Source organism: Camellia sinensis, chromosome 6 (genome assembly GCF_055761805.1).
Source record: "Camellia sinensis isolate YWXY chromosome 6, ASM5576180v1, whole genome shotgun sequence".
In the NCBI taxonomy this organism is placed as follows: Eukaryota; Viridiplantae; Streptophyta; class Magnoliopsida; order Ericales; family Theaceae; genus Camellia; species Camellia sinensis.
In genome coordinates this window covers 89115678-89404035 of record NC_138966.1, presented here as the reverse complement: position 1 = coordinate 89404035, position 288358 = coordinate 89115678, and the positions used below count along the sequence as shown (strand labels likewise).

Genomic DNA, 288358 nt, shown 5'->3' with positions numbered 1-288358 from the left:
CATGCTAAGTGTCCTTGATGCATGTGCTTAATTACCCCTTGTATGCCCTTCCAAAGAAGCCCCTCATTTTTGCACATGTTGGCTGCATTTCAGTGATTATTTGGACATATTTTAGCATATTTTATTCACTGATTTTTTTTGGTTTGGTGAGATTTCATATGCTTCATATGCATGCCATGTAAACCATGTTTGCTAGTCAAAGTTGCATGCTATTTTAGTCCATCATGCTAGCATCTTTTGGTCATGCTTTGAACTAGAAATGTTCATGTTTTGGGACTGCCTTGGCTCTGTCGTTGTGCTTCATGGTAAAATAATGCATGCTTTGTATAGCTATAAGTCAATACATATGCCTAGTTTTGAGTTTCGGGGCTTACTCCATGCATCGGGTGCCGTATTTCCATGTTTCGGGACCATTTAGCATCATGTTTCAGTGCTGAAATTTATATGTTTGAATACCATGCTTCATCCTTGCCATGCTTTGGTAGAGTGGCATTTGATGCCTTAGGTTCGGTCCTCGGTATGCGTGCATGTGTGCATGCGTTTCGGTTGTTTCATTTTCATCCAATGGCCACTGATGTGAGTGTGGCTGAGGTCCACTCATGTTGGTATAAGTCCATCATGCATTGTGTATGCCATTTCGTTTCATAGCATTGCGTATGCTAGGTTGCATGGTAGAGCATTGTGCATGCCATGTTACATTGAGCATTGTGTATGCCATTTCATAGCATTGCGTATGCTAGGTTGTTTGTTAGTCGCATTGTGTATGCCATCTCATTTGCATTGTGTTTGGGATAAGAGTTAGCCCGAGCACGGGAAACGAGGTACGTTTCGTACTCCAAGGGACGAAACGTGTCTCAATTCCCTGTCACCGACACTCCAGATTACCCATGATGGAGTTTAGGTCTTGTTGTGTTTTCATGTGTATTCATTTCATATTGAGTCGTGCAATTCGACTCCTCGGCCATCATGCATCGATATGCGTAATTGGTGGCACGAGGAACGAGGACTACACTCCCTGAAGAGTAGTCATGCATACATGTGTGAAATACTTTGCCATGCCCCTTTGTTGCTCTCTGTTGCAGTAAATCAGAAATCAGCAGCCTTCTGGAGCGTTGCACAATATTCCGAAAATAGTTACAAACAGAGGCGAATCGGGGCATCGCAATCGATTTTCGCGCCAGGCAACTTAGGCATGCATCTCCCATCATTCGGAACAGAGCTGAGGTAGCCCATAGGCTTGCATGTTGGTTTATTGCTTTCCTAGTTAATTTGTTAATTAATTAGGATTTTGTAATAATTAATTATTCATTTCGGACTGTATTATTTATTCGGACTGTATTATTCTTTTGGACCCTCCGAGCGAGGGCAATGTTGTAATAAGTGTGCGTGAGTGTGATGTATGTCTTCCAACCCCACGTCTTTCTCCCTTTTATTTACCAGCTTATGATGGTTAGATTAAGGCATGTTTCAATTAGCATACAATATGATAGCATGTTTGCATTCATTCATCTGTCTTGCATGCACCGGGCTCGCGCATCATACTAACTACATTTGTATTTCAATTCCAAATTGAATACGTGTTAGCTGTAGCATCATCACATGCCATCTTTAGAATAGCCGAGCCTATCTTAGTTGCATTTTTGCATGTGTTGCATTAGGCATTTCTGTATAGTTAGGATCATGCATGGATTTCTAACATAGTTTCTGTTTTGGCTTGGAGTACTCGGTAAGTACTTATGCTTTAGCATCCTTGCATGTGTGTGAGTGACTGCCATGATAGCATGCTTACCATGAGACTATTTGCTTATATGATATACCTGCCTGAATGCCTGTGGGTGAAGGTTGGGTTATTTGGATTGGAACAATTCATCAATTGTAAGTTTTAAGCCCACTAGATAGTGGCAAATCCACATTTTAGCCTACTTGCGAGTAGCAAACCTTTTTTTAAAAACAAACATGAGATGTTTCGTTCCAATTCAGGCGACCCAGTCTATACTTGTATGTTGTGCGCATCACATAGTAAATCTAGGCTAATAACCGGAATAAGAACGCATAATGTTTTCAAAACCCGATATCATGGTTAGTAGAGGCCGATCTTTGATCGGGCGAGCGGGGGTGCTCACGAAGTGACCTTCCCCAATCGTACCCAAGTTCCTGAGCTGAGGCAACTTTGGTGATGACGGACACGTGGCCTTAGGCAACGAGTCAGGGTTTCCTAAATTTTTCAAAATAAAATATTTAGGTGGCGACTCTGTATCTGGCAAAGCAGTCCATGATTTGGCACTTCTTTCCAAAAAATCTGTTTTCAAAAACGATTTGTCAGATTTTGGACTCTTTGATGATTTCATCGGTCTTGCATTGCACTCTGCGAGATTAGATACTGGACCGTGACATTGAGTCCTGAACTGTAGTGAGCCCAATGAACAAAACAGGATTCATCCTCCCGGGACGTTCGGGGACGTCTACAGTTTCTGGCGACTATGCTGGGGAGTTAGAGAACTTGACTTGAACTCATGATATCTGGTTTTGACTACACTTATGTGTTTCTTTGCATTGCATTTGCATTGGTGCGCCTAGGACACTGTGTTTGCCATCCGCTATTCCTGAACGGTTTGCCGGAGGCTTGCTTTGTCAAAGCATGCCATAAGTAGGGGTGTGGATAATACCGCCAAAACCGCCAAAACCACCGAAACTGCCAAAACCGCACCGCCAAGGCAAATTCGTTATTATTTTCCAATCAAACCGCCGATTTTTGATAAGAAAAATGGCAAATTCTAGTGACATTTTTATCAATCCGCCGGTTTCTATTTTTCTTCCAAACCGCACCGACCCGCACCGCTATTAAATCATGTTTTATAAGATTCTAAAAATTCTTTTTTACTTAAGTTTGCTTGTTGTTCTATACCTGAGAATATAGTATTACATTACTACTCGAGGGGAATTCAAGATGTCAATAATCCAAAATAAAGTTGGATTCCAATTCACTTTTCAATCTTTTTTTTTCTGGCCATGTTGCAAACTTGCATCAACTCACTTTTTAACAGTAAACATTTTCAATATATTGTAAACCCTGAATGATATTAATTTTATGTATTGTATTTGATCATTGTAGCTTCCACAGATGCTTGTAATGAACTGATGGCATAGTCGTTAATATTATCATGTTGTTGCTACACTTGCTGCATCAGAAGAAAGCTTCGCAAGCTGCTTAACATCATGGTATCTCTCATCTTTTTTTTACTCTTTGATTTAAGTTTTGTAATTTGAATTATATTTTTTATAAACCGCCAATCCGTCCGAACCGCCAAGGCAAATCCGCCATTGTTTGCCAACCGAACCGCCGATTTTTGATAAGAAAAATGGCAAATTCTAGTGACACTTTTATCAATCCGTCACCCGCCATACAGTTTCTATTTTTCTCTCAAACCGCACTGACCCGCACCGCACACACCCCTAGCCATAAGGCTGACCGGTTGCGGGCTCTGCCAGTATGGGAACACAAATCCCGATTTTTACCGGGGCACCCTTTTTGACCATTCGACCAGTGCATATTCGGAATCCATAGTGACCATTCCAAACTAGGACAGGTTGCTTACCCGATGATAGGTTGTTTGAAACCGCTGCGTACGTAGTGAAACCCTAGCTCCTGACTGTAAGAACCCTCACCACTGCTTACCGAATGAACACTGATTACCATTGAACTGAACTGATTGTGACTGATAATTGAACTGGTTAAAGTACTGAACTGACTGATTAAAAAACTGGAACTGAATTGACTAAGTAGGTATGTTAATTTGTATTCTATCTGTTTGATTGATTATTTGATCTGTTCGTATTTTAGTGTTTAAACTGCTAATTGAAGGCCTTATCGACGGCCGAATCCGGAATTGATTGATGTTCCACGACCCTCAAAATTAATGTGATTTTATGGTGTATTCATCTGAAAACTGAGTAGGTATGATTAAACTAGATTAAATTGAGCGAAATTGAAGGAATTTGACTTATTTACAACCTTGCCCTTGAGTGGGCCACTACCTATACACCTTTGAGTTCATTTCAATTGAAACAAACATTTCATCAGTCCATATCTCTTGTTCTTGCCGACCTTGAGGGAGAGAGGGAGAATAGAGTTGTCATTGAGGGATTGGCTTAGTCAACTTGAAGAATTGCTTGGTGATTGAAGTATAGATTGCATATTTGAGCTCCTCAAACCTTGAATACAAGACTTAGGTAAGGATTTCATCTTCTCATTCTTGTGTTTGAGCTAATTCATGCATGGTCCATGTTAAATTGTAGAGCTAAGTCATGTTTTAGTTCATACATGTTGATATAGAGCATAATTCATGCATGCATGTTCGAATTATTGAGTTGTGAGTTGATTTCATGATAAAATGGTACATGCATGTCCATAATTTTGTAATGGTCCATGTTTTCATCTTGTTTTTGGATCAATTGGCTCCTTAGAGCATCAAATTGAAGCTTCAAAATGATTTCAATTCATGCATGTTTGCATGTTCATCTTGTTCTTGAAAAATGGTTTGGAATTGAGTTTGAATTAAACACCCTTGGGCTTTGATTTCTCAAATTGAGCTTTGAACCATGTTATTCCATGTGTATACAAATGTTTTCCAGAAAATGGGCCCAAGAGGATTGGTTTTGATGCATTTGAAAGTGAGTTGAGCTTGTTGGTGCAATCTGGGTTTTTCCAGATTTTGCACTCCCGCTCGAGCGTGGAAAGTGGCGCTCGAGCGTGGAATCTAAGCATCCAGTATTTTCTCTGCACTGTTTTACAGTCCGCTCGAGCGGAGGATTGGGCGCTCGAGCGGAGGCGTGTGTCTCACGATCGAGCGGGCGTCGAGCGTTCGTCGAGCGGAGATTTCACCCATCCAGTACTTTTACAGTACGCTCGAGCGGGAAAGTTGACGCTCGAGCGTGTACCTTATTGCATGTCCGCTCGAGCGGGACTCTATTTTTCTGAAACTTCTGAAACTGCTTTTTGAGTACATCTTTGCATCCTCATCCCATTCTAGGCATTCTTAGGCTTAGTTTTAGGCGTCTTGTTGAGGATATAGATGTAGAACACACCGAGGCATTTAGGGATTAAGTTACTATCTTTCCCAGCTGTGTAGCTTAGTGTGTTCACTCTGTTAACTGTATAGGGTTGGCGACTGGGGAGGCACGCTCTAGCATACTGTAGCCCAAACTCTGTGAGTAACGATTGTGTAAAGATATGTTCACAAATGATTATCTTCTGAACAACTGAACTGTACTGTTTTCTGAACTGATTTATTGTTAACTGAATGAATGTATGTCCTATATTCTGAACTGTATTGTGGCATCCTTAGCACCTACTGTTTACTGTTACTGTGACAGAATTCTCTGTCGGTTCCCTTGTTGGAACCACCACTGTTTACTGACTGATGGCCATCACTACTGTTCGGTCTTTTAAGACCTACTGTTTACTGTACTGATATGCTAATGGATGTACCACATGTGACTGTACTGACTGAATGATTGAAATACTGTTTAAATGAACTGTTTTCATATTGTAAGGACATTCATTCTTAACCCCTTTACACTTTATGTTATTCACTGGGCTTTAGCTCACTGCTCATATATATATGTAGGTGTTCAGGCACCAAACCGCGGCTAGGAGCGTCAGGGTTACTCCAGTTTTGTCAAGCCAGCCTATGTGCCTCACTGCGAGGTTCCGAGCCTATCATGTTAAGGCTTAGGGGTGTTTTACAATTCCCCTTTCTGTACTGTCTTACTGTTTTGTATAGACCGAATGCTTACTGTACCGTGATGTGAAGGGTTGAGTCCCTAGTCTGAATGATTGTGCATTTTGTGCATACTGTTCTGTACTGATTATGTATATATGTATGAAAGTCTTTTTGCATACAGACTGTCACAGCTCATTGGACATTGTTTATTTACTGTTTTGGCTTCCGCCAGGCCCTGTACTCTGTTTTACTGTTCTACTGTTCTGCAGGCCTTCGGTAATCTCGGATTACTGGCCGGTTACGGTGCTAAACCCATAGGGCCGGGTTTAGGTCGTGACACTGACAAAATAGGACAAGGAAGCCCTACCCCAACATAGGGGTGTTTTGACTCTCACTTGCTTGCTATGTGCTTTAAGGGTGTGTCCCTACAGGAATGCACGTAACAGTTTGTAAGTCTGGGTATCAGGCCTGCGGGCATCAGCATCTGGGAACCGGTTTTACTTGAGGGTATCAGTTTACAAGCAGACTTTTGGGCAGAATTCAATAGAGAGCACAGTTATTCGGCTGCTCATATCTATTTTGGTGAAATCAGGCTGAGATGCTGCATGTTTTCTCTTTTGCTAGGTAGTCTTGGAACCATAGCTTCAGAAGGCTCCGATATCCCCCAAGGTTCATCGGACTTGTGCTGATAGACTTTGTCAGGTCAGAGATTCAGTTCAAGGGCAAATCAGTGTTCTTCTGCCAGAGGTAGGGTAAAAGGGCCAGTCAAGCACAGATCACCAGTTCAGCAGTTACCAGATCAGTGGCCCTTATCCACCCCACCAGTGAATAGTCAGACTGAGGCCTCAGTTTTTATCAGTTTTTAGTCACCTCACCAGTCAGTCAGCCGGAACAGCAGAACATGGCAGGGATGGAGGAAATGATGCGTCAACTCCAAGAAAGTATGAAACTCATACAGCAAGACGCTGCCCGCCAGACGGAATTTGCGAAACAGCAGGCTGCAATCATGGCTCAATAGACAGAGTTAATTACCCAGCTACAGTAACAAACCAGAGCATCTGCTTCGCACCAAGCCCCTCTCCCATCAGGAGTTCCAACACCCGAGGAGACACCAAATGGCCAGGGAGATACGGACATTCCGACAGGACTGGCTCCGCCCCCAATCCTACCCCAATTACCCAAAACACCCACCAACCTGCCGGATTATCCCTTTGAGTCCGAGGTAGACCCCACAGCATTAAAGGTGAGCAAGCATGAAAAACTGTTCAAGAAATCTCAGGGCGTCAAGTCCATCCCAGACATTGAGGATGGATATACCGATGCGGTCGTGACGCTACCAGACCGCTTTAAAATGCCACATATCGACCGCTTTGACGGATCTGGGGATCCCCTGGTGCATCTCCGGTTGTTCTCAGATATACTACGGCCGATGGGCCTCACTAGACCGCAGAAGCTTTCACTGTTCGGCCGGACCCTGTCAGGTGTGGCCGCTATCTGGTATGCAAAATTAGAAGACGATGTCAAACGAAACTGGGATGAGATGGCCGAGGCCTTCGTTGCGCAATACTCCTATAACACGCAAATCGAGGTAACAACCCGTGATCTTGAGACAACAAGGCAAGAGCCTAAGGAGAGTTTTTCTGATTTCGTAGCCCGCTGGAGGGCCAAGGCCTCAATGATGACCCTTAGGCCCACTAACAAAGATCAAATTCGGATGATTGTGCGCAATCTCCAGCCCAAGCTTATATAGAAAATGATCGTTCTCCCATTCCCCACCTTTTCAGACTTACATGAGATGGGAGTACAAATCGAGGACGCTATGAAGCAGGGCCTTCTTGACCAGGAGAAAGAGCAGCCCAGGAGGGCATTTTCCCGCAGTTCAAATGCGACCACCAGTGGTGATGCAGCTGCAAGATCTTCTGACGTGGGCATGGTTACCACCTCCGCATCAAAAACAGCTACCCGATTCACCGGTGCGTCCGGAAGTAGCTCACAAGAAACCAAATATCCACCTCGAGTCAAGAGGGTTTTTACCCCACTTCATATGCCTTTGTCAAAGGCTCTGGAGGTCTTACTCCGGAAAGGACATTTGAAACCGTTGGAACAACGGCCCCTATCCGATCCTATCCCTGCAAAGCATGACCAGACTAAATACTGTGCCTACCATCAACAAACCGGTCATGACACCGACAGTTGCTTTCATCTGCGCCATGATGTACAAGATCTGTTTGACAACGGGGTCATTGCCGCACCAGGTCCTGCAAAGTCTATCGGCACTTGATCAGTGAACTTGTGGGGGATAATGTGATTATGTGATCGGGGGATGAACCAGCTGCGGGTGGTGCTCTATTTACTCTAGATGTGGCGTGTGGCACGCACTGTTTTGAGCATTTGTGAATGCTAGTTTTTGTATTTTCTGACTTGGGTATTGGGTCAGTTTTGTTGTTTTGTATATAGTCAGTCTTTTTGTACTGTGTCAGTTGGGTCTGTCTTGTTGTATCGAGTCAGTCCTGTTTTGTTAGAGTCGGGTGATCCCGGGGGCGTTACCTCGGATATCACTATTTTGTTTTGTGTTTGTCTTTTCGCTTCCTTTTGAGTCTGTTTCTGCCGGGGAGCCAGTAACACCAAAAGATTTGAATGAAACAGCAGTGGTTTTTCATGCTTTTATGCTTACTTTTGCCTTGTGCCGGCTATGCCAAAAATTTGAATGAAACGACAGTACTTTTTGCCTGCTCTTCTGTGCCTTGAAATCATTGTATTGACCTAAGCTTTTCAAAACTTTTTCTAACACTGCGGTGAAAACAAAGGGGAAGGAATTCCTCAGGTTTTGCAAAAATTTGATCAATTGAGAGAAAGAGAGGCATGCTAAGCCCTTAACGAATGAGATCATGCTTGTTAATGTAAGTACTGAGAAGGATCCTGGCTTGATCCAGATTGGTTCTACATTGTCTTCAGCGTGAGCGACTAGTCGCTTTCTTAAAAGATTTCAAAAAATGTTTTGCGCGGTCCTGCGAAGACCTATGTGGAATCGCTCTTGAGATTGTGCAGCTTAGGATCGCTCTCAGCCTCGAGACTCGACCCCTCTTAATTTCAAAACCTTGAACTTGGATTCTGAATGCTCCAAGGCCAATCATGATGTGAGGCCTGTGTGGCCAGATTTGAAGCAGCCCGCGAACTAAGGGCAAGAAAAGTCAGATTAAGAAACTTGTGAAGCTAGATCAGGAGCACCACTCGAACTAGGGGCAGAATTTCAAATGTGCTCGAAGAGTCAAAGATGAAGATCAGCGAGAATGCCAAATCCCAAAAGGGAGAAAAGAAAAAAAAGTATTGGTGAAAGACAACCGAGTTCCTATCCACAACACTAGGGGCAAATTCACCCCCCAGATGGACGTCTACATCATCAGCGAGCAGCGGCCAGTCTCCTAGATACGGATGGCTTCAAAACCCTAAAACCATTTAGCATGGACTTGTTGCACTTTTACCCTTTGAGAGGCTCGCTGGTCCGAAAACCCGGAAGGGCGACCCAGGCAAAAGTTAGAGCAAGAGAAAAATACAAAAAAAAAAAAATGTAAAAGAAAAGAGAAGAGAAAAGATGAAAAGATTTGAAAAAGAAAAGGAAGAAAAAAGATGAAAAAGAAAAAAAAAAGAAAAAAAAAAGAAATGAAAAGAAGAAAAACATAGCTCGCAAGGTGGAAAATCCGGGAAGGGCGGCCTTGGCAAAAATTAGAGCGCAAAAGGAGAGGTTAATACACGAGTGTACCTTACCCTGAACTACGTAAGGCTTGATTCCCATCTTTGGGATACGTAGGCAACTTCATTCTGAAGTCCAGCCGCAAAACACTTCAAATTCGACTATGTCCATGTGATGGTTCTGATCATCTTCTGTATCCGAGAGTTCGGTTGTGATCGTCACTCTAAGGACTGACTACAATGCACTGCGGTGCCATTTAGACAAGAGGCAACTTTCCATTGCCATACAGTGTGCCGCGGTGCTATTCAAACAAGGGGCAACTTTCCGTTGCCATGCAGTGTCCTTCAAGCAAGGGGCAATTTTCCTTCGGATCTGAGGCTGTACATCTCGAGGGTAAGTTCCGTGCTCGTTGAGCAGTGGCCGTTTACAAAAACAATTTTTGAGAATTTTTACTGAGGTTGACTATTTTTCTCGAAAAGTATTCCATTTTCCAAAAATGGACCGTTTCTTGGACCCAAAAAGGAAAATTTTCAGTGCTCATAACCTAACTTGTATGATTTTAAATCAAAAAAATCGAACAAGCATGTTAATCTAACTCTCATGTTGGTCAAAATTGTTTTAACAGAAAACCAAAACAAAAAAAATTGGTCAAAATGATGAACTAGGGACATAGTTGAGTCAGGCTTCCTGTCTTTTCCCCGTCGTTAATGCATTTTCCAGAAAAGGCACCATACTTGCCGTAAAGGGCACCCTGTTCGCTAAGAAGGGCACAGTGGAAGCTAACAGAAAAGGGCTGAAAGCTCTCATATCCTCCAAGCAGCGAGGTATCAAGCCAAGTGCGAAGCACGAACTGGAATGGAGCAAGGTATTCCACTCCCTCATCCGGACAAATCTGATCACGTCCAAACTGCCCAGCGGAGCATCGTCAACCGATGTCAATTGCAGATCTGTTGCGCGTCTGGTCGCATTGTAACCCCTCTGTGGGAGAAACTCACTGTTGTGAACAAGAAAGAGAATCTAGCAGAATGTTAGGGGCAAGAGCCCGCAACTTCTTGTTTATCCATCAACCACCCAGGGGAGGGATAAAAAAATGAGAGATTGAATAATAGAGATATGTGCGCTGAGAGAAAAAGTGAGGAAAAGGGCTTTTTCAGACAAAAAAAAGGAGAGCCCAAGGGCCGAGTGATGTGAGAATCACAAATGAGAAAGGGTGGGAAACAATACCTAGAGACACAGGCTCCCTGTGCATGTCTGAGTGTCGTGTCTTTTTGTTTTGTCTCGATTCTTATCTTGAGTCGTTTTTGAGTGTCTGTGTTTGTGTTTAGGTTGTTTTGCCTTTGTTTTCCTTTGTTGAGTCATGGTGCGCTATGTTCAGTCGTAGGCTCAATACCCGGTCGAGAACTCATTTATCAATTTCAAAATGATTTGTTTTGTGCTCAGAGTGTTGTGCCATTCTCTCCATTTGTGCAAAACAGAATTTGTTCTTTCATAAAACCGCAGGGTTCAACCTAGGTCATGTTAGAACAGTAAAGCCAGGACCTATTTGAAGCTATATGGGTTCCAGACTACAACGCAAGAAAAAAAGGGAAAAATGTCGGGTATCTAAGTTTGTTTCAATTTCAGTAAGTTCTGAGATTGCATTCCGTGTGTACCTTTTCAAGTCTTGCCAATGCTCCGAAGTACGAGTGTGCCTTTACCTCAAGCTCAAGATCAAGTCTGCTTCAATCTAGAATGGCAATCAAAAGTGCTCTCCCTAAGTACCATTTCCTACTAGAGGCATCGTGGCCATGTTTGCAATGAGTTCCTAGGAGACCAACTGCGACAGTGGAAACTAGAGTTCAAATGGCTGTTGCCTAGAATGCAAAGGTTCGGGATTTCCAAGACCAAAGTCCGGTTTAAATACCCAGAGGCGTGTCCTCGGCTTGAAATCTGTATGGAAGCCCCATAGGTTGAGATAGCGTGTATGCACCTCAATTCTGGATACCGAACCAACCTAGTCTGTCACCCCGTTGGAGAATAGGGAAAGTTATGAATATGATCAGGAAGAAAGGCGGCATCCAAAGTGTTCTACGTGAAGAACCCTTGTCAGTATTTCAGAGCCTTTGTACTGTAAGTTGAAGGTAAGTGTTCGAAGAGCACGATGGGAGATCTCCGTCAGAGTAGAGCAGTTCATCACCACTCACCCCATGAGGTGCTTTCTAAAGCGCCGCTATGCTTGTTTATTGCGTTCCTTAAACATCATGCATTGTATTGCATTGTACCTATCAAGTTTCTTTCTCATTCATGTATGATATTGTATGTACGGTTCATTCAAAGAAGTTCCGTTTAAGATCATTCATTTAGTGTATCAATCACACTTCACTCATTTTGTGTATCAATCACACTTCACTTCATTCAGTTAGTGTATCAATCACACTCTCTTCACTTAGTGTATCAATCACACTTCTTTCATTTTATGTATCTATCACATACATTCTCGTTTTGTGTATCAATCACACTTCACTTCATTCACTTAGTGTATCAATCACACTGCATTCACTTTTGTGTATCTATCACACACATTCTCATTTTGTGTATTTACCATGCACATATTCACTTTAGTGTATCTATCACATACATTCTCGTTTTGTGTATCAATCACACTTCACTTCGTTCACTAAGTGCATCTATCACACTTCGTGTTCACATTTAGTATATCAATCATACTCTGTTCACTAAGTGCATCTATCACACTTTGTGTTCACATTTAGTGTATCAATCATACTTTGTTCACATAGTGCATCTATCACACTTTGTGTTCATTTTCAGTATATCAATAATACTCTGTTCACTAAGTGCATCTATCACACTTCGTGTTCACATTTAGTGTATCAATCATACTCTGTTCACTAAGTGCATCTATCACACTTCGTGTTCACATTCAGTATATCAATCATACTCTGTTCACTAAGTGCATCTATCACACTTCGTGTTCACATTTAGTATATCAATCATACTCTGTTCACTTGGTGCATCTATCACACTTCGTGTTCACATTTAGTATATCAATCATACTCTGTTCACTTGGTGCATCTATCACACTTCGTGTTCACATTTAGTATATCAATCATACTCTGTTCAAATAGTGCATCTATCACACTTTGTGTTCATTTTCAGTATATCTATCATACTCTGTTCACTTAGTGCATTTATCACACTTCGTGTTCACCTTTTGTGCATCCATCATACTCTGTTCATTTGGTGCATCTATCACACTTCGTGTTCACATTTAGTATATCCATCATACTCTATTCGCTTAGTGCATCTATCACACTTCGTATTCACGTTTAGTATATCAATCATACTCTGTTCACTAAGTGCATCTATCACACTTTGTGTTCACCATTAGTGTATCTATCACACTTGTTCACTCAGCGCATCTATCACACTTTGTGTTCACCTTCAGTATATCTATCATACTTGTTCACTCAGTGCATCTATCACACTTTGTGTATCTGTCACATGTTCACTTCGTGTATCCATTACACATTCACTTTGTGTATCTATCACACGTTTACCTCGTGTATCCATCATACACGTTCGCTTTGTGTATCCATCACACGCACGCTCTGTGTATCCATCACATGCTCACTTTAGTGTATCTATCATTACACTCGCTTTGTATGTCTATCGCACATGTTTACTCACTCTGTGTATCTATCACACCTCGTCCACTTTTGTGTATCTATCGCACATGCTCGCTAAGATTGCATAATCTTCTTATATCCTTTCTGCATGTAATGTAGTTTGCTTTGTATTCTTGCTTAAAACTGTTGCATTTATTGCGTATATTTGCTTCATTACAACTTGCTGCTTTGCATGATCATGAGTTATAGCCGGCTTTGTGCACATCATTTTGCATATTGCCCCTGCCTGCGGGCATGCCTGCGGGCACATCTTTGTTATCTTGTATGTTTGTCTAAGTCTTTGGCCTCGTCAAAAATGGGTCGTCTCTGGGCTTTGACATTCACTCCCGTCACGTATGACTTCCGAGTTCTGTCAAGAGGGACAACTGTAGACACCCCATTTTTGACCGACCTTAAGACTTAGACGTCACCAGTTGAGTGCTTGGTGATGTTGCATGTTGTGCTCGTTCTGAAGTTGCGGAGTCTCGGCTGCAAGCCTTGCCTCCGGACTTCGGGGCTCTTTTTGTGTCTTCCCCCGGTTTGCGAACCAGGTCCTGTTTTCTTTGTTTTCTCTTCTCGAAGGGAGGGAGAGGTCTCGTAGATCATCTATCAGTGGCCGTAGGCTACGTTTCGCGGTCGTAGGCCATTTTTCCCGTTTGGAGGCCAGTTTCCGGTTTTCGGAGCCGTTGGCCGTGTGCCTCGGTTCGGGTCCGCTTAACTATCTCCGTTTACTCCGGTTTTTGGCACACATCTTATTTCCTCCCTTTAGAGGAATATTGGGGCCCGGGAGACCACCTTCGTGGTCATACGCCACTTCCGGTGCCTAACAGCCTGTTTTCGGGGCCCCGAATCGCGCATTTTAGCCCCCGAGCCTTCGTTTTGCATCCGTTTTGGTCCATTTTTGGTGGAGACCCTATTTTCACTGTTAGGGAGGTGGTAGGATGGTGGCCGGCCACCTATTCCCCTGAAAAACTAGTTTTCTCATTTTCTCTCTCCAAAAGCCGATTTTTCTGACAGAAAACTGGTTTTTCCCACTTTTGAGCCACATTTTCTGGCTTTTCATACCACCATTGTGATCTACTCATCTGGGAGGCCACCAATATGGGTAGGCCGACCAGTAGTTCACCTTGACCCTCTTGAACCTTGTTTAAAAGCTAGCTTTTCTCTCTCCTAGGTCACTTTTTCTGATTTTTCTCCACAGGGCTGTGTTCTACTCATCTGGGAGGCCACTTTTCTGGGTAGGCCGACCAGCAATTGTTCTTGAACCTTTTGACCCCTGGTTGGCCGACCAGGGGGAGTGGCAGGCCGGCCAATTGAACTGGCCAGCCTGCTTATTGCCTTTCCTCTCTTTGAGTGTAATCCAGCTGTGCCAACTAGGGACCATTTGGTGCATCCTCCATACACGTGTATGGAGGATCTTTGAAGCTTCCAAGAGAAGCTTTGGCCTCTCTTCTCTATAAGAGAGGCCCTCCTCTTTGTATCAAGGGGTGAGACATTTTTTGACCAAGGCTTATACACCTCTCCCTCCATTGCTACCATTTCAAGCTCCAAAGCCCTAACTTCCTTGGTTCATTTACACTACAACCCATAGCACCACACCACCATCATCCATTCCAGCCCCTTGGAAGTCATTTGCAAAGGTTGAAAGCTCATTTCCTTGGACCAAAGGCTGCTAGAAAGTTAGGCTACAAGGGTAAGCTCCTATTCTCCCCTTTTTTGCACTATTTTGTTCTATATCTTAGCCCCTTTTTCTTACATTTTTGGGCTTCGGCCTGAACTAAAAAAAGTCTTATTTTGAGCTCATATTCATGTTTCATTAATGACTTTTCTCTGTTTGATGTCTTCTACTCCCCCTTTGTGCTTTATCCCTCTTTTGGGGCTTATTTTGCATGAGATATTAGCCCTATTTTTGAGCATTTCTGGGCTTTGAGCCAAACTATGAAGTACCTTATTTTGAGCCTCTCTTCAACTTTGTTGAAGGGATCTTTACTGTTTGAGGCCATCTACTGCCCCTTTCCCTTTATCTCTCTTCTAGGGCTATTTTTGCATCATATTTTAGCCTTATTTGTGAGCATATTCGAGATTATCCATAAACTGTAAAGTATCTTGTTTTGAGCCCCTCTTCAACTTTTTTGAAGTGCCCTTTTCTGTTTGAGGCCTTTTGCTGCCCTGTTTGTTCAATCTCTCTTTTAGGGCTGTTTTTGCATGATACATTAGCCTTATTTGTGAGCCATTTTAGACTTCGGCCTGAACTAAAAAAAATCTTGTTTTGATATCATCTTTATGTTTGATTAAGTTCTATTCTCTGTTTGGGGTCATCTTCCCCTATGCATGATTCATTCCTTCATGATTAAGGCTATGCATTAGAGCACTTGCATTGGCCATGGTTTGGCCTCTTAGCCACTAAAATCCAATGGATTTTCAGTGGCTTTGATGCATTTTTGAGGGCCAAAATTAGAGGGGGGTGACCCCCTCTCTCCTTGTTTTGTTTGGGGATCTTTTGGGCCTTCCAAAGGGACCCTATTTTGCATGCATCGAAGTCACTTTCCAGGCCTCATTCTGAGGGTTTTGAGGTCTACCTTAGCTCTTTTCGAGGCCCGTTTCGCCATATTTTAGGTCTATGTTGCATGTGTAGACCAATCCCATTCAAGGCCCTTCAAAGGGGCCTTTCTTTGCATGTTTCCTAGACCAATTTTAGGGTTAATTTGGTGAGTTTTAGGGCTTTCATATTTTATTTCCAAAGTTGGTTGTGCCATGCTAAGTGTCCTTGATGCATGTGCTTAATTACCCCTTGTATGCCCTTCCAAAGAAGCCCCTCATTTTTGCACATATTGGCTGCATTTCAGTGATTATTTGGACATATTTTGGCATGTTTTATTTACTGATTTTTGCTAGTTTGGTGAGATTTCATATGCTTCATATGCATGCCATGTAAACCATGTTTGCTAGTCAAAGTTGCATGCTATTTTAGTCCATCATGCTAGCATCTTTTGGTCATGCTTTGAACTTGAAATGATCATGTTTTGGGACTACCTTGGCTCTGTCTTTGTGCTTCATGGTCAAATAATGCATGCTTTGTATAGCTATAAGTCAATACATGTGCCTAGTTTTGAGTTTCGGGGCTTACTCCATGCATCAGGTGCCGTATTTCCATGTTTCGGGACCATTTAGCATCATGTTTCAATGCTGAAATTTACATGTTTGAATGCCATGCTTCATCCTTGCCATGCTTTGGTAGAGTGGCATTTGATGCCTTAGGTTCGGTCCTCGGTATGCGTGCATGTGTGCACGCGTTTCGGTTGTTTCATTTTCATCCAATGGCCACTGATGTGAGTGTGGCTGAGGTCCACTCATGTTGGTATAAGTCCATCATGCATTGTGTATGCCGTTTCGTTTCATAGCATTGCGTATGCTAGGTTGCATGTTAAGCATTGTGTATGCCATGTTACATTGAGCATTGTGTATGCCATTTCATAGCATTGCGTATGCTAGGTTGTATGTTAGTCGCATTGTGTATGCCATCTCATTTGCATTGTGTTTGGGATAAAAGTTAGCCCGAGCACGGGAAACGAGGTACGTTTCGTACTCCGAGGGATAGAACGTGTCTCAATTCCCTGTCACCGACACTCCGGATTACCCATGATGGAGTTTAGGTCTTGTTGTGTTTTCATGTGCATTCATTTCATATTGAGTCGTGCAATTCAACTCCTTAGCCATCATGCATCGATATGCGTGATTGGTGGCACGAGGATCGAGGACTACACTCCTTGAAGAGTAGTCATGCATATATGTGTGAAATACTTTGCCATGCCCCTTTGTTGCTCTCTGTTGCAGTAAATCAGAAATCAGCGGCCTTCCGAAGCGTTGCACAATATTCCGAAAATAATTGCAAATAGAGGCGAATCGGGGCATCGCAATCGATTTTCGCGCTAGGCAACTCAGACATGCATCTCCCATCATTCAGAACAGAGCTGAGGCAGCCTATAGGTTTGTATGCTGGTTTATCGCTTTCCTAGTTAATTTGTTAATTAATTAGGGTTTTGTAATATTTAATTATTCATTTCGGACTGTATTATTTATTCGGACTGTATTATTCTTTTGGACCCTCCGAGCGAGGGCAATGTTGTAATAAGTGTGCGTGAATGTGATGTATGTCTTCTAACCCCACGTCTTTCTCCCTTTTATTTACCAGCTTATGATGGTTAGATTAGGGCATGTTTCAATTAGCATACAGTATGATAGCATGTTTGCATTCATTCATCTGTCTTGCATGTACCGGGCTCGGCGCATCATACTAACTACATTTGTATTTCAATTCCAAATTGAATACGTGTTAGCTGTAGCATCATCACATGCCATCTTTAGAATAGCCGAGCCTATCTTAGTTGCATTTTTGCATGTGTTGCATTAGGCATTTCTGTATAATTAGGATCATGCATGGATTTCTAACATAGTTTCTGTTTTGGCTTGGAGTACTCGGTAAGTACTTATGCTTTAGCATCCTTGCATGTGTGTGAGTGACTGCCATGATAGCATGCTTACCATGAGGCTATTTGCTTATATGATATACCTGCCTGAATGCCTGTGGGTGAAGGTTGGGTTATTTGGATTGGAACAATTCATCAATTGTAAGTTTTAAGCCCACTAGATAGTGGCAAATCCACATTTTAGCCTACTTACGAGTAGCAAACCTTTTTTTAAAAACAAACATGAGATGTTTCGTTCCAATTCAGGCGACCCAGTCTATACTTGTATGTTGTGCGCATCACATAGTAAATCTAGGCTAATAACTGGAATAAGAACGCATAATGTTTTCAAAACCCGATATCATGGTTAGTAGAGGCCGATCTTTGATCGGGCGAGCGGGGGTGCTCACGAAGTGACCTTCCCCAATCGTACCCAAGTTCCCGAGCCGAGGCAACTTTGGTGATGACGAACACGTGGCCTTAAGCAACGAGTCAGGGTTTCCTAAATTTCCCAAAATAAAATATTTAGGTGGCGACTCTGTATCTGGCAAAGCAGTCCATGATTTGGCATTTCTTTTCAAAAAATCTGTTTTCAAAAACGATTTGCCGGATTTTGAACTCTTTGATGATTTCATCGGTCTTGCGTTGCACTCTGCGAGATTAGATACAGGACCATGACATTGAGTCCTGAACTATAGTGAGCCCAATGAACAAAACAGGATTCATCCTCCCGGGACGTTCGGGGACGTCTACACCCACTAACCCAACAAAAACAGCCAAGATCAGTAGCCAATTATCCTTCCAAGCCAAGGCCGATCTTACAACCCTTCTAACCGAGTACAATGATGTGTTTGCCTGGACCCATTCCGACATGCCAAGTATTGACCCCTCCTTCATCACTCATCGTCTCAGCATCAAGCCCCATTTCCGCCCATTCCGCCAGAAGCAACGCATCTTTCACCCGGAACGCAACGCTCTTATAGCTTCTGAGGTAGATAAGCTACTGGAGGCACAGTTTGTCAAGAATGTGGACTACCCCAGATGGTTGTCAAACGTGGTCTTGGTCCGTAAAAACAACGGTAAATGATGACTCTGTGTTGACTACTCCGACCTCAATCGAGCTTGCCCCAAAGACAGTTATCCCCTTCCTCGCATAGATCTGCTTGTCGACGCCACGGCCGGACATCAAATGCTTAATTTCATGGACGCCTTCTCTAGCTACAATCAAATTCAGATGCACCCGTCTGACCAGGAACATACCTCCTTCATCACTGACCGGGAAACCTGCCACTATCGTGTCATGCCATTTGGGTTGAAAAATGCTGGAGTAACTTACCAACAGTTAGTCAATACTGTTTTTCATCACCAGATAGGTCGGAACATGGAAGTGTACGTCGATGACATGCTTGTCAAGAGCAAACTCTTTTCCAATCATCTGGCAGACTTGCGGAAGACCTTCGACACCCTGCATAAGTATCAAATGAAGCTGAATCCGGAGAAATGGGCCTTCGGCGTCGGATCTGAGAAATTCTTGGGTTTCATGATCAGTCAACGGGGTATCAAGGTCAACCCCGAAAAGATCAAGGCCCTGATAGAAATGCATTCACCCAAAACGGTTAAACAGGTTCAAAGGCTTATTGGCAGAGTCGCCGCTTTCAATCGTTTTATCTCTCGCGCAATAGACAAGTGCCTCACCTTTTTTAAAGTCCTTCGGTAGGCTTTTGACTGGACGACCGAATCCAAAGAGGCCTTTCAACAATTGAAGCAGTGCATGGCCAACCCCTCCTGCTCTCTCAGGCGCTCACGGGTGAGCCCCTTTTTCTCTACTTAGCCGTATCGACCACCGCAGTCAGTGTGACCCTCATCAGGGAGGACGGCTCAGTCCATCATCTGGTCTATTACATTAGCCGGGCTCTCAGGGGAGCAAAACAGAACTACCCATTGCTAGAAAAAATGGCCTTGGCCTTGGTCATATCCTCAAGACGACTCCGACCTTACTTCCAAGCTCACTCCATAGTGGTCCTCACTGACCAACCTTTGAAGAAGATAATGCAACAACCAGAGTTGTCCGGCAGACTTATGCAATGGTCTGTCAAGCTCAGCCAATTTGAAATCTCCTACCGACCTCGAACAGCGATCAAAGAACAGGCAGTCGCCGATTTTATCTTGGAATTCACCAATCCCACTCCAACCACGACCCCTTTGCCCAGGAATTCAACACTGAGGTAGAAGATCCCCAATCTTGGACCCACAATGTCGATGGGTCATCCCGCAAAGAAGGCAGTGGGTCTGGTCTCATTCTCACTGCCCCCGAGGGTGGTTATTTCAAGTGTGCTCTTCGTTTCTTGTTCGACGCAAGTAATAATGAGGCCGAATATGAAGCCTTGATAGCAGGTCTTCGCCTAGCCCGCGACATTGCTGTAAGCCACATCATGGTGTTCAGTGATTCTCAACTGATCGTCGGACAAATTACGGGGGAATTCGACACAAAGGAAGACACAATGCGAGCTTAAAGGGATATCGCACTCCCCCTTGTTCGCCTTTTCAACACTTTCCATATCAAACACATCCCTCGGTCAGAAAACTCCAAGGCAGATGAAATGGCTCAATTAGCTTCGGTCAAGCAGTCAGACCTCAGCCATGGCGTCCGCCTTGAATACCTGGACCACCTGGCCATTTCACCAAACCAGCAGGAGGTCCACTTCCTCCAAAATGAACCTATCCTATGGGCGACAGACATCCTTCTATTTTTGACAAGTAGGGAGTTACCAGACGACAAACAGCAGGCCGCCAAAGTCAGGGCGCGGTCATCCAATTACATCCTCATCAGTGGCCTCCTGTACAAACGTGGATTTTCATGACCATACCTCTGATGTCTCAATCCTGCTCAAGCGACCTATGTGATGAGAGAAGTCCACGAGGGTGTATGTGGTAATCATTCGAGTGCCAGGCCACTAGCCCATAAAATACTTCGCATCGGTTACTTCTGGCCTACTCTCGACTAGGATGCCACTAAATTCGTCCTCAAATGTGATAAATGTCAGTGCTTTGCCAACATCCCCCATGCTCCTCCTACATAACTGATCACACTTTCTAGTCCCTACCCATTCACCAAATGGGGGATCGACCTAGTTGGCCCGTTGCCCACCTGTAGGGGCCAAACCAAATTTGCCATTGATTACTTCACTAAGTGGGTAGAGGCGAAACCCCTCACTACAATCACCGAACGGAACACAACTAGATTCATCTGGCAGTCAATCGTATGCTGATTTGGAATCCCTCAAGCCATCGTCTCAAACAACGGCAAGCAATTCGACAATGCCAAGTTCAAGAAATTATGTACAGAGCTTCACATTCAGCCATGTTTCTCTTTCCCAGGTCATCCCCAAGCCAATGGGCAAGTTGAGGTTACCAACCGTTCTTGTTTGAAGATCATCAAAACTAAGTTGGAAGTCGCTAAGGGACTCTGGGCTGAAGAGTTACCAAACATACTCTGGGCTTACCGCACTACCGCTCGAACCCCCACTGGGGAGACCCCCTTTCGCTTAACATACAGCATTGAAGCGGTCATCCCAGTGGAAATAGGCCTGCTAACCTTGAGGGTTTTACACCCGGATCCAAAACTAACCGATGAATTGCAACGGGCTGACGTAGACCTAATCGAAGAGCTCTGAGAGACCACTGCTGTCAGACGGGCCTCATATCAACAGAAAATGAGAACACACTACAACCGCAGAGTCCGACCGAAGAAGTTCGCAGTAGGGGACCTAGTTTTGCGCGAAGCGACTCTTGCCACCAAAAATCCTGCTGAGGGCAAGCTGGCAGCCAAGTAGGAAGGACCTTATGTTGTTAAGGCCAGACCTCGCCCGAGCACTTACCGACTCCAGGATATGGAAGGCCGCGACCTCCCCCACTCGTGGAACGCCGAGTATTTGAAGCATTATTTCCAGTAAAGTGTCATGTCCTATTTTTGTGTTAATCAATTGTTATATGTTCTTTTTGACAATTTACACACTTGATTGTTTCTGTCCTTTCTGTACATGGTGTAAATTGACAATCAATTGGCTACGCGTTAAATGACAATGATTTTACATCTCCATTATCTGCGTTGTGTTTCAATAACGACTTGTTAGACTGAGTTAATTAAGCCTCAACCAGACTGAGTTAATTGAGCCTCAGCCAGACTAAGCACGAAGGGCTCTGCCACACTGAGTACGAAGGGCTCTGCCACACTGAGTTAATTAAGCCTCAGCCAGACTGAGCACGGAGAGCTCAGCCAGTTCGAGTTATTCGAGTTAATTACGCCTCAGCCAGACTGAGCATGAAGAGCTCGGCCAAACTGAGTCAATTAAAGCTTCAACATGATAGAGCCTTCCCAGTCTTAGTCAGAACTCGAATGAAGAATTCGGTCGGTCTATTTTCGTAATTTCGTAATTCAATGTTACAACGTGGTTGCCATACTTAAGTTAAAATCCAGGTCCATATTACAACATTTTTTCCAGGTCCATTTTTAACGTTTTTGCGCATGCCCATTTTTTCCATTTTTAACGTTTTTAACGTTTTTGCGTATGTCCATTCTTCGAAATTCACAACTCAAAAGACACAAGGACAACAATGATACAAAGGAAAGCTCGTTATTTTATTTACAAACTAACGGTTGCATACAACTTGCTGCGGAAATTACACATTAAAAAAAAAAAAAAAAAACCCAACACAAAACAAAACAAAACAACCACAGTAACATTTTTACATTTAGCTGCACAGCTCACTCCTCGTCGCTGGAGGCAAGATCCTCCTTGTCGATGCCTTCGTCCAGGGGGGTCTGGGCAACGTCGTCCTCGCCTAACTTCACCAAGTTGAAATCGACATTTGGGAACAGCTCCTACGCCTTATGCTTGAAGGTCATCCAGCTGCTGTCCCAGAACTCACTTATTTCATGCTTGTAGAAGTCAGACCGCTGGAAGCTCTGGATAACTTCCTCTTCGCTTCTACCTCTAGTGGCCGCCCCCGACGACCCAGCCCCCCTATCCACCTCCTTTGCCAAGCTGCTGGCGACAGCAGCATCTATGGCTATCTGGAAATCGGCGGACCCCTTGAATTGCTCTACTGCCGCCATACACAGGTTGGGGTACGCCACCTTCTCAGACGCTAGCTTCGCCCTCTCCTCTTCCAGGGCCTTCTCCAACGCCGCAATCTGACCTTCGGTCTCTTCCTTGTCCTTAACCAGATCTTCGTTGCTGGCCATGGCCTCCTCCCACCTTTCGTTGGCAGTGGTGCAGGCTCTCTGGGTTTCCTCTAGTTTCCTCTTCTTGCCCGCTAACTCATACTCTAGCGATATCGCCTTGCGGCGCTCCGCTTCCAGCTCTGACTTGGTTGCGATGAGCTCGGCACTAGCTCGGTCCGCTGTGAAGCTTTGCACCAACGCCAACACCTCCACGCTCTTCGCCCCCTGCGCATACTTCAACCCCTTGGCACATGCACTCCGAGCGGCCTTCTTCCACCCCGCTGCTTCTACCCTTAGATTCTAGAGCTGCGATTTTGCCTCTTCCAGCTAGACCCTCAATGGCTCTACCTCCATCTTCGAGCCCGTTGCTTTGTTTATCAAGGCAGTCGCCAAGGTCGGAGCTTTTATTTGGGCTGAGCAAAACCCCCTAAGGAGGTCAGCCTCTATCAACCTCGCCATTGACCGAACGGCCGCATCCTCCACCACTCCAACCAGGCAGTCGACTGCGTCCCTGGCTTCTTTCCCTTTTGCCGAGCGACCAGCTAGCGAACGCGCGTGGTACAACACGGTCGCCAATGCGGCATCCGTCTTTAGTTTGCTGATCCCAGTCTTCCCTTCACTGGGACTAAGGGTTATCTCTGGGATGGCTACCCCCGTCACTGCCATCTGGACACTTGGGCCTAAGTGTTTGCTCGGTACTTCGGCACTTGGACCCTTGTCCTCCTTCTGCACTTGGCCGGTTTCTCCTTCTGCAGCTGTCTCCACCCTTCTCTCCTCCATCTTCTCCACCATAGGGGCAGCTTCCCTCCCAACCTTTATCTTTTTCAAGGCAGGGGGGTCTTTCCCTCCCTTTACGCCCCCATTTTCTTCCTTAATTTCTTTAAAACCGCCTCCACCTCCTGCTTACCCCTCTCTTTCAACGGGTCTGCTGGGGGCAGTAGTGGGGCAAAGGCAGTTAAGTCTTTGTCACCCAGCGGTTTGGGACGCAGTCGGACCTGCTCCCTCATCATAGCTTAGGGGCAGGCCTCAATTGTGCCTCCTTATATTTATCTGCTTTGGCGAATAATCTCCTCTCCTCCTCTTCCTCTGCCTTTCGCCGCACCTCCAATTCTTCTCTTGCCGGATCCTCCTCCGACAGCTACGGTCCCAAGTTCAGGGCACACAAGGTTGAAGGAAGAACCAGCTCATCCCATCTCACCTCCTTCTCCTCCTTTCACTCCCTCACAACCGCGATCATCGTCGTAGGACGAGCCGGCACCACTTGACTAGTTCCCCTCCCCTCCCTTCGCTCCAACCGATACTGTTCTACCAACTCCACAGCGTCGTCATCACCTAACGACTCAAGCTTTGCAGCTGGCACCTCCTCTTGGGCCATCTCTTCAACGTGTATGTGTATTGCTTCGGACGCGGGCACAAGGAAGTTCGCAAAGTGATGCAGAGGTGTGTCGCACGGGACAAATGAGTTCACTTCAGAGATGTTTTGGTTTTTTGCGATCAAGTAGGTAAAACGAATAACCCCAAATGCCCACGGCTTGCCTATGTTCCAAGGGTCAAGATTCACTTTCGCCAGTTTGAAAATATTTTGAAAAACTCCCGCCCTTGCCTTTTCACTGCCCTATATTACCCTGTCCCTTCACTTCTTACCAACGCGTCACCTCCCTCATTTAACGATTACGCCACGTGTATGCCCACGATCCAAAACTCCCTTCCCGTTCCCTGTCCATTCCACTTCACATCACCACGTGCCGCGCCGTTCCTCGAGCCTCGCGCACCGCCACTTTCCCTTCTCACTTGGTCACCCTTCACAGTCGGCCCCTCTACCCGGTCACCCTTCGTGGTTGGCCCTTCTCGCAGTCGGTCTCCCTTCGCGATCGGTCCACTTGGTCACCTTCGCGGTCGGCCCCCCTCTTGGTCGGCCTTCCCACTCGGCCACCCCTAGCGATCAGCTTTCCCACTCGATCGCCCCTCGCAGTTGGCACATCTCTCAGTCGGTCCTTTCTCCATCGACCTCTCCCCTCCTGCCGTTTTCCTTATTCCCTTCGTTGGACTGAAGCTGCACTTGGGAATGGGGGACTACTAACGTAGGTGGGCCCTATAGGAGCTGTTGGCCCACTATTTATGGCCCAATCCATGATTCAAATACTAAAGCCTAACATTCTTAAAGCTCAACATTCTTGGAGTCCAACGTTACATCAAGCACCAATGACATCTAAACACTTGGCAAGTGAATAACCAGCCACATCAGCAGACAAAGATCCTACAGAGTTATTGCACCACACATCAGCCATTAATGAGTTTCCCTGCAGCATTTATTACGATAACCCTTCGCGTCGGAACAGATCAGCCTCATCACGAACAAGGTAAGCTAGAACATAGACTTTCGGCCAACGTGACAGCTCGGAGTGGATAAGGAAATGATGAACAAAGGATATAGGCAGGCTTTTGAGACAAGAAAAAGGTTAAGTTCTCTATCACCATTCTATCTCTACTATCCATCACTCTCACTTCTCTAACTTGTTCGTCGGAGGGTTCGCTGGGGGACTCCCCGTTCTCCGTTGAACTCTTGTGCAGTGGACACGACAATCGGACAACGGTTTGTGAAGCATGGAGCAACCCGACCCGTTCCCTCTAGAGCTCACAGTATCATCAATTTTGTTTTTACATAATTTTATATTGATCTTATTTGATAAATCTTAGGGAATAGATTTCAAATATATAAATTTTATAAAAAAATAAATGTTTGTAATGAAAGTATAACATTTCAAACCTAAAAATAAAAATAAGCAAAACAAAACGAGTAACAGGGGCAATTAGAAAAGATTGGCTTTTTAGTGTTTTTTTAAAACTTTTTTGACTTTTTTTTTTATTTTATATTACCTCTATATTTTTTTTATAAAAAAAGGTCAAAAAAAATCAAAAAATTAAAAAAAATTACATTTTACCATGTTACCAAAACGCCACATACTAGGATAAAAAAAATACTATTAGAAATTTGACCAAACACTAATATGGGTGTGGAGTCTATACCAATGCAGCAATACAATGGACTTAGACTTAATTATTCAAAAATTGTTCAAAATTATTATCTTGCAATTTAGATTTATTCTATGTATGAATCTTATATTACACAAATTTAATCTCCACCACACAATTCTTTACTCGGAAAAATCTGAGACTTTAGTCTGGATCCTAGACTTTTTCATACCAATGTGAGTCCATCATTTATATGAGTATTTAATAAAAATATTGATAAAATAGTTGAGGTATGTACACTTTTAAAACAAACGCAACATCAACATATGTTAAGGGAAAATGTTTGAAATCCCTAAAAATGTTTTACAATTTAACTCACAATTATCTGATTTGATAAATGTTAATTTTTAATTAATTATATATTCAATAATTTGGGACCCATTATCTTTAGGGCCTAGCTATTGGACTGGACCGTACTGTTGGGCTCGTGGAGGCCCACCACGGGTCCCATTTTGAAAATCTAAACCATTAAATGTGTAGAACTCGTTGAGTACTATATGCCTGTGAAAAATCACGTTGATCGGATATCAATAGCTATGTGATCAAAACAGTTTTTTATCAACCGTTAATTTATTCACCGTCCATTTTTTTTTATACAAAACTGATTTGATTACATAACTATCGAATCTGATCAACGTGATTTTTTACAGACATATAGTACTCGATGATTTCTACATATTGAACGCTTCAGATTTTCAAAACGAGACCCGTAATGAACCCCCACAAATCTAATAACACGATCCAGTCCGTTATCGGACTGGACAAAGCCAGACCCTATCTTTAACACATTATTATAGATATATTTATGAACCTAGAATGCGAATCTATAACATTAGCGTATGTTGAGAGTGGTTCACATCACGTCATTGCTGACATTTTCTATTTGACGCAAAATAACTTTACAAATTACAAGCAAAAAATTGGTAAACAAATTAAAACTTGTTTGAATGGGATTTTTAAAGTGTTTGGTGTAAATTATTTTAAATTAAAAGTTAATAATTAAAAAGTAAAAATTAAAAGTATTTTTAAATTTTTTAGCTTATTTAAATTATTTTTACCTTATAAATTATAAGTGAAAGTTGCATCAAATAGTCTATCACAAACTCTCATATTAAAATAAATTACAAGTGGCTTCCGTAATCCCCATCAAATACTCCCAAAAATTTTATCATGGGACTTAGACCATGTTTGGGAATAGTTTTTTTTTTTTGAGGGGGGCTAAAATAACTAATAAAAAATTTTAAAAAAAATTAGGAAAAATTACAAAAAAAAAAAAAAAAAAACACCATAGACTTTGACAATTATAACAAATTAAATCTTGAGTTTTTAATTTTGTCAAATTAAACCATAAACTTTTAATTTGTTTTCAATCTGGCCTCGTTTGACAAGTGACTTTTTTAGCTAAAAAGTCAAAAAGTTACTAAGAGCATCTCCAACCCTGAACTTCTTTTTTCATCAAATCTGATGAAAAAAATGATGCTTTCCTCAATTTGATACCACTGGCTCCAACGCTTCACTTTTTATCAAATCTGCTCCGGGGACAACCGGTTGGTCGACTGGTAAGAGGAATTTTATTTTTTTTTTTGAACTGTTTGAACCAATTTTTTTGAACTGTTTGAACCGTTTAGTGGTCGACCGGTTGTCGACCGGTAAAGCATATATATATATATTTTTTTTACTTGTTTGAACCTTTTTTTTGGAACCATTTGGTGGTCGACCGGTTGGTCTCCCCAACGGTCATGCACAGTATTTTGGTGAAATGCGGAGTCTATCCTCATTTTGGTGAAACGTTTGGTGAAATCTCGATTTGATATCAATTTGGTGAAACCGTTGAGGCATGAAAAAGTACTTTTTTTAACAAATTTTAAATTTGATGCCAGGTTTGGTTCAGGGTTGGAGATGGTCTAAAAAATCAAAAGCCTCAACCCATACCAAAAAGTCAAAGATTCCATTTTCTTTTTACTTTTTGCACATCTTTTCGTAAAAAACCAAAAAGTCATCCCAAACATACTAGTTTTTTTTACACCACATTTTAATCAAAAAGTCAAAAAATTACAAAAAAAACATGTTCCCAAACGAGGCCGCATTTGTCTATTTTCATTAAGTAAATTGATGAAAAAAAATATCATTTTAGTTATTGAACACAATAAAAAAATGATATTTTAAAAATTTTATATAAGCTCCATTAGTAACGATTTTTTGCTTTCCAAATATGGCATCAGTCCTTTTGTTCTCTCCTTCGTTTTTTGCCCCAACTCTTGCAAAATCATACCTGGGTTGAGTTTAATAATTAAAATATTATTTTTTTGTCGGTTCGACCTAATAAAAATATGTAAATAGTTTAAATTGAAAATAAATAAATAAATTAAAGTTTAAATTGATAAAATTAAAGGCTCAAACCCTAAGAGTTTTTTTGCAATTTTTTCAAAAATTTAAAATAATTAATAAGATAAAATATCATATCTTACATGTCAATCAATTATTTTTTCTCTCACAACCATTTAATCAACTAAAAAAAAAAACTAAAAATCATCCCAAACACAATTTTTCCCACATCTCATACCTGTTTGGGAAGTTAGTTATTTTAGTTGATTTTTATGACTATTTTAGCCTAACTAAAAAAGTTCTACTTAGAAAATAGTTTTTTTTTTTTTAGTTGATTTTATTGTTATAAGAGAAAAAGTGAAATGATTATAGTTTGAATGTGATATTTTATTTTATTCCTTATTTTAGTTTATTTTGTATTTATTGACTATTTTAACGTCCAACCCTCTTCTCAAACAAGGCTAAAATAGTCACACACACAAAAAATATATATATAATAATAATAATTAAAAAGCCCACTAAAATGAACAAATTTCCCAAACGTAGCCTTAAACTAGCACAAGTTTTTACAATGAGATTTCCTGATTACTGATTTTGAAATTATAAATATTTTTGTATATTGTATTTATTAAAGATAATTTTTATGACTGTCATTAATAAAATCTTGGGACAATTGCAAAATAAATTCGACGGTTTGAGCATTATTTTTATTTTGTTAGTTTAAATCTTAATCTTTTCATTTGTTTTCAATCTAAACTACTTTCCTATTTCTGTTAAGGTAAAGTATCCTTTTTCATCAATTTTATTTGACGAAAATTAGATAAATGGTTTAGATTGAAAACAAGTTAAAAGTTTAGGGTTTAAATTGATAAAATTAAAAATTTATTTTTGCTAGAAGGGTCAGTACACCTCGGGAGACAAACGCTCCGTTTGTTTGCGCAAAAAAAAATATTTTCTAATGAAAAATATTTTCTTCAAAAAACGTTTTCTAGAAAATATTTTTCAGAGAAAATCTTTTTCTGTGTTTGGCGGTGGTGGTAGCGGCACGAAGTTAGAGGTGGTAGCATGGTGGTAAGGCGACGATGGCGATAATGGCGATGATAATAGTAGCGGTGATAGTGGTGGAGTGGTGGAGGTGAGAGTAGTGGTAGTGTTGTCGTGACATTAATAAAATTTTAGTTCAAAAAATATTTTTCACTTTTTGAAAGTAGAAAATATTTTCTATCCAAATAGGTTCGTTTTCCATTTATTATGAAAAATGTTTTTCGTTGACTTTTGTTTTTCATTTTACCAAAACCTAAAAATACGAAAAATATTTTCGCCCAAACAAACGGAGTGTAAATTAAAATTAGATTTAAAGGGTAAGAATCAAATTGTTAAAATTAAAACAAAACCAAATGAAATTCAAGTCAAATTACAAAAGATTCAAATACACATAATATTTTTCAATTTTCTTAAAACACATGTTAACGAGACTCATAGACACACTTGTTAGTGTTTTGGAATAAAATTGCATTTCTTTCCAATCCAAATGACTAAACATTTTAGTTTCTTAAAATAATCAAAATAAAATATTAGTGAAATATTGAGACTTTCATGAAATAATGAAAATGTATCTAAACTCTATGAAGCAAAAATAATGAGTTTTTTCGACACTTATCAAGAATATTTGATAATACTTATTTTATTTGCTTCTTTTTGTCGAAAGAAAATTATAAGAATAAATAAAAATATTAAATTTATTATTGAATCTCATAAATTAAATAAGAGAAAAAAATTAAAGATAAGATCAAATAATTATGATTAAATCACTTTTTTTAATCCCTACTATCTTTATAATTTAAATTTTATTTTAATGTTTATTTTTTACATTTACAAACATTTTTTCCAACTAATTTAAACTATTTGTTCATGAGTTTTTACTATTCATAGATATCAACAAGTTTAATTATTTAATTATTTCAATTATGTTAACATTTATATAATGGTTACTTTTTTTATTTTTTATTTTATCTCATTAACTGAAACATTTTAGAAATGTTTTAAAATTATTTTTGTTTCCAAAATAATCTAAATAATATTTAAGATTGCAAACGAATCAAGTCGAGTCAAGTTTTGCAGAGTTCAAGCTCCGCTCATTTGTTTATAGAGCTTGAAAAACCAACTTGAACTTGCCTCGAAACTCAATAATAAATTACATTTAGTTATTATTTAAATAGAAAATTGTGGGGACATATTTTTTGAGTACCAACACGTAGCAAGGTGACACCGATGTGTCAGCCGAGGTGCCACGTGCCCTGGTAGTTAAGCCGAGGTAATCTCGGAGAAGCCGAGGTCATCTCCGAAGATATCGGAATCCGAAGATAAGGGACAAGAGTCCTGAAGCAAAAATGGGACTTAATTAAGATAAGGATAAAACTCTTAGGGAGTTTATCTCTATCTCCTAAAGAGTCCAGAGTAAGCACTAAGATTGGGGTTCATAGAAATCATACTTCCAGTCGGATTTGGATTGAGTATATTATAAAAGAGAGGCACCCCCGTGGGTCTAAGGTATGCAATTCATACTTTGAGTATTCAGTTTAGTACTTGATTATCCTTGAGAAACATACTGACTTGATCGTCGGAGTGCCCCCGGGTGGAAGAACCACCGCCGGAGCTTTTTCTTTCTGTCACAGGTTACTAAAGCCATCTATTCTGCCGGTGCTTTGCTGCTGATCACTAAACGGGCAGTGTGGTCAGATTTTTACCCACACAATTTGGCGCCGTCTGTGGGAACGAAGGAAGAATAGATGGCCAGTAACGGACAGCAGGGAAATATTGGGGATGATACTCCTTCTGAGAGCAGCAGACCAATTAACCTCGACGCTAAAGGAGACAATCACAATACAGAAGCCCGTGACCAGGGTCACAGGGAGAACGACGACATCCAGGAAGGCGACACAGCAAAAAAAGCAAACCAAGGAAAATACTACAATGAAGACAACCTCCAGGTATGGAGGGACAGGTGCCTACGCAGAGACGAGGAAGTAAAAGAATTAGCAAACAAGTTGGCGGACCTCCAGTCAGTCGTCAACTTCATGATGCAGAATAATGTTATGCAACCACCATACCCGCTGCAAGATACGCCGATACCAGCAACCAACACCCAGAAGGGTGGAAGAAAAACAATCCCCGAGGTCCCTCAACATACCAGGAGCGGAAGGCATTCTCACCGGTCTTCCAGGGAAGTCGGACGAGAAAGGCCGAGGCAAGAAGAGTCCCGAAGCACGCAACACATGAAGAATCCAGACCCCAAAGAACATCGACACGTTCAGGGGCAAGTACTCCACTTTGACACAACCCATGAAGAAAGACCCAAACGGACCCACCTCGAGGCCGAAAGCAGTATACCAAAAAGACTAAAATCTAAAGACAGCCGAGCTCCAGGGAGGAGCAAAGAAGACTTAAGGGACTACCTCAAGAGGAGGCAGCAGAACGCAGAAGCCGAGGTAAACTCTCCAGTAAAACCGAAGACAGCCTTCTCGGTGGAACTGGACAAATTCGAATCGCCCAAGAGGTTCAGTATGCCGAGGTTTCAAATCTATGATGGTAAGTCAGATCCAAACTTTCATGTTGGGCTATACCTAAATTCAATGGCACTATATAGCAGGAACGAACCGTTGCTCTGCAAGGTATTCCCCTCATCCTTTGGGGAAATTGCATCTGATTGGTTCCATAAGTTACCGAAAGGAAACATAAAGACATGGGAAGGCTTGGCCGAGATGTTTGTGGCCAGGTTCATGACCAACAAGCTGCAACCCCTGAGGGTTGATGCTTTGATGGCTCTAAGAATCACCAAGGAAGAAGGCCTTAGGGCCTATGCAAAGAGGTATTACGAGGTGTTCAACCGAATACCTGAATGCAACCAAGAAGTAGCAGTCGTGTCTTTCAAGAACGGCCTGAAAGATGACTGCCCACTACGGAAGTCTCTGGCAAAAACATTGCCAAAAAGCATGGAAGAACTCATGGCAAGAATTGAGAAATACGCCAGGGCCGAGGAAGATACATCGGGAAACAAAGAGGTAAAACAAGAAAAGGGAAACGGCTCGCCGAAGCGAGGCCGCGTCAACAATGGGCCGACCAAACAGGAAATAGAATTGAGAAATAAACAGGCGGTAACAACGGTATTTCGGATCCCAATCCATAAAATCTTGGATCGGATTCGAAATCAACCTTACTTCAGGGCTCCGGCAAGAGCACCGGGGGAATTCATGGGAAGGAACGTTGGTAGACGATGTGCCTACCACAATGAAGAAGGGCACCCAACTCAAGGTTGCAGCGCCTTAAAGGCACACTTGGAGGACCTAGTCAGACAAGGCCTTCTGAGGGACTTGGTCGATGAGGCCAGAACAAGGGAAGAGCAGGCAAGGTTGCCTCAGGCACCAGCAGCACCCCCTCCCCCAGCACAGCTACCACAAGCAGGAGAACCAAGGGTGGTTAATGTGATCCACTCAAGGGTCAACGAAAACGAAGTCAGAGAAGAAACCCAGAGGGTAAGACATTTACAGCATATCTACCAAGTAGGGGAAAAGAGACATCGGCCAGATGAATGCCAAGGGCCAATGATAGCCTTTACTGAAGCCGACCTAGAACTGGTCCAACATCCGCATAATGATGCCTTGATAGTATCCCTCCAGGTTGGGGAGTGCCAGGTAAAACGCATCCTAATAGACCAAGGCAGCTCCTGTGACATCATGTACATCAGATGTTACAAAGAGCTAGGCCTTCACCCTGATGACCTAGAACAATCCAGCGGCCCGATGGTCGGCTTTAATGGAACGCCGACATGGCCTCTGGGTGCAACAAGTTTAGAAGTACAAGCCGGCACTAAGAAGATCAGGACAGAATTCCTGGTAATTGACACACCCTCACCCTACAACATCATCTTGGGAAGGCCGTGGTTACATGCAATGGGGGCAGTTCCCTCGACGTTGCATCAACTACTCCGATTCCCAACAGAGAATGGGATTGAAGAAGTCAGAGGGGATCAACTACAAGCCAAAAATTGCTCCATGGCAGCAATAAAGTCCACCTATAGTATACAGGAGCCAAAGAAAGCAGAAGTTGAAGATGGAGACATGGAAGTCCTGGAAGACGTCGGGAAAGAACCGACCGAAAAAAGCGAAGAAGCACTAAAGAAAATCCTCGTCCAGGAGGGCGACGAAGAACGATTCTTTCTTCTCGGCTCTGGCTTAGCTAAAGAAGAAGAAAAGGAACTGGAAGATTTTTTAAGGGCAAACATAGAGGCATTCGCCTGGACACCCTATGAAATGCCTGGCATTGACCCCGAGGTCACTTGCCACAGTCTGAATGTCGACAGATCGGCAAAACCAGTGATTCAACGAGCCAGAAGGCCGACGTTATTACACGTCGAAGCAGTGGAGGAAGAGGTAGACAGACTCCTTGAAGCCAGGGCAATCCGAGAAGTTCAGTACCCAACGTGGCTGTCCAACACAGTAGTAGTAAAAAAGAAAAATGGCAAGTGGAGGGTTTGTGTAGATTTTACCAGCCTCAACAAAGCTTGCCCCAAGGATAGCTTCCCTCTGCCCAAAATCGACCAACTGGTAGACGCCACTTCGGGACACGAAAGGATGAGTTTTTTAGACGCATACAGAGGGTACCACCAGATTGCTATGTACCCCCCAGATGAGGAGAAGACCGCGTTCATCACGCCGAAAGGCCTGTACTGTTACAAGGTAATGCCTTTTGGGCTGAAAAACGCAGGAGCAACCTATCAGAGGTTAGTAACAAAAATGTTTAAACATCTGATTGGCAAAACAGTAGAAGTTTACATCGATGACATGGTCGTAAAGACCAAGGAATCAAAAGGTCATCTTGCCGACCTAAAAGAGGTCTTTGACATACTCAAAAGATATCGGCTCCGACTCAACGCCGCAAAGTGTGCCTTCGGAGTTGGGTCAGGTAAATTTCTAGGCTATCTGGTAACGAGAAAGGGCATTGAGGCCAGCCCAGACCAAATCAAGGCCATCCTGGAATTACAGAGTCCAACATCGGCAAAGCAAGTCCAAATGCTCACTGGAAGGGCCGCAGCCCTAAACCGATTCATCAGCAGAAGCTCAGACAAGTGCAGACCCTTCTTTAACCTGGTGAAAAAAGCCACAGACTTCCTATGGACAGAAGAATGTGAAGCTGCCTTAGCCGACCTAAAAAAGTACCTGACCACAACCCCGGTCCTTTCTAACCTAGTCCCAGGGGAGGAATTATTTTTGTACTTAACAGTCTCTGAACACGCAGTCAGTGCAGTGCTAGTCCGAGAGGAAAAAGGGGAGCAAAAGGCTGTCTATTATGTAAGTAAGACTTTGGCAAATGCAGAAACAAGATACCTACCACTGGAAAAATTAATGCTAGCCCTGGTAATGGCTTCAAAGAAATTAAGCCATTACTTTCAGGCACACAAGATTGTGGTTCTAACAGAGCACCCACTGAAGTCCTTATTGCATCAAGGAGACTTAACAGGAAGGATAGCAAGATGGGCAGTGACACTGGGCCAGTTTGACCTGGAATTTAGACCGAGAACAGCAATAAAGGGCCAAGTTTTGGCCGACTTCGTCGCAGAACTCACACCTGAAGCCATCACACCTCGGGCTCCGTCGAGCCAAGATGAGCACCACCCCAACAAGCAAAAAGAATCTCAGTCAAAGACAAAAAAACAAGAGGAAGAAAAACTCAGACCGTGCAGCATCTACATTGGCGATTCATTCAGACTATTCGTCGATGGAAGTTCAAACCGCCAGGGGGCAGGAGCAGGAGTACTGCTGATATCTCCAGATGGGGAAATATTAGAACAGTCCATCCGTTTGGGGTTCAAAGCCTCCAATAATGAAGCAGAATATGAAGCATTAATTGCAGGCCTAAAGCTAGCAGCAGCAGCAGAGGCAGACGAGGTAATTGTTTTTTGTGATTCACAATTGATTGTTAACCAGTCAACAGGAGAATTTGCAGCCCGAGACGAAAGAATGTCGGCATATGCAAAGGAAGTCATCCGACTGGCAACCCTATTCCAGAACTGCAGATTACTCCAAGTTAGCCGAGATGACAACACCCACGCCGACGCGTTAGCCAACCTGGCCAGCTCAATTCAAACTGGAAAAACAAGGACAATTATGATCGACTACATGTCGGCCCCGAGTATAGACAAACAGAACACCGAACAAGAAACAATGTGCGTGGGCCTTGGACCAAGCTGGATGGATACAGTCATTGCATTCCTAAAAGAGGGGAAGCTGCCAGAAGACCATAAAGAAGCACATAAAATTAGGCTGAAATCGGCCAGATTCAGTCTCTCAGCGGAAGGCCATCTCTACAGGAGGTCCTTCACTGGACCACTTTTAAGGTGCGTACACCCTTTGCAGGTTGAGGATTTTCTTTATGAGATTCATGAAGGAGTCTGTGGAAGCCATGCTGGGGGCAGATCGTTAGCCCATAGGGCCATTACCCAAGGGTATTGGTGGCCCTACATGCAAAAGGACGCCGAAGCATATGTAAAGAAGTGTGAGCAATGTCAAAGGTTTGCACCTTTGATACATCAGCCAGCTGCCGACCTAAACCCAGTATCCAGCCCTTGGCCGTTTGCCCAATGGGGCATGGATCTGGTTGGACAACTTCCCCAAGCAACTGGGCAAAGAAAGTATTTACTGGTAGCAACAGACTACTTCACAAAATGGATAGAGGCAGAACCTCTTGCCAAAATCCGAGATGTGGATGTCAAGAATTTTATTTGGAGAAACATAATTACCAGATTTGGGATTCCAAGAGCAATAGTTGCCGACAACGGAACACAGTTCGACAGCAAACTTATCAAAAACTTTTGTGCAAAATTCAAGATCAAGAACTATTTCTCAACTCCAAGTTTTCCTCAAAGCAATGGGCAAGCAGAGGCGTCCAACAAAGTAATCCTGGATGGAATAAAGAAGAGGCTCCAGGCAGCAAAAGGGAAGTGGGTAGACGAACTGCCCAACGTACTTTGGGCATATCGGACTACGCCGAGAAGATCAACAGGAGAATCCCCCTTTGCCATGGCCTATGGCACAGAAGCAGTCATCCCATTGGAGATCGGCATCCCAGGGATCAGAACCCAGGGAGTAGAGAATGGCACCAATGACATACTCTTAGCCCGAGACCTGGATTTACTGGAAGAACGAAGAGAGAAGGCTGCAATTCAGCTTGCAGTATACCAGCAACAACTTGCCAGAGCTTACAACAAGAGAGTCAATCCAAGAGATTTTCAAGTTGGCGACCTAGTCCTAAGAAAAGTCGTCGGGAACAAGAAGGATCCCAAGGAGGGCAAGCTTGGCCCAAACTGGGAAGGACCCTACAGAATTACTTCAGTATTAGGCAATGGAGCATATCGGCTTGAGGACAATGAGGGCAAAGCATTGCCCAGACCTTGGAATACTTGTAATTTGAAATTCTTCTATCATTAGATAAACATCATTGTTTGGCCGATATCATCAATAAAGTCTTTTCAGAATTCTTTCAACATATATGATTGATAAAGTTATGCATGGATGCTTATTGAAGACATATCAAACTCCGGCAAAGCTAAGCCGATATTATTCCTTATCTTCACTTGTTGAAATTTGTAGCAATTTACAAGTTGAAGTTAAGCCGATGTGATTCCTTATCTTCACTTGTTGAAATTTGTAGCAATTTACAAGTTGAAGTTAAGCCGATGTTATTCCTTAATTCACTTGTTGAAATTTGTAGCAATTTACAAGTTGGAATTAAGCTGATTCCTTATCTTCACTTGTTGAAATTTGTAGCAATTTACAAGTTGAAGTTAAGCCGATGTTATTCCTTAATTCACTTGTTGAAATTTGTAGCAATTTACAAGTTGGAATTAAGCTGATTCCTTATCTTCACTTGTTGAAATTTGTAGCAATTTACAAGTTGAAGTTAAGCCGATGTTATTCCTTAATTCACTTGTTAAAATTTGTAGCAATTTACAAGTTGGAATTAAGCTGATTCCTTATCTTCACTTGTTGAAATTTGTAGCAATTTACAAGTTGAAGTTAAGCCGATATTATTCTTTAATTCACTTGTTGAAATTTGTAGCAATTTACAAGTAGGAATTAAGCTAATTCCTTATCTCCACTTGTTGAAATTTGTAGCAATTTACAAGTCGAAGATAGGCCGATGTTAAGCCCCCATAGCAATATGTGGGTTGTTTGAACCCCAACGAAGATGCTTAACACTTGTTAAAATTTGTAGCAATTTACAAGCTTATGTTAAGCCGACATATGATCACCCGCCAAGGTGTACAGCAAGTTACAGGTTAAAATAAGGCTAAGTATATTGTTCATTACTTGTTGAAATTTGTGACAATTTACAAGTAGATTACCATTTAGTACTTATTAAGAATTAAGAAGGAACTTGCGAAGTTTGCAGGCCATAATATATGTTCTATACTTGTTGAAATTTATGAAAAGTTTGCAGGTTAGTATCTTGTCGAAGTAAAAGTTTTATGGTTGTACCCGAGGTATAAAACCCCGAGAAGATTGCGCAGAGGAAACAACATGAAGAAGCATGCAAGAAATTTTCTAAGTACAAGACTATGCAAAAGCAGTCAACAGAATATCACATCCAGAGGAAGAACTGTTGCAATTACACATTGAAGAAACCATGTCGGCCAAAAGAAAGAATTTTTACATTACCCAGAAAGTAAGAAAGTACAAAGCGCAAAAAACAGTAGAAAGAAGGAAAAAAGTACAAAAGACAAATTTTCAAGATTCTTCAGTGTTGGCCACTACAGAGACTGGGACCTCGGACGACTCCGGAGGTACCTCGTCGGCTACCTTTTCCGCCTGTATCTCGGCGTCAATTTCCGCAATTGTATTCTCCACACTTCTTTCTGCCAATAGAAGATCAGACGATAGCTGCCCAGCGGCAATTTCCTGGATTACCCCCTCAACCTCATCACCCTCCTCATCCAAGGTTAAATCCATAACTTGCCCAGCAGGAGGAGGGGACCTGACCTCGGCACCATTCTTGGGTTTTCTCACTAAGGCTTCCTCATCATTTTTTTCTTCGTCCTCACCCTCAGCCTCTACCTAGGTCTCTAATTCGTCTTCAGTCTGACTTGGAGGAGGAAACGGTAAAGGAATAGCGTCAGCCTGGCGCAATGGCGAGTCAGCAGGAAGATCAAGCTTCTTTACCAAGGACATCCAACCAAGGGAAAATCCCCTGTTGCATGCCTGCCTGACTTGAAGCTTGTAGTCTTCTGCGACGTCGGCCATGCCTTGAGCATAGGCCTTTTCATCGGCCTCTTTGACTTCGGCCTCCTTGGTGGCCAGAGCTTGTTGAAGTTCTTTTTGCGCTTGAACCTTCTGAGCCTCGGCCTCCCTTTTCTCGGCTTCAGCTACTTTTTTAACGGCTTCAGCAGCTTCGGCCTTTTCCAGAGCTAAAGTTTGGACTTTCGTTGCAGCCTCAGCCTGGTCCTCCAGTTTTTTCATTTGTGCACAAATAAATTTTCTGCCATGCACCACATTTGAGGATCATAACCCACAAAGGCACATACATACAATAATGGCCTCGACATTAACTGAATAATGAAGCAGCAAATTCTAGAAAAGACGAAGCAAAACTTGAATCAGAAAAATGAAATGAAAAAAATAAAGGAAAAAAATTCAAAAAAAAAGAAAGATATTGCACCTCTTGTTTCCATCGCTTTAATAAACCAGCAAACTGCACGAGAAAAAAACCACACATTAATGAGAACTAGATTATTCAGTCAGCACGTGAAGCCAATATGTTTAAAAAATGATATGTTTTTATTTTTTATTCAAATTTCTGAGATATATATATATATATATATCTAGAATAAAATTGTTCAGAAAAAAAAAATAAAAATATTAGCATGTCGTTTATGCTTCATGCTCAAGAAATTTAAGAAGTAAAACATTTTAAATTGTCCTTTATATTTCCGATTCAGATCCTCTCGACTTGCACAATTTATTTTCTGCTTTTTTTTTTTTTTTCCCCACAATCGTTATTATCTTTCTATTTATCAGAAAATTATTAGATAGTTATTTGGAACAGAGGATTTTTGGCCATCTGAGAGCATCAAGGGAAAGGGACAGGGGAGAGACAGGTGGGTGAGTCAGTCCAGCATCCACTCAAACCCATTTTGTGGTGGGTCCAAGGCCGAAGTTATGCTATGTGGAAAGGGTGCCTGCCTTTACCTCTCCGCCATTTCCTCAAGCGCCATCTTCTCTTAAACGACAAAACCCAGCCCCCTCGTTCGTCTTGTTCTTCAGCTATCTTTTGGGTATCAAATTTTGAAACCTATTCAGTATATTATTCGTTGTATTTAGTTTTAGTTTTCTAAAAGTTGAATTTTTTTATTTTTCATATTTTTTGTTTTTGGTAAATCTTTTTAAGATTGTAGGTAATTTTTTTTTTTTTACTTTTTTAGATAGATGTATACATTTAAATAATAAAATATTTGTGAAAAAATATTTTAAAAAAAAGTAATAAATATGCAAAAATACGAACAATGTTCTGAATTTTCGTATTTTTTTAAAAATATTTTTGGTAATAAGTAAATTTTTTAAAGATTTTTTCACAAATATTATACTTTTTAAATATATTTATGTTAGATGTATCTAAAAATTAAAAAAAAATTACTTAAACTATTAAAAAAATTCATTAAAAATAAAAAAATACCAAAAATAAAAAAGTACAATTTCCTCATAACTAAAACTAAAAACAAAACCGGCAGATTTCTTTTCTCCAATGGAACCCACACAACACTCCTTGTCTCTACCTACTCAGACCCCAATTAAACTAACATATTTATCTTTGATTGAGATATACAAAAATACACAGCAAAACCCATAAGAGAGATTTATCTCTTCCTTTTTTTGTCAATCAACAATGGCATTAATGGATGCAATCATGGATCTTCAAACACTATCTATCGGAACCGCCATTGCCATGGGTGGTCCCGCGGTTGCTCTTGGTGGCCTTTTACTGTGGTTGATCAAAGGCTATGTTTATGACCAAAAGAGGAGAGCTTCAAATCTCCCACCGTTACCTGGTACTGCTCCCTCCCCTTTCTCTTCTCTTTTTTTTATTGGCTTAAATTTATTTTACCCTTTCGTGGTCGGGTAAGCTATTCTCCATACCTTAATCTCTTCATAATTTTCTTTATCCTTCTTATAGGCACCAATTCCGATCAGTACCCATAATTCAAATCGTGTAAATTTTATAATAAAGGTCATTCATACAAAAAACGAGTTTCATTGAAAAATTTAAAACTAAAAAAAAATAAAATAAAATCTCATTGTTTGATAAAATGAAAAAGAAATGTGATTGTAAACTTAAACCCTTCATTTTATAAAATAAAATATTTTTCGTTCCTGTGCTTATAATTTTTCAATGAAATTCATTTTTTGTATGGATATCTTTTATTGCGAAATTTATAAAATAGACGGTTCAAATCATCAGTGTGAATCCGAATTGGGCCTAAAAGAGGGGCATGGAGAGATATGGAGAGATGAAGGTATAGAGCAGAGTCAGGGCCGGTCTTGAGATTTCCGAGGCCCAAGGCAAAATCTTAAATTGGGGCCCTTTATGTATAATAAAATTATTTATTCAAAATTTCACCTTGAAGGTGTATAAAGTAAATTTAAAATTAATTTAATACGAGTCATACCTAGAATGAATGAGATACATAAATATATTTTTTGAGTCAATTTTTAAGAGTATATAGTATTAATACATACATAATTATAAATAAAAAAAAAATTGTAGAAAAATGGTAATTAAGTACTCGTAGTTTTTTTTACTAATACCGCACCTTTTTATCAAATGTTTATTAAATCAATGGAGAACTATTTTTTTTTTTTTTTATCAAATTTGTATTTAATGAAAATTAAAAAAGATAAAGCATTGGCGACATTTTTTTCATCAAATTTGATGAAAACGAAAATTTGCAATCAGGGTTTTTAAAATGATTTTGAAATTTTTTTGATGAAAGGGTTGGATTAATTTATATCAAATCAAGTTTTTTATTCAAATTTGGAATCAAATTAGATTAAAAAAAATGTAATGAAGGGTTGAAGATGCTTCAAGGATCTTTAATTTGGATTGTGAAGTAAAATTAATTAATTTGAAAATTTATTTTTAAACCTACTATAATATTATAAGAGCTAAAACTATTTGGGGTCCTTAAAATTTGACAAAATTTGGGGCCAAGGTGACAGCCTTGCTCGCCTTGGGCTAGGGCCGGCCCTGAGCGGAGTCTATCCTTTTGTGATTGTGCCTCGAAACACTTTACCTCTCTCATAGTTCAAACATAATCACGAAGTCATCATATGATTTAGAACAAAAGTGTTACCGTTGATTTTTCACATTTAAACAAACAGAATGTGTATTACATACACTATTTTTTTAAGTGAGTTTGATTTTTGAAAAATTAAAGTGAAATTAATACAACAAAAAAACAATTTTAACATCATTTTTTCCAAACCTAAAATTAGATTAACATATTAATTAAAATATTATTAAGAATTGGACTAAAATATAATTAAACATTGATTTAAAATATAATTAAATAAAAATATAAAATAAATAATAATTAAGAATTGAACTAAACTATAATTAAACTAAAATTAAATTAACATGTTAAGAATTGTAATAAATAATTAAGAATTTAGGATTAATTGTGATCTAAAATATTACATTAAAATTAGATTAAAAAGGTAGTAATTATAATAAATAGGACTAATTGTGACATAAAATACAATTAAATTAAAATTAAAATTAAATTTTAAGAATTATAATAAATAATTAAGAATTTATAATTAATTGTGATTTACTTAAATTAATGTTAGATATTATAAATTATGCGTATTAGAGACGAGAAAGAAAGAAAATAACAAAAAATAGTGTTTAAGGATATTATAGTCATTTTATATCTATAAGTAACAGTGTTAAAAGTTACATTTTAGTACAAAATCATATAAAGACTTTCTGATTATGTTTGAAAGATAAGGGGTAAAGTGTTCTGGTCTCCAACCACAAGAGGATTAAATAAATTTAATCCATTTTTATTTTATTTTTATTTTTTTCTGCAAAATTTAGAAATAAGTCGTTGATTAATTTGATTTGAGTATGTACGGATGCATGCAGAGGTACCGGGGCTGCCAGTGATTGGGAATCTGCTGCAACTGAAGGAGAAGAAACCCCACAAGACTTTCACCAGATGGGCCAAGACTTATGGTCCAGTCTATTCTATCAGAACTGGTTCCAACACTATCGTTGTCCTCAATAACACCGACGCTGCCAAGGAGGTAAACAACAACCCCCCCCTACTTCCGTTCTCTCTTTTCTCTCAGTTCCAGAAATGCCAAAGGCAGTTTGATCTTGTGATTTACAATGCTACAATTACACTCATTTACATACCCAAACACATTTAGAAAGCCAAAATGTTGTCACCATGGACACCTTACATATTTGGGGTGTTGGCTGTGAGCAAGGCACAATGATCTGCTGTGAGCAAGAGTGGGGTTCATTTGGGGTTTGTTAAGATGATTTGAGCAAGGATGGGTTCCATTTGAGTTTGTGGAGATGATTCGAATGGTTTGTCTTGTATAACCTGTTAAATTGATTGTTTACATAATAAATAAATTAATTAATTAATCATACTTAAACATTCATATGATCAGATTATTTTTGTTTTGAAAAGAAACTAGATGACAAATGTGACTTTAAAAATGAATCTTCTACTTAATGTGTGATCAATTTAATTTTTTAAATCAATGATTACTTGACGAACTTTATAAATAAATGATTTAGATCATTTCGACGGCCTTAAAATAACCCCCACCCTTGGTCAGAACAAGGCCTGTTGTGACTATGTCACATTAGACGTCAGTCATCCATGTTTAATTGTGGTTCAAATACTAAGACTACCTGAAAACCTGCCATATATGGCTTATGTTAGAGGAATTTGTTATTGTTCATAAAAAGATGTTTTAATCATACAAATATTTCCGACTACCTAAAAATTGTATACTTTATAATTGAAGTGATGGGTATTTTCTATCTTATTAAAGACCATCTCCAAGAGGAGGTAGCAATTTAGCTAACGAAAAAATGATTGATCCATCGAATTTAGACTCGTCTGAATTGTCCAAATTACGTAAGCTGGAAGACCGGCTAGACGACCGCCTGGATGACCGGCGTCACCCTCTACTACAACAAAAATCACTTTTAACGGCACTAAATGCATGCCATGGATATGTTTTTACGACGCGCAATGTAAAGCCCTATTATGATGTTCGCTTCAATGACATTCCATTGTATGCTATTAAAAATCTTTTAACAACGATTTTTTTGCATGTCGTAGAATATGTATATTTTTTTTAAAAAAAAAGTCACCAGTGGTCGACCGGATGGCCGAAACATGCCCAATAATATGAGTACAATACAAAGGAAACTGATGCATTTAAGAAAATACCAAGTGGCCAAACAAAATAACTGGTTCTAAACAGAACACTATCTATTTACTTGTGAAGCATACAAAGTAAAATAACAAAGAGCAAACCAGTGCTTTTATACAATATGTTCACCTTCTTACCCAAAAATTTCAAATAATTCAATGACCTCAAGTTGTTCTCAGTTCCCTTGCTACTTGCTTTAAGTACTACAGTAATAAAAACACAAGTTCACAATTTTTTGATATATTATGTTGTCACAAATTTCTCAAGTCATTCCAAAACTTGATTTTATGTGCAGAGTAGTGATAATAGATCATACAAATGCTTCAATGCACCAAATTCATTTCACATACTGTACGGGGAAGAAATAATTCTTCTCGTATAATCCTGTTGACTAAGTCCACACTCCTCTGTACGACGTCGCTTTGTCACCTGAAAACACAAACGTGAGCTAGCCGGCGGGTGTGTGCCGGAAACCTCTCCGATGCCTAAGTCAGAAAACTTGACAAATAGACAAAGCTCAATGTATTCAGGAAGCAAAATTGTATGTTGTGTTATGTTACCTCCCCCAAGGTGATGCTTGTGAGCTTTTATAGGTTTCGAGTGGCCCAATCCTAGTAGGACTTTTACTCCTCCATGTAGAGTCCTCCTAGGATTCATGCTCCTATAGGATAATGCTTATCCTTTTACACCCCCCCACTGCTTAAACCAAGTGGGATGGTTTTCACCATGGCCGAACTACCATTTTTGACCGAAGTAAAACTGGCTATGCTGAGCCACAGAGTAGGCCGAACTATCCTTAGTTCGGTTCTCCCTTTACTCCTCCTTATCTCGGTTCTCTCTTGTTCAACCCATGGTATGTTCGGACCGAACCAACGATTCGCGACCGGTATAATTCCAAGACCGGTATAACTCTAAGACAGGTATAACTCCAAAACCGGTCTAACTTTCAAGTTGCTTCCTGACCGAAGTAGCTTTACAATTCCTGAGCCGAGGTAACTTCATCTCTTCTGGCCGGAGTAACCTTATCTCTCTCGGGCCGGAGTAACTTTTCGGCCCTTTTTACCCAGTCCTTACTTTGGGCCATAAAGTCTATCTCATAGCTCGGCCCAATTTTTACCAAAAATTACTCTCTCAATTGCCCCTTAATTCCATCTGCACAGCATGATTGGGATTACCTAGTGACTAGCCGAGCTAACGTTCTTAAGCCTTTCCAGCCGAACTAAAAAATCGTTTAGCCTCTCCAGCCGAGCTTATTTTACTTCGGCTTTACACGTTCGGTCAAAAACGTCTCTTCAATCAGTGACTGTAACGCTTCACTTTCCAACGCCACGTGGCAGGCTCTGATAGCCTGTGAGCTGCTGTCACGCCGCCCTCGTACCACGAAATTTTTGAACAGTCCCGCCCCTTTTTGCCGCTTTTTCTCTCTCCTTTTTCACAAAACCACCCTTTCATTTTTGAATCATTTACTCTACTCCTTACTTCTTCTCCCCCTTGTTCCTGAGCCCTGAGTTTGAGGTTGCTGTGTCCGTGCCCTCCATTACTGCTATTGCCTCCATCTTCTAGCTTCTTCCTTTTTACTCTGGTAAGCAAGTCTAACCTTCTTGCTTTGTTTGTTTTCATATTTTGCTTTTCATGTTTTTGCGAAACATGTTAGTCTATTTTCTGCTTTGCTTTTGTACTTTCATGAAAAGAACTTTAACAGTAGAACGCATGTGTGTGGATTATTTTGTAGAAAACTAGTCTTAGATCCAAAATCATGTAGCAACCGAATTAGGATACTGTTTGTCCTATATAGGTCGATTACTTTAGATTATAACCGAAATAGAACTTGTAGAAATAACAGCAGTTTCAGTAGGTTATCAACTCTTGAGTCACTCTAGCCGAGATAAGTCCACCGAACGATTTTGAACTCCTTAGTTTTAGGAACCTCGGTTTCCCACCGAGCTAAGCCTTTGGGGCTAAGCCAACTTTCCTAGTTTCTAAACCAAACTCAGAAAAGCTGCCCCTAGAGGCTCAACCGAAGTAATAAAAATCATTGTACAACCGTTTTAGGCCTTTGGGGCTAAACCAACTTTCTTAGTTTTTTAGACCGAACTCAGAAAGCCGCCCTTAGACGATGAACCGGTCTAAAAATTGATTCCAAAGCCAATACGCCGAGATACTTGCCAAGGTCTGGCTAATAAAAACCCTGCTCAAACCGAGCTACCAATCATTTTTGCTGAACCGAGATAGAACCTTTCCATAAAACCGAAGTAGGGCTTTTATTACCTTGCTTTTAATTTGTAGCACGGTCTTATGATCTGTGCTTAACCCCATTGTTTTCTACTTTGCAGATTTAGGTTGTCCAGACACTCCTTTGTGCGCTCGACCGAGCTACCGAGCACCATTTTTGCACCGATATAACTTATTTGTAAATTATACCACAAATGGGAAAGTATAGGCACCTAGTAAATACTCCGGGCGGCCTAGCTGAATTTAGGAAAGACTACCAAATACCTGATGATGTCCATCTGATCTTGGCCGAAAAAGACGTTATTCCCTGGGATAAAGAAGGCTTCGTCCCCTTCACCCTTTTGTCCATTATTGAAACCGGACTGCGATTTCCAGTCCAACCTTTAATCTGTGAATTTCTTAGGCAAACTACATTATGCCCTACCCAACTGTCCACCAATTCATACCGAATAATTATGGGAATAGCCGAAATGAACTGTCAGGCCAAACTAAACCTTGGGCTGGCCGAAATCTTCCATCAATATTCTATTGGCTCAAAAGATGATGGGTGGGTTTATTACCTTAGGATACGCCGCCGCCGAGAGAAGATAATTAAATATACACCGGACAAAGACTTAAACGACGACGATTTTTTCTGGGTCTCTGGGAATTTTGAGGATTTTGAAGCCTAGATTCCAGGCCGACCTATAAATTGGAAAAAAGGAGAGCCTGGTAATTTAACTTCGGTCTTCTTTCTTGCACTTTTTTATTTCGGTTTGTTAGTCTATCAACCGAACTAACAGTTCTTCCTTCGCAGATTCTGCCCACCTTCATTCCTTATACAGCTATCCAAACCTTGCAACTTTGCGAGCCGCACTACGATATCTTGAACATAATTGGGCCAAGTTGCTGAAATTCGAGCCGACCTACCGATACAGTGGTCGCCGGAAAGCCAGAGTAACCGACTTTCTACTAGAGGAGGGCCCAGAACCGGACCCATCCTTACCTCAAATCAGATTAATTCCACTTACTGCTGAAGAGGAAATGGCAAAAAGGAACAGAGTCAGAGCGCTGTTAACCGAGACAACCAGGCCCGAAGCAACGCCACCCAGTCAACCGCAGCCTGCTGTTGTAGCCCTCCCTTCTCAACAGCCGTCCTCTTCCCGCTGAACCAAACGCGCTCGGACTGCGGAAACCGAACAAATTTTGGTTGATGAAGAACCTGCTCTTCCGCCGAGCTTGCCACCGAGCCCCCAACCGGAGCCTTCTGACCGAAATACTAGTAGCTGGGCCCCAAAGCTTACTTTCAACGACCGAGACATCCAAGATTCAGACTCGGTCGTTGCCGAGAAAGACCACCAGTTGGCCTTCAATCTGGCCAAGAGTGTGTGTCTCCCCAAAGACATGGAGCACCACCAAAAACAACTGAATACCGAACTGAAGGCCATCCGGTCTTCGACCAAATCCATGATTCTGGTAAGTAACTTCGGTCGTCTTCTCTGTCTACTTTCTTTTTCTTTTTTTTTTTATCTTTACTTCGGCTAAGGGGAAATCTTTGCTTTGTCAGGCCATTCAGAAAAACCAAATCACTCATAGGAAGGTGCTGGAGCTTAGGAAAATAACAAGGCAAGCCGCGGCAGAGGCCGAAGCAAAAACGACCGAGCTAGAGGAGGCCAGAAAGCAAATGGCCGAGCTACGAGGGGAGGTCGGCAGACTGACCGGACTGGTTAGTTCGGCCGAAGCCGAAAAGCAAAAGACTGCCATTGCTCTGAAGAACAAGTACCTGCGCGAGCTGGTAAAACTTGAAAAGAAGAAAGACGCCGAAATATCCCAGGCGAAGGAGAGCGCAAAAGAGGCCGAGAAGAAAGGTTTCAAGAAGGGAGAGGATGTATACGTCAAGCAATGTGAGGCTGCCAAGGAGCTGTTCTTTAAGTGCGGCTGGAGGGGAGCCGTTGAGAAGCTCGGTCATGATCCACAGACCGAGGTTTTCAACCCTCCAGCCTACCGAACTCCCTCCTGGAATATGCAAATGCCATGCAACAGGAGTTTCTTGAAGGCTCAGATTCTGATGAAGACTCTGCCTCTGAGGATACTCCGGTTGTCAACGTGGATCAGGCAGTTCGGCCGGAGCCCATAGTGGAAGATCTAACTGTTGAACAACCAAGTGAAACTGTGGTTCCGACCGAGACCACTCTTGCGATTGAAAACGAGCTTCCGCCTGAAACCGGTCTTCATGTTGATGCTGATGCTGCCTTTGATACCGAAATTGAAGATCTTTTCTCTTAACTTTGTACTTTTGTCTTTGTAACCGGGCTATGCCCCTCTGTAATTACTTTTCAATTAATGAAAATTTTGTTTGGACTCTTATTCCGGTTTTGATTTGTATACTTGCACTTGTAATGTCTTCTATTATTCTGACTACCATTCCGGTTTTAAATGGTTAAACTAACTATGCTTACCAGCCAACCACTCCTTAGCCGACATAATTACTTCGGCTGAGGAGTACTCAGAGTTGGTTTAATCCAGCCAACCACTCTTCAGCCATGCCCATACTTCGGCTGAAGAGTACAAAGAGTTGGCTTAATCCGGCCAACCATTCTTCAGCCATACCCATACTTCGGCTGAAGAGTACAAAGAGTTGGCTTAATCCGGCCAACCATTCTTCAGCCATACCCATACTTCGGCTGAAGAGTATAAAGAGTTGGTTTAATCCAGCCAACCACTCTTCAGCCATACCCATACTTCGGCTGAAGAGTACAAAAAGTTGGTTTATTCCAACCAACCACTCTTCAGCCATACCTATACTTCGGCTGAAGAGTACAAAGAGTTGGTTTATTCCAGCCAACCACTCTTCAGCCATACCCATACTTCGGCTGAAGACTACTAATGGTTGGTTTATTCCAGCCAACCTCTAAGTTAGTTTTTTCCAGCTAACTTAGAACATTGTTTGGTTATTCCGACCAAACATCCTGTAGCCTGGATCCTTATCCTGGGCTTAGGAAGGGTGTTGGTTTATTCCAGCCAACCGCTAAGTTAGTTTTTTCCAGCTAACTTAGAACATTGTTTGGTTATTCCGACCAAACGTCCTGCAGCCTTGACCCTTATCCTGGGCTTATGAAGGGTGTTGGTTTATTCCAGCCAACCTCTAAGTTAGTTTTTTCCAGCTAACTTAGAACAAAAGGTTTGCAATATTCCTATCTTTACTAAAACTAACTTTTATAAAGAACAACTCATGCTGAAAACGAATTGGTTGTCTTATTGAGAAAAAAGAAGAAATTACATGGTTGAAAGAAAAAAAAGCTAAAAATAAAACAACTTGAGATTGGCCGTGTTCCATGGCCTAGGGATTGCTTTGCCGTCCTTGTCTTCTAGGTGGTATACCCCTTTGCCTGCTAACCCAACCACTTTGTAGGGACCTTCCCAGTTTGGCCCTAACTTGCCATCTCCTGGTACCAAGGTGTTTCCCATTACTTTGCGCAGTACCCAATCGTCGATCTTGAATTGCCTTGGATGTACCTTTTTGTTGTATTTTCTAATTAACTCTCGTTGGTATGAAGCGATGTGAACCAGTGTTTTTTCTCTTCTTTCTTCTGCAAGGTCGAGTTCCAATGTTATGGCTTCTCCATTTAAGTCTGGATCAAAATTTTCGCTTCTAATTGTGGGGAGGCCAACTTCTAGTGGGATTACTGCTTCCATTCCGTAGGCTAAGGAGAATGGTGTTTCTCTTGTTGATCGTCGAGGTGTGGTGCGGTAAGCCCATAAAACATGAGGAAGTTCGTCCGCCCATTTGCCTTTTGCTTTTTCTAACCTTTTCTTCAGTCCATCCAAGACAACTTATTTGATGCTTCTGCTTGGCCATTTGCTTGGGGATATGCCGGTGTAGAATTGTAGAACTCTATCTTGTATTCTTCACAAAAGCTTCTAAAGATTCTACCGTCGAACTGAGTGCCATTGTCTGAGATTAAGGCTTTTGGTATGCCAAACCGAGGGATGATATTCTGCCAAACGAACTTCTTGACATCTTTTTCTTTGATTGATGCCAAGGCTTCTGCTTCTACCCATTTTGTGAAGTAGTCTGTTACTGCGAGAAAGAACTTTCTGTTGCCGGGTGCTGTTGGAAGTGGGCCTACTATGTCCAAGCCCCATATTGCGAAAGGCCATGGGCTAGTTAATGGTAGGAGTTCTCTTGCTGGTTGATGTATTTGGTGTGCGAATTTTTGGCATTTCTCACACTTCTTCACATATTTCTCCGAGTTTTCCTGCATGTATGGCCACCAGTATCATTGTGAAATGGCCCTGTAAGCTAGCGATCTTCCTCCTTGATGGCTTCCGCACACTCCTTCGTGTATTTCGAACAAGAATGCTTCCACTTTGCTGGGATGAACACACTTTAGGTAAGGTCCTGAGAATAACTTCTTGTATAATGCTAAGGATGGGGAGAGCCAAAATCGCTGTGACTTCGCTCTTATTCTGTTGGCTTCTTTTTTCTCTGCTGGTAGGATGCCGTCTTTCAAGAACAGGATGATGGGATCCATCCAAGAGGGGCCTAGTTCTGTGCAACATACCTCTCCTGCTTCGGGGTCTTCTATGCTTGGTCTAGGTAGGTAGTCGATCAGTAGTGGATGGGGTATGGAGGTATCTGCCATGGAGGCGAGGCCTGCTAGTTCGTCAGCTCTGCTGTTTTCCTCTCTGCCGATTTGTTCTATCCTTACTACTTCAAATTTTTTGATCTCTGTTCTGACCAACTCTTGGTATTTGGCCATCCTATCATCCTTTGCTTCATAGTCGCCAGAAATTTGGTTTACTACCAGCTGTGAGTCGCTGTAGACCATTACCTCGGTGGCCTGCATGTAGTATGCTGATTTGAGTCCTGCGAGAAGCGCTTCATACTCCGCTTCATTGTTTAAGGACCATGCCGGTTGGATGCTCCATCCACAAAGAGCTTCCACTTCTCACCAACGAACAACTTCCAGCATGTGGAGGGGTCAGATGATGTCGTGGGGGTCAAGAATGGTGTTTTTTTCAAGGTCCATGCTTGTTGTCTCCCCCTTGTCATCTGATTGTACCAAGTCCTTTTTTGCCGGAGAGCTTTGGTTCGGTGTAGCTTCTGCCTTGCTATCTTTAGTCTGGTCTGCCTTGGGGTCTGACTGAATACCTTCTACTAGGGGTTGCGCTATTCCGGCATCAACTTCCGTCCCTAGTTCGGTTGTGTCAGTTAGGTTGACTGGGCAGATATGATGACTTCCAGGGTAAACTCTGCGACGAAGTCTGCCAAAGATTGGGCTTTTATTGCGGTCCTAGGTTGGAACTTGATGTCGAATTGTCCCAACTCTACTGCCCACTTCAAAATTCGTCCCGAAAAGTTTGCCCTTTCAAACAAAGCTTTTAGTGGGAAAGTTGTGAGGACGACTATGGTGTGGGCGTGAAAGTAGTGTGCCAATTTCCTGGAGGCCATCATCAAGGCTAATGCCAGTTTTTCCAGTGGCAAATACCTTGTTTCGGCTCCCAGCAATATCTTGCTGACATAATAGATGGGTAAGTGTTGAATTCCTTCTGCACGAACCAACACTGCGCTAACTGCGTGCTGAGAGACTGCTAGGTATAAGAAGAGTTCTTCACCAAGTACTGGAGTAACAAGTAGTGGTGGGGAAAACATATACTCCTTCAAGCTTTCCAGAGCTTGGTCGCATTCTTCGTCCTACTCAAATTTGGCCTTTAAGGCATGGAAAAATGGTCGTAGTCTATCTGACAACCTGCTTATGAACCGGTTGAGTGCAGCCGCCATGCCGGTGAGATGCTGCACTTCTTTTACTGAGTTTGGTCTCTCCAAATCCTGGATTGCCTTGATTTGGGAGGGGTCTGCCTCTATACCTCGGTTGGTCACGAGGAAGCCCAGGAATTTGCCAGATCCTACTCCGAATGCACACTTGGACGCATTGAGGCGCAGCTTGTGCTTCTTCAGGATCTCAAACATCTCGCCTAGGTCTTTCAGATGGTCATTCTCATCCTTGCTTTTGACCACCATGTCGTCGATGTAAGCCTCCATTATTTTGCCCAACAATGGTTCAAACATCTTACTGACCATCCGTTGGAATGTTGCCCCTGCGTTCTTCAGGCCGAAGGGCATGACCTTGTAACAGTATAGTCCTCTTGGAGTCGTAAAAGATGTGACCTCCTGGTCTGATTCATGCATGGCGATTTGGTGATAGCCTCTGTATGCATCCAGAAAGCTAAGTCGGTTGTGCCCCGCCGTTAGGTCCACCAGTTGATCTATCCGAGGTAGGGGAAAGCTGTCTTTTGGGCACGCCTTGTTGACGGTTTTGTAGTCGACGCACACGTGCCACTTGCCATTCTTTTTTGGCACTACGACTGTGTTGGAGATCCATCTTGGGTAGTGCACCTCTCTAATTGCTCCTGCTTCTAGCAGGTTACCTACTTCTTCTGCCACTATTTCGGCATGGTGGAGTACCAATCTACGAGTGCGTTGAATGACCGGTCTGGCGGATGGGTGGACATTGAGTTGGTGACTGATGAAGTTTGGATCAATGCCTGGTATGTCGTAGGGCGTCAAGGCAAACACTTCGATGTTAGAGGTCAAGAATTCCAAGACCTCTAATCTCTCAGTGCTGGTCAACGACGAGCCAAGCAAGAAGAACTTATCCGGGTTCTTCTCATCTATTTTTACCTCCACCAAGTCCTCTACCGCTTTTTGATCAGCTTCTTTGCCGACGTCCGCGAATAGTTTATTTCTTTCGGGTTCCTCCACCGAATGAACGTATCCTTTGGCAGCGCGGCTGCCATTTACCATGGCGAAACACTGTTTTGACATGATCTGATCTCCATATACTTCAATTATACCGGTGTCGTTGGGGAACCGCATTACCTGATGGTAGGATGACGCCACCGAACGCATGGCGTGCAGCCATGTTCTGCCCAAGATGATGTTGTAAGTGGAGGGGACCTTCAATACCCAGAACTCCACTTGTTTTGTTACGCTTCCTGCTCTGACTGGAAGAATTATTTTGCTGACGGGCCACTCTGGTATGGAGTTGAATCCAATTAGGGGAGATACTGCAGGCGCCAAGTCTTTGTCTTGTAGTTTTAGTTGTTTAAATGTGTCGTAGTACATGATTTCACATGAACTATCCTGGTCAATCAGAATCCGCTTGACGTCAAAATCCTTGACTCGGAGAGTGACGACTAGGGCATCATTGTGAGGACAGTATATTCGATCCAAGTCTTTATCCGAAAAAGACATAACATTTGTTGCCTCTGTCTTCCCCTTCTTGATGGCAGGTTGGGCACTTGACACCTCTCTAAAGTGCTCAGCCTTCTTGATTGATCCCCTGAGCTCGCATATACGCTCAGGCTCAAAGACTCCATGTATTACATTGATAATGCCTTGAGGTGGGGCGTCGATTGGCATTCCGTTGGGGTTATTGTGATCTTGGGGGGCTGGTTGCGTCTCTCCTTCAATGTATTTGTCAAAGTGGCCTGCTGCCACCAACTCTTCCAAATGTTGTCTCAATGGTGTGCAATTCTCCGTGCGGTGTCCCTTTTCTTTGTGGAAGGTGCATCGCGATCTTTCGTCATAGTCCTTCTGGGTTTCTCCTAGCTTGGCTGGCCACTTGACGAAAGGCTCATCTCTTATTTCGCTAAGAATCCGATATATCGTTTTCTTGAATACCGTGGTTATGGCAGTACGGATTCTCAACCATCTTTTATCCGGGTCTTCTCCGTTATTTCGTCTGCCACGTCCGTTTTTGCTCTGACGGTCTACTGTATTGACCTTCGCTGAGGTCTTCTTTTCTGGTGCTGCGGTCGCACTAGATTTTGCTTTGGCTCGTGCGCCATCCTCTTCTACCCTGATGTGTTGATGCACTCTTTCCATCAGGGCTTCCATAGTGAGGGGTGGCGTCATGGTGATCGAGTCCCTCAGTCTGTTCCCAACTGGAAGGCCTCTTATATATTGTGCAATGGCGAGATTGGTGGGGCAGTCCCCAATCTGATTGAATGTTTCCCAGTAGTGACTGTTGTAGGATCTTAGGGTCTCTTTATCGCCCATGTCGATAGAGAGTAGCTGGTCGATCTCCATCGGAGTTTTAGTATTTGTCCGAAACCTTGTCACGAAGGCTTCTGCCAATTGTGCCCAAGAGGCTATGCTGCCTTCTGGGAGTTTCTCGAACCAAGTCAAGCCTAGGTCGCCAAGGCTTGATGGGAAGAGTATGCACATTAAGGCCTCGTTTCGCCTGTAAACGGCCATGACCTGGCGAAAGTGGCTCAAGTGTGAGTATGGGTCCGTCTTCCCTTCATATGTAGTAAATTTCGGCTGAAGGAAGCCTGATGGTAGGGGCGCGTTCTCGATTGCTGGAACAAACGGCGAAGTCTGTAGTCTTGCTAATGCTTTGTCCGTTGGTTCGTAGGTAGGGCGCGGTATTGGCATTCCAACCTCGACGCTTCCATGCGTCCGAGGAGCCAACCGCTGTAAGGCAGAAATTCTGTGCGGATCCCGCGCCCTGGCATCCTCCTTGCATCGTGCTTTCTCTTCGAGCACGGTTCGTAAGTCGGATGATCTGGGTAATTCTGTCTGTCTGGATCTAGTTCGGTGAGAATGTGAGGGCCAATATATGCTTCCTTCAGTGTATGATCTTTCAGACTTCGTCCTCTCAGACCTGGAGCGATGAGTTCTGGAAGACCATGATTGAGTATTGCCAGTCCTGAGGCTTCTACTCTCTTCTTGTGAGGGTGTAGTATTCCTACTACGACTTTCTGAGTGGCGAGGGGGCGTCTTGTTTTTGCGCCCCTCTCCTGTCGCCACTTCTTTTTTCTTCATCTGGCGTTTTAAGGCCTCCATGTCCGCCGCCATCTTTCTTATCAATTCATCTTGCTCTTTCACGCGGTCTTCCAGAGCTTGAGGGTCAATCCTCCTCCTTTGCCTGTCAAGGCTTTGTGAACGAGAGCGATGGGGGCTGTTATTTCGCCTTCCCCTAGTATCCCTTCTAGAGTTATGTCGTTGGGGCTCCAAGTCCGCCATGGGAGGGACAGAAGGTAATCCTTCATGCCTTGCGCCCTCATCTGGAGTTAGTCCGTCGACGGCGAACTGTGGCAATTCTTTAATGTGCGCCATTGTCTTTTGAAGAGGAGGAGCTTAGTCAAGAGGTTTCGTTCTGTCTGTTTTTCCCACAGACGGCGCCAATTGTACGGGGAAGAAATAATTCTGTCACACCCCAAACCCGCCCCTAGAAGTTTGGGCATGACCACTTCAGAAACGGACACTTAACCTGTTATATATAACATATGGGGCCTGAACGGAAGCATTAAATATCAAAATTTGACAATAGAAACAAACTCCATTGAGCTACTACTATCATGCCAGGATCACAAACTTTAAACAGACAAATAAAATCTAAAACATACACCTGAATATCGGATATATACGCACATATATACAAGCCCAGCTCTATAATTGGGCATACATCAAAAACATTTCGGAAGAAAGTATCATACACATTTCAACCTTAGGCCAATAAGTAAAGCGTAGCGCCAAAAGTTTGTCAAGACTTCACAAAAATATGAGTGGCTTCATCTAGAGTCTGGGCACTCAAAAGTTGACAAAATGAATGAGCATCATGGCTCAGGATTAACCACTTGGTTGTTTACCTACAGAAACAGACATAACATAAAGTGAGGCAAACTTAGTGGGTAATAGTACTTAAATGCTCGATTTTCACATAACATCTAGCAACGCATACTTAAATACAAAGATCACGCAGTTAATCTGTTCCTGTTTTCATTTCAAAATGGCCTTAGGCCCAATCGTGAGACATAGTGGCTTAAAACCCTTGAACACATTAATATTAAACTTTTAAACATGATGGCATATAGCCCTTGAACATATGGCATGGAGCCCTTAAACATGGTGGCATATAGCCCTTGTACATATGGCATGAAGCCCTTGTCAGAATGGCATAAAGCCCTTGAATATATAGATATATGAACTCAAGAGGTGTCTCACACGGATTCTAGAGGTGACTCACATTGTAGCACTTAGTTCCGTGTAGCACTTTGTTTCATATTAGAATGGCATAAGCCCTTATCAGATTGGCATTACAGCCCTTATCAGAATGTCATTAAGCCCTTAAAACATATTGGCATTAAAGCCCTTGAAACATATATATATCTATATGAACCTAAGAGGTGTCTCACACGGATTCTAGAGGTGACTCACATCGTAGTAATTAGTTCCGTATAGCACTTTGTTTCATTTTATAACAACTTATACAGATGGCCATGAGCCTCATAACTTTCACAGAATGGCTTTTAGCCTCATAATTTTCACATATGTATGGACTCAAGAGGTGTCTCACATGGACTCTAGCGGTGGCTCACAATGTAGCACTTAGTTCCAAGTAGCACTTTGTTCCATACCAATAATTAGCAGGTCTTACAGACCAAACCACAGATAAATGTCATACTATAAACGGAAATAAATTCATACATATGCATTATGCTTGAATCATTAACAGAAATCAGAATTCATACTTACTTATACTTAGCCTTTTAATAGCGCTGGCAAATCAATAAAAAGCATCCTTGTTAGTTCCATAAAGAAATTCCTCAACATTGTGAACTTATAGTACACTTGAACTTGTACATATGTAAGCATGTAACGTAGCTTGTAACATACTTAAGCTTGTATCGTACTTAAACTTGTAACATACTTAAGCTTGTAACGCATTTAAACTTGTAACATACTTGAATTTATAACATACATGGACTTATAACATACTTGGACTTGTAACATATATGAACTTATAACATACTTAAACTTAAAAACTTGTAACACATTTAAACTTGTATATACTTGTACTTGTAACCCTACTTAAACTTGTACATATTTGAACTTGTCACATATATAAACTTGTAACATTCTTGAGTTTGTAACATTCTTGACTTATAGCATACGTAAACTTATAACAGACTTAAACTTAGAACATACGTAAACTTGTAACTTAATTATTTGAACCACGGTATTATTACCCCTGGGTAAGGGCCTTGTGCTAAAGATGATGTGAATACTTCTACATATATGAATAATCATTCATTAAGTTAATAGAAAACAGAGCATTTCTTGTTATATCATATCATTATCATGCGCTTAACAAAATAGAATAATTCATATTCTTATATGGGTTGCATACTGATGGTAAACCTTTACATTCATATCATAGATTCTAAACGATCTTGGGTCCCTTCGTAACATAATCTTAGATTCACACAAATATCATTATTCAAGGATGAACATAGGTTCCACTTATTCTTTAAGAAATAACATAGCATGCTGATAAATAACAAGTGGCTAATATTCGTCATTAACAGAACATAAGGATTCCAAAATCATACCAACGTACGCGAAGCTTTCAGCGTTCATATAAGTTCACATTGCTTTCCAATTGTCATAAATGTTCGTATAACACTTACAAGGAACAGAGCATTAGCGACAATAATTGTCAACAGTAGATAAAATGTACATTTTTGTATTACTACTCACAGTGATCAGCTCCCGGTAGTAATAGGACGATGTCCTCGTCTCGACCTACAAGTACAGCGCACAACACATAATATGAGATTATACTCGATCATTTACTTATTCTCTTTGATCATTCAATCAATTAGCCATGGTGGTACCAAGCTCATTATTCCTTAATAAGTTATACTCCATGTCACAGAAACAGGAGAAATCAATGGAAAATGGTTTAGGTGAAGAAATGGTATAAAATTAGTTGACAAAAAGTGAATAGTCGTCACTAATTTGGGCATAACTATTTTTGTATTTAGAATTTGGGAGTGAGACCACTTCCATTGGAAACTAGACTTCCGGGGCTTGATTTTAGGCTCAAGAATCACTCAAAACGGAGTCCTGAGGCAAAAGATATGCTTATTCAAAGATGGCTGGACAAAGCTGTCTCCCGCACGTGCGGGAAACAGGGCTGCACGTGCGGCTCTGGGCAGTGTGCAGTCCGAAAATGGCTCTTTTTGCTCCAACACTTGGTTTTTCCATTTTTAAGCTTGGTTCTTAACATAAATCACTCAAAAACATGTAGAATTGCCCTATAACATGATAAACTAACATCAACCAAGTGTAATTTCATTTCAAACAATTCAATCTTTGTCTCAAAGTTCAAGAGTAATGCTTAATCTTTCATGATCTTCAAGGTTCTTAAAAACACAACCCACAACCCACAATTTCACACGATTCTTGCATAATCTAAAGTTTATTTCATGATATCCATGAGCTTGAGCTCCACTCATAAACAAAATTAAAGAACTCAATTTCTAATTCCTCAAATTAGCTCAAGTAAATACATAAATAAACCTTAACCCCAAATGGGTTTAAATCTTCCAAGATCTCTATGATTTTACCAAATTGATACTTTAAACACAAGATTTCAAGATAGATTTTTATACCAAACTCAATCTTTGTCTATCTCTTAGCTCTCTTCAATTCCTCCAAGTCCCATGGGTGATCTTCTTTCTTTTCCTTCAATTCTCTTCCATCATCTTCAAGGCCTCCATGGATGTTGGGAAAATTGACACTCTTCCCTCTCTCCCTTTCACGGTTTCCTCTCTCTCTCTTTAGATATTTTGTTTTTTGACTCCAAAAGTATGAGTTCACCACTTATATAACTCATACACACCTATATATTTAATTATACAAGCTTTATCACAAATAAGGAGGGCCAAACACGCCCTTACGAATCGCGAAAAATTAAATTTCAATTAAACTTTCCAGATGACTCTAAAAATTATGATGATCATAAATATGTCCCCTATTCTGGTTTCTGAAGCCTCTAAGGCCTTTAATTTGCAGTGCCAAGTTAACCACCCAAACGCACATTAACAAATCAGACAAATTAGATTTCCAATTAAGTTTCCCAAATAGTTCTAAAAATTTTCATTAACACATCCAAGTCCTCAATTGTGATTTCTGAACCCGTAAAGGTCGGTAATTTCAATTTTACAGTCGTGGCTCAACAAATAATTCCTCAATTTGAACACATATCAATAAATCAAAATGCATTAACCCATAAGGCCGTAAAGGTAATCTCTAATACGGATTTTGGGGTTGTTACAAATTCTTCTCGTATAATCCTGTTGACTAAGTCCACGCTCCTCCGTACGACGTCACTTTGTCACCTGAAAACACAAACGTGAGCTAGCCGACGGGTGTGTGCCGGAAACCTCTCCGATGCCTAAGTCAGAAAACTTGACAAATAGACAAAGCTCAATGTATTCAGGAAGCAAAATTGTATGTTGTGTTATGTTACCTCCCCCAAGGTGATGCTTGTGAGCTTTTATAGGTTTCGAGTGGCCCAATCCTAGTAGGACTTTTACTCCTCCATGTAGAGTCCTCCTAGGATTCATGCTCCTATAGGATAATGCTTATCCTTTTACACCCCCCACTGCTTAAACCAAGTGGGATGGTTTTCACCATGGCCGAACTACCATTTTTGACCGAAGTAAAACTGGCTATGCTGAGCCACAGAGTAGGCCGAACTATCCTTAGTTTGGTTCTCCCTTTACTCCTCCTTACCTCGGTTCTCTCTTGTTCAACCCATGGTATGTTCGGACCGAACCAACGATTCGCGACCGGTATAATTCCAAGACCGGTATAACTCTAAGACCGGTATAACTCCAAGATCGGTCTAACTTTCAAGTTGCTTCCTGACCGAAGTAGCTTTACAATTCCTGAGCCGAGGTAACTTCATCTCTTCTGGCCGGAGTAACCTTATCTCTCTCGGGCCGGAGTAACTTTTCGGCCCTTTTTACCCAGTCCTTACTTTGAGCCATAAAGTCTATCTCATAGCTCGGCCCAATTTTTACCAAAAATTAGCCTCTCACATACCATATTTGCAATTTCAACATACATCATACAAATGCTTCAATGCACCAAATTCATTTTACATACCTTATTTGCAATTTCAACCTACAAATATTCATCACTGAATAGTGTAATATGTATTCTGTAAGAGCAATCAACTTTACAATATAAGGAACAATAAAAAAATGTCATATAACAGAGCACATATTTATCATGGAAGCACATATGGTAACGAACACTAGAAAAATTATTACCATGTAAACTGAATCACAAATATATCCAGGTCACCTCCAACAATAGAAAACCAACCGATACAAAAGTGTATCCAAATGAAAGAGATGAACTTTGGTAATGAATATGAAAAGTTAGTTTGAGATGGAAAAATAATTTATAGCATAATTTAAAGCAATGATATTTCCACTCCCCTTTAAACTTTTCACACTCCATTTTTTGTCTTTTAGCCTCTCACAAGTGGAGTGTGAATATCTTGGTTTTCCTAAATTAGTAAATTTATATTCTATATATAAAAAAAAAAAACTACACTCAAGAGACACATAACAAAAAATTCTAATAACAAACTACTCTCAAGGGAAAAAAGAACCCGAATTATAATTTTAAAAATTATTTTTAGAATTATATATAATTTTGATGGTATTTAAAGTTTGATTTATTTCGAGAATTATACTTGTAAAGCGAATCCAAATACAAGATTAAAAAAAACAAAAAAGACAAAAACTTAGCTATAACTCAAAGAAGCATCACCTTCTTCCCATAGAACTTAGCTATTACAAAGGAAATAGGGGAACTTACTGATAAGTCCCATGTACTAAGTTCAAAACCCAGCTAATCCCAAAACAAAATACTTGCACCAATTAGTCCAATACATTTTTAATTGTTACCAAAAAATCCTTTTTTTTTTTTTTTAATTTACAGACACTGTTCACATCTTACTACTGTCGGACTTCCGTCAAACGGTCGCCGGAGACTCGTCGGAATGTTCAACATCGCCGGAGACTCGTCGGAATGTTTAAAACATGTTATGAAACTATAAAATTTTACAGTTCTAAAAAATGTTATAAAACTGCAAAATTTTACAGTTTTAAACCATGATTCATTCCAGCACAAAAAAAAAATTTTGAAACTGCAAAATTTTACAGTTTTCACCGCCTGTAACTAAAACTCGAAAATTACTTGTTCAGAATTCGAAAATTTTCTCATTACAAATCTGTGTGATATCTGTACAAATCTGAGTCATTACAGATCTGTTTCAATGATATTATAGATCTATTTCATCATCAACAACAACAACCATAGATCAACAACTATCTCAAAAAAAATCTGTAAATAGAGAGAGAAAGAGAGAGAAATTGACAAAGATATATACACAAATCTGTTCAATTTAAGCACAGATCTGAGGATGAGCGTCTTCTTGTTCTTGTTCTTCATCGTCTTCTTGTTCTTGTTCTTCATCGCCTTCTTGTTTGACTTTAGGACTGAGATTAGGGTTAGAGGAGGAGGCGTAAAGAGGGAAGCAAAAAGCAGAGAGAGAGAGGGGAAAGGACTTTTGGGTGTACTAAAAAAGTTATGGGATTAAATGGTGTCCACATGTTCCACATGGGACCTATGGGTAATTTTCCCTAACAAATTCAAAAACTAAGGCTAAGTTTGACATATTATAAAAAAGTTAAAAAGTCAAAAAATTATTTAAAAAGTTAATACTATTCACCAAAAGTTAACAATTACGGCGGCACAAATCCCAATTCTAATTTTTCCCTACAAATCAATTTTTACAATTTTTTATTACACATTTTTCCATAAAAAGTCAAAAAATTAACCCAAACATCCATATTTTCTTCCTCAATTTTTTAGTCTTAAAAGACAAAAAGTGCACTTATTTAGGACACCTCAAACAACCCATAACTCTTAAAATACTGTACATATCTCCAATTAATCATATAAAAAAAAAAAAAACCCAATAATAATATACATAAAAAAAATACAAAAAGCAATCGGCTTTATGAAGCATTAGTCTATATGTATTTATATGAAGGGAAATCGATACCATCGATAGATAAATATGAAGAAACCCCTCACCTATTTTCAAAACGACATCTTTTGGATGATCTTAACTCACAAAATCGAACTAGATTGTTCCTAAATCGAATTAAAAGTAAAAAATTGAAAACAAAATTGCGCAATAAAAACCTAAATCGAAACCAAAATTAGTCTAAAAGCGTTGATATAGAGAGAGAAAGAATGAGGAGAGAGAGAGAGAGAGAGAGAGAGAGAGAGGAAGGGTTGATATAGAGAAAGTAGTGCCTTCTTCACTTGGTGTATATCTGCTTTGCTCCTCCCTTCGACTCTTTCTTTCTCTCTCTCAAAGATTCAAAAATTAATGCTCAACTGAAATAGTTGAAAACAAAAGTCATAGTGAATGTAACTAAATTGATAAAACATAGCCAAATTAAAGTAATTCAAACCAACAATAAAGTTTTCAACCATGAACAGACAAAGAAATTTATGAACAAACCAACATAGAAAAAAAAAATTAAAAAAAAAATCAAGAATCGATTACCTGGAAGAGAACTTTGGGGTGCAAAACAGAAATAGGGGGGGGGGGGGTTTGAGAGCAGAGGAAGGAGAAGAGTTTATAGAAGATGATTTAACCCCTTTGTTTTGGGAGATAGAATGGAGGAGATTGATAGTGAGGAATTGTTAAATTATTTTCATATAAAATAATAAAATAAATAAAAAAATATAAAAAATTAAACATTATATTTTAAAAAAAATTCTCAATATATAAAAAATAAAAAAATTTCTAATCCCCTCACTATTTTTCTAATACCATCTCTACCTCCTCCTTACCAATCCCCCTTTCAAGGGGACTACTAATACCAAGGGACTAATAGTCCCCTCTCCATCTCTCAAAACAAACACATTCATTAGTAATACCAAAGGATTAGTAATCCCAATTCCCTCCCTATAACCCCAAACAAACGGGGCCTAAGCTTCTTGGTGCCTTTTGATTAAAAGCCGAAGAGGAGAAATAGATGAAACCTCTCTCTTCCTTTTGCTTAGAAGCCAAAGAGTTAGAGCTAAATGGTAAAGTGCATATTAATATATCAGCAATGTTAGGTATTATGAAAAATAATCATGAAAGTTTTGTGATCCTTGTATTATATTTAGAATAAAGCACCACATACTAATCAAGATAATTCAAAGATCATAAATCTTTCATGATCATTTTCATAAATTTTTTTCATGATTCCTAACTTTTCTCTTAAGGCCGTGGCTTCTGTCCAGTCCGAGATCGGACTAGACCGTGCTGTTGGGCCCATGGAGGCCCACCACGGGCCCCGTTTTGATAATCTGAACCGTTCAATGTGTAGAACTCGTCGAGTACTATATGCCTGTAAAAAATCACGTAGATCGGATATCGATAGCTATGTGAACAAAACAGTTTTTTTATCAACCGTTAATTTTTTCACCGTCTATTTTTTTATACAAAACTGATTTGATCACATAGTTATCGATATTCAATCAATGTGATTTTTTACAGGCATGTAGTACTCGACGAGTTCTACACATTAAACGGTTCAGATTTTCAAAACGGGACCCGTGGTGAGCCCCCACAGGCCCAACAGCACGGTCCCGTCCAATCCCGGACTGGACAAGCTGGACCCTTCTGTTAATATATTTGTTTTCTTTTTTAAATATTTTTTTTAGTGTTTGGTGCCAGAGTGAATTTTGTTTTCGTGCCTATTGTTTTTTTGGTTATACCTTTCACAGTGACAATTGCATGCCATGTAAAGTGAAATGTGTTCAACAGATAGCATCCGTGTTTCGTGTATATTTAATTAATAGCATGTCATACGTATGTTGTCATGTCACGAACCCACTCTTAGAGGTTTGGATCATAACTGATTAGTAATCATGAGATTACCTACGGTTTCAGGCAGAAATCAAATCATATTTAATTATATGGGGCGAGAAATAGAAGCTGAATAATAAAATTTTGTCCAATAAGATGAGTATATATGGCATAAACAGGAACATCTTATATGCTAATAACTCATAGTCATACAACACACCTTGTTTGAACATTCATTTCAGACTCGAGGCACAAAGACTTAAACACAAAAGTATAATTCATGATCTTACAAAACTTAAACTTCTTATAAACAAAAGATGGTCAAGTATGACCAATAAAAACAAAACAAAAGACAAAAGCCTCGTGCGTAGGCATCGTTAGCTGACTCCACAAAAACTTGGTAATCCTTTCACAGGCACACTAAGGCTGGACATCTCGCAGCTCACCTATATACATAAATATAATGGAGTGAGCGATAGCCCAGTGAATAACATCCAAGTAAAGAAATTATATGAATGAGTTCTAATATTAAACAAAATCATTCTCATAAAAGTTTCGTATCATAACAGAACGATTTCGGGTCCAATATATTACAGAACGATTTCGGGTCCAATATATTACAGAACGACCTCGGGTCCAATATATAACAGAATGACCTCGGGTCTAATATATGACAAAATGACCTTGGGTCCAACATATAATAGAACGATCTCGGGTCCAACAAATGGCAGAACGACCTTGGGTCCAATAATTTACAGCTGCATAATGATTATTTGGTCTACTCATAGCAGATAATCAAACTTATCAAATATTCAAAACGACCTTGGATCCATCTTGTCAAATATATGGAATGACCTTGGATCCATTTCAAATATACAGAATGACCTTAGGTCCATCATATACGTTTATAATTCATCAAACACATTTGTAGATATCATGTTGATCAGATAGATAGAAACTCATACTTACAAAATCATAGTTTCGGAAAAACTTACCACATTAGGACATTCATAAAATAGAGTAAATGAGAAAATATATTTACTAAGATATTACTCACTATGATTCTATTGCTGACACATCCTTGCGGATGGTACTACACAATCATAAACATAAACACATTGAATTACTTTGCTTAACCGAATTGTTCTTTAACTTATTCAACTCTTTTAAGTCTTATTCTAACTCATTAATTCATTTGGGATGCACAATATATGCCTAAGAATACAAAAAAGGGAATGCGAATGCCAAAATGGGTAGAACATGACTTTCAAAATATACTGAAATAGGATAGTTCGCTCGAGCGCAACATTGGTCGCTTGAGTAGACCACTAGGTCTGCAAAAGTGCTGGATGGTCCAAATATAGGCTCGATGTTTGCTCGAGCCAAAGTGTAAAATAAAAGGCGGTTGCTCGAGCCAACTTCAATTGTCTACAAAAATACTGGATGCATGAAATGTGCACTCGAGCGATAGATTGTTCGCTCGAGTGGTGGGGTAGAATTTTGGAATTTCTAGAACATAGTAGAACTTCAAAGCTCATAGTTTAAAATCATGAACTTGTATGGCTTGTACACAACTTCTCAAACACTTAAAACTCTTCCATAAACATCGATACAAGACTAATTCTCAAATCTCAGGGTCAAACTTCATGAATTCAAACTCAAATGATCATGCATGTAACATTTAACTTCAAATTCTTTTCCAAAGCTTACAAAAACATGGAGATTAGCTTCAAAACAACTTAATTCTTGAATGCATGCATGATATGATCCTCAATCCTAACATGGATAACAAAACCTTGTTCAAAAGGATGAAACTCAACAAAACTATGAATGCATGTATGAATTAGCTTCAAATTCATCATCCTTAACTCATTTATGGTATTTGATCATATGAGCTCTTGAATGCACATATTTGTTAACTTAGATTCATAAATTAAGGTTCAAATACATACCTAAGGTCTTCAATAACACTTATTCTAGTAAAATTTGAGTTGTCTTCCTCAATTCTTCAAGCCTCTAGACAAAACTCCAAGTTCTCTTGCTTCCCTTTCTCTGACTTGCTCTTACTCTCTTCTAGAATGTAAATTTCAGAATTTTGAGCTCAAGAATGCTTAAGTCTCTAACTTAACACACACACACACACACACACACACACACACACACATATATATTTATAAGTTGATTAGCTTTAGATACTAATTATGGCTTAAGCTCACTAAGTATACTTAAGTTAATTAATCAAAACTTAATTTTTCTGAATTGAATCAAATTTTAATCAAACTCCTCATTAGGCTCCAAAAATTTTGCCGATCACAATGAACTAATCAATTTTGATTCCTGTCGCCATTAAGGCTTTCGATTTTAGATTGTCACAAAAATCATAACAGATATTCTTACGATCAATAGATGTGAAGTCGAAAACTACATTAATCACATAATCAACATTTAAATTCACACCTAGCACACAAGCACATGCGTAATTAAAGAATTAAAAGCATAATATGTGACGGGGTTGTCACACATGTCATAGAAAGTTTCATTATTTACGGAAAACATTAGAAGCTGTTAAAAATTCATCATTATTAGCACTAGCAGTGTAGGCGATTGACATGCCGTTGTGAGGATATTATTTACGACATGCGAAAAAAAAAAAAAAACAAAACAAAACAAAAGGTGTGAAAGTGAAAATTTACGACTTGCATTTATTGTATGTTGTTGATGTGATGCCATAAAAATTCAATTTTGTTGTAGTGTTTGTCAACCGCGGTTGTCACCATTGTCAACTGACATGTCAACGGGCATCTGCCCAAATGATAGCCACGTCCTAGATGTCTAGTGTGTCAATCGGTGTAGACAAATTCGGGCAAACCCAAATTCAGTAGATGTAACATTATTGTTAGCTAATGTGTTATTTATCAGAGTTGGTACTTTTGACATTTGACACTCGAAGTAGAGAATTTCTTTATGTTTTTATTATTATTATTGTTTGGTTTTTCATTGCTAAATTCAAATATTAGAATAAATGAGTAAGCTATCTATCATTGTTTTTCCCTCCAAAGAAAATGACATGTTAATGAAGGAAATCCCTGATGTAAAATATAAATAAATAAATAAAAAATCCAAAGTATGACATGAATATCCGATTACTGAAAAAATAAAGCCGTTTGGTTGTCTTGTGGATTCGCCAATATCATTATTTAATCAAAGGAATTTATCTGCTATGCCAGATTCAACATGACAACTGTGCCAGTGTTTTGAAGTGGAAAGAAAATTTGATTTGATGTTTGTTGTGTACGTTAGAGTGAGATTTTGCTCACAAGGACCAACAATTTACTTCACGATGTCCATTGCTGTCTCCTTTAGAGATGGCTTAAGTACAAATCTTGACTTCATCCAACAATTATGACTCGAAATCTCTCATTTTTGACTATTTGAGCATTCTTGTTCCATGGAACGAATGGGAGCTTTTGGGTTATATTGTCTTTTACAAATCAAGAATGAAATTTCAAAATATTTTGACTAGAATAGGCAGTGCTTAATTACTGTAAGGCAATGTAATGTGGTTGCACATTGATGTGCTAAGAGAGCCCTTTCTCGCTGAGTCTAGTAGTTGGAGTTCTTATTTTTCCCTATGAGGAGATAAATCTCTCTTTTATATAGGCCAGCTAACCTTTTATTTTTAATTAAGCCATTTTCCAGTTGACAATTTTTTTTTTATAAACTCTGTGATCCTTTTGATCTTGTGTTACAACATGACAAGCTTTTCTTGAGAAAACCATTCCACAGTCCAAATAAATGATTGTTAATTAATTAATTAATTTTTAATTTTTTTTTTTTTTTTTTTTCAAAACGACATAAATTTTGCAGCAAAAGGCCACTTGACTATACTGCATGGAAGGAGAAAGGCACATAGTAAATAGTTGATTTTGACATATCATAACAATCTTATGTTTGCTAGTTAAAGACAAGTTGTCCATGATGCCACTGAAGACATGCTTAATGCATCATATTTTATCCATCTTACACTTCGACCTATAGACTCGCAGTTAATAATTCTTAAACTGAAGTATTTATGCTACATAAAGCAACCTAATGATATTCATATGAATCATACAACACCTGGTATTGTGTGCTTGTCATACTACCCTTGAACGAAACTTAAACTAGCACTTCAAAACGCCAGTTTGGTAGAAAATTGAGGCTTTTTTTGTTATTATTTTTTTATCTTATAATGGATTCTTAATTTTCATTATAATAGTTGGTTGTAGAATACAATACTATGTTGCAACTTACAGTCTTCTTGGGTTGTTTTAGGCCATGGTAACCAGATTCTCATCCATCTCAACGAGAAAGCTATCAAACGCACTAAAGATTCTCACTTCTGATAAATGCATGGTTGCAACGAGTGATTACGATGATTTCCATAAAACAGTAAAGCGACATATACTCACAAATGTTTTGGGACCAACTGCACTGGTTCGTGCCACATAGTTCTCCTCAAATACTGCTTTTGTTTTGCATATTTTGTATTTGTACATTTTACAAATATATGATCTCAATATACAGAAGCGACACCGAGGCCACAGGGACACCTTGATAGATAATATTTCAAAACAATTCCATGCTCATGTGAAAGACTATCCTCTTCGAGCTGTATCCTTCAGGGAAATCTTTGAATCTGAACTTTTTGGATTAGCAATGAAAGAAGTGAGTTTTTTTTTTCATTAATACTCATCTTTTCAAAATCCTGCACTGGAAAAGTGAGAGGTAAAACTAAGAATAATCAGAGAAATGTAATGGGATTTGCAGGCTCTGGGGACTGATGTGGAATCTATTTATGTGGATGAGCTTGGAACCACTTTATCAAGAGAAGAGATGTTCAGGGTTTTGGTGAAGGACCCAATGGCTGGTGCAATCGATGTAGATTGGAGAGACTTCTTCCCATACTTAAAATGGATTCCAAACAAAAGTTTTGAAATGAAAATCCAGAAAATGTATTTCCGTAGGGAAGCCTTGATGAAGGCCCTGATCAGGAAGCATAGTAAACGAGTTGCTTCTAGCGAGGTAACCATTGCTTTGCCCTTAACTAAACATTCTTTTTGAACTTTTTTAAGTGGTGTCATGGCCTAATAGTTACATAACTTGGGCGGGATTTTAAATCAGGAAGTGAATTCTTATCTCAACTACTTGTTAGCTGAAGCGAAAACACTGTCGGAGAAACAAGTGGCTATGTTGCTCTGGGAGGTGATTATTGAAACATCGGACACTACTTTGGTCACAACGGAATGGGCCATGTATGAACTTGGAAAGAATCCAAACCTGCAGGTTGTTTCAATCTCTAATCTATTATGTATCACTCTGTTTAGAGTACGCAAGTGCCTTTTTTTCTAACTGATTTTTTCATGTAACACTGCTCGACTCTGACTGAATCGGACAGGATCGTCTCTATCAAGAAATTCAAAGTGTTTGTGGCTCTGAGAAGATTACAGAGGAAAAGTTGTGTCAGCATCCATACTTGTATGCTGTGTTCCATGAAACATTGAGAAAGCACAGTCCTGTTCCATTAGTTCCTATGCGATATGTCCATGAAGATACACAACTAGGAGGATACTATGTTCCTTCCAATAGTGAGGTTAATTATTCTTCACTTCTCATCTTGCTATTTTTATTGTTATTGCCAGCCATTTTAATCCTGAACTATTCTGTGTATGTAGATTGCTATCAACATTTATGGGTGTAACATGGACGAGAAACAATGGGAGAATCCTGAAGATTTTAACCCTGACAGATTTTTTGACAAGAAATCTGATGTCATGGATTTGCACAAGACAATGGCCTTTGGAGGCGGAAAGAGGGTGTGTGCAGGTTCTCCTCAAGCAATGCTAATTGCGTGCACTGCAATTGGTAGATTTATACAGGAGTTTGAGTGGAGACTCAAAGATGGGGAGGAAGAAAATGTTGGTACTCTAGGGCTCACCACTCAGAAACTTCATCCATTGCAAGCAATTATAAAGTCGAGAAATTGATGATTATGTAAGCATGCCTTATTTTATCTACTGTATGCATGTGGTGTGGTGCTTTAAGTCTACTAAATAATTGTTTTTATTTATAGTATGAATTTTCCCAGTCATTTTGACATGGCTCCAGTGTAATGCAAATAATGCTATGTTATGCAATAAGTTCGAGTATTTTACCTAGTGTTTTTATTAATAAAGTGTAAATTTGTTTGCACACATGCGAACAATACAACCACCTCATTGGTTCATTTTGTACTTTTTGTGACTTCAACCAATGAGATGACATGTATTCTTGACTTTGTGTAAATGAGTTATGCTCAAGGTTGCAAGTTATTCTTGTCTAATGCATAATAAAATTTACAGAAAAATAATTGAGTTCAATAATTTATCACAATTTAAAAGACGAGATTTTCTTTTTTCCAAATATATGATCACGGTTAACAAAAACAAAAGAAAATAGTATCTATCACGGTTTTTCACAAAAACTAAGATATTTTATATAGGGTAAATTACAAACACATCCTCTGAGATTTACTTAAATTACAAATTGCCCCTTAGGGTTCTAGAAATTACATTATGCCCCTTAAGGTTTCTAATTTTATAACAAATAAGTCATTTTATTAATAAATCATCAAATTAATTAGTGGTATTTAATTATGTTAAAATTTTATTTCAATTAATAATTCAGATAACTTTATTATTGTATATGTGAACAGTTAGAAATTCCACTTTTTCAATTAATTTTGTTAAATAAAAAATTTTGACAGGGAGGTATTTGTAATTTTCCAAACCATAAGAGACAATTTGTATTTTAAGTAAACTTCAGGAGTATATTTATAATTTATCCTTTTATATATTAACCATCACGGTTACAACTAGACATAAGATTGAATCTTTGTAAACAATCACAGTTTTCGGTTAAAAACTAAAATCTTTACTACAATATTAATTACTTTTTTGACTTTCAATCTTAGTTTTTTAATTTTACTATCACGGTTAAAATACGTGATGAAAAGGTTAGAAAAACCATCACGCCTTTATACATCATGCTTTTTGTATTGAAAAATACAGAGATTGAAAACTTAAGATCACAGTTGAAAACTGTGATCTTTTAAGTATTACTGTAGTAGTGGGTAGAAACATTTCCAATTGCACATTGATGAAATTCGAAAGGAAAGTGTAGGTGGTGAGTTTACCAAATTTTATAGTGACTTGGATAGAAATTTTCTTGATGGTATTCGGTTTTTACTTTCCATTCATACCATATATTTAGAGGGCAGTGGCATTGGTCCAGTCTAGGATCGTACTGGACCGTGCTGTTAGGTCCGTAAGGGTCTACCACGGGTCCCGTTTTGATAATCCGAACCGTTCAATGTGTAGAACTCGTCAAGTACTATATGCCTGTAAAAAATCACGTTGATCGGATATCGAGCTATGTGAACAAAACAGTTTTTTATCAACCGTTAATTGTTTCACCGTCTATTTTTTTTATACAAAACTGATTTGATCACATAGCTATTGATATCCGATCACCGTGATTTTTGATAGGCATGTAGTACTCGACGAATTCTATATATTGCACGGTTCGGATTATCAAAACGGACCAAAAAAATAGACCTCATAGACTGAACTAGACGAGTCCAATTTTGATCTCAACCTGAGACAAGCTGGACCCTATTTAGAGACCTTACTATTCAAACATATATTTGCTTGGTTTGTTGATTTTTCCCATGTTCTAGTTTAGGGGAATAATTTGACTAACGTGACTGAACATATAAAAGTAAAATCTTCTTTTGAGTTAGAAGTTTTGATATTTTTAGTTTCTTCTTCTCTTTTTTTTTTTTTTGTTGCTAAGAGCATTAGTATCAGCATCGGTAAAATCGATTCTTATCTAAACTAGCGATATAAACTTAAAAAACGACGTTCATCAGTCTTGCTTGCAACGCGTCAAAACTTGTGATTGCTACAGCATCTCGCTACAACAAGCGATGCACTATTTATCGCTACTTGTGTGTTATTGGATGTCCATCTGGAAGTCCGGTCGGACGTCCGGCCGGTCAACCGGTCAAGGGCAAATTTTTTTATTTTTTATTTTTTACATTTCCTCCAGTTTTATTTTTACAAAGGAACATAAGAATTGTTTGGTTGACAGCTCATCAATTTAATTGAAAAAAAAAAGAATAACAAATATTTTAATAAGATTGAGTTAGAATATAGAGTTTGATGTAGTGGGGTGACTAGTTAAAATAGAAAAATGGCTTTTTAAGTTATAATTTGACTAAAAATTTGAAAACACTGATGTGAATGCTCTAACTCATTTCAGGCATAGCAAATATAGACATGGTTCATCATTTGAGGCAATCTCCTATTGTTTTGATTTTATTTTTGACAATGCACCGTTTAAGTTGGGTGAGGAAACACATTTTGAGAATAATTTATATGTTTGCTTCCTTCAATGTATTATTATTATTATTATTTTGTAATTAAAAAAATAAAAATATAAAAAATAGTGCTCATGGTAATCCTTTATTCTATGAATTGAGTGATTGAGCTTAATTGTGGTATTTTATTACGTTAACTTGAGAATTGTGTTGAAGCTAGACATGCTAGCTACTTTGTTGAAGTATCTCATATGTTCATATTTGTAAATCATTGAACTACACTTTAACCATATGAATATGATTCTTAGTTGATAAGTGGATACGACTTGATGATCTTGAAGAATGATAGTAGAGACTTTTAATTATTTTAGTTTTGTGCCAATCATTTATTGGAGGGTTATCATTCATTTACTAATAATTTTTCTTTTGGAAGCACATTAATTTGTTGTTTTGTCTCATTATTTCTTCTTTTTTTGTTGAATGCTAAAAATAAATCAATTTGACATCACACTTATATTCGTTTGAGATCATGAAAGTTGAAGGATCATACAAATTCTTGGGAGATCTTTATTTTTAGGGAATCTTTATTTTCTTTCTTTCTTTCTTTAATTATTTCTTCATTTGCCGTTCCAAATCAATTTGAGCAAAATAGATTGTCGGATAGATTCAAAATGCCTCATGTGGACTGATTTGATGGGACGGGAGATTCAATTTTTTACAACCGACTTTACTCGGACATTTTAAAGCCTATGGGACTAACCCGAGCCCAAAAGCTTTCATTGTTTGGAAGAATTGTGTTGGGAGTTGCTACTACTTGGTACACCAAGTTAGAAGATATAGTGTGATGCCCCAAATTCTATACTAAGTTGAAATTTAGAAAACGTCGCTAATGAGTTCTTTGGTCAATAACCAAGTAAGATCCCATGAAAGATCGGGAGAGTCAAAATAGTCTCCCTTCTAAGTCTAAACTCCTTAAATAGGAAAACTACATTTTTAACAAATCTTAATAAGGTATTAACACAAGAACAACATAAGTTGATGAGAAAATAAAGAATAGGTTTGCATAAGATAATATATATAACCAAAAGTAATAATTAAAAAGTTTAGTTTTAGTTACAAAATAACAGGCTTCATCAATATTACAACTCAAAATATGATTACAAAATAGACTCGAACAAAAATAAGTCCTAATTTCTCCTAAGGAAGCCATACGTCTTCGACAGTCTTCGCGGCACCGTTGTCTGGATAAAATTTTTCTGCATTTGAAATGAAATGCCATGAGCTTAGAATATCCAGTAATCTCACACACACCCCGTCCATTTTTCCTAATCCAACACACATTCACAATTAAAATAATAATGAAGCATGATATCCAAATCAATAGATAAAGGGTTTACAATGTTAGGTATTAGTAAACTAGAAATCTCCGAAAGAGATTTCATCCTCCCAACTACAAGAATTGGACTCTGATTATTCAAGGCTCCCTCTTTTGTTGCTTTGCAGACCTTATCTCGGATGCCTACAACGGTTATTTACTACGTAGCGCCAACCAAGGACCTAAAAAAGATGGTAAAACATTGGTCAACAATACAAACCTCCCCAACCTGATAACATCAAATATCAATAACCACCTAGGGTCCACATATAACTGATCCATTCAAGGGCTCCAAAACAACCGCTTGTGCAAGACTTAATCCTCAAATAGGGAATGCATCCCACCAACAAATCTTGAAGTTAGCATGTCATTATCTCATAAAAATTACTTTGTCGATCAAAATCCCGACACCACCCTTATTAAGTTTCCCATTGAGTTAGGTGTGTTATGTTAAGGTTATAAAAATTTATTGAAATAACAATCACTACACAAGCATAAGCATTTCAAGACTAAGTTTAAGGAAATACAACCACAAACATACATAGATGATGTACTAAATGTTCATTAATTAATAAGAGGCACATTCAATCAAATACAAGCACAAAACTATTAAATGTAACAAATTTTCAGATTGGGACCACTTTGAAAACAACTATCAAAGAGGTACTTTCAATGGTCCTGAAGACTTGGCCTTGTAAGAGTTTGTAGAGAATTTTATTTATTTTCAAAATCAATTTCCAGAACTGAGATAGCCTTTCTAGATCTTTAGTTAGTAATAAAATACTCCAGACCTGTGCAGATTCGTCGATAGTTACGAAAATAGTTTTTTCTCTCAAACCACTCATTCATTTCAATTTTATTTGAAAGTTAACATTGTAAAGAAGATTTTGATTCAAAAATGTGCTCAACGAATTTTTCTACATTTTTCTGGAATTTTTGAAAATCAGCTGAAAATACCGATTGTTTTATGCTCAAAACTTGAAATAAAAAAAGTTATAGAAAAATAGGTAACCATGGGTAATTATACAATTCTCATATGATAAAAATATGCTAAATGGTGTATTAAAATCTCAGATTTTTAGTTTGAAGGTGTGCCTTTAAAAATGACGCATCAAATAAATTAGAATTTGTGAGTTTACTTTAACAAAGAATGAACACAAGCAAGGACGTCAACAACACTCAATCACTCTTATTTAAACACATGAACCCTATATGTAAACAAATGAAAATTATATTCTCAGCACATATATTTATGTATTTAGAAGAGAAAAGAAAGAATAGAGTATTGTGTGGCTTACTTTCTTGGTAAGAGATGCTAAGGTTGGACAGAGTTTCCTCAGTTTTTTCTCCATTCTTTCTTCCAAGCGCACACCTTGCTCTCCTTCCCACTCTCTCAGCCATGTGTGTGTGTATGTGTGTCTGTATGTGTGCGTGTGTGTGTGTTTGAGTGTGCAAAATATGCTAGGGGGTGGTTCTATTTAGAGAAAAAAAAAATGGTGAAAAGTCTAAAGTGTCCTTGGTTGGAATGAAATGGAATAGTTTTGGAGTTAGTTGAAAAGAAATGGAATGAAGGTTGATTAAAATGTTTAAGTAGGGTTTAAAACATGATTTAGTTATGGTTAGTTTGAATGAAACTAGATTGACATGTGGTACAAGACATGCCTCCAAAATTTAGGGATTTTGACTAACTTTTTCCATACTTTCATGAATTGTGTTACTAAAGGTACACTACAAGAGTTCTCTTGGCCATGTGCTTGGTATTTTTGGTTCGGGGCGGGGGCAGCTGCCGGGGGGGAGGGGGGTTGGGGAAGGGGTTCACTTTTTTTTTTTTTTGGGGTACAAATACATATTAAATTATTGTAGATATTTGTGGAAAAACATTATTACATTGAGGTGTACTTATATATATATATATATACATAAAGTAGTGAAATTGAGGCTAAAGTGTAATAGTAATAAAGTGTGAGGGCATGGAGTAAATTTAAAAATTAAAATACCTATTTCAAATATAGAATTAATTAAAATAGTGATAGGAAAGATAATTCGGATTGTGCTACTTTGCTTTAGAATTAAAAGTGAATAATCGAGCAAAAATGACGATAACTGGGAATTAAGGTTTTTAAGCGATTAATCTATAATTAGAGGACCTAAAAATTAATATAGGAGTTATAAACGTGATTTCTAAGTTATCAGGAGTGATTAGAGTTAACCAAATTCGCTTGCAATGGGTTTTAGTTCTAGGGTTAAATTTGTGAGAAAATGAAATTTCAGGGGTTTTATTGAAATAATCAGTAATATTAGGATTGGGTCTCTACAACCTATCCCCCTTAAACAAATTTCGTCCTCAAAATTCCAATTACACAATGGGTTCAAAAAGTTGCGGATCTCAAATCCTCTTCGGCTGCTTCCAATCTAGCACAGCCTCCACTTTGGATGGATCTACTGCTATTCTATCTATTGACACCACATGGCCTAAGAATTTCATTTCCTTCATCCGAAATTCAAACTTACTTGCCTTGGCTTACAATCGATTGTCCTTACGGACTTGGAAGACAATCCTTAGGTGTATGCTCCTCTTTCGACCTCAAGTATACCAGAATATCGTCGATGAACACTACTATGAACTGATCTAGATATGACGTAAAAATCTTGTTCATCAAGCTCATGACTACAGATGGTGCGTTGGTAAACTGAAAGGCATCACCACAAACTCGTAGTGGCCATACCTAGTATGAAGCACGGTCTTTGGTATATGCTCATCCTTGACTTGTAGATGGTGATAGTTGGACCTAAGGTCAATGTTAGAGTAATATCTTGAACCTCTAAGTTGGTCAAAAAGATCGTTGATCCGTGGAAGCGGATAGCAATTCTTGATTGTGACTCGATTGAGTTGGCGATAATTGATACACAGTCTCAATGTTCCTCCTTTCTTCTTGGTAAAGAGAACAAGGGCTCCCCAAGACGAAGTACTTCATCTGATGTATCCTTTCTCAAGTAATTCGTGCAACAGTGCTTTCAATTCCCGAAGCCCAGCAGGTGCCATACGATATGGGGCCATTGATATTGGAGTGATTCTAGCTTGCAACTTAATGTTAAAGTCTCTGTGTCGGGTTAGTGGTAGTCCTAGTAATTCCTTGGGAAAAATGTTTGCGTACTCGCAGACTTCTCGCGGGAGTTCTAATTCGGCCCAATCTTCTTTATTTAAAATCAAACTTGTTATTCATCCCCAAGTTGATCATGCCATTGTGTCCTGAGATTCATTAAGGTTAGGGAATCTTGTCTATCCCGTTTAAACAAGAAAATCGTTCTATCAAATTGTAAGCCATCTCCTCATTGTGATAGTCATCAATCACAGCTTTGTGTACAAACAATCAATCTATGTCCAACATGATGTCGGAATCGGACATTTTCATGCCTTGGGGTCAAGAATCAAATGCACAAACAATTCCTAAGGGTTCGCATACCAATTCTAATGATTCAACACAGACTGCAGTTATGAAGGAATGCAATTAAGAAAACGTGTACCCAAGAGTTTTAAAACTAGATTAATAGAAAGAAATACGAAATTGAGATGAAAGAATAAGAAATGGCTATAGCAATAATTTCAATTAACATAAGAATCAATGGAATTTGGATGAATGATATAATGAAATGGATGACATTACGATTTCAAAATTTAATGTGGTCAAGTTTATAGAGGTTGTGACTAAAATAGATATCTAACCTGAAATTGTGTTAGCCATACGCGTTTCAAATTGAATATCTAAGATTCGTTACTAAGTAAAGAAAATTTAATTGTTTACAAGAGTCCTTGTACTAGATAGAATAATCAAGGCTTAAAGGTTGTAAATTTAACAAATGGTAGAATTGAAAAATATAAATTAAGACCAAATGGTAATGACTTAATCTTGATATGAACGACATCAAGCAAATGTTATAGATATGAGATTCATAGATATGCTATAGATGAGGATATGACGATAAACATAAGATTCATAGAAATAAAATTACTCCTATTTCTATATTGTATCTAATGCACAACACGAGGTCCCATTCAGAGTTCAAACTACTTCCCTTAGCAGGTGATCATCAAATCGTTTAGAGTAGAAATACGTGGCACGGCAATTATAAATCTAAAACATGTTTTCATGAGTATCTCTTGTTGTGTTCAAAATTTGAAGAAATGTCCTGAGGTTGGTCAAGAAGGTTTCAATTTTTTGATATATTTTAATTTATAGAATAGATAGTGTTATCATAATATAACATAGTCGGGGCAAGGTAGTTTCTAATCGCAAGTCGAAATGCTTGGGTAAGGGTTGAACCTGGGTTCTAATACGAAGTTGTGACATTCCAAATTCTATACAAAGAGTTGAAATTTAATAACCAAGTAAGATTGCAAGAAAGATCGAAGGAGACAAAATAGTCTCCCTTCTAAGTCCAATCTCCTTAGATAGGAAAGCTACATTTTTTACAGATCTTAACATGTTATTAACACAAGAACAACATAAGTTGACGGGAAAATAAAGAATAGGTTTTGTGATAGCCAAGCATGCATAACACATTCATGCATCCATTTATGCTAGGAAACTCTTGTATTACATGTGCATAGTGCATATGATATGTGTAGACACCCTATTTTTTACCGTCCTCAAGACTTGGACGTCATCGTTTGAACACTCGATGATTATCCATGTTTGTGTTCGTCCTGAGTTCTCGGAAGTCTCGGCCACGCGCCTTGCCTCAAGACCTCTCGACTTGCCTATTTTGTGTTTGGTTTTGCACCAAACACTTGTGTTTTTGCTTCTGAGGGTAGGAAATAGCTTGTTAGTCATCCCTACACCTCACCGGCCATGGCTTGAGGCCATCGGCCCTGTTTTGTTGCTACCGGCCATTGGTTATGGCCAGTCGGCACTCTTTATGGTCGGCCGACCATTGTTTTGGTCAATTTGTCATTTTTGGCTGGCCGACCACTGTTCATCTGCTTTTGGCAGATATTTTATGCCAGCTGTGATAGCTGGCATCCACAATTAACCCCCTCCATACACGTGTGTGGAGGGATTTCCCTCTTGCTTAGCTTGTTTTGTAAGCTTTGCAAGATTGGAATTCCTATAAAGGGAGGGCTTCTCCTCCCTCCTCGAGGGTTCCAGGAAGTTCCAGAGGTCTGGTTTTAGGGTTAGGAGTCTTGTATCAGGACCACCTTGTATTGGTTTTCCCACCACTGAAATCCAGAAATCCAATCCAGATGGATTTCAGTGGTGGGGAAGATGTTTTGAGGTCCTAAGAAGGAGAGGGTCATCCCCTCTCCTTGTTGCCTTCAATATTTGTCATTTTTGCCTCATGTGTGAGCATCTTGTTTAAGTTCATGATGGCCATGTCTTAGCTGGTATTTGTGGTTGTTTTGCCATGTTATATCTCTGTTTCAAGTTGGTTTAGACACATCATGCATGCTTTGCATACTTGCCTTGTAATGCCATGAAATTGCCTTAACATGCTTTATGCTTTGAGCCTTGTTTTTAGCATGATTTTGGCTTAGCTTTGTGAAGCTTTTATGCATGTTTTAGTGTGCTTGAGGTTTGACTTTGGTTATTTGGGTCGTCCATGACTTGCTTTGTATAGCTACAATGCAATCTCCCTTATAGACCTTGAGTGTTGGCCTCTCTAGCATGCTCTCCTTGTATCATTTCAGTGGTTTGGCACCACTTATCATGTCATTTTAGTCCATATGGTATGCTTGTATGCTTGCATTTGATACTCCTTTGATGCCTTAAAAGGTTGATGTCTTATGCTCCATGTTTAGACCATTATGTATGCTTCCATGTGTAGGCCATTTAGATGCCATCTAAGTGTGTTTTAGGCCTTGCCTCGACCTACATTGGGACTTTTTTGAGTCCCCTCGACCCGTTGGGACTCGCCTTGCATAGCCATGGTTTGATCCCTTAGGTTAGCCTTAGGCCTTGGGCTTGGTTGCATGCTATGCTTGCCTTGTTTAATTGGTTTGGCACCTTTTCTAACATGATTTCAGAGCTTGCTATGCTTGCCATATGTCCATGTTCATCCCTTTTAAGCGTGCTTAAAAGTTGTCTCTTTATGCTTAAGTGTTGGACCATGTGTGCATGCATGTTTGTACGTGACTTTGTCCCTTGTCTCTTAGCATCTTGGCCACTGATTTGGGCCTATTTTAGAGCTGCCCAAATTGGTTTAAGACCATCCTTCGCATGTTGTCGCATGCTCGCCTTGAGTGTTGTTACGTACTTGGCCTATCGTATGTTGTTGCATGCTTGAATCGCATTGCATTTGGCATGCATTTTCTTTGCTAAAGTTGCTTTGCATGTTCCCATGCTAAGTCCCATTCACATGTTGTTGCATGTTGGTTATTAGCATTATTGTTACATGTCTCACACGCTTGTTTGCTTAGGTTGTGTGCCTAGTACACATTGTTTGTTTGCATGCTCATATTGCATACTTAGCTCGCATGCTTAGGTTGCATTTTGCATGCATGCCTTGCCTCTTCAATCACCATGATAGAGGTTGGGTCCCTTGTTTGTTTGGTGTGCATTTCATTTGACATTGAAATGGCACACTTGGCCTCTTTGGCCATCACGCATTGAAATGCGCGACTGGTGGCCCGAGGGTCGAGGGCCACACTCACTTGAGTTCATAACATGATGGAGAGGTTGGTTGTGCAAACATTTGCTTTAAAATGCATTGCCATGCCTAGCTTGCCCTCTGCTGCTGTCAAAACAGGATTCTGCAGGAAGATATGGTCGACCGAACATATTGAGTGCCGGCCGACTAAATATATTTGGCCAAGAGCCATACCAATGGTCGATGACCAGTTTTCCCTGGCCGGTGGTGTTTCCTCTTGGTCGGTGACCTTCCACGATGATCAGGAAGTGATTCTGGAGCATCATTGGGACTTGCACAATTTTCAGAGGAGCAGAGCAGGGTAAACAGAGGCAGCTTATGCATGGTGGTGGATTTCTGAGCAAAGCTGAGCACGCATGCATTAGACCCTCTTCCCGAGGCTATTTTACCGCTTTATTAGCTTAGTTAATTTGCTTAACTAGTTAAGTGGTCTGTAACTATTTAATTAGCTTGTTAGTTAGTTAAATTTGTATTATTCTTTTGGTCCGTCCGAGAGAGGGCAAATTGTGTGATAAGCGCGCGTGTGTGTGATGCATGTCTTCCAACCCCCACTTCTTTCTCCCTTTTACTTACCTGCTTTGATGGCTAGTATTAGGGCATATTTTAATTAGCATCCTTATGCTATGCATGTATGCATTCATTCATCAGTATTGCATGCACTGGGCTCGGCACATCATACTAACTGCATAGTATTTCAAATCTAACTTGAATACATGTTATCTGTTGCATTTCACATGCCATCCATAGATTAGCCGCCATAGATTAGCCGAGCCTATTCTAGCTGCATTTTGCCTGCGATGCATTAGCCATCTTAACATGGACTTGGATCATACATTTGATTACTAACATGTTCCTTGATTTGGCTTGGAGTACTAGGTGAGTGTTTATACTTTAGCATCTCGTATGGGTGTGAATGTTAACATGAAAGCATGCTTGCCATGAGGCTAACCGCTTAGTTGATTTACTGCCTGAATGCCTGTGGGTGAAGGTTGGATTGTTTGAATTGGAATAATTCATTGAAATCCGTATTTTAGCCTACTTGTGAGTAGCAAACCTCAAATCATTTCCAAACAATGGATATGCGATGATTTGTTCCAAATTAGGCAATCTAGTCTATACGTTTGTGTTGTGCACGTCACATAGTAATTCTAGGCTAATAACCGGAATAAGAACACATAATGTTTTCAAAACTTGATATCATGGTTAGTAAAGGCCGATCTTTGATCGGGTGAGCGGGGGTGCTTATAGCTGACCTTCTCCAATTGTACCCAAGTTCTCGAGCCGAGGCAACTTTGGTGATGACGGATACGTGGCCTTAGGCAAACGAGTCAGGGTTTCCTAAATTCCCCCATAAAAAATATTTAGGTGGCGACTCTGTATCTGGCAAAGCAGTCCATGTTTGGCACTTCTTTCTAAAAATCAGTTTTCCAAAACGATTTGCTGGATTTGGACTCTTTGATGATTCATCGGTCTTGCATTGCACTCTGCAAGATTAGATACAGGTCCGTGACATTGTGTCCTGAACTGTAGTAAGCCGAAATGAACAGAACGGGGCTTCTCTCCCGGGACGTTCGGGCGCGTCTACAGTTTCTGGCGACTCTGCTGGGGATTTAGAGAACTTGACTCGAACTCATGATATCTTGTTTTGACTACACTTACGTTTTTCTTTGCATTGCATGTGCATTGGTGCGCCTAAGTCACAGTGTTTGCCATCTGCTATTCTTGAATGGTTTGTCGGAGGCTCGCTTCGAGAAGCGTACAATAAGGATGACTGGTTACGGGCTCTGCCACGATAGGAACACAAACCCCGGTTGTCATTGGGCACCCTTTTGACCATTCGACCTAGTGCATGTTCGGAATCCATAGTGACCATTCCAAGCTAGGACAGGTTGCTACCCGATTATAGGTTGTTTAAATCCGTTGCGTACGTAGTGAAACCCTAGCTCCTGACAAAATAGGACAGGGAAACCCTACCCCAATATAGGGGTGTTTTGGCTCCCTTTACTTGCTATGTGCTTTTAGAGTGTATCTCTATAGGGAATGCGCATATCAGTTTGTAAATCTGAGTACCAGGCCTGTGGGCACCAGTATCGGTATTCTGAGAATTAGTTATATTCGCGGGTATCAGATTCAGTTTTGGGGCAGTGATTTTGGGGAACAGTGATCAGTAGTAAAGTACAGTTATTCAGCTATGCTTGTGTCTGTTTTGATTAGGGCTGAAATGCTGCGTGTTTTCTCTTTCAGTTCAGAGATTTAGTACAGAATAGCCAGTGTTCTCCCTTGCTGAGGCAAGACAGATATCTGATCCGTCAATCAACCGGTTGCGTCAGTCACCGTTCAAGTTCAGTGGACTTATGATGACACAAAATTCAGAGGAGATGTGGTTATGGAAGCCGCGTTGGACCGAGGAACCATCTTGCGGGATGAGACCAATGTCGAAGTACCATATCCGCCTAGGTCACCTGCCACGCGCCCGATCTGGGAACCCCAGTTGTTTCAAGCTCGTGAGCCCACAACATTTAAGTTGATGGGAATGATTGGCGACCTTCAAAGGTCTGTAGCTAATCTCGCTTATGAAATGTCAGCTTCGCCACCAACCACATCGTATGCTGGGAATTTTGTACTGCAGTAGCCCCCGCTACTGGGGCGAATTGTGATCGAGCTCAGCCAACCTGAGGTTGTTTCAAGCTATAGCAATGACGTGTCAACAACAACCGGGTTTCGCTCTGATATAGCAACCCAAACCCTAGATCAAGCTGAGGCTAGAGGCAAGAATAAGATGAAGGTAGACGCTGATCCCATTGAATAGCTACTGTGGGCAGTCGAGGCTTTGAAAGCCGGGGGGTTCAATAAATAGTAAGTATTCGCAGTTATGACTAAGACTGTGGATGACGCTTTCCCCACTCTAACCGAGGACAGTTCAAGCTAGGCAAAAAATCGGGATAGACCCCGTCATGCCAGAATAGTTCCCTCGAATCGCAGCCCTGCACCGGGAAAAGATTAGAAAGCCAAGGCAGCACTTGTCGATCCTTTTTCGAGTACATCCAGCAAAGGGCCACAGACTTCGAAGTACCTGCCCCGAGGGCGCAGAGTCTTTCACGTTCTCTACATGCCTTTGTCTAAGGCACTTCAAATCCTGGTAGAAAAGGGTCATCTCAAACATCTTGAGCCTCGGCCTCTCTCCAGCCATCTTCCAGCGGGCCATGATGCTACTCAATACTGCGCGTATCATCAGCAGACCGGTCAAAGCACCGACAACTGTTTTCGTCTTCGCTACGAAGTGCAAGATTTGATTGACAACGAAGTCATCCTCCTGCCAAGCTCGGCAAAGTCTGTCATCGCCGGGTTGTTGGATTTCGAGGATAGCGCAAGTATGTGATCAGGAGTTGGACCACCTGTGGACGGCACTCAGTTTGCTTCAGATGCGGCATATGGCACGCACTATTTTGAGCATTTGTGAATGCTGGTTTTTGTAATTTCTGGCTTGGGTGTTGAGTCAGTTCTTTGGTTTTGCTTTGAGTCTGTCTCATTGTCTTGAGTCAGTATTTTTTTGCTTAAGGGTCTGTCTTGTTGTATCGAGTCAGTCCCATTGTATAGAATGTCAGGTGATTCCGGGGTTGTTGCCTCGAACACCGTTTTTTTTTGTAATTATCCTTTTTGCTTTCTTTTGAGTCTGTCTCTGCTGTGAAGCCAGTTGCAACCAAGAAATTTGAATGAAACAGCTGTGGCTGTCATGTTTTTTGTACTTATTGCTACTTCAAGCCTGTTGTGCTAGCAAGTTTAGATTGAAACATCAGTACATCTCACCTGCTCTTCTGCACCTTGAAGTCATTGTAATGACCTAAGTTTTTCAAAACTTTTTTTAACACTATGGTGAAAACGAAGAGGAAGAAATTCCTTGGGTTTTGCAAAAATTTGATCGTTTGAGAGAAAGAAAGGCATGCTAAGCCCTTAATGAACGAAATCATGCTTGTTAGTGTGAGTATTGAGAAGGACCCTGGCTTGATCCAGATTGGCTCCACACTGTCTTCAGCGCGAGCGATTAGCCGCTTTCTTAAAAAATTTCAAAAAATGTTTTGCACAGTCCTGTGAAGACCTGTGGGGAATCACTCTTGAGATTGTGCAGCTTAGGATCGCTCTCAGCCTCGAGACTCGACCCCCCCTTTACTTTCAAACCTTGAACGTGCATTCAGAATGTTCAACGGCCAACCGCAATGTAAGGCCTGTATGGCCAGATCAGAAGCACCCCTGGAACTAGGGGCAAAAGATGTCAGAGAATGCACTCGAAGAGTCCACAACAAAGATTGGCAAGAATATCAAATCCCAGAAGGGAGGAAAGAAGGAAGCATTGCTAAAGAACAACCGAGTTCCTATCCACAACATTTGGATGGACTTCTACAGCATCAGTGAACAACAGTCATTCTCCTAGATTCAGATGGCTTCGAAATCCATAAACCATTTGGCATGGACAAAGCTACACTTTTACCCTTGAGAGGCTCGTTGGGCCGAAAACCCGTAAAGGAGACCCAGGCAAAAGTTAGAGCAAGAAAAAGAAGAAAAAGAACAAAAACAAAAAGAGGAAAAGAAAAAAAAAGAATACAAAAAACGAAAGAAAGAAAAATGCAAAAAAAAGAAAATAAAAAGAATTGAAAAGAAAAGAAAAACAAAGCTCGCAAGGTTGAAAACCCGGAAGGGCGGCCTTGGCAAAAGTTAGAGCGTAGAAGGTGAGGGTGAATACACGAGTGAACCTATACCGGAACTACGTAAGGCTTGATTCCCATGTTTGGGATACGTAGGCAACTTCATCCTAAAGTCCACCCACCAACACTTTCAAAGTGACTTTGTCCATATATTGGTTTTGATCATCTTCGTTTTCTCTTTATCCGAGAGTTCGGTTGCGATCATCACTAACGAGGACTGTTTACAGTATGCTACGGCGTTATCAGGACAAGGGGCAACTTTCCGTTGCCATGAGTCGCCATTCAAACAAGGGGCAACTTTCTGTTCCCATGTAGCTCTCTTTAGGCAAGGGGCAATTTTCCTTCAGATCCGAGGTTGTGCTTCTCGAGAGTAAGTTTCATGCTCGTTGAGCACTAGTTGTTTGCCAAAATGGTTTTTGAGAATTTTTACTGAGGTTGACTGATTTTCTTAAAAATTATCCCATTTTTTCAAAACTGGACCATTTCTTGGAGCCAAAAAGGAAAATTTTTAGTGCTCATAGCCTGACTTGCATGATTTTCAAATCAAAAATCGAACAAGTATGTTAATCTAACTCTCATTTTGGTCAAAATTGTTTTAGTAGAAAACCAAAACAAAAAATGGTCAAAATAATGAACTAAGGGGCACAGTTGAGTCAGGCTTCCTGTCTTTCCCCCATCGCCAGCATACTTGCTAGAAAGGGCACAACTGGAGCTGTCTATAAAGGGTTGAAAGCTCTCTCACCCTCCGAGCAACGAGGTATCAAGCCAAGTGCGAAGCACGAGTCAGAATGGATCAAGATACTCCACTCCCTCATCCGGAGCATCGACTAGACGTCGCCGGAAGAAGTAGCTACGAGCTAACATTGTTAGGCATGAACCCACAACCTCTTGTTTATCCATCAACTACCCAGGGGAGGGATAAAAAAATGAGAGATTGAAGAACAGAGAGATGTGCATTGAGAGAAAAAGTGAGAAAAGGGCTTTTTCAGAAAAATAGAGCCTGAGGGCCGAGTGATGTGAGAATCACAAATAAGAAAGGGTGGGAAACAATATCCGGAGAAACTGGCTCCTCATGAACTGAGAGGTCTCTTGTCTTTGTAACACGTCTGTGTGTCGTGTCTTTTGTTTTGTTTACCTCAACTCTTGTTTTGAGTCTGCTCCGAGCATGTCTCGATGTGTTTAGGTTGTGTACCTTTTGTTGAGTCGTAGGGGCGCTGTGTTCAGTCGTAGGCTCAATACCCGGTCGACAACTCATTTCTCAATTTCAAAAAATCATTTGTGCTCAGAGTGTTATACCATTCTCCACATTAGTGCAAAGCAAGATTGGTTCTTTCAATAGCCGCAGGGTTCAACCCAGGCCATGTCGGAACAGTAGAACCAGGACCTATCCGAGACTATGTGGGTTTCGGACCGTGAAGCAAAAGAAAAGAGGGAAATTGTGGAGCATCCGTGTTTGTTCCAACTTTTACGTGCCCCATTTTTGCATCCCGCCTTTTCAAGATTGAATTGTTTGTTCAGAACGAGTTGTGTGTTCAGAATAAGCAGTGCGTTGTATAGGCTGTGTGCTGAGTAAATTGAATGTTGTGTTATGGGCTGTGGGTTCAGAATGAGCAATGTTCAGAATGGGCTGTGTATTCAGACTCAGCAGTGTCCTGCTTGAGCCGTATGACCAAAATGAATAGAGTACTGTGATGCGAGCGGTGTGTTCAAAACGAACACTCTATATGTTGAACATATTTAGAAATTGTGATTAGTTCCATTTCCAGTGCCTTCTGGTGTTGATTTTGCAAAGTCACACCTGTATTACTTTAATTTGCTTATCGAGTTGTTGCTCATTTGCTTACTGAGTTGTTATTCAATTTTGCTTATCGAGTTGTCGCTCATTTGCTTATCAAGTTGTTACTCATTTTGCTTATCGAGTTGTCGCTCATTTGCTTATCAAGTTGTTACTCATTTGCTTATCGAGTTGTTGCTCACTTGATTACCAAGTGTGGGGAATAGGTTTGGAAATACTCTTCGGATCCTAGGAGACGCTAGTGATCCTCAGCTCGTCACCTGAAAAGATACAAGCACTCCAGTCGGGGATGTCAGAATTAGCACTCCGACGGACAAGTTAGTTCAGACGCTCAGGATAGCCTATTTACCAGTTTTGTGAAGTGATTCTTACATACCTTTCTATAACCGTTGCTCCTGTATTTATACTTGTTCTTCTTGATCCTCGGGGCCAGGGCCTACTTTTTAATCATTGTCCTTTCCTTTATTCGGCCCTAAGTACTTATACTTTATTCGGCACATATATTCTATTCGGCTCCCCGCTTTCGTAGGATATAGCCGATTAATATCAGTCTTTCAAAGATACCATATGATCTTTCCATTATTCGGCCCCCACAATTGCCCCTCGAACTTCCCATTGATGGAAGTTAATCGGCGTGTTCGGTCTTGAATTAGAAAGGTTAAAATAGGTCAAGCGGCTTTGCGTACCCCAATATAGATGTCAGGATGCGCATACCTTTTCGTTCATCATTACGCTTTCCCGCCTCAACCTTTCGTCTCGCATTTATTGTGATTTGAAATTTCAGTCCTTTCGAATGCACAGTTCGTCGAGTATTCGAGACTCTTGGACAGCCAGCAGATATCCCTTCTCTGACTCGCATTCTCTACAACTCTTCTCCGTCTACCCTCGTCTCCCTTGTTCCTCGTAAGTCTTCTTCTCTTTTCTTTGCAATCTTACTTTTTGTTTATCGCTTTCATTTTGGTGAACCCTTTATTCCCCGTGAAAATGGCCGAACACTTGAAAGACCTCCTTTCTGAAGGTCGTGTCTCTGGATTCCGGCGACACTTTTCCATCCCCGACGATGTTCATCTATCTCTAGTGACGGACAACAGTCTGGATATAGAGAGAGAGGATCAAAATTCAATCGTCTTTTCTCTCCTATCCATTGCAGAGGGTGGGGTCCACTTTTCCCTACATCCGTTCCTTAGGGCCGTCCTCCGCTATTGGGGTCTGATTCCTTCTCAGCCCAATGTGAATTTTTTTCGGATCGTAATGGGGATCGTAGAGTTGAACCAGTGCCTCAGGATCGATCTTGGGGTTCCGGCCATTCGACACTGCTATGCTTTAGCCAAATCCTCCGGTTGGCTTGGGCGGTACTTTCTTAGGGCCAAGGATACTGACCATCATTTGGTAACCATGCTCGCCAGTTATGGCAAGCGTGTGGATGACGTAATGGCCAATATCCGAGGGAACTGGAAATTTGGCGAAGGCGAGGATCGCCTAGACTCTATTCCCAGACGGAGGGGTGAACCAGGTTGCCGTGTGCCTCCTTGTGTTTTACTGAACTTTTCTTTTACTCGGCTTTCCCCCTGTGTCTAACCCCTTGCCTTTGCAGGCAGTAATTTGAAGAAGATTCTGGTTTCTGCCGACGATGCGGTCCTTTCGCAGGTTGCGACTGCACTTGGATACTTCAGCCGTCAGAACTTACAGAAGCAAGGGAGAGCGGCCCACATACTTCTTCGATACGAGCCTACTTACACTACTTTTTCAGCCGCTAACAATATTCCAATTCCATCTGGCGATCGACAGCTTGCGGCTCTTGTTTTTCCTAGCTTCAAGAGTCTCAGACAAGTTGGTCTCAAGGCCTCTAACTCGGGGCAAGACGTCGAGCCGGTGGTAGAGGTAGTCGCCGAACCAGACAGAGAGTTCGCTGAGGAGGTTGAAGAGGTTGACGAGGCCCTAAACTCGGCGTTTGAGGCAGCCAGACGTAGTCAGCTTACCTCACCATCCACTTCGGGTCGGGTCGGGTTATCTTTTGGAGATATTTTTGGAGGTTTGCGAGATTTACCCGGCGATTTTTTTGAAGGTATGGCTGGGGAAAGCCTCACGCAAATGGCTCGAAAGAAAAATGCCGAGCGTATGGCCGCCCAGAAAAAGGCCGAGGCCGCCCGTTCTGGACCTGCCTTGGTTGAGTCTTCCGAACCCGTTATTGAAGAGCCGGCTAAGATTGTTGAGGCCGAAAAGGCGAAAGAGGTCGAACAACCGGTCATTGATGAACGGTTGATTCCGGAAGAGCGGGGCAAGAAGCGTAGCGCCGAGGGAGAGGCCGATTCAGAAGATAGTCTTGCCGACAAAAGGCCTCGCTTAAAAGAATCGGACGTAGTTGTTCCTTTTATTGTTCAACCAAAGATTAGAGACACGCCGATTCCTTTTGATGCATCCATCATTACCGACCCGGCGGTAGCCTTGAGCCTGGCAGCGTCAGTCTCCCTACCAGCTGATAAGGCGTCCTTTCATGCCGTGCCGGATTTGGTGGCCATAGCTCTATCTGCGCAGTCGGCCCTTTTGGTAGGTGAACTTTGACTTGTTTTGATTTTGGTTGCCTATGGCATCTAACGATCGCAACTCGTTTTGCAGACGGTCGGCAGGATCGCTGACTTGGGCCACCGCCTACACGATGCCCTTGAGGGGATTGGCCGTTTGCAGTCGGAAGTGGTCGATCAAAAGAGCAGGGCCGAGTTTGAGATGATGGGGGCCGCTATGGAGGCTGCCCGAACCGAAGTCGAAGCAGAAAGGGCTCGGGCTGCTGATCAGCACCGTTCTGAAGCCGAAGATAGGGCGAACGTGAGCGAAGAATCGCTTAGGCTAGCCGAGGAGGCACTTAGCAGGATGGAGATTGAGTTAGAAGAGTTGAAGGCGGCCAAGGAAAAGGCAGAATCTCAGGCTTTTGCCGCATTCGAAGAAGGAAAAGGCGTCGCCTTCAAAGAATACGTAGACGAAGTCCCCAGGTTTGAGAATCGGGGGTTCAAACACGGGTGGCTCAAGGCCCTTGGTGCCGCTGGGGTTACATTGGCCTTGCCAATTCCTTATGAGCAGGTGGACGTTGAGCCACTTGAGTCTGACCCCGAGGATTGATCTGGGAGTTAGTCGCATTTTATGAAATACTTTCCCTTTTAATGTATGTTTTTGTTTTTAGGACTTTTGTTGGTTTCGAGTAGTTTTCATGTATAAATTGGCCATTGTTTGCGCTCAGTTTATTAATGAAAATTATCTTCTTGTGTCACTACTAATGCGCAGTTTGTGATGTTATGTTGGTGTAGAATGTTTGCCTTTCACTACTTTAGTTAGAATGACTACTCTGTTGACCTTTCTATGATTGAATATAATGATTAATCTACCCTTGCCCTAGGCAGTGCATGATCATTCGTGCGCCTGAGGAGGCAAACTTAGTTTTGTTGTCGATGCATGGGCCGGCTAGGGCACTTAAGCCGAATGTATTGATAAATCTATCACGCCCATTCTGAAGTCGAATGTATTGCCATAGGCGGCGCACGACCATTCTGAAGTCGATTCATGAGCCGGCTGGGGCACACAAGCCGAATAGATTGATTAATCTATTGCCATAGGCGGCGCACGACCATTCTGAAGTCGATTCGTGAGCCGACTGGGGCACCTAAGCTGAATGGATTCATTAATCTATCCCGCCCTTGCCCTAGGCGGGCATGATCATTCTGAAATCGATTCGTGAGCCGGCTGGGGCACATAAGCCGAATAGATTGATTAATCTATCACGCCCTTGCCCCAGGCGGTGCATGATCATTCTGAAATCGATTCGTGAGCCGACTGGGGCACCTAAGTTGAATGGATTCATTAATCTATCCCGCCCTTGCCCCAGGCGGACATGATCATTCTGAAATCGATTCGTGAGCCGACTGGGGCACCTAAGCCGAATGGATTCATTAATCTATCCCGCCCTTGCCCCAGGCGGGCATGATCATTCTGAAGTCGATTCGTGAGCCGGCTGGGGCACCTAAGCCGAATCGATTGATTAATCTATCCCACTCTTGCCCCAGGCGGGGCATGATCATTCTAAAGTCGATTCGTGAGCCGATTGGGGCACCTAAGCCGAATGGATTCATTAATCTATCCCGCCCTTGCCATAGGCGGGGCATGATCATTCTGAAGTCGATTCGTGAGCCGACTAAGGCACCTAAGCTGAATGGATTCATTAATCTATCCCGCCCTTGCCCCAGGCGGGCATGATCATTCTGAAATCGATTCGCGAGCCGACTGGGGCACATAAGCCGAATAGATTGATTAATCTATCACGCCCTTGCCCCAAGCGGGCATGATCATTCTGAAATCGATTCATGAGCCGATTGGGGCACCTAAGCCGAATGGATTCATTAATCTATCCCGCCGTTGCCCCAGGCGGGCATGATCATTTTGAAATCGATTCGTGAGCCGGCTGGGGCACATAAGCCGGATAGATTGATTAATCTATCACGCCCTTGCCCCAGGCGGTGCATGATCATTCTGAAGTCGATTCGTGAGCCGACTGGGGCACCTAAGCCGAATGGATTCATTAATCTGTCCCGCCCTTGCCCCAGGCAGGCATGATCATTCTAAAATCGATTCGTGAGCTGATTGGGGCACCTAAGGCGAATGGATTCATTAATCTATCACGCCCTTGCCCCTGGCGGGCATGATCATTCTGAAGTCGATTCGTGAGCCGGCTGGGGCACCTAAGTCGAATCGATTGATTAATTTATCCGGCCCTTGCCCCAGGAGGGGCATGATCATTCTGAAGTCGATTCATGAGCCGACTGGGGCACCTAAGCCGAATGGATTCATTAATCTATCCCGCCCTTACCACAGGCGGGGCTTGATCATTCTGAAGTCGATTCGTGAGCCGATTGGGGCACCTAAGCCGAATGGATTCATTAATCTATCCCGCCCTTGCCACAGGTGGGCATGATCATTTTGAAGTCGATTCGTGAGCCGACTGGGGCACCTAAGCCGAATGGATTCATTAATCTATCTCGCTTAAAAAAATAAAAATAAAAAATAAAAAGCTAGAAGGACTTATTGGGTTAAAACTTTTTTAAAAAAAAAAAGGATCAAGTTACAAAATAAGATTTGCTAGCAAATGTCCCTAATTTTAATACAATTTTTTTGCATATCCCAAGAGAAATATTAGAGATTGACACTACAATGATGTGATAAAAAGGTTAAATCTTATATAATTAAATGTGTAATAAAATAAAAAAAATCGCACTACACGGCCATAATTATTTCTCAAAAATTTGCACACAATATCAATGAATGGTTAAGATTCATCATAAATTCCATACTATACAAGATAAATTTGAACCACAGGACTTCAATCTAAATAGAATTTTGAGATCATTTATTTAGATTTATAGTTTTCCTCAATCAAAAGTTAACACATATATCACATTATTATTAATTAAATTGTGGAAACATTTTTGGAGGAATCCAATATTTTCCTATCTGATAATGCAATAACTTCAATAGAAGATTGGTTGGACTAATCCACACTTCCAACGGGTCTGCTGGCCTTGGCGTCCTCGAAGCGTGCCTACAAAAAGGTCCAAAGGGGGAGATAGACCCCCGACAGACACTCCAACGATCAAGTTAGGTCAGGATAGATTGATTTTAGAGAGAGAGAAAAGCAAGGAGGTGAAGACTTAACCTCTAACATATCTCGAAAGCTTCCTTATATCCTTTGCTCATCATTTCTTTGTCTATTCTAAGCTGTCTTGTTGGCCAAAAGTCTATGGCCCAGTTAACATCGTTCATGGTGATTTTACATACTTCGGTGTGAGGGGTCTTGCTGCATTTAATGTTACAGTGGCCTCATTAAATGGCTGATGTATGGGTGCAATAACTTTGCAGGATTTTTGTCTACCTCACGTGGCTGATTCCCTACCTAACAAGTGTTTGGATGCTATTGGTCTTGAGCCAGCATCGGCTTCTCAAAGTTATTGGGCTTTAACACCTGGGCTGTGAGCTGGGCCTTGAGCCATGGACTAGGCCCCCTTGGATGCCCATCAGTATCAGTAGTCCCCCATTCCCAAGTGCAGCTTTAGACCAATGAAGGAAATAAGAAAGAAGAGAGGAGTCTTCCAAGACATCGAAGAAAGGACCAAAGGGGAAAGAATGAAGGGATGATGGGTGACTGGGAGCGGTCATGGTTGGTGGTCGATCGAGGATGTGACCGACTGTCGAGGAGGGAGCCTGACTAGTGTGGTGGTCGATCGACCTATGTGGTGGCCAACCATGGAGGAAGGCAGCTGATCGACGTACGAGCCGATTGCTAGAGGGATCGATTGTTGAAAGAGGTAACCAACCTACATAGTGGTTGACCGACGTAATGGTCGACCTTAGAAGGGATTGACCGTTGAGGGAGGGGATCGACCCACATAGTGACCGACCGACGTAGTGATCGACCTCGAAAGGAACTGACCTATGTGGATCGTTGAGGGAGGTGACCGACCTACGTAGTGACCAACCGATGTGATGATCGACCGTTGAAGGAGTGACCGACTGACGCGGTGATCGACCTCGGAAGGAATCGACCGGTGAGGGAGGTGACCGACCTACGTGGTTACCAACCGACGTGGTGATCAACCTCAGAAGAGATCGACCGTTGAGAGAGGTGACCAACCTATGTCGTTACCAAACGATGTGGTGGTTGACCTTAGAAGAGATCAACCATTGAGGGAGGCATTTATGCTGCACGGGGCTCGAGGGACATGAAATCACGTGATGATGTGAAGTGGAATGGATAGCGGATCAAGGCTATACACGTGGGGCAATCTGGGCCACTAGAAGGGGATGTGAAACGGTAGTAAGAAGTAAAATGGTTGGGTAGAGGGTGACGTAGGAAAGACGGGGATTTTAATTTGGTGGAATTTTTTAAACTGACGAATTTTAACCACGATCCTTGGAACACAGGCAAACCTTGGGCATTCGGATTAGTGCGATTTACTTACCTTATTGCGAAAAATCAATGTATTCTAGACTTTAGCTCTTTCACCTTGATGGATTCTCCCATTTTCACATCGTAAACTTCCTCGCCCCCGCAACCGAATTAATATACAGAAATGCGAAGGAGATGGCACAAGATAAAGTGCCAGCCATGACATCGGATGCATTAGGAGAGGATGACGGAGAGGCATTGGTAGAACAATATAGAGTGGAGAGGCTTGCGAAAAGGGGCGATAAGCGGCCCCTGCCGGCGACAATGATCTTAACAGCCCAACCAATTAGCCAAGTGACGCCTTATCACTGGCATACCAAGGTGGACAAATGTACGCTAACAGTAGAGGATCTGGAGGAGTTGCGTAGTAGATACCAGATTCCGGCGAAGGAGACAACGTCGGATGCACGGCCGATGGAGTTCTTATTGTACGAAGAAACGTTACGGGGGGTTTGAGGCTACGCCTCCCCCAGCTAGTAGTCGATGTCTTGAATCGTTTGGAGGCGGCCCCAGGACAACTAATGCCGAACGTATAGAAAATCCTCTTTGCCTGCACGATCGTATGGCCACGGGCGACCGGAGGAGAGACGATGACGATGGATGAATTTTTTTCATACTACAAGGCTTCATGGCAATAAGAGACATGGGTGACCTTGTAAGTAGTAGCTGGGAGGGGATTGGTGGTGGGACTACCCTCGTCGGTGAAAGCAATACGTTCTAAGGCAGTGTTGCTGGAGTTTAAATTGGCGAGTGAGCAGAAGAGGACTGATGAAGCCCAGCAAGCCTGCGCCACTGCCAATAAGAGGTTGGACGAGGTCGTTGTGAACAATGAAGAGCTGTGTAATCTGGCCTTGAAGGATAAGGAGGAAGCAGATACGTGAGTGGCTGATTTAGAGAAGGCGCTGGTTGTGGCACAAAGGGCTTTAGAGGAGGAGAGGGAGAAGTCGGTAGGGCTGGCCAGGACTTTACAAGTAGAAAGGGCGGCCTACCCAGATATGTATGTCGCAGCTGTGGAGTAGTACAAACAGACCCTAGAGTTCCAAATAGCCATAGATGTTGCGGTTGCCACGAGTCTAGCTAGGGGGGAAAGGTGAAGTTGAGCCTTCTAATGTGGCGGTGACGGAGTTGATAGAAGGGTAGACCAAGGGGGAGATAATACAAAACTTTCAACAATCTGACTTCTATAAGCACGAGCTGAGCATGTACTGAGACAGTAGTTGGATGAGCTTTAAGTACAGAGCATAAGAGCTCTTCCCAAACATTGACTTTAACCTCGTGAAGCCAGGAGAGGGGGATATTTCCTAGACCCCATTGGATGAGGGTGTGGAGGAGGAAGACTTAGTGTCCAACGACAAAAATGGAGGGGGAGCAGACTGAGGACTTGGCCTGATTTGGCTGTTGTTTTGTTTTGTTGTTTGTTTGTTTGCCTTTTTTTTTTTAAGGTTGCTTAAAAGGTTTAAGTTGTGTTTAATAAAAAGTTTTACAGTATTAATGAAATGATAAAAGCTGGTCTTTTAATTTTGGTGAAGTGTTAATGAATTGTCCCTGTGTGTGTTTTGCCTTCAAATTTGCCAGTCAAGAATTCGCTTGATTTTGAGTTGAATGTCTCACATGCAAATATTGTATTTTATGTTTTATTGTTAAGTGAGGACATGCAGATTTGGTCGTGAGCTGTGTTTATTGAGATACTTAAATGGAGTGGTAGACTTAATCGAATTGAAGCTTGCTTGTCTTAGTTTGTCTAAGGATTATTTGACTCAGTCTAGCTGAGGCTTGGAGGGCTCAGTCTGGCTGAGGCTTTGCTTGACTCAACCTGGCTGAGTTCTTCAGGCTTAGTCTGACTGAGGCTGGGAGGGCTCAGCCTAGCTGAGACTTTGCTTGACTCATCCTGACTGAGTTCTTTAGACTCAGTTTGGTTCAGGCTTGGAGGGCTTAGTTTGGCTGAGGTTTTGCTTGACTTAGCCTGGCTGAGTTCTTCAGGCTCAGTCTGGTTGAGGTGTCATGCCACTAATTTACAGCATACATAAATAGAGGGAGGGGAATGCGTTCGTCATTGATTTGCAGTGGCGCCACTATCGACGTATACATTGTATTGGAATAGCAAAAATGAACAAGTGGACCGAGCAGTAAAATAAACAAAACAACAGGAAAGGACTCCGTCTTATTAGAAATACTGCGTCAAGTGTTCAGCGTTCCATGGGTGAAAGAGATCTCTGTCGTTCATATCTTGTAGACGATAGGTGCCTGGGCGTGGCCTGGATTTGATAATGTAGGGTTCATCCCACTTAACGGCTAGCTTTCCCTCGGTTGGGTTTTTAGTAGCAAGAGTGGCTTCTCGCAGGACTAAGTCTTCCACTGCGAATTCTCTAGGCCGGACCTTCGCTGCTACAGTTCGGACTCGCGATTTTTGTTGTCGCGGTTCTTAATCTGAACCAAAGAGTCCAAATCTGGCAAATCGTTTTGAGAAACAGATTTTTGAAAAAGTAGTGCCAAACATGGACTGCTTTGCCAGATACAGAGTCGCCACCTAAATATTTTTAAAATGGGGAAATTTAGGAAACCCTGACTCGGTGCCGAAGGCCACATGTCCGTCATCACCGGAGTTGTCTCGGCTCGGGAGCTTGGGTACGATCGGGGAAGGTCAGCTATGAGCACCCCCTTTCGCCTGGTCCGAAGACCGGCCTCTACTAACCATGATATCCGATTTTGAAAACGTTATGTGTTCTTATTCCAATTATTAGCCTAGAATTACTATGTTATGCGCGCAGCAAACAAGTATAGACTAGATTGCCTAATTTGGAAAGAAACATTGCATATCCGTTCGTTTTGAAAATGCTTTAAAATTTGCTACTCGCAAGTAGGCTAAAACACGGATTTTAATGAGTTTTTTCCAACTCAAACAATCCAACCTTCACCCACAGGCATTCAAACAGTTTAACACATAAACATTTAGCCGCATGGCAAGCATACTGTCATGTTAACATTCACACACATGCGAGATGCTAAAGCATAAATACTTACATCGTACTCCGTGCCAAAACGGTAAACTAGTTAGCAAACATGCGTGTCCTAGTTCATGTTAAATTGCCTAATGCAACACATACAGGATGCAATTAGATAGGCTCGGTTAACCTAAGCATGGCATATGAAATGCGATCAACTATCACATATTCAATTTTTGAATTGAAGTACAAATGCAGTTAGCGTGATGTACCGAGCCTAATACATGCAGTACAAATGCGTGGATGCACACATGCATAGCATAAGGTATGCTAAATTAAACGTGCCCTAATCTACCATCATAAGCAGGTAAATAAAAGGGAAGAAAGAAGTGGGGATTGGAAGACATACACACCACCCACGCACACTTATTACAGATTTGCCCTCACTCGGAGGGACCAAATAAATATTACAAATTAATTAACTACACAAGCTAATTAATAATTACAAATTAATTAATTTAATTAACAAATTAAATTAAGCTAAGAAAACAGATAAACCGCCTCGGGAAACGCGCCGCCATGCATAGGCTGCCTCTGTTTTCCTTCCTTCACTCCTCTGGAGGCTGTCAAAACCTCAGGACTGCATCCCTGGACACTGGGGAGTGTCACCGGCTGAGTGGAATTACCACCGGCAGTGGTGTGTGGCCATCGGCACAAAATGAAGCTGTCGGCAGAGGAATTGTTGCCGGTCGGCACCTTACACTGCCGGTCGGTAGAGTGTTCCTGCAGAATCTGCAAATGACAGCAACAGAGGGCAAGGCAAAGCATGGCAGCACAATTCAAGGCATATATGCACCAACCATGTCCCTTATCATGATAATGACTCAAAGGGGCATGTGCCTCGATTCTCGGACCACCAATCACGCATTTCCATGCATGATGGCCCAAAGAACCAAGTATGCAACTTTGATTTCAAATGCAATGCAAACCAATCAAACCAAACAAGGCCCAATTCCTATCATCAAGTCAAGGAACAAGGCATGCATGCAAGATGCAATGCAACCTAAGCATGCAAGCTAAGGATGCAACATGGCATGGCAACTAACTTATGCAAGCATACAAGCAAACATAGGGGCATGTAAATGGATGCAAAGATGGACTTATGCATGAATTAGGCGGCTCTAAATAGGCCTAAAACAGTAGCCAAAATGCTACAATATGAGGGACCAAATACATGCACACATGCACCTAATTGAAGGCCAACACTTAAGCACAAATTGAACAACCCTCGAACACATTTGAAAGGGGGAACATGGACTAATTAGCATGCAACATGAGCTCTAAAAATGCATGTTAGGATGGTGCCAAACCAAGCAACAAAATCAAGCCAAACATGCAACAAATAGTCCAAGTGTTCAACGCAAACCAATGGGGCATTGAACTACACTTAGTAAGACCAAACATGGCATGGACTAAATGACTAAAAACAGAATTTTAGCACATAACATAAGGCCCAAAAGACCACTTAGATGGCATCTAAATGGCTCAAAAACAAAGGCATGCACAAATGGTCAAAACAAGGAGCATGCAACACATGCTTCCAAAGCATCAAAGGGGCATGCAAGGCAATCAAGCAAGCATGAAAATGGGACTGAAATAGCTTATAGGGTGGCCCCAAATCACCAAAACAATGCAAAGATGCCATGCTATACATTCATATGCTCAAGGCCAACAAGCCTAAATACAAAGGAGCTATATGATGCATGCCAAATTCGACCCAAACAACCTAGGACAGACCTAGAACATGGCAAAACATGCACAAAATCTTCACAAGACTAAGCCTAAAACATGCTCCAACAAAGGCTAACAACCTAAGACATGTTAAGGCATAACAAGGCATTACAAGGCAACTATGCTAAGCATGCATGGAGTACCAAAATCAATTTAAAATCATGTTATATTATGGATATATAAGCATGAAAAACAGCCTAAACATGCTCAACACACACTCAAGCATAATGCTCTCTCAAGAGGCCAAAACATGCCCTTTTCAAGGACAACAAGGAGAGGGGGTGGCCCTCTCCTTCTTGGGACTTCAAGGCATCATCTTCACCACTGAAATCCCTCAAGATTTCAGTGGTGAAGAGACCCCAACACCAAAATCCCGGAGCTAGCACAAAAGGGCACAAAATAAGGCCTTTTAAGGCCTAAGGGTGTTCAAACTTACCCAAACCACAAAACACTCTTAACAAACAATCAAGAGGACTAAAAAACAGAACTTTTTTGTGTTATACACTAGGCTCAAAAACGAATTTAAGATAGGTATAAACAAGGTGCAAAAATAGGGAATAAAGGTGTTAGTTTCTTACCCTTGATGACCCCTTCACAAATGGTGCTCCAATGGCCTTCCTTAGCTTGAATCCAACACCAAAACTTCAAAACCAGTCCCTTAGAACCTCAGTAACCAAAGGAAGGTGAAACACTAGGTGTTTGTGTGCAATAGTAAGACACAAAACACCTAGAGCACAAAAGAGAGGGAAAGAGAGATAGGAAGTGTATCTAACCCTAACCCTAAAACCAGAGCTTAACAATGGCTGTTTTTGCTCTCAAAATATCTAAACTCTCTCCCTCCAAGCCAAGAGACCCATCCTCTCTCTATATGGCACTTCTTGTCTTGTAAAGCTTACAAGACAAGCTTCATAAGAGGGAGATCCCTCCATACACGTGTATGGAGGGGAGCAAAAGCAAGACAGCTGTCTTAAAATATCTGCAAAAGCAGATGTACAGTAATCGGCCGGCTAAAAATGCCATCTTGGCCAAGAAGAGTGTCGGCCGGCACTAAAAAGTGCTGACCGGCAACAAATAGTGCCGGCCGGCAATATACATTGCCGGTGGCAGCAAAAACCAGCCGGTGGCCTCTAGCCACTGCCGGTGATGGGTGGGGATGGTCCACAAGCCCTACCCTGCCCTTCCAAGGCAAAACACAAGTATTTGGTGCAAAACCAGACACTAAACGGTCGAGTTCGGAGAACCTGAGGCAAGGCACGCGAGCCGAGGCTTCCGGGAACTCCAAACGAACACAAACATGGATGATCACCGAGTGTTCAAACGGTGACGTCCAAGTCTTAAGGACGGTCAAAAATGGGGTGTCTACAGTGTTGGATTGAATCTTCCTCTCTAATGAGGGTCTCTTCTGGCATTGCTTGAGAGATGAGAGGAGGGTTGGCCATGCATCGTTTCAATTGTTGGAAGGCCTCATCGGATTCGGTGTTCCATTCAAAAGTCTGCCGGAGAACTTTGAAGAATGGAAGCCACTTGTCAGTCGCTCGCGAAATAAAGCGGTTGAGGGTGGCAACTCTGCTAGTAAACCGCTGGACTTTTTTTACCATTTAGGGGGGATTGCATTTCGATTAAGGCCCTGATCTTCTTTGGATTGGCCTCAATACCCTTGTGGTTGACCATGAACCCCAAAAACTTATCGGACCCAACGTCGAAGGCGCACTTTTTTAGGTTCAGTTTTATCTTATACTTGCGCAGGGCCTGGAAAGTCTCTCGTAGGTCAGCCAGGTGATAAGAAGAGAGTTTGCTTTTGACGAGCATGTCGTCGACGTAGACCTCCATATTCCTTCCTATCTAGTCTTTGAAAATTGCATTGACCAAGCGCTGGTAAGTGGCCCCCGCATTCTTCAAACCGAATGGCATCACACGGTAATGATAAGTTCATCTGTCAGTAATGAAAGAGGTGTGCTTCTAGTCAGCTGCAAACATTAAGATCTGATTATAGTCTAAGAAAGCATCCATGAAGCTAAGCATCTGGTGTTTTGCCGTTGCATCAACCAATAAATCGATCCTAAGTAGTGGGTAGCTATCCTTTGGATAGGCTCGGTTTAGGTCTGAATAGTTGACGTAAAGTCTCCATTTGCCATTGTTTTTGCGAACCAAGACCACATTGGATAACCATTTGGGATTGTCGACATTTCTAATGAATTGGGCCTTCAACAGCTTGTCTACCTAAGTAGCGATGAGATTGTTGCGCTCTGAATGAAAAATGTGCTGCCGTTGGCTGAAGGGCCGAAATTGGGGCTCAATACTGAGGCGATGAGTAATAAGAGAAGGGTTAATACCTGGCATGTTGGAGTGAGTCCAAGCAAAGGCATCGTTATGCTCGGCTAAGAGGGCTGTAAGGTCGGCTTTAGCTAAGGGGGCAACTAGCTGCCAATTTTTGGCCATCTTCATCGGGTCGGTGGGGTCAATGGGTACTTTAACTAGTTCTTCCACTGGTTCCCTTCTGATTAATTTCTCCTCATCTCTGATATCAAGGCCTTCTATGATCATGGTCTCCCTCATTCTAACCTTCTTTAATGAGACAACATAGCATTCTTTGGCCACTGTTTGTTCGTTTCTCACTATGCCGACCCACTAATCAGTTGGAAATTTCATGGCCAAATGGTACGTGAAGGTTATAGCTTGGAGGGTGTTGAGAGCTGTGAGTCCAAGTATGATGTTGTAGGCGGAAGGGCAGTCGACGACAAGGAAAGTGAGTAGTTTTGTGGATTACCGTGGATACTCTCCGACAGTGATTAAGAGGTCGATGGAGCCTATGGACGTCACCCGATCTCTAGTGAAGCCGACTAGAGGGGTTTGTAGAGAAGACAACTTTTCTTCCCCGACTTTGAGTTATCGGTAGGCGTTGATGAAGATGATGTCTGAGGAGCTAACATTGTTGACAAGGACTCGTCTGACTTCGTAGTTCGATGAGAGAGTAGAGATGACCAAAGGGTCATCACGAGGGTAGCGAACGCTTGTGCAGTCTGCCTCCGTAAAGGTGATCGGTTCAGATCATTGCTTGGGCTATTTGTAGGGGCGATCCACTGTCGTGACGGCCTTATCGAAACCTTGCCTGATTTTTCAGAGCTCAGCTTCGCTAACCAAGAAGGTCTGCTGCACGTGAGCCCTTCGTCGATGACCTTCATTTCGCTGACTGGGAAGGCAGAAGCGCCTTACGCGCGGGGTTGTTGTGGAGCCCAGTCATCATGTCGTCTAGGTGGTTCAGGTTGTCTAAGAGGAGTGTGCCGGTCATTGTGCCTTAAGGGGTCAACCCAGGCCTTTGATGGGGGCGGGCTGTTGTGAACCGGTTGAGGCACCCTTGGCAGATCAAATCCTCAACTTGGTCCTTAAGGTTGACACATTCTTCAGTGGTATGGCCATGGTCATGATGGAAATGACAGTACCTGGACTGGTCCCGTCTAGTGAAGGGGGATTTCGCTGGTTGATGCCACTTGAGGTCATAGTCACATTGGATTTAGTGCAAGACTTGCTCCATAGGTAAGTTGAGAGGTGTGTATCGTTCGAACCGACCAGGTGGTCAGGTTGAAGCTGGTCGGTCTGAGCGTGGGGGTCGGTCTATATGATGTGAAGGTCGGTGAGTGTATTGTGAGTGCCTGGGTTTAGGTTCTTTTCTCTTGTCCCCGGACTGCAAAGCTTTGAATGTGGAGTCTTGGCGAGCTGCTATGGAGTCCTCAACATTTATGTATTTCTGGGCTTTGGCAAGAAGGGTGGCCATAGCGGTCGGAGGGGTTTTAGAGAGGGAAAATAGAAAATCTGACGGGCATAAACCAGCCATGAAGGTTGTGAAAATGACCTTGTCATCGTTTTCCTCCACTTATAAGGCCTCTGCATTGAAACGGGTGACAAAACTGCACAACGATTCCCCATTGGTCTGCCGGATGTTTAGCAGTTGAGTTGTCGAGTGTCGTTGGCGCTGCGCACTGATGAAATGGCTCAAGAAAAACTCGCTGAGCTAATGAAAGGAAGTGACAGAGTCTGGGAGAAGTTGGTTGAACCAGAGCCGCATCGACCTCTTCGACGTGACAGGGAAAGCGCGACACATGATTTCGTCTGGAAAGGCGTGGAGGATCATAAGTGTCCGATATGCTTCCACATGGTCGATCGGATTGGTGGTTCCATCGAAGGTGTCAATCGATGGAATTTTGAACTTAGAGGGTAGAGCTTTATCTCTGATGGAAACGATAAAAGGGAAGTTGATGGTAGAAAAAAGGTTTATGCTGCATGTTCTACATAACCCCTTGTAGCCGACGCTTCATGGCTTGTAATTCTTCATCCCAAACGGGGGCATTATCTCTACAGGCATGAGTTGGGAGTTGAACACTACTAGCTTCGCCTTCATGGACGGTGGCGTAGTGCAGTGACGGGTCGTTATGGAATAACGGTGGTCCCTCCTGACAGGGCTGCGAGCCTGGAGAAGGAGCGCGTAGATCGTCGAGGTTCGACTATTGAGGCTGTGGAACAAAGGGAAGGAATATTCCTTGGGACACATGTGGCGGGAATTGGTGATGATTGTGGGTTTGTTCCGGGTTAGGGGGGACTATTTGCAGTGGTGAATGAGGGATAGGTAAGTCACGCGGGAGCAAAGCGTTAATCAGCGTTTGGTTTTGTTCGGTTAACCGGTTGATGTTGTTTGTGAGTTCTGCGAAATATGGATGTGGGTTATTTGGGTTGGCGGACTCGGCTTCGAAGTTACCAACCTTGTGTTGTGAAGCCATAGACCTGGTTGTGACCATCCACCATGACGTAGGAGATGGATGTTAACGGGGTTCTCTCTGGCAACAATGAACACAATTGTCGACTAGAGGAGACTTCCCATAGATGACGCCAATTGATAATGCAATAACTTCAATGGAAGATGGGTCGGACTGATCCACGCTTCCAACGGGTCTGCTGGCCTTGGTGTCCTCAAAGCGTGCCTGCAAAAAGGACCAAATGGGGAGATAGACCCCTAACGGACACTTCGACGATCAAGTTAGGTCAGGATAAATTGATTTTAGAGAGAGAGAGAGAAGCAAGGAGGTGAAGACTTAACCTCTAACGTATCTCGAAAGCTTCCTTATATCCTTTACTTATTATTTCCTTATCCATTCTAAGTTGTCTTGGTAGCTGAAAGTTTATGGCCTAGTTAACATCGTTCATGGTGATTCTGCATATTCTGGCGTGAGGGATCTTGCCGTATTTAATCCTATAGTGTTCTCATTAAATGACTGATGTGTGGGTACAATAACTTTGCAGGATCTTTGCCTATCTCACGTGGCCAATTCCCTGCTTGACAAGTGTTTGGATGCTACTGGTTTTGAGCCAGCATTGGCTTCTCAAAGTTATTGAGCTTTAAAACTTGAGCCGTGAGCTGAGTCCTGAGCCGTGGGCCAAGCCCTCTTAGGTGTCCATCAGTATAACTATCCAAAAATACTTTTAGTATATGTTTTTATACATTTTAACACATTTTTTAATACTAACACCAATCTAAAAATTGTTTTAAACACTTTCTAACATGTTAAAAAGAAGAAAAATGTTTGGGGGTACTAATTAGTGCTCCTACTAATTAGGTGGCAGTGGGTCTCGCCATTAATGATGTGATGTTTTGATCTTGGAGTTGTTTTTTTTTTTTTTTTAACTTTTTTAATATATTAGTACTATTGGTAGTGATATTTTTAATAAAATGAATCATTGTTGTAAAAAGAATATGAAAGCCACGTCAATCAAATAAATAAAAAAAATGTTTCTTTAAGTTTGTGCCACAAACGTATACACATGATATGTAATAAAACAATTCCATCAAAGCATATGACTTGTCCCTATCAAGTCAAGCCATTGTTTGCCATGTGCAAGTTGTAGTTTGGTGGTTATATATATATAATGAATATGATATCATCGTTCTGCACCATGAATCTGAATGATTGAGGTCTAGTTTGGAAAGATTAAATAAGTGTATTTTTTAATTTTTTATGAAATATGAGTTGGATTTGGGTTGAATTTGAAGTGATGTGTTAGAGAGGTGATGTGACTTAAATAATATAATATGACTTAAATAAGATAGTGCCTTTTTGACTTTTTATTTTTTTTCAATTATGCTAAACTTGACCTGAATGAAGAAGCTGATAAAACTTACAGCTCGAATCTTTATCTTGGTGATTTTAATATTTGCAAAGAAGATATTAATATAGGATTGTTTTGAAAAAATAGTTAGAAGTTGATTTTTTGATTTTTTTTTAAACATATATAAAAAAATATGAGAGATGATATGATTTAAAATAAATTAAAAACTAAAAGATAATTTTTAATTATTTTCTCAAAATAGTCCATAATATATATTATACTTTTAGTTTTGTTGTTATTTATAATGAATGTGATATCATCATTCACCACCATGAATCTGAACGATTGAATGAAGAAACTGATAAAACTTCAGCTCCAATCTTTATTTTGGGTGATTTTAATATTTGCAAAGAGGATATTAATATAATATACAGTCATGTCAGGGACCTCTAATTTGGTAACTCCCACTAATGAGGTGAAAAAAAAAAAAAAAAAAAATCAGTAGTGATGGCACAATGCTCTCACTCATTTTCCTATAATATATATTATATTATGATTTATTTTAGAAAGTTGATTAAAATTTGATTTTTAATTTTTTTTTATTTTTAAAATGTATAAGAAAATAAAAAGATAATGTGATTTAAAATAAATTAAAAATCAAACTTTTAATCATATTTCTAAACAGAAATGCTTCCTACCCCCACTGGGGGTCGATCCCAGTGAGGTGTCACTCCAGGATTGGCCCAAAAAAACAGTTTTTTTTTTTTTTTTTTTATATATTTTTAGCGAATAGGGGGTCGCCACCTCACTGGGGTCGACCCCACTGGGTGTATGAATCACAACTGTATTTCTAAAATACCCCTATATTTGTGGTGAAGAAGTTCCACGTTAGGTGGAAGATTGATAACCTTACACCAGACTAGACGATAAGCTTTGCTTTTTGTCCTTTTTTTTATCATTGCTTCTCTCTCATCGTTGAGAAGGTTTTGTTTTCAGATTTTTAATTGCGCATGCAAAACTTGCATGTATCCATACAATTAAAAATTTGAGTAAATTCTTGAGGTTTAAAAATATATAATTGTTTGCGACATGTTATATAATATAAGTGTATTTTTAGATTTTTTTGGTTAAAAACGTTGAGAAAAAAATATGTATGTCTGAAATAATTTTTTAACTTTTTATGAAAATATATTTAATAAAATATTGTAGTAAAATTAAAATGATAATTTTATTTTTTTGATTTTTTGACTTTGACTTTTAACTTTTTGATTTTTTAGGTAGTTGAATTCAAAGACCAAAATAATAATTTTGCCATAGTGACTTCCCCCACAAATTATCATTGAATAGTATAGACTTTTTAGTTTTTTTAAGTTTGGCATCTTAAAAAAAAAGTCAAAAAGTCACTATCCTATTTAAGTCACATCATCTTATTTAAGTCACAGCACCTCTCTACTCCATCACTTCAAACCCAACCTATATTTCATAAAAAGTCAAAGAGTACATTTATTTAGAATATCTCAAACAACCCCTAGTAACTTTTTAACCTTTTTAGTTTATCCCAAACAAAGGCTAATTAATTTTATATTACTGACATTATTTTTAATAAAGTTAAAATGATAAAAAATGATAGATAGATATTAAAATAAATAAAGATAAAATATATATTTTTGTAAAAAGAAGATAAACGTATTGATGAAAAATGATTTAACTGTTATGCGAATTAAAATCTCAAAAGAGAGACCAATATAATTATGTGAAAAATGTGGAGTTAATTATAGAGTATAATTTACTCTAAAAAATTGTATATTATTGTTCATAATAGTAGGAAGTGAATATTAATTTTTTTGAAAAAATTTAAGAGTCAAACTTACATAATTTAAAAATAAGGGAATTTTTTTGAAATTTTATAGGCCCGTGTCCCACCAACAGCGCCCTTTGGTTCCATCCCACCATATACATACCATTCATGAAATTGTAAATTTAAATTTCATAGTCTAATCTCTCTCATAAAAGAGAAAAAAAGAAAAAAAGAAAAGAAAATGAGAGAATCATGGTTTTCTCTTATTTTATAAAGTAATATTCAAGTAAATACATTTGATTTATCATTTGATGTAGCGTCGTATATTACGCTATACAGAAGAAATTGTTTGTAGGTGACACTGAAGGAATTGTTGTGCATCTTTGTAAGTAAGGAGAATTTTTTTCCAATAAAAATTATTGTACAGCTTTTATATTAATATGAAAGAATTAATTTTGTCCTTTGGCTTGAGCTTTTAACTCGGGTTACTGTTTCGAATTACAAGGGTGTTTGGTTTGAGTTTTTTGGATTAAGTTTTTTGAAAATTGAGTTTTTTGATTTTCGTATTTTTTTTGTTTTAAGTAAACATTTTTAAAATTTTAAACATTTTTAGATGCACCTTACTTAGATATATCTAAAAAGTAAAAAAATTGTGAAAAATATTTTAAAAAATTAATAAATACATAAAAATACAAAAAATGTATTGAATTCTCTTTTTTTTTTTTTTTTGTTGGTATTTTGTGAATTTGTAAAAGGTTTTTTTTCACAATTTTATTTACTTTTTAGGTATATTTATGTTAGGTATGTCTAAAAAGCAAAAAAAAAATTGCTTAAAATATTAAAAAAAATTAGTAAAAATAAAAAAATACAAAAAATAAGAAAGTAAAATATTTTGAAAAGTATTTTTGGAAAAAATGGAACCAAACAAAGTGAATTGTATTTGTTTTTGAAGTTTGAGTTAATTATTTACTTTTGAAGTTCATCTAGACAAATCTAAAAATAAAAAAAAAAAAATTATTTTGTAAAAATTCTACAAAAGAAGAAATAGACAAAATTTTATCACAACACTTAAAAAGTTTGTTTATTTTTGTTTTTAGTGTATTTTAAAAAAAAAAACTCTAATTTTTTTTGATAATTGGGTGTTTGAGCCAGTTTACGCGCATCTCAGCTCCAATTTTTGTTTGTTTGTTTGTTTTAATAAAAAAAATCTAAGATCATCTATCCACATGGACTATGTTTGGTTTTGGAATTTTCAAAAATAATTTTGAATACATATATTTTAATATTTTTTTAAAAAACTTTTTTGTTTCACTTAATATAGATACATTTAAAAAATACAAAATTTATAAATTAAAAAAAAATTCACTACATACAAAAAAACACTATAAAAATATAATATATTTTTGATTTTGTGTGTGTTTATTTTCGTTTTTCAATTTTTTTTTCATAAATATGGTACTTTTCAAGTGTATTTAGATTAAGTACATTTAAAAAATAAAAAAAAATTGACAAAAATATGCAAAAAGTTCACTAAAAATAATAAATTATGAAAAATAAAAAATTCTAAATCGAACAGAATAATTAGATTCAAAATTTTTAAAAACTATTAATTAAAAGCAAAAGTAAAATGGTATTTGATGAATTTTTTTTTTTTTGATTTTTCATGAAAAATATGAAGAAAAATAGAGAAATGTGATAACTTGTATGACTTTTTTACTTTTTGACTCTTTTCTTCTTTTCTTTTTTTTTTTATGAAGGCTCCAAACCCCTAAAGTCTCTTTTTAAGAAATTGGCAATTTATTGACTGATATTTATATATATGTTTTCAAAAAAAATATAAAAAATAAAGAGGTGATGTGACTTCAATAAATCAATAAGTTAGCTTTTAAGCTTGTTCTCAAAATGGCTCATAATAATGTTTATTTTGATAAATAGGTTAAAAGTTAATTTTTTAATTTTTTGATTTTTTTTTTAAAAAATGTATAAAAAAGTAAAGAGACAAAAAAAATAAAAATAAAAAAACCAATAAATTGGCTTTTAATAGGCTAAAAGAAGCCCTAATAAGTATAAATAAATAAATAAATAAAAAATAAACCATACCAAAAACAAGCCCCACAACATTCTATTTTAATAATTTTTTAAATTTTTATGAAAGAATGTAAAAAAAATAATAGAATAATTTATGTGACTTTTTAAATTTTTAACTAAAATATTTAGTTAGTTAAAAAATAAGGGTAATGTTAAAGATATCAAATTTTTTACCAAATAAATAACTAAATATCTGGTGTCCGCAATTTTATAAACCCCACACCTATATAAAATATTTAATAAAAAATTTAAAAACTATAACATTTTTCAAAAAATAATTAACAAGGGGTGGAAGTTACTTGGGTTCCACACATGGAGTTAGTAATTTTATGAATCCCACGTTCATATAAAATAAAACGTTTAAGAATTATAGCATTTTTTAAAAAATAATTAACGAGGGGTGGAGGAAGTTACTTGAGTCCCACACACACGCAAGTGCTGGTCGCATGCCACGTTACAAGTGGGCCCCACTCTCTCAGCAGCCAGCTAAGCACACCAAGTCTGACCTGGCAACCATTATGCACTGCATAAGACACTTGTATATTCATCACAAAATTGCCCTTCTAATTCCAAACCAAAGGGTCAACATCTCACCTGTACAAGCTTAAGAAGCCAGAATCAGCATTTTTACCATGCACCTCCATGCAGCAGATAATAGCTTTATAAAAAACACAAAAATCAATTTCGTTTTGTTTGCTGTTAAATTATTGAGGTTCATTGAACAGCACACGACTTCCAACGTACAAACAAGAAACTCCTCTCTCTCTCTCTCATCCTATTTCTTGTAATCGAAGAGGAGAGAGAAAACTAGGGTTCGAATTCGATTACCATTTTGATTTTGTAGAAAACCCTGATTCTCTATCTATATTTTTGGCCTCAAAGGTAGATATCTATCTATCTATCTATCCATCCATATATCTAGTGGTTTTGTTTTGAATCTTCGTTAAATATTCCAACTTTGAGAGAGAAGTTTGAGATTTTAGGTTCTTGCCCCTTTTTCCAAATACCTTGGACTCGGTGATTTATGTTTATATATGTTTGTAATCTATAAAAAGAAAAAAAAAAGTGAAAAAATTTTGAGTTTTTGATCGGTTTGTAGTCAATTTTGGTTAATCAGTCTGTTCTTTCTCGTTTTCGTGTTGAATTGAAACGAAAAGTTGAGATTAAGATAGATTCGAAGTTTTCAATTTTTGTACTTTATTGGGTTCTCTGGCTCAGTAAAATACTTGGTGGTTAGAGAGTTCTGAAAGTTCTTTCTGTTTTACTCTAATCGTTAGGCCAATTGCATTTGAATTTTTAGATCTATTTTTGGCAAACCCATATGTAAAATTGGTTAAGACAGCTAGATTTTTGTGGGGTCAATTTTTTGGTCATCGTCAATTCACTTTTCTTCAAGATTAATGTTGTCTGATTGCTGAGAAAGCTGAGATTAAGTCTTTCCAAGTGTTTAGCTACAGATTCATAGCTGAATCTCGAGATCTCATTTGGTGTGTACATCTTTTGTTTTGTATATTTTCTTTCAAATCGATCAATTTTCTTAATTTAGTGATTTTCCCCCGCAGGAAGAAACTTCCCACTGAATCTTTGGTTTAAGCTTTCAATTCAAATAATTCTTGGGCCATAAGAACATTGGATTTGTTTGAATTAGTCGTTTCTTGAATCCTCGGTTCTTCCAATAGATATGTCCTTGTCATTTACCCATCTCTCTTGGTGGCTGTGGAGTGGAAAGAATCAAGAGCCTAAAATCTCCAATGGGTCTTCTTTAAATTCTTTGCCCGATTCGGGTTTGTGGGAATTGGATACTGTGAAATTCCCTTTGGTTAATGGGGGAAATATTAGCTCCTCATCTAGAAGGGTTAAGAGAAAATGGCAAAGTCGGGAGCAACGGAAAATTGACCGTGAATTTGATGTTGTTGTGGTGTCATCAGATGGTGGTTGTGTTTCTGGGTCCGAGTCTGATGACTCAGATTGGTCAGTTGGATGGTTGGAGCCTCTTGGCCCTGGGTTCCGGAGTGATGATGATTCAGATGATAATTTTGCTGTGTTGGTTCGTTGCTATGGTCGTGGGTGTGTAAATATGGAGGAAAATTTAAGGGGCAAGTCTGTGGACACCATTGGAAATGTCCCGGATATATATGCTGCTGGTAAGACTCACTTTCCTTAAACTTTTCATCTCTTGTTTATACAATTTTCATTGTCCTTTCTGGATTTCTTTGCTGCTGTGAACATGATGGTCTGTTTTTGGATGTGATATGGAACTTTATTGCTTGCTTGAATGTGATTTGCTGATACAGTGTCTTTAATAGAATCGATCAAATTACCAATTGTCTACTAGATATCACTAGGCTTTGCTTTCATATGATATGATTAACATTAAGAATCATTTCATTTTCAAGTGGTGGACTCCATATAGTTGTTTCTTTCTTATGAGTGAGTCAATTCTTTGCTCAAATATTAGCATCTGGATTAGTCTCAACACCTGCCTCTTTGGGGATAGCTTTCATGGAATATAAGCATATTAGGATGGGTGAATTCCTGCTTAGAGAAACTTTTAGTATTTAATCAAATGCAGTACGCAGAATCTTTAGGTTTGGAACTCAATGACATGGAGAATTTTGAATGCAGATGTGAACCGTCACATGCTAGTGAAGCAAAGAGTATGTTTAAATGAGGGAATGCTAGGACCTCTTTGCGGATTGGTGACTTGAGTTAAGGGAATTTTGATTCCCTCTCTGCCATGTTGATGGTATCAAATATGTATTTATAAAAAATAAAAAAAAAAATCTAGTCTATACATAATTATAGGTTTTGTTAACAAGGGGCCCTACACTAGTTAATAAGCTTGAAGTAGTTGTAGATTATTTTTATGAGAATGTGTGTCCTAAAAAAATGTACAACAATTTTATTTTTTATTAATCAATGCCCCTAGGGCACTTGTTAACGAAACCATAATAATAAAAAACAACTGGAGACTGGAGATATTTCCACATGTTGCATTTTGAAGTTTCAAAGACTTTGGTAGACCTACCTTTAATTTCTTAATGCTGTGTTTGGTTGGGGGATTTGAGGAGGGATTTGGAAAGGGAAAGGGAAAAGGTGTGTGAAATTAGGTGAAATATAGGCATGTTTTATTCACATTTCACCTACCTTTTTCATTTCTCTTTCCAAATCCCTCTCCAAATCCCTCAACCAAACACAGCATAAGAGAACTGGTGTGGAGAGACTGGAGAGGATAGTTGGTTGGTCTGGGTGTTGATTGGTTCCAAGTCTAATATTGGGGTTTGCAGAAATTCGAAACTGTCAACTCGTCAAAACATGTACAAGTAGCTTTGATTTTTGTGCTCGTCTCCATTACTTTTTTGAGTAGTTTGAATTGCTCAAAAACCTGGAAAAATGCTCAAGTTGTGCTAGGAAAACACGGTTTGACTATTCTGAAGGTTGAATGGTGGAATTGAAAGTTCTGCTCATATTTTGTTGAAAATAATCTGCTGCATATCACATGAAAACTATGTACTTCTTGGTAGTTGTGACATTTTCCTGGCTAAATTTCATAGTTTCTGTCCATGTCCCAGTGTAGTTCTATACTTTTCAAGGTGAGCCCTTTGTGATGCTATTTCATGTGACTCAAGGGAAGAATTCCAAAGCAACAATGTAACTTCTTATAGAATGAGATCTTCAGTGGTAATAACTAATAAGAGACAATAAACAATTCCCATATCTCTTTTAGTATAGTTAATTAATTACCAAGATAATCTCATTATCTTCCATGGTGTCTGAAACAGTGTCCATCCCCTAACAAGAAATAAGCTTACTATTTGTCATTAAGCCCCTGCATAGTTCAATATCTATTGTTTGAGTTGCCTATGTAATACGAGGTCATTTGGAGTGACAACAAAATTTAGCAGGATGCTGTATCATGAAAATCCTTTCTGATACATACATGAATATAACCTGTGTGTTTGTGTGTGCATGAATGTGTCTGTGCATTGGTTTCTGACAAGTAAGTGACAGCTAGGTAAAAAATATGGTATAGGGTTGTATTTATCACTTTCAATTCCAACTAATGATTTGGCCTTGTCCTAGAGGATTTCTAGGTTCCCGAACACTTTCTCAGCATTAATCTTGCACAAATGACTAGTTTATTTTGGGTACTTGTTCTAATGAGTAATGATTAATGATGTGAGTCGCTGACTTAAATTATGATGCTTGAACTTAGTCAGTTCCTATCGATATCCACATAAAATATTCTTGGAACATTTTTTTTTAGAACAATAGTGGTTCTAGAAGCTTAGAAGATGATCTTGATTTCCAATGGACTTTGAGTAGGACATAAAGATTAAACAAATGTACGTGGAGAACTTTCCATCCAAGGATGGAAGCTAATCTCAAGATGTACTATTCAGGAAGAAGACGTTGGATTTTGCCTTTAAGTTCCATCGGCATAATAAAAGGATTCTATTGTGGTTCTTTTTTCTGGTAAAGATAACTAGCTAAACAAACGATAACTCATCTTTTGTGCACCTTGGAAATTCTAGGCACCGTAGAAGCTAAACAAGTCAAACTGTTGTATCTGTCACCATTGCTATTATATATATAATACATATATGGTTAATTTATATTACTATTGAAATACACTCATATATGATTTTTCTTTCTTTCTTTTTTTGGAATTTTGTTTGCATTGTTATTGTTGGCCAAGACATCCCCCGTCGGGGTTGGCGGCTTTCACATGTGATTGTGATGCATGTGTTTAATTCTTGTGACATTGTCATCACTTACACGAGTGCTGGTTGACAGTTGTGTCTAGCTGCTTTTTCATGGTTAATTAAAACCTTTCCTGACAAACTTGCATCAAATATTTGTTGAAGATTCTTGTCCGTATTCATTTTCTTTGATTTTGTCATAACGATGAAGTCGAATTCTAGTGAATATGTAAATTAGTGCATGTCTTGTTAGATTCAATTTAAGAGACGACAGGACCTAGGACCTAATCTTAGAATTTATTAGTGAAAAATAAGTACGTGGTTTCTAGTGAATCTTTTCTTGTTGGCATTATCACATGATCTTTTCCTAAGTTAGAGCCATGCGTTCCAAAAGAAGCAAATCATGATTGTATTTTTTTTCCTGTTGTTTCTACTATTTATAATCCATTTTTGAGTTGTTCTTTCCATTTTGCTTTCTTTGCTTTGCAGAGAGCAAGAAGTACATGGAACAATTGCTTTCCGCTTTTCAGAGTAGATGACATCCATGAATGTCCTATGATTGCAAATAAATCTTGGTGGTGTAGCTCCTGATTATTATTAACAACTAAAAAAAAAAAAAGGAGATGCTAAGAAACCAAAATTTTATAGCAAGGAGAAGGGGGAAAACTGGCTTGATTGCAATCACCGGATTATGTTGGGGCTTGAGCTGATGATATTGTTTGTGATTGGAAGAAATAGAAGAGGTTAAAGAATGATGAAGCTCTTGCTGTTGGGGGATTGGATACATATTGATGGGGGAAAGAGTAGTTTCTCTCCTCAAGGTGGGTTGAAGGTCAGATGCAAATTTAAGGAATGCAAAAAAAAAAAAAAAGAAAAAGAAAAAGAAAAAAAAAATGTGTGAGTTTGGTGTGTGTGTGCATATTCTTTTGGTGTAAATATGACTAAAAATCTGTTGGTCACTGTAAATAGATTCAACTCCTCTAACAAAAGGGGGACCCAAAAAAAAGAAAGAATGTATTGCTGTAAATAATTGGACTATGATTTGGTTTTTGTTACTGTAAATACTGATGTTAAATAAGTTAAAATTACAGATCTCTGTCTCTCTCTCTCTCTCTCTCTCTCTCTCTCTCTCTCTCTATGTTAATACTACCTTTGATAATTAGGGTAAATGAGGGAATGTGGTGATGATATTGTAACTAGTTTGCATACCAGGAACAAAGCTAGGCTAGAAAGGGCCTATAAGTTTGTCAACAAGAAGTTGATAATCCTGAAAACATTAAACAATTTAGATGTATTGGTCTTTAAAGCTCAAAATTGATTTTGAAAAAAATTACAATAAAATTTATTGAGATTTTATCAGGGAATACTCTTGATTACTTATATTTTTATTGCTGTTGGACTGAACTTATTATGAATGCCTGCTAACAACTTCTTGTCCTTCAGCTAAGAACGATAAGCTTAAATTACCCTAGAAAATCAAAATCTCCATTTGGCTACTAGTTCATGGTAAAATTTTGAATAATGTGCAGAGAATTATGAGAGGGGCTTTCTGATGAATCCGTGTGCCTTGTACAAGAGTTACAATGAAGACATTGGCCACCTCTTAAGAGATTGCAGGAGTTGTTTCGAGATATAGAACCATTTCAATTTGGTTGGCAACTCTTTACTGAACAAGTACTCGTATTGGAAAATAGGAAAAGCCTTATAATTCTTTCATTCTTTTTGAAATATTAAATTTGCTAGTGTCATTTGGAATTTCTGGCTTTTCAGAAACTTAAAAGTCTTTAAAAACATAGATGCTAACTTCCAAGAATCGACAAGAATGATAAACTTTTTATACCAATAATGTTTGGGATGCTTTCCAAGATCAATCCTTGTTCCATTATTCTTGCCCTAGACTTTAATGGCTTTTTGCTTACTGCAGTAACCTATGATCAATAGATAAATTCTCAAAGTGAGGGGGAAAGTTAAAAAATAAACGGGAAATAAGACACTTCTAAGTGAGGTACATTAGTTTCGGCCAATTGAGTTAGCCCCCCTTGGTTAATGAGATGTAGTGTGTCATCATCAATGATATCTGTTAGGAGGAAAATCAATGAAAAGCTAGATTAGCTAGTATATGAATTGTTCAAGATGAATCATGGTTGTTCTATATCAGCCCCTATATATAAGGGGAATATTGCTAGCTGACCTCTCTAGGGTCTCTTTTGTTAGGGTCTACTCCCCCAAAAAAAAGGAATTTAAAAAAAAAAAAAAAAAAAAAAACTTGGGATTGTTTCTATTTCCCAGATCACCCAAAAGAATGGTAGTTCATATCTTGTAAATCATATTAGACTGAGATTAACCGAAATATCATTTAGGGTGTGTTTGTTTGGATAAACTGGATAAGGAAGGATTGTAATCCATCGGATTATTAGTCCTGGGATACATTATCCCTGGACTATTTGGTTGGATTGGATTTGTATCCTATATTTGTTTAGTCATGGGATTATATGTCTGGATTGGACTATTTTTAGTGAATCCAATGTTTGGTTAGACGGACTGGATAAGGATAAATATTCAAAAGACTATTTTACCCTTGTAATTTATAATTTTTATTTAATATATAATTTTAAATTTGTAGCCTATAATTTATAATTTAACAACACTAAAAAAATTTAATTTATAATTTAACAACACTAAAAAAATTTAATTTATAAGACCATAATTTTTAATTTATTATTTTCAATTAAATTAAATTTATAATTTATAATTTATATTTTTATTTAATATATAATTTTAAATTAACGACAATAAAAAATAATTTTATTTAATATATAAATTAAATTTTCAACAACACTAAAAAAATTTAATTTATAAGGCCATAATTTATAATTTATTATTTTTAAATAATTTTAATTTATAATTTTTATTTTTTATTTAATATATAATTTTAAATTAACAACACTAAAAAAATAATTTTATTTAATATGTAAATTTAATTTTTTAACAACACTAAAAAAATTTAATTTATAAGGTCATAATTTTTAATTTATTATTTTTAATTAAATTAAATTTATAATTTATAATTTAAATTTTTTATTTAATATATAATTTTAAATTAACAACACTAAAAAAATAATTTATAAATGTTCAAAAGACTATTTTATCATTTTTTAATTGTTTACTAAGTAATATGGAGGGTAAAATGGATATTTTACAAAATAATCTCATGGGATACTAATCCCATGGTTTTTATCCCACCCCCTCCCATGGGATAGGATAGTCTCATATTTGTGGGACTAATAGTCCGGAGTAAAATTTTTCAAACAAAACACAACCATAAGGTACTCAAATCAAATCAGAGCTATACTTTTGGTCTACTGTTGCATTCATAATCAAAATTGGCTTTGATTAACGAGTGTTGTAACGACATTGATCAACAAATTATGAAATGGCTATGTGTTATTTAATTATCCATTTTTATGACAATGTGCGATCACCATAAGCGTGTGAGCATCTGATTTAATAATGCTACACTTATCATATTAGTCTATCACATTTGGTTTATCACCTGTTATAATGTTGTTGTGATATTCTATATTAGTTAGATATTAATGAGATTCACGTGAAATTTATTATATCTATAATTGTAGGTATGCCACATCAAATAATAATAAAACATGGTAAGATAATATAGTACTTTACATTATTGTAAGATTTTACTTTTAAAAAAGCAAAATTATACAAACAAACAAAACTTCGAAAATTTCTCTATCATGGTATTATGTTGGGTTGTGTTTGAAATTTTAAAATCAAAAATGATTTGGACCCCCAATTTTTCAAACCCCCATGACCCCCAGTGTTTTCTTATTGGCTGGAAATTTTTTTTTTTTTTTTTTTTTTCCTATCTGCCAATCACAATGCCCCATGTGGACTGGGGGTGCTGGGGGTCACCCCCCACTGGGGGTCCCCAGCACGGTTGTTTTAAAATTTTATTGCACTATATCTCATTGATTTATTAATAATTGTAGCACTTCTGATAAAACAAATATGGGTAGTTGAAGAATATAATCAAATAAAATAAAGGATAAACTACAAATACATTTTCTGAAATTTATTTAAAATACAGATTGCTCTTATAATTTTGGAAATTATATCTCTACCCCTTTAAGTTTATAATCATCTAACAAATGACCCATTTTATTAATAAATCATTAAGTCAATTAATAATATCAATAATATATTTCAATTAACAATTCAAATAATTTTATTGTTATATAGAAGAGTAGTTAGATTTATTTTATTTTATTTTATTTTATAAATTTTGTTAAATAAATCTTTTTAACAAGAAGCGTTTTTATAATTTTTTAAACTATACAGAGCAATTTATATTTCAAGCAAATCAGATATATTTATAATTTGCTATAAAATAAAAGAAATTCTAAAGCATAGAAACTAGAAAGACATGCATGCCATATTCTTGAAGACCAACCTGACAATACCAGGACATGCCAGTTGGAGAAATCCAATTATTTTAATTTCATTTTTTTTTTTATTTGAAAAAATGGAACCCAATATTTGTGCAATTCAAATGATCCAACACCTAGTTTTGGGCGAATTGTTCTCTCCTCCATATCCAGCCATTGTCAGCCATGGTTCTCACAAAGTTGTGTTTGGGTCTCTCACATTTCACAATCTGCTGTTTATTTCTCATCAGTCTCTCATGGATAAAGACTTTTAGAGAGAGAGAGAGAGAGAGAGAGAGGATGTTGCAAAGAGCAGCAAGGAATGCATATTCATGGTGGTGGGCCAGCCACATCAGGACAAAGCAGTCAAAATGGTTGGATCAAAACATCATAGGTAAATATAATGTATCATTTTACTCCAATCTTGGTATATATACCTCTTTAAATCTTTACATATGCATTTATTATATATATGTATGCATAACACTTTTCTTGAATCTCATTTCATGACAAAGATTACCTAATTTGCATCAATTAAATCACACAAGTGGGATCTGAAATGCTAAATTTTCTCATGTTTTTCAGATTTATTTTCTTGGGAAATTGTCAATCAATGTCCATCTCATGGGATATCCTTCTACATAAATAATGTTTGGTTCACTAAGATTAAAGGTTGACTGGAATGAAAGCAAATGATCATTTGGAGAATTGATTATTCTCTTACAAAGATTCATATATATATATATAGTAACGGAACATGACACTGTATATTTTAATAAAATAATTATTATATTTTATTTCATTTCAGTGAATTAAATAGTATGTAACCATCTACAATAGTGTTATGGAAATGTCTTTTCCTAAGTAGTGAGAACAAGATTTTTTAAAGAGAATATAAAGATGCTCCAATAAACCTTCATAGCTTAAATGAAGAGCAAAAGAAAAGTAAAGTAGAAAATACAAGTAGAAACATCTAATGATTTTCTTAACAATGAGGGGAACTATCTCTTCATTCACGGATACGACTGCATACATCTAATTCTTCTAATCCATGCAGTGACGAGAGTTTCGTGGATTGACACTGTTTTATGGAAATCGTTCGATGAATTGCAGCATAAATAATAGAAACTGTCATCTTGTACGCGATTGTTCCCTTGCAATCGAAATTTCATAGCAATCAATGTTCTTCTCAAAAAAATAAAATAAAATAAAATAAAATCAGTGCACAAGATTCCCGCTAAAGCATGGTCAATAAATATTCTATCCAAAAAAACAAAACAAAAAATTGTCCAATTCATCATCTGCACACCCAACAAAAAAATCTTATACACTATGGTCCAAAATATTCTTCCAAAGAAGAAAATTGTTCAATTTGTGATCTATACCGCCAAGTCCAATTCTGGCACACTAATAAAATCTTCCCTCCATGAGAATGTGAACCGATAGAAAACTTATTCCTAAGTGTTTGGTGAATACTTATGTGAAATTGTGAAATTGCAGATATGCAGGAGAAGGTGGAGTACATACTCAAAATCATCGAGGAGGACGGGGACTCCTTTGCCCAAAGGGCAGAAATGTACTACAGGAAGAGACCGGAACTAGTGAACTTTGTGGAAGACTCTTTTCGAGGGTACAGAGCTTTGGCAGAGCGGTATGATCACCTATCAAGAGAGCTACAAACCGCAAATAGAACCATTGCCACAGTTTACCCTGAACAAGTACAACTCGCAATGGACGATGAAGATGAAGAAAGTTTCCCAGCAATGACATCGATTCCTCCTTGTGATCCTCAAAAATGCCCAAAGAATTTACCAGCTGCCCCAAAGTTAGACATCCCAAAAAACCGCAAAATCCCACTGAAAAGTTCCAAGGACCCAGATAGATCAATTTCGAAAAAGGGACTGCTCAAAATGAGTGTTCCCACCAATGCTACAGATACAAATTTGGCGGCAGGCATAACCAAGGGGCTGGAGGAAATTGATAAGCTTCAAAAGAGCATTTTGGCTCTTCAAACCGAGAAGGAGTTTGTGAAAAGCTTGTATGAAAGTGGGGTTGCGAAGTATTGGGAGATCGAAGAGAAGGTCACAGAAATGCAAGCAAAAGTTAATGACTTACAAGATGAGTTTGGCATCGGTACATTCATTGAAGATGATGAGGCTCGAACATTGATGGCTGCCACGGCCTTGAAATCGTGCCAGGAGGCCTTGATTCAGTTGCAGGAGAAACAAGAGCACTTAAACGAAGAGGCTAGAGCGGAGCACCAAAGAATTAAAGAAGCTCATGAGAAGTTGGAGATTCTCAAGGGAAACTCTGGCAACAAAAAATGCCTCTCGGAGAACCTTGAGTGTGCGAGCACTAGCATGGATTTAAGGGACTCGGAGCAAGAGAGTCATGATGTGGAATTGTTGAGGGAAAAGATTAAAGAACAATTGAAAGTGGATTCTAGTACATCTCTTACAATGTCGGAGTTCGCAGAGAAGATTGATGACCTTGTTGACAAGGTTATTACTTTGGAAACCGCGGTGTCTTCACAGAATGCTTTGGTGAAAAGATTGAGATCGGAAACAAGCGAGATTCAAGCAAATCTTCGGAGTATGGAGGAGGACAAGGAGGCTCTAATCGAGGGGTTGGATAGCAAGAGCAACAAGATAAGAGAGTTGGAGCAAGAATTGGTTAGGATTCAAAGTCTCCACCAAAATGTCAACCAACAAAACAGGAATCTCCAGATTCATGTCACTGAAGCAAATTTCAGCGTTGATCTTCTCTCTGAAAAACTGGAAACCGTGAAGCAGGATGAGGAGGTCGACAATCCGAACAATCACCTTGTTAATCTTTCCTCTACTGGCCACGATTCAGCGGTCTCAAAAGATGCGGAAACAGGAGAGAAAGCAAAGAAAGATGACACTCTGGTTCAAAGCGCTTCATTCAGAATTGAGGATGACAACTTTGTCGTGTCCAATTTGAGCAGTCATGTTGGTGACGTTTTGTTACCAGTTGTAGGGAGAGATGATTATCCTGATCATAAAAATCCATTTAAAGCTGAACAAGAATTCTCATTTCAGCTCAATCCGTTGGAACACGTTGAAAATCTTTCGGTAAATGGCCAAGTTGAGGCAGCTTTGGGTACCAATCCCTTTGATGATGATCCGAGAAAAGGTCAGGTGATAGAGGATCAAGAAGTTGATAAAGAGAGAACATTGAAAGAGCATGAAGGTGTCACCGGGCCTAGTAATGACTCAGTTATCTCAAACGATGTGATTATGGAACAAAAGAACAATGAAGACACGGTGGATCCTGCTAACGATTCACCGATCACAAAAGATGCAAAAGCAACAAAGGAAGCAATGAAAGATGAATCAAACCCAAGCAAATTGGAGTCGCGAGAAGTGGAAACTGAGGATGAAAGCCAACCAGATTGGAGGCAACTGTTCATGAATGGATTGGATGACAGAGAAACGATGCTGTTGCAGCAGTACACTACAATTCTCAGGAACTTTAAGGAAACAAAGAAGAGGCTTAGTGAAATGGAGAAGAAAAACCACGATAGCCTCTTCAAATCCACGTCGCAGATCAAAGAACTGAAAAATTCTAATGCACTGAAGGATGCGGAGATTCGATCTTTGCATAAAAAACTCAAATTGCTCCAAACGTGTCTCGAGGAAACTCTAGACACCGAGCAGGAAGGTCCTGTGGAGAGCGTGACAAGTGAAGAAACTGATCAAAAGCCAGTCTCTGATTTGCTAGATGGACACAAAGTTGAATCTCCAGAAAGCAAAGAAGACTCAAATGAACCAGAATCAATTAACTTTCCTGGAAAAGGAGAAGGCAAGAAAAAGGTAGTTTCATGCGTTGAACCTTGTGTCCTTTCAAGGGTTGAAGAGAAGATTCGCTCCGACATTGATGGATTGCTTGAGGAAAACATTGAGTTCTGGTTGAGATTTAGCACCTCACTTCACCAAATACAGAAATTCCAAAATTCAGTTGGGGATTTAGAAGAAGAATTAGCTAAAGTCATGGAAACCAAGAAACAAGAAGGGAGTTCTAAACGCCATTCGCTGAATTCAGATGTTCGTCCAATATACACACACCTAAGAGAAATACGAACTGAATTGGCAATGTGGTTGGAACATAATTCATTAATAGAAGATGAGTTGCAAAACAGATTGTCATCGCTGTCAAACATTCAAGAAGAGATATCAAGGCTTTCGAATGCAGGGTTGAAAGAGGAAGAAGAGGAAAGTGAACTGAGTGACTATGAGGCTGCGAAGTTTCAAGGGGAGGTTTTGAACATGAAGCAAGAGAACAACAAGGTTGCGTATAAATTTCAGGCGGGGCTTGAACGCGTTAAAGAATTGCAAGGTGAGATCACGAAGATACTTGAGAATTTGGAGGAAGAATTGGGGATTTCGTCTGGAACGAAAAATCGGCCATCAAAGAATTCTTCTAGTCGGAGGATCCCGTTGCGGTCTTTTCTGTTTGGAGTTAGGTTGAGGAAGCAGAGTGCATCATTGTTCCAGTGCATGAGTCCTTCACTGCAAAAACAGTACAGTGACTTGACTTCAATGCCTCCACCAACATAGTTTGGGTTTTGTTTTTGTTTTTGTTGTTGTTGATTAGAGTGTAATTTGAGATAGTCTGGTGTTAAATTGTTCCCAAGTAAAGCAGTTATTCATATTTTTCAGTCCAATCGAATTTCAAAAAACTCGATTCTATAACAAAAACTAAAGCTAGGAAACCCAGCTTCAACAATGTTGTTCCACTAGCATAAATGTTATTTTGACACTTCTAGGCCATTGCTTTGGTGCCGTTTAACAACGTTTATAGTCTACTGTTTTTGTTTTCAAAAATTACTAAATATTTTATATTTATTTTGAGTAAAAATGAAAAAAAATATTTGTTTAGTAAATGAATATTTTAAAAGCAAGTGAAAAGAAATGATTGTCAACAATTGAAAATAATGGCTAAGGTGTAAGAGGTGGTGGCTTATCACCAGCGGAAAATGGTCGACGGTGGCTAGAGGTGGTTGTCAACAATAGGAAGTAGTAGCTGAAAGTAATTGTCGATGGTCAGAGAAGACAGCCAGTTGGACGACTAATGTAAGGACATTTAACAACTCTCATAATTAATTGCAATTATGCTAAATCGACGCAATTCTTAGATTTTCAATTTGGTCATCATCATCATCCAAGGAACAAGAAGTCTCTAAAACTAACCCTGGCTCATTCAAATCAGTTGAACATGTATAGCAAGGGTGATTACTGGGTACTCGCGAAGTACGACCATGTGGTGCTCTATAGTATTATGATTGGTGGAGGTGGGATATTATGATTTTGTATTGAGTAATTAAGGAACATGAGAAGGCATGATAAATGATGAATCGTGAAGGAGGATGAATACGTAGTACTCCGGAACTACCTAATAATTTTCCATACGGCAAATAACATTTCTAGCAATCCAACAAATCTTGTCTTTGTTAGGGTAAGCAATTACACAACCGAAGAGGTCTACTGTTAGGGTAAGCAATTACACCACTGAAGAGGTCTGCTCAAAAAGCAGGAAAATGAACAAAGAAAAGAAGAAAAAAGAAAAACAAGTCATTTATACCACAAATTTAGTCTTCTTTCATGACGCTTTGTTGCGCATCCAATCTCTGATTTTCACAAGTTTTCTCAACTGCAGCTTGGATCTCTCTTCCTTCCTCAATTGGCATGGCTATCATCATATCTTCTCCTTTATCACTCCCACAAGTTGGATCTTCACTGATAATACCCCTTTGACAATCTCTGGTAATCTTTGAATTTGATGAACATTTCAAGTTCTCAACCAAATCATTTTGACCTTTTAGGATTGTTTCCGAGCTGGGTAAAGCGGTTTGATCTTGAACTTGCTCTTTTGGTGCATTACCTGAAACAGAAGCTTGATGAACTTCATTAACTCTCTCTTTTTTTAGGTACTTATCATTAACTTTCTCTTCCAATGCATCGCCTGAAACAATAGCTCGAGCTTCTTGGACTTGCTCTCTTGCTGCATTGCACAAGACACCATCTTGACCTTCCTTGACATGTTCTTTAGGTGGATTACAGGAGAGTGAATTAAGCGCGTCAAAAGCCTTGAGCTCACTGGCTACTAGGCTACTTGTAATGATGGCATTGGTTACTACAGCTGACGGATTTAATTCTGTGGCAGGTTTTGAAGAATTGTTCTGTGATTGTTGAGCTCCACCTGGCCGCGAGGCATTGGTCGAGAAAGTAGGATATGTGGAAGTCGGTGTAGCTGTCAGGCCAGTACGAATGAAGTGCACATTAGGAGGCAAGGAATTTGTACTGGCTGCACTAGGTGATTTAATTAAAGAACCGCTTCCAGGGATGATGTGGACAGCATTCTTTGCCTGTGCAGCTTTAAGCAGTGATGCGGCATCGGATGGGGTGGCGATGCGGGCCCCGGCAGCAACTGCAGCAGCTTTGACCATATCATCTGGGCTGAGAGTGGGTTTTGTCAACGGTCTCTTTATGGTTACCCGAGATTTCGATGTTGTAGGGATGGAGTCTTGCCGAGATAGATGTTGGGATTGTGTGCCAACTGATGAAGCTTCCACAGCAACAGGACGTGTTGGGTTACTTGGTGCAGTGTTAAGATTTGTCGCAGCTGTTTCATATAAATCAGATAATAATCAAATTTCTAAAAATAATAGCAGTAGAAGGTATATAGCAAACATGTCAAGATGATTGAGCAATAAAATCCATTTGATGAAGAACAAATTGAAGATTTAGTAACTTATTTTAGTATTATTATATTTTCAGATTAATTAGGTTTGTCGATTTAAATCAGATTTAATGATTATTGTTAGGTTATCTGCTGGAAATTGTGTTCATGCATATAATATGATAGTGGTGTTGGTGGTAGATAGTGGCATGTATAGAATATGATAGTGGTGTTGGTGGTAGATAGTGGTGTGTATAGAATATGATAGTGGTGTTGGTTGTAGATAATGGCATGTATAGAATATGATAGTGGTGTTGGTGGTAGATAGTGGCATGTATATAATATGATAGTGGTAGATAGTGGTAATATATAATATGTAAGTGGCATATAATGGGTTATGATGATGTTTGTAATATCTCCTATATAAGGAGTGTCATTTGGTCTTGTAAGATAAGAAGTTTTGAATATAACAGAAATATATTCCTTCTTCCTCATATTTTTCGGAGTTCTTCTTCTTCATATTTTCTAAGTTGGTATCAGAGCAACAAAAAACACAGCAGCCTTAAAACCGTCATAGCCATGTCGGAAGTCACGTCCGGAACCACTTCAACCCCTGCCGCTGCCATTCCGGTGAAAACGTCCAACTCTCACTCTGTCCAAATCACCACCATCCGCCTAAATGGTGATAATTTTCTCCGCTGGTCACAATCTGTCCGGATGTATATCCGTGGGCAAGGAAAGATCGGTTACATCACTGGTGACAAGAAGGCTCCTGCTGTTAATGATCCGCTGTTCGACAATTGGGACGCTGAAAACTCCATGGTTATGACATGGTTGGTCAATTCCATGGAGGAGGATATAAGCTCTAATTACATGTGCTATACTACTGCACAAGAATTGTGGGATAATGTTAGTCAGATGTATTCTGACCTAGGAAATCAATCTCAAGTTTTCGAATTAACTTTGAAGTTGGGAGAGATTCGTCAAGGAGATGATTCCGTCACCAAATATTTCAATTCGTTGAAAAGGTTGTGGCAGGATCTTGACATCTTCAACACATACGAATGGAAATCGGTTGACGACTGCAACCACCACAAGAAAACTGTGGAAGACAGCCGTATTTACAAGTTTCTTGCCGGCCTCAACATTGAGTTCGATGAAGTGCGAGGAAGAATTATTGGCAGACCTCCTCTCCCATCCATTGGCGAAGTATTTGCCGAAGTCAGAAGGGAAGAGAGCCGAAGGAGCGTCATGCTTAAGAAAAAAGGTAATGGTGAATCAATTGAAATTTCTGCTTTAATTAGCGATGCTGCGGCCAACAAGGCTGCAAATTACCAGCGCAGGTTTGATGATAAGCCACGGGTCTGGTGTGATTTTTGCAACAAGCCTCGCCATACACGCGAAACGTGTTGGAGGATTCATGGCAAACCTGTCAACTGGAAAAGCAGCAAACAAGGAGAGAAGAATCGTGGCTGTCCTACCGCTAATGAAGCCGATTCAGGTCCCTTCAACAAAGAGCAGATTGATCAACTCTTAAAGCTGATAAAATCCAACTCCTCAACCGGTACTCCTAGTGTTTTGTTGGCACAAACAGGTAGAAATCCTAAAGCCTTCTCTTGCCTAAACTTCTCTCCGTGGATCATAGATTCCGGTGCCTCCGATCACATGACTAGTTTTTCCCATTTATTTAGTACCTATTTCCCTTGTTCTGGTCATGACAAAATCAGAATAGCCGATGGTAGTTTTTCACCTATTGCAGGAAAAGGATTTATTAAACTAACTGAGAAAATTAATCTCAATGCTGTTCTTCACGTCCCCAACTTAGCCTGTAACCTTTTGTCTGTCAGTAAACTATCTAAGGATTCTAATTGTCGTGTTACATTTTTTGAATCCCATTGTGAATTTCAGGACCAGAACTCGGGGATGATGATTGGGCGTGCTAGGATGCTTGAAGGTCTTTACTACTTTGATGAAGTACCTGTTAGTAATAAAAAAGCTCAGAGCTTTAATAGTACCAGTTCAATCTCTGTTCGAGAAAAAATAATGCTATGGCACTATAGGCTAGGACATCCTAGTTTTCTTTATCTGAAACATTTATTTCCAGAATTATTTAAAGGGATTGATTGTTCTTCTTTTCATTGTGAAAGTTGCATTTTTGCAAAATTTCATCGCTCTACTTATTTGCCAAAACCTTACCAGGCTTCAAAACCTTTTTATTTGATTCATAGTGATGTTTGGGGCCCTTCTAAAATCACTACTCTTTCTGGTAAAAGATGGTTTGTTACATTTATTGATGACCATACCCGCTTATGTTGGATTTATTTGATGAATAAAAAATCTGACGTGAAAAATTTATTCACAAATTTTTACAATATGATTGAAAACCAATTTCAAACCAAAATTGGTATTTTACATTCTGATAATGGAACAGAATATTTCAATGAGCAGTTGGGTGAGTTTTTGGAAAAAAAGGGGATTTTTCATCAATCTACATGTCGGGATACCCCTCAACAAAATGGCATTGCAGAACGAAAAAATAAACATCTACTTGAAGTAGCACGTGCTATAATGTTTTACATGCATGTTCCTAAATATTTATGGGGTGAAGCAATTTTAACAGCCTCTTATTTGATAAACAGGATGCCTACAAAGGTGTTAACATACAAAACACCTTTTGATTGTCTCAAAACTTTTTTTCCTGACACGAGGTTGTTTTCTGATTTACCCACCAAAGTTTTTGGATGTACTGCCTATGTTCATGTTCCCAGTCAATTTCGTTCAAAACTTGACCCCCGTGCTATAAAATGTGTTTTTTTGGGTTATTCCTCAAACAAAAAGGGGTATAAGTGCTTCGATCCTCAAAACAAGAAATTTCATGTAAGTATGGATGTGTCATTTGTGGAAACAAAATCCTATTTCCCCAACACTTCTCTTCAGGGGGAGACAAGTGGAGTAGAAGACCGTTTTTGGGATATTTCTATCCCGCTCCCCAATGTCATTTATCCTACACAAAAACCACATCTGTCTGATAATGATCACTTAGGAGAACCAAGTTCTATGGTGCCTAGTCAAGAAGATTCTTGTTTAGGGAGAGAAGTACTACAAAATGATATAAATCCTGAGCTTCAGGTTTATACTAGGAAGCGATTTCATCTGAGGAATAATGACCCGAATGTCCATCCTAATGACCCGAATGTCCACCCGAGTTCTGGCATCGAAATTTTAGGTAATCCTATTCCTTCTATTTCCGACCTTGATGTACCTATAGCAATTAGGAAAGGTGTCCGAAATTGCATTAAACATCCTATTGCAAATTACCTCTCCTATCAAAGACTGTCTAAAAACCATAGAGCTTTCACATCTAGGATTTCACACTTGTTTGTTCCAAGGAATATACAGGAAGCATTGGATGATCCGAATTGGAAATTAGCAGTCATGGAGGAGATGAATGCTTTAAGGAGAAGTGGTACTTGGGAGATAGTTGATCTACCCAAAGACAAGAAAACAGTTGGGTGTAAATGGGTGTTTACGATAAAATGTAACGCAGATGGAAGCGTTGAGAGATACAAGGCGAGACTGGTAGCTAAAGGCTTCACTCAAACTTATGGGATCGACTATCAGGAGACGTTTGCTCCTGTTGCTAAAATAAATTCCATCAGAGTACTGTTATCTCTTGCAGTAAATTCAGATTGGCCTCTACATCAACTTGACATTAAAAATGCATTTCTCAATGGTGATCTTGAAGAGGAGGTGTTCATGAGCCTACCGCCGGGATTTGAGCAGAGACTTGGAAGTGACAGAGTATGCAGATTGAACAAGTCATTATACGGACTCAAACAATCACCAAGAGCGTGGTTTGAACGCTTTGGGAAGGCAGTTATCAGTTGTGGCTTCTCGCAGAGTCAAGCAGATCACACAATATTTTATAAACATTCAAAAAACAGTAAAATTGCAATTTTGATTGTTTATGTTGATGACATCATTTTAACTGGTAATGATGAAGCAGAGTTAGCAGCTCTCAAAGAGAAACTCGCAAAAGAATTTCACATTAAGGATCTGGGAGCCCTCAAGTATTTCCTCGGAATGGAATTTGCAAGATCCAAGGAAGGTATATTCGTTAATCAGAGAAAATATGTTCTTGATCTCCTTGGAGAAACAGGTATGCTTGGTTGTAAGATGGCGGAGACTCCGATCGAGCCTAACTTGAAGTTACAAGCTGCTAAGGCTGAAGAAGTCAAAGAGAGAGAACAATATCAGCGACTTGTAGGGAAATTGATTTACTTGTCTCATACGCGGCCTGATATTGCCTTTGCAGTCAGCATGGTAAGTCAGTTCATGCACTCACCAGGGGCAGAGCACTTTGAGGCCGTTTATAAGATCTTAAGATATTTGAAAGGAACTCCAGGGAGAGGCTTACTATTCAAGAAACATGGACATCTTCAAGTTGAAGTATACACAGATGCAGACTGGGCAGGAAGTGTTACAGACAGGAGATCAACATCCGGATACTGCTCCTTTGTAGGTGGGAACCTAGTTACATGGCGGAGTAAAAAACAGAATGTGGTAGCTAGAAGTAGTGCAGAAGCAGAGTTCAGAGCTGTTGCCCATGGAATCTGTGAAGTAATGTGGATTAAAAGAATTCTTGAAGAATTAAAGCTTTCTCACCCGACACCTATGAAGGTCTATTGTGACAACAAAGCAGCTATATCTATAGCTCATAATCCAGTTCTACATGATCGCACAAAACATATAGAAGTGGATAAACATTTCATCAAGGAGAAAATCAATGCTGGCATAATCTGTATGACCTACCTTCCAACAGGTGAACAATTAGCTGATGTGCTAACGAAGGGACTACACAAGAAGCAATTTGATAAGCTGACTAGCAAGCTGGCTATGGAAGATATCTTCAAACCAGCTTGAGGGGGAGTGCTGGAAATTGTGTTCATGCATATAATATGATAGTGGTGTTGGTGGTAGATAGTGGCATGTATAGAATATGATAGTGGTGTTGGTGGTAGATAGTGGTGTGTATAGAATATGATAGTGGTGTTGGTTGTAGATAATGGCATGTATAGAATATGATAGTGGTGTTGGTGGTAGATAGTGGCATGTATATAATATGATAGTGGTAGATAGTGGTAATATATAATATGTAAGTGGCATATAATGGGTTATGATGATGTTTGTAATATCTCCTATATAAGGAGTGTCATTTGGTCTTGTAAGATAAGAAGTTTTGAATATAACAGAAATATATTCCTTCTTCCTCATATTTTTCGGAGTTCTTCTTCTTCATATTTTCTAAGTTTATCTTTGGTAACTTTTCATTAGGGTTTAGGGTACTCATGGGCCTTTATTTAATGGGTTTTGGGGACTATGATTGAAAATTGAATAATTGAAACATTGGTTTGGGATTATTTCCCGTGCTTCTTTCTGCTTTTCTAATTTATCATCTCTATTTCTTTCTCTTCTCTTCTACCCCTTTGGTGTCACTGTTCCACTTCAATTTACCGTTTGGCCTCCTCTTCTTCCCCTTATCTATTATGTTATATATTTTTCATTGAAAAAATTATCATATATATCATATAATAAATTCATAAAAATATAAAATTTGAATGTGTCCCAAACATGTTGTCCTTCACTTTTGTGGCCCAAGCATTTATGTCAAACAGTGATAGGTAAAAGATGAAAAACAAACTTCTCCAAATCAAGTGGTCAAGATGGCCCATTCAATATCCCCCCAGCAGGGGTTGACAAAAACACAGATAGTGGTCAAGGGTAAAAATTTCAACAAAAGGAAGAAGAACAGGAAAATCACATGGCAAGAATATCAGCGAGTTCTTTGCCAGCTCATACACTTCAATACACTAGAGATAGATAATACTAGAAGTAGATAGAATCACCAATACCGTTTGAACAAGCTGCCGTTAAGCTGTCTACCATTGGCATGTTGAGAGCCAGGGAAACAGCCCTGCGAGCTGCCAGCTGAGCCTCTGAAAGTTGTGAGCCACCTCCCACATTAACGTTGCTCCGTCGCTTCCTGATAATGGTCCACCTCTGCATAGACCCATGATATGAATATTGGTAGAAAAAGTAACAGATAACTGGGAACCAAACATTATTATGACAGATGGAGAAAGGGTTAAAACTTTGTAGAAGAGACCACACATCATCTCATAACTTAATTAAGATAATAATAGGACCAATATACAGTAGCAAAGTATTCTGTTGCCAGGATTTGAACCCGGGAAACCTGGGCATTACCCAGACATTCTAACCATACTAGATTACAACAGATTGCGATACTACAGTAGTGATGATATCAGTTAACTACAAGCTTCTAGTATGGAAAAACCTTGCAAACAACCAGATGACATAGATCTGAACTTAAAAGGTATTGATTATCCAATAATATAAAACAGGTTTGCTAAGAGCATATTGATTTAATCAGGATCATTGTATAGCATAAAAAAATATGTTCAAACCAGCTTTTCTCAAAAAGAGAAGGAATGGACATCATGTATAAATATTACAAGTAGAAGGAATGGTTACATCATTGTGCAACAAAAAGTCACGCAACTGGCAATTTTGTACTTGCCTGGAACTTTAAGCAGAAGGGAGGCATGAGGACGAAAGTAAAAGCAAGAACAGACAAAAAAGAACAATCATTAATAATTAGTCAGCCACCATTAGATTAGCAGTAGTACAAGCAATTCCAACAACTCTCTCTCTCTCTCTCTCCGAAAAAAAAAACTTAAATCCCTGGATATTATACACGACTAAAAAAGTCAAAATCTGGACAACAATGAGTTGTAAACAGGTGCTACCATCATTTATAAACATGTTTTGCTCCTACATCTTAACTGTGAGAAATTTCTCAAAAAGGGGTTTATTACAACCAAGAAGTACCCAATTGAGTAAAACTCGGCAAAGGCATTTCCAGTAGAGAAACAACCATACACAAGTTCAAAAAATAAAATAAAAAATTCTACAACACTAAGAATTTAAGATAATGTATTCAATACTGGCCTGGACTGGCTGGTTCGACAAATACAACCTGAAACCAGGCTTACAAACAGTCTTAATAAAATCTCAAAACCATCTGAGAAGAAAAATCTGGCTTATTTTTGAAAAGCCGTGTCAACCACAAGTTTAACTCTTTTTTTTTGATCAACAACAAAAGCTTTATTAATAAAACTGAAAAAGGAGAGAAGAGGATGAGGCATCCTCTAAATACAAAACAGTGAGAAGACAACAAGAAAAAGCTCCTAACCGACTAAAAACAATCAAAAGCTTACAAAGCACACACCGCTAACCAATCTCTAGCTAACAAAAAGAGTGGAACTCCTTTAAATAAAGAGTTCCCCGACGCCCAAAAAGAAGATAAGTGACAAACATGATCCCATAAACAATCCACCTCCCGAAATTTATCTTCAAACAACCTCTGATTACGCTCCCACCATAGCACCCAAAAGGTCGCAAAGACCACACAAGTCCATAAAATTTTGGCTCTCTTCGATCCTCCAAATGTATGAAAATCAATTACAAGCATATGCACGCTCCTTTTTGGGGCCACCCACATACCATTTCCAACACGAAACAATCTATGCCATAGAGTCAAAGCTATTGGACAATGCAAAAATAAGTGATCCACGGATTCCCCGCTCTTACAACACAGAATACACCACTGAGGATTTAAAAGACGATTTGGTCTCCTTTTCTGCAATGTATCATTGGTCAAAATTCCCCCATGAATCAAGGCCCACATGAACACCTTTACCTTTAAGGGAACACAAGCCTTCCAAACTTTTTTACAAAAAGGGAATTGGGGGATTTGAGGATTATCGATGATGTAGTCAAAAAAAGACTTGCAAGAAAATATGCCGGACGAATGAAGTGCCCAAACCCTCTTATCCTCCAAAAGAGGAGATAAAGAAAAGTGATCAACTCTAGATAATAAAGAAACCAACTGTGAAGCCTCCCTATCATTAAGATTTCGAGAAAAATCAAAGTTCCAAGCAATTGGAGCTAAGAGAGAGCACGCCATGGAAGCAATTGAAGAATTATGAGAACGAGCCACTCGATAAAGATGCGGAAAATCCGCGGCAAAAGAAGATTGACCCATCCAAACATCCTCCCAAAATCGAACAACTTCCCCATTACCCACCCTTACAGAAAGATGTCGAGACCAACATGTGAAAATTTGAGAAATTGACTTCCAAGGAGCACGGCAACTACCCTGTAAAACCACTCGTGAATCCCTACCATTGTCCTGAATCCCATATTTGCTTCTAATAACCGAATGCCATAATGAATCAATCTCCAGTGGAAATCTCCATAACCACTTGCCAAGAAGGGCCAAGTTCCTAGCAACAATGTTACCGATAGCCAGACCCCCTTTCTCCTTAGATAACAACACCACCTCCCAATTCACCAAATGATCCTTTTTCCCCTCATCCTTACCTTCCCAAAGAAAATCCCGCATCAACTTTTCTATTGACCTTGCCACCTTAACCGGAATCTTGAACAAAGATAAATAATAGATAGGAATTCCGCTCAAAACAGTCTTAACCAAAGTGTACCTTCCCCCTCGAGATAATAAAGCCTTGCTCCAGCCGTCCAATCTTTTGCCAATCTTTTCCATTACTGGAGTCCAAAAAGCTTCACTCCTTAAACCACAAAATTGTTCATGGTCAACCTGACTCAACCAAACACACAAATATAGACAATTTAGAGCACAATTCATTCAGTCCCAATCCCAAATACCGCCTACTACAGCAAGCTCAAAGCTTTTTCTAGTGCGATGACTAGCCTCCTTTATTCTCCTACAATGGTGATGGCAGCAAGTGGCAAGTGGCAAGCCATGCATCAACGAGGAAGATACGTTAGACTCTTTCTAATAGTTTAACTACTAAGAAAACTACTTTATTTTATCATATTTTTTTCTTTTTTTATAGTTGTTTTCCCCAGACATGCAAAATCGTTTACTAATTGTAAGTTGCTTTATTTATAGCATATGATGTTGGGGAGTGCCCACATCCACTTAAGTAGTCACATGCTAGGCACCTGACTAAAGTAAAATTACATGTCAAAGTGCAGGACATGGACACCCAAGCAAGGGGGAACTAGACTTGGTTCCTAGGATCTCAAATAAAATTCTAATTCCAACAAGTGATTTCAGATAGATGATTAGAAGAAAACATCATATGGAAAAAATTTCCTGTCCCTCTCACAGTTGTTTCTCTTCCTCCTTTGTCATCTTTCTCTACTAGGGTTGTAAACGAACCAAGCTAAGCCAAACCCAATAGTGGATTGTTCAAGCTTGGCATGAATTTAATGAGCTTCTAAATATGAGTATCTTTCAAACTGATTTCAAACAAGCTTCAAGCAACCAAATGATGAACAAAGGCCAAGAAACTCACTTCTTTATTTAATTCTAGAATGCTTATTAGCTTAAACAGCCAAGCTTAAAAAATTAAAGAGTTTCCAAATGTACTAAAGCCAGGCTCATTTATGGAACAAGACGAACTTGAATGAGCTTCTAGTGAGCCAAACACAAGTCAAGTTTAAGTAACTTGGTTTGTTTTACAGCTCTACTCAACGAGTTTCCAAATGTACTCAAGCATAGCTCTTTTATATAACAAGCGAATATTGAATAAGCTTCTAGTGAGCCGAACACGAGTCGAGTTTAAGTAACTTAATTCCTTTTTACAGCCCTTTACTCTAGAATACTCTATCCCCTTCTACGTAATCTCAGTTCTTCCTCCCTGTTTCATTTTCTTCTTCATAGTATATTGCTGCCTTTTCTTATAACTTGTTCCTTATGTTGGTGCTGTGATTAGAAGCAAGGGATCATTTCCAAACATATTTCCATATGAAATTATAAATGATGTCCACGACAATATGAGCTCTGACAATTTCCTATAACACCTTTCTTTTACAATCTAAAATTCTGCATAATTTTGTGTTGTATACTTTTACCTCATATACATATTTCCATATGAAATTATAAATGAAAATCCCAAATTATTGCGATGGTCTAGGAATTCTAAAATCTTGATGATCAGATTCACATTGATGATGAATGTGACAAAGATATATTTATATCTTGTTCTCCAACTAAGAGCCCGTTTGGCAAAACTTAAAGCTAGCTTGAAAATGTTTCTCATACCCAGCTACAAAAAGTAATCTTTTTAGCTCATTTTGGATTTTTTGAGATGAAAGAACATATAAGCTGAACCTCAAAAAGTTTTACCAAATACCCTAACCTTTCACAGTACAACAGCTCAAGCATAGATTTTAAGTTTTAAATTAAATAAGCTGCAAAAAAGCTTTTCCAAACAGGGCCCAAGTGTACTTGAAGTTTGTCATAATTTATTCCCTGCAAGAGGAATTTTTTTGGAATGTTTTTATATTGTTAATAATTTCTTTTTCATAGGTATATTTTATTATTAAATTTTTTATGTGATTTTGACATCACGTTTTAATTAATGTTGAGTTGAACCGGTAAGGCTAACCCTAAACCCACTCAGTTCCTTTTCTGGTTTGCCGAAGAGTTAAAAACATATTCAACTGCGAAGGTTATACTTCTAAAATTTATCCGTAAAAAATAAAATTTTCCTTGTGTAGTCTATATGACCACTATGTCACAAGTAATGTCTGGGTAAATTTAAAATTTTTGGCCATTTGGCTTCTAGCCACACCAAGCAATTTAAATTGTTGTTGTAATTTCAACAATCGAAGGGCTGAAAATCATCCAACCACTTAGTTTTCTGCCCAAAAGTTGGACTGATACAAATTATCTGCTCGATTAGTTCAGATCGCGATACATGGGTTCTATGCAGTTAGAGTTCTCTCAATTTCTCATTAACCCAGACTACTATACGCGTCATATGAACAACTGTCAAAGCATCCTCAAGAAGTTGCCTAGATCTGAGATCCACCTTTGGGTGCCGACAGGGTCATAATCTTGTAGGGTAGGCAACGAGGACCTTAGTGACACTTTTCACTACAATGCATGTTTTACGTTAGTTGAAAATTGAAAGAAATCCCAAGGATGGTCCAGCATTTTATAGGTTCTGCAATGCAGAATTCCTAGGTCAATTATGAACGTGGTTGATGGCTGCACATTTCTTTCTTACCACTGCCAATGGAAGAAAGAAATGAAAAAAAAAAAAAAAAAAAGCCACATCCAAGAAAATTTATATCAACTGATAATAAAATGTCATCTTCATTTATGCGTTTCCTACTGACCACCCGGCCACCAATTAAAGATCAATGGTGCCTTTAAGTTCATTATGCATGGATTGAAAATGCATAGCGGAGTGAAAAGAAATATGGAAAATGAGATAAGTCAGTATATATAGAGAGAAATGGAAGAGAAGTCAGTAGCTTAGAGAAAAACAACCTGAGATAGCTGCGATGCAGTTCTATCATGCTTGAAATCTCCTTTCAAGATATTTGCCCAATTCCCTTCACCGCATTTCTGCACAGCAGCAATCAGTTCCAGATCCTCTGCTGCAGACCATGGTTTCCTTTTCCTTCGAGGAGGCAGGTTGCCACTTGCTGATCCATTTGCATCCAATACTTCAGACATCACCATAGGCAGTGGTTGTTTTTGAACGGAAACTGGAATTGTAACATTTGTTCCTTGCAGTTGCGAATTTTCTAAAGGACCTCTGGATGACTGGGCATTCGGTATATTTATAGTCAATGGAGCCTCAACTGTTAACCCATTTGAAAGACTGGTGTCACTTTGTAAACCAGAAGCGATCAGCACCTAATCAATTGAAATAAGCGATGATAAATTTATTCAGTCAATACAAAGAAAATATGTCAAATCTCTCAAAGCTGCTCACACTATGTTAGAAATTTCCAACCTCCAAAGTCTCTCTCTCTCTCTCCAAAGTCTCTCTTCATAAGCAAATGTTTCAAAAGCTTAAAAATTCATCAAAAGAAAGGGGTCCTTCACTCTCTACTGCTATATTCTAATTATATTGCATAGGTGCAATCTTAGCACATGTTATGCCTTATTATTTATAAATCCTCACCAAACTAAATTTTTATTGCTTAAAAAAATGCATTAAGACCCCTAAATTTACCCCCAGTGATGTGGATTGCTACATGTCGGTCGCTGATTTGTTTAGGAATCAACCAACTAATACCCTATGTTACATGGACTCATCTATTTCTCCCAAAGTACCCATGTCCACTGGACATGACAAGAGTATAGGGTTATAAGTTATGTGTCCAATGCTCATACCGAATTTAGACACTTAAATGCTCTAATTTTTTACTATGTTTGAAGAAGAAGAAACTTACATTGTTAGCAAAGAAACATTTCTAGATTCTTACTTGGATGAGAGAATGTAATATCTATAACTATCTGTGACACACCCCTATACCATATCTAACTTTTGGATATGTATCCTAGTATCCTAAGATTCAGGTCTGACGCTTCCACATCTGATACTTATACCCGAGTCCATGTAAGATAGCTAAGACCCAACGCCCTGCTCTGTCAGTGTGGGTAAAGAGATTATATTTTAGGGGTTTCTAGCATTACTCTTGCTTAAATTTTTTATTTCTTTATTTCTTTTTTTTGCAAATTAGTCCCCTAATATATTTAAAATTTTGTGATATCAGGATAAGTGCATTATAGGAATGCATTTTAATAAAAAGAAAAATGAAAGAGTATAATGACGTATGGATATATGACAAATGATGCATCAGAATCAGCTTCCCTTGAGAAGGACTCAAGGAGAGAAGCCACATCAGCAGGCAGTGCAAACTAAAGTTTAACTAGAATTTGGCCATACATTTCTTGTTTTATTTTTTATAAGCAATATTTTCAAGGGACATTTCAGCAAAGCAAATAATTCATCATTCAAGCAATTAGCGTGGCTACCTTCACACATGCTGCAGCCTCTGTTGAAGCTTCACTGCTAACAGGGGGAAGCACTTCCAACTCATAATCTAAATCGCTATCATCATCCTGCCAGGAAAAACAAAAATTACTCGACAAATATAAAAAAATTCACTCAAGAAAAACGAATTCATAACTCAATATGCAGAATTGTGAGGCCCTGTTAGATAACATTCCTGTTTTCATTTTTCATGTTATCCAAAATGGAAATAAACATAATTAAAATCATTTTTTGGTCATTTTCCATGTTTTAATGGACTTGTTTAAAAAGAAAAGTATTGTTATAGTTTCCTGAAAAATGGGTCATTCCCAGGAAAAATAACAACAAACAGTTTTTAGAACCGCACATCAAAAATTCTCTCTCTTACCCCATATTCAGAGACAAAGGGAATTTTTGCAGAAGACAAAAAAAGAAAAGAAAAGAAACAAAAAAGGCCCTAGAATACCACTTTTGTGTGGACTTCAATCATTATGTATACTAACGAACTATTTCAATTATATCAGCTCCTACGAGAATATTCCCAACAAGTTGTTTAAAAACAGTTACAGTCGTGTACAAATTTTGAGGACAAGTAAATAATTCAGTTTATTGACGTTAAATTTCTGATCTTATCACAGTCTATGACAGACATGAGTAGCAAAACAAATCTCAAAAGTGTACTTGACTAGACATGTCAAAATAAATTTCAAATTTGCTGTGCTTTTGAAATTTTTGAAAGGATATGCAAAAGTTTGCTGATCACCAGGAATTGTGATTTACTTAAATCATAAGTCATCAATTTACTTTGTTTTTTTTAAATTTTTTTTGCTGATAAACAAAATAAATAAATAGGCCCTGCCTCGTGCAGGGTGGGGGACAACCAAGTATACATAAAGATAGGATTACACAGGTCATGGTTGTTAGAATTGTACGATTCATGATTTGATATGATTTCCAACAAAAACAATTCAAATCATGCTATTGAATCGGAAATTCAGTGAATCGTGCGATTCAATTTGCGATTTACTACGATTCAGTTATATTTTTGTTTTTGCTTACATAATGCCTAAAACGAAGTCATTTTCGCTAAACTAGCAAGATATATAGAAGAGATCAATTAGTGATATTGATATACATGATGTTATATATATATATATATATATATATATCTACATATATAAAATTTAGTTATATTAAAACTTACATCATTATAAAATTATATATTATATTAAATAAAATGAATCTTACGATTCACTATTCACTATTTTAGCAAAATGATTCACGATTCGATTCGCGATTTGACAATGATCATACACCATTAACTCAACTTAGTATAAGATCCACAATAAAGGAATTCCATATGACTAAAGTTTTACAAAAGAACATCTTAATTTCATAAAGCATTGGGTTAAGAAGGACAGACACAAACGCTGATATGTCAATTTTCAAAAATAAATACAAAAAACGACATATGGGAGACACATACAAAATATATGATTCATTAAAAAAAATATACATATATAACATATCACTAGTGCCTAAAGTTTAAAGAAAAAGGGATTAATAGACATAAGTCTATATTGCTTTTCTTTTATCATTGTATTGCTATTTTGAGTGATTGACATGTGTGTCTCCCCAAGTGTCTCTAGGTCTAAAAATAATAATAAAAAAAATAATGACACATTTGGGCGTGTCCAACACGTGTCAGAAAATGTTTGTCTGATGAGTGTCGGTATTGGACACATCAAACATGGACATGCACCTTCTTTGAACTTATAAGTATCTGTGCTTCTTAGGCATTGGGAAATAACTAAATAGAGAGTGCTCCAATCCATCTAACTTTCAGAAACAAAGCCTCAAGAATAGTAGCAAACTGAGACACCATTTAAATTACATTTAAAATTTCAAAGCCAAAAGCCTCAAGAATAGTAGCAAACTGAGACACCATTTAAATTACATTAAAAATTTCAAAGCCAAAAAATGGAACAAAATAATTCTTCTATATACTGATATGGTGATCCATACAGATGATAAGTAACTGTCTGAATATCTGCTTGGTACACAGGAATTTATATTCTCATAATTGGGTGAACCCTTTACTGATGCGCTCCAATCAAGTGCAAACTAAATCAATACTAATTCTAACACTTCAGAAAGATTACACTAGTGCACAAGACATCCTATAATTGGCTAATTTCTTTGCCTAAAATTCGTTACTTAAAAAATAGAAATGACCAACTACAATCATATCAACTTCAACCCCTGGGAACTAGAAAACAAACCTAACCATACTCACAAGTATTGGAAAGCACCACCTTACCACCTCATTCAAAAGCTTAGGTGAAAATCATATTAGAAGTTCAAAATAGTTACCATTCCAATCTAAGAAGCATGGATCCAAAAAATGCGACACATATATGACATGATTGATGAAGCCAAGCCGATACGACAGTCTTCAAAAAAAAAAAAAAAAAAAAAAAAAAAAAAGGCAAAATGCGGCCAAAAGCAAAACATAAAATAATAAATAAATAAAAAATTCTTCATCTTTTTACATTATAAATATATTTATATTTTATTATATCAAAATAATACAAAATCTTTTTTTCATATTAGATATATTGGAAAGGAAGTGTGAACTAATAGTTCTATTTTCTATTTCAAAAAGCTTCGTTAACAAACAAATTGAGTTTTTGCTTCAGAGTTCCTAATTTTTTTTTGAATAATAATTAAAAAAAATTATTAAAAAAAAAAAAAAAAGCCTGAAGAAAGAGAGATAAATAGGTATCAAAATGATTGACAAAAATCCTTCAAGTGTCCAAAACATGTCTAGTTCTAAAATTTATAATAAATAATAATAATAATAATAATAATAATAATAATATATGGTTTGACACATGTCCGACCAACATATGTTAGGGCATGTTCAATGAGTGTAGGTGATCGACGCAGACACAACACCCCCTTAGATGTGTCATGCTTCTTAGGTTTCAAATAATTTTACAATAATTAGGCAAGAACTGCCGCCTCTTCAAAGGAAGAAGTCCAAATATAAAATTCTACCTCTGTTAACCTAGTGAAAAATAGAAATCTTTAGTTCTTTTCACCATGCTTTGCAGGACTACAACACTTAAAATTTCACATCCTTTGTGATATACCCAAACATGTTTGCTTGCTTGTCATCAACCAAGAAGGATTCTCAAATAACCCGCATCTACCAATTGTCTTTGGTTTGTTATGCAAGAATAATGGCAAAGCAATTTACTGCCAACCCCCCTCCCCCCAACGCGCACACATACACACACCAAAAAATTATTAAAAAAGAAAAGAAAAAAAGCCTTTATGTGGGTCCATGAGAAGGGTGTAGCTTTCACAATAATGTGTAGGCAAGTACATACCACTTGGAAGGGTGTAGTTTCAGCATTAATGAGGAGACAATTATTGGTACAAGTATTAATATGTAGTTTTAACATTAATATGGAGACAAGCCATTGGTACAAATAGCCAAATTTTGGCAACCATCTGGTTCATATCTTTAAACGTGAGAAATGGGAAAGCACTCGGTTTTGGGAAGATGTTTGGCAAGTGACACTTCTTTTAATGTTTTGTTCCCATATTTGTATTGTTTGGATCGTACTCATATCGCTTCTATAGCTTGTTTCTGACTTGGCTCCAATTTCATGAATTTTTCTTCCCCCCTCCCCTTTAGAAATGTTAATGATCTTGAAGTGATTGAATTGGCATATCTGTTGGCTATTCTTGATGACATGTCCTTGAGACCTAATGTTTGTGATAAAAGGGTATGGTCACTTCATTCTTTTGGACTTCTCTCATACAAGTCTTTTTTCTATAAAATCTTTGATAATCCAAATATCCTTCCTTTTATTCCCACAAAAGATTCCAAAAATGGTTGGGTATCTTAAAGTTGAGGTTTTCATGTGAACATTGGCTCATAATAGTCCAATAAAAATTGTATTGTTCAAAAGAGGAGAGCTAATTGCAAATGAGGAATGAATCATTTATTATTGTATTGTCCATATTTTTGTTGGCAGAGATTACTTGGGTGGCTCCAGCTACTTGTTCGCAAATACTTTTGATTAATTTTTGGGGTTTTGGTTGCAACAAGAAAGTGAAAATGTTGAGGGATTGTGATTTTGTTCAATTTTTTTACTTTATTTGGTTGGAGTGTAATTCAAGGATTTTTAAAGATAAGCTTGAGGATGTACCTCTGATTTTCTTGTTCATTTTTTCCTTCTTAATAAAAATACTTATTTCATTTTAGTGTTGCTCAAAAAAAAGTACATCCCCTAAGGATGGGTATATCTTCACTTTCCCTTCAATCCTTGTCGTCAACTTATTGCCATACATATCTTTCTTTGATTTCAAATATGGGAAAGGTATTTTGCAAGCTAAATCAGCTCAAACACCCTCACTGTCCTCCAATGGGATGTTAATTATACCAATTCTAATAAATTTTCCTTCAAGATGGGTTGTGGAGATCATTTCATTTGCAAGATCAGCCAATTCAAAGTCAGATATTTGCCAAGCAATCTGCCTTTTATATACAAAACTCCCAACAACATTAGATATCTCCAAAGAATCCTTTTTTCTTTCTTTAATCTAATGGGGAAAGCTTCCTTCATTTGTGGTTTTTTTCCATTGGTTAGCACTTGCATTCATCTTTTGCTTGTTCTTTCCTTTTTTATATGGATATAAATTACAATCAACTCCCTTGAGGTTTGGAGAAAATACAATCAGTTCCACACTTTTGACATAATTACACTGTCAAAATAACACTAACCTCAAGGGAGTAAAGTGGTAGATAGACACTGAAATAAACACACATATTAAGTGATGATAATATCATTTTTTCATTCATACGACTAAAGAATTACTGATGAAAGAGATTAAAGGTTATATGAATTAAAACCTTGAGAGAGGTCGGATATGTCAGAAATGTGGAGCTAACTGTATTTTCTTCAAACTTCAAGGGATGTGAGTGTAATTTACTATTTTCATATTACTTTTTTTCTTGTTAGCAGGAATCTTCTTCCTCCTAAAGCAATAAAATTGAAAGCAAGATCAAGTCTCAATTTCCAATTCCCTAAATTAATCTAATTTTGGGATAACAAGAGCAAAAAGTTCGAAAGTAAAAGCACCCAATATGAAAATTCTGCATCCAAAAGAAAGGGGGGGGGGGGGGGGGGGGGGGAGTGTAAACTCAGGCATTTCCTCCACTGAGATATTTGTTTTAGGAAGATTTTCGGGATGAGAGTGGACATTGTGCCCAAATTGAAAACCATTCAAATTACCAATGGAGAAGAGAAAGAATAAGACAAATCCTTTCCACTTAACAAACTTGTATTTATTTTCCTTTATTTTGAGTTAATTAACATACATAAAAAAACAAATTATAGTAACATATAGTCCTTGTATATAAGATTGGTTACAAAAAAATCCAAACAAGAAAAAAAAGAGAATTTATTTCAAAGTTGTCATCCATCTCTAATGATAGAATAATATCTTTGTTATTGTGATTTATTTTGCTTATCTGTCATTAGTTGTAGTTTCCTTTTGTGAGGTTTCTATTATACGTTTCATATTTTTAATATATAAGGGAGTGATGGTATCATCATTCCCTAAGTTTGATTTTTCCTAAAACAAACATGGTATTAGAGCCAAAACCCTAAACTTGTCACCCACACAGCCACCACCCACCACTCCGCCACCACCCATCACCACCCAAAGCCACCCAACTCAACTGACACCCCTCTCGGTGATTTCAGCTCAAGCCAAAGGCCTCCAGCCCCTGTTCTAGGGCTTTTGGCTTCAGCCAACCCTTCTGTAGGTGCTTTCAGCTCCAGCCGAAGGGCTCCAGACCTTGTTCTATGGCTGTCGGCACTTACCCACGGTCTTTTAGTTTTTACGAAGACTCTCTGGACCTTCTCTGGTTTGTTTCGAGTTTCACTTCAGAGGCTTTAGGGGTCTTTTGACTTCAACAAGGCTCTTCCATCCAGCCCATGGTCGAATTACACTCGTTTGTTCTCATTCTCTCCATCACTAAAGTGTTTTTTTTATTGTTGTTGAGACCCCAAGACTGCTATTTTGATTGAAGTTTACATCCTCCACTATTTCATTTATTTTTTGGGTCCACAAATAGCCCCATTAATCTGATTGTTATACTCCCATAGTGGTCTGTGATTGCCATTGCTTCTTCCTTCCATTCCATCTTCCTGTCATTGTGATAAGTGCAGTTTTTAGTTGAGATAGCAGCGTATAAATGGCTGACCTGTCTAGTAGATCCACCACTACTTCTCACCCACCTAAAGGGGAGAGTCCCATTATGACTACTATGTCTAAGAACCTGAATTCGAGCCTTAAAATTACCATCTCTCTATTTAATGGTCAGAATTACCTTGCGTGGTCGCAATGTCTAACATTTTTCCTGAAGAGTAAAGGGAACGATGGGTTATGTTGACGAGAGTCCAAGCACCAGATATCACTGATCGAGATTATGACCAATAGGAGATTACCAATTCTTTAATTATGGGATGGCTCATCCATTCCATGGTTCCTGATATTGGTGAGGGTTACTTATCTATGGAGACAACTCAGGATATTTGGGGTGATGTGGTCACTACTTACTCTAAAAATGGAATTTCTCACAGACTTTTGAGTTGTGCAACTCGATTAAGCGCTCGGTAGAGGGCGAGATGACCATTCTTCAATACTTCACTTTCCTTAGTAGGCTGGAAACGTCTGGATTACCTTCAAGACTACAAACCAGTATGTCCAACGGATTCTGTGGGGTACCTCAAATTTTATTGAATAGGAAAGAGTTCAAATTTCTGAAAGGCCTCAATGTGGAGTTTGATTGTTCAAAGCCGTGTTCTTGGCGTGAATGTTCTTCTTTCCCTTCAAGAAGTGTTTGCTTATGTACAGAATAAGGCGAGTCATCATTCAACTATGCTTTCTCTTACATCCACAGAGCGCTCTACATTATGGGATCGTCTATCTCATGGTTCACGCAATCCTTCTGACTACTGTCGCCGACCTAGACACACTCGTGAGACATGTTGGAAGCCTCATGGTACTTCATCTGGGGGTTGTGGTGACCGCTCTGGTGGTTGAGGAGATTCATCTGCACAGTCTCGAAGACGTGGGTTTAACCCACGTGCCCATCATTCTAATGCAGTTAATACACACGACTCTACTCCAGTTGCTCAGTCTACTAATGATGCGTCTAGTATGTCTTTTTTTCCGAGTTTGAGGATGTCCTAGGTCACTTGCTAGACCGCCGGACTTCTATTGCTCCTACCAGTACATCTTCCTCGTCGTTTGCCCATTGAGATAACTTAGTCTCTTCTATAAGAGCTTTCCTTATCTCATAAAGCTTTGCCTTGGATTATTGATTTTGGTTCCTTAGATTATATGACTGGATCTTCTGATCTTTTTTCAGAATATAAACCCTCTTCAGGTCAGGACAAAGTTAGGATTGCTAATGGTACCATTTCTTCTGTTTTTGAGAAATGTTTAATCCATGCCACATCTTATTTACCTTTGTCATCAGTTTTACATGTTCTCAGTTTCTCTGTTAATTTTCTATCATTAAGTCGTCTTAATCAGGATTTGAATTGTAGTGTACCCCCTTTTTTTCCCGATTATTGTCTTTTTCAAGATCTTATCACGAGGAAGAGGATTGGCAGTGATAGAGCAGAGAATGGTCTCTACATCTTGGATCAGGCATATCGCTTGGCTCATCATACCATCCAATCTCTAACCACCAAGGACGACATTTGGCATTGGCAATAACGTCTGGGACATCCATCTATTTTATTACTTAAGCATTTTTTTCCTTTTTCTTTTAAGAACAATAATGTTTTTGAGTTTAATTGTGAGTCGTGTCAACTTGAAAAACAATACCGAGCTTCTTTTGCTACAAGTATTAATTAAAGTTTCGTTCATTTTTAATTGATTCATTCTACTGTTTGGCGTCTTCTCGTGTTGTTTCATCAAAAGACGATAGATGGTTTGTCATCTTCATTGATGATTTTTCTTGCACCACTTGGGTGTAATTACTAAAAGAAAAGAGTGAGATTTTCTCTGTATTTCAAACCTTTCATCAAATGATTCGCACTTAATTCGGTGTTGTCAAAATTTTGCGTTCTAATAATGGAGGTGAGTATATAGATTCAAGGTTAAGGCAATATTTCAACACTCATGGCATTATTCATCAGACATCTTGCACCAACACCCCTCAACAAAATGGGGTTGCGAAACGCAAGAATCGTCGTCTTCTTGATATAACTAGCTACATGACGTTTTCTATGCATATACCTCGGTCCTTCTAGGGTGAAGTTGTTCTCATTGTTGCCTACCTTATCAATCGCCTTCCTACTCAAGTGTTGCACAAGCAAACCCCTCTTCAAGTATTCTTAGTCTCTCAGTCCGTGTCTTCTCTTCCCCTCAAAATATTTGGGTGTGTCTGCTTTGTACACAATCATTCTCCTTCTCATAATAAATTGGAACTCCGTTCTATTAAGTGTCTTTCTTGGGTACTCCCGTACTCAAAAGGAGTACAAGTGTTATCATCCTCCTCCTTGTAAGTGGTTTGTGTTCATAGATGTTACATTTGTTGAGTCACAATCTTACTTCTTGTCCTCTCCGGTTTCTCGGTCATCCCTTCAAGAAGAGCCTTGGTGTGGAGATTCCTGAATCCTTACCAGTTGTTGAGGAGATAGCATGTGAACCACTATGTAAACCAACTATTGGGCACACAGAAGCTAATACACTCAAGAAGCAAGGACAAGTTTATGTCATAGACAAAGAAAGACAGAAGGTTACTTGGATCGAAGAGACCACTTCTCCTAATCTTACACTGCCGTCTCCTTCAACTGATGAGTCCTAGTAACTTTGATAACCCAGAATATACAAATCTTGATCTTCCTATTGCCCACCGGAAAGGTGTGAGATCTTGTACTCAACATTCAATCTCTAATTTGTATCCTATTCTAGTTTGTCTCCCTCATATAGAGCCTTTGTGTCAAAAATTTCCTCGATTAGTATACCTAATCATTTTCAGGATGCTCTTGCCACTCGAGTGGAAACATGTCATGATTGAAGAAATGAAAACACTTCATAAGAATGACACTTGAGAATTGACAAAGTTACCTAAGGGCAAACGAACTGTGGGATGCAAGTGGGTGTATACTGTGAAGCACAAGACAGATGGTTCGATTGAGCTCTATAAGGTTTGGCTAGTGGTAAAGGGCTTTACTCAAACTTATGGAGTAAAGTATCAAGAGACATCTGCACCAGTTGCTAAGATGAATTCAGTCAAGGTATTTCTCTCTCTTACAGCTAATCTGGATTGGTGTCACAGGGCTAATTTTCAGTCTATAAAATTTTCTTGCGATGGCACTAAGTCCCAACACTTAGTCTTAGCCAATGTATGCAACTCACACACAAATTAAATTTCGTCAAGCATACAAGATAAGCAACACAACAATTACGGGAAAACTCAACCTTTATTATTGCACCAACAATTACAAAGGAAAGCAAACTGCTAAACTCTCAAATACTTTATCAACTCGAGTTTGCATGGTCATGCCTATATATAGGCTACAATCAGAACATTTGAAATTCAAATAGACTACAAAACATAAGGGACACATGCTACTTGGCATGGCAGTTGACACCCCTAACTACCAAGGGGTTAATAGATTTGAAACAAGCCTACAGAAATAACTATCACCAACTGCTCCTTAATTTTCAGCCTTCCTTGTTCCTTGACAACATGTCTGGTTCTGTGCATAACCGCCCACAACTGCCCCTATATTTTAGGAAGCCTTTTTCTTGCCTTAGACATTTCGAATTTTTCAAGCCACCAGTCAAACATAGCCCAGAGTGCCATTTGTTGGTCTTGGTCAAGCCTAACCGCCTTGCTAACCAGCCAAGTTGTGCACCACGCCTTGCTATCTAGTCAATTCAAGCCATTTGATTATGTTAAACCCCCACGTATGTTGTAGCCTAGCATTAAGGTCATATTAATGCCTTACACGTGCCATGCTACCCATACTTTGGCCAAGGGTTGAGTGCCGCCGCCGAACAACACAACTGATTGCCCACCTTGTGGTTTTGCCTCTCTTATGCCACGGTCCAGGCCTAACATAGGTGCGAGGTGCCACCAAGTATCAGGCCGCCAACTCCCAAATATCAAGGTGCTAACAGACCACCCCACCAGAAGAAGCTAACATCCTCGTTGGTAGGGTCTTCAAATACTCTTCGACTTGGTTTTCAAACTACCATAATGTTACACCTTTTCCCAACTTGCATCAGATTCTAGGGAACCCTTCTACTTCACTAAGTAATGGGTCCTTTGATTCTTTTTACTCTGCCCCTTGGTCTTGTGATCAAGAATCTGTTCTACCTCTCTATCAAACTACTTTCTGATCACTGGAGGTGCCCTCCAAGCTTGTGTCCTTGTCACGTTAGTCTGATCCTCATGAAAAGGTTTCAGAAAATTAACATGGAAAGTTAGGTGGATTTTCAACCGATCAGGCAACACTAGCCTGTATGCAACATTTTCCACACGTTTTACGATTTCAAAGGGGCTATTATATTTCGGAATTAGGCCATGGTGCACTGCCTTATTGCTTATCTTCTTCCAAATTTGAGAAGTAAGCTTTAGTAACACTTTGTCTCCCACTTTGAATTCTAAGGGTCTTCTCCATTTGTCAGTATACTTTTTCATTCTTTCGCTTGCTTTAGCCAAACTATTTTGTGCTTCCTCCAGCAATACCTGTTTAGCTCCTGTAAAGCGGTATGCTGCTAGACATCTACCACCAGAGCCTGTTTTAGTCACTTCATGAGGAGTTAGGGACTGCTGCCCTATGGCCAACTTAAATGGGCTCATCCTGGTTGGAGATGATCTATGCAAATTATAGCAAAACTGTGCACTATCCAACAATTCGACCCAATTCTTTTGACTTGCGATCACGTAATGTCGGAGAGACTCCTCAAGCAACCCATTCATCCTCTCAGTCTGGCCATCCGTCTGAGGGTGATTTGCTACGGAGAACTTTAATTCTGAACCCAACAAATTAAAGAACACAGTCCAAAAGTTTCCCATAAACCAGGTATCCTTGAATTATGTCCTCAAGCAAGCCAAAGTATTTTACAACATAATTGTAAAACAAATCAGCAACAATATCAACGGGACAAGCATGAGGAGCATGAATGAATACAACATACTTAGAAAAACGGTCAACAACTACCATGATGGAATGCATTCCATTGATTTTAGGAAGCCTAGAGATGAAGTCCATGGACACTGAAACCCAAGGCTTTTTAGGGACCGGCAATTGTTGCAACAACCTAGCCGCCTTCTTTTTTGTCCCGAATGACTAGGTCTCCACATCATCTTCCATCATCTTCCATTTTCGGCCAAACATATGAACAAGACAAAAGTGTCATCATGCGTTGTTGTCCCGAATGACTAGCCCACTGCGGATCATGCATCTCTCTAAAAAGTTGCGATCTCAGTCCCCCAACACTAGGGACGTATAGTCTGTCTCCTTTGCCATGGACGTGTAGTCTATCTCCTTTGCCATAGAGAAGACCATGATTCCTTCAATGCTCCGCATAGGCATAGAGCACATTCACCTGAGTTTGATTCTCAATGGAATGACACTGTAAAGGATTTAGAGTTTTCCGAATTCCGTGAAAGCTACAATCTGGATGTGTTCAAGAAATGGTTGAAGACAATTAAGAGTCATTTGGAGTGTTATGATGTGCCGGAAGCAAGGAAGGTGAAATTTGTCTCTCAAAGCCTCCAAGGTCGTACAAAGAAAAGGCTAAGAAAAGGTTAAAGAATGGAGGAAGATGAGGAAGAAGCTCAAGGAGCACTTATTGCCTCCTAATCACATGCTACCTTTGTTGGTTGCGAAGCAACAAAAGAAGGGCATTTCAAGTTTCGGACATCAATACCGAAGTGGCTTTGCAATCGGACAACCATCCTATGACTATGTCTAAGTCGGTTACTCAACTAGTGTTGGAATGCAAGAGACTTTTGATGAGAGACACCATCATAAGATGCTCTTTAGTGGCGAGGTGGTTGAACCAAGATATGATAAGGAAGAAGCTTCTGTCTTTGGTGAACAAGACATGGAGGAAGATTGTGGCCAAGAACAAAATTATGGTCAAGCTCTTTCCATTTGTGACGAAGATTTTTCCATCTTTGATCAAGATGAGGAACAAGACTACGATCAAGATGTTGCCATCTTTGATGATAATAGTGAGATGTTGGCTTATGAGGAAGTTGACGTTTGTAAATGTAAAGAAGAAGTTGATGTTTGTGAGTATGAAGGAGTTACAATTTTTGACAACTATGATGATGAAGATGACCTTCTTGTAGAGAGTGAAGGTGTACATGAGGATGAAGAAACATTGCTTCTTATGAAGGAAGTGGTTTCAATCCCACCTTATTTCCCGTTTCTATATTCCATGAAAATTATGATGGAGCGTCATGACATTGAAGTTGCATGGTTGTTGAATGAACTTTGCTTCCAAGAAGTGCCTCTTAGGCTACCTTCAAAGCCATTTGTTCCACTTTGTGTTGATGAGGATGAGTTTATTCTTGAGCGACGCGAGAAGCATTATTTTGATGACATCTTGCTTCCAAAACGACATGCTACATGGGTGGCCTATTCACACCTCAACATGGCTTCGGTTGATGTGCATAAACGAGAACTTGTTTTGAAGGAAAGACATTTGCTAGGTCGAACTTGAATAAGGACTTGCAACAATTAAGTCACTTCCCTTGTTGTTGGGTTCTTCTTGCACTGACGCCATTCTCTTTATTATAGATTAGCTGCCTTTGTGGAATTTGCTTTTATTGTACTTTGTAGTTTTGTCCTTTTATCATAGATTAGCTTCCTTTGAGGAATTTGTTTGTGTTGTACTATACTTTCTAATTTTGTGTTTCATTTCTAGTGCATTGGTTGTATTTTGTTTGTCTTTACTTGATGACAAATTCTTTTGAGTGGGACAGTGTAATGTAGGATGGCATGTGATAGCGGTGGGAAAATGTAGCCTATATCTAGAGGAGTCATAACTACTTTGTATCCAACTTTTAGATATAGAATATTGATTGAGTGAGAATTTCTCTCTAGAACCTAGGGTTCTCTCTCTTATTTTCTCCCTGGTTCTTGATTGGACCCATCACCTAAAAATCAAAGCCTCGATGCATTTTGCTTTAATCTTGCATCGAGGTGAACCTGAACAATGCTTTTCAAAACTTTGATAGCATTTAATAATTTGCCAATCCGTACCAATACAAAATTAATCTACAAGTTCTCAATATAATTAATACCCATGCCATTAGAATTCTCCACGTGTATATACCCTCGTGAACATTAAACACTGGAATCAAGCACAATAATTATTACAGATTTGTTCAACTTTGATCCTCTATGCCACACAAAGCTTGATTCAATTTTGGATGCTTTCAAAACTATAACATGGTATCTGGATTGGGCGTTGACCAAAGTTTATGTTCCGGGTCTTTTCTCTTGTTTCTCGTCTCGTTCATCTCTCTATCACCTCCACATGTGATTGGATCACGTGAAGAGGAGTGTTACTTGTCTCACATTGCTTTTCTAAGTCACCCCAGCTTAATTCAGTTAGTCTAAAGGCCCAATTGGTTTAAGATTATATGTCACCAAATTCCATAATAAAATCAAATATACATATAGTTTATACATATACATGTGTAATACTGACCAGAGGTTCGGCTCCATCGTCCAATCTCTCGACCAGTGTATCACGATAGGCCAAATGCCGCCACAGCATCTGATACTCCCTTACATTTGAAATCCCAGTTGCAGTCTTCTTCACCAAGGCATTCCAATCAATCTTCACATCCTGAATCTGAGCAACTTCCTGAAGCAATGTAAGCACTGTCGTCGCTTCATACCTACAAAATCACAAAAATCAAAAATCAAAAAATTAAAATTATTAAAATTAAAAAAACCACATTTATAGCCAAATCCTAATAAACAGAAACAGAAATAGAAATTCCAAATGCAGAAAGGCGTGTAAACGAATCGAATCAATTAATCAAACCAGAAGTGTATTAAAAGAGAAACCTTTGAAGCAGAGTGGAGATGTCATTTTCGCTGATTGAACCCTTCTTGTGCTTCTTCGTCTTCTCAATCATTGTGATTTTTCGAGACACTGTTGTAGAGAGATGGAGAGAGAGAGAAACCCCAGTTAGGGGTTATCAAAAAGAGAGGGTTTTGGGGGCAGAGAGAAAAGATGGAGACAACGATGTAGAGAGAGAGAAAGTGACAGTTGAAGAGAGTAGACCATACGCGCCTTCGGAACTGGTGGCGGAAGAAACGGGTGTTCCAGTTCAGAGAGAGAGACCGAAGAGACGAGCGGTGTTTCGGGCTCCAAAAAAAGGGTAATTACAGGATAGCAATCCATGTTCTTTTGAAAAATGCTTTCGAGTTCGAATTTTCGATGGTTCGGATAGTCTGAATTTAAAACGACGTGGTTTTGAATTTTTTTTAATTTTTTTAATTTATTTTTTTTTTTTATATATGAAACAGGAGAAGGAAGGGAGAGAGGGGGGAACAGACTATCACCGGCACCGTTGTTATCGGCGCCCACCATCCTCTGTGTATACACAAATCTGTGTATGCACAGATAGATCTGTGTAGACACAATCTCTATCTCTCTCTTGTTCTCTATATCTCTCTTTGTGTGAAGTCTCTGTGTGATGATAATGATGTGTTGGTTGTCGATGATAATGACGATGGGTTGGTTGTTAATGATTTAAATAGCTCATCTTCTCTTCTTTCTTCTTCTGTGAGTTACGGAAAGGATGGAAAAAAAAAAAAAGGTCAAAATGACGTTGTTTTGAGATTTCAAACCACGAAAAATTTGAGTTACGTAGTGGAATTGTGTTTTCTTTGTGAATTTTTTTTTTTTGGTTATTTTTGTTTGGATAAATAAATTATAAATGCATTCTTTAAAATTTATTTAAAGAAAAATTTTAGAGATTATGAAAAAAATATTATAAAATATATCATTAAAATTTTTTATCCTTTTATTAGAGTGTAGTATTTTATTGTAGGTGTAATCTAAATGTGAAAAATCTTTTAGAATCATTTTCAGGATATTTTTTTCGTAATCCCTAACATTATTCATATTTAAAATACTAATTGTCTTCTATAATTTTGAAAGAGGTATTTATTTATAGGGTAAATTACACTTATACCCTCTAAGATTTAAGTTTAATACATATCATTCCCGAACTTTTGAGAAATTACACTAACCCCTTGTCATTGTAATTATTTATATAGAATGAAAATATTAAACTCATGCACTCTCTCTTTTCTTGTTTTGCTTTGCTTTGCTTTACTTCCTCTCTTTTTTTCCCCTATTTCCTTTGCTTTACTTTTTTTTTTTAAATATAATTTTTTCTGTTTTTCTACTAAGAGTTGTTTTCTTTTATATAAGCAGGGGTTTGTGAAATGAGACTATTAACCATATGGGTAGGAATGTAATTTTCAAAACTTCAAGGGGTAGAATGTGTTTGGATCAAACCTCAAGGGGTGTCAGTGTAATTTACCCTTACTTATAAATTTCTCTTCACCTACTTATGTTTCAGTTAGTTTAAATTAGTTCTTATATACCAAGAAATCCTATGGTGACATAATTACTAAAATATCTTTAATAATAACAGGGTGAAGCACGCATTAATATTCATATTGATAGTGTGAATGTTCACATCATTCACACTGTCAAATTTATTTAATATGAATATTCACATTACCAAGTTACTAAGGGTTCAAAAAATATTTGTAAGGGTAAAATTATTCATAAAATACCTAAAATATAAGAATTAGGATTTTATAGATCAAATATCTAAATAATAGGACTTATTGAAATATAAGAATATCTTATAGACTAATTGGGATACAAGGAATTGAAAGATAATTTTTTAATAAATTTCCCATTTTAAAAATTATAAATATTCTCTGGTTAGCATTTTTTATTTAACATAATTAATAAAAAATTATAGTTACTTTCTTATGTAATAATAAAATTATCAAAATTACTAATTAAAATATATTTATGATATTATTAAAAATTGTTAATTGACCTAATGATTTATTAATAAAAAGAATCATTTGTCATGCGATTATATTTAAAAATGTGAGATACAACTTGTAAAATTACAAAGAGTAATTTATATTTTAACTACATTTTAGAAAATGTATTTATTTGCATCGAATGATTTTTAGTTGATTACGTATTAAAGATAGGTGATTGAACATATAAACCTATATCATTAGACATAGGAAAATGTTTAAAATCCATTAAAAAAAAATCTCTTACAATTTGATCTATAATAATGTGGCATGATACATGTCAATTTTTGATTTATCACATACTCAATTGTGTGGAGTCTATTTCTCTTGTCACATCACTGTAGGTAAATTTAGGGATCCAATTTGTAGGTCTTTTTTTTTTTTTTTAGATAGGCAATTTGTAGGTCTCTAACACTACTCTTAGACATCTGTACTCAGTTTAATTTGTGGACTAAAATGTTTGAGCAATCTAATTAGCGGTGTATAAAAAAATCGGTAAAAATCAATAAATTGATCCAATCCAATTTAAAATGTCGGTTTGGTCTGATTTTTATTAATTTCAGTTCTAATTCTAGTTCTGAAAAAGGTGGAACCATTCAAATTGATCCGATTCTTGGTTTCAAGGCTTTGGTTATGGTTTGAACCAAACCGGACCACAACATATTTATTTATTATTTTTTTTATATTTTTATATGTAAAAATTAAAATATAAAAATCTCTTTATAGGATTTGAACACCATCCTTCATTATAAATTGATAAACTCTAACCAACTTGACCAAATTAATTATCATTAATTTATTTACTAACATAAAATATATATCATATTTATTGTTATATAAAATTTCTATAATCATAAAATCGAACCGAATCGAACCAAACCGGTTTCTATGGTTCGGTTCTAATCGGGTTTCACAATTTAAAAGTTCAGTTATGATTCTAATTTTTCTGAAATCGATTTTTACAATTTATTTCTTGATTTATTCTAAAATCGGATCAATCCGATCCGTATACACCCTTATCTCTAATCACAAAAAATAAATAAATAAATAAATAAAGAAGAGAAAGAAGTAATTGAGATTGTTAGAAGGAGAATGAGGCCATCTTAAGGTTGAAAAATGAATAAAATATATATTATCTGACTAGCAAAATTTAATAAACATATGGGAAAGATTAAGAGGTGTTTGATAATTTAATTTAGTACTTAAAATTGAATATATTAAGTAATAATCAATTAAACTAATTTGATAATCACAATTAATATCATTTAAAAATTTAAGTATCTCTTAAAATGTAGGCTAAAAGTTTAGAAAAATTTAAGTGATATGAAACTTACTTGATTTTGATTTAATTTATAAATATCAAACATAAGGATCAATATACATTATTATAAACTCATTACTACCACTATTACCACTGCTACCGCCACCCCACCACTACCTTTATCACCATCATCATTGTTGCCATAAACATCATTATCATTTTACTACCACCACCACACCATTACTACAGTCTCCACTGCTATTACTACCACCATTGCAATAACTACTACAACATTGCACCTTCACAACCATTGTCACAATTGCCATAACCACCACCACAAAAACTACCATCATTACACCGCCGCTGCCACTTTTTTTTTTTTTTTTTTATCTACACGACATTTCCCTTCTACCATCACCATAATCACTATCCCTCTATCTCCACCTCCATTGCCAATGGTGTCATAGCTAATTTTGTCGCTTCCGCCACCAACTCACCATCACAATATAAAAATTGCAAGATACAATTTAAAAATAATAAATTTCAAATTTTGTCTTATACATATTAAATAGCTTGTTTTTAGTTCAACTCTTAAATTTTTATCAAATAGTTTTTCAACTTAAAAAATTTAACATTTAGTTTCAAGTACTTAATTTTTAGTTTTCATTTATCAGTTTTATCAAATACCAACTAAATGTCACATCCATCCGATCCCCCTCTTTTTCCTTTTCTTTTGGTCTACGTGGGTTTCCTCTTTTTCCCGAATTGTTTTTTCTTCTAAGATATGGTCTTTTGACCTGAGACTTTCTACCATTCAAGCTTCTACCATCTCCGTGGGCTGTGGATCTATGACCGATGCCAGAGTTGCTTGCCGATCCAGTGATATGGATTGTGAGGATTTGATTTTTTGATGTTTTTTCTGTGTGTTATTTTTATAGTATGTTTGATTGTATTTTCCCTCTTTTGTGGATTCTTTTGTCGTCATCTATGGAGGGTTGAGTTTGTCTCTATTGGTTGTTGGCCGCACTATGTTGCGGGTTATGGTTGTTGGTTAGTAGCCACAATATATTGTGGCTATGGTTGTTGGTTGTTCGAGTGTTCGTGTTTGTAACACTGAACCTTGGTTGTATTTCCTTCTTCTAGAGAAGGGGGATAACCACTCTTAATATATTTGTTTTTGTCTATCAATGAACTCTAACTTTGAAAAAATAAAAAATAAAAAACTAAGTATCACATCAAGTTATTAGTTTATTGTAAATTCAACTCATATTTTTAGCATTCAAATCATATTATTAGCAGTAAGATTATATTCTTAACCAACGCCTTTATGGTTAGCAAGACCCTTATTAAAAAAAGGTAATTCTAGAGGTACATAAATTTTATTTCCAAAGCAAAATAGGAGGTAAAATTTTAGGTACATATAATATTATCCTTTTGAAAAAGGGTAAATATCATTTTAGTGAGAAGTAAATAATTATATTAAATTAATAAAAAAATTGCAATATTAAAATAAAACTTCATACATTTTACAAATAAATTAATATTATTTTTTGAAAAAATTAGAGATATATCCCTTAGTCACAAGTTATTGTGAGTTAATGTTTTACTTAAAAGTAGGAGAAATTATTGTTTAATGAGAGATGGGGAAATATGTAATAAAAGGTGAGAATTTTTTTGGAGGTGCGACTCTTAGGGGTGAGCATGGTCCGGATTGGACCGGATTGGGGTAAAACCAGGACCAATCCGTTATTTACGGTTCCTAAAAAATTGGAACCAATCCAATCCGTTTAAATCATGGAACCAATCCGAACCAATCCATTTAAATATGGATTGGATCGGTTTAGGACCACGGATTCACATAATTAAATAACAAAAATATATATATATATATATAACACTTGAATTTCATAAAAATATAAATATAGCGCTATATTAGTTCCATAATAGCAACATGTTTTTCTATAATAACGACATACTGTTCTAGAATTTAAACAACCATAAGAAAACTGGTTTCACCATAAGTATTTAGATCATTGCAAATTAAAACTTAAAACTAACAAACAAAAGTAATAAAAGAAGATATTATACGGTTTTAAGTTTGAGTTTAGATTTTACATAGAATAAGAGAAGATACTATGGGGGAGGATGTATAATAAAAATATAAACTATTTGTATACGGTCCGGATCGGTTCCAATCCGGAACCGTGGGATTCAATCCGGAACCAATCCGTGAATTACGGATTTTTAATTCTTCAATCCGGAACCGAACCGCGGATTCAAAAAATCAATCCAAACCTATCGGATTGGACTGGACTGGATCAGATTACGGATTTCACGGATTCCTTGCTCAGCCCTAGCGACTCTTGTTGTTTTGTTTTACACCCAAAAAAAAAAAAAAGAGTTGCACTTTACAAATGTTTTTAATCAAATAGATTAAATAGTAATTTTCCTTTAAAAGTATCTCATAGATAAAAAGTAAAAGTCTACTGAGAGCATTTTAATTTTTTGAATACCATATTTACCCTCATACATTTGTATTCAATGCTTCCTCGTCAAAACAATTATTCCCAAACTAGGAATCACTTTGAATTTCTCTTTTACCCTAAAATCTAGAGAGTCAGTTGGCTGTATATAGTATGATAGACTACCTATATATGATGCGTTAGCAGATCAACGTGTTGATGATGGAAGCGTTTATGACATTTGATCTAAGGTTGTTTTTAATTCTACGATCATTCTCAACTTTGACGTCAACTATTACGATGACGGACCCCTCTGCCACCATCATCCTCAATTGTTGTAACCACTATCAATCGTGCTCTTTAACCAAGAGACCTTCTAGTAGCAATTTCAGGCCTTGATGGTGCTCGGTAGAGTTGGACCTATATGATATTTTAGCAATTCTTAACTAATTCTTTTTGACAAAATGAAAAAAAAAATCATTTGTAGACGTATAGTTCAAAATTTCCCATTTAGAAATTGTCACTTATCATAATTGATTATTTAGCGGAACGAAAAACAAATTTTAAAAATAAATAATGGAGCAAAACTTACATTAACTACTGCCATAGTTGATAACACAGCACAATAGTATACAAACATGGAAATCGTATGTAAAGGCAAGGGCGTAATTTGGCCCGTGGGTCGCCCGAAGCCTACCTGCGGCCTGGGTGGCCCTACCTAGCTAGTCCTTGGCTCGAGCCCAACCTGGGACCCTGTGTAACGCCCCAAAACAATTAACATAAACCCATCTCACAACAACACTACAATGGATCAACAATCTCACATCTTCTATTGATTTTAACTATGATCATTACAAAAAAATGACATATGCAATATATATTCACAAATCCTAAATTCTGAATCTATAACATATAGCATGGATATAAGAGTAAAAGACAGATAAATCCAAATAAATAAATGCCCTAATGGCTTACAACTTTACAAGACGATATTTGGTTATAACAAAATGAGTTTTAACTCAATACAAGTTAAGCCCGAGGCTTGAACAAAGACATTTACAACAAGTAACAAAAACGAAGCCTTAAGCTCCAGCACTTGAAAGTTGTTTCCACATAGGGTGAGCCAAAGTCCAGTAAAGATACTCTAACACAGTATATGAATCTTAGCAAAATTATAAGGTGAATACACAATGCATGCCATTTTCCAAACATTTCTCATTTTTCCATCCCAAATTATACAATGCCAGGTTATATATCAGTTCCTGAAAATAATATTTTTACATAGAAAACAGGGCAGTAGATACAATACACTGGGAATTTGTAGGTACGTGTTTGTAAGTAGGCTATACAAACACTACCAAAGCTATTTTACGGGTACTAACCGGAAGGATTGACACCTAACCGTGCGGGGTCTGGACTTTCACCAAGGATACACAGTCCAACATAATAAAATCACAACCACACCCCCTAACCAGATTCACCACGGTATTCATCATTTTTCTCAAAAACAGTTACACTTATAATATTCAATGTATAATGATGCACAATGCACAATGGATGAGAATTTTGTTTCAATTCAACCTAATCCTCATACAATGTTTACAACAATTAAGACTATTCTCCACCGATAATCCAAAATAGATATTTCTAAACAATAGATAATTTTCAATCAACAAATACATTTTCATCAATTACAACGGGAGTGATATTACATATTCGACTCCACCATCATCATCAACATAACCATTATTCCAATTTCACTGTATCCACCACCATCCCTCATTTCTTTTTTTCACAATTCCAAATGTCCAAAATTAGGGCAAAATCCCATTTCCTTTCAAAATCAATTTTAATAAAAGATTTCTATCGTTTCAACACCTTTCATCCATAACCATATTCCCACCACCATTTTCAAGAATTAATTTGGAAAACCCCTCTTTCGATTTCAAACCAAAACCTAGGTTTTACCAAAAAAATCCTAAATAAATAACTATTTTCAAAGAGCAAATAACTAAGTTAAAAATCATAAAAAGAGTCAAAGAAATTCTTACCTCAAAGTAGAAGACAAGAAGCAAAAATGGATAGAATTTGACGGAGTCGAAAACACTAGATAATTTGATCAAAACGAAGCCCTCGACGTGCTCTATCTTTTACTCCAAAGGGCGAGGGTTAGGAAACCAACGAATTGAGAGTATTTGGAGTAAAAGTTCAGGAACTATATATATATAGAGAGAGAAAGAGAGTAGATCTAAGGTTTTAAAATGTTTAGAGGAGGAAAGAGATAAAAAAGTAATCCAAAAAGGTTGTCTCTCGGACAGATATACGCACAAACTGCTTGAGCGAATAGACACGATAAATGACACCGTTTGAGCGACAAAATCACCGCTTGAGTGCACAATGACCCCCTCTTAGTAGTTCAGACCTATAAAAGTTTGCTCGAGCGCAAGAAACATCTCTCGAGCATAGATATCAAACTCTCAGTAGTTTTATAGAATGTAAAAGACTGGTCGAGCATAAAAAGCATCGCTCGAGTGAACAAGCAAAAATTTGGGTAACAAAACTTTAAAAACTAACTTCCCAACCTGTTTCAAACACAACCAAAACTCCCAATAGCCAAACTCAACAAGTATTAGGATGGAAAGAGATGAACAACAGTTAAGTACACGATTCTCAGATCCAAAAACAATAAAAGGGTCGTGTTAGAACTAGAATCGTTATATCCTGGGCCTAGGTGTGGGTTCTAGAGCTTGCCTAGCTTGCGGGCCCAGCTCATGCCCGCTACGAAATTTTTCCCCCTGTTGGCCCGACCCGTCCCAATAGCCCCTACTGCGCCTACAGTGCAACAGTAAGAAATTTGGAGGAAAAAAAAAATTGAATGGTCAATTGATCGTAATTCACCTGCCAAATATATATATATATATATATATTATAAATTAACCCCTTCTTTCTACTTCCAACTCCTATAAATACCACCCCTTTCTCGTTTTATTTTTCACAAACAAATCTCTCTCTCAAACTCTCATTCTTCTCAACTCTCAACTCTCTTAATTAATTTTGAAGTCTCATTGGCAATTGCAATTGTGTAAGAAGAAGTTTTCATCAAAAGAAGCTAATTTTTGTATTACATTCGCCAGTCGGTAATATTAATTATTGAAATTAATATTTATGAGTTACTCATTTTTTTTATATTAATTATTCCTTAACATATATTAGTTGTTATTGTTTACTCATTATTTTAATTAATTGTTAGTTCATATATATATTATTTTATTATATTACTATGGATCTTAATATTCCTAATATTTATGTCGATATTGATGCATATACATAACATGAATCTGTTGATTCTCCTTGTATTGTACCTAATATCCCTCTTCCAACAGTAGCATCATCATCTAGGAGCCTATCTAATATTGTTTGGGAGCATTTTGAAAGAGTATCTGTAACTAATCCTGATGGTACAACTATAATTGAAGCAGAATGTAAATATTGTGCACATTAACTTAGTGCTGCATCGGCAAGAGGTACTAGCCATCTAAAAAAGCTTGCTTAAAGACATTTACAAAGTCAACAACCTGATATTATAATTCAAATGAATTATGGGGCTCATCAACTGGTAATTTGTAAATATTTTTATATGATTCTATACGTCCAAAAAATTATGTAGTTGATATTATTAAAAACGAACAACCTTTTACTACTAGTGAATGTCTTGACTTTTTAGAAATGATTCGCAGAGGCTTTGCACCGCAATATCAAGGTTTTTCAAAAATACAACTAGAAACAAGATTTTTAAAAAAATTGAGGATAATAAAAATGAATTATTTGACATTTTTAAAAATTTGAATGGAAAGTTTGTTTAACATTTGATCTGTGGTCAAATAATGGTTTAGAATATCAATGTATCACTGCACATTTTATTGATAATGATTGAAAATTAAATAAAAGAATCATTTAATTTAGATTAGTTGAACTTCCATACACTGGTTATTCACTTAGAGTAGAAATAAAAAATGTATTATATGAGTGGACTTTGCAAAATAAAATATTTATCATTAGTTTAGATAATGCAACATATTACAGTCAGATTGTAGCCCATTTGAAATCAACTTTACAATTACTTGTTGATAATGATTTATTTTATGTTCGTTATTGTGTTCATATTTTAAATTTGATTGTTAAATATGCTATGCATGTATATGACATTTCTATACTGGTAATAAAAAAATGCAGTTGTTACTAGTATGTCTTCTGCTAATCGAATGTTGGAATATAGGAAAATTTGACAATGAGAAGGTATGTCATTTAAAAAATTAATTTTAGATATAGGCAGCATGTGGAATTCAACGCATAATATGTTAAAGAGAGCTTGTAAACAATATATATATATATATATATATATATATATATATATATATATTTATTTTTTGCAACAACATCAATAGGAGGAGTATTAACTCTCAAAGAACTTAATTGGCGCCAAGTAACCTTATATAAAGATTTTATAAAAGTTTTTGATTCTTCAACAAAATTATTTTTTTATATATATATATTCCTACTTCACCATTTGTTTTACATATGTTAGCAGAAATAATGAAAGTTTTCACAAAATATATAAGTATTGAATATTATGCAATGAAAGAAAAATTTGATAAATATTTTAATCCATTGCCTCATCTTTTAGGTTTAGCCATAATAATTGATCATATGTTTAAAAAATTAGTTTACAAGAATTTTTAAAACGTATTTTTGTTGATCAAGAACAACTTGCCCTTATTATGAAAGCATGCAAAAAATTATTTGAAGAATACAGGGCAGTTGTATCTGCAAATACACCTACACACACTACACTAGCCTCATCTCGAGGTGGAAGATTAAGTGTTTTTTTAGCAATAAAAAGTAGAAGAATATCTCAACATACAAGTAAAAGTAGTTCTAAACTATAACGTTATTTGGATAGCCCACCAATGGATGATAGCGATAAATTTGATATTTTGGATTGGTGAAAACAAAATGAACCTATGTGGCTTGTATTTTCACAGATGGCCCGTGATATACTAATCGTTTCTATTTCTACAATTGCTTCTAAAACAGCTTTTAGTACAGATGGATGGGTGTTAAGCGATTACTGCAACAGGCTTTCACTCCAAATGGTTAAGGCACTGATGATATCCAGAGATCATATGTATCCGCTTATAAGAAGACAAAATTATAGTGTAAATGACAAAATTCAAAGTGACTTGGTTGATATATCCTCGGGCAATGCGAGTGAATTGTTTGTCTCCTCTGATGATTGATCAATAATTTTTTTTTTCACTATTTCATTTTGTAATGTTTTTGTTAGATTATTGTGGTGGAGTATAATGCAAATGATTGATAAGCTAGTAGGTGCCAACCTAGTTGGGATGTACTTGATCTATGGTAATGCAATTGCTCTATAATCATCAATACTCTATATATATTTTATTTAATGATATAAATTTTTGTAATATTTTATTTCATTTTGAAATAAAAATTATTCATTAAATAAATGTTATTTATTTAAATTAATGATTGTAATATTTCATTTCATTTTGACATATATAAAATTATTTATTTCAAAAAAAGAAAATTACGTAAATTCATACTTTTTTTAGTCATAACCAAAAAAACATAAGTCATACATAATTAAATACCATTACATGAAACATAACCAAATAGCTCATTAATCTTAACTAAAATACTTTAGTGCAATTTTTCTTTTGTTTTTAATCCCTCATAAATAATCTATATATATAATATCTACCGTTTATTTTTCATAAAAAAAAAACAAAAAAACAAAAGGCCCCCCGGCCCCGCCTTGCCCAAGGCCCTAATTTCAGTGGGCCTGGGCTTGTGCCAAACTTTTCGCCCCATGGCCTGGCCCGAAAAAAAAGTGAGAGCCTGCGAGGCCCAAAGGCGGGCCGGGTAGGCCCAAATTACACCCCTATGTAAAGGGGACCTATTTGCACCTTATAATATAAAATCCTCCAATTTGTATAAAATGAAACATAAAAGAAATTAATAGTTGCTCAATAAATTGATTGGAATATGTAGAAAAACATTAAATAGTTTAAATAGGACATAGGGATTGGTCATTGAACAATATTCTTATTATTATCTAGTGTCATAACAATTACTCTTTGGTGTTTTGAACAAAGCCAAAAAAAAAAAAAAAAAGGGTAAATTACACTTTGCACCAAATCTCACTTTAATCTCTACACATGAAATCATGACAGTCAACTCCTTACATTTCTAGTCAAATCTCACTTTGGTCCCTACACATGAAATTGTGACGGTCTACCCCTGCACTTTTACTCAAATCCCACTTTGGTCTTTACATAAGTGTCAATGTCCCTCTTCTGTAACTTTATTTTCAAATCTTCAACAAAATCTAATCATGTGACAAAATATGCCTACGAAATGAGGATAAAGGAGAAAAATCATCCATGTTTCTCATCAATACATTGTGTCCTACGTGATAAACACATGATAATTATATAATACAATATATACGTTTATATGGTAAAAATTAGGATGAAAAGGCAAGAAAGTAGAACTTTTGAAATAAAAAAAATAATGCGACAAAGAAACCAAAGAGAAAGAAAGATGAATATACAGAAGATTGTATTACCGTGAAAAATAGAGTTTCGTGATTTCAATTTATGCAAAACCCTACTTCATCTTCTTAATTGTTCACAATCTACGTTTTGTTTTAGCCTAATACAGTCATATTTTGATGTAAATTTTAGGATAAAGTGTGTGTTGGTGGAAAATGTAGATGATTTTTCTTTCTTACCCTCATGTCGTAGTCACATTCTTATCACATGACTAGATTCTGTTAAAGATTTAAACAATTGAGTAACAAAAAAGGGACATTGACACTTGTGTAGGTACCAAAAAGAGATTTGACCAAAAGTACAAGGGTTGGCTATTACAATTTCATGTATAGAGACCAAAGTGGAATTTGACCAGAAGTGCAAGGGGTTGACTGTCATGATCTCATGTGTAGAGGCCAAAGCGAGATTTGGTGCAATTTGTAGGGGTGCAAAGTGTAATTTACCCAAGAAATAATCACCTTGGGTTACTTTAAAAGGGCAAGCCTAAACGCTCACTTTTTTCCACTTTCCAAATTTCATTCACTCCTCTATCTCACGATAATGGAAAAAAAATGATAGTATGCCATAATGAAATTTCACTAACTTATAATCGATGACAGCGAAATTCATTATTTGAATGAATTTCAATAAAAAAAACCTTAAAAATAGTGAAGAATTAGTTAGTGAAATTTCACTACCATTAATGAAATTTACTTACTAAGCCAATAAAATTTTACTGACTTTAACAAATTTCAGTTTTTACAAAATTTTATTAATAAAGTTAGTCAATGGAATGTCATTGACTTGAATTTAAGGAAAAAATTGAGTGAAAATTTAATCATTTTTTTTTAAATTCATATTTATCATGGATTTTGTTTGTTATATATTGACTAAAGGATTCTAAAAATACGAAGTCTACAAAAACGGGGATTTAGATTAAAAATTATTTGATTTTTTAAGCTTTCAAAATTGGGAAGATGTTATTTATTGAGGGGGGGACTTTGGTGGGATAGAGGGTGGCTGCTATACCGAGGCTTTTTCTAAACTAAGCCTCTTTTGCCTCATATTTTCCAAACTAGGTCTAGTTTTGATGGATTTCCCAAACTAAGCTAAAGCGCTATTACAAATCGCGCTTTAACTGTTTGGAGGCCAAAATTTGATGAATAGTGAAGGTGCTATTGTGAATCGCGATTTTAATTAAGAAAACGCTATTCCGAATAGCGATTTTAACCTTAATTTTTTTTCCCCATATAAAACGCTATTCCAAATAGCGCTTTATTTGCGGATTGGTTTTATAAAGAAAACTCTATTACAAATAGCGAGTTTACTTGTGAAGAAAACGCTATTGCAAATAGCGAGTTTACTTGCAAAGAAAACGCTATTTAGAATAGCGTTTACACTGTTAAACTGCAATTGAGAACGCTTTCAGTGTTCATTTCTTTCTTGGTAAGCAGATTATTGTTTAATATTTTGTTTTTTTTCCTGTTGTCATTGTTTTGGTGATAATGTGATTTATAAAATTTTATTGGCTTTAAAGCCATTGTCATGTTAAAATTTGTTTTTTTGTTTTTGTTTTTGTTTTGGTTTAGAAGGTGTAATTCAGAAATTTTACATAATATGAGAAAAACTTCTTTTCATATATTTATTTTACATAATATTTTTTCATATATATAATTTTAAAATCATATTCATTTAGATATTATTAAGCCAATCCTGTTCATTTACAAAAGTTATGGTTTCACTGTTCACTATTGTAAGCATGGATTGAAACCACACTTTCACTGTTCATTTAAATTAGATTTAATTTTTTTTTGTAAATATTTTTTTTCTGTTGTCATTGTTTCGGTGATAATGTAATTCATAAATTTTGTTTGGCTTTACTGAAGCCGTTCTCATATTAAATTTTTTATTTTTTCTTTTGTCTTTGTTTTGGTTTAGAAAATATAATTCAAAATTTTTTTTGGTCTTTACTAAAGCCGTTTTCATGTAAATTTTTTTTTGTTTATTGTTTTGGGTTAGAAGGTGATAATGTAATTAATAAATTTTTTTTTTGCTTTACTAAAGTCGTTTTTCATGTAAATTTTTTTTTTTTTTTTGGTCTTTGTTTTGAGTTAGAAGGTGTTATTCAGAAAATTATTTTGGCTTTACGAAAGCCGTTTTCATTTAAATATACATATATATTTATCCTTTTGTCTTTGTTTTGGGTTAGAAGGTAAGAATGTAATTCAGAAAACCAGTTTAGTAAAACCGTTTTTTTTTCCTTCTTACCTACGAAATTGCTATGGACTATTAATTAAAATAGTTTAAGACTCTTTTCATGCATATATTATAACTAGTCTAATAATGACTTCTAATTATACAAATAAAAATAAAAATTATTAAAACATAATGTTTAGATTTTCCTTTTCAATGGTGGTAGACAGCCACAAAGCGGAAGTGACGATAAGTCACTTCGTTCAATACTCATTTCAAAAACTTTTTTAAATTTTCTTAAGTTTTCAAAGGAAATTTTAATTTGTACTATAATGCTATTATATGTATTACAAATTCAGCTCATTAACTTTTTTAATTATATTCTGGGTGCCTGACCCCAAATATAGTGAAATAAACCAAACGAAATTAAACCAAATTTTTTTTATTTAAATAAAATAGAGTCAAAATTAAATATTTTGAGACAACATGATATTTTCATTTATTATTTTGAAGTCAATAAAAATATTTTTTTTGAATAAAATAGAGTCAAAATTAAATATTTCAGAGAACATGATCTTTTATTTGAAAGAACATGATCTTTTCATTTATTATTTTGAAGTAAATAAAAATATTTTTTTTAATAAAATACATTCAAAATTAAATATTTTTTGTTTAATAATTACATTTAGTAGAAATTAGACATTTTGATTCAAAAAATATAGACATTAACAATTTCTGAAGCATAATTTGATTCAAAAAATATAGACATTTTGATTCACAAGCATAATTTCAAAATTCCAATTTCTGATTTCAAATTTCAAAATATAAACATTTCATAATTTCAATTCTCAATTCTCAATTCTCAATTATATGAATTTCATAATATGACATTAACATATTTATGATTTATGAATTTATGAATTTCATAATTCCAATTTTCAATTCTCAATTCTCATATTTATGATTTATTTAAAAAACTCAAAAAATTAAAAAAATTCCAAACCTGATTTATGATTCAAAAGCATAAAAATTCACAAGCATTAGAACCCTTAATAATGTGAACCCTAAAATGTCATCCTAAAAGGATGTATGAACAATCTGATATCGAGCAACAATTATCATTAGAACCCTAATTTCATAACCACACTGATAAAGCGTAAAAAATCCAAACCCAAATATTCAATTCACAAGCAACATCCAAAAATTCAAAAGCATAAAAAATTCCACAAATTCAAAAGCATTCACATTTCTGATTTCTGATTTCCAAACCCTAATTTCTGATTTCAAAAAATTCCAAACCCTAATTTCATAACCACACTGATAAAACCCTAACACATTTAATAATTCACATATAAAACCCTAACATTCACAGCAAATTAAAACACATTCACATTTTCACAAACACAAAAAATAAATACATAAAATTAGGGTTAGCTGTCATACCACGGAGAGAGAGAGAGAGCAGAGACAGAGAGTGAGAGCAGAGAGCAGAGGGAGAGTGAGAGCGACAGTGAGCCGAAGCAAAGCGAGATCGAGTGAGTCTGAGAGCAGAGGGAGATGGAGAGTGAGAGATGGAGAGTCTGTTTGAGACAGATAGATCAAGCAAGAGACGAAAAGCCTAAGTGTCAAAAACGTGTATGCAAATGAGGGGGGCTTCGTCTTTTATAGGAGTGTTAAAAACGCTTTTTCAATTAGCGTTTTCATTTAGCTACAGTGAAGTCGCCATTTGAAATAGCGTTTTATTCACAAAGGTGATGCACAGTGAAGTCGCTATTCGGAATAGCGTTTTCTTCAGGAATGAAGCGCTATTTGGAATAGCGTTTTATATGGGGAAAAAAATTGAGATTAAAATCGCTATTCGGAATAGCATTTTCTTAATTAAAATCGCGATTCACAATAGCACCTTCACTATTCATCAAATTTTGACCTCCAAACAGTTAAAGCGCGATTTGTAATAGCGCTTTAGCTTAGTTTGGGAAATCCGTCAAAACTAGGCCTAATTTGAGAAATAGGAGGCAAAAGAGGCTTAGTTTGGAAAAAGCCCCCTACTATGCCCTTTGCAACACCATCACTGATATGAGTACAATGGGACCCACTTTGGGTTCTACGTCGATGATCTGAATTAAATATTTTTTAAAGTACATTGAGTAGAATATTCCTATAAAAAACCACGTTGATTGTACATCGGTAATCAGATCAAATTTGTATTCAGTTTTGTAATCAAAATCACACTACCATTAGGGCTATTCACGGGTCAGATCGACTCAGTTTTGCCAGTCACTATCATACGAACCAACAACTTCGGTTTGGGAAAAAAATCGTACGATGCCAACCGAACATAGTTTTGAAATCGTTCGAATCGGGTGGTAGAAACTTTGGTCAAATGTCAATCGGTGTAATAATGAAGATTCAATAGACTTCAAACTAGAGGGTGTGAGGAACAAGAGAGGATTTTCAAGGGATGAGAGAGATATAAGGGTTTCACCACTATGATCTTGCACTACTGCTTCCCGTCGCCACAATCTCAGGTTGTCGCTATCACCATCATGATCTCATAGAGAAGAGAAGTGCTATATCATGAGGATAGTAAAATAGTGATTTATTTAGAGTTATGAATCTAATACGAGAGAGAGAGATAAGCTAGTGAGAAGAGAGAGAGAAAGGGATGGTGTGAGAAAGAGAGAGAGAGACGAGAGGTATGGGAGTGGATGAAAAGGAAGAAGCATCTGAAAGGAAGAGAGAGAGAGAGAGAGAGAGAGAGAGAGAGAGAGAGAGAGATGGGGGGAGATAGGGGTGGGCGCGGGTCGGTTGCGGCCACGAAACCTTCAATCCGCCATCCGTCCGCCAAATTGGCGGATTGGAAAAAATCAATCCGCATCCGTCCGCCAATCCGGCGGATGTGGTTTGAGCAGATTGGCGGTTTGGCGGATGGATGCGAATCGGTTTGGCGGTTTGAAATTTTATAAATTTTTAACTTAGTTTAACTTGTGCACTTCCTCAAAAAAAAAAAGAAGAGAAAATATTACAGTCAGTGACTTAAAAAAGTATTACAATTACTGCATGCCTCATCCAATGAAAGAAAGTTTGAAACTTTAGAATATCACAATCACTGCATGCCTCATTCACATATTACAATCACAGCATGCCTCATCCACATAAAATATTACAATTTGTGGTTCTTAAAATATAAAAATAATTCAAACCACAAAAACCATGAATAGAGCAATAGTAGAGATTATGTCTCTGTATTGTTACATTTATATATGTTTTTGAAAATAAAAACCAACCAACATATATCATATTTTCTATTTATTACTTTTAGAGTTAGATTTAAAAACCAAAAAATATAGATAAATAATACGTTTATTTTTTTCAATTCAAAAAATATATTCAAGTTGAAAAAAAAAATTCAATAGAATATTTGAACTCTTTTTCAATTGAAAACACAAATAAAATATTTAAACAAATTGAAAACAAAAAGTTTTATAAATTACTAAGGGTGCTTGCGGTTTGGCGGTTCGGTTGCGGCCAAATGAACCTTAAATCCGCCATCCGTCCGCCAAATTGGTGGATTGAAAAAAATCAATCCGCAACCGTCCGCTCGTCATCACGCATCCGTCCAAAATGCGGCGGATCGGATTGGTTCGGTCGGTTTTAGCGGATCGGTATATCCGCTGCTCACCCCTAGGGGGAGAAGTTTGAGAAAGAGATAGAAGACGTGAGAATTGAAGATTGGGGGAGACAAAAGGGTTGGTGAGTGGTCAAATCATTTAATTGGGAAAAGTTATTTATTTATTTTTTTAATTGATGGGGGGAAGGATCAGTTTGTACATTAATTATGCATTGGGAAGGTATATTTGCCTTGGAAAGAAATGAATTGAAGTTGAAATAATGAAAGAAGGTTTGCACATTTAGAATACCTAGGCAAACAAAATTGATACAATTGTTATAGTGTATAAATATATGTACATATATAATTCGGTCAAGTCTAGTTAGGCAAATTATGTCTTATTCAGCCCGACTTTCGACTGAAAATTAGAAAAAAATTATGAAATGAACCCGCAATTGACTGAGTGATTGGCGAAATCATCCATATCATGGTCAGGTTAGGCAGGGTCATCGGGTGGTTCAGGTTTTTGAACACTTGAACTTACTATTTAATTTTGCAAATACAAACTTAATCTGATCATAGGGCTAACGATATCTAACGACTTGATTTTTTGTAGAGATGTTCTATTCGACATACTCTAAAAAATACATGGTTTAGATTATTGAGGTGAGACTCGTAGTGGGCCCTATTGTGCTCATAGTAATGACTATTGTGCAAAGGCACAACAACCACCCTTCATTCATTTTGGTTGGAATCTATTCTCTTAATCTACCATAACATAGATTTGAGCACTTTTGTGTTCATTTCCATGAGTACAGAAATTCCTCCATTTTCTTTAAGTTATTGTTCCTCTTTGATTAGCACTTTTAGATTATGGATTTCCATTTGAGAAGGTTTGACTCTACTCTCTCAACCCATCATCGCATAGATTTGAGCATCTCATGCTTATTTCCATGAGTATAGAGTAGATTTCTTTCATCTTCTATTTTCTAGCTCCTATTTTCTTAATTATTATCTTAGTTTTCTTGGATCATGGGTTGAATCTAGTACGTTGTTTTGCACACAAAAAATAAAGAACTAAACTATGCCTTAATTCTGTAAAATAATGGCAAGTTCAAGTATCGATCCATAGGGACTAAAAGAAGTTACTTTAAATCTGGAAATTTCTTCTTAAATTAATTTGAAAGATGCTGAGATTTTATAAAATCAAATATGAAAACTAAATAAAAGCAAAAGTTAAATGTGTAATTTAATATGAAAAGACTTGGGGATTCGAATCAACCATTAGCTGCATAACCATAATCATTGTATCAATCTGGGAATTGATTGCTCAACATAATAGTGATCTACTATGTCTACAAGCCCTAACGGTGTTGTCAAGAGAATTCATGAATTTAAGAATTAAGCATAACTCATCTTTGATTAGCACGAAATGTCTACATTAAACTAATTATCTTAACTCTCAAATACATGTACAAAGATTACCATTGTATAACAATGTATTTAAAATTACAGAAATTAAATACATCAAACAAGATTGGAAAAATGAAATTGATTGAACAAAAAATTGTCACAAAGTTATGCAGTCATTGTATTAATAATCAATCCCAAAGTAATATAACAAAATAAGGTTACTTGGCTAGGGTTCATCTACACCCTAAAGAAGAAGATTAGTTACCCATGGAAAAGGTGAAGAACGCCATAGATGTGGAGAACTCCATCCTTGGAACCTTATGTTTTCTCCCTTTTGCCTCTTGTGCCACCTTTTGATATGTGAAGAACCCTTTTTTTATGAAGGCTAGGTCATCCCTTTGTACTCTTAATACCCATTAGAGTTGAAATGGGCTAAAAAAAAAAGCATAACAATCTACTTTTCATCACAAAGGCCCATATAACCTGTACAACACACAAATTCATTAAAATCATTAAATAACAATTGATACGGACTTAACTAGTGTAGTTTAGGGGACCTCAATGTATATATCTTGGCACTTATCACACCCCTTAACTTACACTTTGCTAGTCTTCGAGCAAAGCAAAAAAAATTACAATAAAATCTATCTAAGCCATTTTCGTAGGGATCACGATTGGATTTAGCGTATGCAACAAGCCTTTTAAACCCCAAGGCCATCTAAGTGGATGAGTGAAGTCTTGTGAGGGTTTGCAATGAATTGACATCAAATTCAGGCATGACGATTACTTCATAAAAGATAGAGTACCCCACCTCAACTTTCGAATTTAAAAAGATACCATGTCAAGAGTCAATATAGAATATCAAACAATTAAGATCCACGATTATCATTCATGACTATTTTAACCGGTCAAACACATCACTTTGAAGCAATATTACTCAAGTTTAATATACTTGTATTTAGTAGAAAATTATCACATGCTCCCTCAGCGTAAAGTGAATGTTCACACAGAAACACGACCTCCCAACTTAATCATTAATACACATATCACCAATACGCCATAATTCGTTAGACATCTCATAAAACAGTGTAACCAATGGCTTAAATTTGATGTACATTTTTTTTGCCGTGACTGTGCAATGTTTAGGTTCCTTATCTTGCGGCAGCAGAATAATTTTTGGTCAGTGAGATAATGCTTGAGTTGATCAATCAACTTGGTGGCATTTAAGTTTGGCGGAGTGATTTGTTCAAGCTTCGAAAATTACTCTATTTGTGGCTGGTTTGAATTCGGCTGATTTGGGTTATTATTTTGGGTCTTCTTCAACTCTGGTTTCGAAAATTCTGATTTATCTATTTGGTGAGGTCTTTCTCTTGTTTATTTGTGATTATTTGGAATTCACCTAAGGGTGGTTTTGTGAGACTATTCATGTCTCGTTTGTAATCGTTTGGAAACTATTTAGTTGATAGTGGAATCGGATTTCGATCCCGTGGACGTACCTTACATTAAGGGAACCACTTAAAAATTATTGTGTTGCTTTTGATTTAATTTTTCCGCATTAGTTTTTATTCCCATTGATTGATTTACTTGTGGGAAATCATTGAATTTCCCTAACAACTGGTATCAGAACTTACGGTTTATTTGAGTTTATTTATTTGTGTAAATTAATGGAGGGAAATAATGGAAGCAATTGAGTAACTTGGAAAACTAAAATGGATGACCTATTATTTTGTAAAGATTTGTATAGACCCATTGAGGGTGATAGTGGCAAACCAAAGGGTATGAAAGATGATGAATGGAATAGGCTTAATCGAAAAGCCGTCGGTGTTATCCGTCAATGGATTGATGACAGTGTGTTTCATCATGTTGCTACTGAAACTTCAGCACATGATTTATGAAAAAAATTAGAAGGCCTTTATGATAGGAAATCAGCCACAAATAAAGTTTTTCTGTTTCGTAAGTTGGTTAATTTAAAATATAAAGAGGGCAGCCCTATTCCGGAACATCTGAATGAAATAAAGAGTATTGTTAACTAACTTGCTTCTATGAAAATTGTTTTTGATGATGAGTTACAGGCTTTGATGCTACTTAGTTTTTTGCCCGAAAGTTGGGAGACTTTGGTTGTAACAGTTAGTAATTCGGCACCCGATGGAGTTGTCACAATGGGCCAAGTCACTAGTAGCTTGTTGAATGAAGAAACTAGAAGAAAATCAACGGGTTCCTCTCGTTCAGAAGCATTTGTTGTAAGAGGCCGAAGCAAAACAAAGGGGAGGAGTAAGACTCCTCATGTTCATGATCAAAGTAGTGACAAATCAAGAGATGGTTCTTTTTCAAAGAAAGACATTGAGTGTTATTATTGCCATGAGAAAGGGCACATGAAGCGGGAATGCCGAAAAGTCAAGAACAAGGAGAAAAGGCGTAACAAAAGTGTGGATAAGAAGCAAGAAGACACAACGACAGTTACTACCGATGATCTCATGGTTGTTTGTGAAGATGATTGTATCAATTTTGTGGGCCAAAAGAGCAATCGGGTGATTGATTCCGGTGCTTCTTTTCATGTGACCTCTCGAGTGGATTTTTTCACTACCTACACCAAAGGAGATTATGGTTCTGTTCGAATGGGTAATGAAGGTTTGTCCAAGATTATCAGCATGTGTGATGTTTGCTTGGAAATAAATTTGGGCTACAAGTTGTTACTTAAAGATGTGAGGCATGTTCCCGACATTCGCCTCAATTTGATCTCTACTGGGAAGTTAGATGATGAAGGCTTTAACAACAAATTTGGTGATGGAATATGCAAGCTCACAAAGGGTTCTTTGGTGGTAGCTAAATGTAAGGAGACTCATACACTTTATTCAATGCAAGGAAAAATTTGTAAAGGTGTTGTCAATGCACTTGAAGATGATACTTCTACCGAATTGTGGCACAAGCGACTTGGCTATATGAGTGAGAAGGAGCTACAAGTTTTGTTCAAGAAAGAGTTTCTACCCGGTTTGAAAGTTACACATCTTAAAACTTGTGTTCATTGTTTGGCAGGTACACAACATAGAGTTTCTTTTCATAAAAATGTTACTTCTAGAAAAGAAAATGTTTTGGAATTGATTAATTCGAATGTTTGTAGCCCTTTAAAAGTTACAACACATAGTGGTGCACTTTATTTTGTTACTTTCATTGATGATTATTCAAGAAAAGTTTGGGCTTTTCTACTAAAAACTAAAGATCAAATTCTATAAGTATTTAAACATTTTCAGGCCATGGTTGAAAGAGAAACATGGCAGAAATTGAAGTGTATCCGATCAGACAATGGTGGTGAATACATTGGGCCATTTGATGAGTATTGTCACAGCCAAGGTATTCGGCACCAAAAGACATTTAAGAAGACTCCTCAACAAAATGGCATTGCTGAGAGGATGAACCGCACCATTGTGGAATGAATAAGGTGTTTGCTTTCACAAGCTAAATTGCCAAGATCTTTTTGGGGTGAGGCAATGAAGACAGCAATTGACGTGATCAATTTGTCTCATTCCTATCCTTTGAATGGTGATGTTCCAGAAAGAGTTTGGACCGGCAAAGATGTGTCTTATGAGCACTTGAGAGTGTTTGGTTGCCGAGTTTTTGTTCACATTCCAAAGGATGAGAGGTCCAAACTTGATAGTAAGTCAAGACAATGTATTTTTCTTGGCTATGGGTGTGATGAATTCAGGTATAGATTGCGGGATCTGGTTAACAAAAAAGTCATTTGAAGTCGTGATGTTGTGTTTCTTGAAGACCAAACAATTGAAGACTTTGGCAAAGGTGATCAACCGGAGCCAAAAACTAGTGATCTCATTGACATGGATCCATCTCCTTCATCTTCAACTGATAATAAAAATAGGAGAGATGTGCAACCACCTATTGAAGATATGGAGGATGATGCTAATCCTAATGAAATTGAGCTAGAAATTGAGGAAGAGCACCCAACTCAAGAACCACCACCACAATTTGAGTTGAGAAAATCTACAAGGGATCAACAACTTTCAAGAAAGTATCCTCCAAATGAATTTGTGTTGATTTCCGATCAAGGGGAGCCCGAAAGCTACCAAAAAGCAATTGAGTATGTAAAGAAAGGTGATTGGAAAAAGGCCATGGAAGAGGAGATGAATTCCTTACTTGAAAATCACACCTATGATTTAGTGAAGTTGCCTAAGGGGAGAAAAATTTTGAAAAATAAGTGGGTCTTCAAATTGAAGAATGATGGCAAGAATCAGAGGTACAAAGCACGTCTTGTTATGAAGGCTTTGGGCAAAAGAAAGGTATTGACTTTGATAAGATTTTCTCGCCGATTGTGAAGATGTCTTCTATTCGGGTTGTACTTGGCATGGCTGCAAGTATAAACCTTGAAGTTGAACAACTTGATGTGAAGACCGCATTTCTTCACAGTGATCTTGAAGAAGAAATTTACATAGAGCAACCAGAAGGTTTTGTGGAAAAATGGAAAGAGAAATTTGTTTGCAAATTGAAGAAAAGCTTGTATGGCCTCAAGCAAGTCCCGCGGCAATGGTACAAAAAATTTGACTCTTTCATGATGAATAATGGTTTTTCTAAAACCACTTCGGACCATTGTGTGTTTGTGAAAAATTTTCCGAATGGTAAATTTATTATTCTTTTGCTTTATGTTGATGACATGTTAATTGTGGGTCAAGGTTACACTATGATTAACAGGTTGAAATTAGAGTTGAGCAAATGTTTTGCTATGAAAGATTTGGGACCGGCAAAGCAAATACTTTGTATGAAAATTGTTCGTGATCGCAAAGAGGGGCTGATTTGGTTGTCTCAAGAAAGCTACATTGAGAAAGTTCTTCAGAGGTTCAACATGAATAAAGCAAAGTCGGTTGGTTGTCCACTTGCGGGTCACTTCAAGCTTAGTTCGAATCAATGTCCTACAAGTGAAAAAACAAAAAGAGGCAGTTGTTTGATTCCATGGCAGCAACAAAATTTGGTGGGTGTGGTTTTTGATCCTGATGTTTAGAAGTTTCATTAATTTCAAGGTTTGGTTGCTTTAAAGCATTATTTGTATGCTTTCGACTGGTGCTTAGAAGCTAATTTGGATTATTATTTTGGTTCTTTTACAAATCTGTTTCGAAGATTTGGTTCATCTATTTGGTGAGATTTTTCCTCTTGTTTATTTGTGATTATTTGAAATTCACCTAAGGGTGGTTTGTGAGACCATTCATGTCTCGTTTGTAATCGTTTGGAAACTTATTTGGTTGATAGTGGAATCAGATTTCGATCCCGTGGACATACCTCACATTGAGGGAACCACGTAAAAATTCTTGTGTTGCTTTTGATTTAGTTTTTCTGCATTAGTTTTTATTCCCATTGATTGATTTACTTGTGGGGAATCACATATTTTCCCTAACAACTGGTATCAATATTGTTTTGTCTCTTCTCGGTAGATCTAGCGGCATCAGAATAATTTTTGGTCAGTGAGATAATGCTTGAGTTGATCAATCAATTTGGTGGCATCTAAGTTTGGTAGAGTGATTTGTTCAAGCTTCGAAAATTACTCCGTTTGTGGCTGGTTTGAATTCGACTGATTTGGGTTATTATTTTGGATCTTCTTCAACTCTGGTTTCGAAGATTTTGGTTCATCTATTTGGTGAGGTATTTCCTCTTGTTTATTTGTGATTATTTAGAATTCACCTAAGGGTGGTTTTGTGAGACCATTCGTGTCTCATTTGTAATCGTCTGAAAACTATTTGGTTGATAGTGGAATCGAATTTCGATCCCGTGGACGTACCTCACATTGAGGGAACCAGGTAAAAATTATTGTGTTGCTTTTGATTTAATTTTTCCGCATTAGTTTTTATTCCCATTGATTGATTTACTTGTGGGGAATCATTGAATTTCCCTAACACCTTAAACTTTCTAATTGACCCATGTAGCAAGTATTAGGCCAATGGTTGTCAAACCAAATGGCTTTAGGGCCCTAGGTGTAAAGACACCCCAACAAGTTTAATAACTTGAGTTAAAAAGGTTACGAACCCAAACTAGTTACTTTTTTCATCTTCGTTTTTGGTGTACGTTTCGGGACATGTACTGTAACACTTGTGCTCTATAAGTCAATGGGATGTGTTTAATTTCATTATTTTTGTTATTGAAATCCATCGATTGGTGTATCATTGTATTGATTGAGTGAAATTTGATCTAGACTTTGATAGGGATGTTCATTTGTGCTCAGATCTATAAAAAAAAAGTGCTCTAGAACTTTGAATTTCTGAATAGGGTGCCGACACTAGGTCTCCTAGGGTCGACACCTGCATTCTTTTTATTTCCTTTGAAGCTTCTACTCACTAGTGTCGACACTACCTCTTCCTAGGGTCGACACTGCTTGTTCTAAATGATCTAGGTGCAACACTACTTGGAGTTGTTGACACCTGGGCCTTCTGGTGACACTCCACCTATTTTAAACGTGCTTGAACTCACCACTGCACTAGGGTGTCGTCACCCCTCCTTTAGGTATCAACACCTGACAAAAAAATGAGAAATTCTACTGCATTTTGCAGCCTTCTTTTTGGGATTTTTGGTTTATATTTTAAATAATCTTAGGGCTAGCAACCCACCTTTTTACCCTAGTACTATTTATAGGACCTTTTACACTCTCTCTCTCTCTCTCTCTCTCTCTACTTCGAAGACCCACTTTTCTTCCTTTAAAGCTCTAATTTTTTCACACAAATCGTCTAATCTACCTCACTTTGGGTTGTCCACTCATCTTGCTCCTTTGAGATAGGTTGTAAATCTCGTTGAGGGCTTCCTTTTAAGCCAAGAAGTTCGCAGTTTTGTTACCATTAATTTTTTGGGTTCTCCTCTATGCTTCAAGAGGTAAGGATTCTTTTGACTCTTTTTAATATATCGTTATAGATAGATGAGTGGTAGTTTTTATTGCATAAAAACTTGAGTTTTGTTGGGAGATTTTGAAAAGTATACGAGTGTGGGTTAGGGTTTGGGATTTTGAGTTCAAACTTATGCCTTGGTTGTTGGTTATGAGGATTCTATGTTAATCGAATATGTATTTGAAGTTTTATGTGAAAAGCCTTAATTTTTTTTTTCTGTGAAAAACCTAATTTAATGAAATTGTGTAATTGAAGAAATCAAGGGGTAAAGTTAATTAAATACTTGTTTTGGGGTATCTTCATGTATGAAATGAATGATTTAACTTGGAAACATGTTAAGAATGGCATTTAGAAATGAAATGGAATGTAACTATTAAATTCTTGGAATGAGTAGGTGAATTTTGAAAAGAATGGAATTGTGTTAATTAATATAGCAAATGTTGTAAATGTTGAAGATTAGGAATAACAAGGTTAGTTTTGAAAACTAAAGAGATGGTTAGGAATGCTTATATAATTTGAGAAATAGAATGAGTTTATACAAGGGAAAAAAGCTATCGTTGTTGACTATGTTTTTTTTAAAATTTTTTTTTTAAAATTAAAAAAATTGAGAAATGTTTATATAAATTGAGAAATGGAATGAGTTTATACATGGGAAAAAAGCTATCGTTGTTGACTATGTTTTTTTTTTTAATGAGCTTTGTGTTGTTAGAGGTTTTGTCTTTGTCCATCAGTGGATGATGGTAATGATGGTGGTTAAATAGATTTACTGTGTAGTTTAGGACGATATGGACATTTGATGTGAAAGATGCGATGTGATATATTGAGGTAATGCATTCCTTCTGGTTAGCACTTGATAAAGCAGGCTGATGTTATATGGAGGTAATGCGATCATTTCGGCTAGCAACTGGTGCTACGTAGAGGTAATGTGTTCTTTCCGACTAGCAACCGGTAAAGCATGCAGTGATGAGGTGCTCGACGAGACCACGGTTGTAATGTGGGGCTTGGCGAGACACCAATTGTTTTTGAGTTCTACACTTCATTATTAATATGTGTACATCTGTAAAGATGCTTGTTTATGAGTATGTGAATTGAGAATGTAATTGAAATAATATTGATGTGTAAATGTTTTGTGATCTTAACCGGTTGTTTACGTGATTAGATGGATTGTGTAATCCGATTAATTAACGACTCGCATGATTTGTGATAATGACATGATAGATGGTCAGAGTATTGCAGTAGCCCGGGTTGAACTTGATCCTTTTTGCCTTTCCGTTTGGACCTTGTGTTTGTTTTGGGTTGAGTTTCACCTTGTCTTGTTGAGTTGTGGCTTTGGAAAACCTTGGGTTGGCTTTAGAACATCAAAACAAAAATATGTTGGAAGTTTGTTTGCGCCTGCGGTCATGGGAACCGTGCCCGCGACCAAAAATCACTCCCAGAACTTTGTCAGCGGAATTCCCTAGTACCCGTGAGCTTGCCCCCAACCCTCTTGGTTGTGCCAGCAACTGTGTCAATCCTGCCCGCGATGGTGTTGGTCGCTCCTGCTATGGCCCATCTATTTAAGACATTGGTGCATGTGAAAACCCACTTTTTCTGCTTTTCTTTCTCTTTCCACCATAACTGAGCTTCCAAGCTCTTTAACCTTTGGTTTCATCTACCTAGGGTCAAAATCTCACCCTAGTTCTTTATACCAAAACCTAGAGCACGACAAGAGCTTTCTTTTGAGCCGGTTAGTTCGTAATTTTGTCGATGCTGATTTTTGGGTCTTATTCTCTTCGTCTCAAGAGATAGGGATTTCCTTACTTCTCTTCAATATACTCTTATAGATAGATATGTGGTACCTTCCATTGCATGGAATCTTGATTTTTGAGAGAGAATTTCAAAATACATGTTAGTGGAAGGAATTAAGAAGTTTATTAAACTTCATATTTTATTATTAATTATGAGAACTCTATGCTAATGGAACATGTTTAGGAAGAGTAATGTGAAAAGCCCTAATTTTTATTTGATGTTATGAGAATTGAGAATTGAGAGATGAGAGGTGAGAGGTGAGATAAGATGATGACTCTATAGCTGTTGAACAATATTGATTATTGTAATTAGGAATGTGATATGGAAGAAGGGAAAATTAAATGATTGTTGTGGGTTTAATGTTCATGTCGAAATTGTTAATGTTGAAATCGTGGATTGGTTATGAGATTTATGTAATAATATGATCATAAATGAAGATCTTGACTTGGTTAATGTTAAGGGAGTTGTGGTTTATTATTATGATATTTTATGTTATTTACCGCTTAGAGGTTTTACAATTGGCCATCAGGAGAGGATGGTATTTGTTGTTGTTGAGTAAGTTGTATGTGTTATATGTGATTTATTTAATTCGTGTAATTGGTATTAACATGAAATGTGATGAGATAGATGAAGAAAGTGCTATATGGAGGGTCTGCTTCCTTCCAGTTAGTACTCGGTAAAGCGTGGCGCATTGACATAGGTTTTGTTTCCTTCCGATTTGTGCCCAGTAAAGCGTGGGTTAAGGTTCTATTTCCTTCCAGCTTTGGTCCAGTAAAGCGTGGCTCCTTGAATTAGGTTATGTTTCCTTCTGATTTATGCCCGGTAAAGCGTGTGGACTGTTGGGCTATACGGAGGTTCTGTTTCTTTCTAGCTAGCCACCGGTAAAGCGTGGTGCTTTGAGACAGGTTTTGTTTCCTTTCAGTTAGCGCTCGGTAAAGCATGTTGGAATGGCTTGACGAAGTCGGGATTATGAGATGTGATCTTGATTAGTTGTTATTTGTGTGATCATGTTGAGACACGTGTATTCGTTGATATTGTAATAGAGGATTAGTGTGTGTAGTTAGATTTATAACCGGTTGTGTAATGTGATGAGAGTTAGACTTTGCAATAGTCGTGGATGTTGATTGTTGTCTTTCATTTAGGAGATAACGAGGTTATTCATACATATATGGTTATTCATAAGTAAATTGAAGTGGGGAAAACTTTTGAGGAATTAAAGATAAATTGGAAAGATAAGAAATTGTTTTGTCTCTTGTTTTGTTAAAGAGGATATTTTGGAAAAATATACTTATGTATGTATATTTTGGTTATGAAAAGATAACCTTACTTATGTACTTATCACTTGAGCATTCATGATTATATTTATCTATAGAATACTATTGTTTAGAAACATTGGGATCCCATTTGTACATTAGTGTTCATCCCACGTTATTGATAATTTTTTAGGTACAAGTTGGAAGAGTTATAAAAGACTACAAAGTCTTTTATTTGTTGGCCATAGGGCCTCATACTTGTAGACGAAATGCCAATTTGTTGTAAAGAGGGTTAAACCCTCCCATTTCATCGTTTTATTTTATTTCTTCAATATAAACCTAAGGGCATCAATTGTAAACAATTGTATTTGGATATGTCATCATGGTTTATACGAGAGATCATTTATTGTTTGATTATTTATTATTGCTTTCGCTTTCATTTTTATGGAATTGGACTTTAATAAGGAATTTGGTAATGTATTCGGGGTATTAAATTTCGGGGCGTTACAACTATAATAGTAGAAGTATTGTTATTGGTTGTATTAGTATCAGTTGTGTGTTGTAATGGTCGAGCGAGGTGTGAACTTGTAGTAGTTTTATTGGTTAGTGAGACGATGTTGGGAAGCAGAAAGCTAAAGATTTAAGTTAATGGACATCGTGTGAATGTTTGAACGAATGGAAAATGGTTTCCAAAGTTAGACAAGTGAAGGAAATTCTTTCAAACTGCTAACAACTAAATGGAGAGTTAAGAAACATTTTCTTGAAATGATAAAAGATTGATTGTTTCGGAAATGTATACTTATGTATGAATACTTTGGATTATTACATGAATACATTATCTATATAATTATGACCTGAGAGCATTCATGATCTGGTTTATCTATTTGATGTTATTACTTAGAATCACTAGGATCTCTATTGGACATTAGTGTTCATCCCACGTTGTTAATCATTTTTTAAGTACAAGTTGGAATATTGTTCGAGATCAAAGGATTTTCTTCATTTGTTGGCCACAAGGCCTTATTTTCTGTAGGTGGAATGCTATGTTAGTAAAAGCGGATTAAACCTTTTTTTGTGTTTGTTTATTTATTTTCAATGTAAGCCTAAGGGCATTTGAAATTTATTGTATCAAACATTTCGTTATTGTGTAAACGAGAGAAAATATTTATTTGTCTATTGCTTTGGCATTTATTATAGATTGAAAATAAACTTTAATAAGGATTTTGGTGATGTATTCGGATAATAAAAGTTGGGGCATTACATGTACAAAAGTTGGTTTGCTGACAAGTATGGAAGCAAGTTGATTGGAACAAGTGCTGGATGTGACGATCAACAACTGTTTGTGCTTGAACATGTGCCAGAAAAACTACACATCTCAAGTTTGAATCAACAAAAGGGCTACCTAGGAGACGGTTAACTAGAGTAGTGTGCAAGTCATCCAAGAGGAAAAAGGGCGACTTCTTGTTAGAGTGAAGCTACTTAGAGTGAGACCCACCGAGAATGATAATGGAAGCATGGTGGTCTTGGTAGAATAAACTTGATCTGGGGACTATATTGTTAACCTTCTAAATTATCTAGGATCCTTTTACTATTCTAGTATATTCTAGAATTCTCAAAACTATTCTAGGATGCTTTTACCATTCCACTATATTCTAGAATTGGATTAAACTATTTAAGGGCTATCGTTAAAGTTTTCTCTACTTTTATAGAATAGTCAATGTTGTCTTGGGACTGACATAATAGATGATCAAGACTATTATCTGAGATGGTTCAATCAGGAACCAATGTCAGAGTTGGGTGGTTCAAGCATCCATACAAGAATTGGATTAAGAATGAATGAGACAGGTCAAGTAGAAGCAAAAATTTCAAGTACATCAAGTAAAGGAAATAGTCAGGGACTGTTGGTGGAGTTGTCAAACAATGTACAGTATGAGAGTGTGACATTCATTGGTCCGGGAACAGTGATGGAAGCGCCATAGCAAATATTGATGTTGCTGAAGAGATCGTGCAGTATGAGACTACAAAGATAGTCAACACAATTTGAGACTGCCAAAGGGAAAATATGGTTTATGAAGATGTGTTTGCAGATGGGAAAAGCGTGATCAAGGAAAGATCATTGCCACATAGAAAGATGAAGAACGGCGAAGAATTATCAAGAAAAATTAGAGAGCTCAAGTTTTACACGCACATGAATAGACATCAGTAAATAGAGAGTCAGTATTGAGGGGCATTTTGCTATTCATCACAGACTCTCTAGAGTCTTCCACAAGAATATATGACTTCAGAAAAGTCCAGAGAAATTCAAAAGATTCTAGAGCATTCTAGAAGAATCTAAAACATTGGGAAAACTTGGAGAAATCTAGACAAATCCAGAAGGTTCTAGACTATTCTAGAAAAGTAGAGAAAACTTTAACGATAGCCCTTAAATAGTTTAATCCAATTCTAGAATATAGTGGAATGGTAGAAGCATCCTAGAATAGTTTAGAGAATTCTAGAATATACTAGAATGGTAAAAGGATCCTAGATAATTTAGAAGGTTAACAGTCCCCAGATCAAGTTTATCTAGCCATCCATTAAAGAGGTGGAAGCCTATAGAAAAAGAAAACCCTTATTATAGGTAGATAAATAAAAGTTTTGTGGTAAAAAGTGGGGTGGTGTAACCCATGCTTGTAATGAGAGTCAAGTATTGTTACAAACTCTTCCAGTTTCAATTTCAACAAATGGCATTTGAAAGTTTTAAACTAGTGATTTGTGTCTGCAAAAATTCATTGTTCTTGAAACATAACCTTCTACATTCTTAGCATGAAAGCAAAATCAGAGAACTCTTCCACCAATAACCATGTTTCGTTTTGCTATTAATGCTTGACACTTTAATTTCGCCACTTCTGCAACAATGTCTTGCTTTAACTTGTATTTAATAGGTGGTTCCATGGCGAATGAAGAACTCACTTCACTCACTAACATTTCTAGCAATCGAGCAAATCTTGTCTCTTTCTTTTTTTCTTTAACTGAGCAAATCTTATCTTTGTTAGGGTAAGCACACCACTGAAGAGGTCTACTCAGAAGGAACAAAGAAAAGAAGAAAAAAGAAAAACAAGAGTCATTTATACCACAAATTCAGTCTTCTTTCAAGATGCTTTGTTGCACATCCAATCTCTAATTTTCAAAAAATTTCTCAACTACAGATTGGTTCTCTCTTCCTTCCTCAACTAGCATGGCTATCATCATATCATCATCTCCTTTTTCACTTCCACCGATTGGATCTTCACTGATAATATCCATTTGACAATCTTTGGTAATCTTCAAATTTGATGAACATTTCAAGTTCTCAACCAAATCATTTTGACCTTTTAGGATTGTTTTGGAGCTGGGTAAAGCAGTTTGATGTTCTTGAACTTGCTCTTTTGGTGCATTACCTGAAACAGAAGCTTGATGAACTTCTTTAACTTTCTCTTACAATGCATCACTTGAAACAATAGCTCGAGCTTCTTGGACTTGCTCTCTTGCTGCATTGAATGAGACACCAACTTGACCTTCCTTGACATGTTCTTTAGGTGGATTACAGGAGAGGGAATTAAGCGTGTCAAAAGCCTTGAGCTCACTAGCTACTAGGCTACTTGTAACGATGGCATTGGTTACTACAGCTGACAGATTTAATTATGTGGCAGGTTTCAAAGAATTGTTATGTGATTGTTGAGTTCCACCTGGCCGCGAGGCATTCGTCGAGAAAGTAGGATATGTGGCAGTCAGTGTAGCTACGAGGCCAGTACGAATGACGTAAACATTAGGAGGTAAAGGGTTTGTACTGGCTACACTAGGTGATTTAATTAAAGAACCACCTCCAGGGATGATGTGGACAACATTCTTTGCCTGCAGCATCGGCTGGGGTGGCGATGCGGGCCCCAACAGCGACTGCAGCAACTTTGACCATATCATCTGGGCTGAGAGTGGGTTTTGTCAACGCTCTTTATGGTTACCCGAGATTTCGATGTTGTAGGGATGGAGTATCGCCGAGACAGATGTTGGGATTGTGTGCCAACTACTGAAGCTTCCACAGCAGCAGGACATGTCGAGTTACTTGGTGCAGTGTTAAGATTTGTCACAGCTGTTTCATATAAATCAGATGATATTCAAATTTCTAATAACAATAGCAGTAGGGGGTATAGCAAATATGTCAAGGTGATTGAGCAATAAAAACCATTTGATGAAGAACAAATTAAAGATTTAGTAACTTATTTTAGTATTATTTTATTTTCAGATTAATTAGGTTTGTTGATTTGAATCAGATTTAATGATTACTGTTAGGTTATCTTTGGTAACTTTTCATTACGGTTTAGGGTTTAGGGTTACTCATAGGCCTTTATTTAATGGGTTTTGGGGACTATGATTCAAAATTGAATAATTGAAACATTGGTTTGGAATTATTTCCCGTGCTTCTTTCTGCTTCTCTAATTTCTCAATTATGTTTCTTTCTCTTTTCTCTTCTACCCCTTTGGTGTCACTGTTCCACTCCAATTTACTGTTTCTCCTCCTCTTCTTCCCCTTATCTATTTTGTTATATATTTTTCCTTACCTAAAATATTATCATATATATAATAAAATAAATTCGTAAAAATATAAAAATTGAATGTGTCCCAAACATGTTGTCCTTCACTTTTGCAAATCAGCATGCCATGTCATATAACGTCTTTGTGCAACTTAGCCTATTTATTTACTTGCTATATCCCCAGTGCATCAATGTCGTGTTTTTGATAAGTTTGCCAAGTCCACTTTTAGAAATATGTTAAACAAGTAGCCCTTGCCCATATGTGACCATCCAATGTAGTTTCCATGCCTAGCAAACACTCTTGAATTAATTGGTCGAAACCTATTCTGCTACATGAACTTTTGTGGCAACCTATTATGTCAAACAGTGACAGGTAAAAGATGAAAAACAAACTTTTCCAAATCAAGTGGTCAAGTGGGTTCATGTTTTTTAATTTTTCTAGTTAAGTTCTTCTTAACTTTTTTATTTAAGAAATCGAGAGGCTTAAGGGTTGGTTGTATGGGTGCGTATAGCAGTAGTAGGGGTATTTTTATACTTCCGAAACTCTTTCGATGCATGCCATCTTCCTGTACTTTTAATTTCATACTGTTAAATGAAATTTTTCTTTGCTGATCAAAAAAAAAAAAGTGGTCAAGATAGCCCATTCAATATCCCCCTTCAAGCAGGAGTTGACAAAAACACAGATTTGTAAAAATTTCAACAAAAGGAAGAACAGGAAAATCACATGGCAACTAGAATATCAGCAAGTTCTTTGCCAGCTCAAACACTTCAATACATTAGAGATAGATTGTGATACCCCTGTTCCGTAATATGCTAATTGGTCCTTAATTTGAATATGATTATGTGTTTAACATGATTTTGTATGCCATTATGTGAATGTATGTGATTTTGGGTTTCTATCTGTTCACCGTAGGAATATCTGTCTGAATAATCTGCTTTGGAAACTAAATTGAAGGCCTTATCGGCCACGGAACCCGAAATTGATTACGCCATTGTGAATAGCGTAATTTTTTGAGCCTACGGTGAAGTTTAATTGAAAAATTGATTCGGACCAAATTAAGCTGATTAAATTAATGAATTAGTGCCCAATTACTCTATATTATTATATTATGACTTAGTGGGGCACTATACACTCAAATACCCTCTTTGTTATTCTTCTTGGCTGAATTAAACTCAAGAAATAGAGAAGGGTGTCGGCTAGAGAGAGGGAAAAGAGGAGAGTTGGGTGTTTGGCTCAAATTTGTGAAGAATTGGAGGATTAAACTCAAGAAATTGCTATAGTTTGGAAGATTGAGCCTCTAGGTAAGCATTTGGTCTTGAATTCATAAGTTTGAAATTGTGATCTTGTAAGTTCAAGGGTTGTTTGTGATCAAAAGCATGCAATGAGTTAATTTTGTTAAGTTTGAAGTCTTAGAACTCATGCATGTAGGAAATTACTTTGAATTTGCATGTTTGAGCTTGAAACACATGATTCATGTAGAGTTTTGGTTGAAACTCATGTTTTGATCACCATTTGTGTTGTCTAAGTTGAGAATGTGGCAATTCATCACATGCATGTACAATTTATGAAGATATGAACTTGAATGTATGAAATTGTTATGTTAGAATGAGTTTGATGGGAGATTGGGGCATGCATGTGAATTATTTGTGAATTGAGCTCCATTGGGTTGTGATTTGGGGTTTACATCATGTTAGTATGATTATATTTGAGAATTGGGCCATAACATGCATGATTTGTTGGTTAAAAATCGAATTGGAGCTCAAGAACTTAATCTGGAAAACCCAGATTTTTTATGTCCGCTCGAGCGGGGTGACTGCCGCTCGAGCGGGAAAATCGTGCTCCTAGCACTTTTTACCGAGTTGGATGTCCGCTCGAGCGGGATATTTCACGCTCGAGCGGGGAGCTTTTGTAGACAGGCCTTCCGCTCGAGTGCCCTAACTCACGCTTGAGCGTAATTTTGAAGTGACCAGTACTTTTGCAGGCCTCTTGGGTTCGCTCGAGCGGGGACCCTATTTTCTGAAATTTTGTTCATGCGTTGTGTTTCGTTTTCCATTCTCTTTCACTTGTAATCACTCTTAGGCATGTGTTAAACGTTGTAAATGAGTTAATGAGATAAAAATAAAGCCTAAAGAGGAATATATGAATTAAAGAACGGATTGAACTGTTATTGACCTTTTTGTGTTCATGAAATGTGTAGGGTCAAGCTCTAGGGCAAATTCGCAAGCCGATCACTGTGAGTAATATCAATATTCGAAAGCTTGTCAATGTCCAGTTGTTTATTCCCTTATAAACTTTATGAGTTGCTAATTGGGATTGTGGACAAAAGTCTGACATGAATAAATGAATGGACCAAAGATCGTTTTGACAGAAATGAATGGACCGAAGGTCGTTTTGACAGAAATGAATGGACCGAAGGTCGTTTTGACATATATGAATGGACCTAAGGTCGTTTTGACATGAACGAGTGGGCCGAAGGCCGTTTTGACATGAATGAATAGGCCGAAGGCCATTTTGACAGAGATGAGTGGGCCGAAGGCCGTTTTGACATAAGTGAATGGGCCGAAGGCCGTTTTGTCATGAATGGAAATCTGAATGGGCCAAAGGTCAGAATGTTTAGAACTACAGTCACTTGATTTGAATTTCGTATAGTTATATATCTGTTAAATAGAAGTATGAATTGAGCCCAAGGCCGTTTGGAGCATGTTGTTCTACATATTATTATGTAACCTCTATATTTGATATTATTCATTGGGCTATCGCTCATGCTCATTCATGTGTTTGTAGGTGAGCTAAGAGAAGTCCAAACCCAGCCCCAGTGAAGTCTATCAGGAACAACAAAAGTTTTGGAGGGTCAGCCCTTGTGTCTCACGCACAAGACCCATCCTTGCCACTTTGTTATGTATTTATATTTTGTCTTGTTGGCAAGGCCTTTGTGTATATCTATATATAGTTTTGTTATGGGTTGACTCGGTTTGAATGATCCTGTCTGTAAAGGATTTTATGGTAATGTATTTTAATATAGGTTATTAACGTACATGTGTATGATTTGTTTTAAAGTGCATATAAGCATGGCTCTATGGACAAAGTTTTTAATTATTACTTCTGTTTGGCCCCTTTACTCTGTTGAGTTATGTCTGATTTTGATTTGAGGCCGTAGGTAATCTCAGAATTACTGACCAGTTATGTCCTTAACCCATAGGGGCGGGCTCGGGCCATGACATAGATAGTACTAGAAGCAGATAGAATTACCAATACCGTTTGAACAAGCTGCCGTCAAGCTGTCTACCATTGGCATGTTGAGGGCCAGGGAAACAGCCCTGCGAGCTGCCAGCTGAGCCTCCAAAAGTTGTGAGCCACCTCCCACATGAACGTTGCTCCGTCGTTTCCTGATAATGGTCCACCTCTGCATAGACCCATGATATGAATATTAGTAGAAAAAGTAACAGATAACTGTGAACCAAACATTATTATGACAGATGGAGAAAGGATAAAAACTTTGTAGAAGAGACGACACATCATCTCATTAACTTAATTAAGATAATAATAGGACCAATATACAGTAGCAAAATATTCTGTTGCCGGGATTTGAACCCAGGAAACCTGGGCATTACCCAGACATTCTAACCATACGAGATTACAAAGGATTGCGATACTACAGTAGTGATGATATCAGTTAACTACAAGCTTCGCAAAACCTTGCAAACAACCAGATGACATAGATCTGAACTTAAAAGGTATTGATTATCCAATAATATAAAACAGGTTTGCTAAGAGCATATTGATTTGATCAGGATCACTGTATTGCATAAAAACATATGTTTAAACCAGCTTTTCTCAAAAAGAGAAGGAATGGACATCATGTATATATATTACAAGTGGAAGGAATGGTTACATCATTGTGCAACAAAAAGTCATGCAACTGGCAATTTTACTTAACTGGAACTTTAAGAACGGAGGCATGAGGAGGAAAGTAAAAGCAAGAACAAACAAAAAAGAACACTCATTAGTAATTAGTCAGCCACCATTAGATTAGCAGTAAAAAAACTTAATCCCCGGATATTATACACAACTAAGAAAGTCACAAAACCTGGACCACAATGAGTTGTAAACAGGTACTACCATCATGTATAAACATGTTTTGCTCCTACATCTTACCTGTGAGAAATTTCTCAGAAAGGGGTTTATTACAACCAAGAAGTACCCAATTGAGTAAAACTCGGCAAAGGCATTTCCAGTAGAGAAACAACTATACACAAGTTCAAAAAATAAAATAAAAAATTCTACAACACTAGGAATTTAAGATAATGTATTCAATACTGGACTGGACTGGCCAGTTCGACAAATAGAACCAGAAACCAGGCTAACATACAGTCTTAATAAAATCTCAAAACCATCTCAGAAGAAAAATCTGGCTTATTTTTGAAAAGCTGTGCCAACCACTAGTTTAAAACTGAAACCACAAAACTAGATAGTCCAACTAATCCCACACAAATATAGACAATTTAGAGCCCAATTCATTCAGTCCCAATCCCAAACACTGCCTACAACAGCAAGCTCAAAGCTTTTTTTAGTGGGATGACTAGCCTCCTTTATTCTCCTACAATGGTGATGGCAGCAAGTGGCAAGTGGCAAGCCATGCATTAACGAGGAAGACACGTAAGACTCTCTCTAATAGTTTAACTATTAAGAAAACTATTTTGTTTTATCATTTTTTTTTTTTTTTCAGACATGCAAAATAGTCTACTAATTGTAAGTCGCTTTATTTATAGCATATGATAGGGGGTGCCCAGATCTACTTAAGTAGTCACACGCTAGGCACCTGACTAAAGTAAAATTACATGTCAAAGTGCAGAACATGGACACCCAACCAAGGAGGAACTAGACTTGGTTCCTAAGATCTCATATAAAATTCTAATTCCAACAAGTGATTTCAGATAGATGATTAGAAGAAAATATCATATGGAAAAATTTCCGGTCCCTCTCCCAGTTGCTTTTCTCCCTCCATCCTTTCTCATCTTTCTCTACTAGGGTTGAAAACCAACCAAGCCAAGCCAAACCCCATAGTGGATTGTTCAAGCTTGGCATGAATTTAATGAGCTTCTAAATATGTATAAGAATTGTTTGAGTATCTTTCATTCTGATTTCAAACAAGCTTCAAGCAAGCAAATGATGAATAAAGGCCAAGAAAATCACTTTTTTATTTAATTCTAGAATGCTTATTAGCTTAATGAGCCAAGCTTAAAAAATTAACGAGTTTCCAAATGTACTAAAGCCAGGCTCATTTATGGAACAAGATGAACTCGAATGAGCTTCTAGTGAGCCAAACACAAGTCAAGTTTAAGTAACTTGGTTCGTTTTACAGCTCTATTCAACCAGTTTCCAAATGTACTCAAGCATAGCTCTTTTATATAATAAGCCAATATTGAATAAGCTTCTAGTAAGCCGAACACGAGTCGAGTTTAAGTAACTTAATTCCTTTTTACAGCCCTATACTCTAGAATACTCTATTCCCTTCTATGTAATCTCAGTTCTTCCTCCCTGTTTCATTTTCTTCTTCATAATATATTGCTGCCTTTTCTTATAACTTGTTCCTTATATTGGCGCTGTGATTAGAAGCAAGGGATCATTTCCAAACATATTTCCGTATGAAATTATAAATGATGCACACTAAAATATGAGCTCTGACAATTTCCCATAACACCTTTCTGGTTCTTTTACAATCTAAAATTCGGCATAATTTTGTGTTGTATACTTTTACCTCATAGACATATTTCCATATGAAATTATAAATGAAAATCCCAAATTATTGCGATGGTCTAAGATTCTAAAATCTTGATGATCAGATTCACATTGATGATGAATGTGACAAAGATATATTTATATCTTGTTCGCCAACTAAGAGCCCGTTTGTCAAAACTCAAAGCTAGCATGAAAAAGTTTCTCATACCCAGCTTCAAAAAGTTTTTTTAGCTTATTTTGGATATTTTGAGATGAAAAAACTGTAAGAATTTATGTATTATTGATTGATTAATTGATATATACTGTCTATTACAAATGGTTCCTTATATAGATGTAGGTGTAGTGGGTTAGGTTTAGTGGAGTAGGTGAGGTGGTAGTGGTGTAGTGGGTTAGGTTTAGTGGAGTAGGTGAGGTGGTAGTGGTGGTAGGTTTATTGATAAATTTTAACAGCCCCCCGCAAACTCAAGGAGGATAGAAACTAACCAACTTGAGTTTGGAGAGAGTAATAAAACAAGAAAATACATAAAAATAAAAGAGGATAGGAGACACTGTATGGTCGTGTCAGACCATTGGTGAAGACACTGGATGGTGGTGTCATAACGTTGTAGAGGACACTGTATGGTGGTGTCATAACGGTGTAGAGGACACTGGATGGCGGTGTCAGACCGATGTAGAAGACAGTTTATGGGGTCATGTCGGACAGTTGTAGAAGACAGTTTATGGGGTCATGTCGGACCGTTGTAGAAGACAGTTTATGGGGTCATGTCGGACCGTTGTAGTAGACAATGTGGTGACAGTTGTTGTAACAGTTTACGGAGTCTTGCTGGACCCTTGTAGAAACTAACCGGAATCAATGTCGGGACAGTTTACAGAGTCTTGTCGGACCCTTGTAGAAACTAACCGGAATCTATGTCGGGACAGTATACAGAGTCTTGTCGGACCCATAAAAGAGCTAACCGGAATTAATGTCGGGACAGTTTACAGAGTCTTGTCGGACCCATAAAGGAGCTAACCGGAATCAATGTCGGGACAGTTTACAGAGTCTTGTCGGACCCCTAAAAAGTCGCACCCTCAAAAGGTGTGCCCAATCTTTCAAAAGGCGTGCCATCAAAAAACGTGCCCAATCCATCAAAAGGCGTGCCATCAAAAGGCGTGCCCAATCCATAAAAAGGTGTGCCGGACATGATGGCGAGGCACGTGGGCGCCTTGGCTTGCGCGCCCGCTGGTCGACTGGCGTCAAGAGGCGCGCGATGCGCGTGGCTGCCTCGGCTATTTAACCAAGACGAAGCTGAGGCTGAGGCAGACAAAAAACTTCTGAAAATCCTCTGAAAAAAACTCTTCCTTTGCTGAGAGAGAAACTCTGTAATACTCTGTAACCAACCCGTCTCTGAAACACTCAGCAACATGGCCTCTTCTTCCCGTCCAGCTACCCAGAACATGGCCTCCTCTTCCCGTGGTCTGCTCACGCTCTTTCCAGAACTGAACGAGCCCACAAGAGAAATAACTGGTGCGGTGGCCAGTGAACCGCAACCAAACACCTCTGGTTTTGTTCCGTTGAACTTTCCGATGCGGTCGGTGGAGCAAAAAATGGCGGTGCAAACTGATATTGAGGCCAATCAGTATACTCTGAAGTCATGTGTGGAAACCATGACTGCGGTTACAAATTTGTCGAACCGGCTGCAGAGTAGAACAAATGAGGTGCAGCAGCTAAACGCCCAACTGGCTCTGCTCCAACGCATGTATAAGGATGCGCGAGCAGAGATAAGTGTGCTAAAGGCAGAAAACAAGGAGCTGAAGCGGAAGGCCACCGTGATGTTCCGATTCGGAGGGCCACCATATGCTGCAGTGGAGGAGCAGGGAGTAGTGATTATGCCCAGTGGAGTGGTAAACACGGAGGCAACACCAGCAAGGGCCGCCCAAGACGGAGGCAAGAAGAAAAGACCGGTGGCAGAATAGAGAAGAAAAATCCCACCTGTGGATGTGTTTGGTTGTTGTTTTTTTTTTTTTTTTTTTTTTAATATAATATAATAAAAAGAGTAATATATATATATATATATATATAAAATAAAGAAAGTTGGCTTGCACAGCTTTATGGTCTTGTGTGGTTGTTATTTGGGTAATATAGTATAATAAAAAGAGGATGAGAAAAGAAAGAAAGTTGGGTAATGGAGACATAATGATGATGATAAAATAGGATGATAGGATTAAAATAAAATAAAATAAAATAAAATGATGATGGGATTTAAGAGAAAGAGAATGTAGGTTGGCGATAGGCCCCTGCAAAAGATAGATGGTTGGAGAGTGGGAAGTTGCTCAGTTATTGTAGGCCACAACAGAAACGCTGCTGCCAATCCAGCTGTACCCAAAGCAATATTGAAGAATACAAAAAAGCTAGTGCTTCTGAACAAAGCAGTCTGTGGAATAGACTTTCCTTTGTAAGGGTAAAACAAAGACATCTGTTTGGTAGTAAATGCCATTGCACCGATTTGGAAGATTGATTCAAAACCACAGACTCGAAAATCTGATTCTGGATTCTCTGTCCATACCAATCAGATCAAGAAGCCCGTAAACCATCTAGGAAGATCGTTCTTTCTCTCTAGACTCTTCGATCTTGAGGTTCGGTCTGATTGCGAGTCCGATGAGGTTCGGTCTTATTTCCACCCCATCTCATGCTTTGTGGAAGGTGGATTAAAAAAAGGTGATCACGGACATGTTCTTGCCTCCGTGCTGACCATCCTCTTGCTCGAACACAATGCTCGGGACGCGACCCACCTTTCGTTCCTTGGCGGAGTACCGGCGGTGGATGGTTCTGGCGAGGAGTTGGCGGTAGACCCACATTGGTTGAAGATAGAGAAGGTTCAGGAATGCAGAGAGGCTAGAGTATGGAATTTGTGGCAGCGGAGTGAAGGTATGTGTAGAGGTCCGGCAGGCGGCCAAGGCGAGGCTGCCGCCCGCCGGTGAAGCGGAATTACTAGGTTCTCAACCTTGCTCTGATACCATGTAAGAATTTATGTATTATTGATTGATTAATTGATATATACTGTCTATTACAAATGGTTCCTTATATAGATGTAGGTGTAGTGGGTTAGGTTTAGTGGAGTAGGTGAGGTGGTAGTGGTGTAGTGGGTTAGGTTTAGTGGAGTACGTGAGGTGGTAGTGGTGGTAGGTTTATTGATAAATTTTAACAAAAACAAATAAACTGAAAACTTAAAAAGTTTTACCAAATACCCTCACTTTTCACAGTACAACAGCTCAAGCATAGATTTTAAGTTTTAAATTAAATAAGCTGCAAAAAAGCTTTTCCAAACAGGGCCCAAGTGTACTTGAAGTTTGTCATGATTTATTTCCTGCAAGAGGAATTTTTTTGGTATGTTTTTATATTGTTAATAAATTTTTTTCATAGGTATATTTTATTATTAAATTTTTTATGTGATTTTGACATCACGTTTTAATTAATATTGACTTTGGAGTTGAACCAGTAAGGCTAACCCTAATTCGACCCAGTCCCTTTCCTGATTTGCAGAAGAGTTTGAGGTAAAAACATATTCAACTGCAAAGGTTATACTTCTAAAATTTATGCCCCCCCCAAAAAAAGGTTTCCCTTGTGTAGTCTATATGACCACTATGTCAGAAGTAATGTCCAGGTAAATTTAAAAATTTTGGCCATTTGGCTTCCAGCCACACCAAGCAATTTAAATTGTCATTGTAATTTCAACAATCAAAGGGCTGAAAATCATCCATCCACTTTAGTTTTCTGCCCAAAAGTTGGACTGATACAAATTATCTGCTTGATTAGTTCAGATCTCGATACATTGGGTCTGTGCAGCTAGAGTTCTCTCAATTTCTCATTAACCCAGACTACTATACACGTTATATGAGCAACTGTCTAAGCATCCTCAAGAAGTTGCCTAGATCTGAGATCCACCTTTGGGTGCCAACAAGGTCATAATCTTGTAGGGTAGGCAACAAGGACCTTAGTGACACTTTTCACTACAATGCATGTTTTACGGTAGTTGAAAATTGAAAGAAATCCCAAGGATGGTCCAGCATTTTATGGGTTCTGCAATGCAGAATTCCTAGGCCAATCACGAACGTGGTTCATGGCTCATTTCTTTCTTACCGCTGCCAATGGAAGAAAGAAATGAAAAAAAAAAGGGCCTCGCCCAAGAAAATTTATACCAACTGATAATAAAATGTCATCTTCATTTATGTGTTTCCCACTGACCACCAGGCCACCAATTAAAGATCAATGGTTCATTTAAGTTCATTATGCATAGCGGAGTGAAAAGAAATATGCAAAAATGAGAGAAGTCAATATATATAGAGCGAAATGGAAGAGAAGTAAGTAGCTTAAAGAAAAACAACCTGAGATAGCTGCAAAGCAGTTCTATCATGCTTGAAATCTCCTTTCAAGATATTTGCCCAATTCCCTTCACCGCATTTCTGCACAGCAGCAATCAGTTCCAGATCCTCCACTGCAGACCATGGTTTTCTTTTCCTTCGAGGAAGCAGGTTGCCACTTGCTGATCCATTTGCATCCAATACTTCTGACATCACCATAGGCAGTGGTTGTTTTTGCACGGAAACTGGAATTGTAATGTTTGTTCCTTGCAGTAGTGAATTTTCTAAAGGACCTCTGGATGACTGGCCATTCGGTACATTTATAGTCAATGGAGCCTCAACTGTTAACCCATTTGAAAGACTGATGTCACTTTGTAAACCAGAAGCAATCAGTACCTAATCAAGTTGAAATAAGCAATGATAAATTTATTCAGTCAATACAAAGAAAATATGTCAAATCTCTCAAAGCTGCTCACACTATGTTAGAAATTTCATAAGCAAATGTTTCAAAAGCTTATAAATTCATCAAAAGAAGGGGGTCCTTCGCTCCCTACTGCTCATATTCTAATTATATTACCAAGGTGCAATCTTAGCACATGTTATGCCTTCTTATTTATAAATCCTCACCAAATTAATTTTCTATTGCTTAAAGAAAAATGCTTAAGACCCCTAAAACATCACCCCTAAATTTACCCCCAATGATGTGGATTGCTACATGTCGGTCGTTGATTTGTTTAGGAATCAACCAACTAATACCCTATGTTACATGGACTTGTCTATTTCTCCCAAAGTACCCATGTCCACTGGATATGACAAGAGTATAGGGTTATAAGATATGTGTCCAATGCTCAGACCGAATTCAGACACTTGAATGTTCTAATTTTTTACTATGTTTGAAGAAGAAGAAACTTACATTGTTAGTAAAGAAACATTTCTAGACTCTTACTTGGATGAGGGAGAAATTTCATATTTTCTCTACGACATCTTATCTAAGAATATAATACAATATGCACTATCTATAACTATCCGTGACGCACCCCTATACCATAAACAATTTTTGGATATGTATCCTAGTATCCTCAGATTCAGGTTTGACGCTTCCACATCTGATACTCATACTCGAGTCCGTGTAACATAGCTAAGATCCAACACCCTACTCTGTCAGTGTGGGTAAAGAGATTATATTTTAGGGGTTTCTAGCATTACTCTTGCTTAAATTTTTTATTTCTTTATTTCTTTTTTTTTTGCAAATCAGTCCCCTGATACATTTAAAATTTTGTGATACCAGGATAAGTGCATTATAGGAATACATTTTAATAAAAAGAAAAATGAAAGAGTATAATGACATATGGATATATGACAAATGATGCATCAGAATCAGTCCAAAGTTGTTTAGCCACCCAAGTAAGCACAACTACATGAAGAGCCTCCCTTGAGAAGGACTCAAGGAGAGAAGCCACATCAGCAGGTAGTGCAAACTAAAGTTTACCTAGAATTTGGCCATACATTTCTAGTTTTATTTTTTATAAGCAAAATTTTCAAGGGACATTTCAGCAAAGCAAATAATTCATCATTCAAGCAATCAGCATGGCTACCTTCACACATGCTGCAGACTCTGTTGACGCTTCACTGCCAACAGGGGGAAGCGCTTCCAACTCATAATCTAAATCGCTATCATCATCCTGCCAGGAAAAACAAAAATTACTCGAGAAATATAAAAATATTCACTCAAGAAAAACGAATTCATAACTCAATATGCAGAATTGTAAGGCCCTGTTAGATAACATTCTGTTTTCATTTTTCATGTTATCCAAAATGGAAATAAACATAATTAAAATCATTTTTTGGTCATTTTCCATGTTCTAATGGACTTGTTTAAAAGGAAAATTATTGGTATAGTTTTCTGAAAAATGGGTCATTCCCAGGAAAAATAACAAAAAACCGTTTTCAGAAACGCACATCCAAAAATGCTTTCTCTTACCCCATATTCAAAGACAAAGGGAATTTTAGCAGAAGACAAAAAAAAAAGAAAGAAAGAGAAGAAACAGAAAAGGCCTAGAATACCACTTTTGTGTGGACTTTAATCATTATGTATACTACGTACTAGTTCAATTATATCAGCTCCTATGAGAATATTCCCAACAAGTTGTTTAAAAAAAGTTACACTCATGTACAAATTTTGTGGACAGTAAATAATTCAGTTTATTGACATCAAATTTCTGATCTTATCAGAGTCTATGACAGACATGAGTTGCAAAACAAATCTCAAAAGTGTACTTGACTAGATATGTCAAAACAAATTTCACATTTGCTATACTTTCGAAATTTTTGAAAGGATATGCAAAAGTTAGCTGATCACCAGGAATTGTGATTTACTTAAGTCATCAAATTACTTTCTTTTTCCTTTTTTTTTTTTTTTGGCTGATAAACAAAATAAATAAATAGGCCCTGCCTCGTGCAGGGTGGGGGACAACCAAGTAAACATGAAGACAGGATCACATAGGTCATGGTTGTTAGAATTGTACGATTCACGATTTGATACGATTTTCAACAAAAACGATTTGAATCGTGCTACTTAATCGGAAATTGAGTAAATCGTACGATTCAATTTGCAATTCACTTTCACCAAACTAGCAAGATACATAGAAGAGATCAATTAGTTATATTGATATACATGACGTTATATGTATATATACATATATAAAATTTAGTTATATTAATATTTACATCGTTATAAAATTATATATTATATTCAATAAAATGGATCTTACAATTCACTATTTTAGCAAAACGATACACGATTTGATTCACGATTTGACAACAATGATCATACACCATTAACTCAACTTAGTATAAGATTCACAAAATTTTTACAAAAGAACATCTTAATTTCATAAAGCATTGGGTTAAGAAGCACAAATACAAACAATGACATGTCAATTTTCAACAATAAATATAGAAAACGACATGTGGGATACAAAATATATGATATTATTCATTAAAAAAAAAAATTAACATATCACTAGTTCCTAAAGTTTAAAGAATGGATTAATAGATATAAATCTATATTGCTTTTCTTTTATCATTGTATCATTATTTTGTTCAAACATATAATATGTTTCATGCGTATCTCGCCAAGTGTCCAAAGTGTCTCTAGGTCTAAAAATAATAATAATAAAAATAATGACACATTTAGGCATGTGTCCAACACGTGTCAGAAAGTGTTTGTCTGATGAGTGTTGGCGTTGAACACACATCAAACACAGACATGCACCTTCTTAGAACTTAGAAGTGTCCGTGCTTCTTAGGCATCGGGAAATAACTAAATAGATAGTGCTTTAACCCATCTAACTTTCAGAAACAAAGCCTCAAGAATAGTACCAAATTGAGACACCATTTAAATTACATTTAAAATTTCAAAGCCAAAAAATAGATATGCGGCAAAATAATTCTTCTATATACTGATATGGTGATCCATACAGATGATAAGTAACTGTCTGGATTTCTGCTTGGTACACAGGAATTCATATTCTCATAATCGGGTGAACCCTTAACTGATGAGCTCCAATCAAGTGCAAGCTAAATCAATGCTAATTCTGAAGTTAAATCAATGCTAATTCTAACACTTCAGAAAGATTACGCTAATGCACAAGACATCCTATAATTGGCTAATTTCTTTGCCTAAAATTCATTACTTTAAAAATAGAAATGACCAACTACAACCATATCAACATCAACCCCTGGGAACAAGAAAACAAACCTAGTGTTAAAATCCACCTACTCTCCACCTACTTCACCCACTTAAACCTACTCCACTAAACCTAACCCACTACACCACTACCACCTCACCTACTCCACTAAACCTAACCCACTACACCACTACCACCTCCACTTCACCTACTCCTTACCTACTACACACTCACCCTCTTCTATATATAGGAATCATGAATCATTGTATATATATCAATACAATCAATACAATAAATCAATAATACATCAATTTTTACATGGTATCAGAGCTATAAGATTTAGGCCTATATTCCTTTCTTTCCGGCGGGCAGCCGGCCGGCAACCATGCCTTCGCTGCCCGCTGGAATTTTTCAACACATACCACAAACACATACCAGAAAATATTCTTCCTTTGTCATTGTTCCTCCCTCTGTTCTTATGCCGTCTTCTGGATTTGACAATATGAGGTATGAACACCCCAGTTCCATTGCCAGCTCTCCACAAGTTCACGAGCCAGGTGGGCGGCACAGCATTGGTTCCCTCGTTCTCCAACAAACTGAAATAACTCCCAAGGCTGTTAGAGAGCAGCTGGTGCAATTGATGTTTGAAACTTTTAACATCTCGGGCTTTTATGCGTCAGAGCAAGCAGTATTATCACTTTATGCTGTAGGGCGTATCTCTGGCTGCACCGTTGATATTGGTCATGGGAAGATAGATATCGCACCAGTAATTGAAGGTGCAGTTCAGCACATTGCTTCGAGAAGATTTGAAATTGGTGGCATTGACTTGACGAAGTTGCTTGCTCAGGAGCTTGGTAAATCCAATCCACTGGTGAAGTTCAATACCTCAGATGTTGAGAAAAGAAAATAAGCTGTACTCATGATTTTAACTTCATTATTTTTATTTATTTTCTCCAACTCCCTTTTAATCTCTTTCAAATATCCACTCTACAATAATATCTCTTTCTCAAATAACCCATCCAAAAATATTTGTTTTTTGGTAGGATCCGACCAAACAAATTTGAATCTCACATTTCCTTTTTATTTTATTTTATTTTATTTTTCTTCCTTTCACATTCACATATTTTATTTTATTTTATTTTTCTTCCTTTCACATTCACACCTTTCTCTTCAATTTTATTCACATACTTCTCTTCCAATTTATTTTCTTTTATTTTCAAAAAAAAAAAAAAAAAAAAAAAAAAAAAAAAAAGAAGAAGCAGAAGAAGAAGAACTGCACACCAACCTCATTTTATTCCTGTCAGGGATCCAACCCCGATCACAATTTTACACAAAACAAAAAAAAAAAAAAAAAAAAAACAAACAAACAAACAAACAAACAGCACACCCACACCCACAGTGGGATTTTTCTTCTCTACTCTGCCGCCGGTCTCTTCTTCTTGCCTCCGTCCTGAGCGGCCCTTGCCGGTGCTGCCTCCGTGTTTTCCACGCCGCCGAGCACGTTCACTCCCCCCTACTCCTCCACTGCAGCATATGGCGGACCTCCAAATCGGAACATCACGGTGGCCTTCCGCTTCAGCTCCTTGTTTTCCGCCTTTAGCACACTTATCTCTGCTCGCGCATCCTTATACATGCGTTGGAGCAGAGCCAGCTGGGAGTTTAACTGTTGCACCTCATTTGTCCTGCTCTGCAGCCGGTGCGACAAGTTTGTGACCGCAGTCATGGTTTCCACACATGACTTCAGAGTATACTGATTGGCCTCAATATCAGTTTGCACCGCCATTTTTTGCTCCACCGACCGCATCGGAAAGTTCAACGGAGCAAACACAGAGGTGTTTGGTTGAGGTTCACTGGCCACCGCACCAGTTCTCTCTCTTGTTGACTCATTGAGGTCGGGAAAGAGAGTGAGTAGACCACGGGATGAAGAGGCCATATTCTGGGTAGCTGAACGGGAAGAAGAGGCCATGTTTTTTGGGTTGCTGAGTGTTTCCGACAAGGGTTGGATACAGAATATTTACAGATTGTTTCAGAATAACAAGTTCAGAGGTTTCAGTCTGGTTTGGTTTCCTCCGTCTCCGCATTGGTTTATATTGACACAGACGACGCGGCCGACACGCCGCTCTGTCGCTCACGTGCCTCGCCGGGTCTCCGGCTCACCTTTTGATGGCTCGACGCTTTCTGTCGGGCACGACTTTTGATGAAGTGGGCGCGCCTTTTGAGGGCGCAACTTTTGATGGCACGCCTTTTTATGGATTGGGCACACCTTTTGAGGGTGTGACTTTTTAGGGGTCCGACAAGACTCTGTAAACTGTCCCGACATTGATTCCGGTTAGTTTCTACAAGGGTCCGACAAGACTCTGTAAACTGTCCCGACATTGATTCCGGTTAGTTTCTACAAGGGTCTGACAAGACTCTGTAAACTGTCCCGACATTGATTCCGGTTAGCTCCTTCATAGGTCCGACAAGACTCTGTAAACTGTCTCGACATTGATTCCGGTTAGCTCCTTTATGGGTCCGACAAGACTCTGTAAACTGTCCCGACATTAATTCCGGTTAGCTCCTTTATGGGTCCGACAAGACTCTGTAAACTGTCCCGACATTGATTCCGGTTAGCTCCTTTATGGGTCCGACAAGACTCTGTAAACTGTCCCGACATTGATTCCGGTTAGTTTCTACAAGAGTCCAGCAAGACTCTGGAAACTGTCACAACAACTGTCACAACATTGTCTGCTACAACGGTCCGACATGACCCCATAAACTGTCTTCTACATCGGTCTGACACCGCCATCCAGTGTCCTCTACACCGTTATGACACCACCATACAGTGTCCTCTACAACGTTATGACACCCCCATACAGTGTCCTCTACAACGTTATGACACCACCATCCAGTGTCTTCACCAATGGTCTGACACGACCATACAGTGTCTCCTATCCTCTTTTCTTTTTATGTATTTTCTTGTTTTGTTACTCTCTCCAAACTCAAGTTGGTTAGTTCCTATCCCCCTTGAGTTTGCGGGGGGCTGTTAAAATCCACCTACTCTCCACCTACTTCACCCACTTAAACCTACTCCACTAAACCTAACCCACTACACCACTACCACCTCACCTACTCCACTAAACCTAACCCACTACACCACTACCACCTCCACTTCACCTACTCCTTACCTACTACACACTCACCCTCTTCTATATATAGGAATCATGAATCATTGTATATATATCAATACAATCAATACAATAAATCAATAATACATCAATTTTTACACCTAGCCATACTCATAAGTACTGGAAAGCACCACCTTACCGCCTCATTCAAAACCTTAGGTGAAAATCATATTAGAAGTTCAAAATAGTTACCATTCCAATCTAAGAAGCATGGATCCAAAAAATGTGACACATATATAACATGAATGATGAAGCAAAGCTGATATGACAGTCTTCAACAAAAAAAAGACAAAATGCGGCCAGAAGCAAAACATAAAATAAAAAAAATCTTCACTTCAAGTTTTTTTCATATAAATATTTTTTCATATTAGATATATTGGAAAGGAAGTGTGAACTAATAGTTCTATTTTCTATTTCAAAAAGCTTCATTAACAAACAAATTGAGTTTTTGCTTCAGAGTTCCTAAATTTAAAAAAAAGCCTAAAGAAAGAGAGATAAATAGGTATCAAAGTGATTGACAAAAATCCTTCAAGTTTCCAAAGCGTGTCTAGCTCTAAAAATATTTATAATAAATAATAATAATACAAAATGGTTTGACACATGTCTGACCAACGTATGTTAGGGCGTGCTCAATGAGTGTAGGTGATCGACACAGACGCAACACCTCCTTAGATGTGTCCATGCTTCTTAGGTTTCAAATAATTTTACAATAATTAGGCAAGAACTACCACCTCTTCAAAGCAAGAAGTCCAAATATAAAATTCTACCTCTGTTAACTTGGTGAAAAACAGAAATCTTTAGTTCTTTTCATCAAGCTTTGCATGACTACAATACTTAAAATTTCACATCCTTCGTGATATACCCAAACATGTTTGCTTGCTTGTCATCAACCAAGAAGGATTCTCAAACAACCCACATCTACCAATTGTCTTTGGTTTGTTATGCAAGAATAATGGCAAAGCAATTTACTGCCCACCCCACACCCCCACCAAGGATCCTCTAGAGTGTTTTTTTCCTAAAATTTCCTAAAGTGGTGTATTGTGTGGTTGAGATTTAATACTGAAAAATTGATGTGACTTGTCATTAAATCTCAACCACACACTGCACCACTCTAGGAAACTTTAGGGAAAAAAAAACTCTAGAGGATCCTTGCTCCCCCACACCCCCCCCCCCCAAAAAAAAAACGAACGCACATACACACACCAAAAAATTTAAAAGAAAAGAAAAAAGAAAAGAAAAAAGCCTCTATGTGGATCCAAGAGAAGGGCGATTGTAAGGGTGTAACTTTCACAACAATGTGTAGGCAAGTTTATACCACTTGGAAGGGTGTAATTTAGCATTAATGTGGAGACAACTATTGGTACAACTTACAAGTATTAATATGTAGTTTTAACATTAATATGGAGACAAGCCATTGGCAACCATCTGGTTCATATCTTTAAAAGTGAGAAATGGGAAAGCATTCAGTTTTGGGAAGATGTTTGGGCAGGTGACACTTCTTTTAATGTTTCGTTCCCACATTTGTATTGTTTGGATCATACTTACATCGCTTCTATAGCTTGTTACGACTTGGCTCCAATTTCATGAATTTTTCTTTTTTCTTTTTTCTTAGAAATGTTAATGATCTTGAAGTGATTGAATTAGCATATTTGTTGGCTATTCTTGATGACATGTCCTCGAGACCTGATGTTTGTGATAAAAGGGTATGATCACTTCATTCTTTCGAACTTCTCTCTCATACAAGTCTTTTTTCTATAAAATCATTGATAACTGAAATATCCTTCATTTTATTCCCACAAAGATTTCAAAAATTGTTGGGTATCTTAAAGTTGAGGGTTTTATGTGGACATTGGTTCATAATAGTCTAATAAAAATTGTATTTTTCAAAAGAGGATAGCTAATTGCAAATGAGGAATGAATCATTTATTATTGTATTGTCCATATTTTTGTTGGCAAAGATTACTTGGGTGGCTCCAGCTACTTGTTCGCAAATACTTTCGATTAATTTTTGGGGTTTTGGTTGCAACAAGAAAGTGAAAATGTTGTGGGATTGTGATTTTGTTAAATTTTTTTACTTTATTTGGTTGGAGTGTAATGCAAGGATTTTTAAAGATAAGCTTGAGGATGTACCTCTGATTTTATTTTATTCATTTCATTTTCATTTTATTTATTTATTTATTTTCCTTCTTAATAAAATACTTATTTCATTTTGCTGTTGGTCAAAAAAAAGTACATCACCTAAGGATGGGTATATCTTCACTTTCCCTTCAATCCTTGTCTTCAACTTATAGCCATATATATCATTCTTTGATTTCAAATATGGGAAAGGTGTTTTGCAAGCTAAATCAGCTCAAACACCCTCACTGTCCTCCAATGGGATGTTAATTATACCAATTCTAATAAATTTTCCTTCAAGATGGGTTGTGGAGATCATTTCAGTTGAAAGATCAGCCAATTCAAAGTCAAATACTTGCCAAGCAATCTGCCTTTTGTTTAAAAATTTCCCTCCAAGATTAGATATCTCCAAGAATCCTTTTTTCTTTCTTTAATCTAATGGTGAAAGCTTCTTTCATTTGTGGTTTTTTCCATTGGTTAGCACTTGCATTCATCTTTTGTTTGTTCTTTCCTTTTTTCTATGGCTATAAATTACAGTCAACTCCCTTGAGTTTTGGAGAAAATACAGTAAGTTCCACACTTTTAACATAATTACACTGTCAAAATACCACTAACCTCGAGGGAGTAAAGTGGTAGGTAGACTTTGAAATAAACACACATATTAAGAGATGATAACATCATTTTTTCATTCATGCGACTAACGAATTACTGATGAAAGGAATTAAATGTTATATGAATTAAAACCTTAAGGGAGGTCGATGTAATTATGTCAAAAGTGTGGGGCTAACTGTATTTTCTTCAAACTTCAGGGGAGGTGAGTGCAATTTACCATTTCTATATTACTTTTTTTCTTGTTAGTAGGAATCTTCTTCCTCCTGAAGCAATAAAACTGAAAGCAAGATCAAGTCTCAATTTCCAATTCCCTAAATTAATATAATTTTTGGATAAAAAGAACAAAAAGTTGGAAAGTAAGAGCACCCAATATGAAAATTCTGCATCCAAAAGGGGGAGAATGTAAATTCAGGCATTTCCTCCACTGAAATATTTGTTTCAGGAAGATTTTCGGGTTTAGAGTGGACATTGTGCCCAATTTTAAAACCATTCAAATTACCAATGAGGAAGAGAAAGAATAAGACAAATCCTTTCCACTTAACAAAAGTGTATTTATTTTCCTTTATTTTGAGTTAATTAACATACATTTAAAAACAAATTATAGTAACATACAGTCCTTGCATATAAGATTGGTTACCAAAAAAACCCAAAAAAAAAAAACAAAAACAAAAAATTTATTTCAAAGTTGTCATCCATCTCTAATGGTTTTTTTTTTTTATTAATGACATCCATCTCTAATGTTAGAATAATATCTACGTTATTGTGATTTATTTTGCTTGTCTTTAGTTGTAGTTTCCTTTTGTGCCTTGAGGTTTCTATTGTATGTTTCAAATTATTGATATATAAGAGAGTGATGGCCTCATCATTCCCTAAGTATGATTTTCCCTAAAACAAACATGGTATCAGAGCCAAAACCCTAAACTCATCACATGCACAGCCATCACTCCCCCACCACCCGAAGCCACCCAACTTAGCCGACACCCCTCTCAATCATTTCGGCTCAAGTCGAAGGCCTCTAGCCCTTGTTCTAGGGCTTTCGGCTTCAGCCAACCCTTCTCTAGGTGCTTTCGGCTCCAAACCTTGTTCTAGGGCTGTTGGCACTTACCCATGGTCTGTTAGTTTTTAAGAAGATTCTCTAGACCTTATTTGGTTTGTTTTGAGTTTCACTTCAGAGGCTTTAGGGGTTTTTCGACTTCAACAAGGCTCCTCCATCCAGCCATGGTCTGATTACACTCGTTTGATCTCATTCTCTTCATCACTACAGTGTTTTTTATTGTTGTTGAGACCCCAGGACTGTTATTTTGATTGAAGTTTACTTCCCCCACTATTTCATTTATATTTTGGGTCCATAGACAGCCCCATTAATCTGATTGTTACGCTCCCATAGTGGTCTGTGATTGCCATTACTTGTTCCTTCCACTCCATCTTCCCGTCATTGTGATTAGTGCAGTTTTTGGTTGAGATAGTAGCATATAAATGGCTGACCTGTCTAGTGGATCCACCGCTACTTCTCACCCACCTAAAAGGGAGAGTCCCATTATAGCTACTACATCTGAGAACTTGAATCCGAGCCTTAAAATTACCACATCTCTATTTAATGATCAAAATTACCTAGCGTGGTTGTAGTGTCTGACACTTTCTCTGAAGAGTAGGGGGAAAGATGGGTTATGTTAACGAAAGAATTCAAGCACCAGACATCACTGATCCAGGTTATGATCAATGGGCGATAACCAATTTTTTGATTATGGGATGGCTCATCCATTCCATGGTTCCTGATATTGGTGATGGTTACTTATCTATGGAGACGGCTCAGGATATTTGGGGTGTTGTGGCCACTACTTACTCCAAAAAGAGAATTTCTCACAGACTTCTGAGTTGCGCTGCTCCATTAAGCGCTCAATATAGGAAGAGATGACCATTTTTCAGTTCTTCACTTTCCTTAGTAATAGCTGGAAACGTCTAAATCACCTTCAGGACTACAAACGAGTCTGTCCAACGGATTCTGTGGGGTACCACAAATTTATTGAACAGGAAAGAGTCTTTAAATTTCTGGAAGGCCTCAATGTGGAGTTTGATTCTATTTGGAGTCGTGTTCTTGGCATGAATGTTCTTCCTTCCTTTTAGGAAGCGTTTGCTTATGTACAAAATGAGGAGAGTCGTCGTTCAGCTATGCTTCCTCCTACCTCCAAAGAGCGCTCTACATTAGTTTCTACTCCTCCTAGAGATGGAGATCGTCTGGCTCGTAGTTCACGCAATCCTTCTAAGAAGCATAGTTTATTTTGTGACTACTGTTGCCGACCTAAACACACTCGTGAGACATGTTGGAAGCTTCATAGTACTCCATCTAAGGGTCGTGGTGACTACTTTGGTGGTCGAGGAGGTCGATCTGGATAGTCTCAAGGACGTGAATTTAACCCACGTGCCGATCATTCTAGTACAGCTGATACACAAGACTTTGCTCTAGCTGCTCAGTCTATTGATGATGTCTCTAGTATGTCTTTTTCTGAATTTGAGAATGCCCTACGTCACTTGCTGGACTTCCACTACTCCTACCGGTACATCTTCCTCTTCATTTGCCCATTCAGGTAACTTAGGCCTCGTTTGGGGACTAAACATTTTAGCCAAAAAGTCACTACAAGTTGTCACATCCCTCTCTCTACTTTTCTGCATATCTTTTCATAAAAAATCAAAGAATTACTAAAATAGCATGTTCCCAAACGAGACATTAGTCTCTTCTACGAGTGCTCTCCTATCTCATAAAACTTTGCCTTGAATTATTGATTCCGGTGCCTTGAATCATATGACTGGATCTTTTGATCTTTTCTCAGAATATAAGCCCTCTTTAGGTCGTGACAAAGTTAGGATTATTGATAGTACCATTTCTTCTGTTTCTGGGAAGGTTTAATCCATGCCACATCTTCTTTACCTTTGTCATTAGTTTTACATGTTCCCAGTTTCTCTGTTAATCTACTATCATTGAGTCGTCATAATCAGGATTTGAATTGTGGTGTAATATTTTTTTTCTTTATCATTGTCTTTTGGAGGACTTTATCACAAGGAGGACGATTAGCAGTGGTAGAGCAGAGAATAATCTCTACATCTTGAATCAGGTAGATCACTTGGCTCATCATACCATCCAACCTCCAACCATTAAGGACGACATTTAGCTTTGGCACCAGCATCTAGAACATTCATTTTTTTTATTACTTAAGCATTTGTTTCATTTTTCTTTTAAAAACAATAATGTTTCTGAGTTTAATTGTGAGTCGTCTCAACTTAGAAAACAACACCGAGCTTCTTTTGCTCCAAATATTAATAAAAATTTCATTCCTCAATGCATTTTGCTTTAATCTCACATCAATGTGAGCCTCAGCAATGCCTTTTAAAACTTTGATAGCATTTAATAATTTGTCAATCTCTACCAATACAAAATTAAACTATAAGTTCTCAATATAATTAATACCCATGCATTAGAATTCTCCACGTGTATATACCCTCGTGAACATTAAACACTAGAACCAAGCACAATAATTATTACAGATTTGTCCAACTTTGCTTCTCTATGCCACAAAAAGCTTGGTTCAATTTTGGATGCTTTCAAAACTATAGCATGGTATCTGGATTGGGTGTTGACCAAGTTTATGTTCTGGGTCTTTTCTCTTGTTTGTCGTGTCGTTCATCTCTCTATCATTTCCACATGAGATTGGGTCACGTGAAGAGGAGTGTTACTTGTCTAACATTGCTTCCCTAAGTCACCCGAGCTTAATTCATTTAGTCTAGAGGCCCAATTGGTTTTAGATTATATGTCACCAAATTCAATAATCACTGAATCTTAAAACCAAATATATATATATATATATATAGCGCTTATACATATACATGTGTAGTACAATACTGACCAGAGGTTCGGCCCCATCATCCAATCTCTCGACCAGTGTATCACGATAAGCCAAATGCCGCCACAGCATCTGATACTCCCTTACATTTGAAATCCCAGTTGCAGTCTTCTTCACCAAGGCATTCCAATCAATCTTCACATCCTGAATCTGAGCCACTTCCTGAAGCAATGTAAGCATTGTCGTCGCCTCATACCTACAAAATCACAATAATCAAAAAATTAAAATTAAAAATAAAAAAAGAACACCTTTATAGCCAATATTAATAAACAGAAACAGAAATTCCAAATGTACAAAGGCGTGTAAACGAATCGAATCAATTAATCAAACCAGAAGTGTATTAAAAAAGAAACCTTTGAAGCAGAGTGGAGATGTCCTTTTCGCTGATTGAACCCTTTTTGTGCTTCTTCGTCTTCTCAATCATTGTGATTTTTCAACTGAAATCGCATGTGCTGAAGTGAAATTTCCAGTAACCAGAGCTAGCCGAGTAAAGAATCACTTCAAATACTTGAGAGACTTTTTTTTTTTTTTTTTGAGAGAGAGAGAGAGAAGCCCTAGTTAGGGGTTGTCAAAAACAGGGTTTTTAGGGAGAGAGAGAGAGAGAGAGAAAAGACGGAGACGACGAAGTAGAGAGAGAGAGAGAGAGACCGTTGAAGAGCGTAGACCATGCGCGCCTTCGGAACAGGTGGCGGAAGAAACGGGTGTGCCAGTTGAGAGAGAGAGGACGAAGAGACGATCGGTGTTTGGGGCACAAAATAAAATTACAGAACGGGTGAATAGGTAATGGTGGAGATACAAGGGCCTTGTTTGTTTGGTTTGTATTTGAGAAACATGTTTTGAGATAAAAAGTATGAAAATTTGTTTGGTTTGACTTTTTTTTAAAAGATACTTTGAAAAATTATTTTAAGAGAGAATTTTGAAAAAAGTGATTGATTTGATGTGTATAAGAGAGCTATTTGTTTGGAAAATTTGTAAACCAAATAAGTTTTGGAAAAAAAATTTAGGAAAATTTGTTTGATTTGATTACTTTTGAAAACTTATTTGGTTTGATTTTGGAAGATAAATTTTTAAAAAAAAATTTGGAGAAAAAATTTAGTATTTTTTTTGATTTGTTTGGTTATATATTTTGGAAAAAAATTTGGAGTATAGAAGTTTGTGATGATTTGATATTTTGATATAATTGAGTAGATGTTTGTGAGAGAGAAAAAATAATTGAAAAGGAAAGATGAAATAGAAAAAGTAATTGATTGATATATATGAGATAGAAAGTAATTTTGAATTATTTTTTTTCAAAATCACTAAACCAAACAAAATTTTAAAAAAATTTCTTTAAAATTTGTTTTTCAAAACCAATCCAAACAAGTCTCAAATTTCTTATCAAACAAATGACTAAAGGTTTTTTTTTTTTTTTTTTTTTTTGGGTACATCGGAAATGAAAACCAAAACAAACAGACAAAACAAACAAACAAAAAAGAGAGCTAAGAGTCCCCAGAACAATGTCTGAGATAACTCTGACCAACCATATCCGCAACTAATTGACCTCAGATTTCTTCAGGAGGATCATCCATCACAACCAGCACTTCATTTTGATTTGCCCCCATTTTAGCAAAACCATCAGCACTCATATTGCCATCCCTCTTGACATGGTGAATCGAAAAGCCACATCTTCAAATGAGAAACTTGGAATCCTCCACTAAACTTCTCATAGGAGAAAAAACCTCAACGTTTCCCTTTAGCATATCAATAGCATATTGGGAATCTGACTCGATGCTAAGATCTTTATAGCCTTTCTTGAAGGCTATCGTCAAACCCCTATATAGAGCCCAAATCTCCACTTCAATGTAGGTACAATGTGTAAGCTTTCCGAAATAACCACAAAGCCACATGCCTCTCTTGTTACGGATGAGGCCCCCAAAGCCACCATCATCTGGATCTCCTTTCAAGCCACCATCCGTGTTCATCTTTAATTTACCTGGAGGAGGAAGAGACCAACTAATTAGCTCATTATCCAAAATGTTGACAATAGACATATTAAAAGCATCTTTAATATCAATAGCATATCTATGTATAAGGTAAAGACTATGCTGCCAAGGCAAATCAACATTTTCCAAAAATCTAAAGATTTATATTTTTCCAAATCTGCCATAAAGAGGTAACAAAAAGTGTGGGTTCAATGAAAGGATGAGATTTTGACTTTGAAGAAGACTCCACCCAAATTTTAAAAGATAAATTCCTGCAATTAAACAGCCAAGAAACACAATTCAAACCCGTCCAGATAGATATAGCTTTGGGGCAGTTTCTAAAGATATGGTTTAAGTCTTCAACCTGCACACCACAACTATTACACATAGCAGAATTTGATAATCCTCTTGTAACTCTTAGGCTGTTCGTTAGCAACTTCTCATGAAGTGCCAACCAAACAAAGCCTTTGAGTTTTTGGGGGATTTTCAATTTCCATAACCATAGCCAATTCCCAGAGTCCACTCCCAAATCAGTCACCAATTCATAGGCCACAGCAGTACTGAACTCACCACACCTCGAGCCCTTCCAATGTGGCATATCTGGGTAAGTTACAAACCCAGGAAGCTGAATCTTCGAAACAAGATCCCAAGCTTCCCTAGGTAACTTAACAGATATAACACCTATATCCCAACTACCCTCCTCATCCAAGAGAGTATCCACCTTCTCCAAACTAATGAGGTGAGAGTTAGGAAATAAGGAGGCCAAACTACACTCCCCACACCACCAATCAAACCAAATAGAGACGGTATTACCATTGCCAATACACCATTTGCTACCCTTAACAAGGATTTCACGAGTTTTAAGAATTCCTCTCCAGGTGAGAGAAGCCTTTCTCTTACTAGAATAGTTGAGAAGGGAGTCCCGGTGAAGGTATTTATCTTTAAGAACTCTAGCCCATAAACAAGACTCCTCGGAAAGGAGTTTCCAGCCCAGTTTAGAGAGTAAAGCAAGGTTACTATCCTTGGCCTTTCGAATGCCAAGACCACCCAATTTCTTACTATTACACACCGTGGCCCAATTCACTAAATGAATCTTTTTGGAGGTGCCCACATCACCCCATAAAAAATTCATGTTCAGACGATCCATATCCTTACACACATTCACAGGTAAGTCCATAGTTTACATCATATACGCTGGGAGGGCTGAGGTAACCGAATTAATGATGGTGGCCCTCCCTGCAATAGATAACATATTTGCTTTCCAACCAGTCAATCTGTTTTGAAGTTTCTCAAAAATGGAAGTAAAGTGAGCCCTGCTCACTCTGTTATGGAGCAGTGGGATACCAAGGTACTTACCTAAATCATGAGTGAGGGGTATACCACAATTGTTACTAAAACTCCTGGCCTTTGAGATAGGCACATTTGGAGAAATGAACAACTTAGACTTAGCAAAATTAATATGCAAATCCGAACAATTACTGAATTGATTTAAAACATCCATAATGGTGTCACAATTCCTAGAATCTGCCTTGGCAAAAAAGAGAAGATCATCAGCAAAAAATAAATGTGAAATAGCAGTGCCCCTAGCAGAAGCCTTGGTACCCTTCCATTCTCCACTGCCAACTTTCAAAGTAATCAAATTAGACAATCTTTCCATACATAGAACAAACAAATAAGGGGATAAGGGATCTCCTTGTCGGAGACCCTTCTTAAGATGAAACTCACGAACTGTTTCCCCATTCCATAACACAGAGGAATTAACCTTAGTAACACAATTCATGATAAGCTCAATCCAATGGGGGTTAAGATTAAAATCAACTAATGTATCGTGAAGAAAAGACCAAGAGACATTATCATAAGTTTTTCAAGATCAATTTTGAAAATCATATCACCTTGTTTGCCTTTTTTTGTATCTTAGAGTGTGGATGATCTCTTGGGTGATAATAATATTATCATTGGTAGTCCTCCTTGGGATAAAGCTACTCTGGTTTGGGCTAATCACATTCATAAGAAGGTGTCTGAGTCTACTCACCAAGGTTTTAGAAAGGGTTTTATAAAGGACATTGCACAAACTGATGGGCCTAAATTGTTTAATGGATTCGGGATTGTCTATTTTTGGGATGAGAGTGATAAGAGTTTTGTTAATATCTGGGGGGATAGCTCTCGAGTTAAAACAAGATTTAACAAAATTACAAATAAAAGAACCCACAATGTCCCAATAAGAATGATAGAAAAGAGATTGTATGCCATCGCAACCGGGGGCCTTAAAGGCTTTAATAGACTTCATAGCTGACCAAATTTCCAAGTTGGTAACAGGTCTACCCAACTCAGCATTATCATCCATAGTGAATTTAGAGAGCAATTCATGCTCCCATCTAATTCCAGTGACCTCAGGTAAGGCAGTGAACAACTCCTCAAAATAGTTACCCACATGAGTTTTCAAATCAGTTGGTTTAGAAATCCAGTTGCCACTAAAGTCTTTCAAAGTGATAACCCCAGAATGCCTTCTTTTAGCCAAAGTAGCAATATGAAAAAATCTAGTATTTCTTTCACCCAAAGAGATCCAGTTAGACCGAGATTTTTGAAACCAAAAAATTTCCTCTTGGTACAGAATATTATTGTAATCTTTAATCAACTCTTTTTCTAAAACAAACAAGTTATGAGAGAATTTTTGGGATTGGGCCTTTTGAATGCCTTCAATTCTAACCAGAAGCCAACATTTGTTTCGAAAAATGTTTCCAAAAACATTTTTATTCCAATGAGAAGCTTTAGTAGTAACAGAGGTAACAGCTTCAAGGATTAAGTTGTTGGTTTCATCCCAATAATCTTTAACCAAAATTTTAAAATCAGGGTTTACAAACCAGGCAGCTTTCATTCTAAAAGGACGCAGAAAGGGGTCAGAATGTTACATACCTTCAGTGTAGATAATCATTGGAGCATGATCAGAGTAAGTTCTTGGAAGATTTCGCACTGCTCCTTCTTGAAATTGCAATCTCTATTCCGTAATACAAACAGCTCAGTCAAGTCTTTCAAGTGTATTAGCCATACCCTGCCTCCCATTGGACCAAGTCGGACGGGGACCTGAACACCCCAAGTCCATGAGCTTACATCTATTTAGCCTGGCCTGGAATTTACGGGTTCTCGTCTGATCCTGGTTTGTAGAGAAGCTGCGTTTTTCATTCAGGTTCGCGAAGTCATTGAAGTCATCCGCCACAAGCCAAGGTTCAGAAATATTATCAGCCATGGACTCCAGATTATTCCAAAGAGCATCTCGGGATCTCGGGTTAGGGCTAGCGTAAACTGCCGAAAGGATCCAATCTTGAAAGTTATCTCGTTTGACCTTAGCGTGAATCACTTGTGGGTTTGCATCTAAGGCCATAGCAGTAGCTTTGAAAGGGTCCCACAGCACCCAAATACCACCACACTTGCCCACTGGGTCAACATGCGTAAAGGCTGTGAATCCCAGCTTGTTGAAAAAAAGCCCCATTGAACTAAGTTGGACTTTAGTTTCCATGAGAACTACAATAGATGGTTTATGGTTTGAGATAATCTCACGCAAATTGCATTTGAACACCTTGTTCCCAGCACCTTTACAGTTCCATACAAGTGTAAGAGGAGCTAATTTAAGCCCACTAAATTATTTAGGCCCAATAGCCCAAGATTAGTGGGCCCGAATTTATCGCAAGTCCAAGATTGGTGGGCTTGGATTTATCGCCGTCAAACGGGCTGAATGGCTCTAAGCCTCGAAAGGGTTCGGATCCACGAACCTAGAGACTTACTCAAGCCCGGACTCGAAAGGGTTCGGATCCACGAACCTAGAGACTTACTCGGGCCCGGACTCGAAAGGGTATTAAGCAAGCCTAGAGATCCGAGGCACTCGGACTCGAAAGGGTTCGGATCCACGAACCTAGAGGTCCGAAATACTTGGCTTCGAACGGATTCAGACGCAATCTAGAAGTCGCTCCGTTAATGAGTCCCAGAACACTTGCGGGCTCGGAGCTTTCCGGGATCTACGCACCAGAACCATGGGCGTAATGGAGTTCGAACAAAGGACCCGATCCCGAGGACGGTGAGTGGAGACAAATTCACTCTTCGGTTAAACTAGCCTATACCCGGGTCGAGGTGGCACGACCCCGGGGGGTCCATGAGACTCGGCAATACTTTGCGGCAGGACGTCCTCTGGGACTACCCCTGACCCTTTGGGATGATTGGGGATCATTGGTTAGGTGTGGCTAAGAAGAAGGGTTCGCCGAGGGAGTGATCTCCTCTTCGGGGTTTTCTCATCCTCGGAGAAGTCACCTCCTCGGAGAGGTCACCTCCTCGGAGAAGTCACCTCCTCGGAGAGGTCACCCCCTCGGACAAGGTGGTTAGAGAGAATATCCCCCATGTGCCTTGCACATGGGCTCCATCCTACATCATGAGGTGCCTATAAATAGCACCCACCCATAGCTTTACAAGGGATGGATTTTGGAGATTTTTAACTCTTGGGAAAGAACTAATTTCCCTTCTCCATTATCAACCTTGAGAGTGAAAGTGGGAGATCAATGGGAGAGCCTTGCCATTATTCTATTCTCTAGCCATTTTGTCTTCTTCTTCACCCAATCTCTTATCTCCATCATCTCCTTTGTTGTTGCGTTCCTAAGTTGAGATTATTGAAGAATCTAAGCCTCTCATCATATTCTAGAGAATTCGAAGTTGTTCTTCAAGGATCTTTGAAGATCTTCGAATTTTCCAACTCCTTTCTTGAACCCTCTCCTACATTTTGGCGACTCCGCTGGGGAGGCGGATTGGTTAATGGTCTCAACGAGATCTGGAATCCACACAACTCCAACAAGGATGGCGGGAGAAGATGAAGTTCACCAACAAGGATCCTCTAATGGTGGTGATGACAGAACCATGGCTCCAGATCAACCACTTTTGGTTGAAGCCATTCAAGGACTTCAAAATACTCAGCAAGAGATTCTTACCACTCTTCAGAATCTCACTCACACCATGTTAGTAATGAGTTCTAATTTTGCACCGGCGCCAAACGGAAATCAAACGGGTGGTGGAGTTATTCCCGCCGGAGCGCAAAATCAAATCCAAGGAGAAGCAGGCCCCAATCAACCTGTGGCTCATGGCAACACAGCCACAGTAACACATGCTCAAACCACAGTAGGCGGCAGCAGTTTGCCCATGCCCGGGCTCCATGGCGTGCCGAGCCAAGATCCAATGGTGACTAGGGGAGTTTCTGGTGTAATGAACGGCACTCCAACGACTGCTGGTGTCCAGGAAAACATAAGGAGCATGATAGCGCAAAAGGGAGCTATGCCCGTACCTAATCTTGTTACGCCACCAGTGAATGTTACCCAAGCACCAAGCGGGCCTCCTTTGGTGCCAACAACAAATCTGCAAGCACAACCCGGTATAGCGGCGCCGTGCGGTGGACTCTATGGGCCTCAATTCAATATCTCATCACCAACTGGCTTGTCTATAGGCGCTGATGGCCAGTATCGTCAAATGTCCTCACCAATGATGAATTCGCAGCACCAGAATGGCCAAGACGCCCCTAGCTCAGTCTTCGGGTACATAAGCCAAGTCCCGGGAATACCACCATCAAACTCTCTCCCTCAACAGTTTCTCACTCTCGCCGATGTGCAGGCCATGTTCGATCTCGAACGGGGCAAGAGGACCTTACCCTCTTTGCCTGATCCAGACGTCAAGCCGCCTTACCCCATTGAGATGCTGAGTTATCCATACCCTGAGGGGTATACAGTGCCGAAGTTCATCAAGTTCGACGGCAAACAAGGAAATGCCCGAGAACATGTTGTGCGATTCATCGAGACTCTAGGTATTCATGGTTCAAACCACGTCCTCCGACTGAGAGAATTCTCTAAGTCCCTCACCGACCGAGCATATAGTTGGTATGTTAATTTGGCCCCAAACTCTGTCCGAAGTTGGGAGGAAATGGTTAACAAATTCCACTCCAAGTTCTTTCAAGTGGCGGAGAAGGTGACCACACTTACATTGTGTAAAGAGAAGCAACAAGAAAGTGAAGACATCCTTGACTACGTCAAAAGGTTTCAGGACAAGGCCGTGGATTGTCATGAAGCAGTTGAGGAGAGTTATCTGGTTCAAATTTGTCTAGAAGGGGCATTGAGCAGGTACAAAATGTTTCTAGTTAACCACAAGCTACCCACCTTCTCGGCATTAATAGAAGCAGCTCGGAACATTAGCATTCCTCAGGCTCAGGAGTCCGGATTTAAAACTAGTTACAAGACTAGTTTCAAGTCATCTCGTGGACCTATCGTTGCTGCTGCCTCTGCCCCGGATACCCGAAATTCACAAGGAGGAGGTCATAGAGGCCAGAAAAGAAAGCAATATAATGGTGAAAAGGGGAATGTTTCTTATCCATGTGGAATCGAGGAAGTGAAAGCTCTAGTTAAGGAATGGGTGGCTGACGGAGAGCTAAAATTGCCTTATGTTGAAGAAATGCCATCAAAAAAGGACCGCGAGAGCCCTGAATTTTGTGTCTACCATCGTACATTGAAATATCCGACAGAGAAGTGTTGGACTCTCAGGAAAATCTTCAGAGATAAAGTCGAGGCAGACGAATTGAGGTTCAAAAAGCGAGAGACTCAAGACATCCGAGAACAACCATATCCTCAACACCGAGACAAGGGCAAGAATGTTGCTATGATAGCTTATGAAGGCCCAATGATCGAGGCTATCGCTAATCTCAATGACGATGACTGTTATCTGGACGACATCCTCGAGCCAGAGGGTGAGCAAGTTTACTATGGAAGTGCTCTCGATCCAGAGGGCAGAACATTTATGACTCATGGCGAAGATCCCTTTGATCCAGAAGGAGGAGAAGAATACAATGGAAGAGGAGGACACCATGTTTATGTGGCATCTTATTTTGAGGAGACCGAGGAGATGGTTAACTACGAGCCTCCAAGAGTGGAAAAAGATCCGGATCACTATGCCAAAACCCTGCAAGACTGTGTAAAGTTCAAGCAGTTCTTTGACCAGCTTGGACTTTCCAGGGAGGCAAGAACGGAAATCACCAAGTCTATCATTAATATAGCCGAGGCACACCATGAGGAATGCATGTCGACTGAGGGGTCTATCCCGAGGAAGGCAAAAGAGCAATCTAGTGCCATTACTTTCTCCGAGGTTGATCGGAAGTATCCTTTTTCTCACAATCGCCCGCTTTATGTGACTGCTTTTATTAACGGGGTTGAGTTCAAAAGGGCCTTTCTAGATAGTGGAGCCTCTATCAACATTATGACTCGCGCTACTCTAGAAAAGGCCGGAATCTCTGAAGAACGCATTGTGAAGCAGCCGATAGTCATCACTGGCTTTGGTGGAGAAAGGAGAGTTACTATCGGATGCGTAACAGTTGATTTAGCCGTTGGAGAGATTCGCTCGGCCACCAAGTTCCATATTATCGATTCTGAGGCAAATTATCACATCATTCTAGGGAGGACCTGGATGCATAGATATGGGGCTGTACCATCGAGTTATCATCAGTGTGTTAAGGCTAAATGGGGAAAGAAGACGGTGACAATTCAGGCTACAGAAAGGCCTTTCGAGATCCATGAAGCTCATTATTCTGATGCCATCTACTTCACCGAACTGGCTGTCGAAGAAGTTCCCACCACCTCTAAGCCTCGAGGGGTCAAAATTCCTCGTTGGGAAGATATCAAAGATGACAAGGAGCCGATGGCAGAGTCAAGTAAGCGGGCAATGTCTAGAACAGAAAGTCCACCTATTCCTCGGAAGGTGATGAAAGTTCGAGAAGGAGGCAAGATGGTGTACTATTTATGAAGGTGCGGGGAGTCGGTTTCTTCAGTCACCGACTCCGAGTCAAAAGAAGAGCCTCCTGACAATGATATAGTAATAAAGCCTGAAGTGGCTCCAGAATGTATGCAAGATGGGCCGAAGCCTCAGCCCGAACAACTTATTGAAATAGATCTGAGTGATGGACAAGATGCACCGAGGCCGGTATTCGTAAGTTCGAGCCTTAGCCCAGAGAAGCGGGAACAGTTGTTAAAGTTGATAAGCCGATACTCAGATGTGTTTGCTTGGTCATATAAGGAAATGCCCGGACTAGATCCTGACCTAGTCTCCCACTATCTTGATGTGTTCCCAAACTCCAAGCCAATTAAGCAAGTTGCTCGAAAATATCATCCAGACCTCGAAGAGAAAATTAAAGAGGAGATTGAAAAACTTCAACAGGCTGGTTTCATCCAGTCAATACAGTACCCCACGTGGTTAGCAAACATCGTGCCAGTAAAGAAGAAGAATGGCCAAATCAGAGTATGTGTAGACTTTCGAGATTTGAACAAATCTTGCCCGAAGGATGAATTCCCTCTTCCTCACATCGACACCCTCGTGGATACTACCTCGGGACACCAGATGTTCTCATTCATGGATGGATTCAGTGGATACAATCAGATTAAGATGGCTGAAGAGGACGCAGAAAAGACTGCTTTTAGAACGCCCCTCGGAAACTTCTTCTATACAGTCATGCCTTTCAGACTCAAGAATGCCGATGCAACTTACCAAAGGGCTATGACTGCAATCTTTCATGACATGATCTATCATGAGGTGGAAGATTATGTTGATGATCTAGTGGTGAAATCCAAGAAAGAAGAAGACCATCTCCGAGACCTTGAGAAGGTATTCAAGAGGTGCCAGAAATTCAAAATGAGGATGAATCCTCTCAAATGTGCTTTCGGGGTGACGGCCGGGAAGTTCCTCGGGTTTCTTGTACATAGGCATGGTATCGAGGCAGATGAAGACAAGGTCAAATCTATCAGAGCAATGCCTCCCCCGCATTCTCAGAAGGAGTTAAAGAAGTTCCTCGGGAAGGTGTCTTATATTCGGAGGTTTATCCCAGCACTGGCAGAGATCTCTGCGCCTTTCGGCTCTTTGTTAAAAGGAGATGCCAAGTTCGAGTGGAACCAAAAGCACCAAAAGGCCTTCGAGAGAATCAAGGCGGCCTTGACCTCGCCTCAGACCATGATAGCCCCGCAGTCCGGGGTGCCTCTAATGTTGTACCCAACTTCAACCCCCATGTCCATAGGGGCATTATTGGTCCAAGATGTAGATGGAGTAGAACGCCCGGTGTATTACATCAGTCGGAAGATTCGAGGAGCAGAAGTCCGATATACTCCAGTAGAGAGACATTGTTTAGCTTTGGTATTCACTGCCCAAAAGCTCAGACATTACTTCCTAGCACATCAGATTCAGATTGTTACTAGAAGTGATCCAATCCGATACCTCCTCAGCAAGCCTGCTCTAACCGGGAAGGTGGCAAGATGGTTGTTAGCACTGGGTGAATTCGAGATCACATGTGTAGCCCCCAAGGCGATCAAAAGCCAAGCCTTAGCTGATCTCCTTGCCCAATTTCCAAGTGGTGACTATGAACCAGTGAATGAAGAATTAAGAGGAGAGGTGCACGCAGCTATGGCTTCCGAGGAAAGCTTCTGGACATTGAGCTTTGACGGAGCAGCAGCCGGAGGGAAGGGAGGAACCGGGATAGTCCTTGCAAGCAAAAGTGGGGAAAAGTTATATTTATCTTATAAACTGGATTTCCATTGTTCGAATAATGAAGCCGAGTATGAGGCTCTTATTTTAGGCTTGATAGCAGCTGAGAAGCACAGTATCAAGAAGATTCAGATCCGAGGGGACTCAAAGCTGATAGTGAAGCAAGTTTCAGGACAGTTCGTCTTAAAGGAGCCTGCCTTGGCCACATATCGAACAACAGTCCAAAGGCTTCTTCACAAATTTCAGAAGGTCGAAATAGAGCATGTGCCTCGCTCCGACAACAAGTTTTTAGATGCCCTCGCAACATTAGGGGCAAGAGTTGACATTCCAGAGGAAGAGGCAACAATTGTTATCAAGAAGAGAACAGAACCTTCAATAATACCCGAAGACAAAGGCCTTCCGGAGGACTGGAGAGGAGAAGTCCTCGAACAACTCAGAAGCAAAGTTGGAAAACTGACTATGGCCAAGCTTGCCCAATTCACAATTATTCAAGGTGAACTTTACTTCCGAGGAGGTACCGGATTCCTAGCCCGGTGTGTTGGCCAACAAGAAGCAAGCTTCCGGCTACAACAGATCCATGAAAAGTCTTGCGAGGATGAGGATATCAGTTTGTACAAAAAGATCCAAAGGCATGGCTATGATGGTGCATGATGGCCACAACACGAGCAGCTGGTGAAAGCTTTCCAAATGATCTTGCAACTCTAGGGGCAAATGTCAACATTCCACGGAAGAAGTCTATCTATGACATTTACAGTTTGCATTTACTGCATTGTCCATGAAGTTCTATCTTTCTTATGTTATGAAGAAATTTATTTCCTCCATATTATGTATCTCCATTAAAAGTTATTTTCTCTACATTGTATATCTTCATTGTGTTATTTTGCTTGAAACAGTTTTCAATTTTGTTGCCCCTCAAAGAAGAAAAAGGAATGGTAGACTCAATTACCAACCTGAAGGGAGTTTTCTTGACACAGTAGAAGTATACTTCCACTCGGACCCCTGAAGAGCAGCCGTGGCTTCCATCAATGCAAGCTTTGAGGGTCTCTCTTGCTGAAGTAGAGTGTGTGCTCCCACTCGGACTTCCGAAGAATAGCCCTTACTTCCATCAATGCAAGCTTCGAGGGTCTTTCTTATTGAAGTAGAGTGTGTGTTCCCATTTCGACTTCCGAAGAATAGCCCTTACTTCTATCAGTTCGAGCTTTAAGGATCTTTCTTGCTGAAGTAGAGTGTGTTCTCCGCCTCAGACTTTCGAAGAACAGATCTTGCTTCCATCAGTGCGAGCTTCGAGGGATAGCCTTTGCTTCCATTAGCTGCCGAAGTAGAAGTGCGCATCCACTCGGACGTCCGAGAGACAGCCTTGTTTCTGCTCGGACTTCTGAGGGAGAGCCTTCCGAAGGACAACTCTTGCTCTCATTAGTGCGGGTCCGAAGAACAGCCCTTGATTTCATCAATACGAGCTCCGAGGATCTTTCTTTTCAAAGTAGAGTGAACTCTTACTCGAACTCCCGAGGGATAGCCTTTGCTTCCATTAGCTGCCGAAGTAGAAGTGCGCATCCACTCGGACTTCCGAGGGACAGCCTCGTTTCTGCTCGGACTTCTGAAGGACCGCCTTGTTTTCGCTCGAACTTCTGAGAGACAATCTTTACTTCTGTTGGTGCAAGCTTGGTAGACTCGGTTATCTTCCAGAGGAATCTTTCTTGCCAAAGTAGGGTGTGTGCTACCGTCGGACTCCCGAGGGACAGTCTTGCTTTTGTTCGGACTTCCGAGGAACGGCCCTTGCTTTCATTAGTACGGGTTCCAAGGGCCCCGAGGTCATGGATTTCAATCAAGAATTCATTTGCCTGAAATAGCAAAGCCAACAAACGAGACAAACAATATCAATTTCAGATCATGATTCAGGCATTATCAGAATGGGGCAACATCAACAAATAATAATGATCTATTTAAGCTACAACAATTCTACTCCTTTGAGCGAGTTCGTGAAAAAATGCAACAATCAAGTTTTTGTCTCTTCGGGCCGGCTCCTCTCAAGCCGACGTAAAGCTACAACGGTCACACAAAATTTTGGCATCAGCTATGTATTTCCCAAGCATCCACAAGTTAAACAAACAACAATATATCATCTTTATTATTCAACGAGAGGAAGAGGGAGCCGAATTTCATACTCACAAATTTGGGACTGTTAGAGGGGTGAAGTCCGAAGCCGATGTTGGAAATTCAAGTTGAAATCAGAGAGGTTTTATAGACTGTAATCAACAGGACTGAGCTAGGCTGGGCAAGACCACACACGTTGCGTTGAGTGGGCGAACGTGCGTGGTCGGCGTTGGACAAGTTGAGGCCGGAGGCAGCAATGGTGTCGGAAAGAAGGTGGTGACCATACACGACGCGTTGAAAGGGCGACGTGGTCCACGTTGATTAATCACGGCCGAATCCAGTGAGTATGCAAAAATCGAGATTCAAACTCCGAAAAAAAAAAATAGCGCCGGACTGTGAGACTAACGAGCTGGATGGTGTTAGGCAAAACCACACATCGCGTTGAGTGGGCGACGTGTGGTTCGTGTTGAACAGCTGAAGACGAAGGCAAAGTATCGGGCATCCACTATTTATCTTCCGAGCATCTACAAGATCGACAAGACAATAATTAATTATTCAACATCAGACCTGTATGTATGTCAAAATTATTGTCAAAATTATCGGCACATGACAAGTTTCAAAACATGAATTTCAAGACTACATTTATCATGCAAATCAAGATTCAATAGAGGCAATAGCTATTTCAAAGACAAAATTGCAGCATCAAAGTTCTATGCAAGTCGGGATCATCAATAGAAGCTCAAATCTCATGCAAAGGTTTCAAAATATATATTCTCAAAACGAGTCAGAGATACTAAACCAAGATTTAATAAAGCACTGGCTATCCCAAATCAGAATTACAAGCTGTCGAATAACCCGAATCCCAACGAAGTTCAGAAATGGGCTTTGAACAAAAGCTCGTCTACCGATCCGGAGCAATGAATGGTTGAATCGGCACAACTAAAAATCAGCAGGAAGGAGCTGGGTGAAAAGCAACACTAGTGAGCATTGGTGTGGTATGAGATCGGCATGGATGGCCCACGACCGAGTTGAAATCGGTAAAATAATGCAAGCCTGAAGGCACACGAAGGTGAGAGCTGAACCGTAGTGTAGCAGTGGGTGGAGCAGATCAACAACTCAGTGTACTGACTGCCGTGAGCGAGTGCGCGCCTCCAAGTTGCCACGCTGTCAACAAGCTGAACGGTGACCACACATCGCGTTGAGTGGGGCGATATGTGTGGTCAGCGTTGGACAGTCAAGGCTGGCAGAGAGGTCGCAGCAAAGAGGCCGACAGTGGGTTGGCGATGAAGCTGCAGTGGAGACGACGACAGCGGCGGAGCTTGGAGCTGCGGTGGAGGTCAGTGAGCAAGTGGCAGCGGCCTATGGTGTTGTAGAAGCAGACTTTTCTTGGAGAAGAAGAAGTTTAGTCCTTAGCTTAGAAAGTGAGATTGTGCCACTGGGTTGCCAAAGACCAAAAAAAAAATGAAGAAGAAAGTTGGGTCTCTCTTTGTTGAAGAAAGAGAGCCCGACAGTGGCGCCTAGTAGTATTTTAGAAGCAAAGTTTTTTCTTGAAAATGAAGAACTGGGTCTCTCAATATAGAGAGAGAGTAGGCTAAGAGAAGAAATGTGGGTGATTTCGGCGGCTGAGGCAAAAATAGGTTGGTGAAGTTAGGGTTTTGTGCCATTTCTTTAAATAAAAAAAAAGGTTTGATGCATGGAATATTTTATCAAATATTTTGAATATATATATATATGTATATATAAAAGAGGCTGCCGTATTCACTTCTAAGCCATGAAAAAATGTTTGAGCCTTACCTTTTTTTTTTAATAATAAAAAATAGGTGAGTGCTTTGCTTTTATTACCTTTGACTTGAAAAAAAAAAGTGATCCTGCTGTATTTTTTTAAAAAAAGTGTGGCTTTATCTTGTTAAAAAAAAAAATTTGATTTCTTAATTCTTATTTCTTTTACTTGGAGAAATACTTGGAGAAGTGAAAATATAATTATCAATATTCTAAGTTGTTGTTAAAAAAAAAAAAAAAAAAAAAGTCTACAAAAAAAAAAAAAAAAAAGTTATTTATTTTTTTTTTATTAGTTGTCAATTTTATCCGTAATTTACAGTGAGTCCTCAGTTTTTATCCATAGATTTTATCAAGGCCAAATATTCTCGAAGTCATAATGTGAAGCATGGCTGATAAGGTGAAATTATGCATGTCCGAGAAAATTACAATTTCTCATACACGCAAGGGGCAAATGTAAGAGGAGCTAATTTAAGCCCACTAAATTATTTAGGCCCAATAGCCCAAGATTAGTGGGCCCGAATTTATCGCAAGTCCAAGATTGGTGGGCTTGGATTTATCGCCGTCAAACGGGCTGAATGGCTCTAAGCCTCGAAAGGGTTCGGATCCACGAACCTAGAGACTTACTCAAGCCCGGACTCGAAAGGGTTCGGATCCACGAACCTAGAGACTTACTCAAGCCCGGACTCGAAAGGGTTCGGATCCACGAACCTAGAGACTTACTCGGGCCCGGACTCGAAAGGGTATTAAGCAAGCCTAGAGATCCGAGGCACTCGGACTCGAAAGGGTTCGGATCCACGAACCTAGAGGTCCGAAATACTTGGCTTCGAACGGATTCAGACGCAATCTAGAAGTCGCTCCGTTAATGAGTCCCAGAACACTTGCGGGCTCGGAGCTTTCCGGGATCTACGCACCAGAACCATGGGCGTAATGGAGTTCGAACAAAGGACCCGATCCCGAGGACGGTGAGTGGAGACAAATTCACTCTTCGGTTAAACTAGCCTATACCCGGGTCGAGGTGGCACGACCCCGGGGGGTCCATGAGACTCGGCAATACTTTGCGGCAGGACGTCCTCTGGGACTACCCCTGACCCTTTGGGATGATTGGGGATCATTGGTTAGGTGTGGCTAAGAAGAAGGGTTCGCCGAGGGAGTGATCTCCTCTTCGGGGTTTTCTCATCCTCGGAGAAGTCACCTCCTCGGAGAGGTCACCTCCTCGGAGAAGTCACCTCCTCGGAGAGGTCACCCCCTCGGACAAGGTGGTTAGAGAGAATATCCCCCATGTGCCTTGCACATGGGCTCCATCCTACATCATGAGGTGCCTATAAATAGCACCCACCCATAGCTTTACAAGGGATGGATTTTGGAGATTTTTAACTCTTGGGAAAGAACTAATTTCCTTTCTCCATTATCAACCTTGAGAGTGAAAGTGGGAGATCAATGGGAGAGCCTTGCCATTATTCTATTCTCTAGCCATTTTGTCTTCTTCTTCACCCAATCTCTTATCTCCATCATCTCCTTTGTTGTTGCGTTCCTAAGTTGAGATTATTGAAGAATCTAAGCCTCTCATCATATTCTAGAGAATTCGAAGTTGTTCTTCAAGGATCTTTGAAGATCTTCGAATTTTCCAACTCCTTTCTTGAACCCTCTCCTACAACAAGTAACTTCATGGATGATGATTTTGGAAAATTAGGTAAAGGGCAAAAATCAGGAGTCCCCAAAATTTTCCTTACCCAAATGCAATCGCTCACCATGGCCCTTGTTGAGCTGATCTTGAGGCTGTGAGTTTAGGAGCCGTAACTCTCCATGTTCAGCTCTATCATGACTCGAGCTTCCTCTATCCACCACTCTAAGGCGATTAGGTGAATAGTTTCTATCTCGGGATCTATTGCTATTTACATCTGCTTGCAGGTGATCTTGTAGTGAAGCACTTCTGGAATCTCCATCTACTAAAGGTTGAATAGAGTGAGGAGAGAGTGTGGGTTGCTTCACGAAGTGGGGAATGGATGAAGTAGATATAATGGATTTAGTGTTTGAAATAAGAAGGGGTCGCTCATTCTGAATATCAACACAACACTGCTGGTTTGGAAACTCACCTGCCTTGTATACATCAACATTAGACCGGTCTATCCTCATCTCTTGGGTTCCATAATACTCTTTCTGAATAGGTGTAGAGGTAGCGTCCTCATATTTCTTTACAGAAGGCTGTAAGCATCCAAATGGGTTTGATGTGATTAGACTAGGGGATTCAGTGGTTGAACAGGGAACATTATGTGAGCTGCTAGTAGTAAAGGTATTTTTATGGCCACTGGTTTTAAAAGTTGTTTTATGGTTCGGGTTATGAAAATTCTTATAGGGTTAGGCTGAGGTTGATGGATTTCTCCAATGGGCTTTATGAGAATGCGGGCTTGTGGTTCTATTCGACACTGCGTTAGTGGCCTTTAAAACGGGTCCACTCTTTTTGCCTTGGTGAGTAATCCTCTTTCCCTTTCGATCTACAAGCATCCATGGCCCATAACTACTATTGCCTGCGTCAACAAGCCCATGTGGTTCAGAATTAGACTAAGAAATGCCATTATGGCCTACTACCTCATCACTAACGGTCGGAATCAGATTGGCAGCAACTCCGGTGGAGGCTACATTTGCAACCATGGCCGGTTTCTCGCTACACCATTCCCGCCGATGGCCTACCCTGCCATAATTAAAACAAAAAGTATGTAAATGTTCGTATTCAATCGAATAGTTATACTTACCAATAGCAAAACACGAGAGCAGAGGCTTCTTGAGGTCCATCTCAATACACACACGTGCATATTTGCCCCTAGTCGAAGTAGCTGTATTCAGGTCGATTTTTAGAGGTTTACCCAAGGCCTTGGCAATATGAAAAATAACTTTTTCGTTGTAGTACTCTATCGGCAATTGGGGAAATCTAACCCACAGGGCTGTTTTCACCTCCTCAGCCGCCGCCGGTTTAAAATCGTGTTGCCATTTACAAACTGTGAGATAGTGGTCAAGAACAATCCAAGGACCCCCTGTATAAACATACGCACAGTCCTCTTTCATTTGGAACTTAATGAGGGAAAAACCTGAGTCAAGATCAATGGCTTTGAAGTCACCTTGGAGGTCCCAAAGTTTGCGAATCTTTGTCATTAGGAGTCTATAGCCCACCCTCTTCCCCAATAGCTTGATAATTAAGCAATCCTTCCATGGCCTTCTAATTTTAGCCAACAATTTCTTAGGTAGTGAGATCCTGGGAATGCCCTGCACTTCTGTTACCGATGACTCCGCTTCTTCGACCTCGTCACTATCATCTTCAAACTCATCATCTGTGGAAAGATCGTCCAGATTTTCATCAAAGGGTCTCTCATTCGGACTTTGAGTAGTGAGAGCATCCTTGAAGGATTTGGGTATGGAATCTCGTACTACTTTTTCGGCCAGACTAGGTATCTCTGTTTGAACTATAGCGAGTTCAACCTGGGTCTCCGCCGACGGGGTATCAAGCATGGTGTCATCGTCTTCGATGTTTGCACCCTTAATTTTCTTAGTGCTTCGGATTAGGTGATCGGTTTCCTCAAAGGATTTGCCTCCATTGTTACCGTTGGCCTTATCTAAACTCAGAAGGTTCGAAGACAGAGAGTTTCTAAAGAGAGAATCCATTGTAAACAAAGATCTATTCAGGCAGCTACTTGTGAAATGGTGACTGAAATGACTAAAGGTTTGACATGGCTGTGTGATCACAAAAGTGTGGAGTTTATACGCATGTGTGATATTTGGTCATTTATTTGGTATAAATTTTAAAATCTATACTCAAAATAACTATCCATGTTTTCTTTTGTTATTTTTTTTTATTTAGCAAATTATGTCCATTTAGTTTGGAGTTTGTGTCATTTTGAATTCTAAATTTTTAATTTTGATATATTTAATCATAAATTGTAAATCTTATTATAAATAAAAATAATTAAAAGCACTATTACTCTATTTTAATGACAAAGTCGTTAATTTAATAAAATATAAGGGAGCTTTTTTGATAAATCCTCTTTCTAAGAGTTTTATTCCATCCATCTCTTATTCTTTTTGTCTATTCCATTAGATCTTATTTCAGGTAAGAAGATCAAAACACCATCAATCTCTTATGCCCCCTATTAATGTTGATATTTAATGTTGATTGTTATTGTATTTTGGTAGTTTCCATGTATCAAGATATTGATTGTCATTATATTCATATTAATTTGAAATGAATTTTTGTTATTGTGTTGTCAATTATATGATGTGAATATTCACATCATGTAATTAAAATGAATATTCATATCATTATATTCACATTAATTTGAAATGAATTTTCTCATTGTGTTGTTTTTTAAATGATGTGAATATTCATACTAAAACATACGAATGTGAATGTTCACATTATTACATGTTGTGAATAAGAATGTGTTGTTAATTAAAAATATAACATATTGTGAATATTCACATCACTACATTAGATGAGAAAGAATTTTTCAGAAATGTGTTGTGAACGTTCAGATCAGATGAGAGAAAATGTTCACATTATTTTTAATATGTTGTCAATTAAAAATAAGAAGGTTCACATGCTGTGAACGTTCACATCACTACATTAGATGAGAGAGAATTTTTCGGAAAGATATTGTGAACGTTCACATTAGATGAGAGAGAATGTTAACATTATTTTTAATGTGTTGTCAATTAAAAATATATTCACATTAGATGAGAGAGAATGTTCATATTATTTTTAATGTGTCGTCAATTAAAAATATATTTACATTATATAATAATATAAAATAATAACATTAATGTTTATTTAATTTGTATATGAAATTTTCTATGTCTTGGTCCTTTCTTTTCTCTCTCCATATTAAATATCAATATTAAATATAAGGGCATAAGAGTGTAAAAAAATAATATAAATCAAGAAAAAGGATTTTATGGAATAAAAGTATAAATACATGGGACTAAGTGAGTTAAAAAATTTCTTCATGGACTTCTTGAGTTAGAATACTTCTAAATGAGGTTTATCAATAAAAATCCCAAATATAAACTAGTTTAATAAATAAAAAATGTCAAAATTTTATTTTTAAATTTTTAAAAATTATTTCTGCTTATCAAAGATGAAATTATAAATCTTTTATATTTTTATATTTTTATTTTTTATCAAATTACTTTTTTGTATATGTTTGAATGATAATCGTATAATGAGTGGTTATTTTTGTTGATGTTTTTGGATAATTATCATGTAATAGATAGTTGTATTTGTTATTAATAGACATTTTTTTATGGTTATCATGTAATATATAGTTATTAGACTTTTAATGTGTAATTGATAAGTCCAATGTATGAAATGTTTTTAATTTTAGATTTTTTTTTTGATTTAATGGATTGGTTTAATAATGAAATCAAAGTTGTCGTCATGTTTAACTTTTGACAAAATAAAAACTAATTTAATGAAAATAAATATAAAAAAAAATATTTAAAAAAATTATTTCTACCCTCTCAAAATATAAAATTACTAGCGTATGCCCGTACCTGAAGACACGGTGTAAATAATATTATGATTAGAATATAATTGTAATTCCGACACTATTTAAATTTATATTTTAATTTGATAAAATCACAAATTTATTATAAAATTTTGGAGTTCTCACAAAACTCCTCACGAAAACTCGCTTTTGCTTATATAATGGCCCTGTTTGGTAGAGTTGTGGAAAAGTGATTATAGCTTATACCTTAATAGCTTATAGCTTATAATTTTGAACATAAGTTGATTTTTGACTTATAAATTAAGTTTCTCCTCTCCCACTCAAAAAATAAGTTGATTTTTGACTTACAAAAAGCTATAAGCTACATTGTTAAGCTGAACCAAATATATCAAAATAGCTTAAATTAAGGTAAAAGCTGAAATAAGCTGGAAATAAACTCTACCAAACAGGACCAATATATAACTAGATAGATAGATGTGCTTAAGATACATACAATTTTCACGGGCATACATATAATATTGCTTTTACTTATATAATTATATGAAAATTGTATGTATGATGTCCTAGTGTATTACGGGCATACATACATTCTATGGAAATATGTGTGAAATATATTGAACAAAAAGGAGAAAAAAAATAGAAAGAAAAATAAAAATGGGAGAAAATAAAAAAAAAACAAAAACAAAAACAAAAAGAAAAGAGAAAGGTAGGATCATGGGATCATGGAAGGATGGGTGAAAAAAGAAAAAAGTAAGAGAGAGAAACGGGAAAATTGAAAATGTACATGTAGGATATTTTTTTAAAATATATCTTAGCCGTTGTTTTATAATTTGAATAGATCTGAGCCGTCCAAATGTCCTAGTAGGACAAATGTGTGTAGGATAAATTCAAAAACCGTTCTGCTTTATTATATAGATATAAAAATGATGCGTTTTTAAAAAAAAATTCACCAATTTAATTTTTAGTTTTTTTAGAAATTTTTTTTTTGAAAATAGCTTCTGAAAATCAAACTAAATAGAACTTTATAATTAAGAAATTTCCAACATTATTCATTAAAACAAATACCATAAATTTCAAACAACATACAAGCTAACCAATACAAAATAAGTTGTATGATAACTTTGTTCTTAAAATTGACCTTTTACAAAAGAAACATCTTTGGTTATCTTTATTTGAAACAAGATTCAAAATTCAGAAACAAATGTATCATAATTGAAAAATCAATGACTAAAATGACACAAACCCTAAATTACAAGGACTATTAGTTTAATTCATCTTCTTCTTTTCTTTTCTTTTTTTGGGTCCTTTTTGTTTGGATAAAAAATTACAAATGCATTCTGTAAAATTTATTTAAAATACGAATTGTCTTTTATAATTTTAAATGAAGTGTTTATTCATAATTTTTCTTCACCAACTTATATTCTAATTAGTTTTTATTATTATTTTTTTTATATTCCAATAAATCCTATAAGTGACATAGTCACTAAAATATCCATAATAATAACAGAGTGAAACACCCATTAATATTCAGTGTAAATATTCTATGATATAAATGTGAATATTCACACTGTCAAATTTTTTAAATGTGAATGTTCACATCACCAAGTTGCCAAAGGTTCAAAAAATATTTGTAAAGGTAAAATTATCCAAAAAATACCTTAAATATGAGAATTAGAATTTGGTGGGTCAAATGTCCAAAATAATAAAACTTATTAGAATATAAGAATATGTTATAGATTAATTGAGATACAAGCAGTTGACCGAGAATTTTCTAATAAATTTCCAATTTTGAAAATTATAAATATTCTTTAGTCAATATTTTTTATTTAACATAATTAAATAAAAAAAATTCTAATTACTTTCTTATGCAATAATAAAATTATGAAAATTATTAATTAAAATATATTTATGATATCATTAAAAATTATTAATTGATCTAATAATTTGTTAATAAAAGGGATCATTTGTCATGCAATTATACATTTAAAAATATGAGATGTAATTTTTAAAATTACATAAATGAATTTATGTTTTATGTAAATTACAAAAAATGTATTTATTTGCGTCGAATGATTTTTATTTGATTAGGTATTAAAGATAGGTGATTGAACATATAAACCTATATCATTAGACATGGGAAAATGTTTAAAATCCATAAAAAAAACCTCTCACAATTTAATCTATAATGATGTGACATGATATATATTAATTTTTTCTTTGTCACATACTCAATTGTGTGAGGCTTATCTCCCTTTCTACATCACCGTGGGTAAATTTAAGAATCCAATTTGAAGGTCTCTTTTCTTTTTTTATTAGGAGATTTGGTCAAAACCCCCATAATAAAATTTTAATGCATTAAAGATAAGTACAAAAAATTTTTCTTGAAAAGTTCAACACATATCACTATTACTAAAATATTTAAAATAATATAAATTTTGATCTAAATATCGATTTTTAATAAAATTAATATTTTTAGAATCCTCTCATTAATATCTATCAAACAAAATTTATGTTAACTATAAAATTCTTTAAAAATAAATAAATAAATAAAATTTATTATTGTCAAAATTGATGTAAACAATAACATGTTAATTTGTTTGACAGTGGCATGTTACTCTATCTCACAGTAAAATGTTACTCCGATTTACAGTAATATGTTACTCTGGTAATATTGTCTAAGAAAAAAAAAAGGATACTTTACTTTGCCCTTATTCAATTATGTGTCTTCTCTGAGGGTTTATGAAGTAAAATAAATTGGGTTGTCTTTTTTACCAAACAAGGATTCAATGGAGGGATTTTGACTAAATTTCTTTTTTTTTTTTTATTTATTTAGATAGGCAATTTGTAGGTCTCTAACACTATCCTTAGACATATGTACTCAATTTTATTTGTGGACTAAAATGTTCAAGCTGTCTAATTAGTGGTGTATAAAAAAAAAAAAACAGTAAAGTCAATAAATTGATCCAATCTAGTTTAAAATGTTAGTTTGATTTGGTTTTTATTAGTTTCGGTTTTAGTTCTGGTTCTAAAAAAGGTGAAACCGTTCAAATCGGTTTGGTTCTTGGCTTCAAGGCTTTGGTTATGGTTTTGAACTGAACTGAACTGGACCATAACATATTTATTTATTATTTTTTTATATTTTTATATGTAAAAATTAAAATTCTATTAGAACATTTGAACATTATCCTTCATTGTAAATTAATAAACTCTAACCAAATTAATTATCATTAATTTATTTAGCAATATAAAATATATATCATATTTATTGTTATATATAATTTCTATAATCATAAAATTGGACTAAACCAAATTGGTTTCTATGGTTCAATTCTAATTCGGTCTCATAGTTTAAAAGTTCGGTTATGATTCTAATTTTTCTAGAATTGATTCCTACAATTTGGTTCCTGATTTATTCTAAAATCGGATCAATCTGATATGTATACACCATTATCTCTGATCACAAAAAAAAATATAAATAAATAAGAGAAAGAAGTAAATGAGATTGTTAAAAAGAGAATGTTAATGGAGGCCATCTTAAGGTTAAAAATGAATTATATATATATATATATATTATCTTACTAGTGAAATTTAATAAACATATGGGAAAGATTAAGAGATGTTTGATAACTTAATTTAGTATTTAAAATTGATGATACAGCATGTTCCAGATGGAACGGGTCGGACGGGTCCACGCTTCCCAAACCAATGCCCGAGGTACCAAGCCCACCAGAAGACCTGCACAAGAGTTCAACGGGGAATGGGGAGTCCCCCAGCGAATCCTCCGACAAGCAAGTTAGAAAGAGAGGTAGAATGTGGAGATAGATAAGAGATAGAAAGCTAACCTTCTTTTTGTCTTCGACGTCTGCTTATATCCTCTAGTAATCATTTCGTTGTCCTTTCCGACCTGTCATCTTAGCCGAAAGTCTATGCTCTAACTTGCCTTGTTCATGGTGAGGCCGTTCTGTCTCGACGGGGAGGGGTTATCGCAATAAATGCTGTAAGGGACTTCATTAATGGCTGATGTGCAGTGTAATAACTTTGTAGGGATCTTTGTCTGCTTATGTGGCTTGTCCTTCACCTGTCACGTGTCTAAGTATCATTGGTTCTTAATGCCATGTTGAGTTCCAGCCATGTTGGGCTTCTTTAGTTGAATTACATGCTGGGCCCTAAGTGGTGGGCTTGGGTTGTTCATAGTGGGCTATAGCTTTTATGGGCTTACCCATGTTAGTAGTCCCTCATTCTCGAGTGCAGCTTTAGTCCAACGAAGGGAATAAAGAAGAAGACAATGGCCGACATGAGGAAGGCCGATCGCGAAGGGTGACCGAGTGGGGGGACCGACCATGAGGAGGGTAGACTGCGAAGGGTGACCGAGTGGGGAGACCGACCATGAGGAGGGCTGACTGAGAAGGGTGACTGAGTGGGGAGACCGACCATGAGGAGGGTCGACCGCGAAGGGTGACTGAGTGGAGGGACCGACCATGAGGAGGGCCGACCGAGAAGGGTGACCGAGTGGAAGGACCGACCATGAGGGAGACTGACCATGAGGAAGGCCGACCGCGACGGGTGACCGAGTGGAGGGGCAAGTGGCGGTGTGCGAGGCTCGAGGAGTGGCAGAGGCACGTGGTGAAATGAAGTGGAATAGACAAGGAAGGGGAAATGGGGCGTAGATCGTGGTCGTACACGTGGTGGAATCCCGTAGTGGGGAAGGTTAGGCGTTGAGCAAGAAATGAAGCGATAGGTCAATATAGGGTGTTGAAAAGACAGTTTTGACGGATTTTTGAAAATTTTCAAACTGGCGAACTTTAATTGTGACCCTTGGAATATAGGCAAGCCTTGGGCTTTTGGTATTATCTGTTTTACCTATCTTTTTGCAAAGAACCAAAACGTCCCAGAAGTAAACTCGTTCGTTGCCAGTGATACGCCTCTGCAACACTTTGTGAACTTTCTTGTGCCCGCATCCAAAGCCATTCGCAGACACACAAGAGAGATGGCCCAAGAGGAAGCAACAACCGCAAGGGTTGGTTCATTAGGTGACAACGATGCGGTGGATTTGGCGGAACAATATCGTACGAAGCGTAGGGAGAGGGAGGGAGCGAGTCAGGCGGTGCGGGCTCGCCCCAGGACAATAATTTCGACCGCGAGACCTATTAGTCAGGTGGAGCCGGACCATTGGCACAACAAACCGGATAGATTCGTGGTGACAGCAGAGGAGTTGGAGGGAATAAGGAAGAAGTATCAAATTTCGTCGGAGATAGGGTTAAGGTTGCCCACATCGAAGGAAAGGGCGTCGGATGTGCGGCCGGGCGAGTTCAGCTTGTACGAGAAAGCGTTATGAGGGGGTTTGAGGCTACCTCTCCCCAAGTAGTGGTGGATGTGTTAAACAAGTTAGAAGCGGCGCCAAGGCAGCTGATGCCGAATGCATAGAAGATAGTAGTGACCTGCGTGAGTGCCTGGCTGCAGGCGACCGGGGGGACAGTAATGACAGTAGATGAGTTCTTCTCCTGCTACAAGGCCTTCAGTCAGCAGGAGACTTGGATGACTCTGCAAGCAGTGGCGGGGCGAGGGCTGGTGGCGAGTCTTCCATCTTCGGTAAAGGGGTGGAGGCCGAGATGGTTCTTTGGGACGGCGAACGGGGGGGCTGGGGTTCGCACAACGTAAAAGGTCCCCACCAAATCAGTCGAGCCCAAGTTGGACGGGGAGGCCAAAGACCGAGTGAAGAGGGTGAGGGAATAGAGGGAAGGGAAAGGGGTGAGGTGGAACGAGCTGGTCCTGCCTTCGACGTTGTTCGCCCTGAAATTGGGACTGTAACCGTTGGGGGAGGATCCAGCAAGGGAGGAGTTGGAGGTGCAGAGGAGGGCAGAGGAGGAGGAGGAAAGAAGATTGTTCGCCAGAGCGGACAAATACAAAGAGACAAAGTTGGGGCCTGCTCTGAAACCGATCGCGAGGGAGCAAATCCGACCGCGTCCCAAGCCGCTGGGGGAGAAGGATCTGAGTGGCTTTAAACCACGACCACCCCTAGTGGATCCTCTGAAAGAGAAGATTAAAAAGGAGATGGAGGCTGTGTTGAAGGGGAGGAAGAAGAAGAGGGCGGACAAGGGTGAGGAGGGCCCAGCCTTGAAAAGGATGAAAGAGATGACGGTGGAGGAGGCCCCCGAAGTGGGGTTGGAGAAGGCATCAAAAGGGATGGGAAGTGGGGCGAGTGGCCCTGAAAAACAAGTTGAAGATAGGGCAATTGGGCCTGAAGAGGGGACAGAGCAACAGCCAAAGCGGGGGCCTGCCCCCCAAGGAGAGGGAGAGGGGGTCAAATTGAAGACTGCTATCTACCACGCTCCAACAGTGTCTGGGCGACTGGAGGGAGAAGGAGGCCCAACCAGGACTGCTGCCGACCAGCTCTTGGGCGTGGTGGAGGGCGCGACAGTGCGTTCGATGGCCAGTTTCACTGAGGCCGAACTGCTAAGGGGGTTATGCTCGGCTCAAATGGAGGCAACTGCCTTAGCAGGAGCCTTACTGAACAAGGCTATGGCTGCCAAAGGCAAAGTGAGGTCATTGAAGGTAAAGTTGGAGGAGACGAAGGCCCAACTTGAAAGTTTGAGGAGGGAGACTGCACAGTGGAGGAAAACCGCGCGGAGTGTGTGCATTAGGGGCTGGAAGAGACCCAGAAAGCCAAGAAGATAGAAGTGTTGGCGATGGTGCAGGGCTATTCAATCGATCGAGCCAATGTTGAGCTGCTCGCGACCAAGTTAGAGCTGGAGACGGAACACCGCAAGGTGGTGTCGCTCGAGTTCCAATTGGGGAGCAAGCAGAAAAAGCTAGAAGAGGCCCATAAAGCCTGCACCATCGCCAACGAGTGGTAGGATGAGGCCATGACCTGCAACGAAGATCTACGTGCCCAGTCAATCAAAGAAAAAGAAGAAGCAGATCTGAAGATCGCTGAGCTGGAGAGGACGTTGGCAGACGAGCGGGCCAAGTTGATGGAGGAGAAGGCAGGGTTGGAGAAGGCTTTGGAGGAAGAAAAGACCAAGCTAGCCTCTGAGAGGGCAGCGTACCCCGACTTATGTGTTGCAGCAGTAGAACAGTTCAAGAGGTCCACTGACTTCCAGATGGCTATCGATGCCGCGATCGCCAACAACTTGGCAAGAAAGGGGTTTGGGAGGGCTGGCTCGTCAGGAGCGGCCGTTGGGAGCAGGAGTGAAGAAGAAGTGATCCAGAGCTTCCAACGGTCGGACTTCTATAAACATGAGATGGCTAAGTTCTGGGACAGCTGCTGGAAGATGTTTAAATGCAAAGCAGAAGAGCTATTCCTAGACTTGGACTTCAACACTGTTAGAATAGATGAAGACGATGTGGCCCAGACCCCTTTAGACGAAGATGTTAACGAAGAAGACCTTGCTTCGAGCGAGGAAGATTGATAAATGTAAAATTTTTGCACTTTGTTTATAAATGAAATTTTACTTGTTGTTTTGTTTGTTGTTTTTTGTTGGGTGTGTAACTTCTGTAGTAAACTTATGTATAAGTTTGTGAATAAATAAAATTCTGAATTGTGTTTGTTACACTGCGGCCTTTATTTTTGTAAATTTGAAAAGAATGAGAATGGTTATTCAAATAAGGCTTGTGCATAAATCGTAGTGAAAATTGAGAAGTAGGGAGCCAAGCTAGCTTGTGAGAAAATTACGATGCAAAGAATGTTAATAATAAGAACGTTGAAATGTAAAGTTCATAAAATGTGAAGTTTTAATGCATGTTGTAAGAGTGTTGAGAAATGAAAAACTGGGTTGGGGAATAAAAATTAAAAAATGTAAAGAAAGTTAAAAGGCGTAAAAACATGGATATGGAATTTGACTAAGTATGGCAACTATGCCTCAATCATGAAGTTACAAGAATGGCCTTGGCCGAGCTATTCATTCGTGCTCAGTTCGGGTTGAGCCATGATTGACTCGATCTGGCTGACTTTTCAAGTAACTCAGTCTGGCTGAGCTCCTTAAGCTCAGTTTGGCTGAGACTTTAAGGTGCCGTTTGGTAACACTTACGTTTTCAGTTTTCTGTTTATATTTACAAAAATTTTAAAAACTCAAATAAAAACGTGTTTGGTAATTTTTTGATTTATAAATCAGTGGTCTCAGTTTATAAATTTGGCAAAAAAATGTAAACTAAAAAAATGTGTTTCCATTTTGAGTTTTTTTTTTTTACCACCCAACACTAGCCACCACCCACCACCATTTTCCACCACCATCTTCCGCCACTACCACCCACCCCTACCACCACCACTCACCACCTACCTGCCACCCACTAGCCACCACCCACCTACCACCCACTCGCCACCACCACCACCACCACCACCACCACCACTACCTGCTATCTACCCGCCACCATCCACTACCCGACACTACCATCCACCGCCCGCTACCACCACTCACCACCCACATACCACAACCGTCCACCACCCGCCACCACCAGCCACCTGCCACCCACCCGCCACCACCACCCACCACCCACCACCACTATCACCATCACCCGCCACCCACCTGCCACCACCACCCACCACCACTACCACCCACTCGCTACCACCCACCACCCGCCACCGTCACCCACCCACCCACCACTACCATCACTACCCGCCACCTACCTGCCACCACCAACCACCTGCCACCACTCACCACCACTCGCCATCTGCCACCCACCTGCCACCACCACGTACCACCTACCACCCGCCACCGTCACCCATCCACCCACCACCACCACCACCTACCCGCCACCACCCGCTACCCACCACCCACCCCCACCGCTTTTCACCACCGTCTTCCGCTGCCACTTGTCACCACTTGCCATTTCTCACTCTTTTTTATATTTTTAAATTTTTTTAAATATTTTGTCAATTACCAAACGCATTTGTAGTTTATGTTTTTCTAAAAATAAACAAAAACCAGTTTATAAAATTTTTGTAAATATAAACTGAAAACGTAAACGTTATCAAATAGACCCTCAGTCTGGCTGAGCTCTTCGTGCTCAGTCTGACTGAGGCTTTAAGTAACTCAGTTTGGCTGAGCTCTTCGTGCTCAGTCTGGTTGAGGCTTTAAGTAACTCAGTCTGGCTGAGCTCCTCATGCTTAGTCTGGCTGAGGTTTTAAGTAACTCAGTCTGGCTGAGCTCCCCGTGCTCAGTCTGGCTGAGGCTTTAAGTAACTTAGTCTGGCTGAGGCTTTAAGTATCTCAGTCTGGCTGAGCTCTTTGTGCTCAGTCTGGCTGAGGCTGCAAGCAGGGTGTTATTGAAATACCACACAGATAACTGAGATATAAGATTGCTGTCTTTTAAAGTGCAGTTCATTTGATCATAAATTTACACCATATGAGAAGAGAATAAGAACATTCAAGTGCGTAGATTATCAAAAAGAAAATGCAGCAACTGATCAATACAAAAATAGGGCTTTATTGAAAATAACGCTTCAAGTGCTCGGCGTTCCACGGATGGGGGAGAACTCGACCTTCCATGTCTTGAAGTCGGTAAGTGCCTGGACGAGGTCTGGCTTTAACAACGTAAGGTCCCTTCCACTTGGCTGCCAACTTGTCCTCAGCTAAATTTTTGGTGGCAAGAGTTGCTTCGCGCAAAACAAGGTCCCTTACAGCGAACTCCCTCGGGCGGACTTTGCGGTTGCAATGTGTTCTCATTTTCTATTGATATGTGGCTTGTTTGATAGCAGTGGTCTCTCGGAGCTCTTCAATTAGGTCTAGGTCGGCTTGACGCAGTTCTTTAGTGAGTTCTGGATTTGGGTACAGAACCCTCGGGGTAGGCAGACCGATTTCTACTGGGATGACCGCCTTAGCGCCGTATGTTAAGTGAAAGGGGGTCTCCTTAGTGGGGGTTCGAGCTGTAGTACGGTACGCCTAGAGTACATTTGGTAATTCCTCAGCCCAAAGTCCTTTAGCAGCTTTTAACTTAGTTTTGATGATCTTGAGAAGAGAACGGTTGGTAACTTTGACTTGGCCATTGGCTTGAAGATAACCTGGGGAAGAGAAACATGGCTGGATTTGAAGTTCTGCACAGAATTTCCTGAACTTGGCATTGTCGAATTGTTTGCCGTTGTCGGAGACGATGGCTTGAGGGGTGCCAAATCGACACACGATCGATTGCCAGATGAATCTGGTTGTGTTCCGCTCGGTAATTGTGGCAAGGGTTCCGCCTCCACCTATTTAGTGAAGTAATCAATGGCGACAATTGCGAATTTGGTTTGGCCTCGGCCAGTAGACAATGGGCCAACTAGGTCGATCCCCCATTTGGCGAATGGGTAAGGGCTGCAAAGTGTGATCAATTCTGTAGGAGGAGCATGAGGGATGTTAGCAAAGCGTTGGCACTTATCACATTTGAGCATGAACTCAGCGGCATCTTGGCTGACAGTAGGCCAGAAGTAACCAGTGCGGAGTATCTTGTGGGCGAGTGACCTGGCACCCGAATGATTGCCACATACACCCTCGTGGACTTCTCTCATCACGTAGGTTGCTTGAGTAGGATTGAGGCATCTGAGGTATGGGCGTGAAAAGCCACGTTTGTACAAGAGACCGCTGATAAGGATGTAGTTGGACGACCGGGCTTGACTTTGGCGGCCTGGTGCTTGTCGTCTGGCAGTTCCCCCTTTGTTAAAAATAGAAAGATGTCGGCCGCCCATGGAATAAGTTTATTTTGGAGGAAGTGGACTTGCTGCTGGTTCGGGGAAATGGCAGGGTGAACCAGATATTCGAGGCGGACACCATGGCTGAGGTCTGACTGGTCGGCAGAAGCTAACTGAGCCATTTCATCTGCCTTGGAATTTTTTGCCCGAAGAATGTACTTGATGTGGAAATTATTGAAGAGACAAGCAGGGGGGAGTGCAACATCCCTGTATGCCCGCATTGTGTCTTCCTTGGCATCGAATTCTCCCGTGATTTGTCCGACAATGAGCTGGGAATCGCTAAACACTTGTATATGGTTGACACCAATGTCTCTGGCGAGGCGGAGACCTGTGATGAGTGCCTCATATTCAGCCTCATTATTGCTTGCATCGAACAAGAAACGGAGAGCACACTTGAAATAACCACCCTCGGGAGCGGTGAGGATGAGACCAGCCCCGCTGCCTTCTTTGGGGGTCATCTGCCTCAGTATGGGATTGCGGGGGCGGATGAGCCGTGATTGGAGTGGGGTTAGTGAACTCCAGGATGAAGTCGGTGACAACTTGCCCCTTGATCGCCGTTCGAGATCGGTAAGAGATGTCAAATTGGCTGAACTTGACTGACCATTGCATAAGTCGGTCAGACAACTCTGGTTGTTGAATTATCTTCTTCAACGGTTGGTCAGTGAAGACAATAATGGGGTGGGCCTGGAAGTAAGGTCAGAGTCGTCTTGAGACTATGACCAAGGCTAAAGCTATTTTTTCAAGCAGTGGGTAGTTCTATTCTGCTCCCTTGAGAGCCCGACTGATGTAGTAGACCGGTCGTTGGCCAGAGCTGTCTTCCCTGATGAGGGTTGTACTGACGGCGGTGTTTGACACGGTTAAGTAGAGGAAAAAGGGTTCACCCGTGATTGCTTGAGAAAGTAGGGGAGGTTGGCCATGCACTGCTTCAATTGCTGAAAGACCACTTCGGATTCTGCTGTCTACTTAAAAGCTTGCCAAAGAACTTTGAAGAATGGGAGGCACTTGTCTGTTGAGCGGGAAATGAAGTGGTTGAGGGCGACGACTCTACCAGTAAGTCTCTGAACCTCCTTAACTGTTCTGGGCGATTGCATTTCTATCAAGGCCTTGATCATTTTGGGGTTAGCCTCGATGCCTCGCTGACTGACCATAAAACCCAAGAACTTCCCAGATCCTACGCCGAAGGCGCATTTCTCTAAATTGAGTTTCATTTGATACTTTTGTAGGGTGCCGAAGGTTTCTTGCAGGTCGACCAGATGATTAGTGGAGAGCTTGCTCTTGACTAGCATGTCGTCGACGTATACTTCCATGTTCCGGCCTATCAGGTGATGAAAGACGGCGTTGACCAACCGTTGGTAAGTAGCCCTGGCATTTTTCAACCCAAATGGCATGACACAATAATGGTAGGTTCCCCGGTCGGTGATGAATGAGGTGTGTTCCCGGTCAGATGGGTGTATCAGAATTTGGTTGTACCCAGAGAAGGCGTCCATGAAGTTGAGCATTTGATGGCCGGCCATGGCGTCAACGAGCAGATCTATGCGAGGAAGGGGATAATTGTCTTTGAGGCAAGCTCGGTTAAGGTCGGGAGTAGTCGACACAGAGTCGCCATTTACCATTGTTCTTACGGACCAGGACCACGTTTGACCGCCATCTGGGGTAGTTCACATTTTTGATAAACTGTGCCTCAAGGAGCTTATCTACTTCGAAAGCGATAAGAGTGTTGCGCTCCGGGTGAAAGATACGCTGCTTCTGGCGGAAGGGTCGAAAGTGGGGCTCAATGCTGAGATGATGGGTTATGAAGGAGGGGTCAATACCCGGCATGTCGGAGTGGGTCCAGGCAAATACGTCGTTGTGCTCAATCAGGAGGGCAGTAAGGTCGGCTTTTGCCTAAGAAGATAGTTGGCTGCCGATCTTGGCAGTTTTTGTCGGGTTGGTGGGATCGATGGGGACCTCGACAAGCTCTTCCACTGGTTCCCCTCTTACCAGCTCATCCTCGTCCCTGACGTCGAGCCCTTCAATGATCATAGCCTCCTTTAGCTTGACCTCTTTAAGTGAAGCGAAGTAACATTCCCTGGCCATAGTCTGCTCTCTCCTTACTGTACCGACCCCTAGGTTGGTGGGGAACTTGACGGCAAGATGAAAAGTGGATATGATAGCTTGGAAAGCATTTAGAGCGGTGCGACCGAGGATGATGTTGTAAGCAGAAGGACAGTCGACGACGAGGAAGGTGAGTAACTTTGTGGTCTGCCGTAGGTATTCTCGGATTGTGATGGGAAGATCGATAGAGCCGATGGAGGTCACTCGATCTACAATAAAACCGACCAATGGGGTTTGGAGAGGGGACAGACTTTCTTCCCCAATCTTGAGCTGGCGGAAGGCATTTAGGAAGATGATAGCTGAAAAACTGCCATTGTCGACGAGAACCCGTCTGACCTTGTAATTGGAGAGGAGGGCAGAAATGATGAGAGGGTCGTCATGGGGTAACGGATGCTTGTGCAGTCGGTGTCCGTAAAGGTGATAGGCTCCGTCCATTGCTTGGGCTGTTTGGAGGGTCTGTTTAATGTGACAACTTTTTTGTCTGAGCCCTGCCTTATTTTTCTGAGTTCTGCCCACTGAGCCGAGCGAGATGGTCCTCCATAAGCAAGCCTGCCGGCAATAACTCTGATCTCTCCAACAGGGGGGGCGGGGTTCCCTTGTGCCCGGGGTTGTTATGGAGGGCGATCATGACCTTGATTAGGTTGTGCGGGTTGTCGGGGAGGGGTGCGCCGGTGGTTGTTTCTAACAGGTTCAGTCCTTTGCCTCTACTGAGGGCGGGTGTCCGTGAATCGACTGAGACGTCCCTGACGTATCAAGCCCTCGACCTAGTCTTTGAGGTTAACACACTCCTTCGTGTTATAGCCGTGGTCCTAATGAAAGTGACAGTATTTGGATTGGTCTCGTCGGTTGGAAGGAGACCGTGATGATTGGGGCCATTTTAGGGGATAATCTCGTTGAATCTGGTTCAAGACTTGTTCCATTGGGGAGTTGAGGGGTGTGTATCGTTCGAACCGGCCGGGGAGTCGGGTTGGTGCCGACCGATCGGCTCGGGGTAGTCGGTCGGTATACTGAGGTGTTTGGTTATTGTACTGGGTGTTTTTGGTATATGAGTCCTTTCTCTTTTCTCTGGGGATCGGATTTTTGGCTGTAGGATCTTGTCGGGCGACTAGGGAATCTTCGGCGTTCATGTATTTTTGGGCTTTGGAAAGTAGGGTTGCCATGGAGGTCGGGGGGTTTTTGGAGAGGGAGAAAAGGAAATCATATGATTGTAGGCCGGCCATGAACGCCGTGAGGATGACCTTGTCATTGTTTTCCGCTACCTACAGGGTTTCGGTGTTGAAGCGGGTGACAAAGCTGCGCAGCGACTCCCCTCAGTCTGACGGATGGTGAGGAGCTGGGTTGCCAGACGCCGCTGGCGCTGGGCTCCAATGAAATGGCTGAGAAAGGAGTCACTGAGGTGTTGGAAAGTGGAAACAGAGTTTGCTGGCAGTTGACTAAACCAGGGTCGAGCCGACCCCTTGAGTGTTACAGGGAAAGCCTGACACATGATTTCATCGGGGAATGCATGGAGGATCATGAGGGTTCTATAGGTCTCCAAATGATCGACTGGGTCCGATATACTATCGAAAGAGTCGATCGTGGACATTTTAAACTTAGGAGGTAGAGGTTTGTTCTGGATGGAGGCAACGAATGGTGAGTTGGCTGTGGTAGATGGTTTATTCAGTATATTCTGCATGACTCCTTGGAGCTGGAGCTTCATAGCTCGGAGTTCTGCGTCCCAGAAAGGGACGTTGTCACATCCGGACTGGAGCGGAGGCTAGATGCTACTGGCCTCACCCTCGGGGGTGGGTACCGGGGTCGATGGGTGTGGGACCCGAAGTGGAGGGTTCATATCTAGGGGTGGGGTTCGCAAGCCATCCAAGTTAGGTGGATGGGGCTGCTGGATAGTATGGCTCGTGGCTCGTTCTTGGTTGGGTGGAATATCTGGAGGTGGTGGAGGAGGCATAGGAAGGTTTCTTTGGAGTAGAGCATTAATTAGGGCTTGGTTTTGCTCGGCCAGGCGGTTAATGCTGTTGGTGAGCTCGGTGAAATACTGTGGAGGGTTGTTTGGATTAGGAGGGTCGGCTTGGTGGTCAGCAACATTGTGGTGGGAAGCCATGGATCTAGTTGTGACCATCCACCTTGGTAGGTGGCAGGAAGAGGTTATTGAGAAAGGGTCTCCGGCGCCAATGAGCTCAATTAGCGCGCGGAACAGAAAAGATTCCCACAGACGGCGCCAACTGATGATGCAGCGTGTTCCAGATGGAACAGATCGGACTGGTCCACGCTTCCTAAACCAATGCCGAGGTACCAAGCCCACCAGAAGACCTGCACAAGAGTTCAACGGGGAACGGGGAGTCCCCTAGCTAACCCTCCGACGAGCAAGTTAGAAGGAGAGGTAGAATGTGGAGATAGATTAGAGATAGAAAGCTTAACTTTCTTCTTGTCTTTGACGTCTGCTTATATCCTCTGGTAATCATTTCGTTGTCCATTCCGACCTATCATCTTGGCTGAAAGTTTATGCTCTAGCTTGCCTTGTTCATGGTGAGGCCGTTCTGTCTCGACGGGGAGGGGTTATCGCAATAAATGCTGTAAGGGACTTCATTAATGGCTGATGTGCAGTGCAATAACTTTGCAGGATCTTTGTCTGCTTATGTGGCTTGTCCTTCACCTGCCACGTGTGTAAGTGTCATTGGTTCTTAATGCCATGTTGAGTTCCAGCCACGTTGGGCTTCTTTAGTTGAATTACGTACTGGGCCCTAAGTGGTGGGCTTGGGTTGTTCATAGTGGCCTATAGCTTTTATGAGCTTACCCATGTCAAAAATTAAATATATTAAGTAACAATCAATTACCACCCTTTACAAAAATGTAATAATTAATTAAGTCAATTTGATAATCACAATTGATATCACTTAAAAATTTAAATATCTCTTAAAATGTAGGCTAAAAGTTTAGAAAATTTTAAGTGATATTAAACTTTCTTAATTCTAATTTAATTTATAAATACTAATAAGGGTCAATATACATTAATATAAACTCATTACCACCGCCACTACTAATACTACCACCACCACCACCATCACGCCACTACCACTGTCACCACCTTCATCACTATTATCATTGTTGTCATAAACACCATTATCATTTTACAACCACCTACTTACCCAAATTTTTTTTACAACCACCACCACACCATCACTACAGTCTCCACTACTATTACTACCACCACTACAACTACTACAACCTTTCACTTTCACAACCATTGTCACAATTGCCATAACCATCACCACAACAAATACCATTATCACACCCGCTGCCACTTCTTCTTCTTCTTCTTCTTTTATTTTTTTTTTACTTTTTTTTTATTTTTTTTAATTTTTTTTTATATCTCTAGGGCATTTCCCTTTCACCATCACCATAACCACTATCCCTCTATCACCATCATTATTGTCATTGGCGTCATAGCTAATGTTGTTGCTTCCTCCACCACCACCAGCTCACCATCACAATATAAAAATTGAAAGATACAACTTAAAAATAATAAATTTCAATTTTGATCTTATACATATTAAATAGCTTGCTTTTGGTTTAGCTTTTAAATTTTTATCAAACAGTTTTTCAACTTGAAAAATTTTGTAATCAGTTTTAAGCACTTAATTTTTAGTTTTCATTTTTCAGTTTTCAATTTTATCAAATACCAACTAAGTGTCAGATCCATCCGAACCCCCTCTCATTTCCTTTTCTTCTCGGTCTACGTGGGCTTCCTTTGCTTCCAGTGACAATCGCCTCCTTAATTATGCAAATTGATTAAATTGATTATGTGCTTATTGTTAATTATGTGATTGTGTGGTATTAAGGCCAAGTTTGGGAAGACTAAATAAGTGCACTTTTTGACTTTTTTTGTATTATGTGTAGAAAAAGTAGAGAGGAGATGTTGATTGATGTGACCCAAAAAAGATAAAAAGATGAAATAAGTGCACTTTTTTAGGTTAGCCAAACTTGGCCTAAGTGTTATTGTTATGCCATAGGATTATTTGATTTGTGTTATTGTGGGTAGATAGGTTAGAGTGCACATTAAACCTGTCTGATTCATTAATTTTTAGCAAATTGAATTAAGAAATTTGGAGGGGAATTAGAGCGTAATTCACATTAGTATAATTTAACCTAGTGTACTTAAGATCATAATATGATAAGGCCTAATTTTATTTAACTGAATTTGATTTAATTGATTAAACCTACATTTCTCAATGTGTAAAATTAATTAGAGATTAATTAAGCCTTAACCCTACTCATTAAATTGAAAAGGAAATAAATTATTATTATATTGGAACTACTCATTCATCTGATAGGTAAAAGAGGTATGTGGTGGTCATTGTTGAGTTCTAACAATACACGTAGAGAAAGAGAGAGAGAGAGAGTGAGAATAGGAGAGCTTTGAGCTCAAGAAGAGGAAAACAAGAAGTGAAAGAGAAGCTAGGAATTGAAGCTAATCCTCATCAATTCATTCACTCTAGGTAAGAATTGTTTCTTTAATCACATGAAGTTGAAAAATTAAGCTCATAAACTATGAAATTCAAGATCAAACAAGCTGAATATCAATTTAAACGAAAGTTTGTTCATGTAATGCATGCATGGTTTCTTAAGTGAGCAATGAGTGAATTAACTCCTAAAGTCTACATGCATGACATAATTTCATGGAAATTTGGTTTCATCCATTTGAATTCTTGCATGGTTCTTCAATTGTGAGGACATTCCATGAAAGTTTGAATTTTGGAGCTTACACTTGCATATTTCATTCATTTGCATAACAAAGTGATGATTTGATTTCTTCATGACAATTTGAGGTTGGTTTAAACTCATGCATTTTTTTTTTTGTTTGAAGCTAGAACTTGTGAATTCAAGTGTTTTGAAGTAGTTTTGGGACTTGAATTGCTTGAAACCAAGGCTGAATTTGCATGAGAATGAAGTGCCCAAACAGAGTAGTTTCGGACTGTTTTTGGGTAACACTGCCGCACGTGCGGCCTGGGGCCCTGCACATGCGGAAAATAGGGTAATTTTTGCTGAGCACATTGAAATATATGCAGGTGCGGGAGGCACGTGCGTGAGGGTCTCGCACGTGCGGCCAAGACCTCCGCACGTGCAGCCCTTTGGGCAGCCTTGGGTTTGTTTTTCGCTCTACTTTTCCACCTTTCGAGCTTCCGTTTGCATGGTTTTAAAATGTTTTCATGATCACTTGCATCTCATGAGTGTATTAGATTGAATAAATGAAAAATTAGGACCGAGCGAGTAAAGACGAATGGCAATTGAATAGGTAAGTAATCGAATCAATGGAATTAGTTAAAGATTGAGTGTAATTGAATTGTTGTGCTTTAATTTTTTTGGCTAGGTCGGACGCCGAACCAATAGTACGTGCATCAAGAAGCCCACTGTGAGTAACAATGTTATAAAGATATGTTCAAATTGTATTTATTTTTGAATGATAAATTATATTGTTTCTAAACGATTACTTTCTATCGATTGAGTGATGATCCTCTTTTGAACAGCATTTGTGGCATCCATAACGTATTGTGATTGATATTATTATTATTACAGAGATCTCTGTCAGTTCCAAATCTTGGAACTATTGTTATTGTATGATGGCCATTAATTGATTATTTGATCTTTAAGACCTATTGTATTGTATTGTTGCTATCGGATGTACCACGTATGACCTATATGAATATGATTGATCAAATTGAACGATTGAACGATTGATTGACAAAAAGATATTGATTGAAAATGTTCCATAATAATCGATTGTTTCTAAGACTGAAAGGACATCATTCTTAACATCTTTACACATATGTTATTCACTGGACTTTAGCTTACAGTTTATTATATATATGTAGGTGATCGAGCACTGGACCAAAGCTAGTGGCGCCGACCCAAACCCTTGTTTTGTCAAGTCAGCTATTATGCCTCACAGCGATGTTCCGAACCAATATATGTCAAGGCTTTTTGGGTGGTTCAAACTCACCCTTTTGATATGGCGAAGAATGTTTTATGACTTTTGCTTATACTATTTTTGATCATGGGATTTAATTCCCTAACTAGTGTTTTATTTTGTACTTAAATGGCATATGATTATGAACTTGGACTTATGTCTGTATTGGTTTATACATATATATATATATATATATATGTAAGCTATTTGTTCATTCAGGTCCTCACAACTCATTGGACATTGAATAATTATTGATTGGCTTCTGCTAGCCCCTTTATATTGTTTTATTGTCATTATTGTTAAACAGGCCATTGGTAATCACGGATTACTGGCCGGTTACGACGCTAAACCTATAGGGGTGGGTTTGGGTTGTGACATTTCCCGACTTGTCTCTTCTTCTCAGATCTGGTCTTTTGACCTTAGATTCGAGGCTTTATATCGTTCAAGCTTCCACCACCTCTGTGGGCTATAGATCTAAGGTCAACGTTGGAGTTGCTCACTATGGATTATGCGAATATGATTTTTTGATGTTTTTTCTGTGTGTTATTTTTATATTTTGTTTGATTGTATTTTCCTTTCTTTGTGGAGGTTTTTCTCCTTCTCTATGGAGGGTTGAGTTTGTCTCTGTTGGTTGTTGGATGTAGTATATTGTGAGTTATGGTTGTTAGCTAGTGGCCACAATATATTGCGGGCTATGGTTGTTGGTTGTTCGAGTGTTCGTGTTTGGAACACTGAACCTTGATTGTATTTCCTTCTAGAAAAGGGAGATAACCACCCTTAATCTATCTATTTTTATCTATCAATGAACTCTAACTTTGAAAAAATAAAAAAATGTCTATCAATGAACTTTGACTTTGAAAAAAAAATGTCCCATCAAGTTATTAGTTTATTTTATATTCAAATCATATTTTTAGCGTTCAAATCATATTATTAGCAATAAGATTATATTTTTGACCAAGGCTTTTAAAGTGATGGTTAGCAAGACCCTTTTTAAGGGTTATTTTTTTATTTTTTATTTTTTTGGAGAGGAAAGGGGGGGGGGGGTTTTGCTTAAACTTCTGGTTGTATGAAAATTGTAATTTCCTATTAAGATGTTAAGTTTTTAATATAATAAATTATTTTATTTATTTAATTTCCTTTGATGTTTCAAAATTTTTGGGACATCACAATTTTGTATCAAAGCTTAGATTTGAACCTTTGGGCCATGAGTAGCTGAAAAAAAATAAATAAATTTACATTTAAGACAACCTTACTTTGCCTTGTAATTTTCGGTGACATAATTAAGTTAGAACCTTTTTAATTATAGGATGCCAAGATCATTAAATGTTAACTCTCATGAGGAAGACCCGGTGGGAAATTATGAAATAGAGTCTAATCCAAGTGAAGAGGTGGAGTCACCAATAGAAGATTATGAGCCTGAGTCTGAACCTGAAGAAAATGAGCCTATGTACGACCTAATAGAGGTGGTTCAGATTGAGTCTGACACAAAGGAGGAACTTGTAGAAGGTGAAACATACGAAAGTGTTGAAGACGTTGAAAATTGGAATATTCAAAATAGGGTACAAATTGGCTCATATGTGTTTGTTAGAATCTATCCATTAGGGGATTGTGCTTAGAAGAAGGAGAGTTGGGTAGAGGTACCATATCATCAGCACTTGAAAGTTGTTTTTCATGCAGGGTGAGTAAAAGCCCAATAGAGATACTCAAACACAATGTATGAAACTTAACAAAGTCATATGGTAAATGCAATGCATGCCTTTTTCCAAAACACTACACATTTTCTTTCAAAATAATGCCATATCTTAATCATATGTGATTCGATTCAATAAATAATACTTCTCAAGTTAAAAAACAAGGCAGTGGATACAAAACGCTGAAAATCTCTAGGTATGGGTCTACCAATAGATTGGACAAGCACTATCAAAGCCATTTTACTGGTACTAACCGGAAGGATCGGCACCTAACCATGTGGGTTTTTAGACTTTCACCAAGGACACACAGGCTAACAATATAAATCACAATCACACCTCTTAACTAGATTCACTAAGGTATACACCTCTTTTTCTCAAAATAATACATTTTCGATGTTTAAGTATGAAACAATACTCAATGCAAGATGTATGAGTAATTAGTTTTAATTAACCTAATTCTCATGCAATTTCTACAATAATCAAAGCTATCCTCCACCAATAGCCCAAAACATATTTTTTTCCTTAACAGATAAAATCTCAAAATTTTAAAATGGGAGAGATAATATATATCCAACTCCATTCTCATCATCAACAGATATATTCTCCATACCCTTTCAAAACCCAAGATCCTTTCATTTTCTTTCATGCATCAAACATCAATGATTTTTCAAACAGAACCTCATTTATTTTCAAAATCACATTTACCCTGTGTTTGGTTGGGGGATTTAGGAAATGATTTGAAAATGGAAAGCGAAAAGGTATGTAAAATGTGAATAAAACATACATACATTTTACCTAGTTTCATAGACTTTTTCCTTTTCACTTTCCAAATCCCTTCCTAATTTCCCTAACCAAACACAGCGTTAAGGAAATAATTTCCAACACAACCCAACAATATACACACTTTCAACCCTTCTCAAGAATTTATTTGAAAAATCCCTCTTTTACATTCAAAAATCAAACCCTAGATTTAACCCAAAATCTCCAAATCACTAAACATTTTCAAAAAGCACATAACTAAGCTAAGAATCTTACCAAAGGATGAAAAAATCCTTACCTTAAGTGGAAAAGAAGAAGAGAGCAATGGGTGGAAGTTTGATAAGGCCGAAAATGAGATCCTCTCTGATTAAAATGAAACTTTAGATGAGCTCTACCTTTTTCTCCAAAGAATTATGGTGGAGAAATTGATGGATCAAGAAGTATTTGAGGTTTTAAGGCAAGAACTAGAGAGAAAATAGGAAAAAATTCGGTTTTGAAATGTTTTAGAGAAAGAAGGAGATGATAAAGTGACTAAAAATCCCCTCTTCTCAATTTGATATACACACAGACCGCTCGAGCGACTAAACCATCGCTTGAACGTCAGACATAATAAATGACATTGCTCGAATGTACAATGTCCCTCTCCTAGAAGTTCAGGCCTGCAAAAGACCACTCGAGAGAGAAGATCGCTCAAGCGAAGATCACTCATTCCCAGAATTTTTACAGGTCTGCAAAAATACTAAGAGAACTCAAATACCGCTAAAGCGACCAAAACATTGCTCAAGCGAACCAGAAGTGAAACAGACAACAACTCTATTGAAAGACTAACTTCCAACCTGTTTCAAGCACAACAAACAACTTAACTCAACTATCAGCAAGAAGATAAAGGGCATAAAAAATAATTAAAGGTACAGAATCCCGGACCTAAGAGCATGAAATTGGTCGGGTTTAAACCGGAACTGTTATAAAAAAGGTTACGAACCCAAACTAGTCACTTTTTTCATTTCCCTTTTTGGTGTATGTTTTGGGACATGCACTGTAACACTTGTGCTCTATAAGTCAATGCAATGTTGTTAGTCATAGCATGAATACATGTATTTTGATGATTATTGTTATTATGTTTTGATTGTTTGAAATTAAGTTAAATTGTTTAGAATCTTAAACTAAATTTATCAACACAATTCATCTTATTTATATATATTCTATGTTCATTACAAATTAACCTTAAGCTTAAACGGATGATGAATTAGTCCCAGAATAGCATCAAACAACAAGGAAACAACAGCAACACAAAACAACAACAAAGGAGGTCGGCCCACAGAGAGGCGGTCGACCAGCTAGACAACCGGTCAGGCCAAAGCTTGCCCAGTTTTGTTCTACTGCATGAGCGACTGGGTGGACGACTGGTGAAGGAAATTCGACCCAGATTAGCTCCAGTTCAGGCCAAGCTACTCCGGCTATCAGACCAGTAGTATGCTTGACAATCGCGGTAGTCACTTTTTACAATCGAGATTTGACTGGATGACCAAATGGACATTTGGGCGGACGTTTGGGCGAGCGACCACCAAGAGCAAATGTTCACAGTGGATATCTAGGCAGATGACCACCTCTATGTAATGCCCAGAACATGTCAGATACTGAGAACTGATAAAAGAATGATTTTGCATCAGACACCCATCATTTAACAAGCAAATCTCACATGGGCTAGAGACAAATTCTGAGCATTGATGTATCTATTATCTCAGCCATCACCATCCCATCTCCTCAATGGAAAGAAGAAGATGGGTTTGTCAGACAAAGAACAAAACACTGAGCTCTGTTATATATGTAGAGTTCTATTATGCAAAACACAACAGAGAGAAGACAGTGAACTGAAAGCAAAACAAAGAGCGAGAAATATTTTTCATCATTCATCAATCTCATACTTCATCTTCTCTAAGTATTATCTGAAGTAGTATTCAACCTTGATACATCACTCACTTTCAAAAATCATACATAGAGCTTAAGCTTTAGGCTTATCCACCTTTGAGAGGTTTATAGAGAAATCTGAGCGCTTCACATTTTGTATCTATCTTTGAGAGATTATTGTTCAAGCTTTTCTGTGAAAGTAAAAACCTTCATTCCAATCTTATAAGATTGCAGTATACTCAGGTTTCTTGATTCCTTGAAGAGTGATTGAAAATCACCGAAGGTTTGCAAGGGTATTAGACTTGGAAAGTCAATGTAAAATCTATAAAGGATTGCTCCATGTATATGAGGTTACTAGCACCCCTGTGAAGCTAGAAAATCTATGAAGGATTGTTTCATGTGTATGAGGTTACTAACACCCTTGTGAAGTTAGAAAATCTGTGGAGGATTGTTCCACGTATATAAGGTTGCTAGCACCTCTATGAAGCTAGAAAGTAGTGAAAAATCTCAAATGAAGCTTGAGGAGTGGATGTAGGCTTGGTTGAAGCTGAATCACTATAAATCTGTTTGCCTCCTCCTCTTCCCTAATCTCTTTACTCTACTGTTATAACTATTTGATATTTTTGTGATATATTCTATGTGTTAGATATAATCCACTGCCATTTCACTTATTATTTTAAGCTTTGCTTGATCTTTATCAATTATACTAGTTAGTAAGTTTCATTATTTTTGTTATTAAAATCCATCGATTGGTGTATCATTGTATCAGTTGAGTGAAATCCGGCCTAAACTTTGATAGGGATGTTCATTTGCGCTTAGATCTATCAGAAAAGTGCTCTAGAACTTTAAATTTTTGAACATGGTGTTGACACTAGGCTTCTCGAGGTCGACACCTGCATTCTTTTTATTTATTCTTGATGCTTCTACTCTTTGGTGTCCAATTGATATGAAATTTCAGTAAGATGATCATGGAGCTAGAATGGACACGATCTAATCGTTGATCTTCTATTTGATTCTTCTATATTTGTTGGTTGTTGATCATCATCTTAGATTTGGATTTTACAAAATCTGACCCAAAAAAAATGGATTCTACACGTCAAAAAGACCTCAAAGTAGTTATTCCTGAAATCATCAAACTGCTCGATTAACCTGGATGCACAGTAACACCAGGGGCCGAGAAGCACTAGATAAAATCCACTTCATCTTCTTCCTACAGCATGCACGAACAACCTAAAAATTCATATTCAAACCTGACAATTCAAGCCCTTGTATCTCTTTCGTCGTAACTCTATTCTGCCTCATTTTTGTGTCATTGGATCCTTCTCACAACCTAGTTTTCATACTACCTCTCACATGCCTTGTTTTGCCTCTTTTTGCATGCTGTCATAGCTCCAAAAGTTGTCCAAAAATAAGATTTTTTTTTTTCCAATTCTTACTTTGCTTCGAGCCATCTTTCGGACGTCATAACCTTCTTGCTTCTTGAAGGTTCTACTTTGTTCTTTTGCCAACATCTTCACCTTGCTTTGGACTTCATCTTTCGCTCCTTATCTTCTCACTCCTCCACGAAATGGGTGGTTTCAACATGTTGAAAGTAGCCCGAAAATCAACTTCAAAAATTTCAAAAAACGTACCTCTTTTGTTTCCTTCTTGCGGCTTTCTTCTTCCTCTCAGAAAATAATATTGAGTAATAATATAAAACTAAAAATATGTTTTTGAATAAAATTTTATTATAAAAATATACAAACTATTAAATTTAAAATAATATGAATAATTATACAAAAAAAATTTAAAAATATATTATTTTTATTATATAAAAATACAAAATTTCAAAAGGTGGGGAGGAGGTTTAATATAACAATGTATCATTTTGATTGTCTAGTTGATGCGAGGGCTTAATGAGTGCCTCATATAAGTTTATTTTCTAAATCATTCCGATGTCATACTGCAAAGGTTGGGAGTTGATGTGCATACGTGGATTCAAAGTGGGTATTATTATTGCTACCAAGCTAGGTCTTGGGTGGCCGCTCACTCTCTGTCGCAGTCTTCACTTGAATCTGTTTCTCTTATCCAGTCCATCTCTCAATCAGAACTCTCAATCACCCCTACGTGTTACCGAACTCCACATGAAAGGGAGTGTTAGACATAATCCCATATCACCAATCTAAGCCCCTCAAACTTGGAGGGAGTGTTAGACATAATGTCAATCTAAGCTGCCAAAACTTGATTAATATAATATAAGAGTCTCTCCACTAATTATCAATTAGTTTTAAGTTGGATGTTTTAACAATATTTGATGCTTCTGTGATTGCCTTTCATATTCTTTCTTCTTTTCTTTCTTCTTTCTTAGAAGTAATTTTATATTTTCTTTCTTTATTTATTTTTTTGGGTAAGTAATAATGTCCTTGCCTTTGTTATATATTTGAGCAAAACAAAAGAGAGATAGCAATCTAACACAACTTCTACAAAGTAGTTCCATATCCATAAGGAACCAAGGGGATCAACCACTGTGGGATGAGTTTATTATATTTTCAGAATTTTAATAAAAATGTTCCAATCATGACATATTTGCCAATTTGCTTGCTTGTTTTTTCATTTTAGGGCAAATTTCACCAATGATCCTTGTAATTTCACTTGAGTTTTAATTTGATTCTTATTATTTCAATTGTAACACTTTTAACTCTAAATTTTTCATTAGTTGTCAATCAAGGACAATTAGACACCACAATTTAAATTCAAGATGAAAAAATCATTTATTAAGGGTAAAATAGACAATTTACACTCAATAGCAATCGAAACAAATCACAACCAGTAATCTTACCCCTTCCCCACCCCTACATCACCAAACCCAACCCATCCTCTCCACCACCAGAGTCACCCCCTTTTCCACCCTGACACCCCCATCACCACCAAACAATACCTCCAAAGCAAACCTCAAATTCATAAACCATTAATTAGAAATCTACATTGAAATTAAGAACTCATCAGTTTATTAAAAGAGCTTTGAAACCATAAAAATAAAGAGAGACTATGGAAAGCACAATTTGATAATAAAAAAAATGGCCACTCCCAAGTTTTCTAAGAAACTTATTTGTGCTTTGAAGAGTTTTCTGACCGAATTCTAAAAATAATTTAAAATGTTTCAAGTTCCATAGAAATAATTCCTACATTCAAAGAAGGATTGGGTATGGGGGTGGGTTTATGTTGACCATGGCAGTGACATACTCTCTCTCTAAAAACAATGACAGTGGATTTTGAAAATGGGTTTGTGGTGATGTTGGAGGTTGGTCTAAATGGGGTTGGAGGAGATGGGTTTAGAGGTGGTTTAGTGTTGGTATGAGGATGGCAGGTGGAAGGTGTTTGGTGGAGTGAAAATATGTAAATGATGATGAGCTGAGTCAAAATCAATGTTTGATTTTAGATGAGTCAACTCATTGGGCTAAGTTAGTGTCAGAAATGTTGTAATGTCTAAAATATCCCTAAGAAGTGGACACATGCACCCATTTTCCATATTGAACTTAATTGATACAAAATGAAAAGTTTGAGATAGAAAATGTTACAATTGAAACAGTAGGGATTAAATTAAAACTTAGGTGATACTACAAAGACCATTAATAAAATTTGTCCTTCATTTTATATTCCACTAATTTAAAAACATCCGAATTCTCTTTTCTTCTATCAAAATGTAATAGATTGTAGTTGTGCAGTTGGTATTGATAGATTATAAATAATTCTTAGAAAAATAAATTCCTACATTTGTAAATATGAATTTCTCGTTTCCAGTTGAAGGGATCTCTTCTTACCACATTTCTTACTAGGATCCTCCCTTTTCTTTTCTTTTTTCTTTTTTTAAAAATAAAGTTAAAATAAGTGAAATAAGGGAAGAGATGTTGAGTTTAATCCAATCGTGTAGTTGTTGAAGTCTAATCAAGTTAATTTTTTGTATGAATAATTTACTTTGATGAGTTTAAACATTTTATGGACTCAAAACAGTACAAACTGGACCTTTTAATCCAAAATATGGACTGGAAGCAAGCCTAACAACCAAGAAGATAGGCTTGCTTCTGGTTAATATTTTAGATTGAAAATTGCAATTTGCACTATTGTGGACTTACTATGAGGCCATCTCAGTGATTCGAACCATTCAAATTGTAAAACCCATCGAATAGATCATTCACGAAAAAAGTAATTAAATTTTAATAATCACATGATTAATTTATATTTGTGTGAAAAAAAATGTTCTTGATTTTTGTAAAGGCACATCATTCAATTACAAAAGAAAATGTTTTTAATAATAATAACTAAAATTGTTCACATCACGCCTTTTGTCTCCAAAGTTTTCAGAAAAAATGGTTGAGAGCACTAAAAGTGGTGCTCTAATAGTACCACTATATATATATATATATATATTTGACATTCCCAATGTATTAGTACTATTAGTGGTCTTTTTTTTAGTGATACGAATCATTGTTGAATTTTCAGTCATCAAATTAATCATGCATTCAAGTTTTTCATCCCCACCCTCAACTTCTTTTTTTTTCATGAATAGTCAATACCTCAAGAAAAAACTAATCTCACTGGAAGAAATTCAATAATACCAGCTGTGGAAACTTTGATTATTGCAAAAAAAAGCTTTGATTATTGCAAAAAAGTAACTTACAAACATACGAAACTAACGTCATCCTCCTCGTCGAATAACAATGTCGAGCATTGCCTTGTACAAGAGTTAAAGGTCCAAAGTGGAGAGCATTGCCTTGTAGAACCTAAAAATAAGTTCAAATCATATTTGTCAAGCTAATCAAAGTAGCGGGTATGGCCTTCTTTCGGTTCTAGATCGGATTAGAGGAAACTGTTAGGTTCGTGAAGATTTATCACGAGTCTCGTTTCGATAATTCGAACCGTTCAATATGTAAAGCTCGTCGAGGACTATATGCCTGAAAAACATCACGTTGATTGGATATCGATAGCTATGTGATCAAACAAGTTTTGTATAAAAAAAAAAATATACAGTGAAAAAATAAACGGTTGATAGAAATTTGATCCGATAAAATAGCTATCGATATCCAATCAACGTGATTTTTTATAAGTATATAGTGCTCGACGAGTTCTACATATTGAACGGTTCGGATTATCGAAACAAGACCCGTGATAGACTCCCACAGGCCAAATAATACTTTCTAATCTAATCTAGGACTTGAGAGAAGCCAATCTCCAAAGTAGCATACTAGTAATATGAAATCCAAAAGCGTAAACTACATATACAACTTATTTTTTTTCAATAGCCATGCATTTTTAACATAAAAGCATAATTTGCTCAAGTAAATAAACATGGCATCTATGAAATAAAGATAATATACAATATAGCATGTTAACAAATATTGTCATGTTATTAGGTTACATATATTTAATTAACTTGATTTTTTTTCTTCCATAAACGATATATTCAACAAACTTTATAATATGAATAATTTGAATGATTTCCACAGAACCTTTCCTAATTTTATGTTAAGATTACGTGCGATGTGCATTTATTGATCAACAAGCTAACAATTTCTGAGCCTCAAAAGCTTTAAGGTAACCAAGATTTCTTATTTAAAGGCTCTTGAATATGACTTCATTTCATATGAAGATACTTGTGAGAACACATCATTCAATTACAAAAGAACCTGTTATTATTAAAAACAAAAATTGCTCACATTACACCTTCTGTTCCCAGAACTTGCAGTCCCCCTCCCTCACAAAACAAACCCGGGTTGATTTATATATATATTTTTAACTTTTCAGTCTCAAAAAAAAAAAAAAAAAAAAAACTAAATAAGTTAATAAGACAAAATATCACACTTAAATTATAATTATTTTATTTTTTTTCTCAAAAAAATAAAAAAAAAAATAAAAATATACTTCCCAAATGAAACTAATTTAACCAAGCTATATTAGTCAAAAAATTTAAAAGTCAGACTAAAAATTTTTTTACCAAACAGAAAGTAACCCCCCCCCCCACACAATCTCGCTGGAAGTTCACCATAGGTGTTCAATGCAATTGTTAAAACAAATTATAAATTACAATTTTAATAAAAAATTATTAATCTATTTAATATAATTGCTAAATTATAAATTTCAATTACTGAATAGTATTTAATAAATAACTTATAAATTAATTTTTATTTTTTGTTATTCAACTAGTTCACATTTCTCATACAAAAAAATAAAAAATAAAAAATAAAAAAATAATCCATAATCCATTTGAGTCATTTTCTATTGTTTAAAAAATAAAAAAATCTAAGGACATAATCATAAATTAACATGCCCACAGCATAAACTAATAATCAAAAATAGAGAATGAATAGCTTCTCAGAATTAACTTTTTAAAGTTAAAATAACTTGGTAAAATCAACCGTGGGTTAAAATAAATTTAACCAAATAGTCTAAAATAATTTTTCCCATGCTAGAATCTATAAGTTAGCCCAACACCAAACACCCCCACTAACAGCTATGGAAAATTTGATTCTAGCAAAAAGTAACTAACATACATACAAAATTCACGGTCACCTTTTTTTTTCCGCTAATGTTAAGATACAACAGGAGGAGATGAGGAAAGTCGAAATTGTAGAACTAACAGCATTAACATAAGCACCACCTTCCAAGTTCTTACTTTTTAAGGTGTGATAGTACCTTAAAATATGAGCTCCTCACCACCCTCCCAAACTCACCTTTTCGGTCGAGTTTTGCAGAGCTTCCTCAAAACCCTTATCCTCATAAACTCGGTTTATCATTACTAGCTTCATCGTTGACAGTTTCATTAAATGCGGCTGCCAAATATTCAGCGAGGCTTGGCTGAGAACTGGATGCGTTTGAGGCTCCTGAGATTCTGGCTTTCTTTATACCAACGGATTTTGGGATCGAGGATCCTAGAGAGTCTGGTGTATTCAAAATATTCTCTCTTCTCCAAACAACGGGTTTTAAAAGCTTCCATGGGTCTTCAACCATTGATTTGTTGTAATACAGATCTGGTCTAAACTCCGCTGAAACACCACCATGAGAACCTAATCCTCTCTGGCCACCCCGCCCTAAACCAGGGCGCATGTTATTGCCCGACCAGCGACCCCTGCCTCTTCCTAAATTAGAACTAGGGCTACCTCCGTATCCTGAACCAGAGCCGGGACTGTTGCTGAACCAGTGCCCTCTGCCCTGACCTGAATTTAAACTAGGGCTACCTCCAAATCCAGGACTCGAGATATTAGCAACTCCTGGTGGATTAGTTTGAGGATAGAAGCTTGGGGTGCCAGTAGATCCATTCCAGACTCCAGGTGCTCCTTGATGTGGGCTAAAAGGACTGACCATCCCAATTGGGCTTCCATATGGAACAGAGCTGTGATAAGGGCCACGCGCTTGGTACATTCTTTGATCGGGCAAATAATTAGTTTGGATTTGATGAGCTGGAGAGGGAGTAATTTCAGGGTTCCTTGGTCCTGAGTTGTAGTGAGGGCCTCGAGCTTGGTACATTCTTTGATCAGGAGAATAATTAGTTTGTACCTGATGAACCGGAGAAGTCATTTCAGGGTTCCTTGGTCCTGCGCTGTGATAAGGGCCTCGAGCTTGATACATTCTTTGATCGGGGGAATAATTAGCTTGGAACTGATGAGCTGGGGAGGGAGTTGTTTCGGGGTTCCTTGGTCCTGTTAAACCAATAGATAAAATAAACATAAAGACCACTAAAGAAATCAATGTATAAACAAAACAAATTAAGCGATTACAATCTTCTGGTTGATATTGACAACTAATACACCGGAAATTAGGTTTCAGGTCCCTAATCAGGATCATATAATATCCAGAGCATTGTTAATACAGGAGTTCAAATCAAATTAGACTTCACAACTGGCCTAATGGGCAAGTGGTATAAAAAAAAAAATAAATAAATAAAAAATCTTCATTAACATAAAAAATCAAACAAGGCCTCATAATGGATGCTGATCTTAAAAAACTTGCAACTATGGTAACTTTAAGTCCATTTAATTATACACCAAATCATGTGACACATAACAAACAACACCATGATATCATGTTCAACTTCCAAATCCACTGCTAACTTCAAGCAGATTTCCACAAGCATCCTCCAGATCTCAATTGACACATGCATGATGTGTACCATCTACAATTTTTATCCGCCATGCATATGAAGGACTTACTATTCACACCTGTTCATAACTCTCAATGAAATGCTACGCTTATGCCACAGCCCAAATGATGAAATAATGCTACCTGATTGCTTTATGATATGGCCACAACTAAAATCATTTCTTGCCCAGGCTATTCTTTATTTATTAAATCAACCTTATCAAGACTTTCTGGAATATAACAATTTTTTAAATTTTTGATAAACATACCAGAAATATGACAATATCCACCAGAATTTGATCTCCAATAACAAAGTAAAGTATAATGCAAAATTATAAGCTTTTTCCCCAAAACTTGGATGAAAAGTGGCTCAAACAATCTTCACAATATCTCAAGGTTTCAATCAAACATTTACAAGAATATTATTTTCTTCGGCATTCCATGTTCCAGATTACCTTATATATTGAAAAAGAATTACCCTTTTAGTAACTCAAAATTGACTCTTAAAGTATTCTCTGGTATTCAAAATTCAGAATATGCAAACATCATCATAAGATCTATTCAAGCTCAACTAGAGCTCTAAACAAAATGATGTGTTAGGTTTTCATTTCTGCCTCTTAAAGTATCAAGCCTACCATCATTAAGGGCAATACTAATTGAACTAATCCCTTCAATTGTTCTTACATTCAATTTCTATCATTTAAAAACAATAGCTTAAAAGGGGAAAAAAAAATGAGGCACCTGAGGTGTTCTGTGCATTCTTGTATTCTTTTTCCTAACACTCTTATTCTTATGCCATTCTAAAACTCTATTGCTTCAAAATTACTTTAACACCACTTTGTTCTATGTGCATGCATGTGACTATTAAATATAAATCTCCAGCCCGGGTCACTGACTAATGACTGTTTTCTCTTGTCCAGAAACGCTTGTTCTTATCTGTGCAGCGCTCTCACAAGCCTATTTCTAAAAAATAATCTCTCTTACTCATAGACTCCTCTACAGTCGGTGGGTTTTTGTGATGCCTGCCCCTTTCTCACTCTTTTTTTGTCCGAGTCTAACATCCACTCTTTACTCACTGTTTCCACCAGTTAATCTATTTTTTCCTGTTCTGCCATTAGTACCAACTAGAAAAATTGTGCTCAGTCATGTCTCTATTTAACAATCCCTCATGCCATCCTTAATTTTTAGTCATAGTCACATTGGTAAACAATCCCTATTCCACAAAGCACATCCTTCCACATATTCTAATATCCCAGCACAAGCTTCTTTTTGGGCTAGCGAGGTGGTGAGAGTTTACATAACATAAAACTCATAGAGAAAACACTTATTCACTGATAATATCAAAATCATGACTTTATATGTCACCAGGGTGCTACACTTCCACAGAATAAAGAATCAGAAGAACAAGATATATGCAGTTATAGTTAACATCAAAATAATAATAATAATAATAATAATAATAATAATAATTTCCAGATTTGTGACAACAAACATTGCAATAAGTTAACATGATAAAAAGTGAACAACATTACTAAAAGAATGTTCTATTACTTGGGGGTGTGAAATAGTCCGGTGAATTCTGACTGCTGACCTTGCTCCTCCTCTTGTTAGCGGAGAATGCTGACATAGGGTCAGTGTAATAATCAAACCTCGGAGTTGCATTTGAGTTCATCTGTACCGGTGTGGCTGCAGAGGTTTCTATTAATGGATTAGAGAGTTGATGGGACTCCACAGAATTCCCGATTTCATTATGAACTCCCGTTTGCGATGCTTCCATCCGCATCGCTTTCAACCTCTCTCTTCTCTGCTCTGATTCCTCCATTTAGGCTGATATTCAAAACAACAATCACAATCAAATTTTACAATAATAATAATAATAATACTAATAATAATAATAATAATAATAATAAGGGCATGAAATTATGCATAGCAAATATGACTTTGACACGGGGATTGTTGCTTCGAATTCTTTGAAACGAACTATTAGACTATGCATACATATTTACACATATATGCATGTGTGTACATCCAATTGTACAGCAAACAAAGTTTTATGCAGGGATTACAATAGTATTGAACTTTCTAAAACATTCAATTTGAGAGAAACCCTGGATGCTGTGGAGAGATGGTTGTGCTTGTGTTTGGGTGTGTACATTAGGGTGCAAACGCAATCCATTTGCAATTTAGCATCTAAACTTCTGGGTGATTTGATGAATAAGAAAGATGGGTTGAATTTTGAAAGTGTTTAGTGGATGTGGCGTTTTAAATTCACCGAATTATAGTTTTGGAAAAAAAAAAGAAGTGTGATGAAGCTTCAGAGAAATTCACACCACTATATATAATATAGAATAGATACATAGATATAGTTTACTTCTCTTTCAATCCCACACCCTCTTCACTTACTACTCCAGCAGTAAGAGTATCGACAGTGGGCTGCCAAAGGAGCAGCCCATTGCCAAATTTTGGCAAGAGTTGGCAAAAACAGGTCTCTAGTGGCATGCTAAAACCTAAACCAAATCTTCCAGATCATCATTCCCAACTGCTTTCCTTCCTTCCCTCCCTCCCTCCCTCCCTCCCTTCCTTCCTCATACTTTCCCAGCAAGAACTCCCCCAAACAGAAAATAATACTTTTTAACAAAATTCACCAAAAAAACAAACAGACTAAAACAACAACAATACAAACAGACTAAAACAACAACAATAATCAAATAAATTTCAAGCAATCTAAACTAATCTCAAGCAATTCTCAGCAATTTTTAAGCAATTCTCCATCATCAGAAAGACAATTTCAGAAAAATAAATACCTTGAAGATGCGTGATGGATTTCAGACGAGTTTTTCAGCTATCTCAAGCCTTCGTCTTGTTCGTCTTCTTCAGCAGCTTGCTTCGTCTTAGGGTTTGTGTGTGGTTTAGGTGGGGGTTTCGGCTTTATCTGCTTCGTCTTAGGGTTTGTTTGTGCTTCGACTCCATCTTCTCCATGAGAAAGACGATTTCAAGGAATCAATTTCAAGGGTTTGGGGTTTCTCAGATGGATCGAAGGTAGACAGATCCAAAGGGTTTAGGGTTTAAAAAGAGACAAAATAGAGGGAAGACAGTGGCAGGGACGATCGGTGGAGAGATAGAGATGGAAGATATGAGAGAGAGAGAGAGAGAGAGAGAAGGGCGGGGGGTCGAAAAAGACGGAAGAAAGAGCAGAGACACTGACATATACGTAAGGGAAACAATCCTTTTTCGCATAATGAGGCTTTCTCTGTTATAATGCCAGGGAGACTAGTTTGGAAGAATTTCTAGGGGTGTGTTTGGTAACGTTTACGTTTTCAGTTTATATTTATAAAAATTTTATAAATTGATTTTTGTTTATTTTTTGTTTATTTTTAAAAAAACATAAATTACAAACGCGTTTGATAATTGACAAAATGTTTAAAAAAATTTAAAAATATAAAAAGAGTAAGAAATGGCAAGTGGCGGCGGAAGATGGTGGTGGAAAGTGGTGGGTGATGGGTAGCTGATGGCGGGTGGGTGGGTGGGTGACGGTGGCGGGTGGTAACGAGTGGGTGGTAGTGGTGGTGGCGGATGGTGGGTGGTGGTGGTGGCAGGTGGGTGGAGGATGGCGGGTGGTGGTAGCGGGTGGGTGGTGGTGACGGGTAGGTGGCGGGCGGTGGTGACGGGTGGGTGGGTGACGGTGGTGGGTGGTGGTGACGGGTAGGTGGCGGGCGGTGGTGATGGGTGGGTAGGTGATGGTGGCGAGTGGTGGGTGGTGGTAGCGGTAGGCGGGTGGTGGTGGCAGGTGGGTAGCGGATGGTGAGTGGTAGCAAGTGGGTGGTGGTAGCGGTAGGTGGGTGGTGATGGCTGGTGGGTGGCGGATGACGAGTGGTGATGGGTGGTGGAAGGTGGGTGGTGAGTGGTGGTGGCAGGCGGGTGGTGGTGGCGGGCGGGTGGGTGGGTGGTGGCGGTGGCTGGTGGTGGTGATGGTGGTGATGGTGGCGGGTGGTGGTGACGGATGGGTGGGTGACGGCGGCGGGTGGTAACAAGTGGGTAGTGGTAGCGGTAGGTGGGTGGTGGTGGCAGGTGAGTGGCGGATGGCAGGTAGTGGTGGGTGGTGGCGGGTGGGTGGTGGGTGGTGATGGTGGGTGAGTGGGTGACGGAGGCGGGTGGTGGGTGGTAGCAAGTGGGTGGTGGTGGCAGGTGGGTGGCGGGTGGTAGTGGTGGTGGGTGGTGGTGGTGGCAGGTGAGTGGCGGATGGCGGGTGGTGGCAAGTGAGTGGTGATGGTGGGTGGGTGGGTGGGTGACGGTGGTGGGTGGTAGCAAGTGGTTGGTGGTGGCAAGTGGGTGGCGGGTGGTAGTGGTGGTGGATGGGTGGGTGATGGTGGTGGGTGATCAGTGGTAGCGAGTGGGTAGTGGTGGCAGGTGGGTGGTAGGTGATGGTGGTGGTGGTGAGTGGTGGGTGGTGATGGCGGGTGGATGGCAGGTGGCTGGTGGTGACAGGTGGATGGTAGGTGGCTGGTGGTGGCAGGTGGTGGATGGTGGTGACAGGTGGGTGGTGAGTGGTGGTAGCAAGTAGGTGACGGGTGCTGGTGGCGGGCGGTGGATAGTAATGGCAGGTGGATGGCAGGTAGGTGGTGGTGGTGGTGGTAGCGAGGGGTGGGTGGGTGGGTGGTGGTGGTGGTAGTGGTGGTGGCGGTGAGGGGTGGGTGGTGGTGGCGAGCGGGTAGCAAATGGGTGGTAGCTGGTGGTGGCGAGTGGTGGCAGGTGGGTGGTGAGTGGTGGTGGTGAGTGGTGGTGGTGGGTGTGGGTGGTGGTGGCGGAAGACGGTGGTGGAAAATGGTGGCGGGTGGTGGCTAGTGTTGGGTGGTAAAAAAAAAAAATTGAAAACTCAAAATGGAAACACATTTTTTGTGTTTTCATTTTTGGCCAAATTTATAAACTGAGGCCACTGATTTATAAATCAAAAATTTTACCAAACAAGTTTTTATTTGAGTTTTTAAAATTTTTGTAAATATAAACAGAAAACTGAAAACGTAAGTGTTACCAAACGGCACCTAGGAGTCTCCTTCTTAGATTTTTTTTAACGAACCAGGATACGGATACGGATACGGATACAGATACGGATATAAATACAGCAATTAGATAAAAAAATTTTAAAAAATAAGATATGAGTATAGACAATATTCGCCAAGAAAATTATAATTTTTAATATTATATTATACATAATCTCAAAGAATAGTGAAAATCATTCTTTAGGAATTAGATATTAGTGTAAGTATTAATAGTTAGGCTAGGTTTAGCATAGCACAAAAAAATTAAAAAGTTAAAAAATTACTATCTTATTTAAATCACATCATCTTATTTAAATGACATCACTTTTTTGTCACATCATTTCAAATCCAACCCATATTTTATAAAAAGTCAAAAAATACACTTATTTAGATCATTTCAAGTAACCCCTTAGCTTACTTCTGTTTTTTAGGGAATATGTTAATTTGATAAAATTTAAAAAACTAGAGTACTAACTATGTATAAATTATTGCAATTTCAATTTTATAATAGTTTGAATATGTGACACAAAGTGTTTATTCGTAGTTTTGTGATTAACTTGAATTACTAAGAAAATGTTCAACTAAACATGTTGGACACATATACTGTACACCCCAAATGTCGACTGTTTGATCCATACACATTTCTTTGCTGCATTTGGTTCTATCCTGATTATTTTGAAATTCCATGCAGAACTGCAGTGAAGTATGAATACTAATAGGAGTGAAGGTGGAATTCAAAGACTGCTAGCTGCTGAACAAGAGGCTCAGCAAATTGTCAATGCTGCCAGAAGTGGTAAACTGCGATTTCCCTCACGTGATTCCTATTCAATTTTTATCTGAGTCAGTTTATAATTATATATAAATTTAGATAAGAATATACATCTATGGGATGATTCTAGTATAATAGGACTCTTCAATACAAGGATTAACAGACTTCTTAAAAATCTTTTCCTTTTGTCTTGTGGAAGTATTGTATTTAAATAAATTAAATTCTGTTATATACTAAACAACAACCAGAATATAAAGAAATAAAAGAAATGAGAGAATTTATTTAATTACAAAAATCAAACTAGAAATAAAAATAAATAAATAAAAATAGATTTTATTTTGTTACAAAAATAAAATTAAAAGCTGATTTAAATAAATAATAATAACACTGAAAATAAATTAAATAACTTACTTGATTTAATTTCTTCGAATTATAATTTGATCAAGTCCAGTGTTTGACACTGTATCCTTAAGACAGATTCGTCATCTCCATAGTGCTTTCAGAATTTGGACGACTATCTCCCAAGATAAAATGATCTACTACAAACAATAGCAGCACTACAAATTGTTTGCCTAACGAACACACTAAGTGTTTATACTCTCTCTGACAAGAAAATAATGCAGCAAAATGAAGAGGATGTTTGCAGAATTATAAAGGACGAAAAATTAGAGTTACAAAATCCAAATGAGGGCTGTCTTATTTATAGATGTAATGGTGGCTGTAGGTTTTGAATTAAATAGGTATGAAACCTGTTGGTTTTGAATTCAAACAGATTTGAATCTGTTGGATTACAATTCAAACAGATAACAAAAATGGGAAGGGCCCTGTTTAGGTGTACAATAAATCCGGACCAGTTTAATTCTGGGAAGGGCCCTGTTTGGATGTACAATAAAACCAAACCAGTTTAATTTTGAATTCTGGATTTTATTTTACCAAAAATAAAATTAAATTCAAATATTTTTTACTCAAAAAGATTAATATTTGGCCGAACAAGCCCAACCCAACCACACACTCGCGTTGAAGCCGAGGCCCAGCCCAGACCGCCCGGACGGCGACGGCGAAGGAAACGGCAGCGGCGGCGCGCGCGGTGATTTTTAGGTCTAATGGGTCTAGCCCATTTTGCCCATAATCTCTTCCTCTAAAACACTTGGGTACCCCTTAGGGCACACCTCAAGTACCAAACCCAAGCCTTATAAACCCATTCAAAACTTCCCATCAAATCAATGTGGGACAAGCCATTTTACAACCTTAAGGAATTTCCACCAAAACTTCATTTCCATGGAGCACACTTTGGCTTCAATTTCCCATTCACTCGGTAATGGTTTTGAGCAACCAAATATACCACGTGAATCACAACGCGGCATAGAACGCGTTACCACTTTGACCCGCATAAATCGACGCTCGGGGCCCACCTAAAAAATAGACCAAACTTAGGAAAAAATTCTGATTTTACCCAGAATTTTATAACCATTTCCAACAATCCCCTACATGAATGGAATTTGATGACAACGAAAATACAACAATATGTAGATTTATCGAAAAAGCATAAGTCGAAAATATCTTGCATCAGGATAGGTAGCTTTCGGCCTTGAACCTTCCCTAGTGATAACCTATCGGACTTACTGGCTAACCAATGGACGCGATGCCTTGAATTGTTCAGCCGTTTGTGTAAGCTAAGACAATAGATTTCACACAAAATATCTTCTAACATATCGTGGTTCTCACTGTTGTGTTCATTTTGGCCTTGAACGCGCCTGATTTTCATAAGTGTTTCTAGAGAAATTAGCCTCTTCATTCTCATAGAACCGGCCCCAGTTCAACACTCATATAAGTGATTCTTATTGTGAGTATCTCCTTATACTCGTCTTGATTTTATTCCTTAATCAAGATATAAGTGATCATTAAAAGCAAAGCTTATCTTATACCCCTACATACAACATATGTTGCAGATATCACTCTCACCATATGAATGGGTAGGGAATTTTAATCCCTTTGGTGATTTCTGGCGAGCCATACATAACTTAGTTGTCCCTTTGAACTTAGTTCTTGGGATCTCTAGTCATATAAGTAGGGTTACCATTATGACGACTTTTGTGTAATAGGCTTTAATCCCATCCCCTTTGATGAACTATACACTAGCTCTTTTGTCAAATCTTTTGTTAATGGATCTGCAATATTCTCTTTAGATTTTATATAATCTATTGAGATTATTCCATTTGACAACAATTGCCTTACGGTATTATGTCGACAACGAATATGTCGTGACTTACCGTTATACATATGATTTTGTGCCCTGCCTATTACAGATTGACTATCACAATGAATGCAAATAGCTGGCACAGGTTTTGACCACATTGGAATGTCTTCTAAGAAGTGACAAAGCCATTTGGCTTCTTCTTCTGCTTTGTCCAAAGCAATGAACTCGGATTCCATTGTGGATCGTGCGATGCATGTTTGTTTCGTGGATTTCTAAGAAACAGCAGTGCCTCCTAGAGTAAAGACATATCTACTTGTGGATTTTGAATCTTTAGTATCCGATATCCAATTTGCATCACAATAACCTTCAAGTACTGCTGGATATCGAGTAAAGTTCAAACCATGATCATGGATGAATCTTAGATATCTAAGAACCCGAATGATCGCTTTCCAATGATCTTCTCCGGGGTTACTAGTGTACCTACTCAATGTACTAATAGCATAAGTTATATCAAGACGAGTACAATTCATTAGATACATTAGGCTTCCAATGATTTGGGAGTATTTTAACTGAGACACTGCATCACATTTATTTTTTGATAAATAAAGGTTAACGTCTATAGGTGTTCTAGCTAAATTCATATCATCCTTGATAAATTTATCAAGAATTTTCTCAATATAATGTGATTGAGATAATGCATATCCGTCAGATGTTTTAGTAATTTTCATTCCTGATATAACATCTGCGACCCTCATATCTTTCATATCAAATCTTTAAGCATCTGCTTAGTTGATTTGATCATGTTTTGACTGCTTCCAATGATAAGCATGTCATCCACATAAAGACAAACTATGACATATCCTTGGTCAGTGTTTTTAACATAGACGCATTTGTCACATTCGTTTATCTTAAACCCATTAGTAAGCATTGCATGATCAAATTTTTTATACCATTGCTTAGGTGCTTGTTTTAATCCATAAAGGGATTTTACAAGTCGACAAACTTTCTTTTCTTGCCCTGATACTATAAACCCTTCGGGTTGCTCCATATAGATCTCTTCATTTAGATCACCGTTTAAGAAAGCTGTCTTAACATCCATTTGATGTATTTCTAAATTAAACAACGCTGCTATAGCAATAAGCATGCGAATGGATGTTATTCTCGTCATAGGGGAATATGTGTCAAAATAGTCCAGACCTTCCTTTTGTCTGTAACCTTTAACTACAAGTCTTGCTTTATACTTGTCAATTGAACCATCTGCTTTCATTTTTCTCTTGAATGTCCATTTATATCCAAGAGGTTTAGAACCTGGTGGAAGGTCCACCAATTCCCAAGTATGATTTTCCATAATGGATGTAATTTCATTATTAACAGCCTTTTTCCACAAAGGTGCTTCAGGACCTGTCATTGCTGCTTTAAAGTTTTGAGGTTCATTTTCTAATAGGTATGTCAAAAAATCTGGACCAAAGGATTTTGATGTTCTCGCTCTTTTATTTCGTCTTGGTTCATCATTAGTTAAATCCTGTTGGTCGAGACCATTACTAGTCTCTTGTGTTTGATTGTCATTAGTCTCTTGACTTTGTGTACAATCATAAGTTCTTTTCTGTGAACTTAATTCCTGTCCTTTCTTGTAAAGAAAGACATGTTCAAAAAACACAACATTCCTTAACTCTATAATAGTGCTCACATTTATATCAGGTATTTCTGATTTATAAGTCAGAAACCGATATGCACTACTATTCTGAGCATAACCAATAAACACACAATTTACTGTTTTTGGTCCAATCTTAGTCTTTTTAGGAACAGAAACTTCAACTTTTGCCAAACACCCCCACACTTTTAAGTATTGGTAGGAAGGCGGTCGACCTTTCCACAATTCATAAGGAGTGCTGTTTATTTTCTTGTGGGGTATTCTATTAAGAACATAATTAGCAGACAATATTGCTTTCCTCCACAAGTTCTGTAGTAAGCCTGAACTTAGTAATATGATATTCATCATTTCTTTTAGGGTTCTATTCTTCCTTTCAGCAATTCCATTTTGCTGTGGAGAATAAGGGGCTGTAGTTTGGTGAATAATGCCATGTTGTGCACAAAATTCATTTAATGGTGCATCATATTCACCACCTCTATTACTTCTGATATAAATCAATGAATTTCAAAACAAATTCAAGAAAAAACCAAAATAATTATGACTACTCAAGTCAGAATTAATGTTTTGACAAAATCATATCCTCATAAAAAATTTTGCCTAAGAATCAAACAATTCAAAAACCCATTTGATTGTATACATTCTTGCAACTCAATAACAAATAATGTCACTGTCATAAAAATATTTGTGACAGAAGAAAATTAAATTATTTCAACTAATGCAAGAGATACACTTCCATATTAATAAAATGGTTCATGGTTTAACAAATTGTACTATGCAAGTAAAATAATTATTAATGATATCTCATTTCACATAATTCAAAATAAACTAAAAATCAACATAAAAGATTTCTTAAATTTACTTTCCAATTAAATGGAACGATATAAATACATACATCTTCATGTTTAAATTTCTCTGGTGTTTAAACACCCATTCAAAATTGATTGGAAAAACTCAAATTAATCAACATATCAATTTAACATTTCAAATCATATAAAATTTTTGTTAAGAAATAACTTGAGTTGACATCATACATGTATATCAAACGCATCAACTAAAAATAATGAATTAACAAAATAAATTAATCATGCATGATCCCAAAATTTGCATCATGAAATAAAAAGATTCTCAACTCATAAATAAAATTCAATGCGTTTTGAATTTTAAACTCCAAAATGACAAAGCATACCTTCATTTAATAAGTTTGATTTGTACATAAATAAACTAATTAAATATGCATGCAAAAGTCCTTGTGAATATATATATTATTCCGACTCATATGCAGAAACTATTCACAACTACAGATCCACACATAGAAATGTAAAAATGATTCAAAAAACCAATAAAGAAACTAAACTTGTTACAAAGGTTTCTTTGTAATGAAAATAAAATTTGTTTGTAAATTAATATTTTACTCCAGAAACAAATTCTCCCATGTACTACGATAAAGTCAAAAGAACTATGATAAATTAACAAAATTAATTTTCTAGTTACTAAAACCAGAAAATAAATTATAACATAAAATAATTTTATTTTCCTTGTTGTTTAAACTAGTAAAATAAAATACCGAAATAATATCTGATTACAAAAAATCAGAAAACCAAACCACAAATTAATTTTCTAGTTACTAAAACTAGAAAATAAATTATAACACAAAATCATTTTATTTTTCTTGTTACTAAAACTAGAAAATACTGTAATTTTATTTTCCTTGTTACTGAAACTAGAAAATAAAATACCATAAAACTATCTGATTACAAAAATCAGAAAAAATACAAAATAATTTTCTAGTTACCAAAACCAGAAAATAAATTAAAACACAAAATAATTTTATTTTCTTTGTTACTAAAAGTAGAAAATAATATAATTTTATTTTCCTTGTTACTAAAACTAGAAAAATAAAATACCAAAATAATTTTCTGTAATACTAAATAATATTCTGTAATTGTTAATAACACCAATATATTACTACTAGTTGTCAAAGAAAAGAGACAGTATATTACTACTATCTGTCAAATAACATAAATCACTATTTGTTTTTCTAACCAGAATATTACTTTGAAAACACAGAAAATTAAATACAATGAAGATACCAAAAATAAAAATCTGTCTTAAGATTGTAGGACAATCTTCACTGGATTTAAATAAATTAAATTCTGTTGTGTACTAAACAACAACCAGAATATAAAGAAATAAAGGAAATGAGAGAATTTGTTTGATTACAAAAATCAAACTTGAAATAAAAATAAATAAATAAAAACAGATTTTATTTTGTTACAAAAACAAAATTAAAATCTGATTTAAATAAATAATAATAACACTGAAAATAAATTAAATAACTTACTTGATTTAATTTCTTCGAATTATAATTTGATCAAGTCCAGTGCTTGACACTGTGTCCTTAAGACAGATTCGTCATCTCCATGGTGCTTTCAGAATTTGGACGACTATCTCCCAAGATAAAATGATCTACTACAAACAATAGCAGCACTACAAATTGTTTGCCTAACGAACACACTAAAAAAATAATGCAGCAAAATGAAGAGGATGTTTGTAGAATTATGAAGGACGAAAAATTAGAGTTACAAAATCCAAATAAGGGCTGTCTTATTTATAGATGTAATGGTGGCTGTAGGTTTTGAATTGAATAGGTATGAAACCTGTTGGTTTTGAATTCAAACAGATTTGAATCTGTTGGATTACAATTCAAACAGATAACAAAAATGGGAAGGGCCCTGCTTGGGTGTACAGTAAAACCAAACCAGTTTAATTTTGAATTATGGATTTTATTTTACCAAAAATAAAATTAAATTCAACTGTTTTTGACCCAAAAAGATTAATATTGGGCTGAACAAGCCCAACCCAACCACACACCATGCACCCGCGTTGAAGCCCAGGCCCAGCCCACTCGGATGGTAGCGCACGTGTGTGGTGATTTTTGGGTCCAATGGATCTAGCCTATTTTGCCCATAACATCTCCCTCTAAAACACTTGGGTACCCCTTGGGGCATACCTCAAGTACCAAACCCAAACCTTATAAATCCATTCAAAACTTCCCATCAAATCAATGTAGGACAAGCTATTTTACAACCTTAAGGAATTTCCAATAAACTTTATTTCCATGGAGCACACTTTGGTTTCAATTTCCCATTCACTCGGTAATGGTTTTGAGCAACCAAATATACCACGTGAATCACAACACGGCATAGAACGCGTTACCACTTTGACCCGCGTAAATCGACGCTCAGGGCCCACCTAAAAAATAGACCAAACTTAAAAAAAAATTCTGGTTTTACCCAGAATTTTATAACCATTTCCAACAAGTATGTTCTTGAAACAAAAAATACAGGGTGCTGATAGATTTAGCACTGTAGGAAAGGGTTCAAGAAAAGAGTTAGAAAATTCGAAGATCTTCGAAGATCCTTAAAGAACAACTTCGAATTCTCTAGAATATAGTGAGAGGCTTAGATTCTTCAATAATCTCAACTTAGGAACACAACAACAAAGGAGATGATGGAGATAGGAGATTGGGTGAAGAAGAAGGCAAAATGGCTAGAGAATAGAATAATGGCAAGGCTCTCTCAGGGATCTCCCACTTTCACTCTCAAGGTTGATAATGGAGATGGGAAATTAGTTCTTTCCCAAGAGTTGAAAAATCTCCAAAATCATTCATCCCTTGTAAAGCTATGGGTGGGTGCTATTTATAAGCACCTCATGATGTAGGATGGAGCCCATGTGCAAGGCACATGGGGGATATTCTCTCTAACCACCTTGTCCGAGGAGGTGACTTCTCCGAGGATGAGAAAACCTCGAAGAGGAGATCAATCCCTCGGTGAACCCTTCTTCTTAGCCACACCTAACCAATGATCCCCAATCATCCCAAAGGGTCAGGGGTAGTCCCAGAGGACGTCCTGTCGCAAAAATATTGCCGAGTCTCATGGACCCCCCGGGGTCGTGCCACCTCGACCCGGGTATAGGCTAGTTTAACCGAAGAGTGAATTTATCTCCACTCACCGTCCTCGGGATCGGGTCCTTTGTTCGAACTCCATTACGCCCATAGTTCTGGTGCGTAGATCCCGGAAAACTCCGAGCCCGCAAGTGTTCTGGGACTCATTAACGGAGCGACTTCTAGATTGCGTTTGAATCCGTTCGAAGCCAAGTGCTTTGGATCTCTAGATTCGTAGGTCCGAATCCTTTCGAGTCCGAGTGCCTCGGATCTCTAGGCTTGTTTAATACCCTTTCGAGTCCAGGCCCGAGTAAGTCTCTAGGTTCGTGGATCCGGACCCTTTCGAGGCTTAGAGCGATTCAATCCGTTTGATGGTGATAAATCTGGGCCCACCGATTCTTGGACTTGCGATAAATTCGGGCCCACTAATCTTGGGCTATTGGGCCTAAATAATTTAGTGGGCTCAAATTAGCCCCTCTTACATTTGCCCCTTGCGTGTATGAGAAATTTTAAATTTCTCAGACATGCATACTGTCATTTCTTCGACCCTGTTTCGCATCACGTTCCCCAAAAAAAAAAACATTTTGTCACGACAGAGCCTATGGATAAAGTTGATGACGCACTTCAATTTACAGAAAAAATTGACAAGCAAAAATTTTTTTTTTGGTACTCACTGGGCCCACTGGTTTTTTTTTTTTTTTTTTTTTTTTTTTTTTCTGTGAAAAGTATATATATAAATTTTTATTCTAACCAAAGAAATATAAAGCATTTTTTTTTTATTTTTTATTATTATTATTTATTATTTTTTTTTAAAGAAAGGCTCGAAAACCCTATTCTATACACTTTTCTTTTTCTTGCGCAGCCGCCACAGGCACAGATCCAATTCGTCTTCTTCAACAGGCACAGACCCAGCTCCTTTCTTCCTCTCCAAGAAGACTTCATTCAGGACTGCTAAAGGCCACCGACGTGCTCATCTTCTTCAACAAACTACACTGCTTCCATTCACACAGACCTCCATCACAGCTTCCATCAACGCCGCCGAAGACCCAGCCACTGTCACGGCAGGCCAGCACCAGCACCAACTTGCCATCACCTTGCCCCAGCTCCGACGACCGTGCGTATCGCGACCCAAGCCGCTGCTCACCATGAGTGCTTTACTTCGGCTCATCGACGTAGCTTCTCAGAAACCCAAATATTCCGGAGCAAGGTTCACCAACTAGCACCGACACTGACTTCTCTTGTGACGACACTGCTGCTTCCGGCTTTTGAGAGCCATTGTGACGCCGACTCCTCTACCTCACCATCGGTGTTTTACTATTGTCGGCTTATCTCTGCTGTAATCTTTGCTACCGGCATCGGCTATCCAGCGCTGCCCACATGCGTTGCTACTTCTGTCTTTAACTGCCCAACACCGACCACACATGCCGCCCACTCAACGTGGCGTGCGTGGTCTCACCAAGCACTGTTCAGCTTGTTGTTGGTATTCTTTCTTAGCTTAACAATATTTATCGGGGCTCCGAACTCACGAATTTCGGCCCTACTTTCATACCCATTGTAATCCATCGCCATTGGTTCCGCCTATGATTAATCAACGCCAACCACACTGCCGACTCAACGCGTTGTTGGTTTGCCTAGCTGCCCGCTGTTTCGTGCACCATTCTCAGCCTACACCGCCTTTGGTCTTCATCCTCTTCGTTACTTCTCTAAGTCTGTGGGTAAGTATTATTATTATTTTTTTTAAAGAAAAATTGGTGGAAGCCTTCTTTGTGGTAAACCCAATTTCAGAATCTCTACATCTGATATATATATTTTGTGAATCTTGATGTGTCAATTGCTGCTCATTGCTAAAGAAAATAAAACTTGAATAGCCCTCCGTTGATTTTTTCCTTGAAATAGAGGCAAGTCTTGAGGCATTTTTGTTGACTCAAAATCTGATGCTGCTAAAATCACAATATTGGATGTTTGAATATTGTAATTCCTGAATTTGAAACTTTACTCAGAAGCTTGGTTTGAATGTAGACAAAATGACACTTTGCTCTGTTGAAAAGAAAGAAACAAACGTGCTGTTGTTGTCGATGATACACACATTGGTATTGCTATTTGTTGAACCCCTCCGACTGGATCTTGAACTCAGGATGAAATGTAGCCTTGAAATTCATATTTTGGAGCTTGACTTTGTGTCGATAAATATTGACATAGATGGGGTATTAATGTTGCAAAGATTCATTGGTGTAGAGAGAGAAATAATTTGAATCTTTTGAGTTTTGTTAGTGCTGCTACTGAAAATTTTGTTAGACTTGTCTTGAAATTTGTAGAGCAGAATACAATAAATGTTGTTGCAAGCGAAAACCGAGGGAATGAGCCCCTCATATTGTATATAGGTCATGTTGTTGAATAATTAATTATTGTCTTGTCGATCTTGTAGATGCTCGGAAGATAAATAGTGGATGCCCGATGCTTTGCCTTCGTCTTCGGCTGTTCAACGCGAACCACACGTCGCCCACTCAACGCGATGTGTGGTTTTGCCTAACACCATCCAGCTCGTTAGTCTCCCAGCCCGGCGCTATTTTTTTTTTTTCGGAGTTTAAATCTCGATTTTTGCATACTCACTGGATTCGGCCGTGATTAATCAACGTGGACCACGTCGCCCTTTCAACGCGTCGTTGGTTCGTCTAGCAACCTTCTCATTTACTGTTTGTCCAAGCTATACTCACTGCTGCCGCCCTGTCTTGGCTGCCCTTAGCGTTGGCTCTACCGATCTCGGCCTTAGTTTTCTCCGACGCTGCTTTCTGCTGCAAATTGGCCACCGGCTTCAACTATTTCAGCACCGACCACACGTTGCCCACTCAACGCGACGTGTATGGTCGCCACCTTCTTTCCGACACCATTGTTGCCTCCGGCCTCAACTTGTCCAACGCCGACCACGCACGTTCGCCCACTCAACGCAACGTGCGTGGTCTTGCCCAGCCTAGCTCAGTCCTGTTGATTACAGTCTATAAAACCTCTCTGATTTCAACTTGAATTTCCAACATCGGCTTCGGACTTCACCCCTCTAACAGTCCCAAATTTGTGAATATGAAATTCGGCTCCCTCTTCCTCTCGTTGAATAATAAAGATGATATATTGTTGTTTGTTTAACTTGTGGATGCTTGGGAAATACATAGCTGATGCCAAAATTTTGTGTGACCGTTGTAGCTTTACGTCGGCTTGAGAGGAACCGGCCCGAAGAGACAAAAACTTGATTGTTGCATTTTCATAAACTTGCTCAGAGTAATAAAATTGTTGTAGCTTACATAGATCATTATTATTTATTGATATTGCCCCATTCCGATAATGCCTGAATCAGGATATGAAATTGATATTGCTCATCTCATTTGTCGGTTCTACTATTTCAGGCAAATAAATTTTTGTTTGAAATCCACGACCTCGGGGGCCCTTAGAACCCGCACTAATGAGAGCAAGGGCTGTTCCTCGGAAGTCCGAACAGAAGCAAGACTATCCCTCGGGAGTCCAAAAGTAGCACACACCCTACTTTGGCAAGAAAGATTCCTCTGGAAGATAACCGAGTCTACCAAGCTTGCACTAACAGAAGTAAAGATTATCTCCCAGAAGTCCGAGCAGAAAACAAGGCTGTCCCCCGGAAGTCCGAGCAGAAACGAGGCTGTCCCTCGGAAGTCCGAGTGGATGCGCACTTCTACTTCGGCAGCTAATGGAAGCAAAGGCTATCCCTCGGGAGTTCGAGTAAGAGTTCACTCTACTTTGAAAAGAAAGATCCTCGGAGCTCGTATTGATGAAATCAAGGGCTGTTCTTCGGACTTGCACTAATGAGAGCAAGAGTTGTCCCTCGAAAGGCTCTTCCTCAGAAGTCTGAGCAGAAACAAGGCTGTCTCTCGGAAGTCCGAGTGGATGCGCACTTCTACTTCGGCAGCTAATGGAAGTAAAGGCTATCCCTCGAAGCTCGCACTGATAGAAGCAAGATCTGTTTTTCGAAAGTCTGAGGCGGAGAACACACTCTACTTCAGCAAGAAAGATCCTTAAAGCTTGAACTGACAGAAGTAAGGGCTATTCTTCGGAAGTCGAAATGGGAACACACACTCTACTTCAATAAGAGAGACCCTCGAAGCTTGCATTGATGGAAGCCATGGCTGCTCTTCGGAGGTCCGAGTGGAAGTATACTTCTACTGTGTCAAGAAAACTCCCTTCAGGTTGGTAACTGAGTCTACCATTCCTTTTTCTTCTTTGAGAGGCAACAAAAATTGAAAACTGTTTCAAGCAACATAACACAATGAAGATATACAATGTAGAAAAAATAACTTTTAATGGAGATACATAATATGGAGGAAATAAATTTCTTCATAACATAAGAAAGATAGAACTTCATGGACAATGCAGTAAATGCAAACTGTAAATGTCATAGGTAGACTTCTTCTACGGAATGTTGACATTTGCCCCTAGAGTTACAAGATCATTTGGAAAGCTTTCACTAGCTGCTCGGGTTGTGGCCGTCATATACCACCATAGCCATGTCTTTGGATCTTTCTGTACAGACTTATATCCCCATCCCTGCAGGATTTTTTCATGAATCTGTTGTAGTCGAAAGTTTGCTTCTTGTTGGCCAACACACCGGGCTAGGAATCCGGTACCTCCTCGGAAGTAAAGTTCATCTTGAATAATTGTGAATTGGGCAAGCTTGGCCATAGTCAGTTTTCCAATTTTGCTTCTGAGTTGTTCGAGGACTTCTCCTCTCCAGTCCTCCGGAAGGCCTTTGTCTTCAGGTATTATCGAAGGCTCTGTTCTCTTCTTGATAATAATTGTCGCCTCCTCCTCTGGGATATCAACTCTTGCCCCTAATGTAGCGAGGGCATCTGAAAACTTGTTGTCGGAACGAGGCACATGCTCTATTTCGACCTTCTGAAATTTGTCAAGAAGCCTTTGGACTGTTGTTCGATATGTGGCCAAGGCAGGCTCCTTTAAGACGAACTGTCCTGAAACTTGCTTCACTATCAACTTTGACTCCCCCCGAATCTGAATCTTCTTGATACTGTGCTTCTCATAAGAGCCTCATACTCGGCTTCATTATTCGAACAATGGAAATCCAGTTTATAAGATAAGTAAAACTTTTCCCCACTTTTACTTGTAAGGACTATCCCGGTTTCTCCTTTACCTCCGGCTGCTGCTCCGTCAAAGCTCAATGTCCAAAAGCTTTCCTCGGAAGCCATAGCTGCATGCACCTCTCCTCTTACTTCTTCATTCACTGGTTCATAGTCACCACTTGGAATTTGAGCAAGGAGGTCAGCTAAGGCTTGGCTTTTAATCGCCTTGGGGGCTACACATGTGATCTCTAATTCACCCAGTGCTAACAACCATCTTGCCACATTCCCGGTTAGAGCAGGCTTGCTGAGGAGGTATCAGATTGGATCACTTCTAGTAACAATCTGAATCTGATGTGCTAGGAAGTAATGTCTGAGCTTTTGGGCAGTGAATACCAAAGCTAAGCAATGTCTCTCTACTGGAGTATATCGGACTTCTGCTCCTCGAATCTTCCGACTGACGTAATACACCGGGCGTTCTACTCCATCTACATCTTGGACCAATAATGCCCCTATGGACTTAGGGGTTGAAGTTAGGTACAACATTAGAGGCATCCCGGGCTGCGGGGCTATCATGGTCTGAGGCGAGGTCAAGGCCGCCTTGATTCTCTCAAAGGCCTTTTGGTGCTCTTGGTTCCACTCGAACTTGGCATCTCCTTTTAACAAAGAGCCGAAAGGCGCAGAGATCCCTGCCAGTGCTGGGATAAACCTCTGAATATAAGACACATTCCCGAGGAACTTCTTTAACTCCTTTTGAGAATGCGGGGGAGGCATTGCTTTGATAGATTTGACCTTGTCTTCATCTGCCTCGATACCATGCCTATGTACAAGAAACCCGAGGAACTTCCCGGCCGTCACCCCGAAAGCACATTTGAGAGGATTCATCCTCATTTTGAATTTCTGGCACCTCTTGAATACCTTCTCAAGGTCTCGGAGATGGTCTTCTTCTTTCTTGGATTTCACCACTAGATCATCAACATAATCTTCCATCTCATGATGGATCATGTCATGAAAGATTGCAGTCATAGCCCTTTGGTAAGTTGCACCGGCATTCTTGAGTCCGAAAGGCATGACTGTATAGAAGAAGTTTCCGAGAGGTGTTCTAAAAGCGGTCTTTTCTGCGTCCTCTTTAGCCATCTTAATCTGATTGTATCCACTGAATCCATCCATGAATGAGAACATCTGGTGTCCCGAGGTAGTATCCACGAGGGTGTCGATGTGAGGAAGAGGGAATTCATCCTTCGGGCAAGATTTATTCAAATCTCGAAAGTCTACACATACTCTGATTTGGCCATTCTTCTTCTTTACTGGCACGATGTTTGCTAACCACGTGGGGTACTGTATTGGCCGGATGAAACCAGCCTGTTGAAGTTTTTCAATCTCCTCCTTAATCTTCTCTTCGAGATCTGGATGATATTTTCGAGCAGCTTGCTTAATTAGCTTGGAGTTTGGGAACACATCAAGATAGTGGGAGACTAGGTCAGGATCTAGTCCGGGCATTTCCTTATATGACCAAGCAAACACATCTGAGTATCGGCTTATCAACTTTAACAACTGTTCCCGCTTTTCTGGGCTAAGGCTCGAACTTACGAATACCGGCCTCGGTGCATCTTGTCCATCACTCAGATCTATTTCGATAAGTTGTTCGGGCTGAGGCTTCGGCCCATCTTGCATACATTCTGGAGCCACTTCAGGCTTTATTACTATATCATTGTCAGGAGGCTCTTCTTTTGACTCGGAGTCGGTGACTGAAGAAACCGACTCCCCGCACCTTCATAAATAGTACACCATCTTGTCTCATTCTCGAACTTTCATCACCTTCCGAGGAATAGGCGGACTTTCTGTTCTAGACATTGCCCGCTTACTTAACTCTGCCATCGGCTCCTTGTCATCTTTGATATCCTCCCAACAAGGAATTTTGACCCCTCGAGGCTTAGAGGTGGTGGGAACTTCTTCGACAGCCAGTTCGGTGAAGTAGATGGCATCAGAATAATGAGCTTCATGGATCTCGAAAGGCCTTTCTGTAGCCTGAATTGTCACCGTCTTCTTTCCCCATTTAGCCTTAACACACTGATGATAACTCGATGGTACAGCCCCATATCTATGCATCCAGGTCCTCCCTTGAATGATGTGATAATTTGCCTCAGAATCGATAATATGGAACTTGGTGGCCGAGCGAATCTCTCCAACGGCTAAATCAACTGTTACGCATCCGATAGTAACTCTCCTTTCTCCACCGAAGCCAGTGATGACTATCGGTTGCTTCACAATGCGTTCTTCAGAGATTCCGACTTTTTCTAGAGTAGCGCGAGTCATAATGTTGATAGAGGCTCCACTATCTAGAAAGGCCCTTTTGAACTCAACCCCGTTAATAAAAACAGTCACATAAAGCGAGCGATTGTGAGAAAAAGGATACTTCCGATCAGCCTCGGAGAAAGTAATGGCACTAGATTGCTCTTTTGCCTTCCTCGGGATAGACCCCTCAGTCGACATGCATTCCTCATGGTGTGCCTCGGCTATATTAATGATAGACTTGGTGATTTCCATTCTTGCCTCCCTGGAAAGTCCAAGCTGGTCAAAGAACTGTTTGAACTTTACACAGTCTTGCAGGGTTTTGGCATAGTGATCCGGATCTTTTTCCACTCTTGGAGGCTCGTAGTTAACCATCTCCTCGGTCTCCTCAAAATAAGATGCCACATAAACATGGTGTCCTCCTCTTCCATAGTATTCTTCTCCTCTTTCTGGATCAAAGGGATCTTCGCCATGAGTCATAAATGTTCTGCCCTCTGGATCGAGAGCACTTCCATAGTAAACTTGCTCACCCTCTGGCTCGAGGATGTCGTCCAGATAACAGTCATCGTCATCGAGATTAGCGATAGCCTCGATCATTGGGCCTTCATAAGCTATCATAGCAACATTCTTGCCCTTGTCTCGGTGTTGAGGATATGGTTGTTCTCGGATGTCTTGAGTCCCTCGCTTTTTGAACCTCAATTCGTCTGCCTCGACTTTATCTCTGAAGATTTTCTTGAGAGTCCAACACTTCTCTGTTGGATGTTTCAATGTACGATGGTAGACACAAAATTCAGGGCTCTCACGGTCCTTTTTTGATGGCATCTCTTCAACATAAGGCAATTTTAGCTCTCCGTCAGCCACCCATTCCTTAACTAGAGCTTTCACTTCCTCGATTCCACATAGATAAGAAACATTCCCCTTTTCACCATTATATTGCTTTCTTTTCTGGCCTCTATGACCTCCTCCTTGTGAATTTCGGGTATCCGGGGTAGAGGCAGCAGCAACGATAGGTCCACGAGATGACTTGAAACTAGTCTTGTAACTGGCTTTAAATCCGGACTCCTGAGCCTGAGGAATGCTAATGTTCCGAGCTGCTTCTATTAATGCCGAGAAGGTGGGTAGCTTGTGGTTAACTAGAAATATTTTGTACCTGCTCAATGCCCCTTCTAAACAAATTTGAACCAGATAACTCTCCTCAACAGCTTCATGACAATCCACGGCCTTGTCCTGAAACCTTTTGACGTAGTCAAGGATGTCTTCACTTTCTTGTTGCTTCTCTTTACACAATGTAAGTGTGGTCACCTTCTCCGCCACTTGAAAGAACTTGGAGTGGAATTTGTTAACCATTTCCTCCCAACTTCGGACAGAGTTTGGGGCCAAATTAACATACCAACTATATGCTCGGTCGGTGAGGGACTTAGAGAATTCTCTCAGTCGGAGGACGTGGTTTGAACCATGAATACCTAGAGTCTCGATGAATCGCACAACATGTTCTCGGGCATTTCCTTGTTTGCCGTCGAACTTGATGAACTTCGGCACTGTATACCCCTCAGGGTATGGATAGCTCAGCATCTCAATGGGGTAAGGCGGCTTGACGTCTGGATCAGGCAAAGAGGGTAAGGTCCTCTTGCCCCGTTCGAGATCGAACATGGCCTACACATCGGCGAGAGTGAGAAACTGTTGAGGGAGAGAGTTTGATGGTAGTATTCCCGGGACTTGGCTTATGTACCCGAAGACTGAGCTAGGGGCGTCTTGGCCATTCTAGTGCTGCGAATTCATCATTGGTGAGGACATTTGACGATACTGGCCATCAGCGCCTATAGACAAGCCAGTTGGTGATGGGATATTGAATTGAGGCCCATAGAGTCCACCGCACGGCGCCGCTATACTGAGTTGTGCTTGCAGATTTGTTGTCGGCACCAAAGGAGGCCCGCTTGGTGCTTGGGTAACATTTATTGATGGCGTAACAAGATTAGGTACGGGCAGAGCTCCCTTTTGCGCCATCATGCTCCTTATGTTTTCCTGGACACCAACAGTCGTTGGAGCGCCATTCATTACACCAGAAACTCCCCTAGTCACCATTGGATCTTGGCTCGGCACGCCATGGAGCCCGGGCATGGGCAAACTGCTGCCGCCTATTGTGGTTTGAGCATGTGTTACTGTGGCCGTGTTGCCATGAGCCATAGGCTGATTGGGGCCTACTTCTCCTTGGATTTGATTTTGCGCTCCGGCGGGAATAACTCCACCACCAGTTTGATTTCCGTTTGGCGCCGGTGCAAAGTTAGAACTCATCACCAACATGGTGTGAGTGAGATTCTGAAGAGTGGTAAGAATCTCTTGCTGAGTATTTTGAAGTCCTTGAATGGCTTCAAGTAAAAGTGGTTGATCTGGAGCCATGGTTCTGTCATCACCACCATTAGAGGATCCTTGTTGGTGAACTTCATCTTCTCCCGCCATCCTTGTTGGAGTTGTGTGGATTCTAGATCTCGTTGAGACCATTAAACAATCCGCCTCCCCAGCAGAGTCGCCAAAATGTAGGAAAGGGTTCAAGAAAAGAGTTAGAAAATTCGAAGATCTTCGAAGATCCTTAAAGAACAACTTCGAATTCTCTAGAATATAGTGAGAGGCTTAGATTCTTCAATAATCTCAACTTAGGAACACAACAACAAAGGAGATGATGGAGATAAGAGATTGGGTGAAGAAGAAGGCAAAATGGCTAGAGAATAGAATAATGGCAAGGCTCTCCCAGGGATCTCCCACTTTCACTCTCAAGGTTGATAATAGAGATGAGAAATTAGTTCTTTCCCAAGAGTTGAAAAATCTCCAAAATCATTCATCCCTTGTAAAGCTATGGGTGGGTGCTATTTATAAGCACCTCATGATGTAGGATGGAGCCCATGTGCAAGGCACATGGGGGATATTCTCTCTAACCACCTTGTCCGAGGAGGTGACTTCTCCGAGGAGGTGACTTCTCCGAGGATGAGAAAACCTCGAAGAGGAGATCAATCCCTCGGTGAACCCTTCTTCTTAGCCACACCTAACCAATGATCCCCAATCATCCCAAAGGGTCAGGGGTAGTCCCAGAGGACGTCCTGCCGCAAAAATATTGCCGAGTCTCATGGACCCCCCGGGGTCGTGCCACCTCGACCTGGGTATAGGCTAGTTTAACCGAAGAGTGAATTTATCTCCACTCACCGTCCTCGGGATCGGGTCCTTTGTTCGAACTCCATTACGCCCATAGTTCTGGTGCGTAGATCCCGGAAAGCTCCGAGCCCGCAAGTGTTCTGGGACTCATTAACGGAGCGACTTCTAGATTGCGTTTGAATCCGTTCGAAGCCAAGTGCTTTGGATCTCTAGATTCGTAGGTCCGAATCCTTTCGAGTCCGAGTGCCTCGGATCTCTAGGCTTGTTTAATACCCTTTCGAGTCCGGGCCCGAGTAAGTCTCTAGGTTCGTGGATCCGGACCCTTTCGAGGCTTAGAGCGATTCAATCCGTTTGATGGCGATAAATCTGGGCCCACCGATTCTTGGACTTGCGATAAATTCGGGCCCACTAATCTTGGGCTATTGGGCCTAAATAATTTAGTGGGCTCAAATTAGCCCCTCTTACAAGCACATTTATGGTTTTCAAGCTTTGGGATCATACCTTACGGGGTGAAGTTGTTCAATGACTTCTATCTAATTTTCTTATCTTCAGTGTTTGTCATTCTCTTGAAATCAGTGGTTTCATGCATATAGTGCAAGTGTACAATTCCCAGTTTTAGATACTATCGTACTAACAACAATACAATGACCCCCGGCAATTGCCAAGTGGTCATGGAGAGGACACTTAGGTATCAAGGAGTGTTAGATTTCAGGTTCGAATCCATGGAGAGGCATTGGCCCGCGCTGTAATCTGACTACTAAAACATACTAACTGCTAAGCATACAAGAATCATTATAAATAGTAAAAGTTCAATTTTTTTAATTTTTTTTTTAATTTTTAAATAGTTATACCTTAATACTGCATGATTATTGAGGAATGATTTCTGAAACTTATTTGCTAATGACTTTGGTCTTCTTTCTTGAGAAAAAATGGCTAGACTAAAACAAGCCAAAGAAGAGGCTGAAAAGGAGGTAGCTGAATACCGATCCCAAATGGAACTCGAGTTTCAAAGAAAAGTCACAGAGGTAAACATACATTCGTAAACCACTTTGTGTAGATCTATATTTACTAAGCATTCTGAGCCTCACCTTCCATCAATTGTTCCCACCAATTTTATGTTTGCCTTGCAAAATTTTGAGAATTGCTAACATCAAATAACAATTGGTGAACTTAATCATAGTCTTGTGTGTTCATGACTCGGTTAGCAATTGTTATCTGATGTTTGCTTTGAAAATTTTAGTAAAAATTCATACATCAAACAATGAATTTTTGGACTCCACAAACTGTTATGGGTGTGCTAATTCAGCCTTTTGAATTGCCCAAATGGTCATAAAAACAGAGCAGCGGAGATTCAGGTGCCAACGTCAAGCGCCTTGAACAAGAGACGGATGGGAAGATCCATCACTTGAAAACCGAGGCTGGGAAAACATCTTGGGATGTGTCTTACAAGCTCTTGAACCATGTTACAACTGTCAAAGTCTAAGCTTCTTGATGGTTTGTTCTATTAATTAGTGTCATTCTCTATTTAGGATATGATCGAATGCTTATTTTGCATCGAATAATATTGGTATATTAGTTTCTATCGACATTCTTGAAGCATTTATTTTGTGGATTTTGCACTGGGCTTTGCCAAAGGAATTAATTTTTTTTTTGTTGTCACAAATAAATGTTGTGGATATTGGAGCAATCTCTTGTTATTCTTATTGCTTTGCTTATTGTAAGCAAAAGCCTTGCTTAGTTATAGCAAAAATAAGTAAATTGATCTAATTAGATGGTTATCTAAATCATCAACAAAAAGTTATACAATTGACCTATTCTTAAACACTGAGGTCATGTTTGTTTAGATGAATATGAGTTTGGGATTGGATTAGTGGTGTGTTTGTTTGGACAGACTGGATAAGGGGGATTGGAATCCACTTGACTGTTAGTCCTGGCATACATTGTCTCTGGACTATTTGGTTAGTTTGAATTTGTATCTTATGTTTGTTTGGTCATGGGATTAAATGTCTAGATTGGATTATTCTATTGAATCATATATTTGTTTGGCATATTATGAAGAATGATAAATGCTCAAATGACTATTTTACCATTTTCAATTATTTACTAAGTAATAGCAATATTAAACATATCTTTAATATTTTAATTATTTTTAGCTAGATCAAATAAAATTTTATTTTATTTTATTTTTTACGCAATTAAATAAATTTATTTTTTTAAAATTAAATAAATAAAAATATCAATAAAAATATATGTTATTTTTTAATTAAAATTTTAAATAAATTTATTTTTTAAAAAATAATAATAATTAAATAATGAAATTAAATAAAACATCTATTAACATTTAAATAATGAAATTAAATAAAATATAAACAAAATTTTAAAACAAAACATCAATAAAATATGGAAGACTTATTTATAAGTCATTTTTCAGACACTTATGGTAGGCTAAATCCTGTGTAACTTCTTATAGAGTCTCAAGTCCTATTTAGATAGGAATGTATTCCACAAGATCCTACATAAACGTAACGTGACGTGACACTTACATAAACGTAACGTAATGTGACACCTACATAAATGTAATGTAATGTGACACCTATATAAACGTAACGTAACGTGACACCTACATAAACGTAACGTAACGTTTCGCAAACTTAATGAGTTTTTATTTTTTTAAATTGAATGTGAAAATGTTGCTTGTTTATGTTGGTGTCACGTTACGTTTATGTAGATATGATCTATGGTAACATTCAATTTCTTAAATAGAAAATTAAATGTTGCCATAGATCATAGGTGTCACGTTACGTTTATGTAGGTGTCACGTTACGTTACATTACGTTTATATAGATATGATCTATGGTAACATTCAATTTCCTATATATGGTTTTACTATTATTTATGATATTAACAACTAATATTGAGGGTAAATGTGTCAACAAACTTCCCACAGGACTTACGAGAACATAAGTTTTTTAGTAGGACCATATGTAACATAAGTCTCCCTAATAGGACTTATAAATAATTTTCCCATAAAAGATCTATAAAAAATTATTTTAAAAAATTAATAAATAAAACATCAATAAAAATTAAATAAAATTATTTTATTTTTAAATTATGACATTTAAATTTTATTAAATTTTACTAAATATAATACATAATTAAATAGTAGAGAGTCAAAATGGTCATTTCACCCCCTTATCCCCATATCTCATTTATCCTCCCATTTGTGTCCCACCCCTCCCCATAGGACACAATAGTCCTACATATTTGGAACTAATAGTTTGGAGCAAAATTGAACAACCAAACAATAGATTATTAGTCCAGATGGACGATTGGTCCAATCCCATGGCCTTATCCTTCAAAACAAACACTACCAAAATTATTAATCCGATATTTGGTTAAACAATTGAAGTACGGACTAACAATTCATCCGAATATGGTATCCGACATATGATGGACTATTCAATTCTACAGAGGGGGGTGAGATATAA

At 38.6% G+C, this 288358-nt stretch overlaps 6 protein-coding genes, 1 long non-coding RNA gene and 1 pseudogene across 10 annotated transcripts; 4 read left to right on the top strand and 4 right to left on the bottom strand.

Annotated features, from left to right (window-relative positions):
- The first annotated feature begins 39951 nt into the window (after positions 1-39951).
- Positions 39952-69799, top strand: LOC114314457 (ent-kaurene oxidase). The gene is made up of 8 exons (XM_028260940.2): positions 39952-40224; positions 42321-42481; positions 67912-68073; positions 68164-68304; positions 68407-68661; positions 68761-68922; positions 69035-69229; positions 69312-69799. Exons 1-8 carry the CDS (start codon positions 40062-40064, stop codon positions 69621-69623), a joined length of 1551 nt encoding a protein of 516 aa, XP_028116741.2. The 5' UTR covers positions 39952-40061; the 3' UTR covers positions 69624-69799.
- LOC145792325 (uncharacterized) lies at positions 61056-62340 on the bottom strand. Its single transcript, XR_014331709.1, has 2 exons — positions 62302-62340; positions 61056-62129 (listed from the first exon to the last, which is right to left on the bottom strand). It is a non-coding gene; the product is annotated as an uncharacterized LOC145792325 (long non-coding RNA).
- A 38968-nt stretch (positions 69800-108767) lies between the features above and the next one.
- LOC114278057 (uncharacterized) lies at positions 108768-114005 on the top strand. 2 transcript variants are annotated; one of them, XM_028220032.2, is made up of 3 exons: positions 108782-109092; positions 109773-110354; positions 113403-114005. In XM_028220032.2, the coding sequence occupies exons 2-3, from the start codon at positions 109892-109894 to the stop codon at positions 113450-113452; spliced, it is 513 nt and encodes a 170-aa protein (XP_028075833.2). In that variant the 5' UTR covers positions 108782-109092; positions 109773-109891; the 3' UTR covers positions 113453-114005. The 2 variants fall into 2 exon arrangements, with proteins under 2 accessions (XP_082730299.1, XP_028075833.2); XM_082874173.1 differs by having other exon boundaries at positions 108768-110354.
- A 4858-nt stretch (positions 114006-118863) lies between these two features.
- On the top strand, positions 118864-121941 carry LOC114278056 (protein NETWORKED 2A pseudogene; annotated as a pseudogene).
- Positions 121942-122773: 832 nt separating this feature from the next.
- Positions 122774-213712, bottom strand: LOC114278054 (uncharacterized). Of its 3 annotated transcripts, none has more exons than XM_082874171.1 (7): positions 213575-213712; positions 209054-210672; positions 208704-208896; positions 196817-196903; positions 195246-195617; positions 188397-188544; positions 122774-124006 (listed from the first exon to the last, which is right to left on the bottom strand). In XM_082874171.1, exons 2-7 carry the CDS (start codon positions 209122-209124, stop codon positions 122973-122975), a joined length of 1905 nt encoding a protein of 634 aa, XP_082730297.1. In that variant the 5' UTR covers positions 209125-210672; positions 213575-213712; the 3' UTR covers positions 122774-122972. The 3 variants fall into 3 exon arrangements, with proteins under 3 accessions (XP_082730297.1, XP_082730298.1, XP_028075829.2); XM_082874172.1 differs by lacking the exon at positions 213575-213712 and having other exon boundaries at positions 209054-209137; positions 209349-209496; XM_028220028.2 differs by lacking the exons at positions 188397-188544; positions 195246-195617; positions 196817-196903; ... (1 more) ...; positions 209054-210672; positions 213575-213712 and adding exons at positions 129976-130123; positions 135474-135845; positions 136974-137060; positions 150751-150943; positions 151116-152252.
- LOC145793405 (uncharacterized) lies at positions 211842-214148 on the bottom strand. The gene is made up of 4 exons (XM_082876226.1): positions 213786-214148; positions 213575-213656; positions 212855-213487; positions 211842-212479 (listed from the first exon to the last, which is right to left on the bottom strand). Exons 1-4 carry the CDS (start codon positions 214146-214148, stop codon positions 211842-211844), a joined length of 1716 nt encoding a protein of 571 aa, XP_082732352.1.
- A 44818-nt stretch (positions 214149-258966) lies between these two features.
- Positions 258967-264036, bottom strand: SIC (hydroxyproline-rich glycoprotein family protein). Its single transcript, XM_082874169.1, has 3 exons — positions 263553-264036; positions 262300-262575; positions 258967-260309 (listed from the first exon to the last, which is right to left on the bottom strand). The coding sequence occupies exons 2-3, from the start codon at positions 262568-262570 to the stop codon at positions 259387-259389; spliced, it is 1194 nt and encodes a 397-aa protein (XP_082730295.1). The 5' UTR covers positions 262571-262575; positions 263553-264036; the 3' UTR covers positions 258967-259386.
- A 2436-nt stretch (positions 264037-266472) lies between these two features.
- Positions 266473-286482, top strand: LOC145792764 (V-type proton ATPase subunit G-like). The gene is made up of 3 exons (XM_082874170.1): positions 266473-266577; positions 285795-285895; positions 286210-286482. Exons 1-3 carry the CDS (start codon positions 266490-266492, stop codon positions 286351-286353), a joined length of 333 nt encoding a protein of 110 aa, XP_082730296.1. The 5' UTR covers positions 266473-266489; the 3' UTR covers positions 286354-286482.
- Positions 286483-288358: the final 1876 nt, after the last annotated feature.

What these genes read in the sequence shown, in the direction of transcription:
- LOC145792764 (XM_082874170.1), top strand. Translation starts at nt 266,490, where the DNA reads ATGAATACTAATAGGAGTGAAGGTGGAATTCAAAGACTGCTAGCTGCT. An exon ending in TGTCAATGCTGCCAGAAGTG is followed by an intron (nt 266,578 to 285,794) that starts GTAAACTGCGAT and finishes TTCTTTCTTGAG; the next exon opens with AAAAAATGGCTAGACTAAAA. An exon ending in TTCAAAGAAAAGTCACAGAG is followed by an intron (nt 285,896 to 286,209) that starts GTAAACATACAT and finishes TCATAAAAACAG; the next exon opens with AGCAGCGGAGATTCAGGTGC.
- LOC114278057 (XM_082874173.1), top strand. Translation starts at nt 109,892, where the DNA reads ATGTCCTTGTCATTTACCCATCTCTCTTGGTGGCTGTGGAGTGGAAAG. An exon ending in CCCGGATATATATGCTGCTG is followed by an intron (nt 110,355 to 113,402) that starts GTAAGACTCACT and finishes TTTGCTTTGCAG; the next exon opens with AGAGCAAGAAGTACATGGAA.
- LOC114278054 (XM_082874171.1), bottom strand. Translation starts at nt 209,124, where the DNA reads ATGATTGAGAAGACGAAGAAGCACAAAAAGGGTTCAATCAGCGAAAAG. An exon ending in ATGATGGGGCCGAACCTCTG is followed by an intron (nt 196,904 to 208,703) that starts GTCAGTATTGTA and finishes TTTTCCTGGCAG; the next exon opens with GATGATGATAGCGATTTAGA. An exon ending in CTGCTTTGCAGCTATCTCAG is followed by an intron (nt 188,545 to 195,245) that starts GTTGTTTTTCTT and finishes GGGTCTATGCAG; the next exon opens with AGGTGGACCATTATCAGGAA.
- LOC145793405 (XM_082876226.1), bottom strand. Translation starts at nt 214,148, where the DNA reads ATGGGGCTTTTTTTCAACAAGCTGGGATTCACAGCCTTTACGCATGTT. An exon ending in CGAGAACCCGTAAATTCCAG is followed by an intron (nt 213,657 to 213,785) that starts GCCAGGCTAAAT and finishes ATTACGGAATAG; the next exon opens with AGATTGCAATTTCAAGAAGG. An exon ending in CATTGTGGGTTCTTTTATTT is followed by an intron (nt 212,480 to 212,854) that starts GTAATTTTGTTA and finishes ACGATACATTAG; the next exon opens with TTGATTTTAATCTTAACCCC.
- LOC114314457 (XM_028260940.2), top strand. Translation starts at nt 40,062, where the DNA reads ATGGCATTAATGGATGCAATCATGGATCTTCAAACACTATCTATCGGA. An exon ending in TTGGATTAGCAATGAAAGAA is followed by an intron (nt 68,305 to 68,406) that starts GTGAGTTTTTTT and finishes TGGGATTTGCAG; the next exon opens with GCTCTGGGGACTGATGTGGA. An exon ending in ATGTTCCTTCCAATAGTGAG is followed by an intron (nt 69,230 to 69,311) that starts GTTAATTATTCT and finishes CTGTGTATGTAG; the next exon opens with ATTGCTATCAACATTTATGG.
- SIC (XM_082874169.1), bottom strand. Translation starts at nt 262,570, where the DNA reads ATGGAGGAATCAGAGCAGAGAAGAGAGAGGTTGAAAGCGATGCGGATG. An exon ending in GGACTATTTCACACCCCCAA is followed by an intron (nt 260,310 to 262,299) that starts GTAATAGAACAT and finishes TTGGTTTAACAG; the next exon opens with GACCAAGGAACCCCGAAACA.